Source organism: Vitis vinifera, chromosome 14 (assembly GCF_030704535.1).
Source record: "Vitis vinifera cultivar Pinot Noir 40024 chromosome 14, ASM3070453v1".
NCBI lineage: Eukaryota > Viridiplantae > Streptophyta > Magnoliopsida > Vitales > Vitaceae > Vitis > Vitis vinifera.
Window position 1 is genome coordinate 27,513,540 of NC_081818.1, and position 284,238 is coordinate 27,797,777.

At 34.9% G+C, this 284,238-nt stretch overlaps 27 protein-coding genes across 50 annotated transcripts; 12 read left to right on the top strand and 15 right to left on the bottom strand.

Annotated features, from left to right (window-relative positions):
• Positions 1-474: 474 nt before the first annotated feature.
• On the bottom strand, positions 475-9,659 carry LOC100259507 (glycosyltransferase BC10). Its single transcript, XM_002275634.5, has 11 exons — positions 8,735-9,659; positions 7,301-7,417; positions 5,961-6,061; positions 5,666-5,737; positions 4,396-4,477; positions 4,195-4,275; positions 3,650-3,688; positions 3,332-3,397; positions 1,958-2,107; positions 949-1,077; positions 475-730 (listed from the first exon to the last, which is right to left on the bottom strand). The coding sequence occupies exons 1-11, from the start codon at positions 8,957-8,959 to the stop codon at positions 689-691; spliced, it is 1,104 nt and encodes a 367-aa protein (XP_002275670.1). The 5' UTR covers positions 8,960-9,659; the 3' UTR covers positions 475-688.
• A 5,447-nt stretch (positions 9,660-15,106) lies between these two features.
• On the top strand, positions 15,107-20,090 carry LOC100244073 (sirohydrochlorin ferrochelatase, chloroplastic). The gene is made up of 6 exons (XM_002273507.3): positions 15,107-15,200; positions 15,538-15,755; positions 15,910-15,971; positions 19,150-19,260; positions 19,398-19,490; positions 19,692-20,090. The coding sequence occupies exons 1-6, from the start codon at positions 15,160-15,162 to the stop codon at positions 19,791-19,793; spliced, it is 627 nt and encodes a 208-aa protein (XP_002273543.1). The 5' UTR covers positions 15,107-15,159; the 3' UTR covers positions 19,794-20,090.
• Positions 20,091-20,380: 290 nt separating this feature from the next.
• On the top strand, positions 20,381-25,346 carry LOC100852656 (uncharacterized). Of its 2 annotated transcripts, none has more exons than XM_010662575.3 (6): positions 20,381-20,605; positions 20,957-21,085; positions 22,875-22,964; positions 23,109-23,320; positions 24,321-24,368; positions 24,926-25,346. In XM_010662575.3, the coding sequence occupies exons 1-6, from the start codon at positions 20,479-20,481 to the stop codon at positions 25,073-25,075; spliced, it is 756 nt and encodes a 251-aa protein (XP_010660877.1). In that variant the 5' UTR covers positions 20,381-20,478; the 3' UTR covers positions 25,076-25,346. The 2 variants fall into 2 exon arrangements, with proteins under 2 accessions (XP_010660877.1, XP_003633828.2); XM_003633780.4 differs by having other exon boundaries at positions 20,384-20,605; positions 23,091-23,320.
• Positions 25,347-25,897: 551 nt separating this feature from the next.
• On the bottom strand, positions 25,898-28,693 carry LOC100261203 (high affinity nitrate transporter 2.5). The gene is made up of 2 exons (XM_010662576.3): positions 27,454-28,693; positions 25,898-26,436 (listed from the first exon to the last, which is right to left on the bottom strand). Exons 1-2 carry the CDS (start codon positions 28,575-28,577, stop codon positions 26,193-26,195), a joined length of 1,368 nt encoding a protein of 455 aa, XP_010660878.1. The 5' UTR covers positions 28,578-28,693; the 3' UTR covers positions 25,898-26,192.
• Positions 28,694-33,127: 4,434 nt separating this feature from the next.
• Positions 33,128-35,314, top strand: LOC104881668 (pentatricopeptide repeat-containing protein At2g13600). The gene has a single exon (XM_010662577.2). The coding sequence runs from the start codon at positions 33,128-33,130 to the stop codon at positions 35,312-35,314; it is 2,187 nt and encodes a 728-aa protein (XP_010660879.1).
• A 606-nt stretch (positions 35,315-35,920) lies between these two features.
• On the bottom strand, positions 35,921-53,044 carry LOC104881669 (protein MICRORCHIDIA 6). 5 transcript variants are annotated; one of them, XM_010662579.3, is made up of 20 exons: positions 52,831-53,044; positions 49,479-49,834; positions 48,904-48,978; positions 48,775-48,809; positions 48,555-48,633; positions 48,328-48,417; positions 48,173-48,248; positions 47,398-47,476; positions 45,944-46,078; positions 45,596-45,694; positions 45,410-45,511; positions 45,178-45,324; positions 43,959-44,051; positions 41,619-41,673; positions 41,388-41,499; positions 38,915-39,174; positions 38,652-38,764; positions 36,942-37,009; positions 36,464-36,506; positions 35,921-36,283 (listed from the first exon to the last, which is right to left on the bottom strand). In XM_010662579.3, exons 2-20 carry the CDS (start codon positions 49,621-49,623, stop codon positions 36,185-36,187), a joined length of 1,905 nt encoding a protein of 634 aa, XP_010660881.1. In that variant the 5' UTR covers positions 49,624-49,834; positions 52,831-53,044; the 3' UTR covers positions 35,921-36,184. The 5 variants fall into 5 exon arrangements, with proteins under 5 accessions (XP_010660881.1, XP_010660880.1, XP_010660883.1 ...); XM_010662578.3 differs by having other exon boundaries at positions 41,388-41,508; XM_010662581.3 differs by lacking the exon at positions 48,904-48,978 and having other exon boundaries at positions 41,388-41,508.
• A 922-nt stretch (positions 53,045-53,966) lies between these two features.
• LOC100245824 (DExH-box ATP-dependent RNA helicase DExH17) lies at positions 53,967-63,945 on the top strand. Its single transcript, XM_010662582.3, has 28 exons — positions 53,967-53,981; positions 54,645-54,782; positions 55,216-55,399; positions 55,867-56,028; positions 56,427-56,664; positions 56,761-56,797; positions 56,892-56,938; positions 57,261-57,298; positions 57,481-57,502; positions 57,625-57,837; positions 57,948-58,104; positions 58,187-58,238; positions 59,094-59,165; positions 59,296-59,345; positions 59,438-59,555; positions 59,643-59,706; positions 59,787-59,870; positions 59,952-60,077; positions 60,168-60,364; positions 60,448-60,636; positions 60,745-60,996; positions 61,109-61,158; positions 61,419-61,436; positions 61,888-61,970; positions 62,058-62,259; positions 62,395-62,432; positions 62,523-62,891; positions 62,985-63,945. Exons 2-28 carry the CDS (start codon positions 54,706-54,708, stop codon positions 63,575-63,577), a joined length of 3,732 nt encoding a protein of 1,243 aa, XP_010660884.1. The 5' UTR covers positions 53,967-53,981; positions 54,645-54,705; the 3' UTR covers positions 63,578-63,945.
• Positions 63,946-67,285: 3,340 nt separating this feature from the next.
• On the bottom strand, positions 67,286-71,070 carry LOC100268147 (cysteine-rich receptor-like protein kinase 42). The gene is made up of 6 exons (XM_002273682.5): positions 70,114-71,070; positions 69,553-69,666; positions 69,084-69,434; positions 68,741-68,975; positions 68,224-68,368; positions 67,286-68,109 (listed from the first exon to the last, which is right to left on the bottom strand). The coding sequence occupies exons 1-6, from the start codon at positions 70,874-70,876 to the stop codon at positions 67,738-67,740; spliced, it is 1,980 nt and encodes a 659-aa protein (XP_002273718.1). The 5' UTR covers positions 70,877-71,070; the 3' UTR covers positions 67,286-67,737.
• Positions 71,071-73,429: 2,359 nt separating this feature from the next.
• Positions 73,430-77,455, bottom strand: LOC100262995 (cysteine-rich receptor-like protein kinase 46). The gene is made up of 8 exons (XM_002273714.5): positions 76,990-77,455; positions 75,518-75,836; positions 75,079-75,204; positions 74,806-74,933; positions 74,516-74,726; positions 74,152-74,386; positions 73,903-74,053; positions 73,430-73,819 (listed from the first exon to the last, which is right to left on the bottom strand). The coding sequence occupies exons 1-8, from the start codon at positions 77,407-77,409 to the stop codon at positions 73,502-73,504; spliced, it is 1,908 nt and encodes a 635-aa protein (XP_002273750.2). The 5' UTR covers positions 77,410-77,455; the 3' UTR covers positions 73,430-73,501.
• A 510-nt stretch (positions 77,456-77,965) lies between these two features.
• Positions 77,966-104,307, bottom strand: LOC100257571 (polyribonucleotide nucleotidyltransferase 2, mitochondrial). Its single transcript, XM_010662584.3, has 16 exons — positions 103,867-104,307; positions 94,889-95,044; positions 94,618-94,788; positions 92,516-92,641; positions 92,277-92,438; positions 92,021-92,140; positions 86,705-86,842; positions 86,461-86,623; positions 85,929-86,054; positions 85,386-85,516; positions 84,750-84,969; positions 84,555-84,638; positions 83,700-83,779; positions 81,342-81,485; positions 79,382-80,110; positions 77,966-78,575 (listed from the first exon to the last, which is right to left on the bottom strand). The coding sequence occupies exons 1-16, from the start codon at positions 104,200-104,202 to the stop codon at positions 78,468-78,470; spliced, it is 2,994 nt and encodes a 997-aa protein (XP_010660886.1). The 5' UTR covers positions 104,203-104,307; the 3' UTR covers positions 77,966-78,467.
• LOC132255113 (uncharacterized) lies at positions 98,681-100,032 on the bottom strand. Its single transcript, XM_059742848.1, has one exon. The coding sequence runs from the start codon at positions 100,020-100,022 to the stop codon at positions 98,901-98,903; it is 1,122 nt and encodes a 373-aa protein (XP_059598831.1). The 5' UTR covers positions 100,023-100,032; the 3' UTR covers positions 98,681-98,900.
• Positions 104,308-111,691: 7,384 nt separating the features above from the next.
• LOC100249290 (isocitrate dehydrogenase [NADP]) lies at positions 111,692-118,338 on the top strand. Its single transcript, XM_002276164.5, has 15 exons — positions 111,692-112,031; positions 112,334-112,377; positions 112,484-112,593; positions 113,551-113,588; positions 114,382-114,459; positions 115,296-115,349; positions 115,430-115,531; positions 115,671-115,759; positions 115,842-115,945; positions 116,064-116,132; positions 116,224-116,339; positions 116,481-116,515; positions 116,630-116,772; positions 117,359-117,481; positions 118,016-118,338. Exons 1-15 carry the CDS (start codon positions 111,779-111,781, stop codon positions 118,116-118,118), a joined length of 1,461 nt encoding a protein of 486 aa, XP_002276200.2. The 5' UTR covers positions 111,692-111,778; the 3' UTR covers positions 118,119-118,338.
• A 1,754-nt stretch (positions 118,339-120,092) lies between these two features.
• LOC100244121 (glutaredoxin) lies at positions 120,093-121,602 on the top strand. The gene is made up of 4 exons (XM_002276230.4): positions 120,093-120,444; positions 120,535-120,623; positions 121,054-121,152; positions 121,264-121,602. Exons 1-4 carry the CDS (start codon positions 120,389-120,391, stop codon positions 121,362-121,364), a joined length of 345 nt encoding a protein of 114 aa, XP_002276266.1. The 5' UTR covers positions 120,093-120,388; the 3' UTR covers positions 121,365-121,602.
• Positions 121,603-122,217: 615 nt separating this feature from the next.
• On the bottom strand, positions 122,218-126,014 carry LOC100252445 (anthranilate phosphoribosyltransferase, chloroplastic). Of its 2 annotated transcripts, none has more exons than XM_010662585.3 (10): positions 125,679-126,014; positions 125,313-125,456; positions 125,055-125,216; positions 124,834-124,917; positions 124,368-124,556; positions 123,649-123,739; positions 123,500-123,559; positions 123,062-123,129; positions 122,550-122,684; positions 122,218-122,446 (listed from the first exon to the last, which is right to left on the bottom strand). In XM_010662585.3, exons 1-10 carry the CDS (start codon positions 125,874-125,876, stop codon positions 122,357-122,359), a joined length of 1,221 nt encoding a protein of 406 aa, XP_010660887.1. In that variant the 5' UTR covers positions 125,877-126,014; the 3' UTR covers positions 122,218-122,356. The 2 variants fall into 2 exon arrangements, with proteins under 2 accessions (XP_010660887.1, XP_002273812.1); XM_002273776.4 differs by having other exon boundaries at positions 123,011-123,129; positions 125,679-126,012.
• A 915-nt stretch (positions 126,015-126,929) lies between these two features.
• LOC100247330 (uncharacterized) lies at positions 126,930-135,938 on the bottom strand. 5 transcript variants are annotated; one of them, XM_002273806.5, is made up of 9 exons: positions 135,533-135,938; positions 131,488-131,826; positions 130,834-130,867; positions 130,394-130,600; positions 129,182-129,271; positions 128,594-128,659; positions 128,403-128,494; positions 128,273-128,320; positions 126,930-127,457 (listed from the first exon to the last, which is right to left on the bottom strand). In XM_002273806.5, the coding sequence occupies exons 2-9, from the start codon at positions 131,820-131,822 to the stop codon at positions 127,340-127,342; spliced, it is 990 nt and encodes a 329-aa protein (XP_002273842.1). In that variant the 5' UTR covers positions 131,823-131,826; positions 135,533-135,938; the 3' UTR covers positions 126,930-127,339. The 5 variants fall into 5 exon arrangements, with proteins under 5 accessions (XP_002273842.1, XP_010660888.1, XP_059598851.1 ...); XM_010662586.3 differs by having other exon boundaries at positions 135,605-135,925; XM_059742868.1 differs by having other exon boundaries at positions 135,471-135,925.
• Positions 135,939-136,199: 261 nt separating this feature from the next.
• Positions 136,200-143,069, top strand: LOC100242193 (uncharacterized). The gene is made up of 4 exons (XM_002273841.4): positions 136,200-136,782; positions 140,884-141,380; positions 142,269-142,513; positions 142,670-143,069. The coding sequence occupies exons 2-4, from the start codon at positions 140,932-140,934 to the stop codon at positions 142,948-142,950; spliced, it is 975 nt and encodes a 324-aa protein (XP_002273877.1). The 5' UTR covers positions 136,200-136,782; positions 140,884-140,931; the 3' UTR covers positions 142,951-143,069.
• A 2,009-nt stretch (positions 143,070-145,078) lies between these two features.
• On the top strand, positions 145,079-149,640 carry LOC100266464 (phosphoenolpyruvate/phosphate translocator 2, chloroplastic). Its single transcript, XM_002276460.5, has 9 exons — positions 145,079-145,502; positions 146,085-146,207; positions 146,311-146,463; positions 147,373-147,458; positions 147,635-147,719; positions 147,950-148,069; positions 148,225-148,302; positions 149,069-149,198; positions 149,301-149,640. Exons 1-9 carry the CDS (start codon positions 145,149-145,151, stop codon positions 149,375-149,377), a joined length of 1,206 nt encoding a protein of 401 aa, XP_002276496.1. The 5' UTR covers positions 145,079-145,148; the 3' UTR covers positions 149,378-149,640.
• A 382-nt stretch (positions 149,641-150,022) lies between these two features.
• Positions 150,023-153,866, bottom strand: LOC100852914 (transcription factor MYB118). The gene is made up of 3 exons (XM_003633781.4): positions 153,174-153,866; positions 152,949-153,075; positions 150,023-150,924 (listed from the first exon to the last, which is right to left on the bottom strand). Exons 1-3 carry the CDS (start codon positions 153,743-153,745, stop codon positions 150,313-150,315), a joined length of 1,311 nt encoding a protein of 436 aa, XP_003633829.2. The 5' UTR covers positions 153,746-153,866; the 3' UTR covers positions 150,023-150,312.
• Positions 153,867-157,015: 3,149 nt separating this feature from the next.
• On the bottom strand, positions 157,016-164,938 carry LOC100264477 (ATP-dependent RNA helicase-like protein DB10). 2 transcript variants are annotated; one of them, XM_010662588.3, is made up of 9 exons: positions 164,762-164,938; positions 162,956-163,273; positions 162,523-162,678; positions 161,431-161,499; positions 160,577-160,846; positions 160,130-160,480; positions 159,710-159,987; positions 158,796-159,185; positions 157,016-158,030 (listed from the first exon to the last, which is right to left on the bottom strand). In XM_010662588.3, exons 2-9 carry the CDS (start codon positions 163,256-163,258, stop codon positions 157,259-157,261), a joined length of 2,589 nt encoding a protein of 862 aa, XP_010660890.1. In that variant the 5' UTR covers positions 163,259-163,273; positions 164,762-164,938; the 3' UTR covers positions 157,016-157,258. The 2 variants fall into 2 exon arrangements, with proteins under 2 accessions (XP_010660890.1, XP_002273908.2); XM_002273872.5 differs by having other exon boundaries at positions 162,523-162,681.
• A 2,888-nt stretch (positions 164,939-167,826) lies between these two features.
• Positions 167,827-184,619, top strand: LOC100259303 (gamma-tubulin complex component 2). Of its 5 annotated transcripts, none has more exons than XM_019225048.2 (22): positions 167,827-168,226; positions 168,423-168,522; positions 169,003-169,055; positions 169,265-169,313; positions 170,033-170,167; positions 170,749-170,880; positions 179,006-179,089; positions 179,168-179,266; positions 179,436-179,527; positions 180,366-180,438; positions 180,521-180,673; positions 180,769-180,888; positions 181,039-181,092; positions 181,841-181,924; positions 182,078-182,152; positions 182,247-182,375; positions 182,702-182,827; positions 182,922-183,029; positions 183,304-183,366; positions 183,519-183,593; positions 183,926-184,128; positions 184,210-184,619. In XM_019225048.2, exons 2-22 carry the CDS (start codon positions 168,445-168,447, stop codon positions 184,334-184,336), a joined length of 2,112 nt encoding a protein of 703 aa, XP_019080593.1. In that variant the 5' UTR covers positions 167,827-168,226; positions 168,423-168,444; the 3' UTR covers positions 184,337-184,619. The 5 variants fall into 5 exon arrangements, with proteins under 5 accessions (XP_019080593.1, XP_059598854.1, XP_019080594.1 ...); XM_059742871.1 differs by having other exon boundaries at positions 169,268-169,313; XM_019225049.2 differs by having other exon boundaries at positions 167,827-168,126.
• Positions 184,620-184,863: 244 nt separating this feature from the next.
• LOC100254189 (DNA (cytosine-5)-methyltransferase DRM2) lies at positions 184,864-198,037 on the bottom strand. The gene is made up of 11 exons (XM_010662592.3): positions 197,861-198,037; positions 197,652-197,718; positions 193,705-193,745; positions 193,333-193,470; positions 191,110-191,209; positions 190,980-191,026; positions 189,414-189,551; positions 188,266-188,365; positions 186,818-186,918; positions 185,895-186,641; positions 184,864-185,678 (listed from the first exon to the last, which is right to left on the bottom strand). Exons 3-11 carry the CDS (start codon positions 193,705-193,707, stop codon positions 185,244-185,246), a joined length of 1,809 nt encoding a protein of 602 aa, XP_010660894.1. The 5' UTR covers positions 193,708-193,745; positions 197,652-197,718; positions 197,861-198,037; the 3' UTR covers positions 184,864-185,243.
• Positions 198,038-199,694: 1,657 nt separating this feature from the next.
• Positions 199,695-205,762, bottom strand: LOC100261256 (shaggy-related protein kinase epsilon). Of its 2 annotated transcripts, none has more exons than XM_010662594.3 (13): positions 205,547-205,762; positions 204,086-204,289; positions 203,896-203,988; positions 203,134-203,193; positions 202,731-203,003; positions 202,205-202,279; positions 202,074-202,130; positions 201,199-201,339; positions 201,039-201,089; positions 200,823-200,918; positions 200,648-200,731; positions 200,148-200,250; positions 199,695-200,048 (listed from the first exon to the last, which is right to left on the bottom strand). In XM_010662594.3, exons 2-13 carry the CDS (start codon positions 204,206-204,208, stop codon positions 199,966-199,968), a joined length of 1,239 nt encoding a protein of 412 aa, XP_010660896.1. In that variant the 5' UTR covers positions 204,209-204,289; positions 205,547-205,762; the 3' UTR covers positions 199,695-199,965. The 2 variants fall into 2 exon arrangements, with proteins under 2 accessions (XP_010660896.1, XP_059598855.1); XM_059742872.1 differs by having other exon boundaries at positions 205,294-205,762.
• Positions 205,763-214,225: 8,463 nt separating this feature from the next.
• LOC100233039 (polygalacturonase) lies at positions 214,226-216,837 on the top strand. The gene is given in 7 exon segments (NM_001281051.1): positions 214,226-214,553; positions 214,833-214,964; positions 215,083-215,295; positions 215,391-215,435; positions 215,539-215,746; positions 215,926-216,116; positions 216,287-216,837. Coding segments are annotated over 7 exon segments (1,452 nt in total). The 5' UTR covers positions 214,226-214,283; the 3' UTR covers positions 216,680-216,837.
• Positions 216,838-218,162: 1,325 nt separating this feature from the next.
• Positions 218,163-231,497, bottom strand: LOC100250707 (peptide deformylase 1B, chloroplastic). 5 transcript variants are annotated; one of them, XR_787625.3, is made up of 9 exons: positions 231,275-231,497; positions 229,157-229,423; positions 228,607-228,745; positions 225,291-225,483; positions 223,935-224,045; positions 223,555-223,617; positions 219,096-219,215; positions 218,876-218,974; positions 218,163-218,382 (listed from the first exon to the last, which is right to left on the bottom strand). XR_787625.3 is itself a non-coding variant. In XM_002276928.4 (8 exons), exons 2-7 carry the CDS (start codon positions 229,374-229,376, stop codon positions 219,114-219,116), a joined length of 828 nt encoding a protein of 275 aa, XP_002276964.1. In that variant the 5' UTR covers positions 229,377-229,423; positions 231,275-231,497; the 3' UTR covers positions 218,163-218,974; positions 219,080-219,113. The 5 variants fall into 5 exon arrangements, 1 of the variants encoding a protein (XP_002276964.1); XR_787623.3 differs by having other exon boundaries at positions 219,089-219,215; XR_787624.3 differs by having other exon boundaries at positions 219,080-219,215.
• An 11,652-nt stretch (positions 231,498-243,149) lies between these two features.
• On the top strand, positions 243,150-250,997 carry LOC100245580 (ADP-ribosylation factor-like). 4 transcript variants are annotated; one of them, XM_002277018.5, is made up of 7 exons: positions 243,150-243,664; positions 244,105-244,292; positions 246,726-246,796; positions 247,884-248,003; positions 249,940-250,058; positions 250,427-250,508; positions 250,646-250,997. In XM_002277018.5, the coding sequence occupies exons 2-7, from the start codon at positions 244,145-244,147 to the stop codon at positions 250,649-250,651; spliced, it is 546 nt and encodes a 181-aa protein (XP_002277054.2). In that variant the 5' UTR covers positions 243,150-243,664; positions 244,105-244,144; the 3' UTR covers positions 250,652-250,997. The 4 variants fall into 4 exon arrangements, with proteins under 4 accessions (XP_002277054.2, XP_010660903.1, XP_010660902.1 ...); XM_010662601.3 differs by having other exon boundaries at positions 243,175-243,457; XM_010662600.3 differs by having other exon boundaries at positions 243,175-243,457; positions 250,427-250,997.
• Positions 250,998-263,114: 12,117 nt separating this feature from the next.
• MYB24 (R2R3 Myb24 transcription factor) lies at positions 263,115-266,757 on the top strand. Its single transcript, NM_001281133.1, is given in 3 exon segments — positions 263,115-263,250; positions 263,344-263,473; positions 266,454-266,757. Coding segments are annotated over 3 exon segments (570 nt in total).
• A 5,094-nt stretch (positions 266,758-271,851) lies between these two features.
• On the bottom strand, positions 271,852-278,685 carry LOC100267896 (monodehydroascorbate reductase 4, peroxisomal). Its single transcript, XM_002277164.5, has 7 exons — positions 278,154-278,685; positions 276,868-276,919; positions 275,838-275,918; positions 275,112-275,230; positions 273,946-274,165; positions 273,050-273,168; positions 271,852-272,744 (listed from the first exon to the last, which is right to left on the bottom strand). The coding sequence occupies exons 1-7, from the start codon at positions 278,271-278,273 to the stop codon at positions 272,019-272,021; spliced, it is 1,437 nt and encodes a 478-aa protein (XP_002277200.1). The 5' UTR covers positions 278,274-278,685; the 3' UTR covers positions 271,852-272,018.
• Between the last annotated feature and the right edge of the window lie 5,553 nt (positions 278,686-284,238).

Here is a 284,238-nt window from a genome sequence, read left to right on the forward strand (position 1 = left end):
TGATATTTTATTTCTAAAGATCTTGAATCCGGAGTCTTTCGGAGATAAGGCAGAGTGGTAAGTAATATCCAACCTGATGGGCCTGGTTTAACTGAACTTCTCGTCAATTTTGGACACCTTAATCGGCTACCCGAAAAAGCTTAAAACTTTTGGACAATTAAGTTTTATAACACTTCTTCGCATGCCTCTCGTCTAACCAAAACTTTGCAAGGACGGTCCATGTGAGAGCAGTACGCAAAGCCCGCTCTGAGTGTAATCTCATATAGACCTGAGCTCAGCCCAGCACACACTGCATGCCTCCATAGCCCATCCTAGTAACTAGTAAGGCATATTGCCTGGTGAGGGTTGGTCCTAACAGAAGCTGTAAACTACTGTCATATGACATTAGAAAATCTCCAATTAATATTGCACCCCAAGTACTCAATTGTCAGCTTAGAATAACCCCACACATTTTGAACGAAGGCGCAAAGAAAATGCAATAACCTGTTATTATATATTCCAAGGAAATGAGAAATATACACACCTGCGGTTTACATTACTGATTTCTTATTTTTCTTTTTCATCTCTCTTTACAGCTATCTCCCTCTTTATTTTGATTGACAGCTACATGATTTTTTTTAATATGGGTCAACAATAATGACTCTTTTAGCTCGTATTGAACTTATAATAGATATTTACTTTGCCAAAGTTAGGATATACGTGTTTCTCCATGGAAAGCTCCCAGTGCAGACTGCGACACAAAACAAGAAAGCCACCAAATAAGCAGATAAAATTGTGATTATATGACACAATATAAGGGGAGAAGTAAAAGACTGATAGAAGTTTTAAAGTAAATTATAACTCCATAAAGTCTTCTTATATTTCTTAATATTCAACTCAAATGTAATGCATTTGAGACCTTAATTGCCAGAAAATAAGTGGAACAAAGTCAGGGAAGATGAAACTTACCATATTAAGAAGCCGGAGAGCAGCAGGCCTAGTGAATTTCCTGGCAAAAAGGAAGCAGGGGGCCGGTTTCCCTTTGCTAGTGCACCATTCTCTTCGGTATTCAGTTTCATAATAGATATTATCAATGTCCTGCAAAATTCATGAAACCGCTCATAATCTATTTCTCAATTGGATCAATTAACTGTTCTCATCAGCTTTTTTTAATTACTCTCATGTTTAAACCAATTGCTGAGGAAAGGCAAGTAATACTGATTCCAAGTTTCTGGGTATCTTAGGTTTTTCTAGTTTTGGATGGGAATGCTTCAATATGGGAAAGCAACTTTTCCATGTGATGCCATTTTCAAGAAGCAGGCTGGACATACCAGCATCATTGAACCCATATGTAATCAATTGAACAACCCAGCAATCTTACAATTTCAATGATGCACTGCCTCACCATCAGCAAGAACACATGCCTTTTCCAGTACCACTTGCATTAGTTTCAGAACACAAAGTCAGTGCTTCTGGATTACGGAATGGATGTGTAGTTATGATTGTAATGCTCCTCATTTTAAATGTTTGCATCAATTTCAATGATGCACAGCCTCACCCATCAGCAAGAACACATTCCTTTTCTGGTAACACTGGCATTAGTTTCAGAAAACAAAGTCATTGCTTCTGGATGACAGGATGGATGTGTAATATCATTGTGATGCTCCTCATTTTAAATGTTTGCATGATTGGAAACAGGAAAAGATATCTAACCAGGTATATGGCATCATCAAGACCAAACAAAACAAAGTCAATTCCCCCTATTTTGGAGAACTACCAAATTGTCTATGCTCTAAGTATGGTCTTGCAAGAGGTCAGTAGTAGGGGAAGTTCCAGTAAAGACTCCATTCTAACAGCTTTCAGTATGTACTTAGCCAATACCAAATGCGTCCTTAAAGAATGAACCCAAAGGGAAAGTGAAGAGCCAAAACAGAGAGTGGCTGAAAAGATGGTTTGTGAGCATAGAGCAGAAAAGTACCTTTATAGACTGGATAAGCATGGGAGTAGCATCTGAAAACTTGTAAGTAAGAGGATGCCATCCTTTCCGTTCACGATCTTTGGAGGATGAAAGATCCCATGAAGAATGAGTCAGTGATCTGCGAGTGATTTCCTCCTCAAAGCCTTCTTGCTGGATTTTGAAATGCAGAGGCTTAAGAAAGACCAATGAAACTAATAATATTGCTAGAAACAGACCAAAGAATTGATATAAACAACGTTTCTATCATAAAATGGAACCGTTATTTTTTTTGGATCAATTTTTATTTCCAATTGAATACCTTAAGAATGCCTTTTCTTTCATTACTTCTTTAACAACCAGAAAACCTTGAAGCAACTTGACTTAACTCGAGTGGCTGCATTTTAAGGTACAGATGCAACATATCTGCTTATTCCATGCTTAATAGTTACTCAAGGAGAATTGCCATAGAATTAGCAGCTGGTTCACCTACCACTAGTAATGACAATAAAGAAAATAACCTAGTAGAATTGTATTATGACCACTTTGACAGGCTTGCTATTACTATTACCAGAAGTAATAATTTTATTTTTATGTACACATTTAAAATTCAATACAGTTTAAGAGCTGAAATATTAGCCTACACCAACAGTATATAGGAATCTGACACATTTTCAATGAAGCTGTTACAGTGTATAAGTAAATCTAACACCCTGTTCTGGCTTTAAACGCCATGATACTAAACATGACAGGATTGGTACACCAAGAAAATTCCCCTTTGGGAGCAAAAGTAAAAGTAATATCTGCTAGTATTGTTACTGTCAATATTGTTTGGCTTTAGGAGCATCCAGGTTTGATTCCATGTAACAACCAAAAAAACTATGGGGTTTTGTCCTTAAAAGGCATTTCCATTTTATCATTTTCCAAAAAAATAAAAAATCCATTGCAGAATTGAAAAAAAAATATTTAGCCAGTATAAGAAGGCCCCCCTTGCCTCCAAAGAAACAAAAGTTCTGGGCCTGAGGCATTGATGGTAGCAGTTCAAACTTCAAAGTTTAACACCAAGACACCCAACATGAAAGCATTACCAGAGGAACACTCAGAAAAGATCATGCAACAAGTAGTTGTGGAATATGTGGTAATCTACCCATTAAAACACGAAACCAAATTAACAAGGTTAGAGATAAATTTAATAAATGATTGGACACAATATTCTCCAAATGACAAAGCAATATTCATAGATCACAGAAACATATTCATTTTGATGATAAAAAAGGAATGTTTCTCAATGTCCAATTCTCTTGGGTCTAAAATCCAGATGGTATTTGACCTACTGGAACAATAAAAGGAATCAAAAATGGGGCTCAAAATACTTGAATAAGAAAAAAAAAAACTTACAGCAAGTAATGTCTGAACATAATGTTCATCTGGTATGCAATTATGCTCCTTGGATGCATCGGCAGGCTGCACATGTCCAAAATTTAGTTATACAAATTTAAAAATTTCATCCATGAAACCATTTCCAAATGACTATTTCATTCATGAATTCCATTTGTGATTTACTTCAAAAGTTGGACAATCTATACGTAATACAATCTGAGCAACAAGCTGAGATAGTACAATCTATATGTAACCACATTGTAATAATAGGTATGACTATGTTTTATCAGCAAAGCTGATGCAGTAATGTAGAAGTTGAAGAAAAAGAGTTCTTACGAGGGGATGATCCCGCCAAAATTCAGGTAGTGACTTCCTCTGCAAATTATTGAAAGTTGAAAGGGTAAGATGACAAAACATCACAGGCCAGGAAATTATAAAACATTAAGAGTACAAATATAATGAAAGAAAACCCAACAACTAAGTTGTTCTAAAACAACTGGAGTACTAAGACAAAGCTACCCTGTACTTCAGAGCACATATCTTCCTGTTTCTTGATTTCCGTGCACCTAGTTTTCAAGCTTTTTATTCTTAATCTTAAGAGTCAGATGAAAGTCCTAGAAGGGAAATTTCATGTCTAACAGTATTACAAAGACACACAAACATAAATAAATAAATAGAAATAAAACCTTGGTATCAAGTTTGGAACTGAATTTGCAATTACCATTAATTGCAACACTTATAATAAAACATGGGTATAAAGATAATGCAGATAAACTCAGCCTAAGCAGCTGCCATGTTATTTATACTGCCCTTCCTATCGAAAAAGAAACTGCAATCTCCTTGCAATAGAACATCCGTATAACAGTTTTATGATCACTTACCTTGCAATGCTGCTGAAACATAGGGAAGACAGTATCATCTTCCACTACAATCTGTGCATGCTTTCTGGTCAGAACAACCCACTGTGGGAACAAAGCAAAATACGGAGTTAAGACATACAGAATCTATGATAACATTGTGGGTGTTGTGAGTCTTGTGACAAACGTTAGGGAAGTAATGAAATCAACGTATTGAACAACTACCTGAGATCCTTTCCTCCAGTTGTGAACAGGAATAACAGGATCCATTTTTGGATTGTAGCGGCCCTCTTTTGTATCTGCAAAACTGCTTCCAGAGAAGCAGTAAATTGAAAATTGCTATTACTAAAACACGTTGACCACCATAAAACATGTAAAGTTTCAACAATGCATGACACCTATTTCAAAATATTCTGATGGAAATTGGATAAACTATTTGAAGGTAAAAGTTGACGCCTAGAAAAGCACAGAAAAAAGACTGCAATTTTTTATTTTTTTAAATGATCTGGGACTCAAAAGATGGAAGGCTGTGAATGCAACTCAATCAAATGGGAAGGAAAATTTTATACAAAAAGACGAGAGAAAATTTCCAGAAATTGATCTGGTGATCATTGACATCAAACAAAGTCTATAACATAAGAGGTAGGAGAGCAGCCTTGCAATTCTCCTTAGTTTGTTTTATTCAGCATCGATCCAAAGAAAAGTGATCTTTCTAACAAAATGAATTTGATGTTGAGTTGATTTTGGTCACTTTTGGATTCATAAATAAGAAATTAATGTACCAAAAGATAACTATCTTTCACTTATTAGATACTATTCTAGAATTTATTCAACAAACCTAACCACCAATATGGTGCCCAAGAAGACAAAAGTAACAAGTGGAAATCCCACAGTGACTAATAGAATGCTCTGACATTGATCACCTTTATAGATGCTTTGGAAAATGAAACCTCTATTCCCAAGATGACATGGCAATTGCTCCCTTCTAAAGAATAGATGAAGAGATATGCTTTAGGAGTTGAGAGGGAGCAAAATCAGTTTCAGATTGGAATTTTCAACATGAGACTGGACCAAATTGCATGTAAAACATAGCCAAGACAGGCCAAGGATGCTGTAGGTGAATTGTTTCCTCAGTTTTACTGTGAATAGTCCAAGTTGAAGTTGCTACTGGGGCAAGGGAACATCCAAAAACAACATGGTTGAGATTGTAACTTCTTGAGAAAAGTAGAAGATATGGCTCTGAGGATACATGTAGCCCACCCAAAATACTTGGAATTTCTTCTTCTTCTTTTTATTTTTTTTTATTTTTATTTTTATTATAATTTGCTTGAGTTATATACATGACAATATGTCAAGCCATATAGAGCTTTTAACTTGATTGCATAATTTACAATTTCTTGGCCCTTTAATAATACCAGAGAAGGACCAATCTGATCAACGACCAAGAAAGATATATATTCATTCAAAGGATAAACATGTTGATCAACCCACTCACCTGTCTACAAAGCTAGTTGATGTTGACATGATATAGTCATAGATGTAGCTAAAGTTGTACAGAGGTATACAGCTGAGAAGCGATCAATAGATGAAAAACCGTTAGATAATAGGATTAAGCAATGTAGAAACTCTATTGTGCTGTTAATACCATGAACTGAACGAGCATCCCTTGACGAATGAAATATAATATCATAATCAAACTAGGTTTTTCCTTCATCACAATTCCCTCATTAAAGTACAGAAAAACATGCATGAATAGAAATTAAGCAAAGCTTCATGAGATAAAACCTCACCTGTCAGAGAGGAAAACGAATCTTTCATTTAAAGGATCCAAAAGAGCACTCCTAAGCAGAATACGTTCTGCCTGGATCATGCTTGCTTCTCCCCAATCTACCTGGAATAGAAGCACATGTGCAAAATACTATCAAGCCAACAAAAGTCCACCAAGTAAAAAAAATTAAATGTTGGTCCTAATTTTTTTAAAACAATCAAGTCAACATGCAAACTTGTATTTAATAGATCAAGTTCATAAAAGTCAAAGTTTAAAACAACTTGGATAATAAATTAAAAATCTGATGGAACTATGCAAATCGAGCACTCTGTTAGAACCATAGAAAAACATGCAAGATGCCGGGATGAACTAATGATCAAATGGTCATGCTAAAGAAGACAAATTTGCCAAAATCAAATGATAGAAAACCAGTTTATGAATTTTTATTTCATGTGGGGGCAGATCTGTTGGGTTTTGGTTGACCAGGAGTGTTTCTATACTACATTCAAATTTTTTTATCCAAATCTCAGTTTATTATGTCCCTTGGAGCATGGTTTAAATCATGTCATCTACAACAGTCACCAAGCCATCAAATGGTGTAAAGCCACTCTCACAGTCTCAGTATGATGTTTTAAGCAACCATACTAAGGCAATTCAAGCAAAAGGCAACTAAAATGTCAGTTTTAAAATGCAAGTTTTGATAAGAACTATATACCTTCATTTTATAAGGTAAATCATACAGGATAAAAAATTAGTCAACTTTTGTCTCCTAATGAAGCATATCAACCTCTAAGCTTGAAACTTGCTTGTCAGCTTAAACTGTAAAAGAATTCAGAACCTTTTTCGGCTGATTAAACATGAGAGTTACAGGGAAGGTTATTTTATAATATAAGTGACATAAAAATCACCAATTCCCTAATGTAATATTTCAACCTCTAACCTAGCAGCTTGTTGTTTGACTTGCAGTATAAACTAGAAAAAAATTCAGACCCCTTTTGGACTGTTCAGATCTCAGGTAACACAATGGGTGTGGCTCCATGCATGCACATGGAAAAAAAGGGAGGTCTCAGTTTCAAATTTTCAACTTTTGCATATGAGAAATGTAGAATGCCTCTAGCATTGAGGAGTGAAAGTACTTTCAGGATCTTGTAGTAACCTTTTTTCTACCCAAAAAGAAATGTTTTATGTTAATTACCTAATTGGACACAGCAAAACATTTAAACATCTTCAGCAAAGCAGTTTTACATGCATTTCAAATATAAATAACAAATCAAATATGAACATTGCTTTGACAAAAAACTGCATCTAGATTTCAAAGTAACTGCCTTGTATTTTCAATTCAGATCCCAGAGGAAGAGCAACCTGTATGCTATCATTAAGTTGCCGATTCAAAAAATAGACTGATCTTGTTGTAGCTTTGTTGAGTAGAAACCCAGGCCTAGAGTGAACAAAAATTGAAAATTTATTCTCCTTCTCATCCTGCAAAACAACAGAAATGCTTCTTCAATGCAAATGTAAAAGTTCTACAATGTACAAACAGTTGGACTTGAATATCATGAACCATGAAAATTGTTGTATGTAGTGCTCATACTCAGAATAGCAGGACAGAATCACTTCTTTCTTTGACACTGGACCACATACATTCCCAAAAGCCTAAGCTAATGGGAGATAGAGGTAGCTCCACATATAAGGCCCAATCAAGGTTGGTAATCAGCTGATGTGTGACATTGGACTTTAGTCCATCCCATGTCATTATTATCATCGAGGAATGTGTTAACTACACAGACATGAGGTTGTTCCACCTTTTCCACACAACCAGGAAGGCTAATCTGTCAACCTACCTTTTCAGGGAAGTGGCATAAAAATGTGCTTATGAGATCAAACAGTAGAGGATTTTAAAGCTGAAGCTGTTATCTCCTTAAAGATGAGAGTCTTCATGAAAGATAAAACTCCTAAGCTTGCAGTGAATAGTGCAGGATGCCAACTGAATTAGAGCTCAGTGATATTCTCCCTTTTGTATGAAGTAATAGAATCTCATTGAGTAATTAAAAAAAGAAGAAGAAGAAAGAATTCCTCCTCACCTTTAAATCTCAATAGATAGTATATACACGCACACATAATCAACACTGTTGGATGTGAAACCCATCATCAATGAATGTTAGATTTGATAACCCATCATCGATGAGCAACACCTACTGTTTCCTCCCTCTCAAAAATGAAGAAGCATGAAAATGAAATGAGGTATGGTGAATATATTTGTGAATTGCTTGTGCTTGATACCAATTGGTGATACATTGCATTTGGGCCATCAAATTTGAATAATTGTCACTGATTGGGAATTACTGCATGATTTGGCACAAATCTTATCACAAAATTTAATCGTTTCAAATTTATTTGCTAGTAATACCATGCAGAGTCACTACTTCAACCAAAAAAAGACCCACCCACCGTTGCAAATGGACAAAAAGTGGTTAATAACAAAAGCACAATGTGACAGACGCTAACAAACCAATCTAGCCATTAGGCAGCTAAGCAGTTTACAAACGAAAAATAAAAATAAACACAAATAATATCCGCTATAAAATCTGTAGTTTGTATACAGATTTCTAATAAGGCCAGTATAATGTATTATATTTCTCAGATGCAAAACTAAAATTTAATAACTACAAGATATAATTAAAAGGAAAAGATGTAGAACAAACAATTTCCAACAAACAGTAAGGATTAAAAAATTGTTATAAATTAAAAAAGAAAAAAGAAAAAAAAAAAGAAAAAAAAAAGAAAAGAAAAACGTACCCGAAAAAATGCATCCCAGACCACGTCCAGAGGAAGCCGATTCCGAGCTATAAAGAGAAATGCAATTTTCGGCCTTTGCAGAAACGGAGAAGGCATGGACGCAAACATCCTTATTCGACTGTATTGTGTTTGCAGCAACACTAAGCTTCCAAAACAAAATCCTAGCAGAAGCATAGCAAAGAGGTTTCTCTTCCATTTGTATTGAGATTTCTGCTTCCGCTTCATTTAATACCAACTTCAGTTAAAGTTTGCAACCATTTCCTCCCAACTAACACGAAGACAGATGCAACGGAAACTTAGGGTTCTTGTTCACCCATCTGTGTCCAAAATAATTCCAAAATTGCACCAGTATTGATTATAAAAGCTTCAACTCCACCGGAAGCATAAAAACAAAACAAATCACAGAAAGCTTCAAGCTTCCTGTCTTGATCTTCTCGCCACCGACATTCACTCCATCAAACTCTCCCTAAAACTCTCTGTCTCCCTCTCCAATTCCTTTCTCTATCTCTCCCACACCAAGATGTAGCTGAAGCCGCAATTCATTGATGACGCTGACGCTGCGATTCATCCATGAAGTTGAAATTCAAATTCATCGATTCTCGCTCACAAACGAAGCAGATCCACTGAATGTGGAAACTAGCATCCAAATCATCAATCATAAGCCATTGAAATTTCCGCGGATTCGAATAGAAATCGCATGAAAACCGAGAAAAGACAGCGGCAGAGAAAACCGAGAATCTCGTGATGGAATGAGGAGGAATTCGAGCGAGGCCCGTTCGAGAGTCCCGTGGATTTCAATCGAATCTCTTGAGAGAAGACCGAAGGAAGACAGTGAAAGTCGGTTGGCTTGGGGAGTGAGCCACCGTTGGGTGCCGTAAAGTCGTAGGTGGAGGTGAGTTGCGTGAGCTGCAGGAGATCACGCCCTCTTTTAATGATTGGAGGAATGGAGATGCCTTAATATCACCCCTCCTCAACACCTCAAATTACTAAGTTTGCCATTCCTTTATCTTTTCCAAATTTAATGGACTTCATTCATCAGTTCAGTTGCTTCTAACATGACTCCTAAGTCCTAAAGAAGCTCACAATAACTCTTTTTCGTACCCAAAAAAATCAATCACCCAAGCCCTGGTGGAAAAGCAAATTCCAAAATCTTTGCATTTAGTAGTCTATTTTATTACATTTCTAAATTCAGTTACTTTGAATGAAAGGGCATTATTTATTAATGAGAATTAATATTGGTCCCACCAAACTTCCCTACGTGGCATCCATTCAAACATGTTATATAAATACCTTTTCCCCTAAACCACCTTCTCTTCCACTTTTGCTCTCTTCTTTTTGAAAAAAAAAAATCAAAACTCATACCCCATTGCTTCTACTTATCCATTAATTTTTTCCTACAAAATTAAAATCCTAAAGGAGAAAAAATAGTTTTGGCTCTACTTCATTTTTAATTTTTTTCCTTTTCCTCCCTTCTTAAGTGAGAAAATGATAGACCAAGAAAGAAAAATACACTAAAAATATATTTGACATTGATTTTACGAAACATTTTTAGTATTTTTAATATTTAAAAAATAACAATTTTCAAGTATTAGAAATGTTACAAACGTTGTTCACAATCAGTATCGAATGAATTCTAAGATTCCGTTTGATATTAATTTTAGAAAGTGTTTTTAATTTTTTTAATATTTTAAATTTTTTATCTTTTAAGTATTAGAAAGTCTAAAAAACGTTTTCTAAAATCGCCGTCAAACACACTCTAATTTTGTCATTTTGCTATTTCTTCCTTCTACCAAAAACATGGGAAAATAACATTGCCCTAATCATTACTAAGATAATCCAATTAATAAAAGCTTCTTCCTATAAAAAGAATGTTGAATTCATGGAACTGCCTTATAGAGGGAGGTCATGGTTTTTACAAATCAAGGTTTATTTAGGCATGCAGTGCATTAATGTTGTGAGTTTACACACTAAATTGCTTCATTTGGGGGCTCCAAATTCAACAAAATGAGTAAGGGTAGTAACGCCTAATGCTCTTTATTTTTGTTGGTTTTTCATTTCCATTTGGTTGTTGCGGGATTGTTGTGTTGGAGTGGTGTGGGATTAAAGTAATAATAGTCAATAAATGATGATGGGTGTTGTTGAGAGGTACATAACAACAGCCTGCCTCATTTCCTAGCGTGAAGCCTTGATTAGAAGCATACTCATTTAGGTAGTTGTGGAATTTTCAAGTGGAAGAATGCAGCCACCAACTAGGGTAGTCAGCTAAGGAACCCCAATGGGTCCATCATATACAACAATTCTGTCAACGTCTTGTTGGTGAATGCTTCCCCCACTCCAATTTAACGGACGCATAATATAATGCATGATACTACAATACATTTTAAGCGTTAGTGAATGCTGTCGTGTAGGATCTTGTTATTTTAAGCGTTAGTGAATGCTGTCGTGTAGGATCTTGTTATATAATCGAAGTTTAGAGTGTGTTTGGTAATAATTTTTTAAAATATTTTTAAAAAATTTATTTTTTAAGTGGTATAAATGATAGAAACACATTTTAAAACTACTGTCAAACGTACTCTTAGTATTATTATAATATTTTTAGTCTCTTATATTTTTGTTAGTATAGATTTCTCAAATTTTACGGGCTAATTTAGGTAAAGGTGTTTGGAACTTTTAGCGTGAAATTGATTACCTTTATTCCTTTAACATTCTCTTTTAACATAAGAAATGTGATAAATAAAAACAATGCAAAGAGAATAAAGATTTTTACGTGAAATATCACCCGCATAATCTCTTGTAAACTATGCAGATGAAAAAAACCATAAAATAAGAAATATTTAATCATAAATCCATTAGTCAAAAGAAAATTATAGGATACAAATACCTAATAGATTCAAACTCAAATTTCCCAAACAAAATCAATTAAAATACATAAATAAAAATATTTAAGGATATTGAGGTCCTTGCACGAGCGCTTGAGTGCCCTTATGAGCGGTTGAGCGCTCTCCAACATTTGAGTGCTTTCCTCGACACTTTAAAACATTTTTATCTCAGTTTCAAAGCATTTAAAAAAAAATACTCTGATACCAATTGAAAATTTATAGGTTTAGGGAATACGTGTTTAAAACTTTTTAGTCCAAAATTGATTATTTTTATTCCTTTTAACATTCTCTTTGATGTAGGAAATATAATCAATAAAAACAATACAAATGACACACAATTTTTACATGAAAAATCGCTTGCACAGTCTCTCAAATGCTGTGTGAATATAAAAACCATAAGATCATAGATTTCTAATCAACAAAAGAACAGTACACAAGTTTATCCAACGATTATCCTTAAATCTTACTCCCCAACACCAACACTAAACTTCACATCCGTCACATGTGCATTCAATGAATCTTACCTTAACACTTGAAGGGGTTGAGGGGATGAAGATCTCCTTCTTAACTCGACGAATGCAATGATAAATGTTTTTGAAAGCTTCAAAAATAGGAAGATAAATTATGTATTTCTTTTTTCATTATTTGCACTAGAAGCTCAAATATCGGATTTTCAAAATAAAATCAATTAAAATATAGAAAAAAAATATTCGCAAATATTGAAATCTCTACCCAAGTGCTTGATACCCTTAGGAGTGGAGTTTAAAAACATAAGGTCCATGCTATACCTTAATAATATCCAATTTGCCTTTCTTAGACCTTTTTAAACTTCCACGTGTTATTCTAGTTGATTACAAAACAATTTTAAATCTTCAATTAAGAGTAAGAAAATGTAGAAAAATCCTAACCCATAATGTTTAAAACAAAACTGTCAACATTAAAATAAGTATACCAACATTTTCATTAGAAATATATTTTTTAAAATTACTATTTATTGAATTTTTCTTTTGTTTTCTATTTCGAATATTAGAAAATAGAAGTAATTTCTATTTCTTAAGGGTTTATGTAGGTAATTAATTGTATCAGCTTTGACTTCTATTACTTTCTATTATTAATTAAATTAGTTTTTGAGTTTCAAATTATTTTTAAAAATTAATCAACTTTATTTATGAAGTACCAAATGATTTAAAATCTATTTATCTAATAAAAAAATTAGAAAAGTCAAAGAAAATTTAATAAGCACCTATAATTTTTTTTAAAAAGCCACATTTCCATATTTTTGGTATCAATACTAAATGGGTGAGAGAGAATGACAAAAAAAAAATTATATTCTACCTTATTTTTTTATTGTATCAATACTAAACTTTTCTCTATTTTTCTTTATTTATGAAAACTATTTTCAAAGAACAACCATCAAACACTAATATAAAGTTTTAAAAAGAGTTTTCTTTTTTTTTTTTTTTAACAAGAAAAAACAAAAAAACTATTTTTTATTTATCTTATATGTGTAAAGCAAGAATTTGACTATGTTACAAAAAAAATGCCATTAATAGTACGAAATTGTTCAAGATGTATAAAATACAATTTAATAAGAAAATAATGATCAAAGTGAAAAAAATGATTATCATTTATTAATAACTCACATTATTTATATTAAAACTAAAATATTGTATTTTTATTATATTTGTATATATTTGTATATATATATATATATATATATATTTATTTATTTTTATTTATTATTATTATTATTACCTAGTGAGAAATTTGTATTATTGGCCTGAAAGAGGACCCATTGGAAATTTAATTGGGCCTTTGGTCATTTTAATTGGGTTTGAGAAATCATGCCTCTCGAAACGACGACATATTTCAGTAAATGGTGTATTGGCCTGAAGAATGAATGGCATAAGAAGGCCCCCACTAATTAGTAGTGTTTCATCAGAACATGAAGGGGCCGGCCATCTTGAATACAACCAAGTGGTATATTTGACTTTTAATTCTAGATCATATATTGTCGAGAATTTTTGTGTGATTTGAAAATAGTTTTTTATTTTTAAAATTAGAGAATTATCTTTAAAAAAAAATTTAATACTATTTGATCGTCGTTTTTGAAAATAATTTTTAAAAATGAAGTGAAATTGAAAATAATTTTTAGAGAATAAATAGAAATTATTTTCACTAATTTTTAAAAACAAAAGAAAAAAATGAACTCGTTTGACTATGTTTTTTGAAATTTATTTTAAGCTAAAAAATAAAAAAACAATTTTTAGACACAAGTTTTAGAAAACATAATCAAAAGAACCTTTATTTTTTTAATAAGATTATTTATTATTATTTTTTTTTAAGTTGGTTTAAAAGTGATCTTGTTGAAGAGCTTTGTGTTTGGAAGGGAGGGAGGGATTTTGAGAGGGATGAATCTTTAATTTTTTTTAAATGTATTTAAATTATAAAGATCTTCAAGGCTTTAACTTTTAAGCTTTAAACACAAAATATAAAAAAGAATTCATTTCATATGATTTCAAAACGTTCATGTTCTCGAACAACATCATATAAGTATAGCAAAAACTTTATTTAAATCAAAACTCAGCTCACGGTAACGTTCAAGTCACGTCAAGATTCAAGTTAAACTAATGTTTAAACCAATTCACGACAAAATCCCAATCAATTCAATATTAGTTTTTAAAAAAATTCATTGAGTTAACAAACAAATAAATATCAAAACGACCCTAGTGATTTATGGACCCTTAAAAACTTGAATGTAAGGTTAAACTTGGTGCACTTGGGTTATTAATCACCTATTTTTATCTATAAAGTTTATATAGTTGGACTAAATCATTTATAAATTAGGATGAAAATATTTTTAAATGAAAAATCTAAGCTTAAAGTCTTTATAATCACTAGGTTTTGGGATATTTTTTAAATAATCTAAAATATTTGAAAAAACCAACTTTATTCAAATAAATGCATATTTTTTAATAATTTTATTTATTCTCAAAGTCATAATAATTTAAGTGACTATTTCGATATTATCCTATTATTATTATTTTTAAATAAAAATAATATGAAGATAGAAAAAATTATTTTAATACTTGTATTTTTTTAATACTTAATTTTTTAAAAATAATTCCATTTTTTATTCTTTTTATAATTGGTCTCTACTATTTATACAAAATTATCTATTATTTTTTATTTTTTAAAATAAAAAAATCCAAATACCATGTTAGTTTCTTAAAATATTTTAAATTTGTCTAATTTTAAAAACCTAACTTATTCTAAATTTAAAAATGAAATTTATGAATTACTTCTTCAAAAAAGATATAGACATTTTGAATGAGGTCAAATTTCAAACCCATTAGAAAAATATTGCAATTTTGTTTTTAGAAAAAAGGAAAAAAGAAAAAAAGAAATCAGAAAGGAGTCATCAAAACGACGTCACTTTCCGATAGCACCAAACGGTGTCGTTTTTACCTGGCAGGGGTATAGCCTTGTCAGATTATAGAGTGTCGGGAGGAGAGGCCGAAATTTCAAGCGGCTGAGGGGCGGTTGATGGACTCGTTATCATTTCCTTGTCAATTTACGCTTAAAAGGTACTCTGCTCCCGCCTTTTCAATCGTTCTGTTTGGTTTCTGAGAAAACATAAGAAAAAGAACCGGCAATTTGGAATCTTGCAGTGGGTCGGGGCTGCCTTGGCGGAAGTAGTATTGCAAGTTTTCTCTTCTTTTCTTTTCTTTTCTTTTCCTGCATTTTCTCACCAACCAAGCAGTAAATGCAGACTTAAAAATATCTTAGTTTGGTTTACAGGAAATCACGGTTTAGAACTGCTTGAATAATTTGTTATTTTGTTTCATGCAATGATTCTCTTTTGTACGTGGTCTTACTTGAGCTATGAATAATTGTTATCTGCTTTCTTTTGGGACAATCGAGGTCTTCAATAAGGGAAATTGGAACAAACCCTAAATGGGTACTCCCCAATTTCGTGAAATTACAGAGGAGTTGGAAAAATAGCAGATATTTACCCACGAAAGGATGTTTGGCTGCTGGAAATGGTGGATTGGGTCAGCAAACAAATGGGGTTGGTGACAAAGATGGTGTGATTATTGTTGACCACGGTTCACGGCGGAAGGAGTCCAATCTCATGTTAAGTAAGCTACATATTTGATTTTTGCTGATATAGATCTTAGTGATGATTTTGACACATGACTTTTAAGTTTTTGATTAAAATACTTTTATAGATTATCTAAATTTTGGTCTAGTATTTTATTTGTAGCTCATGAATTTAAGTTTGATGCACTTCAGATGAGTTTGTGACGATGTTTAGAGATAAAACCGGGTACCTGATTGTAGAGCCTGCTCATATGGTAAGAACTTTCCCCTCTTCTCAGTTTGGTCAGCAACAAACATGTGTTGTTAATTTTGCTAATTTCTCTGGTTTTCATAATTTTGTTTTTGTTCGATTGTTAAAACATTGTTGAAGATAATGTGCTCTTCCTATGGCTTTTAATTCTATATGCTTTAAGTGCTGAAACTTCTCATATGGTGAATTTTTGGGCTTTTTAAATTGTTTTGTGTTTGAGTAAATGCTATACCAAGCTTTTCTTGAACTGGCATGGACTGCCTTCACTTGCATCTTAGCATCAGTTAGTTTTGTCAGCTATCCTCTTATGACTCGTGTTTTTAGATAATATCTATATTTTATTTTGGATTATCTCAATATGATGGGAATTGGGAAGAGCTAATCTGCTACAGAAAGTCCAAATAGGTCCAACTTAGAAGAAAAAGGAGAAAACTTGAACATGCCTTAGGACATGCTTTACCTATATTTGGTGACTCTTTAAAGGAGAGATACTCTTAGGTTATGTTTGATTCCTGGAAAATACTAAGGAAAGAAAAAAAATGCAAAGGAAAATAATTTTTTCATGTTTGGTTGTCATATGAAAAATATCAAAGAAAATCAAATATAATTAAAACTAATTAAAAACTTATATATTTTTAAATTATTTAATCTTTATATTAATGAGTTAAAATAAATAAAATAAGTTTGAAGTAACAAAAAAAATAATTTATCAACTTTTAATCTATTTTTTTATTTTCCTTCACTTTTTCTTTCCTTCTATTTTTCCTTTGTATTTTCTTTCCCTTGCATTTTCCTTCAAATTTTCTGGGAACCAAACATAGCCTTAGGATATGTTTGGTTTGGAAAATTTGAGGGAAAATGCAAGGGAAAAAAATAGAGAGGAAAACTAGAAGAAAAGAAAAAGTGAAGGAAAATAAAAAATAGATTTAAAGTCAATTAATCATTTCTATATGTTATTTCAAACTCATTTTACTTATTTTAGCTCCTCGATATAAAGATGAAATAATTTGAAAATGTATAAGTTTATAACTTATTTTAATTATATTTGATTTTATTTCGTATTTTCCATAGTACAACCAAACATGAGAAAATCACTTTCGTTAGTAGTTTCTAGGAACCAAACATAACCTAAAGCTTTGATTGTCGCAATGAATTATAAGATTAAGAAAATGGAATGCTTTTATGTTGGTTGTGTTGTGTTTCTTTTAATAAGGAGATAGATATTGTTGAAAAAGAACCAAAAGGAATTACATAGAAGGATAAAATATCCTTTCCAAAAAGGTGAGAGAGAGAGAGAGAGAGAGATAACTATGAAACATCAAGCCTACTGAAATACCACATTGCCAATACAAAAAGCTTAACTATAATGTCAAATGAGGCTGAAATCCCAAACAAGCTCCTTTAGGAATCTATTTTGGTGCTTTCCTATCAATCGACAACTTGATTAAATTTTGTAAAAGATTTACCATTAACCCCAAAGTAAGGTTTGCAAGAACCAAAAATCTTAAATAGAGCGACTAAAATATTTTCATATTTAAATCAGACTAAAGAGAATACAGTATGATAATTCAAGCCACAATCTTGTGTAAAAAATATTTTTGCTATGGGAAGAGTTTCATTTTTCGGTCTATTTTCTTCTTTGCTGGGCTTTTCCTGTTCCAAATGTTTCTTTTCTCTGCATCCTTTTTCCTGGAATTAGTTCTCCTATAGCTGTGAGCAGGTTTCAGTTGACTTCTAGTAACGCAGTGTGATTGAAAATGGAATATCCTGAACCTCAGATTGATCTTACCAAGTGAGTGCAATCAACCACTAACCTTTGTATCACTCCAATAAGTTGAAAAATTCTAGAATTCTAGTAGGCCCACTTTGAGCATGCAACACCGATAACAAGTCTTACAATGGGTGATGGGTCCCAACCTGCATCTGAAGTTTTCATCATTCAAAACTTATAAGGCCACATTTCTCTACATGCTCATGTTTTTGGTCTTGCCTGCCCCCCAAAATGGCCTTTCAGTCTCACTCAAACTGGAGACATCAACCTGTGGACACTTTCACTATGGGTCAAAAACTATTTGAAAATCCAGCCTGACAGATGAACTGCAGGCAGTGGGGCTGGATTATGCGCATGGACTGCTGCTTGCACATGTAGAATGCACAGTGCTGCCACTTTCCATGAGCTTGGCTCATGTGCTGGACCTCAAGTGCTATTTTGGAAGAATGCAAAAAGAGCAGTCCAACCATGTGATCCTTTTTCTCTTTGTCATACATAATGTGCCTCACTTATTAAAAGAAAATAGGCATAAAGAAAAAAAAAGTGAATAAAGTATGGACTTGTCTCTGTAAAAGCGCCTCAAGAATCACGTTACTTTGTGCCATTTATTATTTGTGAAACATGCAGCTTTTCATAAATAACTTCATCATACAATACTTATCAAAAAAAAAAAAAAATAACTTCATCATACAAATTATGTATTTTGTTCTTAATAATGGTTTTGCTTTTCTTTTGATATATATCTCTGCAATGGTGATTGTTAGTAGCAAGAAACCTGCCAGATTTTTTTGCATCTGCTGCGAGGAGGTTATAACTCCATCTGTGTCCATAATGAAAATGATGGCAATGACAAGACACCAATGAAGATGGAGTGGATGTTCCACCAGGAGCATAACCATAATTAGAAGTTCCTGGAGTTGGTAATGGTGGATTGAGGAGATGAATCAGAAATATATGTTTTTAGTCAGATGCAACTCATATAGGTTCCTAGCTGTAAAATGAAGAAGTGAATGAGAGATGCATGGGATTTAGGTTTATGATGTTTGTGAAATCGATTATGTGATAGGACCACTGCTGCTCATGCTGCGTTTGAACTGATTATGCCACAACACCTCATATACCCATTTGAACTGTGCTGCTCGAGACTCATCAATCAAATATGACACCTGCTTCTTTCCTGGACAATATAATAAAGGAGAAAGATTAAAATATGCATATGTTTAATCATTTGTCAAGTTCTTTTGCATAATACAACACTACCTATTAATCATTTATCAAGTTCTTGTGCATAATATGACACTGCCTGTATTTTGGCTTATAAGGCCAACACCATGCATTCTTGGTCTCATTTTGCTATCATATTTTTGAAAGCTAACTTTGGCTCCTTTCAATATCCTTTTAATATCACTAGGAGTTGGCAGAACCATCAATAACGAATGCATTCAGTTCATGTGTTCAACAAGGGGCAAATCGTGTCATCGTAAGCCCATTTTTTCTCTTCCCTGGCCGACACTGGCATCAGGTAACTAAACGTAATATCCTGATAGCCTGACAATAAATGTAGTATCATGATCTGCAGCTAGCATATTTATTAACATATAGAAGAAAAGATTAAAAGCCTAGCGTTATTTTATTACCTTGTGTTTTTTTTTTTTACAGGATATTCCTTCCTTAACAGCTGAAGCTGCAAAGGAGCACCCGGGAGTGTCATATGTCATAACTGCACCTCTTGGGCTTCATGGGCTATTAGTGGTATGAGTTGTTCCCCTTTTCCTTTTCCTGATTGAAGTCTATGTAGCATTGGTAAAAGTTTGGGATTGTATTCAACCTTCTGACCGAGTCTGGATACTCATGGTCATTGTTACAAATCAAACAAAAACTCCCATGTATATTCTTTGGCTGCATGTTTGAATCTAAACCTAAATCCAGAAGGTCTGTGTTGGCGTTGTGCAGGATGTGGTGAATGACAGAATCAAGCATTGCTTAAAACATGTGGCTGGAGATGAGGCTGAGTGTGCTGTTTGTGCTGGAACAGGCAAATGTCGGGTGTATTAATTAGGTGAGGCATAATGTGAAGCAATTTGTAAGGGTTCTTCGTAGCAAGGATCGGGGAGAAGAAAACGAGTACATGTGCCTCGGGTTGATCCACCATCTGCTTACTATGCTAAATTATAGCAGAGTTTCTACAAGGAAAAAACTATAATTTTAATTTATGTGGGTTGTAGTTGTGGGCCTTGGGGCTCCTTCATCAATATTAAACTGCCTATTTTTTCTCATTACTAACTTGTTGATCTTAATTTGCTGTGAAGTAGCAACCAATTTTAAATGAACAAAATATTTCAATTTGCTTAATTTTTAATGTTAATGTAAAGTTGTTGTAAGACAAACTTCACCAGAGGCACCATCATGTCTACAACCTCCATCAGCGAGGGAGATCCGCCGCTAACCTTCATCTTTCAAGCCAGTGCAATCAGCCACTGACTTTGACATTTGCATCTCTTTAATAAGTTGAAAATTTTTTACTAGGGTTGCCTAAATCCTTGCAAAGCCCAGATCAAGTCTAACCAAGTATTAAAAATATTTGTTCAAACCTACAAATTTTGGGTTGGGTTGGGTTGGGGTGGGGTGGGCTCAAATTGCACTCCTGCCAACTATAGATGGAAACGTTGTCGTTTGGTAAGATACAAAACGATGCGCTTTGGGTCTACAAATTAGTTTGTAGAATCATGTTCGTGGAGCAATGTGTGTTTTGAGTAGCTGTAGAGAAATGGCGTCTTTTACGAGAAGAAGATTTCTACAGCCAATTAAAGCATCTCTTGATGCGATTGCTCCTTGTTATTCTTCTCCTTCTCACTCAGCATTCCCATGTAAGGGTTTTTCCTTTTTTCTTTTTGTTTAAATTATTTTATTTTATTCGTATTTTTTGAAACTATGATCGTCTGTCCGTTTGGTTGGTGAGAAAATGGAGGAAAAATGAAGGAAAACTAAGATTCTTGACTGCTATAACTACTTCAATATTTGATTCCTAAGTGAATGGAGGACTGTGCTCCAGTAACGCAAGCAATTGCATTAGGTTCAGTTGGATGGGGCTTTTGTTTCCGCGGTCCTGAGTAATTCAAATTCTAAAGTTTCTTTTCTTTCTTGTGTTTTCTCGGCAACCAAACGGACCGCCTATGCGTTTGTTTGTTTCATCTTTGTGTGGAAAACTGCTTCTGCAGTTTATGGAAGATTTGGACCTTTAAAGACACTGATGAAGGACCTTGAACCTGTATTATATAAACGTGCCTCAAGATTTCACGATAAATTGAATATACAGAGAACGTATTTGAAGAACTTCTGCTTTCGAGGCAAGATTTTCTATTCTTTTGTAATCTCTAATTGGTGGTATAAATGATTTTATATGTAGTAATGTGAGGTTAATCTTGTTTGCTTTTCTCTCTTTATCTCTGAATCTGGAAGTTATTTTGTATTTGTATTCACATGTGCATGTACTTCGGTGCTATATTTTTTATGTGTTGAATTTATTTGGCTCTTACCTGGATGTTGGGTTTACTTTTAGCCTGTGTTTTGGTGGGTTTGTATTCTAATGAGAAACACAAAGGATTAGATCAGCTATTGTTTCCATTGATCGGACATTGATAAGCTTCATTATCTACTTGTGCCAACCAGCTGTTTAGTTCACAAAAGAGGAAATGAATAGGAAAATTCTAAAAAATACTTAAGAACAGAAGCTGTTAAGCATTTTCCTCCCCTTTCCCTTCTCTCTTGTTTTTCTGCAAACCAAACAAAGCAGCAAGATAATAGTAATTGTTCTGGCTAGTGGCCTCCTCCATCACGCTGGATGAATTATTGAGGGACTTGGATCATATGGCTAGGCATATTTTAGTTGTGCATTGATATGGCTAGGCCATTAACAGGGAGACCTCCAATGCATTTGCCAGATTCTTAAGTCTGTGGTACCTATGGAAGACAGATATCAGGTTTTGCTTCTCCTTTGATGCAGCTCTGTCCATGCATATATGGGAAAACCTTTTTCATTCGTTTGAGATGAGCTTCTGTTTCAGATGCTCGACTTTCTTTATTGTGATAGTTATCATACAGTACCCTTTTTCTTCAACTTTCTATGAAATCTTGTAATAGCACATCTTCTGTCCATAATCCATCAATTATAGTGTTGTTATTAGACTAACATTTCTAAGAAGGAAATACATTAAATTATCAATTATTAGGGCTTAGTAACTCTTTCCTAGTACTGGTTTTGCTATTTCTATTTGAAAGGATGAACTTAGAACCTATGTTTTGGTTCTCTGGAAATAGTCATTTTTGCGCTAATTAGTTAGAATCCTTACAGGTCCCTTGTGCTGGAATCTATGGTATTTCCATATATTATTTAGAGCACATTATCCCCTTTGCCCTTAGGTTGGGGAGAAGTAATCAACCAAAAACTTTGGCTCTTTGAACAGGTTCAAAGGAAGGAAGAAAATTTGGTTTGTTCTGCTTCACTTGTATGCATACAGAATAGTTCTCATTCCATCACTACAACTTTAATACAAGCTGGTGATTTGGATTGTAGAGAGGGAAGTGCCTAGTCAAGTATCAGATTAATAATGTGAGATGGTGGTGGTTGGTGAATAATAAATTAGAACTCACCTCTAGGATTCTTCATCCATTCATAATGATATGAAGGATGCACTCCTAGATGTAGCTCAAAAGTGGCTCTGTGGCAATGAATCAGAGGTCCTGAGTGCCCACCTGCCTGGTATTTAAGTGCTGTAGGGTAGAGTGATGGACTCATATCTCCGAGGATTTGCCTCGCTGGCAGTTAGGATAAATGCCTTGCTGTCGAGGTAGATTCCCTATATCCACACATGCACACACACACACACACACACACACACACACATATGTATATATGATGTGAGGAATGCTACACATTCTATATCTGGTTACACATCTATGATATAAGGGCCAGTATTACTTACTTTATCTACATAAAATTTCTGTTTGAGCCGGTGCTGTAAGATATTCCTTTTGTTCCCACTATGCCTATTTTATCTTTTGCTTGTCATGGAAGGTATCCAGGTCTTTTGTTTAAGATGATTGCAATGTTGACATTTTTTTTTTTTGGTTTTTCAGGAAGCAAATTAAGTATGGGAAGCATTTTTGGTGTGTCAGTTGTATTTGGATCAATTAACCTTTGGCCACATTTTGTGTATGCCATGGATGGTGAGCACAAACCCCTGGCTAAGACCTTTTGTTCCTAACGTTATAGATAGTTGTTAGTTTAAGTTTTTGCATCTTTCAACACAAACTTCTAAATGAGCTTTCAGGATTTTAATTTCAATGGCACAGGACATGATACTTTGGCAGGTGATTATCATGTAGACTCCTTGGGTGTGTCAGACCTGGACCAAGGTCCACACACTTTCTGGATGCTTGCAAAGAAACTTTGGCTGCCATTGTTATTCTTTGTAACTGTGCTGGTGAATTGGGAGCATCCTATTAAACTTGTGATCAAAGCTACCATTTTTCTCCTCGCCACAAAGCCCAGGCCTTTCTCAGTTTATCTTTCTATTGAACAGGTCAGGGAGCATCTTTTCTTATTTTTCTGTGAGTATTGAATTCCTATTACGTAGCAGAAATCTTAAACTGAGTTTTTGTAAAGCTTAAACCTGTATTTCATGTACATGATGGACGGAACTTTTTGCTCTTATCCATGTCCTGGTGGCAAATTTAGGAAGTTGAAGAAATGTGGATTTGTGTACAATGATAGAGTTAATAAAAGGAATGTAATTTGTTTTGAACAAAATGTCAAACTCACGATGTTGAAGACATATGGATTTGTGGACAATCCATAATCTGAAGATCTTAGTTATTTTGAACATAATGGAAACTCTTAGTTATATATACTTCTTACAATCCTTTAGTTTATTACTATAATCATTATCATGAATTTGTTCTACATACTTTCATATACTAGTATGAATAAGTAAAATATAAATGGCTCATATTGATTTCAGTTCTTGGGAGAGTTGTAGAGACCCAAGGGTAGTTTCACTTGATCAATAGCTTCTACTTACTCTCCAATTCTGCCCATGTTTGTTTTTTGGTTTTACATTGATAATACATATCTTGCATATAATAGCATCATGAAACAATACTTTTTATATGTGAAAATAGAAACAACTATATCTTTTGCAATTGTTAAGTGGTGTCTATTTTAGTTGTGGTCATAATAGATGATGGTAGGAGGTAAGGAATTTTAAAAAATGTGTAAGAGATATCTGAAATCAAACCCGTAATCTCAAATTCCAAAGACAAGGTCTCTGTTGAGCTACAACTTTGGGGCGGGGGCCCAGGGGTGTTCCTTGGGTGATTGCTGCATCTTTGATCTTGGTGAAAGCTTATTGCATGGAATAGATATAAGAATTTCATCCATGCCCATATCTTACTTTTAGAATGGGAAACTTATATTTTGTTTTCATGTCTATCAAAAAGGGTAAACATTGTTGAGTAATTGAAGTTCTTATGTTTATGAGTATTTTTTGGCAAGATTCTAATTACAATTTCTAAATATTCCAGTTGCGTCATCAGTCTATGCGCCAACGCCCTTACTTTTATAAATTCAAGGTGAGAGCCTTGCTATTAATATATTTCTCTTAGTACTTGCCACAATACATGCATTAGGTGACATTTGGTAATAGCTCTGTATGAAAATGGATGTCATTATTGCACATTTTTTTACACAAAAGAAATTGAAAAAGAAAAAAAGAGTGCTCTTCTTTGGAGACTGAGGTTGGTGTATTTACTAAGTACCATTACACACGTTTGTGGATGGGGTTTGGATCTAAAGTTCTTACATATCTTCATAGGATATCAGCATATTCCAATCTACTTGTAATTCTTCCACAAGAAGCTTGCAAGGTTACCATATAAAGTTGCATTTTTTCAGTTTGTAAAAAGTAATGTTATGGTCAATGGGGAAAATGGAGTGAAAAGAGGGGATCAATGTATTGTTAAATTTTGTGGACACAGAAGTAGTTGGACCTACCAAAGTTTTCAACTGGGTATGAATCACTGACTGGATTGTTATGGGTCTCATGTATGAGGACCTAGGATTATTCTCTTCTAGATTGATCTTAAGTTAATTATCCTCTTTAAATAATTGCTGATCTCTTATTTTGCAGTCACTATATGCCAAGAAAGTTGAAGTCAAAGACTATAAGCTTTTCTGCATTGCTAAAGTTGAATTAAGAGATAAGGAGTTCGAGTTGGTGGGAATTCTGGGTGGTTGGTGGGTTTTGCCATCATTGCCTGCCATAGCTCAGTTTATTTAGTTGGGAATAAAGCAATAAGAGTGTCATTGAGAAACCAGGTAACCCAATGGTAGTAAAAAAAGGTCTTGTTTCATTCTATAGAAAATCAGTCTCCCCTTATTTTTGTATTTTCTTTTGTTTACTCTTCCAATGAAATTCTCTTTTCTGTTTTCTTCTTCATTTGCTTTTCCCCTTTATACGGATCATCTGTGACTTCTAGTAGAAAGTATGAACCAAATGACTATCAGTGTAAGACTCAAACATATATGTTGATACCTTGACATCTGGATCACTTCTTGCATCAGCAGTGATGCATTGTTTCAAATGAGTCGCTTGATTTCAAATGAGCATACAGTAATAATGCCTTTTTGTTTTTCTTGTTTGTTCTCAGAACTTTGTACCAGAATTTCTTGGTAGTCACTGATTGTTTTTTTCTCGTCCATTCATTTATGTGTTTTTTGTCAAGTGAGAAGGACACTGCCTACATAACCTAGGAATAGTCTTGCTCATTTATTAACATTCTGCCATAAATCAGAAAGGGACTCTTTAAATTAGCATTTGCATTGCTTGGACTATCTTTAGGATTTCTTAAAAGTTAAAAAAAGTATCACTTGATTGCAACAGAGCACATGATTAACCTTTTCACTGCCCTTACCTGAATCTCTAATAGTATTTTGTATGCTCAAACATAACGTATTCTACATGAAAGTCTCAGGACACCTCCCCTCACAAACAATTGTCTCCATTTCACTTTGTCATCTTCCCATTTTTTAGTGGGTTTTGGTCAGCTTAACCAAATTCTTTTGACTCCTGACGAGGAACGGAAGAGTGAACACTTGTTCCTTGGAAAAAAAATAAAAATCATTTATTAGTTGTTCTTTACAAAAACATCCTTCATTTCAGTACAATTGAATCTTCTCTTACAATAAAGAACATGATGAACCAAGAAAGCTGATGAATTAAATGCTAGTTTCCATAGTGTTAAACCCTTTCTTTGATCCTATTTTATCCACCCAAAAAGGAGTTACTTCCCTCTTCGCCCTTGCAGAAGTTATTTTTGGTAAACCATTCTCTAGCTGCTTATTGAATGGAGCTTCAGACTCAGTTTAATGGAAGCACCAACTAGTTAATACGTATCTTATTCAATTAGGCGATACTCTTCATCAACCCAGTCTGAATCATAAGAAGGTCCACAGAACATGCCACCCCATTGAGGGAAGTAGATGAAAGTAACGGGAATGCTACAGACAATCATCATAACGCCCATTAGAGAAATGCTTGTTTCCTTGGAGTACTTTGAGCCTGAAAACAACAGCAGCTGGGTCACCACTGCGCCCACCGTCCCACCACTCCCTGTCATCCCTGATATCACTCCCAATGACCTGCAATCAAACAGTCACCTTACATTATTCTACCTCTATTTTCACTATCACATTTTCCTAGATTCTTTCTGAGAAACTTCCAGGGGAAGCTTCAATGTCTCAAATCTACAAGGATTTTTATTTTTACCACGATAAAACAACGCATTTCATTTCACCATCTCATTCATTGATGGACTACCGTTCATTGTGGTTCTCATGGGCACTGGGCCCATGCCCACAAGAAAAATGGAAAGCAACGGATCCCACGTCCTTTACCAAAGGCAGCTTGACTTTTTTTTTTTCTTCTCTATAGTTGGCGTGGCGAAAACTTCTTTTAAAAGAACGAAGGAAAACGTGGTGTATGGTCTGTTTCCATTTCAAGACAAACGGTTATGGCCGTCCGATCAGTAGGATAGGATGGTTACTCATTTGAATGACTGACATCACTCAGATCATAGGAGGTGGGACCTGGAGAACTGAAAGTGTTTCGACACTGAGAAGTGGGAAATTATTGAGTTTTAGTCTTTCAGAGAGTATAGTTGTTGTTGATGACTTTTTTTTTTTTTTAAATAATAAATATGTTGAAAATAATTTTTTCAATAAAGATGTGAAATAAATGTTTTTTTTTTAATTTTTTATTTTGGTTTTGTAAATATTTTGTAAGTCATCCAATGAAAATATAACAAACTTTTTTTATGAAACCCTTTCGTGGAAAAGAAAATCTTATTGCTAAGGGTGTTTATAAAATAATTTTTTAATGAATTAGTATCATAAATTTTAAATTAATCTAATTTCTTTAAAGAAGCATTTTAGCCCATTTTAAGATTACTCTCCACCAAACTTTTACATTATTAAAGGAGAGCTGGCCTTTTTTTTTTCTTTTTTGGGAAAAATTATATCATTTCATATCTGTGTTCGTCCCATGAGAATCAATGAATGCAAGTGATTTAGAAAAATCAATTTGAATTTGTTGAAAAGCATAGCACTTGGATGCAGTAACCAATTAGAGTGAGCCACGTAGAGTTTGAGGATTCTAACCTTTTGGAAACGAAGGGAACCACACCAAAGGTGAGCCCAGAAGCCGCTTGGACGAACACTGAGAAGGCACATATCACCAATATCGAGGCCCCCAGCGTGTTGACTCGTCCGAGTAGAATACACAGCAACCCAGCCACCGTCTGCACTATCCACAAGCTCCACAGCCTCCCCCTTATCCCAAACCTCCGCCCCATCTCGTCTGAAATCACCCCTCCGGCGGGCCTTGAAAAGAAGTTCACCACTCCAAAGCTGGCGGCGATGGCTCCGGCTGTTTCGATATTCAGATTAAATCTGTCGTAGAAGTACTGTGCTATGATGTTATCGACCGTGAGTTCCACTCCAAAACAGTACCCATATGTTAACCCCAGCACCCACCCTCTGTAGTTCGATAGGCCGTGAAGAAGGACTTTGAATACGCTCTCTCTGGGCTTGGTGCTGGAGCGCTGGCGGCGTTTGTAGTTCCCGTCGGGGAGGTCCTGGCCGTAGAACAACACCATGAGCGCAGTCACCGCTTGGAACAAAGCAGGGACGACGAACGCGATACGCCATGCAGTGAAAGCAGGAACGTTAAAGGAGGTGATGAAAGCGAAGATGAGAGGCATAATGAGCTGGGTTGCGCCCGCCCCCACGTTGGCCCAGCCGGCGGCCACGCCGTTGGCGAGCCCCACCACGCAGCCTGAAAACATAGAACTCATCCAGAACTGGTTGGAGATGAAGTTGGCCAGAGAAAAACCTATGAGGAAGCGGAGAACGATGAAGGATTGAGGAGTGGAAATGAAGCAGGCCGAGAAAACAATAGGCACAGTGAGAAGAGACAGCGTCGCGCATGCTATTCGCGGACCGAAAACATCACACGCCGTACCCATCGCTAAACGAGAAAAGATAGAACCCATAAAGGAAGCTATTCCAGCATTCCCTATGTCAGTATCCGTGAGCTTAAGATCTTCACGAATTATCGGGAGAAGAGGAGGAATGGCGAAGGTGGAGAAAAAGGTGGCGAATAGAGAGAGCCAGGCAAGGTGGAAGGCTCGCATGTGAGGCGCAGCCAGCGAAAATGGGTGGAACACGGTGGCCTTGTGTTCGGAATCCACCGGCAGAGCGAACTGAGATTCCTTGGACTCCATAGATTCCGATTGATGCTAACCCAATTGCTAATGGTATCGGACAGTGGAATGCTGGAACTGTGCCTCAGAGTGAAACAATTTATAAACGACGTCGTATAATTACCTTGTGGAATTTTGTGGTATAAATCCACCGGCATCTTGGATTGGATTTTACGGTTCGCTTACAATTATTTTGAGAACTGACATATTGGCTGCTTCCACGAAAATGTTAAATTTGGACATATCAACTATTCATATTTTAATTAATTTTCTTATTTTCCTTAAAATAAAATAAAATTATTAAACAAACTTTTTATATTTACCTTTAAATAATAATAATAAATTTTAAAATTATTTAAAAAATTAAGACATTTAAAAACCCTTTATGATTTACTTAAAAATTTAATGACCTAAAAACAAAAATTTTAATATTTTTTTATAAGTTGTACTACATTTTATATAAAATTTATTAATATTTTCTATTTTTTTTAAAAAGAAAATAAAAGTTTAATTATGAAATTTTATGATTAAAACTAAGTTGGGATTTGGACAAAAATGTTATCATAACTGCCAGGGTTACATAAATCAACACCAACAGAAAAAATCTCCCATGTTTTTGTAATGGATTGTCATTAGTACTTTGAAATTTCAATAATCTCATTAGAATTCAATGTAAATTTCATGGGGTATGATGTGGATACAAAATAAAACAAATTAAGAAATATAATTACAATCATAAGTAAAATAAAAACAAAAAAAGTATCATAATTCATTGGCTTAAAATGAAAATAATGTGTAACCCATGTTTGGAATTAAATTGTCTCTCCACTTAATTATTTCACTTAATAATAGGAGTATAAAAAATGATTCCCATGTAGACTGGGATATTGACTTATTATTATTATTACTATTATTATTATTATTATTATTATTATTATTACATTAAAGTGACATTTGCGGAACATTGATATTTGCAAAGCAAATAAAAAAAAAAGCAATATAAAGGAGACTTGAAACCGATAAATATTTCCCTTTTATTTTTACCTTTAACTTTTCTCAAATCCTTTCACATTAAAAAGAAAAAGGGTAATTTGGTCATATGATTCGAAATAATTATCAAGTTGTAAAAATGATATTCCCGTTAATTTTATTGAGAAATAACAATTTTTAGACATTTTTACTCTTTATCATTTTGTTTGCGAAAAACATAGAGAGAAGTACGAGATATCAGAAATAGAGAAATGAGAGGGAAATGGAACAAGAAGGAGATGTCTGTCTTTTTAGGAAAAAGGAAGAGTAGTAATGTTAAGAATGAGTTATTTATTTTTTTAAAAGGATAAATGAAGGAGGGTATTCTTTCAATTTCAATAATATTTGAAGTATTCTATTTTTATAAAAATTAATTAGTTAAAAGAGATGAAATAATCCTGCATATTTATGAATTTAACATCTTTTAATTTTTTGCTTGAAGAGTAACTCATTTTTTATATAAATATTTTAACTATTTTATATATTTACATGTATGTTTTAAAAGAAATAATTATTTTTATAAGAAAATTTAACTAAAGTTGAAAATAGTTCTTGAAATTTTTTTTTTAAGAATAATTTTTAACTAAAAATACATATTTAATAAACTTCATTTAAGAAATATTTTTAAAAATAAAATTGAGATATTTTTAAATTATTTTTATACTTTTTTTTAATAATAATTAAAAATATAAAGAATATTTTATATTTTATTTCTCCCTCTTTGTAAAAAATAAACCACATAAAACAAATCAAATTTATCCTCTTACTTAATTTTGTCTTCTTCTTCACCTCTACATGAATATAAACAACACATACATGCAGAAACAAAAATAAAAAAATTTTAAAAAAAATAATAAAAATAAAAATAAAAATAAAAACACAAAACACCATTGAAAGTGAGTTGAATTAGAACCCTCAGATATCGATCGGTCTACACATATCTAAAACGTCAGATGGTACGTAATAAAGGAAGACTTCATGGTTGTTGGTTTATGAAACCGTATCGATCTTGGCTTCTGCTTTATTCACATTTTTGTATGGTTATGAATGACCCAACAGCAAGGCTCATCCACTCCGATATTTTGATCATGTGCGAACAAGAGTCGAACACGAAGGAGAAAAAGAACGGGCCTTCGGCCTTCATGTTGCGTCCAAATTTTGATTTCCTTTTTACAGCAGTCGTCACGGTAGTGAGTTTCGGCGTGGAGTTGATTATGGGGATACAGACATTTTGCATTAAGGCCAGTGAAAATGACTTAAGAGTAAAGGAATTATTGGTCCCTTTAGACACTTTTGTTGCGATGTGGGGTAGTTGCCATTCATGCTGCCGGGGAATCTGAGGCTGGTCCTATTTGGGTTCGAAATTATTTGGTGCCTAGGATGGCTTGAGCAGGGCCTTTTTGATCGCCCTCAACCCTAACAACTTTTATAAAAAAAACCCGAGACCAATCATAACATGTTATGTATACAAATTAATCACGATATTTAGTATCTAGTATTTATATTTTATTCTCATTTATTTGTATTCTTATCTAACAAATTAAATTTTAGTATATACTTTTAATTTTTGATAAAAAGTTAAAAATTTTCAAATTCTTTTATTACTTATTTTAACATTTTATTATTGTTTGTATACAGATCCCATATTTTGAATCTGATGATCTGAATTTCATCATATGTTTTTAATGATTAAAATCACAAATTTGAAGAATACTATGATAAATTCTTTTTTTTTATCTCTTTTATGTTTTATTAGAAATTTAATAGTGATTTAAAAAAAATATTTTTAATATTCTTAATACTTGAAGGATGAAAATTTTAAAGTTTTAAAAAGACTAAAAACGCTTTTTAAAATTACCATCGAACAGACTCTTGGGAAGTGCTTATTTTTTTAATAAATAGAAAAAGGTCAAAATATTTGATATTTTTTATTCAATTAAAATAAAAGTTGATATTAATTAATACAATTAAACCGAATCTATTGATAATAAGTTCACTTTGATTATATTGGTTGACATCAACATATGACTTTTAGTTTAACAGAAAAAGTTAAATATTTTGACTTTATCTATTTAATAAAAAAAAATACCATCTTAATCTCGTATAATTTCCTACTATAACGAGGTTGTGAAGAAAGAAAAAAAGGTCATGTAAAAGGAAATTAATCGTATTCATGGTAGAAACAGTGAATGGCAATACAAAATGTTAAAAAAAGTGTTATAGCATCAATAAAGGTATCTCACAAAGTAGAGGGATTGAGTACAAAAGTAGTTTAGGTGACAAAGTAGGACAAGGAAGTATAATAATTAGGGATCCAATGTATTTAAATCATTGAAAATATTTTTAATTTCTTATTATATAATTATTAAATATGTTTTTATCCTTTTAGAAACATGATTGAAACTATCAAACATATCTATACTTAATACATTACTTGCCTTTTAACTTTTTTTTTTAAAAGAATAATAATTTTCAATTATGTTTTTGAATTTTAGAATCATCGGATATGTTTGTAGATTAAGTTTGTTTCCTAGTTAAATATATATGTATATATATATATGTAAAAATACAATGTTTTATGATTTTTTTTATTAATTTTTAATCATTATTATTATTTATTATAAAACTTTGATGTGGTAAAATTTCTAAATACCTTAATTTGTTAATTTTTTTTAAATTATTAAATTTTTAATCTCTAAGAACTTTTGTTATCTTTTAATCATATTTTTAATTTTACAACACTAAACATATTTAATAATTTTAATTTTGATTTCAGAGTCTATAGTTATATGACAAAAAAAGTAAAAGAGAAAAAATATTAAATAATTTAAAGCAAGTATTTTGTATTAATAAATGAGACATTGGCGTTGAGGGAGTTGTCACTTTCAATTTTTTATTTTTAACGGAAATAAAACTTCGAAATTACCTTCTGAAATGCCCAAAATCTAGATTAGTTATTTCACTAATAATTTTTTTTTACCTCAAATCATGAATAAAAATTGAAAACCACTTTATTTTTACAATACAAACGTCTTCACCTTTTTTTATCCTGTCTATTTTCATAGTACAGATTTCTTAACTTTTTTTTTTCATGGAGAAAAAAATAAATGTAATTTAAAAGAGAAAACTTTTTATAGAAGATTGTTCTTTCACCTTATCTCAAAGAGAAAGAGAAAGAGAAAGAGAAAGAGAAAGTGTGCATGAAATTTATTTATTTTTAATGACCATATAATGACAATTTTTAGTAGTTTTAATCCTCACAAACTGTTTTCATTTTGTTGGATCGGGTTGGGTCAGCCCACTTGGGCACCCAAACCCAACTCCAACAATTTTTTATTTTAGTTTTTGGGAATAAAGAATTTTTTTAATACCTTTTATCTAATTTCAAGTAAGAAGTATCAAATATGATTTTTTTTGTTTTCAATTTTTTAATTTAAAAGAAATGGACCCGCTTCTCATGAAGCGCCAAAACATGGCACACTTCAATTTCTCTTCAGTAACCCTCCACTTTCTCTTCAACTAACTTAACTGTCTCTTACAACATGGCAACTACGTTTAGAACCCTCTTAGCCATCGACCCAAAGAAAAGCTTCAGAGCCTATGCACAGACCTGTGTTTCCCTCTTGAAAAAATTCTCCAATCAAGGCTTGATCACTCAAGGGAACGTCCTTCATGCTCATCTCATCAAAACGGGTTTTTCATCACAAAGATATATAGCCATCAAATTGCTGATACTGTACTTGAATTGCAGAAAATTTGCTGAAATTGATCAGATTGTGAAGGAGTTTGATGGGTCTGATCTTGTTGTGAGTAATTGCATGATCAGTGCTTACGTTCAATGGGGAAATCTCGTTCAAGCTCGTCTGTTGTTTGATGAAATGCCTGAGAGAAATGAGGTATCGTGGTCTGCGCTAATTTCGGGTCTCATGAAGTATGGAAGAGTGGAAGAATCAATGTGGTACTTTGAGAGGAACCCATTTCAGAATGTAGTTTCATGGACTGCTGCAATAAGTGGGTTTGTGCGAAATGGGTTGAATTTTGAAGCTTTGAAACTTTTCTTCAGACTCCTTGAATCTGGAGTCAGGCCAAATGATGTTACCTTTACTTCTGTTGTTCGAGCTTGTGGAGAGTTGGGTGACTTTGGATTGGGAATGAGTATTTTAGGGTTAGTTGTTAAAGCTGGTTTTGAGCACTATTTATCTGTTTCTAATTCTTTGATTACATTAAGCTTGAGGATGGGTGAAATTGATTTGGCTAGGAGAGTTTTTGATCGAATGGAGAAGAGAGATGTTGTTTCTTGGACTGCAATCTTGGATGCGTATGTTGAGACAGGAGACTTGAGAGAAGCACGTAGGATCTTTGATGAGATGCCTGAAAGAAATGAAATTTCTTGGAGTGCAATGATTGCTAGGTATAGTCAGAGTGGTTATGCTGAAGAAGCGTTGAAACTCTTTTCGAAAATGGTTCAGGAAGGGTTTAAACCAAATATCTCTTGTTTTGCTTGTACTCTCAGTGCATTGGCTAGCCTCAGGGCTTTATCAGCAGGTATAAACATCCATGGACATGTTACAAAAATTGGGATTGATAAAGATGTCTTCATCGGCAGCTCACTTATTGACTTGTACTGTAAATGTGGCAAACCTGATGATGGACGCTTAGTGTTTGACTTGATTTTGGAGAAGAATGTGGTTTGTTGGAATTCTATGGTAGGTGGGTATAGTATCAATGGTCGATTAGAAGAAACTGAGGAATTGTTTGAGCTGATACCAGAGAAAAATGATGTTTCTTGGGGCACTATAATTGCTGGTTATTTAGAAAATGAACAATGTGAAAAGGTGTTAGAAGTTTTCAATACTCTACTTGTATCAGGGCAGACCCCAAATAAATCCACCTTCTCAAGTGTTCTTTGTGCTTGTGCAAGTATAGCTTCGTTGGACAAAGGGATGAATGTCCATGGTAAAATCATAAAACTTGGAATTCAATATGACATCTTTGTAGGCACTGCACTTACTGATATGTATGCAAAATGCGGGGATATTGGGAGTTCTAAACAGGTCTTCGAGAGAATGCCTGAGAAGAATGAGATCTCATGGACTGTGATGATTCAAGGACTTGCAGAAAGCGGCTTTGCAGTGGAATCTCTGATTCTGTTTGAAGAAATGGAAAGAACTTCAGAGGTTGCTCCTAATGAGCTCATGCTTCTGTCAGTTCTTTTTGCCTGTTCTCATTGTGGGTTAGTTGATAAAGGACTCTGGTACTTCAATTCGATGGAGAAGGTTTATGGTATAAAGCCTAAGGGTAAGCACTACACTTGTGTGGTGGATTTACTGTCTCGATCAGGACGCCTCTATGAGGCAGAAGAATTTATTAGAACCATACCATTTCAACCTGAGGCTAATGCATGGGCAGCTCTATTGAGCGGTTGTAAGAAGTACAAAGATGAAAAGATAGCAGAAAGAACAGCTAAGAAACTGTGGCAGCTGGCAGAGAATAATTCTGCAGGATATGTTTTGTTGTCAAATATTTATGCTTCAGCTGGGAGATGGATTGATGTCTCAAATATTAGGAAATTAATGAGGGAGAAGGGATTGAAGAAGAGTGGTGGGTGCAGTTGGGTCGAGGTGAGGAACCAAGTACATTCATTTTATTCCGAAGATGGAAGCCATTCCCAATCAAATGAGATTTATGGAACTTTACAGCTACTAAGATCAGAAATGCTGGTTCTTTGAAGGGCAGTGGGTTGATCAGTTTTCCAATGAAGTGGAGCTGATCAACCAAGTTGGCCTCAAAATCTTAGCATAATTCCTGCCTGCATTGCTGGACCAGAAAGTTTGCTTGTGCATGCCTACTCCCCGAACAAGAGACTGGATCAGTTCATATCTGGCTGTTGTTTCATTCAAATTTTTTTTGTTGATAAAGATCAAGTGAAGCCTCCTAGACTCTGCTAAGGGCAATTGAATGCCTGGCCTGCTTTTAAAAAAAAAGTCCATTGCCTGAACACCTGGAGAATTTTGTTAGGTTGGTAATGGCAAGAACCTAATTCATCCAAGTTTCAGCCAAAAATCCAGTTGCTTGATTTTTCGAATTTGATCTCACTACCTTGGGAATAAGAAACAGAGTTTTTTCAGTAATGTACAAGGGTCAAGACATGTGGTGGGAGCTAATGCAGGCAATGCCTCTTGTTTAAGGTACTAGTTGTTAAAATCCTTACACAACAATTATCGTTTAATAAACTAAACAAATATCTGTAATGCCACAAACCCAGAGAGTTTCTCTTCCTCTGTTCCTTGGCATGACTTTTATACATTCCTGTTTAACTATCCTTTAAGCAACCATGATTCACAATGAAGCACATATTTAGCACTTAAGTACTTGTACATGTCAATCAGAGTGGTGAACTTGCACAGAAGAATTAACTGAACTTCTATATTTCCTTTCTATTTACAAGTACAAAAAGCTTGGATCCTTAGGAACAAAAGCTACTTCTTCAGCATACCATGGCCAGGTTTCCAAAAGGCCAAGGAATTTCAAATTTGTGATAAACTACAGAGGTTTAGACAAAATGTCAGGTTATAGACGAGGTATTCTATTTTTAGATATTATCCATTTTCCTCGATTGAATTGAGGGATTCAGACTCGGCCAATAGCTCTGCGTACTCACAACGAACATCTTCCAGCTGTCTTTTAAGTTGTTGCATCTGCACCGAAATTAGAACACTGATCTTAATTGAAAGACAATGATGGAATAGTATTTCTTTTCTGAGATGGTAGAATTTGGGACTGAAGCACAAAATTAATATCAAAAGGATTGTGTTAATGCCACAAGCCAAAGATGCCAGTATGTGTGCTTGGATCTTTCATTTATTTTAGTGAAATACCTTCAGGTTAAGTTCTTGCTCTGTTTTCTCATATTCCAATAACCTGAAAGAGAAAACGCTGAGGAATTCAGAAGATATTCAGATACTTGAAAATTATATGAAATTATGAGGAAGTCTTCATTGAGCCATATCAGGATTATATTACTGGTCTAGAGAGCCTGTTCTGATAATATGGCTAGCCACCCCCATCATCCCGCCCCACACCAACTTAACTATTGCTGGACTTTTATTTCAGGCAATGATTGCAATAACTTAGCCCAATTCTAGCCTGTTATGTTTATCAAAGATCAAAGCGGAGTGCAGGTCTAAAATTTGCCATCTCAACTAAAAAATGTGTTCAAAATAATAGGAAACCAAACCTTTGTCTCAATTATTGAAACATATAAATTCAAGTCACATATACCATAAATTTGAAATTCACATGAGACTTTTGCTGGCTCTAGAAATAATTATGTAACACTATGTGTTCTATACTCACTGTGACTGTAGCTTTTCATTTTCTTGCATAATACTCAATGTCTCTTGATCTTGAGATTCGGACACAGCCTACCACAAAAGACAGCAAGCATAAGTAACAAGGATTCCCTTCTTAGCAAGTAAGCTTACTATTAAAAGAGTCTGGAGAAAGAAAAACTTGAAGCCATGGTTGAGTGATTATTGTTAACCAAGCTGACAAAACCCCAAGATCACAGAAATACATTTATTTGGTGAGCACAGTAGTATCGAATAGTACATAGTGTTACAAAGATGCATTATAGTTCTTCAAGGTGAAAGGAAAAAAGGGGCTTTTTAGTGCACCAAGTGAGTCGCAAAGCAACAAAGAAGCAAATTAAGAAAGTGCCAAGGAAATCTATAGTGAACTAAAAACACATGCCCCTGTTTCTTAGTTGCACCTATTCCGAATATGTCAAGAATTAGTATGTCAGATATATATATATATATATATATCCCATTCCATGTATTCTGACACAAGAAATTTATATATTTTAAAGTGCACAAGTAATTAGAATATTATATCATTTGTTTCGCAACAATCTCTCCTGTCTCCAAGCAAGAAACCTTCTTATCACATCAGCTTAATATAGGAAATGTAAATCTATCTACCTGTGTGAATTACATCCATCTAGACTCTTGTTGCATGCTCTCGTCATCAGAAACTTATTCAGATAGATCCAGCACTCCTCTTTTTGTCCTTATTCATCATATTATTTTATTCAAGTTGATTGACAACCAAACTGGAATTTCAGACAAAATCTGTCAACAAAAGGGAAGTGAATGTTGATGTGGTACTATTGAGAGATCTTGTGAGGCTACTGTCCATTCTCACCAGACCATGATAAAGAAAAAATGAGCTATAGATTAGACCTACACCTCCCAAAAAGACCCATTTCCCTTGGTCTAAACTGAACACAAGAATGCAAAATACCTCGTAACATTAAAACCAATTGACATATTGACTAGCACTAATTTTTTGTTTGATAGGCGTACTAGAATATTTGTTGATAGTGTCTCAAGAAAAACACACACACCAAAGTACACAAGACATACACAAAAGGTTCCAAACCACAAAGATAAGAAAAGGAGAAATAAAAAACATCTCCTTCTGATCAAAAGTGTCCGACCAATCAACAAAATCTAACATAGACAATGAGCCTTCATCTAAAAACTTCTAAGCCCAAAGCCAAAGAAAAACTCAAGAATTTTAGAGCATGATCCACTTGTTCAACATTTTCAAATGCTCTATGACCCCTTTCCTTCAAATGGCCTAGAATAAGCATAACAGGGAGCTCTCCACACTTTCCTACATTTCTTCCCCCAAAATTTCCATGCCAACTTAAAGGAGTATCTCCTAATGTAGAAGGCAATACTAATTCAACGTGAAATAAAGAGCATAACTAGTGTCACAAGATCCTTGTTTTAGCATATTGAAAAAGGATATGATCAGCCAATTCTCCTTCACCCTTTGCAAAGGTGCCATCTGTTCTTGACTAGCCTTGACTTTTCAATTTCAATCAACAGAATTTTAAGAGTGTCATATCATGACTAAAATTGTAGGCAGACCAAAACCATCTCCTTATAATGTCCAACATATCTGTATATGTTTTCTAGTATATATTGGCATTCAGGTTAATTACGATGGGAATTCCTAATGTCAACAAAAATGTGAGATAGGCATCACTCAGCAAACCTTTTCTTCCCTATTGCATAGGATATCAGTTGAATCTGGCCCTGAGCCTTTGTGCCTTTTTGCATGTTCTAGTTCCACAGGGGGTTTGTGCTGCTTCCACTTTGTATGCAATCCTGTTCAGGCATCATAAAATAAATGTGGATTAGTAAGTGCAAATTTTCATCCCATATTCCATTATAATAACTAATTGAGTTGGGCCAAAGGGTTTGATACAATTGCTTCATATGATTCAGTAACAAGCTATTGCTGACTCAGAAGTGTACCTTGCTGGGAACTAATTTGGTAGCTATCAACAGGTTTTCCTGGGTTTCTAGCTGAGACATGAGGTGGAGTAGTTCCGGCAAATTGAAAGGACCCAATTGCAGAAGAAGCATCTTTTGAACTATCAACTACATGGCAACTGTGGTTCATTAACACAGGCTCTGAACAACCATGAGTTCTTGAATAGAGTGATTCCTGAGAAGGCACTGGCGCTCGAGTTTTTTTCACTTGCTGATAACCAATCAGCTCACAATGAGAATCCCTGCCATGATTCAATAAAGATGAAGTTCATTTTTTTAATAGGTAATTTTTATTCTCTTTTTACAAGCAATTGAACCTGGAGCCTCCCCATCCCCACCCCAACACCTTGCTATCTGAACAAGACCTCAGGCCCCAGAGAAATGCAGTAAATATGGCATGGAATTATGTTAAGAAAAGCTCATCAATTTATTGCAATCTTTTAACAAAACCTAGGCAAATACAGAAGATATAGAGACACAATGAGGACAGCATAAAGTGATCAACAGAGGTCTGAAACTAGCTTAATATGGACTGAAATTCCATCAGAATCTTGAATTAACTCTAAAAGACCCAAAAACTTCATGTCAATCCCTAACTCTACCAAGCAATCTTGAAATATCAGAGCCTTCTAATATTTCAAAAGCAGCATAAACTATAGATTTATCTATAGTTTACCAAGCTCTACCGAAATATTATTGCTTTTGAATTTCCTATAGTACATGTCTCAAAAGAATGTCTTTCAAAAACATTAATATTTCTCTAAATCTTAAAACCTTTCAAGGTGTTTTTGACATTCTTTCCCATCTGCTTGTGTATTTCAACAAAATGACATTCAGTTTCCCTCTACAATTTTTCTCAATATAAGTATGTTACATAATAGAAACACCAGTGGGATTATGGGTACTATTTCCTATTATGATCATATCATAACCCAGACTGAGCAGAATTCTGCTTCACTAGTCTTGATTCTAACACATGGCCGTTTAATATTAGTATTGTTAGAGAATTAGTGAAATAATTTCCAGATTGTATAGCCCACATAGATTGGGATTTAGTTTGAATTTGTCTCTTTTTATGTACAGTTCCAATCAACCCAAGATGACAGAAAAATTGAAAACCTCTTCCACTGCTACCCAAACAACCATAAACACTCAAAATCCCAGTCTCCCGAAATTCGATGCTTAGCATGAGGAGGATTCTTAGATATTGTCTTAGTTATGGAACTCAATGCAACTTAGAGATCAACAGAACTCAACCAAATGAGGGAATTATATTTTAGATCTCCTTAGAGAACTAGACTATGGGGGTGTCAGCTAGCAAATACACCAACAAAAGTTGATCATAATTTTGATGAAGGACAAGAGAGTTCTCCAATTGAGAGAGAGAGGTATCAATGCTTGGTAAGTAAGTTAATTTACCTATCACATGCTAAACTTGATATAACATATGTTGTGAGTGTGGTGACCCAATTATGCACAATCCTAATGAGATACACATGGAGGCAATTACTCAGAAACTTGAAGTTGACTCCTGGCAATGGTATTTTATTTCAGAAAACTAGGAGGATGACACTCAAGTTTTATGTGGATGCTGATTGGACAGGATAAATCATTGATAGGAGGTCAACATCTAGCTATTGTACTTTCTTGGGAGAGAATTTGGTAACTTGGAGGAGTAAGAAATAGTCTATGGTTGCTAGGTTGAATGTTGAAGCAGAATTTTGAACCATCACACATTGACTATGTGATTTTCTTTGGATAAAAATTATTCTCAGTGGTCTTAAGAGTAAGTTGGGAAGGTCCTATGAAGCTCCACTTTGATCAAAATCTAATTCAATATGGTTGAATTAAGCATGTTGAAGTTAATCTTGATTTCATCAAGAAGAAATTGGATTGTGGATTGGCATGCACACCCCCCTACATATCATTAGAAAGATAGTTGACCAACATACTGACCATGGAACTTACAACTCAACCACTCTAATCTATCACAAACAAGATGAGAATGAAGAATATTTACTCACCAGCTTAAGAGGAAATGTTGGAGAATTGGTGTAATTATCCTCAGATAATACAACCTGTATGGGTTATAGGATTTAATTTGAACTTGTTTCTTTTTCTGTATAGTTGACATGATTTATTTCCTGTAATTAGTGGAGTGATTTAGTAGCTAATTTCTTTCCTGTAATTAATGGCTCATTTGAGGGAGTAATTCTAAGCCTAAAATAGAGTAATTTCCTTTCCTTTTTCTCATTTTAAACATTATAAATAGGTTGTAAATATATCCAATGAATATACATGTATTATTCACAAACCATTCTTTCTTCTCAAATATATTCTAAGAAATTTGTTTCAACTTCCTATGCATATCAACGAATTTCAACTATTTTTACTTTGCAAAAGATTCCAAGATTTCATTCAACATTAAAAATCAGCCTTAAAACATGTAGCTTACCAGTACTCCATTGTCATTTGCTTTAACCGGTCTTCAAGCCTTTGAAAAAGGGAAGTCTTCTCGAAATCTTGTTTATTGTGAGTAGGCTCAATAAAATTTGCTTCCAAAACACCTACCAGTACTATTTCATAATTCATCAAATATTCACTATAATCCATAACAATTACACCTTCAAAGTAAAAGTTTGACATGTAAGTAGAGAAGAAGAAAAATGCAGCAAGGATGTCTTACCAACAACCCCTCTTGCATTACTGTTGGTTGTATTTTTAACCACACGCCAAAATGGCTGCCCAAAGGGAAAATTTATTAGCATAAGGATTTAATGTCCATTAATTTACATAAGTGATAAACATGATAGATCCATCCGATATGATTTGAGAATACCAATTCTTGTTGTGTCCAAAAAATGAATTTTGGTTAGAATTAAACCCAAAAAAGAAAAAAAAATCAAATGATAATAGGAACTCCCAATTCTTTGTCAAATAGAGCCCTTTTGATCATTTCTTCACATGTAATTACAATAGCATTCAAGTAATGATGACGGGAACTCCCAATTCTTTGTCAAATAGAGCCCTTTTGATAATTTCTTCACATGTAATTACAATAACATTCAAGTAATGATGATGGGAACTCCCAATTCCACGTCAAATAGAGCCTTTCTGATCATTTCAGCCTGAGCTTTATAAAATGCTTTTACACAAAATAAGAAATGGTTTCTCCAATGCATAAACTGTTGGGAGTTCATGTTCTCTTCATCTTTGGTAAAATCAAGCCCACCCCAAAATCATTCATAAACTGTGATTTAATTGATCAAGATCAAGGGTACAAGATAACATAAAATACTGATTCTAAGCTTAAAAATTCCATCTTTATATACCAAAACAACAGGAAATGCTTCAAAAAAGTAGGCATACAATGTACAAAAATTGCACGCCCTTCTTTCTTTCTAAACATAGGGTGTCCTAACCATCCAAGAGCCATCCCATCCCCATTGTGCTTGAATAATCCCCCTTATATATATATATATAGCAAAAACAGGAGGTGCAAAGCAAGCATGCCAAGCACTCATAAATCCTGCATGGAGTACCAAAATTTACAACAACTCTAACAAAGGCAGATTTTTTAGTCCCTTGAGAGCCCCTCGACCACAGAAGAAGAGACTTAAGCAGGAGTTCAAGCCAACCTAGAGTACTCCAATCCATTAAAATTTTTTCAATTCCACTCTTCTCAAAGGCACAATAATAGGCATAAACAGGTCATCCAACAGGCCTTCTTCGTGTCCATGCCAATGAAACTAGCCCACCAACCAACCAGTGTGTCTTTGATGTAACAAAGCAACACTGGAGACGCTCTAAAGAACACAAAGTGAGTGAACCACATGCTACAAGCATACCCACAATCCAGGAGAATATGATTAGTTGATTCTTCTATTTGCTTCTACAGATAGTTTACTAGAATCCAACTCCTTCTCACAAGTTAGTTATTAGTTATTACATGTTTCTCCAACACTGCTTTCTAAATAAAGAACTCAACCCTAGGAGTGCCAGTTCCACGTACCTCCCCAGCTAGAGGAGAAAAGGCACCTGAATGCAGCAACTTAGAGAAAGCCTTCACAGAGAAGTACCCTGACTTAGAAATACACTCATCAACCTATCTTTTCCTTCCACTATAGACCACAATGGAATGAATGAGCCGCACAGATGACTACACCAACTTCAATTCCAAATCATAAAAACACCTCAGAAATCTTGGGGTTTATGACCTCTGCCCCCTTCATCTTGCAACAACTAGGAAACCAAGTAACAGAAAATCCAAACAAGCCTGAAAAGAGGTTGGCCGCTCCCCTGCATGACACATCATGCCAAAATCTGGTCCTAGATCCATTATCAACAGAGACAGGTTCAGGATCTGAAAACAGCCCATACTGATACCTTTCCAGAGGACCAACCCATAGGGCTCCCTTTTTTTCCTAGAGCACCAACCACCTTCCAGTTCCCCGTACTTAGCCAAAATAATTTTCCTTCATAAACCATCCTACTCCACAGCATACCTGCACAACCAAATCTACAACAAAAACTTATTCAGCACTAAAAGGCTTCTAATACCCAAACCTTCCTTGATTTTTCCAGACCAAACAGTAGACTATTAACCAAGTGCTTTTTTTTCTTTTACAAGTAACATTTTTTTTCAACCAGCCTGAAACCTCCCCACATCCCACCCCAACCCTTTGCCTCTTGAAGCAAGCCTCAAGGGCACCAAGTGCATTGTCCTCTCCAAAAGGCCTCTATGACACCCATGATATTCAGATATATCCTCAGAAAGACCATTCCTAACCAAATGAAATGATGTGGCAATTGGCAAATGCCAAGAAGGCAATTTTTCCCTTCATCAGTACTTTAACTGGATCATTTTTATACTCCTTGAAGTCGCACAATGATTCAAATCACTGTTAAGGCATCTGAAAAATCAGAATACAGGGCTTATAAGATATCTAAGACAAGGCAAGAATAGCAAGGGGTTTACAATTTTTATTATAATGACAGTTTGAGTGTTTCGAAAGAGAAAACTTACCAGTATAAGACGATTGCGATGGTAGACATTGAAACCATGGATATTCACATGTGGAGCATCCTTCAAAAACCCTATGGTAGTAAGAACAGGGACCTGAACAATGAATCCATCAGGCATGATACAATGAATAATGACTTTTTTCTTATAGGTCTGATACAGTGAATAATGACAACCAACACATGTGCTCATGTCATCACATAATATGGGGAATGACGAAGTTTCTGGTCAAACAAAAACGCTACAAGTTGTTCAACAAGTAGCACTAAAAGTTATGACATGCAGGCTAGATGTTTACACAACACCAATGTTAGATTCCTGAGAAATACTACGGACCAGAATTACTATTGGACACACATAGCCACTGTATGCATGTGGCAAACTCAAAAACACTTTGAAAAACATTGTACTGCGAAAATATATATTTTTTGATAAGTAAATAAAATTGATATTTAAAAGCGCCAAAAAGGGCGCACCAAAGTACACACGATGTATACAACTGTTGCCAAAGAGCGCCAAAAAGGACAGGGAAAACAAAAACTACTCCCTCAAATTGAACCCAACCAATCAAGAAAATCAACTAAGGACAGAGGTTTCGCTTGTAAACAAATTGGTCCAAGATGACAAGCTGCACAAAAACAATAATTTCGGTTTTTGAACAGAGAGCTCCACGTTCTCAAAAGATCTTCTATTTCTCCCATTCCATATTGTCCAAAAAAGGCATAAAAACGCTACTCTCCAAACTTTTTTTCCACTTTCTTCCAACAAAAGAGCCATGCCAAACCTAAGAAAGCCTCTCTAATTGTGGAGTGAATCACCCAATAAACCCCAAAAAGGGAGAACAAGAGCTCCCACAACACCCCCACCTTTCAACAATGGAAACAAAAAAATATCAAATTATTAGAAACGAAAAAATATCGAAGCCAACCACACCTTAAGTATTCATTTTTAGCTGTTGCTTCTTAATGGAAACAAACAAAAAATATACAGAGAGATTGATGGTTGGCCCTTCATACAGTATTATTCTACTAGCATTTTTCCATGAACTGAAGAACCATATTTCTTCAATTTTCCATTCATTGAAACATGTAGTATTGGCCAATTACAGACCAGCTACCACAACCAAATCAAAAGCAAGCTAATACAAATAAATATCTAATAATTTATATGGCCCAAGTAATACCAACTGGTGTGGACTTGAAATATAGAAACCGATACAAACCTCTACGTTCCCACCAATATGAGGCCTATACAAAATGATTTCCCAAAATTTGAGGTCATTGGCTATATTATGATGTTCCACAACTCGGCCACGCAATATTATCCTGAAGCATTGAGGTATCCGCAGGTACAAAATGGATGAATATATCTGTAGAACACTTGAACAAGAATGTGATTTAGTGAACATAAAATTCTTTTAGTAAATCAACTTAAAATGGAAAATCCTGACTTACACGGAGTGAATAGTGGTATAAGTTAGCCATATGCTGGTCATAAATTGGGTTCACATGTTTGCCTTTCTGAAATAATTTTGGGCCCCTGTTGATGCAAATATCCTGCAATCATCAAATTAAAAGCAGCCAGCCCAACAACTTAGAAGATAGTAAAGAAGTAAATGAAAGTAAAGAGATGAAGAAAACCTCAACATCTGAGTCAAAATCTAGCTCCATGTGCCCTTCATCATTTAACCAAAGATTGTAAATAACAATTTTTGTTCCATGCTGTCCTATATCATCAAACTGCTCACTGGGTTAGTCGAACTTAAAAAATATAAAAAGAAAACTTAAAAAATTAAAAATAAATAAACTGAACTTGAAGAATTGGGAGATAATTGCCTCCATCAAGCCTTACTTGCACCAAAGTGTCTTCTATGAAGTAATAACTTAGTAAATAAGCATGGAAGTTGTAAACTAGAAGCACTTTATCCTTGTTATATTACCATCATCATCATACCAAATGCCCAATGCCAAAAGGTTCAGCAAGCTTACTTGCAAGAGCAGTTCATCTTCTGTTGAATATGGAGACCACTGCAACAGCATTGACAGATTTAATGAAAAATGTTTTTTACCATGAGGAAGTATGGGTCCATATTTCCCGGTCGATGCATTGAACTCATAATCCACCTGCAATAATAATAGATTTAACAGTGACTTTTGAGGTTGGGAATTCTGGCATCACTAAAGGAAAACCTGCAGTTCAATTATCATAGCCATGGAAATGTCTAAATGAGGTGTTAAAGAATAGGAATATCATGGTAATTTAGGAAATGAAATCATACTGGGAGCTAAATGAGATATGGATAATGGAATTTCATGTCAACTAATCCAATGCGATAGAAGAAAAAAAGCAATGCACAGATTGTTTGGAGAACAGCTTATTTGCACCTGTACTGGACCATTTGAAAGGATTGAAATTGTAGAATGTTTGAGAATTTGAGCATCTATTTCAATCTTCAAAGGTCTTTTCTTTCTCCTCTTTTCTGGTGGTATAGCAAGTCTTTCGGCTTGGGTCCTTTGTCTTCGGTGGAATTCATTGATTGTTTAAATATATTAGTGTTTTGAGGTTGCTAGCTTTCTTTTTTCCTTTATGGGCACATGTCATTTACTTCTTGTGTTGGTTATACTCCCACTGCACTCTAATAAAAACGCCATGACACAATGAGGATCAAAAGGGTGATAACCTAAATGTCTAAGACAAATATACATATATATGTATTCCTTCTAAGTATTGTTGCATATCTTTATATGGCAGCCTAAAAAAGCTACTATGCAAAGAGCACTATTGCCAAACTGTTTCAATTTAATATCCAAGGCTACAAAGCAACAAAATGATGTGCAAGTTTGGTCAGAGCCGACCCAATACAAAATGCAGCCTAAGGCAAGAAACCTAAATAAAAAATTCACATAAAAAGATTATCTTGAGGTAAAATTATATTATCAACACCTTCATTTTAAGATAAAATTAATTTATCTATTTTTTCTTTTCTTTTTCATAAACATCTTTTATTTTTCTGATTATAATTTATAACATCTCATTTTCTAATATATTCTCTCCTCTTCATATTTTGTACAATTTCTCATATTTTCAGTTATGTTTTCTAAGCCCCATTTGAGTATTTCTAAAACTAACCATATTTGAGTGCTTATCTTCTTAATTAAATAACTACTCCATCAATCCTAATTCTAATAAAAAAAAAACAGTGAAGTTTCTCTAGGATATTTCAACTAATTAGGGAAAAAAACCCTTTTTTGAATTTTGAGGTCCTTCCTATGCTGGACATTAGGCAACTGCTTAAGTTTGGTAGACAGTATCCACAGAGCAATTATAACTTTTTATATAATTAATGAATTGAGATGGATATCTACAGGTTTCCAATAGTTTATGCTAATGAACAACAGAATTACCCATGCTGATATAACATGGTGGTCAAGGTACAACTCACCACTGGTACTACTATTTTGTTGCAGCCTGTTTGTCTCAAAAATGTATAAGAGAGGAGTCCAATGCTTTGAGTTGGTGACCTGATCATGAATATACCACCAATGTAAACAAAACTTCAAATGCAGAACCAGGCCTATTCTCTTGTCAGCAAGTTGGTGATTGTTTCCTTCACTTTTATAAAGTTTGGAATTCGCATGCTTTCAACAAATATAGAAACATAAAAAGAAAATAAGAATTCAGATAGACAAAATTGGCAATACCCAAAGGATTTATAGCTCTAAGGACCAATTGTACAAGTCAGGACTCAAAACTGAAATTGGCGTTTATGATATCAAATAGAAGGCATTTATGATCAAAAGTGGATTCACAAAGAATTTACAGCTCTAAGGACCAATTGTACAAGTCAGGACTCAAAACAGAAATTGGCGATTATGATATTAGAATAGAAGGCATTTATGATCAAAAGTGGATTTGCAAACCAAAGCCCAAAATTTAGTTCAATGAATCAACATTGAAATATGGTATATTTTTATTACAAAAGATCCTGTGTTCTCCTTTGATATTTAAATTTGGTGGTGGCCTTTTTTTTTTGGTGGGTGGGGAGGGAGATGTTTACTCCATAAACAATCTCCATGAATAAGTGTTTAACAAGATTTTTTTAAAATATACTAGTTTTGTGCTTTTGCCTATCAAAAAAAAAAAAAAAAGTGTTTAACAAGATTTTGAAAATAGAACAAGTTCCATGTTAAGAAAATGGGTAATTATTGGGATAAGACCTCTCTTTCAAGTGGCGGCTGAATACAATCACATCCGCTCCAAGTCTCATTGTGCTTGTCTTGAACCCATTTCCATCTGAAAGGATAGAAGCCAACCACTTAGTACAAGATGATGAGGAAAAATGTAAATGGTAGAAGAGAGGTGGAATCCATACACTGTCCAATGGAAGTTTTTGATTTTTTTGCAGAAAATCCAAAGCTCATACAATGCCTTATAGCTTCTGGGTCCATTCCACCACCATCATCTTCTTGTTATAAACCATCAGATTCCAGATACAGAAAATTTAGGTGAGTATCTTCTCCATTTATGTTAGAAAAAATGCTTAAAGCTTCCGATATCACCTTCTCAACAGTGTTCAATAGAATTGAAATGTACAAGTACCTTGTATCAGCAAAGCTGGATTTCCATCCCGTGGATTTGGGATTTTATCTATAACAACAAAAGTTGCCCCATTTTGTATCTATTTCACACAACCAACATTAACAAACAGTCATTTAGTGAGCATAAATGAAGGCTAGTGTGTCACTGAGTCTTCTTCCAAAATCAAATATTTTTCAAGAGAAAGCAGAGACATGTAACAAACAGTCATTTAAGAGTTTACCTCATCAAATGCATTGTCAAGCAGCTCTGCTATGGCTGCAAATAAAGCAAGATAAAAAGGATGCAAGAGATTGCAATGGATGTACAGCTCAACAAACTGAAAAAAGGAAAACATGTATACTGAACATACCACCAAAGGCCCACTTATGTGAGGTGGCATTTGAATGAAGGAACATAGGATGAACGCACAAATGATTTTTCACATCTGTTAGTGAAAAAGTGCAATGGCGTGATTCAACTAGTAAGAGTTTAGAATGATAGTAACATAGACAATCATACAGTTTCAAGTAGTTGTTTTGTTGCTTTTCCCAGTTGCACATGTGCCAACCTTTTCCCATTATCACTCCAATAGTCCAGTTAAATAGTTAATTACTCTTTTTAGTAAAATTTCATAAAGCAAACTGGGGCAATCTCATCCATCCAGCTCCAACACAAAATAGGAACTTAATATCACCTTCTATGATGTGGCCACTGTGGGCTCTCCCTTGATGTCCAATTGGACAGTTTAAAAGGGCTTGCATGGGGCTAGATCATCAGATTAACGTGACTATATTGAACTTTTAATCAAATCAAAAAGTCTAGTTGACCAATGTAGTACATATTTAAGAAATGGATTTGATTTATAAAAATAGGTCAATGCAAGAAGTGGAAAGTGGAATGAAATAAAGCACAGGCATGTAATTCTTCAGTTAATAGTTCACAGACCAATGCTTTGACTTGTAGCTTTAGAACCGTGTCCTATGTCATAGTTCCCAGCTTTCCAAAATTGTCGGCAAACTGGTGCCGGGCATACAACAGTTGCAGAAAAAAGGCTTGACTCATCCATTGAAGTGCTATCTTGATCTGACATGCTAGAGTATGAGTTACTTTGACCAGTGTGAAAAGCAACTGAACTTTTGCTATCATCAGGCCATCGCCTTGTGTGCTGGCTTTTTGGTTGCGAACTTTGAATCCTTTTAGCTGAAGCTAAAGCTTGCTCCTTTTTATCATTTTCCCCTCTGACTCTCCTATCACATCATAACTGCACAAATCAATGAAGCCTGAAGAGCTCATAGGGGATTCTGCAGAGGGAATATAATGTCAGCAACAGATTAAGGGCACTACCCAGGGAGTGAACAAAAATAATACAAACTAACTGAAGAAAAGCATGAACAATGAAGTAAAGGAAATCAGTTGAACAAGCTAAATAACTATGATGAATGATACTGCCGCCATGGAATTTTCCACAGTAGCTTTGTAGCAATGCATTGTGAATGAAAATCTGAACAGTCTACAAGCAATTACATAAAGGCTACACATGACCAAAATTGGTGAATTTTAGACAGAATGATGCATAAACTGTTTGACAGTCCAAAACCAAGTTGAATCAAGAGAACAACTAAGCTACAATGCTAAAATAAAATAGAAACACCCAATGTGTAATGCAAGCAAAAGCTTTAATGTCGCATATTAGAGCAATAACATAAAGGTAAAAGGCAACATCATTCACACACAAAGGTACATGAGGTTTTAACATGGATTTACTAACTATTCCTACATCCACGATGAAAGAAAATCATTCCACAATAACATTGAGAATATTAGAGAGAATAGGAAATAAATAAATAAATATAACTATTAACCTCTAACATTTTATGTGACCCCCACTCGTTATATCTACATTTTGAATCGGAAGCCTTGCTCCATTGGGTGTCACCCACTCTTCCTTGTATCTCTATGCGGTAGAGTTTTTATAAGTCCATATCTCATAATTTTTTCCAAATATTCATAAAAATATTCCTAACAATTTTCTTTATCTTACAAGGAAACGTATTTCCTTAAGGAATTACCTTCTACCAATATATGAAATATTCTATACAATAATTTTTTACCAAAACGAATATATATTAATTCGAAACAATTTCCAACAATAATTTTATCAAGTCAATCTGCCATCTCTCTATGGTACATGTGGGAAAATACATGTATTCTTGTAAATCTAGAATTTCTATATTTGTAAGAACACACATACTTTCCCACAATACATGATCTCCATTGCATACATAACTTTTCCGCATATGCCTTCATCAATGCACACAACTTTGATACGTCAGAATCAAGGCAGTCGCCTAATGTACTCCACATGAAAACTTATCTAAACCACATCCTTACTCCATACCATGGCTTTTTTTAGCACCACAGTTATCATCCATTTCTTGCATGATGATCCCCTTATGCATCGTGGTCCCCTCCTATGCTACAAACACTTATTGTTTACTTTACGGTAGATTGCTAGGGATTCAAAAACAACTATATGCTCTTTAGAACAAAAAAATAGTAAACCACGTATGACAACTAAAAAACATAAATCGGTTTTCTATACTTAAAAACAGAAACAAGTTGTTTTCATAAAACATCTTTTAGTTATATTCAGTTGTGTTCACTTGTTTTTTGATGATTGTTTTAAAAAATGATTATATAAATATAGAAAATGATTAAAAATAAAGCACTACATGTAAAGATTATTTTTAAAATGTATTTAAAAACATAGAAAATAGGTTAAAGATATTTCAGTTTTCCCAAACATACATTATTCTACAAAATATTAGAGAACATTTTTCAAAAACTATTTTTCATAACTGTTTTAAAAAACAATTACTGAACATTGACTGAGTCATTTCATAGCTTCCACCTTGCAAGATTCAATAAGTATAGAAGAGAAACTACACTTATTTCGAAAAACAAAATAAATCATATATCACATTATGACGAGAGAACAATTGACTCCACCTTCAACCAAAATTTCTTCTACATTCATCTTATGTGTTTCATTTGTCCTTGGCTCTTTCAAAAATCTTTTCCTAGTCTCTTCTAGAAATCTTGACCTTGACTCTAATACCATTTGTTATACTAGCGAAAGCTTCAATGCGACTAATTGGAGTAATAAATATAAAGATGATATTTTAAAGTGATCTAACCAATAATTCCCACATCCACAAATGATAAAGAATCATTCTACCTTATCACAAAAAATATTATAAAGGACCCAAAAAAAAAATTACAATTATTGAACCCTCTCATAGTTTATGTTCCCAAAAAAATATAACTAATGAGCCCTAACATGGTTTATGTTTCCCAAAAATTATAACTACAGAGCCCTCCATCCCATGGCACATCACCAGCCTTGCCTTAGTTCTCTTCTCATACCCTGAACTGTGAGCCCTTACTCTGCTGTGTCTCTCTCACCCTTCCTCATATCTATTCCTGACAACTTTCCCATTCCACAAGAGAACCTATTTCCATAAGGAATTACCCACATATAAAATATTCTATACAATATTATGTTACCAAAATAATATTTCTCAAATAGGGATTTGAGACACTTTCCAACACATTGGATTGGAAAAAAACAAAAAAGGCTTAACAACATTGCAAAATGCAGCATCTAAAAAATGGGTCACTCCATGTTTCAAATAATTTCCGGAAAGAAACTCAAAATACATGCAACCAACAAAACAATAAGCAAATGGTTTATTTCCTTCAAAACTAACAAATGGGGATGCCATTCTAGCAGCCAAAGAGGCTAGACTAAAACATGAAGTCAATAATATCGACTCCAGAAACAATAGCAGCTTGCTGAAAAGTCATAAACAGGGTTCACAAAACCCCAACTAACCAAAACAATCAACAAATGTGAAACCTGACCAACTTATAGCACCTGAAAATAAAACCTAAGGACTCCAAAATATGTGATTTCATCATCAGTATCATCAATCAACGTGCAAACCACTACCTCCACCCAGTTCAAAGAAATTTGCAAACAACACAGTACCCATGGGAGCCAACTAAAATAGGCAAACCCAATAAACATGGAGGAAAGCAAACAAAGTCAAATCTCAAACTGACAAAATCAGGTGGAATTTTATGATCAAAGCCTATTAAATCAACAAAGAAATCCACACCCATTGCTTTAAAAAAACTACTATATCACAATGATTCTAAAAGAATCCTGAACTTAGCAGCATTATAGGTAAAGTAATCAAAAAAGAAAATAAAATAAAATGGGAACAGTGGTTACCCAAAGGCCCCAAAACCTAGTTCAAACTCCAAAGGGCAAAAATAAGCATCCCTTTCTAGTTTATGAAAAGGGAAGGCCTCTGTGGAGTATGGATGTCTCTGTGTGAGGGAAGGGAACTGCCAAGATGCAGAATTATAGGGGGGATTTGGCTAAAAGGTGGTATTTCAGCTAGCCTTGTGTTTTTGCCTTCTTAAAGCTAGAGCCAAATATCACAGGGGGATCCAACATCAAAAATTTTAAATTAGCAGAATTTTTTTAAATAATTTTGAAATAAAACCAATTTTTTGAAAATATTTTTTAATTATTTTCAGGAACAAAACTCTATTATACATCTTAATACTATTAATTATTTACTGTGAAATTAAGGTGTATGCTTATACATAATGCAAAAAAATTTTAAATATTGTATATATTTTTAATTGTTATATAAAATATTATAAAATCACTTAAAATATTTTTAATTTATTTAAGGATAACTTGTTTTCAAAAAAAATTCTAAAGATATGTATTTTTTTAGAAAAAAAAAAAATTATTGAACGTGTTTTTTAAGTTAAAAAACTAATTTTAATTATTTATAATAGTAAATAAATATCATCAACAATTTTCACATTCCTTCCAAGAATCTAGGGGCATGTTTGATAACCCTTTTCGATAACAATTTTGATACGAGGTTTTATATAATAAAATTATGTCCGAAAAATTAAAATATTTTTATTTATTTTTAGTATTTTTTTTAAATATGTTTATTATTTTATTTTTAATAAATTTACATATTTATATAATTATTTTTAAAACAATTATTTGAAAAACAAGTGAAAATAATATAAACACAACTAAAAATTATTATCTAAATATACTTTATTTCATGTTATCGAGTGAAAAAAAGTCAAATATGTTTTTTTGATTTTTTTTCTTCTGAAAAATAGAAACTTGTTTTTGAAAACATCTCCAATATGCTCTAAATGTTCCCAAAAAACCTCCGAAGTAGATTGGATTGGGCTTTCTTTCAGCTTCCAACCCAGCCAGGCCCAATTTTCGGCCCAAGATGATAGTGGTTCTCCCGCCAAAGGACCCATTCTCATGCCCCAGTATAAATATTGCGCATTTCATTTTGAAGATCTGAGTCTCGTTTCCATTTCATCCTCATCAAGGTGACTCTCTCTTGCTCTCTCTATCAGCTCGAATTTCCGATGAACTGAGCTGGAGATCTGAAGTTTCTATTTATTTTCTCGATGAATTTTGATCGTGAACGATTCCGGTCGTTGATCAAGCAATATTCGTTGGTTGCTCTGGAGCACAGACTCATAGAATTTGTACTTTGAAAATCTATAAAATTGTAGAAATTTTATTTAATGTTTGAAATGAAATAATCTCTGCTCTTAATTTATTATTATTTTTTTTGAGATCTGAACCATCTTTGGTAGGAATTGTCTGATCTTCCGTGCTATGAAGAGATTTGATGCTTTTTGCTTGGTTTTTTGAATGGAAAATAGCTTGTGGCCCTGTGCTACTAAGATTTAGGTGTTTTCTTGGTGAATTAAGGTGTGATACTGTTGGATTTTACCATTTGGATAAAAAAAATAAAAGAACCAGTTGTTTGATAAAAATCACATTTCCATGTTTGGACGATGTCTTGAACGCAATGGGATATATGAAAAAGATATGCAATTGCTCAATTTTTTTTCTCTGGATCGGACTGGATTCAATCGGTTCCCTTTTAGACGTTTTAGGTGCTCTTGACATGCAAATGAATTTTGATGTTTCAGGAGTGATCCATGCACTTAATTTAACTATGGTGTTTCTGTCATATATAGGTTGAGAAAGGAGGTCCCAGTTCAAATTCTTTCAGTTGTTTTTCTCTCAAGACACCAAGATATGAGCAATCTGGATTCCTACTCTCTGAAATCTGTCTTAGATTTGCCTGTACCTTTTCAATCTGCTTTTAGCTTCAGGTATTTTAGTTGCTCAGTTAAGTTCTATGATATTCTACTCAAACTTGTAGATAGGCTGTTATATTGGACTCATCCTTGAATATGACCTTTGTCCTCCAATTTTAAGACGCCCATTTGTAGAGGTCATCACTTCTGAACCAACCAAGCCATTGGATGAGATAACAATACATGTTAACTGTTTCATTAGAAATTCTGCGCGCAATCAATTTTTGTTAGGATGACTTTGGTTGCATTGGATGGACTTGGAACAAAATGGAATTGGAGGTCTCAATTCCAATTCCAGTTATCGAGTTACTTTTATACAAATTGATCTCCAATCAAATACAGCTATACACCTGAATCTACAAAATTTAAATTTATTGGAATTGAAATTCTTATTCAACTCATCACAATCAGATAAGGCCTTACTATGTTTCACTCCTTCCGCATGCAGGTATTTTAATTCGCTGCAGAGTGAATGCTTCTCTGCCTGTTTTCTCTCCGATGTAAACATGGTTATTTCAGCACCAACTGGAAGTGGTAAAACAGTGCTCTTTGAGCTCTGCATTCTGAGGCTTCTCTCAAGGTTCATCTCTGAAGAGGGGAGATTCATCCATGTAAAGGGAACCCTCAAAACAGTAAGGTTCCTAACCAATAATGTTGATGGTAAATATGTAGATATTTTAGTACTGCACTAGATGCAGAAGTGTATTATTTTCTCGATTCCAACTTCAGAGGGAGCCACACACACCTATAGTGAAGTTCTTTTGCATGAAAATCCTGGAAGTTTCCCATAGCACTTCACTTTTCATCTGATCGTAATCATAATTAACTTCTTAATTATAATTTATTTTATTTTATTTTTTTTCATTGTTTTTATGATAAATCTCTTTGTTTTCTGCAGTTCCTCCTTTTACAGTATATCATCACTCAGATTTAGACAAGCATTAATTCTGAATTTATAAATTGATAACTGCAAATTTTACTTCTGAAGCCATGCTGATGTGCGTAGTGGTTTATATTAGGCCATAAAAATTGTTTACATATCCACTTGCAAGTAGTGATTTTTTCTTCTGGTTTTCTTTTTCTATTTTGTGGAATGAAGATCTACATAGCTCCATCCAAGGCTCTTGTACAGGAGAAGCTTCGAGATTGGAATCAGAAACTTGGGTCCCTGGGGATAAATTGTCTGGAGCTGACTGGTGACAACGAATTTTACAACATAAGGAATATACAAGAAGCAGACATTATTGTGACCACTCCTGAGGTCAGATGCAGCATCTTATACATACATATGTTTGCATATAAGAGACACTCATCTAAACTCAACATTGCCACCATCCAATTTACATGGAGTTGGCTACATGATTCTTTTTCTGATGCTCTATTTAGGGCCAGATTCTATTAAATCACAAGCTATCATATTTTCTCCCACATTCTTGATCCATGTTCTTTTTGCCTTGGCTATTGTTTTTGTGGCATCTTCAACTTCAACAAAATCACTTCTGGATGTTTGATTTTGTTTAGGTTAGTAATCAAACGGGCACACATTATTCCTAAAGGATTTTCAATCAACAGAGTGCACTCTCATGTTCTTTTTTAGTGGTTTAAGTTTTAATCATACTGTTGGAGCATGGCTAAATACATTCTTTTTCCTTTCTATAGAAGTTTGATGCAGTGACCCGGTATCGCATAAAAGATGGAGGCTTGAGTTTTTTCAGTGACATAGCTCTTGTGCTTATTGATGAAGTTCACCTATTGAATGATCCACGTGGAGCAGCTTTGGAGGCAATAGTTAGTAGGATAAAAATGCTTGCTCGCAACCCAGAAATGAAATTAAGTTCTCTTTCTCATGTCCGCTTCCTAGCTGTTTCTGCCACTATTCCAAATATTGAGGACCTTGGTAAAGTTGTACAGCAATATTTTGATTCCATGAAAGAGTTGGTATGAAAATTTTTATCATTAATCTTCAATGTGTATTGCATATTTATCTCTACAGCGGAATGGCTAATGGTCCCTGCCCAAGGGATTAAAAGGTACTTTCTAATTTCTTTTACTTGATGGGCGTGCTTTGTTTTCTTTGATGCACATACCCCTTTTATTTTAAATAGCTTTCAAATGTTTGTACAGGTTCGGTGAAGAAATGAGGCCTGTAAAGTTGACTACAAAAGTTTTTGGTATACAGATAAGAAATTTTCCATTTCAGAAGTTAGTTGCTCAGAAGTATGTTTCTCTAAAATGATTGTGATAACAACTCACATAGAAAATTTTGGAGAATAATTTATGATATTGAATTTTGATTTGCATGTTTCTCTAGTTGTAATTTTTTTGTGTGTGGCAATTGGAGCATAATTGTAACAAAAGATTTCCGGTGACTTGTACATGAGCATGATATACAATTCAACTATTGATTTTTTTTCTTTTGATAGGCAACTATTGACATCATTCAACTATTGATATCAGTCTTTTTATGTATTCTTGCACCTGCTTTGCTCATAGGCTATACACCAGCAAAAAATGACTTCCTATTTGAAAAGGTAAGAGCTTACACTTGTTCTTTTTGGTCATTATGTCTGATTCTATATAATCTTAAATCTTAGCTTCCCTTTGTTCTGAGGAACTTTCTTGACTGAAAAAGATGAATTTCAAAGTTCGTTTCTGAAAAGTTGAACTTCACCTCATTTGTCTTGTTTTTTAATTCTTCTGTTTCATTATGCAGCGCCTTCAAAATTATATTTTCGGTAAGCAGGGGCCATGGCTCTGATTTTTAAAAAGATTATTCTTTTTGTTTTTGTTTGTCCTGATTTTACACTTTGATACTGTAAACTCAGAAAATGTTGACTCATAGAAAACTGATTTGCAGATATTCTCATGCAATATTCCAGAGGAAAATCTGCCCTAGTTTTTTGTTCAACTAGAAAAGGAGCACAAGAAGCAGCACAACGAATATCTCAGATAGCAATGAACTATGGTCATTCTAATCCATTCATCAGAAGCAAAGAACAAGAGGAAAGGTTAAGGGAAGCTTCACTATCATGCAGTGATAAACAAATGCAATCATACATCCTTTATGGAGGTATAAGCTTATTTTTCTTACCATAATGCTTGTTAATTTGAAAGTTTTTCAATGTCCCTATTGCTCACAAAGTTAGTTTGAAATAGTATAATTTGATAGCTTGTTTTCAGTTGGTTACCACAATGGTGGACTTTGCCCAAAGGATCGCAATCTCATTGAAGGTCTTTTTCTTAAGGGTGACATTCAAATTCTGTGTACCACAAATACTCTTGCCCATGGAATCAACCTACCGGCACATACAGTAGTAATCAAATCAACGCAGCACTTGTATGTTGAACTGTATTTTGTACTTCTCAGAAATTGTAAAGATCCTCTTTGTCTTTAGTCATCAGCTCTAGTGTTTGTTCAGCAACAAGGAAAAAGGCCTGTACATGGAATATGACCGATCCATGATATTACAGGTGTGTCACTTGTCTTCAATATTTATATTCTAACTTCCGAATTCAAAACATAGCCAAGCTTTTCTTCAGAAGATGCTAAATGCAAAACGCTAGAGCTGAGGCATTCCTATATACTTGTGCGGTATTGTTTTTTGTGTTTGTTTTTGTTTTTTCTATACATCAATGTTATTTATGAAAGGATGTGGACAAAACATGGCCTATGCATGAATTTATCCATTGAAACTGTTGCTGCAATGATCCAGGGAAGAGATTCTCCCTTAGTTCATCTTTGTGCAAATATGAAAGGAATTGGAAGTTTTCTTGAGTGAAAAATCCAAGTTAAAGTATGCAATTTTGCATGCAAATGTGTTATTTCATTATGTTAAGGTTGAAGTTTTCAAGTTGACAAAGACTGGTGGGTTTTCACATTGATTTTTGTGGTCAAGTGAGAAATAAAGCACATGGCAGTCAAGGGTGAGCTCTCTGTAAGCTTACTCATTGAACCACTGCTATTCTTTGAGGAAGGGATATTTTCCTTGGAGACTTCTTTATGAATCATAACACTTGAAAAGGGCTCAACCTAATCAATAAGGATACACATGCTTTCTGTGGACATATATTCAACATATACTAACAATGCTGAGGAACCACAAAAAATGCTCTTACCACAAGCATGTCTGCTTTCCTCAATATTTTGCCGACTTTCATTACTGTCAAAAGTTAAAACTTTCAAACATACGCATGCTTTGTATGGACATATATTCAACTTATACTAACTATGCCTAGGGCCCAAAGAAAAAAATTATCCTAGTATAAGCATGTTTGTTTTCCTCAATACTTTGCTTATCATGTCATTAAGTTTGTCTTAAAATGCAGATGTGTGGGAGGGCAGGTCGTCCACCATTTGAGGATACGGGAATGGCTATAATCATGACAAGACGAGAAACGGTGATTTTGGTCTTGCTTTGTAATCATTTTGCAGTTATCACAGTTGTGATAATTATTGAAATAATAACTTTTGATTCCAAAAGTACCTGATCGTTTTGGAACTATATTATAAAGTTTTACATGATGTTAGGTTCATTTGTACGAGAATCTCTTGAATGGGTGTGAATTGGTGGAATCACAGTAAGTGAATAACCTTTAAATTCCCAAATGTAAATAGAAATTTTACTTGTCTTCTACTTACGTAGTTTATATGGTCTTCTTCTTGCTTTTAGATTGCTTTCATGTGTGACTGAGCATCTAACTGCAGAGATAGTTCAACTAACTGTCTCTGACATTGCAAGGGCTATTGAATGGATGAAGTGCTCATACTTGTATGTGAGAATGAAAAAGGCATGTATCATTGGGGCTTTCCTTGGAGATTTTTTTCTGGATATTCTTTTTCATCTAAATTACTTTCTTGAAACTATGCTTAACCAGAACCCTGAGAAATATGCATTTAAGAAAGGTATCCCTGGCAACCTTATAGAGAAGTACACTCAAGGTACTGTTATGATTCATTGTTACAGTTGTAAAGTGCACTAGTGTTCTCTATACTGTTTGATCAATTGTTTGTTATGTCAGATATTTGTGTTCAGAAAGTTAATGAGTTATCACAACATCAAATGATCTGGACTGATGAAGATGGTTTCCTCTTGAAACCGCTAGGTATCATGGCTTACAATGCAGTTGCTGGCTGTACTCCATAGTGACAGAAGCACTAACCTTTCTGTATTTTCCAATCTTCAGAACCTGGAAGGTTGATGACAAAATATTATTTGAAATTCGGTACGATGAAGCACATTATGCAGACTCCTCTAAACTGCAGTTTAGAAGATGCACTTCATATCATCTGCCGATCTGAGGAAATTGCCTGTATGTGTGTATATTGCTTCCAGTAGTAAATGGTACTGATATTTGTAAAGTCAACTGGAGGAATGACATTTTATCTACTGAAAAATGAAGGGATACAGCTCAGGCGCAATGAGAAGAAGTTTCTAAATGACATAAACATGGATAAAGATGGCCAGCTTCGATTTCATATTCTTGGTGATAAAGGAAAAAGGAAAAGGCGTATCCAAACCAGAGAAGAGAAAATATTTGTTTTGGCAAATGACTGCTTGACAGGCAATCCTTCTGTTCATGATTTATCATTGACTCAGGTCTCAACTTCACAATACATTGTCTATTATTCTAATGTGCCTAATAAAGCTTATGAAATTCTGAGCTTCTGGATGTGCTATAGGATGCAAATGCTATATGCTCAAATGGGTGTAGAATTGCTAAGTGCATGAAAGAGTACTTCATTTACAAAAAGAGTTATAAAGGAGCTTTGAACTCAATCCTTCTGTCCAAATGTTTACTTCAAAAGCTCTGGGACGACAGTCCATACTTGCTGAAACAATTACCTGGCATTGGAATGGTGACTGCAAAGGTTTTCTTTATTGGCTTCTCAGTTTCCATTACAAATATGATTTCCATGTCTTGAATTACTTAATTTTCTTCTCCTCACCCCCCGTCTTCCTCCAAGCACATTCCTCAGGCATTACATTCAATGGGAATTGTTTCATTTGAGGCTCTGGCTGAAGCTGATCCAAGAAGGATAGAGATTGTCACTGGTCGAAAATACCCATTTGGGAACCACATCAAGGAGTCCTTGTCATCACTGCCTCCGAAAGTAGAGTTGAAGATTGAGGAAATTGAATGCCAAAGGCAAGGGAAGTCCAAGATAGTATTAATATTGACAAGGCTATCACAATCCTTCCAATCAATTAAACGATATTATGCTGACATGGTATGTTGTCATGAATTTGCTTTAATCCTTATCCATGTTGTTTGGTTGCAATGCCTTTCATGTCATAATGAATCCATTTTACAAACATTCAACCAAGAACTCTTTCTTACAGGTTGTTGGTTTGGAGGAAGATAACCTGATTCTCTTTCATGAGAAAATAAGGTGATGTTGGCTTCTTTGTTTGCTTTCAGCAATTATACATTAGCACAATATCACAAACATAATACTTGGGGGTCACCAAAAAGCATATGTTTTTTCTATAGTCAAATGTTTGAGTTGTTTAACTGGAAAATTTCCTAGATTGAGCAAATTGATTTAGTTTTAATATAGACCCCTTAGTCTTATACTTCATTCTACATAATATTCCATTGTTTCTCCTTTAGTTACAGAAGGGCTAACTCTATTTGAATTGGTTGCAGCAGAGTGGATGAATTTTCTAGGTAAGCAAACTCAAACCTTTGCTTTTCATTTTTGTGATTGATAAGTCCATAATATTATCTAAGCACTCACAGAGAATAATTACTGGTGTATCATGAAAGTTATGGTCCGGAGTTTCAGTCATGGTGGTCTTGGAAGTCAATGCCTTGACAAAAACGGGATTCTTTTTTCTTCTCTCTCCCCCCAAGGAAATTCCTGTTTTTTAAAATATTGATCATCTACAGTTATTACTATGTAAAAGACTAATTAAAATTTTGTTAAAAAATAATGATTACAATGACAATAAGATTGATTACCATGGTAAGTGGGAAGAAAGAGATACCTATTGGACGAAACAGCTCTGGGCACCATCCCTTTACCCTCTTCTTCTAGGGAGGATATGTTCATTCATCTCCCATTATCTCTACTTTGTTATTTGCTATTTGTGCCTAAGGCGGTTGGTTTCTGTTGCAGCCCCTATAGCACAACAATTCTCCTGTCAACGCCTCAGCAAGGAAAGCTGACTGTTAAGGCTGATCTGATTTTTGAAGAATACAGTAAAACTTCTGCTGGGATTGATGAATTTTAACAAAAATTCAAATTCCTGAGTCATGAAGATTCATTTTGTTGTGGTGTTCATGCAGTTGGCATTGATCTGCACCAAAAACTTCTAGTGGTGAAGGAAATTAATTCAAATATGATCCATGCACGTGGAAGTAAGCAGCTTTCCTCTTTTCCTTTGCCTAAAGAAGTGTATGTCATAGAAGATGACAATGAAGATGCATCTCATTCTTCTTCCAAAGGGCTTGACATTTCAAAGAAATCCAAACGAGAAATGGATTCCTTGTGAGTGCCTGTTCTTCTGATTCTTTATGCTTTATATATCTAACCCTTACCCAAAAGATACCATGGGGTCTGAAAATCTGGTTTTATCATATGATGTTTTCCATATGGATGAGCCATCTGGTTTTCCTGTCTTAGGCCCAATTTCAAACTTATAGATGAAGAGTCGGAAGAAGGTAAAGTTAGGAGACTTCCCTTCGCATTATTTAATCTGATTTTCTTTCTCTGTCATTCTTACTCATTACCACTTTAACCTTGAAATTCAGAAGGTTCACCTGCTATTGAAACTGAAGATGATGAATGCAAAATCATAACTGAGCAGACTGTATTTGAACATATACGTAAAAAGTCCAAGAGCTTCAATGTTTTGACCAAATCAAATGCTTCTGTTTCTCCATCATCAGAGGCGTTGATCCTCACAAGAAAGCGCACTCATGAACAGCAGCTTGAACTCCATGTCACAGAAGCTCTGGAAGAAACAGAGAGAAGCAAAATTCCAAGACGGGCCATGGTCAGTCCATTTTTACATTCTAGAGAGGCTGAACTGAATGGACCTGGTATCAGCAAAAATTCAACTACAAAATACCAACCTGCAACTGGTAGTTTGGTTGTCATGAACTTCATGGATGACAGAGGTGCATTTTTATTTTATTTTATCAAATGCTATTATTATTATCATTATTCTGTCTTGTATGGAGTTTTAAACCATTTATTTGTATCTATTCAAGCTGATCTTCCTGAACGAACAGAGAGCACATCCCAAATCGTGACTGAAAATACAATATTTGATCACATACGGAGAAAAGCTAAGAACTTTCTGGTGTTCAATAAATCAGAGACCCCTGAATCTGATTCTACAATTCTGACCAAAGAACACTTCTCTGAGAACCAGCCTGTGCTTCATGAGGATTCTTTTGACACATTGGAAGGAACAAATTCAAGTGAAGCCCTGAAGACTACTGTAGTTATTTCAGATTCAGAACCTAAAAAGATGGAAAAAGAATCTCATCATGTTAGGGAAGGCGCAAAGATGGACCCCAATATAATCTCTGGAAGCACCTGTAGCACTCATGGGAGCTTGGATCCTCTCCCAGAAGTTTCAAGCATCCAGACTGATCCCACACATATTCCATCTTTCTATGTTGCTAGAGTGAAGAACAATGTACAGAATGCAGACCCCGGAATGTGTGTTAAAAATATCAGGAAGAGGAGTCTCTCTCCAAATGGATCAAAAGGGCAGTGCTGCCCAGCAGCAACACCGGGCAAAATCAGGGAAGTAGATTCATTCCTTGGGTTTAAGAGTGTCTTCTCATTTCTCTGATTGCTCTTCTGCCATTATATGGGACAAATGGTGTCTCGATCTTGAATTGTGATGTTTGTGAAACGGTTCAACTTCATTGGCGCATTCTTGTTCAGAATCTGAAATATAACAAGTTCACTCAACAGTGAACATAAGGTACGATACATAGGGTTCAAACAAGGTTCATGTGCATGCTTGAAATGGGGCTGAGAGGCCTGATTCCTCCTGTTTTTGGATATGTATTAGAATTTGCTGATAAAATTCGCAATGAGGATTAACAATACCGTAACTCCAACTAATTTCCAGGTGGCCAAAGGGTTTGTGGATATGATGCATAATGCATTAATTTGCTTGTATTTTGTGGCACATCGAAAGCATCCAGAATTGGACTGTGGACTATTTTTATGGACCAAACAAAGAGGATGCCACAGGCAATACTAATTCAAACCAAATATTTGTTTGAGCAAAATACAACAAATTTGACACCTCAAACCATTAATCTGCTTGTTTTCGTTAATAAAATTTCACCACATATTATTATTGAGTCTCCATGTTCACCTGTAAAAAAAATAAAAAATCTCCTGTTCATATACCTACAATGATACTTTTATTATTAAGCCACCTAATAAATTGAATTGGCAGTTGAACTAGTGATCATTAACCTGGGTTGTTGATTTCTAGTTCACATCTGATAACTATTGTAAAGAGCTGTTCTGTACAATGCCGATGGTTTTCTAATATTTGTTCTCTGTAGGGTTGTTTCTTTCTGCATGTCTTCAATTAATGACAGCTTCATGTCAGGTTCTCTTGACCATAGCATCAGGATTTGGGATCTTCTCAATGGTTGTCAATTCTTACAAACTGATCAATGCAAAATATAAGGTGGGGAATAAAAACACTCTGGGTTTTCTTTCAAAGATGAGTTAATTAAGGATAATTCACGGACAAACTGGCATATGTGGTGCAAGAAATATGAAGCCAAATATCACTTTGCATCTTGTTGACTTGGACTTGATTTGTAAAGCTTAAAAGTTTATTCAACTTCTGTGTAGCAGCAGTCAATCTACTAATCTGGTTTATAAATTTTGAAAGATAAATTTACTATATTGTTTAAGTGAAGTTTTTATTAGAGTAAAGAATTTTCATAGAAAAAAAAAATCTATTATGATTCAATTTTTATTGTATTGAGTTGTAAGTGGATGTTTGTGGTTGATGATATCAAGGCCAGTCAACGTAAAATGTTCAACTAAGACGAAGTGTCTAACTAAATCAAGGCCAAATATCCAACCAAGACTTCAAGTAGGTGTTACACCAAATATGGGATATAGTGTATGCCTCTTTTGATGGGTTTTATGTATGGATTGGTTATCATGAACTTCATGAATGGCAGAGGTGCATTTTTTTTTTGACCAAATGCTATTTCTATTATTATTATTATTATGTTATTGTTGTTGTTGTTATTATTGTCTTGTATGGAGTTTGAAACCATTTATTTGCATCTATTCCAGCAGCTGACCTTCCTGACCCAATCTTGATTGGAGATTTTTCTGCTACATGGTGGCACTTTAGTGGGCTCGACCGTCTCATTCTTTTAGTGGGACAGAAACATGGGCCTTCCAAATAGATTTAATCGGGCTTACCCTTCTCTGGCGGGCCATTAATTGGTTGTGTTACAACATAGTTTAGAACATAATATTTTTATTACAAATATTACGCTGTGTTCGCGAATCTTCTCAACGTTCTACCGATTTTGCATGGCGGACACGTCTCCTTTCAAAGGGTAGAAAGGTAATTTCATTACACCAGACCCCGAAACGGCGGGCAAGGCGGCAGCTCTTCTTTGTTCTGCGAACGCTTCTTGGTTTCTTCTGAACCGCCTTCTTTTCTCTTTTCAACTTGTCTCTCCGTTTGGTGGCTGAGAAAACGAAAACGCTGAAATAGTAGTGAAAATTGGCGAACATCATAACTGGCAAGTTTGCTACCCTTTCTCACTGCACCTTCTCAGCAACCAAACGTAGAATCTGAATTTTGACTCTGCCGGATTTCGCTTCCTGTTTCTTGTAGTGGTTTCCGTCTCTAGCTTTAAAAACGCAATGGCTTCTTTGCGTTTTTTCATCAAATTTTTCTTTTTAAAAAAGTTTGTAATTAGTTAAACATATTGTTGACATTCATGTAAGATGTAACTATGCTGTGAACGGAAGTCATGAATGTTAAGAAATAGTTCATTGATTTTCCATATGAATCGCAGCGAGAAAAAGCTTTTTGAGTAAAGCAAAATTTGCTGTAATAGAAAGTATGCGAGATTAGCTTGTGTTATTCATTGGAGCAATACGAAATCGAAATTAAAAGAACATAAACTTTCTAGTCCAGAAAATGGAATGGATGAGTTAGGATGATTCATATGAAACATCAGAGTCCATAAGGATTACTGATTCATTTTTTCAATTCAGAGATTAGCTCGTGTGGTTGAAGTGTTTTTTTTTATATATTATTATTATTATTATTATTATTATTATTATTATTATTATTATTATCAGTGATTGCATCTAGATTAATATCGAGAAAGTAATCTTTAAAATCCTTCGGATTTTGCAGGGGGAAAATGACTGCTGTTCATAAAATAGGCCAAGCTAGTTATCGGGGTCCAAGTATCTTTAAGGAGATCATGTATGGGCTGACTGCTGGCCTCATTGCAGGAGGCCTTTGGAAAAGGTATCATTGGAACCTCCAGAGGAGAAACAAGGAATTCTACGACATGCTAGAGAGAGGTGAGATCAGCGTGGTGGTGGAAGATGAGTAGGCTATATCCTTCCATGTGTATGAATCAATGTTCAGGTTAGACAATGATCAAAGACCTACCCTAAGATCCTATTGTTTTACCAATGTTTTTGTATATGATACTACTGATGTAGGTCCACTAAAATCTCTTGGAGTTTTGCTTATTTTGGTAGCATCCTGAGAGCTCTGTCCCAAAAGTTTTGAGTTTGAATGTATCACATTCTCTCATTTACCCTGTTCCAATCTTTTAAATCTGTCCCCAGTGTCGACAGCACAGCACGGGTCCTCCTCATAGGTGTGAAATCTTGTGGAAGAATAGGTCGTTATGTATATAGGTTTGATTGATGCGTCTTTTTCTTGTCAATGTTGGATGAGTAAGGATGGTTGATGTGCATGAATGAGGATTGTAGATTGTATTGCCAAATTGGAAACATTGGTGATATCATACGGCTTTTTGTCGGATAAGTTCACAAGTTGGGGATGGGTGGGGTTGATTCGTCTCGCCCTTTTACCATTCACTTTCAATGTTGGTCCCTAGAAAAGTTCAGGCCACACAAAGATCAGTTGAATGGTCCCAGCAACTATAAACAGAAGATTTGTTTTGGTGTAAATTTAAGAACCTCATAGGTCATCAGTTCCCACTTATCATGATGACATGACCCATACAGGGTATAAAAAGCTGCTTAAGCATCTTTATGCTTGCCATGTTGCATCAATCATCTACTTAAAATCTAACACATGTAGTGTAGTTTGATTCATTTATTAAGAAAGAGCTTCAACACAACCAACAGGGCTGACTCATATGTTCTTCAATTTAATAGAGCAAGAACTGCACCATCAGTTTATGAGAAGGGACCTAGTTGAAATGGCCTCTCAACCATAGTATTGAATGATCTACCTAAAGCTAGAAAGCAAGCCCACATATGGGAGTAGACAGAATGGTAGAGCAAGTGGGTCTCAAACAACCACATAGATCATTCAACTTTATAGAAAACATTTTTTAGTACAACATGAGGGTTGAAAACTTTTTGTGTCAAAAAACCAAGTACTTCCCTCTATCCCTTGCCCTGCATCTAAAAATCATAGTTTTAGATGTCCATACTTTGAAGCTACCCTCATCGGGGAATCTCTTGCCTTTTAAATTATGTGAACACCCCGTTTTCCTTCCTAGTAAACTCCTGACTGACTGTAACCTTGTTGAGAATTTCTTTGCTTTTAAACGTGTGAAAGCCTCATTTTTCTTCCTTGCAAAGTCCTAACTGATTGGAACTTCCAAAATGCAGTTTTTTCCCATTGAAATTGTGCAAACTATATTTCCAAAAGACTGCATAGATGAGCCGCTGGATTCACTGATTAGCTTGAACTGATGCATCCTGAAATTGTTGGAAGTTCAAACTGATCTTCTACTGCATCAGTTTCTGTTCTTCTTGATGGTCCATGGAACTGTGCATGCTGGAGGACTCTGTAAAAGGGCCGGACACTTCAATCTTTGTTGCCATATTTGACATTGAAGTGTTTGCACTATTAGACCTGGAGATAGCTGACTCCAGCACATGAGCATTCAGGAAAGGAGGTTGATTTGGTGGAGGAATCTCCCAATCTTTATGAGTTAGCATCCAAACCACTTCAGTCATGGAAGGTCTTAAAGCAACTGAAGCTTGTGTACATAAAAGCCCAATTCGGAGCACATCAGATGCCTCCTTTTCTGGAAAATCATCTTTCAGGCAATCATCAATAGCTTCAACCAATTTATTTGACTTGTATAACTTCCAAACCTGATGCCAAAATTCCCAATCAGCAAAAGTACAAAAGCCTAACTTGAAACTAAGACTTTTCTACGTATATATCAAGGCTTTGCAAGTTCCATGCAGGAAGAATTCAAATCTTACTCTTTGTAGAAGAGAACCAGAGTCCTGTGTGAAGACACTGTTCTTCCTACCACATACAATCTCAAGAACAAGTACACCAAAACTATAAACATCTGCTTTCTCTGTAAGTTGTCCTCGAACAAGATATTCAGGAGCCATATACCCTCTGCACCACCAAATGGCATACATTTTTAAAGGAAGAAGATAGAAATATATTTCAGAAAAAAAAAAATGTTGAGAGCTATAAAGGGTGGGGAATAATCACCTCTACAAAGAATTAGAATGTCATCAACATTGTTAAAAGAATTTTAAACGTCATTCCTTGAAATCCTAGATATGATTGTATTATGGTTAAATGGTCACTCTGAATTTTCTGTTTTCTTTCTAGTTTCTCTTTTAGGTTATTGTTTCTGTATCAGGATCAAGTTGTTCACTACCATCAAATGATCTATTGGATTGTGGTATTGCTCGTGTGCAAGACGAAGAACATAGATGGGAAGAAATCAGATAAAAAGATAAAAAATGGAACTTTTCTTACAGTGTTCCTGCAATGCCTGTGCTAAGATGAGTCTTATCAGCCCCTAAACACCGAGCAAGTCCAAAATCGGCAATCTTTGGAGTTAGATTCTCATCAAGAAGAATGTTGCTGCCTTTTATGTCCCTGTGGATTATTCGCATCTGCAAACCGCCATGAAGGTATGCAAGCCCTTCAGCTGTTCCTACTATTATATCAAACCTCTGCTCCCAATTCAAGGTTTGAATCTTGTTCTTATCTGCATGGAGAGAGAAGTTATTTTCAGTTTGAAATTATAATCAGGGTAGTTTTTTGTCAGAGATCCAAAATTCTGTATGAATGAATCATATAAGGAGGGAAAAATTACCAAACATGAACTGATCAAGGCTCCTGTTGGGTACATATTCATAAACCAGGAGGCTCTCAGGGCCTTCAATGCTACATCCCAAAAGCTTCACAAGGTTTTTGTGTTGAATGCCACTGATCAAGTTTACCTCATTGAAGAACTCATCTACCCATTGCCTGGTGTTGAAAATTAGCCTCTTGACAGCTACAATTTCTCCATTTGGGAGAGTCCCCATGTACACAGAACCAGCTCCCCCTTGGCCTAATTTCCTTGATGGATTAAAGTACTCTGTTGCCCTCTCAAGTGTTTCGTATTTGAAATTCAAACTAGACTTGTTGATAATAGATGCAACCTTTCCGAGATTTTTGCGTTCTAGGCAATGCAAGCAAAGATCATCCTGTTAGATGCTAAAGTCGCTACTATAGCTAAATGTTTTGGTTTAGATTCCAGGTCGTACTACTTATTACATGGTACTTTTTAAGAATTCTACCTTCTTTTATCTTGGATAAACTTGCATATCCTGCATAGGCAGCAAAGAGAGAGACCAGGATTAACGCTGCTGCAGCTAAAACGATGGCTATGGTGAGCCCTGTTCTTGAAGACCCTAAAAAACACAAAACAGATACAGAAAATTTTTAATAGGAGATCAGTTAGGACTCAGTTTGACAATAAAGAATTACATCATATGAAAAATGATGAAAAGGGATTGAAAAACCATTGTAGTAGAAGAAACCTCAAACAGGTTTTAGGAAGGAAAACAGAGCAATAGAATAGTTGACAGCTTTAAGAAAACTATAAGCAGAGATTAATAATGCAAAAGAATAGACAAAGTAATCAATCTTGTAAATTTTACCTCAATTTAGGCAAGAAACATAAAAAATGGAAAAGGGGGGAGATTCAGGGATCAAGAAAAGGGGAATGGAATTTGAAATTCAGCAAAGAAAGGAGACCCATGAACAAAGAATTAGCAAAAGCCACACCAACAACGCTCAACTCAATTCAATTCATAACACAAATTCGTGAGAAAAGAGAACTTCAGACGGAAACTTACCACTACCACCCTCTGATTCCCCTCCATTATCATAGAATTTTTCAGTTGAATACCTCAAGTAGCAGCCAGCATTCAACCCTCTCCCTTCCTTTCCTGGAAGACACCCTCTCACTTCATTGCTTGCCTTCTGCAAGCAAGCTCTGCATCCACTACTGTTAACTGTCTTCCAACACTCTGCCAAAGCATACACTCCCACCGCTCCTCCCTCCACCACTGCCACACCATACCCACCATTCGCTACTGCAGTGGCGGTCACATTATTGATCACTCGATGAACATTCTTGACAAACTCTAACTTTGCAACCTGATCCACAATCGCCCCACTCCCAGAACTGCAGTTCACGGTGTCATGATCTGGGTCCACAGATTCGCTGAAAAAGCTATAGTTGTCGTAGCGCAGGAAGCACCCATCAAGGTAGATACGGGCAGAGGTGGCAGGGAGGCATCGGGGGAGCTTGGTGCGGCCGGCGGCATAGCATAGGAGGCAATCAAGGTGAGAAAGGTCCTGATGGCACTGGGCCAAGCCGTACATGGGTGGTGTCGAGTTCACAAAATGAGAACCCCATAGGTTGAGGGTGACGAGCTGTGATAGAAACTCCATTTCTTTTACAAATACGGGGACAAAGTTTTTGTCCGTTGACTTGGCTGGGCTGCAGTAGAGCCCAGCTTCGGAGGTTCTGGGATCGGAGGAGGACAGAGAGAAGAGGATGAAGAAGGAGATCAGCCATGTGGGTTTAGAGTGAACTTTGATCGAGGAAGGCATGGATTTTATACGTATGAAGTTCACTTTCCCTTCCACTCTTCTCTCTTTTAAGACTGAGCTTCAGTTTCTGTGTTCCCTTTTCATAGGTTGCAGAGAAAACTGAATCAAGACCCTCATTTAGCTGCTTCTTGGATAATACGTGTTTCTAGTTTCTACCTTTTACTCTCCCCTGTTTTCGTGGAGCCCTTTCTGAAACTCGAAGCTTATTGTTACCAAAAAAATTGTCTTTGTAAGAAACACACTCACTAACCAACCTTAGTAAACGCTAATAAATTGAGGGATTGTCATTTTCATTGCTATCAATTAAACTCGTCTCCACCTAAATTTGACGGGTAGTAATGGTAAGACTTAAAAATAAAAAATAACTTTAACTAATAAGTAATTAATTTATCTAAAGTTTATATCTTTATTTTATTTTATTTTTTGTCTTAATCATTTCTATAATCTCTTTTACTACTCTACGACCTTTATTGTTACTTAACCTCATTTTTTCTAATTATAATTTATGATAATAAATATATCAATTTGATGATTAAAAATAAATTTTAAGTTAATTTTATCAAATAAATTTTAATACTTAAAATAATAATTAAGTAATAAGTTTTAAAGCATCAACTTAATTATATTAAAACTTAAAATCAAATTAAATCATTACATAATAAATATTAAGTTTTACCAATCACCCTCTTAATTTATAAAACTTCTTTATTTGATTTTTTAATATTAGAAGTTGTAAGTCTCGAAAAAGTAAATGTTGAAAAAAAAAGTCAATGAATATAAAAAATAGATTTCAAATTGATATTTTTAAATGTTTTTTAAATTTATTATTTTATTTTTTATAAAAATATATAAAATCTTATTTTATTTTATTTCTATTATGAAGAATAAAAAATGACTCTTAGGAGTAGTTTTATCCTTAATTTTGACTAAGACTCTTTGCATTCAATTTCTTATCATATCTTTATTGAAAGGGTTTTCATATTAATTTTGGTGATGACTTTTTGTACGCAATTTCTTATTTATTATCTTTTCATTGAAAGTTATTTTTATTTTTGAAAAAAAATAAAAATAAAGACGAAGACCCCAAGGCGTTGGCATGGATGATTCACCAAACGAAGCACGCCGTCTAGTAGGTATGAGGTCCACCTGGCGCACGTTATTGAAGAGCCTTTCCTTTTCCCATGAGGTACAGCCCTTGTGGTGGGAACCACTCTGTTCCCACCTCCAGTCAATAATTTACATGTCGGTGCAATTACACTGCACTTCTGCCTGTACTCCACCGCGTTGCTCCCTGGATTTTCGATACGTATTGGTTCCAACCGGAAACGGTGTCGTTTTTCGTTGTCTTTGCACTTTTCTACATGATAGCATGGACCATACAAATTATATTTACATAATCATATACTTCTAAATGCTTTTGCCCCCGGAATCAACGGACAAAACTTATCAAAGCCCATGAATCATTTTTTTTTAATTATTATTATTATTATTTTCTAATTTTAACTTACCCCAGCTGTCCATTGGCTTATACCAAATCATCACGTTTGGTAATTCATGGACTTCTCTTCTAGACTTGTAGCGGTTTCGGAGTCCAGGGTGTAGTAAGTTGTATGGAAAATATTAATTTTTACCAAAATTAGAAAATAAAATAAAATAAATAAATAACATAAAAGGCAGAACATGGACCGTCTTGTGGATTCTGCCTAGTGCTTGGGCTCTTGAGTGTTCACATTTTGTTTCCAAAAAAGGCCGAAGGAATAAAGACTAGTGTCGCTGTCTTTGGTCCAATGACCTTGACTGTTCAATAGTGTCCGTAATAAATGCAGAAGTTCTGTGTCTTCTTATACCCATATGAAATAGAACTTCGGTTACTGGAAATTTTGTCTAGTGGGAAACGGAAGACAAAATTTCAAAGCCTTTTGTTTTGGAAAATTCAAAATCAGCGGCTACCAAAAGGGAAGAAGAAAGAAGATTAGGTTCAGCTGTCTCTTCCTACCTTTTTTCTATTCCAAATTCAAATCCACAGTCTCAAAGTTGGAAATGGAGTCTTTTTTTTGTAGCCGTCTCATCTAACAACAACAAATCAATTGACATCTAGTGAAAGTAAGTCAAATCTTTTATAACATTAGATGTCGATTATTGACAAACACTGGGTTAGTGACATTTTTCCAAGACATGTGTTGTGCTCCTCAATTGGATTCAATTTTAAAGTGGGACAAAGGCTAAAAATTCAATCTATAGGCCACTTGAATGCTTCATTTTCCTTTTGTTAGGCTGAAGACACTGAGGGAAAAGACAACCCCTCTTTTTGAAAGATATAATTAATGTTGTAAAGGTGAAAGTGACGGCCCAAGGAATACTTGATGTTATCAGCTCTAGCCTCTAGGTGTCTGAGCACAGTACCCATACTTAAGATGACTACTCTGCATGTGTATGTGGGTGGGGTGGTTGGGTCATGATGTCTCCCACTATCATCAGATGTGTCTTGATGATTCTAAATTTCCAAAACCCTAATCCAACATCAATTCTTGTACCTCAATTCACCATCACAACTGTAAAAGAACCCCAGATCAAACCTTGTGCAGTGACTTCCAAACAGAAGATGATCATGGGAAAAACATATTATTATCTGAGCTCAGTATCAGAATGATCACAAGATATACATAGATCATATGCATCCACAGCTGGTCTCCTAGGACACCCCAATGCAGGAGAAATTGTCAAATTTTCTTCAGTGAATGGAGGCTTGGATGGAATAGGCAATGAGACATCCTTTTGTTTAAGCATTTGAATTATTTCAGTCATGGCAGGGCGTAAAGTGGGTGATTCTTGAGTACACAACAAACCCACCTGAATTACTCTTGTGACTTCTTCCATATCTTCAATCTCCATGCCCTTGTCTATAATCTCAGTCATTGTATTTGACTGAAAGTGCTTCCATGTCTGTAGAAGACAATAAAGATAAGATGAAGGCAATGCATAAACATGAACATATATTTTGGAAATAAGTGTTATAAGGAAATTACAGCAGTGGCTAGAGTGTTGAGGGAGTCATCAAGCTGAAATTTGTTATTCTGCACACCACTGACAATCTCAAGTATGAGAACTCCATAGCTATAAACATCCACCTTGTCGGTTAATCGGCCCTGAGCTAGGTATTCAGGGGCCATGTACCCTCTTTTCAAGCCATGAAACAATGGAAAGATTTGAATGTTGAAGAAGATGGTTATAGCATTGGTGATAAAGAAGGGTGTTATGACATTAAGTATACTTACAGTGTGCCTGCAATGGCAGTGCCGGTGAGGGCTCTGTCAGTGGAATAAAACCTTGCCAGACCAAAATCTGCAATCTTTGGTCTGTATCTGAAGTCTAATAAGACGTTGCTGGCCTTGATGTCTCTATGAATGATTCGAACGTGACAGTCTTTGTGAAGGTACTCTAAGCCTTCTGCTGTTCCCATGATTATTCCAAGCCTGATCTTCCAGGGTAGTTCTTTCTTCTTCTCTGTGTCTTTCTTCCATGTGTAGCAGAAGAATTTTAACATGTTGGTCAGACAGTTGATATGGAGTCATAACTAGAACTATGAAACTATGAAACTATGCCCAAGTGCTTGCTAGTGAAAGTTGATTTTAAGCTTACCAAATAAGACTCGATCGAGGCTTCTGTTGGGCAGGAATTCATAGACAAGGAAGCTATCATGTCTGGTGAAGCAGCAACCAAGGAAACGAACCAAGTTTTTGTGGCAGGCACTGCCTATAATGTCTATTTCGTTATAAACCTCCTGAGCTCCACTCTGTCCCGTTATGAATAAACGCTTTATAGCAATTTCTCTGCCATCTCTTAAGGTTCCCTACTCAAGAGGAAAGAGCCAAATGATAATTATAATAAATAGGAGAAAAGAAAGATAGAAAATCTTGAGGGGAATTTACCTTGAACACTTCACCAAATCCACCTTGCCCAAGTTTGTTGGCTTCATTGAAGTAGTCGGTTGCTTTTTCAAGAGTCGTGTACTTGAACTGCAAGCTTCTCTTTACAACCGAGCTGTCCACTTCAATTTCTTCATTAATCAAGAAGATGATTTGAGGAATGTGTTCAATCATAACAAATTTCCTCATAATAGAGCTAAGCATAATAGAATTCTGCCTTTATAATTCAAAGCAAAGTTTCAAAATGAGAATGTCTCCTCATCAGCTAGAACTTACCATTTGCTTCATTTTGCTGATTTCGTTTTTGGTAAGCAGCTTTACCAATGAAAAACCCGATAATAATCGCCAAAATGCAGACACTGACCACGCCAACGACGTGTGAGATGAATGATAATGTAGCATCTGCAAGAGATCCCCATGAAAAACTATAAAAAGAAAAATCAAAGCCCTGATACTGATCAAACAGTGAAGAAGAAAAAAAGAATTAGTATATTAGAGGGCAAGAAGGCTCGGTTCTATAGAGCACAAAACGCAGGCAGACTTAGTACAAAAAGGAATAATGGAATGAGTTGCATATTTGGAAAAGAAATGAATCAGGGGAAAGAAGCAGAACGGATATTCACATGGATATCAACTTACAGAGAAGGGTTCATAGTTGGAAATGCTAGGAAAAGCTGTGAGCGCTAAGCAATTGAGCTAACTATTCGGAACTAACCTCGAGCTGCTAGCCATTTGGGGTCATTAACAAATTTGTAATCAGAGTAACGTAGAAAACAGCCAGCATTGAGCACACGCCCTTCTGCAGATGGGAAGCAAGCAAAGGCAGAAATGGCTGCACTAGCAAGGCATGATGCACAACGATCACGGTCCAAAGTCTTCCAACAACTAGCCATACCGTAAACTGTTATACCATTGGCACTCTCATCATATGCTGCATACCCGTCCCTACTTGGTGTCATCCTGACCAGTTCATCAATCACACTCTTGGCTACATCATCAAAATTCTGGACACCGCTGATGCTATCGCTGCATCTCTGTTTCCATTCAATCCCCAAAGGGGAAACACAAATACACCATAAATATGAAATACTATTCATTATAAAGTTTGGTGTTGACTATTATTAAATTGAACTGCTAATTAGCCACCACCATTACCAGTACCAGATCACTAGGACCACCTCATCCCTGAACCCCACTTGCAATTAATCCCAAAACAAAATTTTAATTTCAAACGAGCAGGGGTCAACTTTGTGATATCTCAAACAAAAATTTAATTCAAAGGAGCAACAGGTCAATTTTGGGATATTTCAAATTAGTCGGTAGAACTTTTAATTATATAGATGTGTTTTAAAATCGTGAGAATGCATTAAACCCAAAGCATCTACATAAGAGGAAAGGTTTTCTTGTATGATATCAAAGTCGATCATGGTCTAAGTGTTGGACTCTATGTATCTAGCTTGTAAGGGATGCTTATTTGTTTGTCTAGTTAAGGGATGGTTGTTTGTTTGTCTGGTTCCACAATTGTGTAAAACATAACAAGGATATTATGCTTGCATGGATTCTATCAGAGAAAATTCTTTACACTATATATATATGTAATGGTTTCTCCTAATAGCTAAATTTAAAAAAAAATGAGGGAAAAAAAAAAAAAACATCTTGTGGCATGTGATGTTAGGGTACATACCAAATTAATCATGATATCAAAGTTGAACCTAACCTCGGCGTGGGACTCTATATTTCTAACAACGTAATGGATGGATGTTTGTTTGTTATCTGATAACACAACCTCATGAAAAACATTATGTTTGTATAAGGGTGATTATGATATCTCACATCATAAAGAAAAAAAAATAAAAATTATGGTGACGACTCTAACCATGTATACAGCCATGTGGCATATTGGCCTGATAAGTTGAAGGTTGGAGATATGGTTAGTTACGGAATCATCTTCGTTGGTGGAGCTCTAGATGTTTGTTTGGAAACATACATTAGTCAATATGAAAAAAAAAAAAAAAAAAGGAAAATTAGGACATCTCGTGGCATATGATATTAGGGTTCATACCAGACTACTTAATTTTTATCTATCATCGTATCCTTCTCCTCTGTTGAAAGAAATCATAAACAAAGCTAGGGTTCATACTCAGCCAAAAAAATAAAAAAAAATACTAAGAAAACAAAAGCAGTTACCAAATAATCCATGGGCGTGAGAGTATCTTGAAAGAAGCTGTAATTGTCGCCTCTAAGGAAGCAGCCATCAAGATAAACACGACCGCCAGTTGCAGGAAAGCAACCAGGGAAAAGAGAACTGATCTGAGAGAAGCAGGCTTGACAATCCTGGAAGGAGAGATCATCCATGCACTGAGCCAACACATAGATTTTGTCAGGAGGCTCTCCAGCTTCCTTGAATGCGAACTTTGTCTTAGGCAGTTCATCTCGCAACTGGGTTATAATTTTGGAGTAGCTGTCGAGGTAATTGGAGAAGTTGTGGGCGTAGTCATTGCTGCATATTCTAGCGATGATGTCGGCTCTGGGGTTGGCTTTTGTGGAATGGATGAAAGAGAATGTTGTTGCGAGGAAGATGATGGAGAGAAGGAGACCAGTTTCCATGAGAAAGACAGAATGGAATTTTCTTTATTTTTGAAGTTTTTCTTTGGTTTTGATTGTTTCTGGTTATATTTAGTTGATTATACCGGTGGTGGCAATTCTTTGAAGCTTGCGGAGGGAGGGTGAGAGAAAGGTGGCAATACCAATGCCAACCTTTTGCCACGTCATCTTGAAACCCAAACCATGCACTCATGCACGTGCCCATTACTCATCTAAGCTTCTTTTTATTAATTAGGATTAATGCGTTGAATTTCCAACTTCATTGCCCAAAATATAATCAGGATTTATTGACAAATTAAAGTTCTATCATTTAGAGCCCTTTTATAAATGAATTTAGTCATAATGCTTTTAGTTTAGTGTTTCCCAAAATAATTATAAATAAATAAAAAAGAAAAAAATCACCTATCGGACGATTTTTCACTCTAGGATTTTGAAGAATTTTCAAAATATTGTCGAGGAGAGAGGGGGAGAGAGAGAGAGAGAGAGAGAGAGAGAGCAATAAGCAATACAATTACTTCAAAATGGACTTCTAAGGGTTAAAAGGGGGAGAATACAAGACTAATTCAGAAATCAATCAATGTAATAAAACATTCTCACTAACAGTTCTTCAATATAATGCAATTTGTTTTTCCTTCCTTTTGACAACCTTCAGATGCCTAAAAATTACTCAGAATGTAATGGATACCAAAATTTACAACAAAATTAATGTGGACCCGATCAAAGATTCACCCAACCAAAATTTTGGAAAATCAGGAGCCACGCATTTCTAAAATATGACACTAGTTTATTGACCTAGCAAAGAAACTAGTCTCAGTCCCAGAGCCAACCTTTGTGATGACCCTATAGATTTAACCGAGTGGCAGAAGCTTTTGCTCAAATCAAGCTACATTATCCATCTGGTTATGTACTGTAAGGATATCCAAGTTTCATCCGTGTGCATTTTCTGCAAAATTTGTGTTTTAAGTTCTCTTCTGCTGACACATGATTTTCTTTCACTGATATGTCGTCGCCGGTCGCCACCTAGGGGACATCATTCTCAGAAAATGATAGCCAATGTAACACTACTCATCTTCCACCAAAGACATTACTGGAATCCCCTTTGTAGAAAAACTGGAACACATGACATGCAACTCATCACCAACCTTAAAGTCCCTCTTATCATTATCACCCTGCAAAACAAGAACATACAAGCATTTTAAATTCATTACCTTCCCACATAGCAAACAGTAACTATCACAGGACCAGCAAAGGAAAAATGAAAAAATGAAAGAAAAATAAGCATACTCATAGTGTACTTGATAAACATGCTGTTTTAATTCAATAAAGTAAAAGAGCTAGTATTTTAGAGCTTAGAGGACCAAATGTCATTTATGGCAAACAAAGTTACCAAGCCTTAAGGCTTCTATAAAATATGGGGTATGTCACTCACAACAGTGAAATTGGTTTGCCATATTTTTCATGCAGATTAATTCTTTGGGAATTAAAATTAAAACAATAGACCATCATCAAGTTTTCAATTAGGATTAAATATAACAAAAATCTAATCAACTTGACAGCATAAGGCTAGATAACTTTTACTCTGTTATTGCATTGTCAAGAAAAAAGGGAAAGAAAGAGAGCTGGATCAAGGTCATAGGTGCACAGTTTCAGTCCTCAAAAGGATTATTCAAAATTTATTGCAGCCTTGGAACTAAATCATACTTCATCAGCATTAAGAGCACAAACACGAGCAAGAATTATTGAAGCCTTTACATAGTTCTTGTTCTCCCACCCACAACCAAAACACACCCAGCCCCAACCCAAACTATGGCCCCCTCCCACAACAAAATAAATAAATAAAAATAAAATAAAGATTAATAAAGCCCCAACAACATTTATTGCAGCTTAGGATTAAATCATATTTAATTACCAATATAACAAATTAAAACTAGAAACTGATAATGCTGCTGGCAAATCATGAACAAGTTAAACATACCTCAAACCGATACATTCCTCGAATTCCACCACCCAAATCAAGGACTAGCCCATGGGTACGAATTTGATACACCTTGGCATTGAGCTTCATTCCAAGCTTCAGGTTTTTTGCACCAGTGCAAGTCTCAGGTACTTCTTTAGTATCATTTAAATCATTTTGAGAATTTGCATTGAATGCAGAGCCATGTTTATCCCCATCTTCACCCATACTTAAGATAGTGAAAATGGAGTTTATATCTTTCTCCTTTTGTGAGGATATTTTTGACTTTTTAACATTTTTAGCTGAATCAGACATACCATTTTGAGGTGGAGATGTTTTTAACTTGTCATTGGAACCCGAAATGCTTCGGGGTTTAGAGGTATTTCTAGAACTCTGATTGAAGCCAGCAGATTTTTCCTCCTCATCACACTCAGCAGCACTTCGAATTAGAAATGATGGTAATTTAGAAGTAGGCAGGCTTCCTTCACTGGTTTCATCTTTGGCAACTGGCAACTCTTCCAGGTCAGAGTTCTGCTTTTCTTCACTGTCAGGAACATCCCCAATTGATGCCCACACACTAGGTGCTTGTTTGGTAATAGGAATGGATCCTTCAACCACATTATTCGTGTCAGAGCCTGGTCGGGGTAAAGTTGATTTGAGTGATAATTTGATGTTACCACGAACATCCTGCCCTATGCACATTAATGAAATCTGCTGGCCAATAGACACTACATCTGAAACGCGAACGACCTGATGGAAGCACCAAAACAAGATGCATAAAGAGGAAGCAAAATGGTAAATACCAATGAGTACTTCTTTAGGCATCCAAATTGGGGTAAAAAACATGGTGAAGAGTGTAAGCAATTGTCCAATAGGGACAGTCACCAGCAGGGAGCAGTGTACTATAAATCATACCTTAGAGGTAATTTCTGATGCTACTGTTTCCATCATGCATTGTATTCGTTAAGCAAAACAATCTCATTTTGCAAGAAACATTTTCCAGGATTTTTATGAAGGCCAAAATTCTGGAAATAAGAATATCTAGATGATAGAAGAAATTCAAGCCTGATTCTGACTCACCACAACGTATCATGAGACACTTCCTTTATATACTTAATTCAAATATCTACTTTGACTACAAGGGAGGGATTTCATGGAATGGGCCTTGATTAAAACATCAGGTGTCTAACTAATATCCACCGGTGTCAATCATCTCCACTGAAACTCAGTAACATAAACTAACTAATATCCACCTGTTCCATTATTTATTATTTAAAAAAATTAAATAAATAAATCCTCCCTCCCCCCCAAAAAAAAAAAAAAAAAACATTTACATAACATACAGTCTTGATATATTTTTAACAATATGTTCCATAACCTGGAATACTTTATTAGTTTAAGCTATCCTTACACATTGCCCTTTAACAGCAATGTGTTTGACTGTTAAGACCTACTTTTCTTTAATCAGCATTATTGAGACCCATTTCACATCAGTGTCACATCTCAAATTCCAAATCAAAGTTTTCACATGTAGGTAGGTATACAGACCAATGACATGTACAATTAATCTTTTCTGGGACTTATACTGGCATCTGCATAATGTTTTTCACAAATTTGTCTTCCATGACTTTCAATCATTTCTATTGCATCTCAGGGATGGTCAAAATGGCTCACCAAAATGAAATTTAATACCTTGATGACACAGGTCGAATTATGCAGGTTAAACATCATAGCATGTAAAACCAGCATGGAACAGAAGTTTCACATGATACTGACAAAAAAGAAAGGAAATGCATCTCCTTCTCTAGCGTGATGTTGAAAACAATTGGAGTGCCAACGATTAAACAATATAAAACTGGATCCAGTATAAACAAGAAAATATCTAAATTAGTCCAGACAATAACCTTTCACCATTAAATCCTTAAAAGAAAAAGTGAAAATAAAATGGGACTGCTCTTAAAGCCATACTCTTCTTACATACCGGTTCATGAGATAACTCAGAAATGTGAAGGAGGCCTTGCTGGCCACCATTAAACTCCACAAAAGCACCATATTCTTTTACTGAAGTTACCACACCCTTGTAAATACCTCCAATTTCAATCTCACGGCCAACTATAAAATCAACCTGATGAGACAAAATAACAATTCAATGAACTTCGACTCCAAAAAAGGGAAATCAAGATATCGCAGGCACATATGTAACTGAACCATAGACAAGATGAAAATCATTAGGTTAAGAAATGTCTAATGCACATGGTGCAAGTATCACGTGTCTACATTCATAGATTTATCTCAGCCATAAAACAAGGATAATAGTAACTTCAAATGGCAGCCAGTAAGAGCGTTTCAAGCAAGGAAACCAAAGGTTCCTTACCCCTCCATGCCTGCCCTGCCACCCCAAACCCCACCCCCTGGCCCCCAACATTCCCCAAAAAGGAAAAAAAAAAATCACAATTCAAAGAGTAAAATGATACAGTTTGAGTTAATATACATAATGGCTCATAACCATTGATTAGAAGAAAACCAAGTAAACTGAGATGCACTTGAATACCAAAGCCAAAGTGCTCAGGAAAATCCATTCATGCCTGACCCTGACACTATGAAGCCTATCAGCCAGTATATTGCCAAATGAAGTATGATTCATTTCATGAAAAAATTGTTGTTGCAAAGAAAAGGGCTTCTCAACCAGAATCGCATTAAACTAGGTCTTACATCCCAAATGCTTCCTTAAGGAGTAAATCTCAGAGAATGAACCACTCATTTATATCTATTTAAAAAACTGTACCATTCTAGAGTAGATCGATTTTTCCCACTTTGACCACAACTATGTAGTTGTAGTGCTTGGGGGAAGGATTTCTCATCCTTCTTTGTACTTTCTTGATCCATGATAATGAAATGTTTGTTTCTCATCAAAGGAAAAAAAAAACCATTATGACATTCTAAAATATGGTTGGATTGTATGCAACAGAGTTTTTGAAGGGGAGTCATTTCCAGTTACTTTTAACTACTTGTACATCATCACGAGAATAGTCTATCCAAGATGAGTATGGACTTTTCCAAATCATTACTCATAATTATTCATGTTGAAAAAACTATTAGTTGGACAACACATATGAGATAGAAGAACCATGTTTCATAAATGAGGCTTATGAAATAAAAATTTCCAGGACTAGTCTCCATGAGAATTCAACTAAAAATTTATCAGGTGCATTTTTTGTTAAAAGTAAAAGGTCTACACTACTTAAACACGTGGCAAGTAAAAAATAGACCCAACAACTGAATCTCAATTTTATTTCCTCCATGTTACGAGAAAAAATTTAATCTCTTCTAACAGTCTTATCATTTTGAGAATGACAATTGAGTCCCTTCAAATCAGGGGATAAAAGAAACATTGCATTTAAATACATTGGTGAACAAAACTTCTCTAGTTGTTTTTTTCCCAAGTAGAAGCTTCCATAGCTGGTTTAATATTAAGAATTTATCTACAGAGTGAAATCTAATGCAATTTGATATATTCTCATGATTTTTTATTTTTTATTTTTGGATAGATAATGATTTATTTTTATTTTTTTAAGCTTGATATATTCTCATGATTTTGATTAGCAGTTAATATTAATAAAATTATTCACAAGCACTACACACATTGAAAAACTTCTAATTTATAATCTTTGTTTTTGTTGATTTTGTTTTATTTTCTCTACAAGAAGGTATACATAAGCACAGTTTAATTTTCTGCAAAGCATTCACAAGATTGCTCCTCAGATATATTTATCATGGCCCTAGAAAACTTACAAAGCACATTTTTTTTTCTGATTTTATTTCCATTTTTCAAATCTTTTTAGAGAGAGGATACACTTTTTTTTTTTGATAAGTAAAAAAAAAAAAAAAAAAAAGCTATTTTAGAGAGAGGATACACTTATGTATTTCATTTAAGTTCTTTAATCTTTTTTAATCTTTGAAGATTTTGATTTGATGGACCAAGCTATTTTACAGTCCTTTATCCACATGTTTTTGGAGTGGGACAAGGTGCATTTAAGCTATAGCTTGTTGTCTTTATTTGAATTTATTGATTGATTGGGTTGTAAGTGAGGAGAGGGAGTGGTTTTTTGTTTATCTCTCCCTTTTTTTGGCCCTGTATACATCATGTATACTTTTGTGCGCTTCTTTGGCGCCTTTAATACAATTGCTTTTACCTATCAGAAAAAAAAATATATATATATATATATATATATATATATATATATATAGTTGCATTACTTCAAAATTTACTCAAAAGTTATGCCACGGGCAGCCTTGATATAACTCAATGAACACAATAACAGCAAAAAGGAAGGAATACCTTTTCTTGTACTTTATCCATCACACTTTGATTCTTAGCAACGACAGTAAGTGTTCCATCACTGACAGAGATTCGTGCACCTGGATCACAAAAAGTTTATAACACATGTCATAAGAGCAGTACTCATTTATTAATGTCTGATTTTAAGCCAGATTTAAATTTTCTATATCATAAGCAACCACAATTAGCTAAAACCTCCAACAACAATTAAAGAACTGTGCAAATAAAAAATCAAAATACAAGGTTATTCTATTCAAATCTATAACTCACTGAATAAGCACCAGAATATTTGAAACATTCATGCATGTTCTTGTTAAAAATTACACATTTTATATATACACCAATCTTAGGGCAGTGCTTGGATGTCAAAGTGACATGACAGCTCTACCTGTAAACTTGCTTAAGCAAAATCCTAAAGGCAAAATCATCCATCAGAAATAAACATGAAATTACCTTATCAAAACCAATGATAAAAGATTCAGGCAACCAGCAACAAAAACAATGATAGAAAGGAGCCACGTTAGCTCTTAAAAGGAAGTTGCAAAAGTCATCAGGCCTAACCAGGAAAGTATAATTCCTGAAGCCATGCAAATGTACTTTTAAAGGCAAAGCATGATATTACTGAAGGAATTCCAGAACTTGCATATTGACAGAATTCTCATTCAAACAGAGTGAAGATTTGAAGGGGTTCATTTCAAGGAAATTGGAAAAAGATTATCATCTTATACTGCAAGGGCCTACATCATTTGAAGGGGTTAAATCATTATACAACAGCTCAAAGCCTATTTCTTTCATGCGACTGTGACTATAATTTGGAATTAGTAATATTGGTGGCATGTTCAAGTTTAATCAAACCTGTTTCTTCTTCGATTTTTCTCTTTAGAGCACCCATAGGCCCAAGCAAGCGGCGAAGTGAATCATTGCTGAACTTCAATGTGGCTGCAATATAGATCATAATTTTTCAAGTTAGAGCACAATATTATAATCAAAATAGTAAAGAGTTTATTCCAACTAGAAAACAAAAGGTGCAATGGAAGAGAATTGTTCAACCTAATCGAGGTGAATTCCTGTAATGTTGAGTACGTGGTGCATTTATCTCTTGCTCCATGCGATCAAGGATTTGAAGACGACCCCTGAGTGCAGGCTCTAAACATTCACAAATAATATCTAAAGGAATTCCAGCAGGCTTTATATCCAACTGAATAGCAGTTATTCCTTTTCGTGTTCCGGCAATTTTAAAATCCATGTCTCCCAGATGATCTTCCAGGCCCTAGATAAATTAAATTTCAGCACTCTCTTATATCCACCACAGCAGTAGTGAAAAGCTAAAACAGCAAGGTTTCTGGAAGCTAAAAGATTCAAAAATAAAGTTACAAAACCTAAATACTAAATGAATGCCCCCCAAAAATGTAAAATATTTCCTTCTGAACAAAGGTTTAGAAGATTCAAAAACAAATTTAAAAAACCTAAATACTAAATGAACACCCCCCAAAAATATAAAATATTTCTTTCTGAACAAAGCTTAGGCAAATTTAAATCAATATGGACACACACACACATGCCTACCTGCCCGCACTCCCACACACACTATAGGAATAGGAAAATACGGTAAATGAATAAAAAATAAAATTCCCACAACCATAAGGCAGAAGGAAATAATTTTAACAAGTCAAGTAGAAATCTCACCAATATATCAGTTAGTATGCGATAATCCTTAATTGTGTTAGTTGAAGGGTCAACTTCAGTAACAAGACCCACAGAAATGCCTGCTACATGTTCCCTTAGTGGAATGCCAGCATCCATTAAAGCCATGCTACCTAACCAACAACACACCCCAAGACAAGAAGTTAGTATGCAGTATAGAAAACTCCTAATGTGTAATCAGATAGAAACACCATCTCAAGCATGACTAACATTGAAACACAGGCCAAGAGGAAGTTATGTGCATTCATATGCATTACATGAACCCCAATCCATCAAGAAATTTTAACACAAACGACTGGCCACTAGTAAATTCTTTGTGCACATATCTACTGGTAAAAACAATTCCAACCACCAGAAAAATACAAGAGAACAAAAATCCCTTCTCAAAAACATACCAAGAATTAGAAAAATAGGACACAAATGATGGTGGGAGTTCAAACAGGACGAAAGACACACTTGGCATCAAAATTAGGGCACAGCTGAATCCTTATGGGAGCCATTATAGCAGTAGGTTGAAAGGGATACCTCCACAGACAGTTGCCATTGATGTGGAACCATCAGAAGCCATAACCTCAGAATTGATACGGACTGTGTAAGGAAACTCTTCTTCAGGAGGCAACACTGCAAGCAGAGCTTTCTCTGCAAGGGTGCCTGCAAACAGTAAAGCAACCAAGCATGAATTAATGCATTATAAAATTCTTTAATTTAGTTAATAAATGAAGTATTGTATAGACAATTATATATTTATTAAGTTGAATAGAAACAAAAAGGTAAAAAATGATGCATTCTCCACATGATAAAAAATTTATTACATTCGAAGCATTTTCACACAATCATTTTCCAGAAATTGATAGCAAATACAAAGTACAGCTTTTGGAAAATTCAAAATTGCAAATATCTATTTGGATTAATATATTCTCATGATTTCACTTATAAACTCTTCATATAAGTAAGCTGCTGTGGATCCTATAGAATTTAATATCAAATACCGCAATAAGAAAACAAAAGATAAGTTCATTAACATGACATAATGACACTGGAAGAGGGATTAGTTTACCATGCCCAACTTCACGTCTGTTCAAGCCAACTCGTTTACCAACTTCATTAATTGAGAATGGGGGGAAACTATAGTGAAGCATGAAGCGCTTTGTTGGAGGACCGACCAGAGAATCCAGTCGTTGAGCATCACCAGGTGCCCCAAGTGTCACAGTACAAAGGACCTTCACACAATTTTTCAATGTCTCTAGTACAATTAGTTATCTAATTCACCCAGAGCATAAGTAAAAAACCTAGCACGATACCTGTGTATCTCCACGTGAAAAGAGTGATGATCCATGCAATATAGGTAAATTGCCAGATTCACAATACAAAGGCCTAACTTCATTGAGATGCCTTCCATCAACTCTAAGTCCTTCTGCAATAATCCTTCTGCGGACAACCTGATATTCTCACAGAACTTAGATTTTCCAACTTAGATGTGAGACCCAAGATAAACAAAATGTAGAAGACAGAGAGAAATATAATTAAAAGTCAATAATCCCTCAAAGAGCATCCTATTGCCAACTCCAGATGCATTCCTCCAAAATCTACTTCCCAAATGCCAAATTCAAATTATCATATCATCACTAGTTAAGGATGGAACTATTGGTATTGACGAAAATATTGATGTTGACTTCATGGAAATATCAATGGAAATACCAATATTGTTGAACAACCAATTTTCCTAAAAGTGCAAGCTTTTTGGACTTGGGTCCACAATCTCATGCACTCTAACCCTCTCTTCCTCACATGCAGCCTTATACCCCACATGTAAAGAGATAGACAAGCTTCTAGGCAAACAACAACAATTAGCCTCTTTTGGGCTTACACAAATTATGGAAATAAATATGAGGTGAGGCTCGAACACATAGCCTCCCACCAAACAAGACTCTGATACCATTTTTAAACTACCAATTTTCCCAAAAGCTTAAACTTATAGGATTTTGGTCCACAGTATATATCAATATCAATATTGATATTGATATTATATATAATTATAATATATCGGTATGTTGTTTTTTGGCGCTTGTTAAATATATTATATATATTTATCCTTGCTTATCAAGTTAAAAATAAAAGAAATCAAATAAATTGACTGCAAAACATGAAAATTTTGAATACAACTTTGAAAAATGATAAAACAATCAATAATGGACAAATCAAACTTGTTTTTTTAATAAAGTAAGATGCATATGACAAAATTAATGACTTCGAAAGTGAATACATTAAACATTAAATCAATTCGAAACTAAATTATGTAACTACTGACTAATATTCTAAATAAAACTTATAGATGCACATAAATTATGTTTAGAAATTAAACTACATAATTTATAAACTAATTGCTTACATTCAGATTCAACCATATTCAAATTGCATATTAAATAAGCTACCACTTAAAAGAATGCTACATCTTAGAAAAAAAAAATCATGTTAACTAAACTACTATGAAATTAATATTGAATAAGTAAACTGACAAAATAAACATTTTCTTTTGAACTCATAATCAATCCATTGATATTAAAAGTTAGTAACTTAACATAATTAATTAGTGAATCTTTAATTAGTAAAGATTTAAACTTGAGTAGCACAACCCAGATAGGAGTGAGAGAAAGGCAAAGAGGAAAAACAGAGAGGGAAGCCAAATGAGATAAAACTAAGAGATGGGGATTAAATAAGAGAAAAATAATGGAGGCAGCTTATCCATAGGAATTGGAGTCCAACTAGTCGTTGGAGGCCCAAAGTAATTATTAGAAACAATAAACGGGAGGCTCCGACAGTCATGTTGATATTTTTCTGAACTATTGCCAAAATATTGGGAAATATCAGCGATATTTGGACACATGCACCATTAAATTTTCCTCGTATCAGCAATGTTGATAGTTTAAGCAAACTTTGGTGATATATTAGTGACATTTTGAGGGCAATTTGTAGTTTTTACCCCCATCTCCTTGTATCAACACACTCCCAAATTATGGATATTTCAATGGAAATATAGGCAATATCAATTTTTTCATCCTTTTTGATAGGCAAACAAGAATATATAAAAAAACAACAATCATAGAGTAGGGGGCACACCCAAGTACACAGAGGTATACAAAGGATGCCAAAACAAAAGGAGAAACACCTCAAACAAGCAGCAAACACTCTCTCATTTACACTCAACCAATCAATAAAATCAAACAAGGAAACAAGACCATCTTCAATATGTTGGCGAATCCAATGGAAAAAGATACAAAATAAAGGAGTCCTTTAGTGTTTGATTTGAGTGATGAATTCCATCAAAGTATTTGCAATTGCTCTCTTGCCACAGAATCCAAAACAAGTAAAGAGGGGTTGTCTTCCAAATATTTTTTTCTATTTTTTACTAACAACACTCCCATGCCATCCCTTTAGCAAGCCTTTTAAAAAGGGTGAGGATCTAAGAAAAGCCAGAGAGAAAACAATAAATGTCAAAGACCCCTTGCCTTTCCACAATGGATTAGCCTATGATTAGTTGATTCTTCTAAACTCAAACACAAACAGAAATGGTTAGTTAACACCTAAATCAGGATGAAAATATCAATTTCGACGGATATATAGGTAACTTGATTTTATGGATATATCGAGATATATCAATGGATATTTTGACATAAAATATTGGTAAGCCGAAAATTGATCAAAACTCATAAAAATATTAGAAAAAAACTTCTAACAAATGATAAAATATACAATAATACAAGTATTGAATTTTTTATTGAAGAAGTTGATAATGATATTTAGACAAGTTTTTTATTCCAAAAATATTAATAATTTTGTTTATAAATTTATACTTGTTTTATATTTAGTTTGTATATAAAATACATGATAAGATAATTAAAATCGACTTATTTATAATAATTTTATTTTAATTAATTTATAATATAAAATATAAAATTTATTTATATTTGTAAAAGATATTATAATATATATATATATATATATATATATATATATATATATATATATTGATACTCATATTTAGCACAAATGAATATATGGTGTAATGAGACAGGACATTCTTCACAAATGTGAGGTCATTGGTTTGAGCCTTGCTCCTGTGTGCAATTAAGTTTTAATGTAAAGTATAGTTGCCCACATCGACAATCTGAAACACAGCCAAGCTTTATTTAAAGGTTGGTGCCCCTATAACAGCATGGCTGATATTGTGGGCTAGTTGGGCTTACTGGGTTGAGTTTCTCCTGGCCCAATGCACAAACGATTGCAATTTTTGGATGAACCCATTGAAAGGTGATGATGTGGCACCGAAAAAATCGTCGATATCATCGAAAAATCGATATAATTTCAGTATTTTGCGAAAAATGAGAGAAAATTCCAAAAAATCAAATGAGTGATATATCTGTCTTAGTTGTCGTGTCAAAGCCCTCCGATATCCGAAATATCGGTTATATATCTCTAATATATCCCAACATTTCAAACCTTGCACCCAACCTCTTCTCTTAAGTTGATCTAAGGTCAAGAACCTTTCCTAAACAGCCTCCCTAGAAAAAAATTACTCATTTTTAAAGGTGCCCAAGACCCCCACACTACCTTTGAGGGAAAAGAAACTCCTCCATCCAACTCGTAAGGAAAAGTAGAAAGATTTCACCAAGAAGGTCTCTCTCTTACTAACCGTCCAAATCAGCTTATCTTTATCCTCACTGCACTTCTTAAACATTTAGAACTCCTAAGTAACTCCTCAATGTTGTGTAGCCCCCACTATTGAAACTATCTTGTGAAACCCAGGTTTCACACAACCTGCCCACTAACGACCTCGAGTGTTCACCACACAAGCCTCCTTATTAGAAGCTAAAAAGAAAAAAGAAGGAAAAAAGTGCTTTAAAGGAGCATCCTTACACCAAACATCATGCCAAAATTTTGTTTTTCTTCCATTGCCAACCATAAAACCTGTTCTAGCCTTAAAGGCTTCCCAACCTCTTCTTATCACCTTCCACAAGCCAACACCATAACCCTCCCTCCTTACAAGAGAGCACCATCCTCCAAGTTCTTCCCCAAACTTTCCCACTATAATCCGTCTCCAAAGGAACTCCCTTTTCAAAGCAAATCTCCAACACCATTTTCCAAACAAGGATTTATTAAGAGAGGACAAGGCCCTAATACCTAGCTTTCCCAAATTCTAATCTTTGCAAATGGAAGACCACTTGACTAGATGAGGTCTTTCCTTAAGGTCTCCTTTCCCCCACAAGAAGTCCCATTTAACTTTTGCCAATCTTAAAGCCACTGCTTTAGAAATGACAAAAAGAGGCATAAAATAGATAAGCAAGCTGCAAAGAATACTTTTAAGCAAAGTGAGTCATCCATCCTTTGAGAGTTATTGTTTTTCCCAAAGAACTAACCTTTTATGGAACCTCTCTTCAACCACATCCCACGCAGATGGGGACTTGAATGGAGCACCCAAAGGCAAGCCTAAATAAGTAGTTGGAAGCTTCCCCACTTTGCAACCCAACCATAAGGCAAGCTCCTCAACATTAGGAACCTCCCCCACAAGAATCAATTTGCTTTTATCCAAATTAATTTTCAATCTTGAAGGAGCTTCAAACTCAACTCAAGTAAATCAATTGGTATGAGCAAGGCTCACAAAATAGTAGGGTATCATTTGCAAATAGAAAATAAGAAAGCTCCACTCCCTCTCTTCTTCTGCCTCCTAACTTGAAGCCTAAAATGAAGTGTCCTCCCCTAGCTTTCTCAAAAGAATACCAAGGGCCTCCATCATAGCACAAACAGATAAGGTGATAGAGAATCACCTTGCCTCAATCCCCTTGAGCTCTAAAAGAAACCAGAAGGTGAACCACTAACTAAGACCGAAAACCTAATTGTTGAAACATAGAATTGGATCCAATCAACCCACCTCCACCCAAGACCCATTTTATGCAACACTACCAAAAGAAAGTTCTAGTTCACATGGTCATAGGCTTTCTCAATGTACAACTTACAAACCACTCCCCCCTTTTGGCTCCTCAATCTTAAATCTATGGCCTCATTTGCAATTAGGGTAGTGTCTAGGATTTGCCTACCTTGCAAAAAATCATTCTAGGAATCGGACAACACTTTGCTATCACTTCCTTCAACCTATTTTTAAAAACTTTAGCTAGAAGTTTATACAAACTTCCCACTAAACTAATTGGTTTATAGTCTTTTAAGTCTTCAGCCCCCTTTTTTGTGGAATTAAAACTTTAGCTAAAAAATTTTCATCCTTGTTGCTAGTAAGGTTATATCACCCAATAATATCCCAGAAGTTAACAAAATTTATAGGTTACTCAAGAAATAATAAAAAATACCACCCCACAAACATAAATATACTGAGCTATATTTGTAACTTTCATAAGCAAGAAAAAGATAGAGAAACGTGTACTTCAATAACAATTGCAAGAACTAGATGTGCTAATAGAAAAGTTTTCAAGAAAATAAAGTTCATCCTTGTATTTTTAAATTCATATTAATCAACTGTTATTTCTGTTAAAATTACATTTTCAATCAACAAAACTTAAGCAAAAAGAAGCCACAGGATCTTGGTGTAAATCTCTGGTGGCACAGCTTACCTCTTTCCTCACTGTGTCAACCACTTTTGGTAGAACTTTTAAGCTTTCTTCATCGCATTCTTCTTCGAGGGCTCGTTTTACATCTTGAGTGATTAGATCTAAAGCTTCACCACGTTCGAACTGCATGTGATAGGACAACAATAAATCATCTAATAGAGATGTTGGAGAGGAAATGTCACCAAGCACCATAAGGGGAAGATTCCTCAAAATTAATTAAATAACAATTATTTATTGCACAAGTAGGGATGCCAAGCACCTTGCCATATGTATGATCCGTGAAAACAGCTTCAATAGGCGCTTCTGCCAAGTTCCTGACTTTCTCAAATGTTATATCTGACACCATAGACAACGTATATTCCTTTTTACTTTTACCAGCCCTAGCTGCCAATCTGATTTGTGGTTCAAGATATCTAACTGCCTAAACAAATAAAGTCAAGCATCTTAGAAAAATTCATTTATTAGAGACACATGTGGAAAATGCCATTTATTACTCACCTCAGGGTGAGCCAGCCTTAGCGCAGCTTCTAGATCTTTCTCAGAAATCTCACGGGCTTGCACATCTATCATCAAAGTTTTATCCCTTGTGCATGCATACACCAAGTTGAGATCACTTAAACTAAGCTGCAACATGTCCAATATGCATACCAAACAATCAGTATATGCGAAAAATTGCTAGTGGTATGATCCTAGATGTGAGATTTTGTACTAGTATGATGGTGTATGTGCAGTGCATTAGGATATTGAAGCAATAGGAACAACTCCAAGTTAGGTTAAGCTAATTCATGCTGGCATTATCATAATCTTGAATTCCTATAAAGCTAATATTAAAGCAATGCAATGCTAAAATCAGCACATATTCTATAAACACTGCTACAGTGAGCAATCAAAGTAAAGAGAACCTAAACATGCAAAAGAATTCATTGAGAACTCAGAGGTTCAAGTGATCAAAACAATACATTCTGAAGTCCAGGTTCACAAAACAATACATTCTGGAGTCCAGGTTCACAAAACAATACATTCCGAGGATAAATAATTCTCTGTAAAGAAGCAGTCCAATAAGAAGCTTAATAAGCCGAGCAACCTATCAGCTCGGGCAAGCCACTCCGACCTGACCATCTCTGATGTACTGTGTCCAAACTTTAAAATCTAAAAAAAATAACACTGTAAATCCTAAGTTGAACTGGAATCATTATTCCAAACATTTGTAATTTCACAAATCTGATGATACTAAATTTTAGTAATAAAAATACAACCACAAGTGTTTTTGCTACAAAATACAGTGTTCTTGAAAATGCATTGAAAATGCATGATCTTTCAATTCCACTTCTCACAATAGTCACAAACTCAGAGGGACTTGCAACAAATATGACAAAGGTGGAAAAGAAATTAAGCCTCTGTACAATCAATAAAACACCCATTCTCCTGATTTTCATTTTCAGACCCTACAGAAGTTGCTGTCAATTATTTTAGTTTTTCATGCTAAAATGCAAAGCAAATAAGCTTTTCTTAAAACAAACAAAAGAAAAATCAAGACATCAAGATGTTGCTGAAAAATCAAGAACTCTATCAAATGACTAGATCTGAAGGAAGCATATACAAGGGTATTAGTAGCCCCCTGATGGCACCGTTCTGCACAAGGCCAGTGGGTAGCACCTTGAACCCTCACACATGGCTTATGGCATGAGGGTAACATGCCAAGTGAAGAATGAGGTGTTTGAGAGTGATCAATGCAAATCAACTGTGTAGGAGACATAAGGGTTGGCAGTGCAACAAGCTGAATTCATCATGTGGTGTGCAGGACTGCAGCCCACAGACATCCTACATGTACAGCACTTAGCACAGGCCACACACAACACATGGTGACAACATGAGTGGCATGACAACTGCTGAAAATTGAAGGTTCAAATTTTGGGTGTTTGATAAGGCACAATGCCATGACATGGTGTAGCTTGACGCTACCCCAATTCCCACAACTAACTTATTTAAATTCAAATGGGTTGCTTGAATTCAAATGGGCAAATGCATGTTTGAGAGTGTGTACCAACAGTGTATATTTAAGCTACTGCAAGAGGATGTTCTCTATGTAGGCTAAGTGTTGGAACACTTAAAAAAACAATTTTGTGTTCTTGTATACTAAATATTTAGGACTTGCCTTCCTATAATTGCATTGCGTTCTTTTGTATACTCCCCATGTACATTGGTGCACCTTACCCTTTCCCTTTTGTATCACCTTCTTGTACATCAGTGCGCCTTAGCATTTCCCTTCTGCATTACCTTCTTTTCCCTATTTATAAGATTATTTGTGTGCTTATCAAAAAAACAAAAAAAAAAACAACTGTAATGAGTTTTCTTTCTCTATTGTTGCCTACTAATTTGATTGAGGGCCAACTACATAGAGACTTAGTGCCAAACATTCACATGAAAAATAATATGCAGGGGGTTTTTGTGGGTGTGACAACTACCAAGCATTGAAGAAAATATAATTTAATATGAAATAACTGAAATGACCCTAGGAACATGAGATAATTGATGATTATGAACAAGAAAATTAAGAACTGCCATCACTGGGCAAACTAAATTTAATATAACTGCAATACCTCATCCATGCTAGGGTTAACAATAAACTGCCCACAAATCCTCCCTATACGTATAACTCCAATGGGGCCGCCCCAAGGAATATCTGATAACATTAGAGCAGCAGATGTTGCGTTAGCTGCCATTACATCTGGATCTTGTTTCCCATCAGAAGAAAGAACACTTGCCATTACCTATTAATGCACAATATGGATCAATCAATAGTAAGAGCAGAAGAGTCACCAAAAGAAATTCATCAAGAAGTAGGAAACAACCCAAACATTAACAATTTACCTGAACCTCGTGATAAAAGCCAGCAGGAAACAGTGGTCTTATTGGTCGATCAATAAGACGACCACATAAAAGTTCCCTCTCTCTTGGAGCACCTTCCCTCCGCATGAATGTGGTTGGAATCACACCTTGTGCAAAGTGCTTCTCTTGATAGTCAACCTTATAAGAAGCAAAAGCTCTTTAGAACAACAGAGCAACCCATGAGCATATATACTATTCAATAAAAGGCACACTGCCTTTTTAAAACACAATAAAGGCAAACAAGAGAGGAATGTTATCTAATTAGCTAACTTTTCCAAAACCATAAACCTAAGTAAAATGGTAATATCATCAAAGGAAAAGGCTGACTTAGTATGAGCAGCAGATTTTTCTTCTTCTGCACTCTTCTATCAAAAATTATGAGGCATTCACCAAAAGTGGAGATTAAATGGTAAGTTTTTCAGCAAAGACAACTTGGTACTCATTTGATATCCTTTTGTCATTTCTACCTTTTCCTGCTTTGGATTTCCTTTTTGTCAACTTTCTTTCCTTTCTTTTTAGGATAAGAATCTCTTTCTTGATCTATTTGATTTTATTTTGACCACTAACTAGTAAGGATAGGAGATGCCCCTCCTCCCAATTCTTCTAGGATTTCTAGAAAGCCAAGAACTTGAAGATCGCATGACTTCTGACCACTAAATCTCCCAACATCATATGTCCTCCATGATGACATCCACTGAGAGCTGCCAGAGGAGTTAAGTCCAAGCTTTTCTTAAGCTGATATATATAATGTAAATGTTCCCCTCCACCTGTACGCTTCAGTATCATTTCACAAATAAAAACTATAATCTTGACAAATTAACGATATCAAAATACAATCTGATTTCCTAATATCCATGTGCAGGTTATAATCTTGACAACCCCCCTATTTGCAAGTACCATACTGTCAAATGGATGAAAAAGGGACACCAACCTATTTCGTCTTATTTGATAAAAAAGAAATAGTTTTGACAAGAGTTGCAAGTATGTGTTTCAAGGGGCAATTCTCATGAAGTTAAGAAAGAAGTTTAATCTTTAACAAGGATACATGACATTAAGTATTTCCTGACCAGGACAAAAAGTCCGACTGTAGAGACTTCTTGGTCTAGTTTCCAACCTCAATTGCTCTTCCCTTGATATGATTTTCTTTTACAACAGAAGTATAATTTTACAAATCAATCTCTTATCCAGATTACGCATGATATGACTGAATGTCAAGTTTAAAACTTTTCTTAGATTATTAACCTAATCTAAACAATATCAAAACCTTCCCATACTTCACAATCAACAACAACAATGTGTTCATGGTTCTCAGAAAACACTCAGAAATAAATGGGAAATATCAACCTTCTGATGCATGCAAAAGTTGGAAAAGCTCCACAAAATACAAAGACCCATGAATCAGAACATATAATTAAAGTAAATATGTAAAATATTGCTAAAGTAATCATCTATTTTTTTGATAAATAAGCACAGAATATATTGATAAGAGGCCAAAAAGCCACAACGTATACAGGGAGTATACAATCTAGCTAATCCTCACAACCAAAAAGAAAGCAAAAAAAACCCCACCAGCCCTTATCTGGAGGCTATCCACTCCAAGAAGCCTATAAGAGACAGCGACCTCTCTCCACTATACATTCTCGCCCAACACCATAAATTACAGACAAAAGAATTTTTTAATTTCCGAATATCTATCACCCCCCCCCCCCCCCCCCCTAAAAGCAAGCCTATTTCTTTCCTTCCAAAGAGTCCAAAAGATGTACAACGGTATAGACTTCCATATCTTTTTCCTTTTTTTCCCTACAAAAGGGCCCCTCCAGCTTAAGAAGACCTCCTTTACAGTTTCTGGAAAGACCCATTGAACACCAACCAAAGCACATATCATATCCCACAGGACTTTTGCCACTATACAATGTATGAGGATGTGATTTACAGTTTCCTCTTCGTAGCCACACAAGAAACAACGATTAGGGAGTTGCCACCCTCTTTTCTGAAGCCTATCTAGCGTAAGCACCTTGCCCCAAGTAGCTTCCCATGCAAAAAACAAAATTTTTGTTGGAACTTTATCCACCCAAATGCTGTTTTTCAGAAATTTGTTAGCCACGGTATTTACCACCAAGTTGTAGGCTTCTTTTACTTTAAACTGCCCGTTTCTTTCCCCTTTCCAAAAAACTGCATCCTCTTCTAAAGTAGGTTTGTACCCCCTCAAAATATGAAGCAAATTACCTACCATATCCAACTCCCAATCATTGAAACCCCTCACAAACCTTAAATCTCAATCTCCTTGGCCAACATTCTGATCCCACATTTCTTCTACTGTGCTATTCCTATGAGCAGCCATCCCATAAAGGTGAGGAAACCTTTGAGATAGCACTGTACAACCGCACCAAAGATCATTCCAAAATCTGATTTTGGTACCATTCCCCATAGTAAAAGCCATATTTTCCCAACACCAATCTTTTTCCTTCATAATTTCCTTCCAAACCCCTACTCCAAATGTCCCATTAGCCTTTTTGGTCATCCAACCAAATCCCTCTTGCCCATATTTCGCCCAAAGCACTTGCTTCCATAGATTTTCCTTTTCACAAGCAAACCTCCAAATCCATTTTCCCAACAAGGCTTTGTTTAACGGAACTAGCTTCCTTAAGCCAAGCCCCCCATTTTCCTTCTCCGTACAAACAACCTCCCAATTAACAAGGTGCACTTTCCTTTCCAAGTTTCCTCCTCCCCAAAGAAAATCCCTTTGCAATTTTTCTAGCCTTCGCGCAACCGACTTGGGCATACGGAAGAGAGACATTTGATACAATGACATACTAGCCATCGTGCTCTTTATGAGAATAAGTCTCCCACCTTTGGAAATATATTGACGTTTCCAATGCGCAAGTCTTCTCCTCATCTTCTCTTCCACCCCATCCCACACGGCAGTACTCTTGTTAGGAGCCCCCAAGGCAGCCCCAAATACACAGAAGGCATAGAACCCACCTTGCAGCCCAATTCCGCTGCCATCTCCTCCATCTCTTCCACCTCGCTAACTGGAATTATTTCACTTTTATCCAAATTGATCTTTAACCCTAAAGCGGCTTCAAACCAAAACAGAATCCAACTCAAATAAGTTAGATACTCCTTCCTAGCCTCACAAAAAACCATAGTATCATCAGCAAATAACAGATGGGATACATGCACCGGCTGCCTTCCTCCTCCTCGGATCCTACACCCTGACAAAAATCCCCCTTCAACAGCCCTCCTAATAAGATTGCTCAACACTTCCATTCCCATCACAAAGAGGTAAGGGGAAAGGGGATCTCCTTGCCTCAACCCCTTAGAACTTGGGAAGAAACCTACCGGCACTCCATTCACCAACACCGAAAATTTGGCTGTGGAAATGCAACTCCACATCCAACCCAACCACTTTGATCCGAACCCCATCTTTCTCATGACTTTCATCAAAAACTGCCAATTTAAACTGTCGTAGGCTTTCTCTATATCCAGCTTACAGATGAGACCTTTCTCTTCCCTTTTTTGTCATGCATCAATTACTTCATTTGCAATTAAAGAGGCATCAAGGATCTGTCTGCCCATTACAAATGCATTCTGATCAGTGGAGACCACTCTCCCTATCCTTTCTTGAGTCTATTGGCTAATACCTTGGCCAATAGTTTGTACAGCCCCCCCAAAAGACTGATTGGTCTAAATTCCCCAAGATCCTCTACGCCCCCCCCCCCCCCCCCCCTCCCCTTCTTGGGTAACAATACCAGAAATGTATTGTTAATGTTCTTGATGAAGGCACTTTGCTCATAGAACTCTTTAAACAAATCCAAAACCTCCTCTTTAACTAGAACCCAGCATCTTTGCCAAAATGCCATAGTAAAGTCATTCGGTCCTGGGGCTTTGTCCCCATTCATCTCCATCAGGGCACTATGGATTTCCTCCTCAGAGAAAGGGTGCTCCAAGTTCTCTGCCTCTTGCTGATTTAATTGCTCTAACTGCAGCATTTCTATATCCGCCTTCCAATCTGAATTTTCTGTAAGTGTTGAAAAGCATTAACAACCCCTTCTCTCACATCCTTCTCCTCAGTCAGCCACACCCCATTTATCTTAATTCTGTCCATATGATTGATTCTACGATGGGCAGCTGCCATGCGATGGAAGTAGCCTGTATTTTTGTCCCCTTCCCTTAACCATAATTCCCTGGAATGCTGCCTCCAGTGAGTTTCCTCCAAAGAAGCCCACTTAGCATAACTTTCCTTTGCTTCCTTTTTTGAAATTGTTTCCTCTTCTGATAATCTTCTCTCACTTTCCACCATGTCCCAGTGGTCCACTAGTTGAATGGCAGCAGCTTTATTGTCTTCCAATCTCCCAAACACTTCCCTATTCCACACTTTAAGCTTTTGTTTCACTTCTTTCATTTTTGTAGCCAACCTATAGCTAGCACTGCCTCTCACCTCTATTCCCTGCCACCAGCTATGGATTAACTCTTGAAACCCTTCAACTTTAAGCCACATGTTTTCAAATCTAAACGGGGAAGGACCTCTTCTCACAGCACCACCCTCTAGCAACACAGGAAAATGGTCCGAGACAGGCCTAGACAACCTTTTTTGAATCACACTACTGAATTGATCTAGCCAACTAGAAGTAACCAAAAATCTATCCAACCTGGCCCAATACTGATTATTTGGCCCCCCACTCCACGTATATCCTCCTCCTTGCAACGGGAGATCAACCAAGCCTAACTCATCTCTAACCTGAGCAAATCTCCTCATTGCTGCAGAAATTCTCCCTTGCCTATTCCTTTCACTTTGAGAAAGGATAACGTTAAAATCCCCCCCTACACACCAGGGTTCTTCCCATAATCCTCTGATTGCCCCAATCTCATCCCACATACAATCCCTCTCATTTTTGGTGAACGGGCCATACACCCTCGTGAACACCCAAACAGTTCCATCTTCCACCTTCCTAAACCGACATGAAATAGAGAATTGACCCTCCTCCCATTCCAACAACTCCAGCAACCTTTTATCCCAACAGATCAGAATGTCTCCTGCCGATCCAGAGGCATCCAAAGCCCTCCAATCTAAGTATCTTCCCACTCCTATGCTTCTTACCACCCCCTCAGACATCAACTGAATTTTCGTTTCCTGAATACAGAGTAAATCTACTTTCTGACTTCTCACAAAGGCTTTAATTAATTTCCTTTTAGAGCTATCATTTGCTCCCCTCACATTCTAGCACAATATTTTAAGCTTCATTGACTTCTACGAGTTGGCACCCTCTGTCCTGTAGAGGACTTCTCTGCTTGCTTCCTCCCTCATAGTTGATTGAGCATTCAAGCCTTTTTAGTTCCCTTTCAAATTTTGTCTTCTCTAACGCACCTCTATTGTATATCTTTTCTCTTCTTTTTCTGATTTTTGCCAGGAAATTCAATATTTCCTTCTCCAACCCTGCTGTCGAGAAGCCCAAAAACTGACTGAATTTGGTCAGATTGCAATCCTCCCATCCATTCTCCCTTTCCTCTCTAGCTTCTTGAGGCACTGCCAAATTTGAGCCTCTCTCCCACTCCTTATCGTTATTATTAACAATATTAACTTCAACCAAATCCCAGCACCCACCACCATTCTCGACAGATTTAATCATGATCAGCAGGGTGTCCTTTTGGATCTCCTCACATGCAACCCCAGAATGATCGTAATACTCCCCCTCCGGAGTCCGATCAAAAGGAAGAGAAAAAGAAGAAGAGTACCCCGAGGCCCTAACCCCCCTTTGAATCAGAACAGACCCATACCTCGATTCCTCTTCGATTAAAGCCCGATCAGTCACTGAATGAGACGGTGCCATTTGCTGTTTCCATTCGTCTTCCTTCTCCCTTATTTTGAAGAATTCATCTTCACTATTTCTTTCATAACTGTAATCAGCTCGAGCCCAGAGAGAAGCCCTCTCTAAGTTACCTTTTCTGCTCTCAAGCTGGGACGGGCCTAGACATTTCCCCGCCAGTCCATTACTCCCAGAAAATTCTGGGCTCGCACCAACGTCAGCCCACCAAATTGGCTTAGAATAGGACGGCCCAATCCCAGGCCCAGCCTCATCAATCACCGCCCCTTTTAATTTTAACCCTGTTAATGGGCTCGTTATAATTTTATCCCCCCATTGGGCCTTAGAAGATAGCGAATCATCTCCAGGCCCGGCCCCAACGATCGCCACCCCATGTCGGTCTGCAGATGGGCTGAACCCTGGGGATTTACACTTCAAGTCCGGCCTACCTGCAGACGGGCCTGACTGGAAAAGCCCATCCTCTTGATCCAGATCCAGAGAAACCCGGGCCTCAAACCCTGCTTTGGCCCGCTTACCAGTCCCATCTCCACCCGCCCCTCTGACCTGCCCATCAATCCCCGTCAGTAGGCAGCAGCAGCGCCTCGGGCCTCGCGCTTTCCAACTCTCCAACGGGCGGGGTAGCGCGTGCCACAGCGTCACCCCTGACCTCCTCCCTGTATTCTCCCTTCGAACGGCTGCCAGTTGACACCTTCCTCATCTCCGGCCTCACTTCCCACCAGAGAGATAGAGAATAACATACCTCCTCCACCACTATGTCTAGCCTGCTCGGCAACACTCCATTCTTTGTCTTGACTAGGATGTGAGCCCATTCCAGGTCCACCATCTTCTCCGTCTGGGGATCCATGGCTGCAAAACCTCCACACTCGTCCCCCACTTTCCGCAAGATGGAAGGAACCCACAATGAAACTGGAAGCCCTAGAATCTTTACCCATACTTCCTTCCTACTCCCACCTTCTTCCTCACAACCACACCTAGGGCTCCATCGTTCCAGCCCCAGCTGGACACCTCCCACCTGCCTGTTTCCAGAGGAAAGAACACGATTGGCTTCACCCACATACTCAAACTCCAAAAGGATCCTGCCCTTTTCCAACCTTGCCAACCCTAGCTTACCCTGCAACCCCCAGGACCTCGCCATTAACCATCCTAATCTCTCCATATCCACTCCATTTGCTGAGCTAGAGTTCCAGCTACCTACAAGGCAATGCTCCAATTTGCGCAGGTCACCACTGATTTCCTCTCCTCTCACTTCCACTCTTACCACTTCACCCCCCCCTGCCATTCGACCCCTTCACCATTTCCGCGAACGACCTATCCATTCTTGGTTTCACCATGACCCTTTCCTCCTGCTTATTCTCCTTTTTGCCAGTGCTTCCAGCCAACTTTTGTAACATCTCCGCCATGGAGTTCCATCCCCCCCTCTCGCCTCTCCCTTTCGGTATAAAAATACTAAACCTCCTCTTCTCCTGGTCGACCACCCCTAATCTAATAAAATACCCTGCTTTGTTCTCATCCCACACCAAAGAATAGGTTCTCCCATTTTCCCTCCAACCCCTTTCCCATTTTCCCATATCCTCTGCCTTGATACACTGGTTCAAGCTATCCAGGAGAACTTCTACACTCAACGGCCCCATACGGACCCAAGATGAAACCCCTCCCTTGCTCTCCACAATAACGATTTGGGTTTTGCCCTGTTTCTCCTCCACCCCGATCTCGAAAATCTTTGACTCCACCCCAAAGCTCCCCTCTTTCCTTCTTCTCCTTCTTCGCTTTTCCTCTCGAAAATCTCCCTCATCGCCCTCACTCTCTCGCTCCATCCTGAAGTAATCATCTATGACAGCTTCATAACAAATGTTGTGTCTTCTTGTGCAGGAACTGCAACTTATGTGTGAATAAATATATCATGGAAATCAGTTCCAGCTGGAATGATCAAACTGAAATGCATGTTTAAGCATTTTCTTCCCACTTTCTTCATTCCTCCAAAAATCAAACAGAGACTAAAAATTCAATTTAGCTTTATGGGCATTTGGTTGGAAGTTGTCTTGAATTCTTACTAGAGAAGATTTGTCTTCTAGAATTCTTTTAAGAAAACCTTTTCTGGTTGAAACAGAAGTTACTTACATTCTTTTTTTTTTTTTTTTTTATCATAAGTTACTTTAAAAAAATTTCTTGATAGGCTTATAATTTTTTTTAATATGCACGCCAAATATTATAGACAGCCTCTAATAAAGCAGCACACCAAGGTATACCGGATTTTTGATAGGCATATAAATTGGATTTACTAAAGGAGCCTACAAAAGGGCCATGGGTTTAAGAATCTATAAAAAGAGATTCACTGTGTGGTTTTGGTTGCACTCGAAGTACAGGGGTGTTGCCCATCTTATGGAGCGGGTTAAGTTAGATCATGGTGGCTAATGCGACCATTGGTTCACTGCATTTCCCTTTTTGGGTTTTATTTCCAGTGCTTGTTTTTGTAGCCTTGTGATAGACAACTTGTATCTAATGAAGTTACTTTTGGTTTTAAGCTTTGGGGCTCTCCGCTAGTAAGTTTATTTACCTTCTTGCAGCAGACTCAGCACTATTGGATGATGAATTTGGTATGTGGGAATAGGAATGGAAATAGGATGGACATGAAGGTGAATCACAATACCATGTAGAAGAGAGGAATCAAAATCTTAGTGAGAGTGGAATTTGATTCCCGTACTAATGAACTTTTTATTCCTATTCCATTCTAAAAATAAAAAAATCCAAAAGCATTAAGGAATGGAAATGGAATTCATCTCTATTCCGGCATTCCAAACACGACCTTAGTCCATGCGCTCACTTTTTGCCACCAGAAAAACCCAAATCAGCCACTTTGGCAGCGCCAACAAGCGGTATCAGAACTCCCAGAAGTTCCTACAATTTTACAATTAAGCTTGAGAAAATTTGCATTTTATTTCCACCTCAGCTAAATTTCTCTAGGATTTTTTTTTTTCTCTGCAAACAAGCAGAGCACCCAGAAAATGGTAAGGATAGGCATTAAAATCAAAAAATAAATAAACAAAACATCAAACACCACAGCTTAAAAAAAAAAAAAAAATCAGGTTAAGGAATGAACGTGTCTATTAAATTTCCATGAATTGTAATATTACATACGGTGAGTGGCAAGAAATCACGAGCTGCGTCGCCTTTGGATGAAGCAACGGTGGAGAGGACTTTGGTCTCATCCATGGACATAACAACTGCGCCATTAGCGAACCGAGCGATCTTGCCGGTTTCGAAAGTGATCGAGCGCGATCCGATTTCAAACTCCTCTTTGAAAGTTTCTAGAACTTTCATTCCGGGGACGGGGATTTGTTCGGAAATGGACGGCGACGAAGATGCAAAGCCGAGATGGCCACTGCAAATTGTACGGTACCGGAGGGATCTCCACGTGAGGTATAGTGGCAGCGACGTGAGGAGAGGGTTTCTTCTGCTCGCCATGGCTGCCATGGCAATGGAATCAGAATAGAGAAAGACAGAGCTGCCGAGGGTTTAGGGTTTAAGCGGTTTTAGCGCCAGATAGACTGAACTCTGAAGGGGTTTTAGGGGGGGTGCAGAATTACTACCCGTTACCTACCTTACCGTATAAGATCTCCTCTCATCACTTTTTTGGGCCGAATGCAGGCTGGCCCAAGTTAGATTAGACCCAAATTTGACTCTGAGCCTCTCCTGCAGGCGGGTTCAATCTAGGGGCCGAAACGAGGCAGGTATTACCCGCCCGGTCAATCCCTACTAGCGCATGTTTGGGTTAACTTCTCATCCACCTGATCCCCTCGACCAATGATCATGTTTAATGGTGGTGTTAAATCCTTATTGAAATATTATGATTAGTCCTGAAAGACTTAAAGTCTATTTGGTAATTATTTTAAGAAATGCTTTTAATATTTCGAATACTTTAAAATTTTTATCATTCACAAGTGTTAAAATTTCTAGAAACGTTTTCTATGATTATTCTCTAATGCACTCTTAACATTCTATAAAATAATTTTAAAAACCTTTCTTCAATCCCATTGTTTTTAAAAAACAAAATTTTATTTGAAAATTTTAAAACAAAAAATAATTTTCTTAATTTATTTTTTAGGAATATACTATATGCTTGAACTTCTCAAATTGTTCTATATCATTTTTCTTTATAGGTCAAAATGTGATAAAAAAAAATACAATTAAAAACTCCTCAAATTTGTTTTAAAAAACAACTTATTTTAGAAAAAAATTATGAGCAAATTGTTTTTTGTTATAAGTTTGTTAAAGGAGGTTTTTGACCTAAACAAAAACACATTTTCAATAACAATTCATAAAAAACGATTTTTGAAACGGAATTATTTTCAAAAACAATGAGAACTAAATATGAAAATTAGTTTTATCACCTTAGTAGGCATTTATTAAATCAATTCAATGATTTAGTTTAAGTTATTAAATTAATTGAGTATGTTTATCGAAATAATTAGATCACAACTTAATGTAAAAAAAATCACTTTAAGATGATGTTTGTTTTTTTAAATAATCACTAAATCCAATTTGCTTTTTGACTTTTTAAGATTTGTTTATTATTATTATTAAATATTTTTAAAATAATAATAAATAGAAAAGGTAAAATATTTTGATTTTTAGCTGGTTGTTAAAAATAACTTTTTAAAACAATTAAAACTCAATCTCAATATGACATTTACATGTTAATATTTAATACTTAATTAAAATAAAATAATAAAAAACAAGCAACTCACTGTTTAATACTAATAAGTTGAATTTATAATTAAATTAAAATAAATTATATTTAGATTAAGTAAATATATATATATATATATATATATATATATATATATATATATATATATCACCAAATGTTCAATCAAAATAGTTAACTTATTATTAATATCAAATCATTTTTGCTTTATTCATTCATATTTAATGAAAATGTATTTTACAACTATAACTCTATATTTATAACTTGATTTTTATAATAAATATTTTTTTAGTTATAGTATATATTTAGAATATTTTAAATATGAATATTTAAAAAATAAATTCATTACACAATATTAGTGAAAATATACATATCAACAAAGGTAAATATGTGGATACAATCAACAAAGGTAAATATGTGGATACAATGATTAATAATAAAATTTAAAATAATTTTACAAAACAATCTTAATACTTAAAATATACGATAAATAATAAGTTTTAAATCAATAATTTAAAAATAATCCCACTTAAAATCAATTTAATTTATTAAATAACAAATAAAGACAAAAATGCCCAAGAATTCTGATTGTTTTACTGACTAATTTCGCTTTAAGTTACGAGAATCATTATTTTCACAGTAGAAGAGCATTGACACGTAAGGACAAAAATGAAAAAAGCACCGGCACAAGTAACATTTACCACCTCCGGTAACTTACAACAACCGCAGATGACATCATCATAAAAAATATTTCTTAAATATAAATAACTTATCCTATGAATCAAAATGACTTCCGATATAATAAATACGTTTTTTTTTTAAAAAAAAAAAAGATTTTAAATTGTAAAAAATATAATAGTTTCAAAACATCCCAAAATCTATATTTTATTTGATTAAAGACCCAATTTTACCCATTCCATAAGCTGTTGGGTGACTTTAATAAAAATGATATTTTATTTTAAAATACCTATCACATAAATAATAAATAAAATCATTTAGAGTTGATTTGATAATAGTTATAAAAAGTATTTTTAATTTAAAATATGTTTTTTTTTTAAATTAAAAATTTGATAAAATTAAAAGAAAAATACTTTTAAAACAAAAAAAAACAGTAGAAGTAATTAATAGATGATTCTTCTAAAAATGCATTTAAAAAAATATTTTTAATAAAAACATTTTCAATAGAAATATTTTGAAACACTCTTAATATATCGAATAGTTTTTAGGTTGTGTTGAATAAAATTCCTAACCACCACCGATTTTTAAGTTAAACCTAACTTTTAGGAAAATAGATGCTAGTTAGTTTGATTAGAAATTTGAAATATTTTTAATTTATTTTTTAAATAATTTAAAAATAAATTTTATATTTAACTTTTTAAAGTTAAAATAATTAAAAAAATATTCTTTAAAACTACTTTATTTTTTGTTTCTAGTTTTTATTCTAAAGAACATGAAACTACTTTCAAAAGCGGTTTTCAAACTGACCCATCAATTGAAAGTTGATTCTTCAAATAATTTTTAATTAAATTCCTTAAAAGTTATGTTAATTTGGAAATGATTTTCAAAAGTGTCGAATATGAACTGCAGTACTCCAATGGGTCGCTTTTCATATTTCACAAACACAAGATTCTCTGATTCTCTGGACCATTGACAGTAACCAAACACATACCCACGAATTCAAACAAAAAATCAAAAGCCCATTTTGCTGCTGCCATCTCTTGTCTTACTCCACACTTCTTCTCCCTGCTGCCCTCCATCACGGGTTTTCATCATCATCTCAATGATATTTTCCTTTCCTTTTCCTGGGTCTTTGCAATGGGAAATTCCTCAGCTTTGGATCTTCTTGTCTCTTTTGATGACTACTCGACCGTACTGCTCTTGAAATGGTGGATAGAACTGGTCCAAGTTGCCTCACAACTCATTAGATGTGTACGTGTGTGAGACGGTGTGTTGCAGTAGGGTCGTTTTCTGTATATCTTCTTTGTTGACGGTTGCAGATAAGCTATCCATCTATACAAATGGGAAAGAGGAGGAGATGGGTACCCTTCTACAAAATCGCAGAACTGAACGAAAGGGAAGAAAGCTTTTACTGGTTTGACTGAAAATCGCATCCTTCTCTGCAATTTCTCAACTCTATTTGCTTGGCTTCTCGATCATACCCACGAATCACCTCGCCTTTTCCCTTTCTTTTTGGCAGCAGTTTTTGGTACATTCGCCATGCAGAGTTTCAAAGAAGCTGCCAAAACCCTTTCTAGGAACAGCGAATGACCTTGGAAACATCATTAATGGCCCCGTTTGATTTTTGTCCATTGAGGATAATTTATACATGGAAAACCGGTTTGTTAAAGCATAGTGAGAAATTGATGGATTAAAATTCTGTATCACTGAGTTTTGAAACTTGGTCTGAAGAGCTGGAAAGAAATGAAACCAATGGCACCCAATATTTCCAATGGATTGGACTGTGGCTGGATGCAATCTTCCGAATCAGGGGGTTTCTGTGAACTTCCAGACATATTGGATGATCAATAAAGAAGCCGTAAATTGCATAACATGGAACTCTCAAAAGAAGAAGAATGAAATTGAGTACAGAGAAGCAAGCTTTTGTAATATAACAAAGGCAGGCTCTGAAAGATGAGTACAAGCAATACAACAAGAACTGAAGCTCAGCTCCATCACTGAAAAAAAAAGAAAGAAACAGCATCTTCTACAAGGAGATTAGTTGGTTTTGAAGCTGCTCCATAACTCATCGATTGTGAAGTCTATTAGCGCCACCGGGTGTCATCCTCTTCTGTTCTTTGGAGGCATTGTTGCCCTCTAATCTAAAGCCATGGCTGCTGAACCTTCCCCGGCTGAAGCTTCTGCTGCTGCTGCTTTTGTTTCTCCGTATCTTGAATGGAATGCCTTCTGAGCCTGAAGAATCCTGCAACTTGCCCCCATCACCACCATGCACCAAATTCACTTCCAACAGCAGAGAGACCAGAGAGACAACAATTAATATTCTCCTGAATCTCATGTTTTCCTTCTCTGTCTGGACTCTGGACTACTGTTAATTGCCTTGAATTAACAGAGATGAGGAAAAAAAGCTTGCCAACATCTGATCTCTGTGTATGCATGTAGAATATATATATGACCTGAGTCAGTAGATTGGTAGGCCAGTACTCCGTGCGATTGAGGATGGGGTCTAGCACAGGTACTGAACATTGAAGTAGGGGACTTTTTAGTTTTCCCCTTTGGGTTAATTTTTATTTACTTCGTTCAGTAACATCCCCCTTTTTGTGCACATGGATGCTGCTCCTCATATTGCGGGCCTCCATGTGTCCATGTAGCAATACAGTAGCTTGTGACATTCTCTAGTTGATTTTAAGCCTCTAATGTTATAGGCTTATAGCACAATTCACTTAAGAAATTAGTTGGGTGGGAGTGAATATAATATTGGAGAAGTACTAGCACTAGATATATAGAAGCTTCACCTTAGTATGATTGTCCATTTGTTATTATTTTATCCTAAAACTCTCTATCAAAATCTTCTAGAATCAAGAACAAACTTTTAAATTTTTATTTTTATTTTTATTTGTATTTTCAACACCATGCTTCATTTTTACATGCAGTCAAATAAAATATTAAAAATTATATTACTATATTTTAAAATAAACTATTAGGGTTTGTTTGAAAAATATTTTTAAAATATGTATGAAAAAAAAAATTAAAAACAAATTTTGAAAAAAAATTATTTTTAATATTTTGTAAAACAAAAATTTGTTTGAAAATCGAAATATTTTTAACATATTTTTTGTATTTTTACAAATCTTTTAAAATTAACTTTTAAATGCAGTGTTTAATTTTTAATTATTCTTCATATTTATATAGGTTTTTTTTAAATAATTATTAGAAAATAAGTAAAAATAATTTAAAAAATGTTTTGTGTTTTTTTAGAATAACAAAAAACCGTTTTTAAAAATACATACTAAACAAACGCTTAATACCCCTGTTTTTCTTTTTTCATTTTTTTGCTTTTTTCTTATTTCTTCTCTCTCGCTGTGAAAAATAATCAAAACATCTAATACCCTGTTCTTTATGTTCGTTTTTTTTTACTCTACTAAAATGAAATTTAATATTTCATCTTACCATTATTTTAGTTAATGATGGTTTTGATATTGTTGATATTTACCTTATGTATAAATAAATTATTATTTTGATAAGATTTTTTAGTTAGGTCAATTGAAAATTTAATCTTAATTAATTAAGTTCTTTATGAATACGACCCAACCCAATTATAGTTAAGTTTAAATTTAATTTTAATTATTTTTGTTAATTAAAACTCAATCATAATTAAGTTCGGATGAATATTTGAATTGGAACTGAATCTCAATCTTCTTCTAAAATTTCCATTTCTTTTTTTTTTTCGCTCATTCTCTTTAATTTTTCTTTCTTATTTTCTTTCCCTAACTATTTAAATGACGAATTTACTTTTTATATTAAACTTGTATTTTGAAAAGAGAAGTTCACTTTTTATAAATATATTGGTCTTTTTAAATGATGAGTTCCATTTTTATCTTAAAAACTTTTATACTAATCTCATCTTTTCACTTTTATATATATATCACTTTTCACCAAATGTACCTTTCAACTAATTATCTAGTGTTTGAAATTAGATTATTAATCACTTTTAATATTTTTCTCTCATAATTAAAAATGTAAAATATATCACAACCAAAATTTAAAATATTTGAATATATCACCGATACCAATATTTCACCATTTTTTTTTCTCGCATTTCAATAGATATTTCACTCATTTTTTTTTTCAAATATTAAATAAAATTAATTCTAATTATTTTATTTTTTATATTTGATTTAATTTATTACCAAACATATTAATCCATATATTTATCAAATAAAAAAATTTAAATTTTTAAAAATTATACATATATTATTATTTATTTGATATCATTGAATATATTTTAAAATTTGACATGTTATCACAATATTATTGTAAAATAATATATAATGCAACTTAATAATAAATGTATACTTATAAAATTTATATTTTTTTATCAATGTAGTGTTATTATTATCAAATATGATAAATTATATAAATTAATTCTTTAAAAAAATTCTTTAAAATGTCTATTTTTACTTCTTATACAAATTTTTAAAGTTTTTTTTTTTTAATATTTTCATAATTTTTATTAATTTTTGTCACTAATATTTTGTGACAAAATATATTTATGTCGATAAATATATATCCATAAACTCGAAGTACTCATATATTTATAACTACCTATCTTTTAATCCTTATCACAACAACCAATTTCCACTAATAAAAAGATAATATTTTGGTAATTATTTTTCTAAAATAAATAATATATATATATATATATTACCTTGCTCATTTCATTTCTCCCTTCATCACATGCTATTTGTTTCATCCCTTTTTAAAAAAATCCATAATTTAGGGGTATGACGTTGTACGAAGATATGAATATTTTATCACTAGCTTATCATACAAATGTCATGTAAAATTGTAGATATAACACAAAGATAAATTAAAATAAATTTATATTTATGAGAAATTATCAGAATGAATAAAAATACTTATGTCTACTAGTGCACATTTTGTTATTATCTAATATTACAATAATCACTTATATTATTTTCCTTAAAAAACTAATTTAAGATACATATTATTAATTTTTTTAATGAATTTTCATAGTTTTTTTTTATTCTTTCTCTCAATATTTCCTTAAAATCAAAGTATAATAGAAATGATTATTGGATTTTTGATTTTTTTTTTCAAATTAAATTGATATTTTCATCGATACCTATACTTTTAATATAGTTTATCTTCTATTTTCCTATTTTAATCATTCGTGTTTGATTTATTTTTCATATTTATTTCGCCAATTTACCATTATTATTGTTATTAGGGCTATTTGATTAAAAGGATCACTAAAAATTTAATTTAAAAAATCTATTTTTTTTTCACATTTTGATAAAAATATTCTTATTTTTTTTAAATAACTCTTTTAGAAAAAAAACTAAATATAAATACTTAAAATGATTAAGGGTATTTATGTAAAAAAAATTATTTATTAAATAATAATATGAAAGAGATTAAATTCATAAATACAAATATTATTCAATCCTTTTAAGTTTTAACCAATTTATTATTATTATTATTATTATTATTACATGGGAAAGAAATATAAAAAATGTAAAACTTGAAAAAGGAGTGAGGAGAGTGGGTGCGCATTGTACATCCCCAAGTGCCACCGTTTGGTCCGTTTCCCAAGCCGAGATACGTGTACCCTCCAAAGCCATTTGCAAAAGTTCCAGAACTCAAATGTTAAGAGTCTTAAGACCAAAGCTCCGCTTCGGCGCTATGTCTGGCGCTGCGATTTTCCCATCTTCTTCTTCTCTAGCCCTCAAAAACCCTAATCTTTCAATCTCTTCCGATCAGAGGTTCTTCAATGGAATTCTCTTCAAGAACGGCTCCATTCTCCACGATCGCTTCCCCAACGCTTCACTTCGCTGCTTCGCATCCGCGGCTACTTTTGACCGAGTTCGAGTTCAGAACCCTATCGTCGAAATGGATGGTAAGTGTGATCAAACTCTGGTGTTTTGGTAGTCAGTGTAATTCTGCGTTCGGTTGCGGAGAAAGGGAGGAAAAAAGGAAAGGAAATGGAAGTCTGAATCTTATGGCTTCTTTTTGTTGTCCTAGCTTCCAGACAAAATGAGAATGGTTTTGTTGATATCCAAAATTTTGTTTTATAACGGCTAGAATTTTGTGCCCATGCGTTTTCTCAGCAACCAAGCAGAGTATAAGTTGCTCAACTTTTCATTTTTCCATTTTGAAATCTAATTCTATCGCTGTTGTATATTTATTTTCTTCGTCTAGGTGATGAGATGGCGCGAATTATGTGGAGAATGATTAAAGACAAAGTAAGAATCAAGCTTTGCTCTGATTTTCTTATGCTTTTGTGGAGGCATTTTAATTCCGTCCTAATGGAGTTTTTTTTTAAAAAAACTTTTTTCTTCTTGATTGCAGCTTATCTTTCCTTATCTGGATTTAGATATAAGATATTTTGATTTAGGAATACTGAATCGCGATGCAACTGATGATAAAGTCACAGTAGAAAGTGCTGAAGCCACTCTGAAGTAAGTGGGCAGAATGTGATTTCGTTTGGTGACATTTTATTCATAGAGGGATATTCAAATTGAATTTCAGTTAATTCCTCTCATTCGTGCAGCTCTTTTGTAGCTTGGCTTGTTGAGTTCTTTATTTCGCTTTAGGTTATTTATTTCTCGGTGTTGATTGCCACTTGCAGTTGAATTTGGTTATTTTTGGTTTAATTTGATTACTGTTGGCTTATGGGTGTTTATACAGAGACTTAAGATTAGTTCATATCAGATTTCTAGGTTTGCTTGTATGGAATTTCTAGTTACCGTTTTCTTCCAAAAGCTTGTAGGCCACTGGTTTTCACTATAATTGCATCATCTATCAGTCTTGTCTAAAAAAATTGGTGAACTGCTCTCATCCATAAATGTCTATGTTTTATGTCCTTTTTTTTGGTGTGGATAAAAAAAATCTATCCTTTATGTCCCTTTTTAGTGTTTCTATTTTTTATCCAATCATGTTTGTCCATTGATACATTTGAAATTATTTTTTATGCTGTGGATGAATATTTATTGGTTTCAGTTGTAGAAGGCTTTGAATGTTTAGTTGCTGAATTTCTACCAGGCCTCCATAACATATAAACTTTTGAGGTAAATGGTCTTGGATGTCACAAGACTTGTGCTTCATGGATATTCTTCTATTTGCTAGGGTAGAAGCAGGCCTTCTAGTTGGGAAATCATTCTCAAGATGATTTTCATTTCAGATTTGATGGCTCCATGGTTTGTCATTTTTGTATTGTTGTTGCTGTTTTGTTTCTCTTTGGTTTTGCTCTTTTGAAGTTAATCTATTACTTGTTCTAAAGACAAAAAAATGGGATGGTTTAGGATTGTAAGGAAGCCAAGTTCATTTTTATGCTTCCTTTGTTTAGCACAGTCCTTGAACCTTTAAAGTATACGTCATATTCTTCTTCCATTCATTTAACCCTGTATATGCTGCAGGTATAATGTTGCTGTGAAATGTGCCACAATAACTCCTGGTTAGTTAACTTATTCTTCTCTAGAATCTTTTCCTTTCTTGTGGCTGTTAATTCATGCACATGCTAGTCCTGTAGTCTGTAGTAGTTTTTTTGTGATCATTCTCTTAGTTTTTTCTCATTAATTAAATTCATGTAGATACTTCCATAAAAAGGAAAGAAAAGGTATATAAGTTCCATACTTCCACAAAAAGAAAAGAAAAATATGTCCCCTAAGGCTTGGCTTGGGTGACAAGAAGGAAGGGAAAGTTCCAAGTTCAATTCCATGTAAAAGAAGGTTACCTATTAAGAAAAGGAAGACAGGCTGGATGTAGAATTCATTGTAACACTAAGATACAATCTAATGACACTAATATTCATGTGCTTTTTACTAGTAACTATTACAAATGAGTCATTTGCTCTTGTTTAATTTTTATGAAACTGCCACTTTTGCTTCCATGTCAAATCCTATTCAATATTTTTCAGCTGCATGTGTTTTGTGCTAGTGGTCTCCATATTTTGCGATTCGATATAGGATTATTCTTCCCAAAAATTCTTCCGTCTTTAGAAAACTTGATTTGCAAATTTTGTCTGTTACTAGTTTTGATATTGGTTAAATATTCCTAATTTCAAGGTTTTGTTTTGTTTTCTGGTTATTACTTTTTAGAATATTCTTTGCCCAAGTCAAGAGTGATTTCAGGAGAAAATTTTGAAATCATGAAATTTGATAGCAATTCATTAGTTATTTGCCTGCGAGGTCAAATAGTTTTTTTTTAGCATGGTCTAATTTGGTTTGATTTCGCTTTCTGTTTATCAGATGAGGCCAGAGTCAAGGAATTTGGGCTTAAGTCTATGTGGAGGAGCCCTAATGGAACAATTAGAAACATTTTAAATGGTATGAATTTGAATTTTCCTTAATTTCCACATTGTTACAATGGTAGATGCCTGTGCTGTTCTTGTTGCTGTGCAGACGTTTGTTTTTTAATTTTTAGAGAAACGTAATTGCTCTGGTATCTCTCTGAAAGCTTACAGTTGTTTGCTCGGGTGTTACATGTATATATTTTTTATGTGAACAATGAAATAACTGTCTTAAACTCTAAAGTTACAACTATGAACCTATGTGTATCAGGATTAATATTTTTCTTTTCAGTGGGAGAGGGGAAGGATAACAACCCTGGGAAATTGATTTGTGAACCCTGTGTTTTGGAACAATCTCCAGTGGAATCTAATCAGTGGACTTAGCAAGCTTCGCCAAAGTTAAATAAAGTATTTAACATTTGCATAGATCAAGGCTAGAATTTTGAGGTCAATGTATTGACATCTTATTTAACGAATCGATTGTATGTGTGTGTGTGTGTGCGTGTTGGATGCCAAGGAATTATATTTCTTTTGTCAAATAAAACCAGGCTAGAAGTAGTATTGAGATTAGTGACATCCCACAAAGTGATCCCTTATTATCTGGAACTGGCTCCCTGTTGTGAGAAAATTGATTGATTTAAAGAAACCTTCATTTGTGTTTCAAATTTTCTTGAGACCTTGTCATTGTGATATGGAACAACTGGACACCTTCGATATGAATTTTAAGGAACTGCAAATACAGGTTTCTTGAAGACAAGTGATCCCATTCATGTCGTCATGCATTCATCTTTCTTCTATCTAGTGTGTTTATTATGTTAGTTTGCTTCTATTTGCTCTCTCTTCCTCGTTAAGGGGTCCATTGTCTTTATGTAGGCACTGTTTTCCGTGAACCGATCCTATGCCAGAATGTTCCCAGAATTGTTCCTGGTAATATGTTGTCCTATCATAATCTTGTATGCGAATGAAATTTTGCAAAGCAATGTTCAATACTCTTTTTCCCATTACAGGTTGGAAGAAACCCATTTGTATTGGTAGGCATGCCTTTGGGGACCAGTATCGTGCCACTGATACTGTTGTTGAAGGACCAGGAAAGCTTAAACTGGTCTTTGGTAAGCTGATATAAACTGTAATAATTCATTAATTGAACTGATTTTTTTTTGTTTATTTTATTTTATTTTATTTTCCTTGCTTTATGGTTGTTAAATGATCGTAGTAGTTATCAAGTTGTTTGTCTATTTCTTTGACCAGCTCCAGAAAATGGGGACCCTCCAGTGGAGCTCAATGTTTATGATTTTAAAGGCCCTGGAATTGCACTGGCAATGTATAATGTTGATGAGGTTTGTTTTTCACTACTGCTCGAGCGTGTTCCCCATATTATCTTGTCTCACTGTTGATATAGATATTTGCATGATATGCCAGTCTATTCGAGCTTTTGCTGAATCATCTATGTCACTGGCATTTGCAAAGAAGTGGCCTCTCTACTTAAGCACCAAAAATACAATCCTTAAAAAATATGATGGGAGGTAGTGGAATCTTCCAAATTTCTAATTAATTCGGTTTCCTAATTGCTTTTGTAATTTGGTCAGTTAATTGCAAAATGATCACAAATTCATGATAGTCACAGTACTGAGATCATTACAGGTTTAAAGATATATTCCAGGATGTATATGAAGAGAACTGGAAGCAAAAGTTTGAGGAACATTCCATATGGTTTGTTTGTTTTGAACATGATTATGGCTTTATACTTTGGTTCCCTGCATAGCTTTGCACGGTTTATTAGAAATCTTTCTTTGGCATTCAGGTATGAGCATCGGCTAATTGATGACATGGTTGCATATGCACTTAAAAGTGATGGTGGTTATGTTTGGGCTTGCAAAAACTATGATGGAGATGTCCAGAGTGATTTACTTGCTCAAGGTACTGTAAAGTTCTAACTTTGCTTCTTCCTCTTGGATTCTTCCCTTCAGGCTTTCTGCTACATATGAGGAATGAAAGGTCAGATTATCCTGTTATTTTACATTTGGTAAAGTCTTACCCTATTCTGTATGTTTTGTCCAGGATTCGGTTCTTTGGGTCTTATGACTTCAGTATTGGTTTGTATCAAATATATTTATTTTCATGGTTAATGCTCTATGCTACTGCTTCTTCTTTTTCTTCTTTTTGGTCTTTAAATGTTACAAATCCTGACAGCCATCAGTGGTAAGCAGTTATCATCTGATGGCAAGACTTTAGAAGCTGAGGCAGCTCATGGGACTGTCACTCGACATTTTCGGCAATATCAGAAGGGACTTGAAACCAGTACAAACAGTATTGCTTCAATTTTTGCATGGACACGAGGGCTAGAACACAGGTAACATTTCATGCTTTCTTTTGGAGTTGGTCAGGCAGCATCTTTTAGTTTTATCTTCAGCTAGCGCATTCTAATTCAAGGTCCACTTTAATTAGTCAATTTCTCATGTTTGATGCTATTAAAATGGGGATAGAGAGAATGAACCAAGCTGTCTGAAAATCTGGATTAGACTAAAGAAATCTGTGTAGTATACTTGTGCCTTTCTTTACACAGAACTTCAATAGCTTCACTCTATGCAAATGCATCTTATGTTACAGAAACACAATATTGTGAGTATATATTTGGTTGAATAACATGAAGCTTAGATGTTTGTGAGAATTTTGATATTCTCAAACGACATTTGAGCTTCATTTTGTTACGCACTTCAGCACCTTGCTATTTAGTATGCTGCACCAACAGTATGGTTATGAATCACCGTGTATGTGATTCAGCTACAATTTAATTAGGTGTTCAGGGAAGTGTGTATCACTCCTTTGAAGCCAGGTTTATTATGCCTTTAAATATCACCAAATTTCTGTTGATTTTTTTTTCCTGTCAATGGTCATTTGCCTTGATCTTTTTCTACTGCTTCAAAACATTTTTTTAGGGCTAAACTTGATAAGAATGAAAGGCTGCTGGATTTTGTTCACAAGTTGGAGGCTGCATGCATTGAAACAGTGGAGTCAGGGAACATGACCAAGGATCTTGCAATTTTGATCCATGGGCCCAAGTGAGTGTGATTTCGCATTTAGTTTTTTGCAATATTAACGATCTCATGACTTCATGAAGTATTTATGGAATTGTTACACTATTATTATACACATAAACACATACTGTACACGAGGTTTAGACATAATTTGCATTTACTAGAAACTTTATGATGTTAAGAATGAGAAGAAATTAAACCTAGGGAGCATGTAATGCCCAGTAACTGAATGAAGATTCTAGTTTTAAGATGATTCAAAAACTTTGATTCAAAAGAATAAAATGATAGGGAAGGTGTAATAAAACTTTTTTTTTTCTTTTTATGGAAAACTGTATACATACTTATGAATTGTATCTGGATAAATAACTGTCTAATTTGAACCAATTATCTTCCTAATTCTAAGGTTTTGTCCTCCATACACCCTTTTCTTCCATTGACCACACCAAGAAAATATTTTTAAAACCCGACCGTATCGACTCCTAATTTTTAGTGGTGATTTGAGGCTGTGTGGTCTCACTACTGTTTTCATATTAACCGGAAGGTTCTCTGAAAATGCAGGGCGTCGAAGGAGTTCTACTTGAATACTGAAGAATTCATTGATACTGTTGCACATAATCTGGAGGCTAAGCAGTTTTGTAATCAGATCCACAGTTATTCTTAGAAGGTGGACTATCAAGGTCATGTACATCAATTGAACTTATTTGGGGATTGAATGCTTTTGTTTATCTCTGTTTTATTTAAAGTAGATGCAGCTCCTCCATAAAATGTAAAGCAGTCATCTGGGGGTTTTGATCAGATGGACGGTGAACCTGCTTCCCAAACCCTACCACTTTATGGTGAACTTCAATGCCTTTGAATAAACCATGCCATAGTATTCTCCATGGACCTACCAATTTAATTGGTTAGATGTTCTGTTAACAAATTTGAATATTTTTCTTTAGAGCTCTCTCCCAAATTCCAATCAAACATGGAGGAGCGAGGATATTTTTTAAATAGTAAATTTGTAGTTTTATTCCGGAAAAGGAATCAACGTTCTTCTAAATTTGTAGTTTTGTTCCGGAAAAGGAATCAACGTTCGTGTATGCCTAGCTGTCCCTAGATAGCTATCATTTATAAACATTTATTTATATCAATTTTTCAATTAATGCTGGCGTGCCGGCCAAGGCACTCTCATCAGCCATAGCATCTTGACTAGAGTCTAGAGCTTAGAAAATCAGACGCATTCTAAAAAATGTGTAGGCCATAGATTCCAAATCATCCGCATGTAGCCACGAGTCTGTCGGTGATAATGACCCAAATGAGTCATTAGTTTTTTTGATAAGTATTCGAAAAGTTGTCAAAATATTAAAACTCGAATATGTTCGCAAAACTTTTTATTTTAAATTCAAATATATCCAATAATGCATATAAGTAATATAATTAATTATAAATTATGATTTCATTAATTATCATCTTAAAGATATTATAAATAACTTATTCATAATAATAATATCATCTTAAAAATTATTATCTTATCATGATAATCAAAAAAATAAATTTATTATATTTTTATTAAATATATTTTAGAAATTTTGAATTATTTAACTTTACAATATAATTATTAAGAAAATATTATAATAAAAAATTTATTTTTATAATTGTTAAAAAGAAAAACTAACACATGTAGTAGTATAATTTTAATATTTTTAGTATATTTATATTGTAAGTTCAGTATATAAATGTTTTACCAATAATTTATCTTTTTTTTTAATAATAATAATAATAAAATTAAAAATTTTAAATTTTATGAAATCTATGTAATAAATTTATATTTTTAATTGTCAAAATGAAATGATAATTAGTAGAATGATTATATGATATATTATTATTATTATTATTATGAATAAGTTATTTATAATATTTTAAAAGTAATAATTAAAGAAAACATAATTTGTAATTAATTATTATATTATTTACATGTATTAATATTAATATTATTCTTATTTGATAGGTATAAGAATAAATAATTAATATAAATTATAGTTTCTTTAATTATTATTTTAAAAATATTATAAAATAACTTATTCATAATAATAATAATAATAATAATATATTATAATCATTTTATAAATTATCATTTCATTTTGATAATTATAAATATAAAGTTATTATATTTTTTATTATATAGATTTCATAAATTTTAAAATGTTTAACTTTACAATATAAATATTAATAGCAATAATTTTTATAATGAAAAACATGAACTTAAAAAAAAAAAAATCTTTTAAGGTTAATTTATAATAAAAAGAATTTTAAGGAGTATAAGACAAATATTCAAAGTATTTTTTTTAAAAAAATTAAAAATTAAATTAAGTTGTGTTTTAATATATTATATATTTAAAATATTATAAAATTAATGTATTTTTGCCGTATATATAACTTAGATATAATATTAGAAATAATATTAATAATATAAAACTAATATCATAAATAATAATATTAATAGTTAATAATAATAATAATAATGAGTAAATTTTTTTTAATAAAAAGCTAAAGTAAAATGAAAATAAGAATAAAAGTGAAAAAAAGAGAGAGGCTATAATTGGAATTTTGAAATGGTTATCTTTTCAAATCATAGAAATTTGTAAATAATGTCGACTATTTTGGGTGATTATCACCCTTAGCCCACCCTACATGTTAATTCTCCCCTCAAAATTTCATTAGGCTTGTCCTTCGTTTTCTTGATAAGGAATGGGTCACAATGCCGCTCCCTCCAACGGTTCCAAGAAAAAACATTTCCATGGAATTAATGGATGGCCTAGATTCCATGGTATTTGTGGACCCCATATTCGATTCGGTATATAACATGAAAAGAGGGGGAAGACGAGCATCGAGAATTAGGGCTAGAAAGTAGAAGAAGAAGAAGGAGAGAGAGAGTGGTGATTCTGAGAGATGGCGTTGCAAAAGGCCCAGGAGATGGTTTCTTCAAATCCTGTCGTCGTCTTCAGGTTTTTCTCCTTTCTCTCTGTTTCATTTATTTGTATTTGATTTTTTATTTTTTATTATTCGATTAATTTGATTGGGTTTTGGAATAACAGCAAGACGTATTGTCCGTTCTGCGTGAGCGTGAAGAAGTTGTTATCGGAGCTGGGAGCTACTTTCAAGGTCGTCGAATTGGATACTGAAAGTAAGTTCTTCATCTTCCCATTTCTTTATTCTTTTCACCATCCTCTCTCTATCTCTCTCTCCCCTTTGTTGTTCTATTGTTTACGTTCTTTCAATTTTTCAACGGGAAATGAACTCGTTCGCATGACGTGTGGAAAATTATTATGTATCCAAACATGCCCTAACTGAGTTCCATTCTGCTTTATGAAATATGCTCTTCCCAACAGAGATTCAGCTCATGTGTAAGGGCCTCTTGCTACAAGAAATGGAAACGATTTTTCTTTTTGAAGAAATGTTCTGGTTTTTCTAAATTGGAAAGGAAGAATATACTTCTGCTTGGATCTTTTGGATTGTATGCTTCAATTTCTGATATTGACAAATAATATTATGATGTTTCCTAAAAACCTTCAACTATCTGCAACTTATAACGAATAATTTTCATGTTATTGAAGGTGATGGAGCTGATCTTCAATCAGCACTTGCTGGGTGGACCGGACAGCGTACTGTGCCAAACGTGTTTATCGGTGGAAAGCACATTGGTGGCTGTGACAGTATGATTTTAATCCCTTTACCCGTACAAATTTGTTTGAATAAATTCATTTGTAGCTCATTTTGATTACGTATTGTCGTCGTTGATACACTTGTTTTGAATTGTTTTACAGCCGCCACAGCCTTGCACAGTGATGGGAAACTTGTTCCTTTGCTTACTGAAGCTGGAGCTATTACGTCCTCCTCTAACGAAGGGAGTTCTGTTACCTGTTGAACCGGTGTAACGAGTAAACATCAATAAAGGCATTGTGGTAACTGGTAAACATCAATAAAGGCATTGTGGTTGATGCTGTTCCTATATTCTTCGTTGGATCTGTTCTATTACCCAATGATAGACTTGAAATTGTTGGGCTAATCATTTGGTGCACCTTTAGCAACTGAATCATATATCATATCTACCTACATACATGAGATCCTTCAAAATTTAAATTATGTGAAGTTCTTATCTACAACTGATTAAGGGTTTTACAGAATATTGATTAAGTATTTAATTTCTTAAATGAAGTTTCGAGTTGCTGATTTGCAGTGTGGGTTGATTGTAGCAAGGGCTTCGCTTTAGACAGGGTTTGTTGTGGTCAAATTGATATTAGTAGGCATGTGCAGGTTCCAGAATACTTTTCTCTTTGATTCATTAAGAGCTCAATATTGCAGCCTATATTGTCCCCTAGAAGCTTACTGTGTGTTGGTATGTGGGAATAGGATGGGAAATAGGATGGGAATGAAGATGATTCATGTTTGATGTGGTCCTAAACTTGCCCTTGCCCTTGCCCTTGCCCTTGCCCTTGCACCCCTTTGGTGGTGCCTCCATTCCCTCCCCCCTCCCTTTTTCATTAGGTTAGGCTTGTGAAACCCTACTTGAGGCTTCAACCCCACAAACATCAAATCAAAATGCTCAATCACATGCCCCAAACCCATGTGTTCCCACAAAGAGGCGTGATTATAACTGAATACATGAGGCTGTTTTTTGGGTCATTGGGTGTTAAGTTATGTCTTCTAGTAACAGGGATGGGACTCAATGAAAACATGGTCTTGGCAGCACAAAACTGCAATTATAGGCATTCAAGCAGTACAGGAATACTTGATATGATAATAAAATTGCTAATACTTGTTTATTTTCATATGATCTTCACAACTCACAGATTGCACTCCATAACTTACATAGAGCTGTCTAATTTTCTCTTCTCTTTAAAACTACCAACAAACCAGTTACTCTTTGTGGTTATTGGTGCCATCGTTCAAAATTCTACTGTCCATCTTCAAGTCAAAATCAGCCATGACCGTAGATTCCTTAACTTTCTGCAATGATCAAATGCCAAAGGGGAAAGATAAGGAAATAAGAGTTCGATTTGTCTGCAACCACGAAAGAAGAAAACAGAAAATACAGAGGCACAGGTCTTACACTGGAGATTTCAGTCCAACATTGTAGTGTCCTGAGAGCCTTCCCTGATAAATGTGTTGTGCGGGCTACTGCCACCCCGTCTCCTAGAGTGCTAACGTGCCCACTCACCAATAAAGCTGCCGCTGCGTTTAGAACCTGGTTTTTTTTTTTTTTTTTTTTCAGGCAACAAGTACTTGGATTATGAAATGGCTTGTGATGTTGGTCACATAACTAGGCACCGACTATTTATCTTTATCCCAGAAAATGTTACATTATAACTGTTGCCTTCTACATAGGTTATAACAGCGGAAATGAGAGAACAAAATGGATGCACGCATACTTTTAGCCTTTCAAAAGCTGAAGCAAAGCTAAAAAGATACTCAATGGGGACCGCTAGTTTCAGTAAGTTGATGCCATATTCTATATCTAAGAGCATCAACCAAGGCATTTCTTAGAGCATGGGATAGTGAGAAGAAACTTACAAATGCATCTGCAATAGGCCCTCTCTCACCGGATAACACACGCCTTAGTACCTTCGCATTATATTCTGGGTCTCCCCCTCGCAAGTCTTCTAGAGTGCAGCGGGGAATGCCAAAATTTTCTGTAAGGTAATGCACAGCAAGCAGAATTTAGAATCCAGGTACAATTTCATTGGAGAAATAGTTGACATCTATGTGCTACTATCAAGGAGGATTTACAACATAAAACAAGTCTATCATGACAAATTTAGATTCATAAAGCTTTTGCTTTTGTAGTCCATGTGATATTAGCAGGCACAGGCATGTCTACAAACATATGGGCATGTCTGATCTTAGTCCATGTACAAATCCAGGAAATTGTCAAGAAATCTAAGTCTGATACTGGACAATTTTGGATCAGGCAATGTGCTAGAAGAACAAAAAATGGAGGCACCCTAGCACTAATTTTGACCTCAAAGAATGATAAATAGGAGAAAATGAATGACAAATTACCTGGGTCAAAAGAGAATTTTTCAACCTTTCCAGGTGTAACATCAAGGACTACTCCAGGCCCTGTCAAACATAAGTAGGTCATGAGAAAAGAATAAATATACAAGGATCATAGCACAGAAAATTCTCGAGTAGCAAAAGAGGGAACTTACCAAGAGGACTCATTTCATCCAAACCCTCCGAATGAACAACTAGTGCTCTTTTCATGCCGTATCTTTGCAGTGCTTTACCCATTTTTGTGACCTATTCAAGAGTGAAATATATTAATTCCATCGGCATCGGATAAAAAAGTATTGAACATAAAAGGTTAGAAATTCAATAATTTTATAGGGGGTATCTAAGAAAGATGGTATTAAAATTCATATCACACAATGGAGGAGAAAAACATAAATTATCCAGAAGCCATTGTCAATGAAGGTTCCACAAATATGAAAATCATGGGCCCCAGATACGGTAGAGCATGAAACCTTTTCGACCTCAGCATAATACCGAAACAGAAAGGTGCCATGTTAGATGATAGCAATTCCCAGGCCAAGAAATATACTACAGAAAATAAAGATTGCTAGGTTGATTTGTGAACATGGAAAGAGCTTTCTGCATCTCAAGTTAATTTTAAATGCAAGGCCCTTGGAAGCACGAAAATAATTGTATGGAAACCTCAAGATGGTATAAGAAACCACATCAACTGCAAAGAAACCCAAATTCAGGCGGTGGCAAATTATGTAGTTAAACAAGTTAACCGCTTCATTCAAAAAAATGGAGAATACCAATCAAGGTATCCTAGAACAAACCGTATAGAAAATTAGTCTGCATTTGTCAACAAGTGGGGGGCAATTCACTATTTGGTTAACTTCAAAGGTAGAAAACTTACCATACTGTCCTCATACACACCAACAACAGCAAAAGGAACCCGGGCTGGATTCAACATGGGACCCAAGATATTAAACACAGTTTTCACTCCAAGTTTTTTCCTCACAGGAGCAAAAATCTTCATGGCCCCATGGTACTTAGGAGACATCATAAAACCAATACCCACCTCTTCCACACATTTCTTAACACCCTGATTCGGAAAAAAGAAAGAAAAGAGAACCACTGACATGTTAGTAGAGAATTCCAAAGACATCAATATGCCAATTTAGTCAAAATTATTTTGTTTCAAGTCCCAAAGGTCAAATAGTAGTATGCTATTAGTTACAGTAACAGATTCAAGAAACCAAAAGAAAGAAATTATAATCAATAGAATTTGGGGTGTGCTCAAATCCTCAGGATAGGTTTCTATTCAATAGTTTTTGTTCCTTACGATTGACAAACACTATTCAGGGTTTTGCAGCACTAACCTCAGGGTCCAAATCAATGATCACTCCCAAGGCTTCCAATACATCAGCACTTCCACAAGCAGAAGAACTCGATCGGTTTCCTTGCTGCAGTTCAAACACTACACCAATATTATATATTTCCATTTTCCCATATAATCCTAACACATTACAGATCACGTACTTCAACCATGTCGACAGATAGGCCTAACACATTAGGACAAATATAAAACAAAGAATTCGACCTTTGCAACTTTAGCACCACAGGCTGCAGCCAGAATAGCTGCTCCTGTTGAAATATTTACAGTGTTTGCCCCATCACCGCCGGTCCCAACAATGTCGACTGCATCATAAACCCCTTCAACCTTACTGCAACATTTGATCATAGCCCTTGCTAGCCCCACAACCTTCAAACCAAACACCACATTTGAGTGTCTACAGTGAAGATAATCATAGAAAAAACAGCACCATGAACAGTATCAAATCGAAGACTAGGGCATTACCTCTTCAAAAGTTTCCCCCTTGGCTCTTAATAAAACAAGAAAGGCACTTATCAAAGCTTCACTACCATCATTAAGCAAGAAATTAAGCGATTCTTCGGCTTCCTCTTCACTGAAATCCTCACGATTCAACAAACACTCGAGTAACTGCACGAACAATTAGTACAAGCAACACTTCATGAAAATGATTCATTTCCCTCTGTTTGGTTACTGAGAAAACTCGGGAAAATGACAACAAACTCTGAACCGTTTGCATTTCCATACAAAAAAAAAAAAGATAGAAAGATTCTTCTACTTTCCTACATTTTCTAGACAAGCAAACAGAGGTCCAGAGAAAGGAAAAATGAGAAGGAAATGACAATTCGGTACCTGCCGGGAAGACGTAATGGGCAAATCCAGAGGTGCGCGAGAACTGGGCAAAACAGTGTGTATGCTTTTCGAATTTCTGCGATTTGGCAGAGGAGCTAGAGAGGCAAAGAAAGGGATTTGAATTGGGGGAAAGTAGAGAGAATTGTTGAGAAAAGGAGAAGGTCGGGAAATGGAAGCAGTGTAAGCAAACACCGCCATAACTGCATTTGTGAAATTGTGAAATGTGGGTGGATTATCATCTGAAACTAGTTTTCCATTTGGTCATTAGCTTTATGATGAGTTAACTACCCAACCAAAATTTTGAAAAAGGAAAGTACTTTTGAGGACAGATTTCATCGTGTTCATTCATGTCCCAAGGTTCCATTATTGGGTTCGTACAAGTGCATTTTTATTTCTTCCTTTTTTAGGTGTTAGAAAAAAAATTCAAAAGCTTGTCCAAAGTAATAGTGTTGAAGTGTTTCTTAATAATATAATACTACACGTCTAACCAATGTTTGAAATGTCGTATTTGGATTTTATGGATATATTAAAAATATTAAATAAATATCGATCCAATAAAAATGGTTCAAAATTTATGAGAACATTTAAAAAAAATTATTTATAAATATAATTGATATAAGTAATAATATACATATTAAAATCAATTTTATTATCGATTTTTCACCTTCTAATTTTACTGATTTTTTAGTGACTTTTCATCTGACCAATTATCGATGATCGATTTCATTTCGATGGTGATCGATAGCTGATTTTTCGTTGATATTTTGACAATAAATTCCAATTTTTCAAACACTGTGTCTGACCATTTACCCTCTTAGCATGTGACCTTAGAAATTATTTTTAGATATTTTAAAATTATTTTTACAACAAACATTGATCACAAATTATGTAAATAATAAACCTTAAATTATATCTAACAATTATATAATATGAATTAAAAAAAAAAGTTGCATAAAAAATATATTGAAATTAGCTTTAAATCTAATTCAAATACTATTTTGTTGACAAACAAGTTTGGGAAAAGAAGGTAAAAAGATGGGAAGGGAAGAAGCTGTAATGTGTATATAACTAACAAAGATAAATTAGGCATATTAATAATGTTTAGGTGGATGCATGAATAGGATTTATAGCTTAAAGTGGTTATCCATATAAAGATATGAGGTGGATGTCTCTCTACATATTATTTTTGTACCATAAATACCATAATCATCAATCACCAACCACAACCAAACCTGCAAGCTTTCGTGGGGATGAGAAAGGTCACCTGTCTGCCTCATTTTATTTCCTCAGCAACTTGTGGTCCATATTGTCATAGTCAACTACACCCTGTTCTACAAAGAAATTAACTACATTAATGAATAAGACCAATGTTGTTACTACATTTTTTTTATTTATTTACAGTCCTTTTCTACAGTTCTACTTCATTGTACAGCACCAAGTTTCATCAATATGTTTCCCCAGAATGGATGCAAGATGCATCCTACAAAAGAGGCTCAGCTTCTGCTGTCTGTGGAAGCTGATGATCCTTTAAGGGGAACCCTCCTCTGGAGTTGGGGGCATTGCTGAGTTATCTACTTGCCATAGGCAGAACCTGAATGCAGCTTTACCAAAGGGTGAAACACCTTCTGGTTTCTGAGGGATCTGAGCCGGGTATGGTTTCTTTATCTTAAGCATTGATAAGATTGGGGGAACCATTTTGATAGCAGGTTGTGTTTTATTTCCACAACTAGTGCAAAGATGGCATAGCATGGGATGTGCATCAGTGCCACTGCTAAGTACCTGCATACCCATCCAAGTAACAGAAATGGATCAGATATAGTGTGAAACTAAATTATGGGTGTTTTTGGTTGGAATTAACTTCCAAGAAGAATAAAATCTGAGTTGCCCAGGGTGATCACTGATAACCTCCTTTCCCATTGTTTCAAAGTTTGCTAAATATACAGAACTGGTACTAACATTCTAGAAAGAGGCCCTAATCAAATTGAAGAGGAAGTTGAACAGAGATAATTTGGCCTGTTATCGGGTAACTCAAGGGATTCAGTATTTATATCAGCTAAATCAATTTGAAATTTGGTAAATGGAATGTATTATGCAAAACATTACTGGTAATTGAATTCAGCCAAAATGTGGTAATGAAGGTGGAAATACAAAGTGAACTGTTTCCTTGCTACAGCCAAAGCAGTGAAACATAGTACTGTTTCACTTAAAGCCTGTCCTCGAAGTACTATTAACAAAATTTATCCATTCAAAACCAATTATGCATGAGAAGTAAGATGGATAAATTCTCTCATCAAGAAATTACAAAAAAAAAAATTGAAGTTAGATTAAAAGTCTGTTTGGCAGTTTTAGATAACACTTTCAGTATAAAAAGCCTTTTTGGAGAAAAATTAAATGTTTGGAAAAATTTAGAAAGCATTTTTAAAAAGTTGAAAAATCACTATCAATGCTTCCTAGAAAGGCACTTGATAAGCTATTTTCACAAAAAAGTTTCTAGAGAAAACACTTCAACTAAAAGCACTTTAAAAACACTTTCAAACACTCTGTAATCTTTCAAGGCTCAATAACAATGAGATGCTTGAGAAAACATAGCATACCATAATGGAGCAAATGGTGATGAGAGGTCAAGAAATGGGTATGGCCACCTGTAACAAAGGGAATCATCATTATTGGAAAAGAAATCGATAAATTCTCAGATGTGGAAGGACAAACGAATACCAATATTACCAAATCGAGACACAAGCATGAATGATCCACTGAAAAATGACGAATATACCCGTCCATAGAACAAAGTAAGCGATGCGAAACCATGGAAAAGGCTAAAATGGAGCATATGGAAATAATTTGAAGATAGTTATCAAAGGAATTAAAGCAAAATCAATAACAGAAAAGAAACATATAAAAGAACATCAGTTTACCAAGCAATTCAAAGCAGTGTCGCAAAGGAGCAAAACAGCATTGAGTGTATGCATATTCACGGTCATCTGGCATCAAATTGAAAAACACATTGTTCATGTAGGGGAAAGTTGGGGTAGTAGGATGGAAAAGCCAACAATTCATGCTATATAATGGAAGTAGAGGGGAAAAGATATAAGCAAAAGCATCATGATTGAAGTCATACAAATAAAATCACAGCTACAATCATGGGCTGTCCAATTTACCCAACCATAAAACATAAGATATGAAAATAGCTCCAATAGAGTTTAGTCATCTAGACAGCATCTAGGCCTTTGAAGCAGACAGTAATGCCAATAAAACTGTGGCATGCATGAATGCATTGCATCTCCAACATCCCCCATAAGGAAAAGTGGAAATAAGCATACCAATGATCCTCCCAATAATAAGATCGCCACCAAGCAGGTATCATAGAACCAGCTTATGGATCCCATATCATGATTGGTTTTTCAGAATTCCCACATTGAAATATGTTTTCACACATATCTTCAGGCGAGAAAATAAATGAGCAAATTGAGGTAAAAAGCAAAACTCAAGCATGTACTACTTACAAAACTCATATTGTAATCTTTGATGGTGAGAAATGGAAATATTATGAACCAATAAATGCAATCAGTGAGCATCACTGCCCCAGCATTAATCTGTTCACGACAAAACAAATTAAGGAAAAACATGAGTTACTAGTAATATATGAATGCAAACTGCATAGGAAGCTTCAGTATCAGTTTTAACAGTCAGTCTTTCAACACTAACATAGTATCAAATTTCAGAACAATACTCGTATTTAACACCAAAAGCAGTCATAAAAATAATTAGTAATAACTGTATTGAACATTTTTTTTTGATAGGCAATCTAAAATCAGATAACTGTAATGAACATTTTGGGATCCTCATGATATCTTTTGGCCTGTATTTTCATAATACATTGAATTCCTGTCAGAAAGTATCTCAAATTCCTAAATTAGTTCGCCTTTCTAATTCCTAAACTAGAGTCTTTGTAAAGGAGAATTCCTATTTAATGTTTCCTTATGAAAATTGACTTTCTTGTTGAATAATAAAAGGCATTAGAAATATCTCAATGCACATTCCTATATTATGAGGGGAGAAAGTCATTAGATAGATATGGACTTGAAAAATACTAAGTTTGAAGAAATATGAAGAGACATGCTTGACACCCGATGAAGCAGGGAAACATGGGATTATTTAAGGGCTCATGTAAGGATATAAATACTGGAAATGAGGGAACAAAGGATTTTTCAAGACATGGGTTTTCATATATGTTCTCTTTCTTATAGATGTTTTCTACAGCTAACGAATTACTTTTCTCACCTACAGATGTAGGAATGATTGGCCCGAATCACATTAGTTCTCATGTTCTTTGTACAAGATTTAATTTACTTTTTACTGTTAGTGCACAATATGTAGTGGCAAATGTTCCAGTGCCACAACAATTCAATGCCAATGAATTATACTATGGCTTTTAAAACATTTAAGCTTCTTCAACTAAATATGCACTCTTGCAAGTCTAGAACTCAAAAATCAAGATAAAGGAGAAGAATCCAAATATAATAAAAGATTGAAACAAAGTGACAGAAAAACATAGACAGACAAAAACACAAACAAAGACAATTTGCTTGTCTTAGAAACATGGAAAGAAAGCTGGAAGTGTGATTGATCTATCAAGAGATAAGAAATTAAACATCCCAGAGAAAACTCGTCAATGTCAGTGCACTACAACTAGTGATTTTTGGGAGAGAATCTACCTGGAATATAACTTGAAAGAGATGACTCCAAATGGCTTCAGTCTGGAGAAGAGAATTTTCCTCAGGGGAACCCAAGGTCTTTCTCATTCTGGATTTGTTTATACCATCACCATATAAGAGAGGCATGTAGGATCCTTGCTCTGAATCTGTCACCCCACTCATTTTATCATACTGGTAACATCCATAAATGGACAGCAGTGATCCAAACTATAAAAGAAAGTTGAGATTATAATTTACACTGACGTATGGATTATGAGATTCAAGTACAGAAAAAAATGCCAGAAACAGAATTGTAACAAAGAGCAATGTTTCAATGGAACAGACTGAGCGTCCATGATAGCATCTGAACCACACTATAAGATATATGGATGGCAGATATTAATCAAAATCAATAAAGATGTTAGAAAGAAATATTTCAGAAATGGAACTAAAAGACATACCCCAAAATAAATAGTAACCAATGTAAAGGTCCACCTGTACAGTATAAAAAGGAAAAAACATCACAGCTTGATGTTAGAAAATACATAAAGCAAATACTTTAAACTAAAATGAAAGCTAGTTTCAAAAGACATGATAGCCTATCATCCAGAAGAAAATGTAGCAGAGCCCCAAATGAGGAGAAAAAATGCCCAGCAAGCTTAGTTAGTTAAGGAACCTGGATTTGTGATTGATGCACATTCCAGTTTCTAGTAGGAACTGTACATTGTAATCGATTGCTTCTTAGACGAGGATGTATCAAGCTCACCCTAAATGGTTTAAGATTTTTTGAGTTCAGGTAAGTATCATAATTAACAAGTAAGCAACATTCATTTGTGAAATGCCTCATTTCCAAGTAATATATATTTACAACTTCAAGCCATTTGAACCAGGGACAGCAGCTAATTCCTGTGTGTTATGGAGGATTTTTAAAAACTTTCTAAATGGAAAAATTGCAACCCACTTTGATGTCCACATTTTGTCATTTCACATAGTCAAGAATTTGCTTATGAATCCATTAGATGTTATGCATTGTATAGCTAGTTCCAAATTTCCACTAATGAATCTATAATTTGCTAGTGAAATACTAGGTAAGCCTGAGGAAAGAGATAGCTTACTGAGTATAATAGAAAAACATGCCACCTCCATGAATAACAACTTCTCCAATGAGGGTTGCCAGAAGGAAACAAAATGAAATAATTCGGAAAGCTAACAACCAACAGGGGTGGATTTCTTCAAGACATGGTCTCCATGCTTTTTCCACAGAAAAAAACCTATCTATGTCTTGCTCAGTTTCTTCTCTTTCAGATTTTGGATGTTTTGGACCTTCATACTTCCATATTATAAATGCTGCTACAATCATAGGTGTTAACACCCAAATTGTGCACAGCAAGACCCTCCAGTTCATCCAATAACTCAGGGTAGTAGTATCAGCGGTCTCCACTAGCAGCATCCTCCTGTTAAATAAATCATGATGTTACTGCCACTTTTCATTGATTGTCACTTTATTTCTTGTTATAATGGTTGATTTTGTTTTCAAATTCTTAAGTTGGAACCAATAAAATAATCCAAATCTTTACATTGAGAACCAATAAAATAACCCAATAATATTGCAGGGAAAATTTGTTTTAATAAAAACTTAGATAATTTAATGCATGGAAGTTTATACAAAAAAAGCAAGAAGTATCAGATTTCCCTCCAAGGAAGACAAAATCCACTAGCATTCAGTCTTGGGAAGAGTGGATCCAGGAAATAACAGTGGAAAACCCCCTTTACTGATGTGGTTGTGGCACAAGAATCTATATATATACTACACACGTAACAATTCTAAACTATTTTGAAATACTGGAAGTGGCTTCCATCTGTATTTCAGGATTTCCCTTTCCAGAAGTAGGTGCCATATATTAACTTTGACCCACTTAGTGTTTGGGGAAAAGGAGGTTCACAACATGGGAAATGATAATTGCCACTGTTCTCGAGACATAAGAATATAGATGCCTTGAGTATGTTCATAAAAGTTCCAATGTTTCTTCAAAATGATAGAAAACAACATGCTTTCATGACTTAGGGATGTGATTTCTGAAAAAAGGTTGGACCAAACAACTCTATTTAGCTAAGTGTTGCAAATTCTTAGATACTATTGTTTTTATTATTATTATTAGTTTTGATAGGCAAATGAGAAAATATATTAAAAGCGCCTAAGAGGAGGTGCACTCAGATACTACTGTTATTTAATTCTTGTTTTTGCTAGTGTTCGTTTTTGGTGTTGTTGGCAATTCCTGTTCAAACAAAGTGAAGCAACAAAACCTCCTTGGTGCTTACTCGAGCAATTCAACATTGAGACAAGCTCAGTCAAGGTTTGGGTGGCCACCCGGATTACACCTATAGATGATGATGTTCACAATGTACAACCACCTCTTGCATATGCCTAGTAATTTTAACATGCTTATCTTTGTATAATTCATTATTTTAGTTCATGTACTCCTCCTTGATGTAGCTGGATACATCCATTTGTTTTTCATTAATCTATTATTCATGGAAATAATCTGGGTGTTTTGTATGCCATCTTTAGGCATATATATGAGATGGTATGTTGTCTTTCTTGCATGATTTCACTTTGTCAATTCCAGACACAAAAGGGGGAGTAGAAAGCTTGAGGTTTTCATGGCTTTCACATTCTTTATTTGGCTCACATTGCTATAAAGTTAATAGATATTTGTTATTCGCATTGAGTTTGAGTAGCATGGACTTCATCGCTTGGTTTATAATGTTGGTTTAATGCTTATATTCTTCATTTACCGTGCTTTTCATGGGCTTGTTTGTTTCAGGGTGCATGGATGATAGATAGAAACCATGGTCATGCTATGTTGAAAGATAATTCAGTTTGCAGCTCTATTTAAGTTATGTTGGTTTGTGGGATATTTTGGAGGACTTTGTGTTGATTGAGGATACTACTATGTAATTGTGATAGTTTTGAGGTTTATGTTGTATTCCATAGTTTTGTCTTGAAATCAATAAAGGGGAAGATTGTTAGTGTTTAGTGTTGTCAGCAATTCTTGCCAAATGAATGCATTCATTCCTTCTAGGAACTTAAGCAATTCAACATTGAAAAAGGTTTGGTCAAGCTTTGGGTTGCTATTTTCATTCAAATTATGAGGTTAATAGAGATGTCTTAATGTATATGGTGGATAGCATCCAGGTTACATGTCCATGATTGAAATCAGTGCCAAATGAGTAGAAGTGAGCAATCTACTAGAGTGCCGAGCAATGAAAGGATGATTATCATCTCACTAGCAGTGGACCGCAACATTTTAATTGGCAGTCTTGAGGAAATTTTCACTCGCTAATGACGGATAGGTTCTCTTGATGATTGACGACCTGCAATTTTTAAAACTAAAAATAAAAATTGTTTTAAACGATTTTTGATTGGTTAAGAAGTCCAAGAACATGTATATTCAATGTTCAATCATGCTATGACTATTTTTTATATAAAAGGTTTTTCCCAAGTTGTAAAAATCCTATGGGCAGTGCAAAATATATGAGAGAGATTCTGTGTTATCCCTCACACACTAGAGATCATGGAACTAAGTGTTGAGGATAGATGTTTCAGCTTGGAGGATCACATGTTTTGGAAGAGTCAAGTTATATTCCATTGAGTAGCAGCTGAAGATTGTTGCATTGAGGAAGGTGAAGAGTACACAAGTGCATACCAGTGTGGGTCCCATGAAATGTGGGAGCATCATGAGTCCAGTAAAACTTTGTAACTCATAATATCTTAATGCATTACTTTGTGACCTAAGGTCAATGATTTTACCTTGAGGAAAGTTATTTTCTGGATGGGATTCCACTCTAAAAGTTGGCATCTACTTGTGTGGTTGTCATTGTGATTTATGGTATGTTTGGGAGTGATTCTAGTTGAATCGCTTTTATTCTGCGGTGCTTTTGTTTTCAAAAGTTTGTCAAACATCTATTTTCTATAAGAAAACACTTCCAAGTATTATGAAGCGTTTTTGGCCTTCTAAAAACTCTCCCAAACAGACTCTTAATTTATTTGACTTCTATTTTGCATATTGTAAATTGAATCTAGGATTAATTGTATATTAATCTAAATTAGACAGGCAAAGAAAATCTGAACACTCCTAGTCTACCTAATCACCCCTATGTTCATAATTCAAGATGGTGTTTTCAACTAGTGTATCTGTGATGTCCTACATTGGATAGGGGAGAAAGTTCTTAATGCTATATATGTATAGGTCCCTTTTAACTATGTAGACGTGTTTTAAAGTCGTGAGGGTCCCAGAGCGGACAATGTCTACATGATTGGATGTGGGCCATTACAAATTGTATCAGAGCCGATCCTCGATACCGATGTGGGGGTTTGTTTGACCTTGTAATCTCATGAGACACAACAAGGACGTTGTGTGAGTATAGGGGGTGTTTGTGATGTCCTACATCAGATATAGGAGACAGCTCTTGACGCTATATATGAATGAGTCCCTCTTAACCATATAGGCATGTTTTAGATGTGTTTTAAAGTCATGAGGACCATTTTGGGCTCAAAACAAACAATATCTACATGATTAGGTATAGGTCGTCACAAAATCTGTCTCAATTTTACATGCAGCCTTATCCAACAGTATCGACACCCATTTTTTCTAGATTTCATTTTCCATTGCAACATATAAACCCTTCTCTCATTCTTAGCAATCTGAATGTCACAACCTATTAAGAGCACAGAACCAACCTAACCTCTCCCTTTCCTTTTTCTCATTCTTTACACCAATCTAATAAAAATAAAACCCATCTATCAAAATAAATAAATAAAACCCAATCCTCCCCACCAATTCAAACGAAAATATGTAAGAAATTCTGAACATAACATCTAAATGACACCAACAATTGACCTAATTGTGTTCCCAAAAAATCCATTGAGTGCTAAAACAATAAATAACATACACAATAAACTAAAATGCAATGAACCAGGATCATGGGGAATGATAAAAACCAATACGCTAAAATCCAATAACCCAATGATCCATAACACAAGAGACACAACCCCATCAAATTACAACACAAACAACTGCTATGCATATATGTATACCATAAATGCGAGAAATTAATCAAATAGCAGAGGAAAAGCCATTGTAGCCAAATTTTCCGTACCTCTCCCCACAACTTCTCACCTACCAAGAGGAAAGACCAATTACAAAGAGAAACAAAAAGTGGGCTACTCACAGAAAAACGAGAGAAGACCAACACACGGTGAATTGAAGAGAGCAAAAGAAATAAAAAAGAGGGCTATGTTGGCAATGAGCCAAAGAGTATTGTGGGTTGAACAATGAATGAATCTGGAATAGAAAGATGAAATGGAGAGACTGCTCTGGCTGGAGGTTTGGATGATGAGTACAGAAAGGAATTGGGATTGGGGACCCACCTCTCTCAGGATTTGGTGTTGGCGATAGAGAAGTGGAAAGTGGGGGGAAGTAAAGGCATGGGGAGGAAGTTGCGGTCTAGCGCTACAATATTTATCCATGTCCGAAACCGAATCCACCGTTTCCCCCCCCCCCCCATTCATTCTCTCAAATCAACCTTTTCTTTTATAACACGTAATATAATCTAAATGCAACCGTTGATATGTTGCTTTCTCTGTATTTTAGAACTTTTACTCTTTACTATAAATAAAATTTTTATTTTTTTATTGATATTTTAATTAAATAAATAAATAAATAATAAAAGAAACTTGTGTTTTGAGGGGTTATTGGGAAAATATATGATTTTCGGAGCCCAATTTTATAAAATATGAGAATGAGCTTTTTAATATGGAAAGTATTATTGGTTTCGTACACTCTGAGCCGCCGGCTCCGTCCCGAGATTGCCCTTCCGTCTCTCCATGTCAGCAGCATCCAAGCCTCCATATCAGCACCGATCGAAAATCTAAACTTCCCCAAAAGACACCCCACCCGACAGTCGTCTTTCTTCACTCTCTCGCACAGCCGAACCAAAGAACCCTGTATATTTTTCAAAAATTTCTCTCTTTTCAGTTCAGAAGCCCTTAATCCCAAACTCCAATCTACATTTTTCTTTCTTCAGCCCCTTCTCCTCTCAAAGTCCTGACCATCCGAACCCAATGGTACCAATTTTCCCAGAACTTCATGCTTTCATTTTGCCCTAACCCCACCGTGTTTCCAGCCAACCACATCCTCGTCAGGTTCGTCCTTTGGGTCCCATCTATTTTCTTCTTACAGTGCTTTCATTTGCTGTCAGAAATCACACCATTTTTTCTCTAAGATTTGCGGACACATATAGTGAGTGTTTTGGGGTGAGAAAGACACGTTTTTGCTAGACATTGAGAGGAGTGAGTGACAGAGGGACTCGCATTTGTGGGGCTGAAGGCTCAGATTTTCTCTCTCGAGGTAACCCATTCCTTCTTTCTCTTGCCTTCGCATTCGCATTCACATTCACTCAAATCTCCTGTTTGTCTGGCTTTTTTCTCAACTAGCTGTGTCTCAAATTTTGGAGTCTAGGTTTTTACAGCAAGACGAGAATGATTTATGGAGTAAAGTTTTTCGCAATTTGAAGTGTTTATTTAATTGGATTTGTATTTCTGATGAGTATGTTTATCAATTTGAGTTTTTTTTTCCCCTTTCCTATGGTAGAGCAAACTTAGAAATTTGGGTTGTTCAAAATTTGAATTTGTTTTTGTGTATGTAACTGGTTTTGAGGAAGTGGGTTGGTTGATTTGATGACAGAAGTTGAACATAGGAGACTGTTTCAGGATTTCAAGCCAACCAAGTTTTCAGATGTGAATCATCATGGAATTTTGGTTATATTCTTTTTAATTGAGTGGTCGGTCTCTTGTTGTGAAACCTTCTCTATGTTCTAGGGCTTTTCTGGATCTATAATGCCCTAAAACTCCTCATCTCCCCTGAATACCATCCTCCTTTACATGCACAAAATACATCTCTGAATGCAATTCTGGCATAATTTCACCATATGGACACCAGCCGTCTAATGCAAAGTTCAATCCACCTTCTTGTACATGACTTCCAAATTATTGTGTTTACAACCTAAATCCCAACTACACTGACATAAATACAACTTAAAAACGATTTTTAAAAGCAAGTTTTAGAAAATATGGTACAAGCGGTCCATATTATTAAATATTATGTACCGTAGTTGGGATTTAGGTTGTAAACACAATAATTTGGAAGTCATGTACAAGAAGGTGGATTGAACTTTGCATTAAACGGCTGGTGTCCATATGGTGAAATTATGCCAGAATTGCATTCAGAGAGGTATTTTGTGCATGTAAAGGAGGATGGTATTCAGGGCAGATGAGGAATCCTTCAAGGAAACGATTGTGGAAGATTAGGGCACTGGGGATACATTCTGATGACTCCCAAGAGCTCTTATTGATCGAGTCGTTTGGAAAATTCCTGAAGGTTGTGATTTCGTTTATTGCTTAGTATGGGGTTGGAGCCTAGGATGTATTTTCTATGTTCAATTGTTATAGATGGAAAAGGGGGCAAAGAGTGAAATCTGGTATTTTTTATACTTTTCGATCTTGCAATCTTACCCCATTTAGCCTTGAAAGTTTGAATCTTGATTCTTGAAACCACCTAGGAGGGGGGTTGTTTTTAAGGTCAAAAATTCAATTTTTGTAACAATTTAAATATTATTTGATCAATACGAGATATCATATATTAAGGAAAAAATCAATCCCACAATTAACACTTCATGTATGTGGTAAACGTTGCAAACGTGAACACGATGGGTTGATTGACTGTAGAGTAAATTCTCTAATTATGAAAGAATGAGTACAGAGTTTTACCTAAACTAGATGCTACCTTCAATGGCGGGGCTAGAAACATTTTTCATGGGGGCAAAATCCAGAATGATTGTTCCATTGATCTTGGTGGTAAGTTGTGTTATCTTTCCATGGCTTAGGCCCAAGCTCAATTCCCAATTTTGACAGGTTTCTTTTTAATTTTTCATGGTTACCTTTTCCCAAGGGTTTTACATTAGTCGGCACATTTGGTATATGCCCCATCTCAGCCATATGTAGATTTGCCATTGCCTACCTTCTACCAACGGTTTTTCATTGGCCAACACTTATAATTTGTCTTCACAGCTGCCACACAACACCCACATGCTCTTTAGTGAACTCCTCAATGATTTGAGGGGATGCGTTTAACCATCATGAACAATTAGATCAAATTTGGGGCTTTGAGAGTGTTGGGAATATGCAGAGAATAATGACAATATGTCTCTAGGATGTGTATATATCAAAATCAATAATATAAGGTGCATTTATATTCTTGAATACCTAGCAAGTCGGGCTAGTAATATGAAAAAAAATCAGAATAACAAATTAACAGAAAAAGGCAAAATATGTCATGAGTGCTTGAGGGGTCTCAAGAAGAGCTTGAGTGCTCCTTCTCAAATTTTGATTTTATGACCCATTTGAGTTTTTTTTTTCATTAACACCAAACAATGCTACAATATCATGGTAGACAACCAATTTTCCTAAAAGCTTAAGCTTATAGGAAAATTGATTATCCAACAAAAACAAAACATTTGCATTGCACAATTCATTGTAGAAATAAATGTAAAATTCTCTAGAAAGAAATAAACAAGGAGAGATAGAGAAGTTCAGCCAAGGTCAAGCTCAAAATGGCTCGCTTAGGGATAGAGGTCAAGTTGACATTGATTTGAATGCAGTAAGAGCTAGAGGTCAAGTTCATATGGACCCTTTTGCTCCTTTTCCTCATTTTTGTGCTCAAGTTCCTACACCGAATCAAGTTCCAATTGGCCTTATTCCAGACCCAGTTCCTCCTATTTGTCTTGTGCCAAACCAAGGTTTTGCTCAAGGCCAATTTCACTTTAATCCTTAAGTCCAAGTTCTTGTGAACCCGCTTAGCTGCATTCCAATTGGTCCTATTAGAGGCCAAGTTCGTTTTAACCCTCAAGGCTAAGTTCCTCTTAACCCTTGTGGCCATGTTCCCAACATAACTATGAACGTCACATTAATCGACTTCTTTTGGGATCTTACTATTATTATTTTTTTGCAAATTTTTCAATTTTATTGGGAACTCACTGTTTCAATTTTATTATCCATTTTCATATTTTTTTACAATTCCTTTACATTTTGGTCACTCATCTCATCTTTCTCATATTACTTTCCTTTCCTATCCAATCACTTCATACAAACCCATCCATACAACAAATCCCACAACCATTACAGCAAAATTGACCACCAATGCAGCAGAACCCCCAATGGAGTGGTGTCAATATGGGGAGTTCAACAACTTTGACTATTCAAGCAATTAGTTTGCAACCTCATCACTCATCTTCCAATTTGATCCTCTTCTTGGAATCATTACTATCACTAAACTTCACTTTGTTGTAATTTTGGTTTACTTTTAAGATTCCCAATTAAATTAAATCATGCATGGTCATGATTTAAAATATTTGATTAAGTGGCGGTTCCATCTTTTGTCCCCACGTAGTTTTCTCATTAAGTTTGTAAGAGGATTTATCTTCCTCCCTCCATGAAACTATTGATTGTTACTAAGTAGGTAGTTTGAGGTTTGAAAAAAAGAAAAAGAAAAAGAAAAATGTTAGACAACCAATTTTCCTAAAAGCTTAAGCTTATAGCATTTGAGCCTATTATATATATTATGCATTCCAACACCCTCCATGTGCATCCCCATACCCGCACATGGAGAGACATATAGAAGATGAATAAACCACAAACAACCTCCTTTAGGCTCACTTATATGTGAACTTAATTAATTCTTATCAAAAAATAAAAATAAAATATGTGAGCTTAATTAAGCAGGGAAATAAATATGTGGTGAGGTTCAAACATATGACCTCTCACCAAACAAGGCTTTGATACCATGTTAGATAACCAATTTTCCTTAAAACTTAAATTTGTAGGATTTGACCTACAATGTATATTATATAGTCCAACATCCTCCCTCATGTACAACCCCATACCCACACATGCAGAAATACATAGTAGATAAACAAACCATAAACAACTTAATTTAGGTTTATTTACATGTGGGCTTAATAAGTGGGAAAATAAAAGTTTGAATACATGACCTCCCGCCAAACAAGGCTCTGATACCATGTTAGACAATTAATTTTCCTAAAAGTTTAAGCTTGTAGGATTTGTGTCTACAATGAATATCATGCACTCTAATGGTTTCTTAGTTGTCACTTAAAAATATATATTTTATAAATATAAGATTTAAGTTGCTAGAATTTCCTTTTTCTTTTCTTGGATAAGGTTTCATTCATTGTTAGTTGTTAGTCACAGATTAAAATTGAATATGGCACTGTGATGCATGTCTTTTCCATGAATATTCCGTGAAATTCTCCAAATAAAAATTAAAATAAAATGAGATATTGCAGGGCTTTTTAAGGTTCAGATGTGGGCTACTTAGATTGTAATATTTTCTAGAAGCTACCCCACTTACATGTGTTACAAATTTTGCATTTGGCAGAGAATTGCTCATATTGGCCGAGTATTCAACAAATACAAGCTTTTAAGGATGTTGCCTATTGATGCTGAAAAAAGGATCTCTTTCAAGCGTTGCATTAGTGATGGAGATTTGGTTATAGTGTATGAGAGGCATGACAATATGAAGGCTGTTAAAGTGTGTGAGGGTTCTACACTACAGAACCGCTTTGGTGTATTCAAACATTCGGACTGGATTGGGAAGCCCTTTGGGTCCAAGGTGTTGAGCAACAAGGGTGGATTTGTTTACTTGTTAGCTCCAACTCCTGAGTTATGGACTCTTGTTTTAAGCCACAGGACCCAGATTCTCTATATTGCGGACATTAGCCTTGTGATTATGTACTTGGAAATAATTCCTGGTTGTTTGGTTCTTGAGTCGGGCACTGGAAGTGGATCTTTGACTACTTCACTTGCAAGGGCTGTAGCTCCTAATGGGCATGTCTATACATTTGATTTTCATGAACAAAGGGCTGCTTCAGCTAGGTGAGAAATTTAGATCCCTACTTGATAGATTTCTTTGTAATATTATTGGTAATTATGATATTTATATTCACCAGCTTTTCATTGTTTATGGTGTCATTTTCTTGTTTGTGCATTAGTTTTATGTTCACTTTCCAGAAACACTACAGAGTTTCAGGGACTACTTTTTAACAGTTGAATGGAAGTTTAAGAGCCTGTTGAATATTTGATGAACTGACTTAGGTGGTGTTTGTTTTTTTGGCTTTTTGCTGAAAACCATTTAGTTTTAGAATTTAGGTTGTTTGTTTTTTTACTTTTTCATGACTTATTATAAACTTTTTACTAAATAGAAAAAGCCAAAATATGTGGCTTTTTCTAAATAGAAAAAATAACACAATGATTTTTTTTACTTTTTAATACTTAATAGAAATAAAATACTATAAAAACAAACAACCTAATATTTAATACTATTAAGTATTAAGGTTCTATTTAGAATTAAGTAAAAAAACAAACACCACCTTAGTCTGTTTGACCTGATTTTAGATTCAGATTGTCTCTTCATGTTGAGGGAGTGAGTCCCTTCCTAAGAAACCCAAGAAACTCTGATTGTAATTCTCAACTGGTTATTTGAAATATCGTCTATGATAACTTCTGAAAACTTGAAATTTAGATATCAGAAATTTATTTATGTCAAATTACCAATTGGGTTTAATCTATAGCTCATTTAGTATGGCATTGTATACAAGTTATTTGTTTGAGCAGACTTGATCCCCCAAAATGCAAATGTACTATGCTATTGTACCCCTTTCATCAGTTGTAACAACATATACTGAAGCATATTAAAAGAAAGTATTTGTGCTTGAATTCAATATATATCTCAAAAATGCTGGCTTGATCTTTTTTGTTCAACAGGGAGGATTTTGAGAAAATAGGATTGAGTAGCTTCGTCACTGTGGGAGTGAGGGACATTCAGGGTGAGGGATTTCCTGATGAATTTTCTGGGCTGGCGGATTCCGTCTTCCTAGACCTACCACAACCTTGGTTGGCCATTCCTTCCGCTGGAAAAATGTTGAAAGAAGATGGGGTATTGTGCTCTTTTTCACCCTGCATTGAGCAAGTACAACGCTCATCAGAAACTCTTACTTCAAATTTTACAGGTGAGCTTTCTTCTGGGTTTTTAGATCTAGTGGTGAGGTTTTTGGGCTGAGGGACCGATATTTCATTGATTTTTGTTTTATCACAAATTTTCAATTTGTTGATTGCTGATCCACATTGAAGATTCACTGATGAATATTGGCATATTCTCTCTGTAGACATAAGGACATTTGAAGTGCTTCTTCGCACATATGAAGTGCGAGAAGGAAAAATGGATTGCAGCCAGGGTAATGAAGGCGGTTTTCTTGGTCCTCGCCCAGGAAAGAGGAGGCAGCGCTCAGGTGAAGCAAGCAATGAGGGTGAGATCCCCACATCCACCACAGTCATGGCTAGGCCAGCAGCTGAGGCCAGAGGACACACAGGCTTTTTGACATTTGCAAGGCTAAAGTGTCTCTCATTAAGAGGTGGCACCTCTCCTCTCCCCCCCCTCCATTTATGACTGGACTATTGTACCCTTTTTACCCTGTCCAGACCAGGCCTAATCCATTAGGAACCCCCCCTGAACACCCAATGTTCATTTGAAAGGAGGCCTTAATAGAAAATTTTGGTTGATTCTTATTTCTTAGTCCCCATGATTTTTATTTTTTTTGGTGGCATCGTTTCATTTCAGAAAATAGCTTTCAGATAACGGTGGTCACCATCACCCAAAATGCTTATATTTGACATTCTGCTGCTAATTTCAATGATAATGAATCTCTTCTATTTTTCCAAGGGATGTTTCCATAGCTCCAGTTATGGCTGATAGCCTCTTTAGTTCTTTATCCCTTTTTTTGGGGGGCTTACTGCTCTGGACCAAGGCATGAATCTACCATGAAAATCTTAAGTAGAGAATGCCAAACTACAGGTCATAAACAAAAATGGGAAAAATGGGCAAGTGGATCAGGGCGAGTGGTCCTATTCCAAAATATGATGTTTTTATGGGAGTGATTCATATCATTGTCAGTTTGGAGGGCTACATGCCTCATACTTTTCAACCAATTCAGTACACAAGAGGGTTATAATTCACTCTATCCATTCATTTCCGAAAAGACCTCCACACCACCCATTACCATTCCACAAGTTGCTAGTCACATCTGATAATGATCATTGTTGCTCTCATTCTACAATATCACCTTCATTTTCAACCATCACATGGATCAGAAACGGATAGAAAAAATATTTTAATGGATTTGACTATTTATCTCCTACGATGCTACTTCCAGTCCTAGCCATTTTCTGATACTTTTGCCTATTAGATAACGTTTTTAATAACAGTTTTCTCTTATTTTCAAAAATAAATAAATAAATAAATTATGGAACTATTTTGTTAAGGTTTTGAAAACAATCTTGAAAAATAATTTTCTAATTTTTGTAAAACAAAAGTTTATTTGAAAACCTAAAATGTTAAATAATATATTTTAAAAATAATTTTTATATCTAATAATTTATTTTCTTAAAATATTTTAAAAATAAATAAATGAAAATAATAGAAAGCAACAACTAAAACATGAACTCTAAAAACACTTTTTATTTTTAAGAATATAAACAAAAAATCATTTTTGATTGTCAAATATATTTCTTATATTTTTTTTGTTCTGAAAAACAAAAAATTGTCATAAAAAACAATTTTCAAACCAGCTCTATATATTTTTTATAAAGTTATATATATATATATATATATATATATATATATATATTTTAAAGTATCTTTTATACTTTCTTCATATTTATACTATTATTTTTTAATTAATGAAAATAACTTAAAATAATTAAAGTATATTATCATAAAATACTTTATTTTCTATAACAAGTTCTCAAAAAATAGTTTTTTTTTGTCAAAAACTAACAAAGTGTTTTAGAATTTAAAAAATATTTTTCCATTTTTAAAAACAAAAAAAAAACATTTTTAAAAATATTTCCAAAATATGCTCTAAATAAGTTTTCTCATCCTTTTTAAAACAATTATAAAAATTAGTTGTTTTTTTTTTAAAGTTCAAATATAAAAACTAGTTTCATCTTTCAAAATTATTTACAATAAGAATGAATATTTATTAAAACATTTGAATTTTTTCAAAACTAATTTGTTTTAATAATAAATTCTCAATTAAGATTATGAAATGTATTTTTTAATGTCTTAAATAAGAAAAAATGAATAAATTATAAAATTATAAAATAAAATAAAAAACTGAGGTTTAGTGTAAATACATTAAACTATCATAAGTTTTAAATTTCATCAATTAATACCCTTATAAATTTATTTCATTTATTAAATTTGTTTTTTTTAAATAAAAATATTTTAGATACGAGAATTTAATAATTCTCTAATAATTAAAATTTATTATTTGAAAAATAAAATTTATATATGAAATATATTTATAAGGGTGTTAATTAATGAAATTTAAAACCTATGATAGCTCGTTGTATTTACCTTAAACATGAAGGGTCTCAATCAAATTAACCCTAAAAGAATTTGAATGCTTTTATTCGATAATTACTAAAATACGTTACTATTAAGTAATTAAAATTATTTTTTGGAATGGAATTAATTTTTGGACATGTGCTGATTGTCTCAGTGAAGTGGTGGCTTATTGTCTCCATGCAACGTTAAAGCGCTCTCTCTCCGTGTCTGAAATTTTTCTCTCTCTACAGGCTCAAAGAATGCATATCACTGCATTGGCTCTCTCTCCTTCAGCTCCGTTTCTGAAACCAAAAAATCTTCTCAATCGAAACCCTAACCCTAGCCCTGGAGTCGTTCCAGTTCAACTCCACCTCTTAACTTCTACCAATGGTCTCTCATGTCACAGAAGTTCATCTCTCTTCTCTTCTCTCTCCTCTGTTTTGTTCCCATATCCAAACCCCAGATTCAGTGGCTTCAAGTTCAGAGCCTCTTCGGTTCCCGAGAATGCTGAAGAGACCGAGAAATCGAGCAATTTGGGTGGTATTTTGCAGCTCGGGTCTATGTTCGCGATCTGGTATCTGTTGAACATTTACTTCAACATCTTCAACAAGCAGGTTTATCATCTCTGTCTTTGCTGGTTTTGGAAAATTGTACAGGAGTCGTTAATTGTCAGTTTGGTTGCTGAGAAATTGAAAGGAAAGCAAGGAGATTTAAATTTTTGAATTTTTTTTTTTTTTTGGAGGAATTTCTTATTTGGGAACCAAGGAAGTAGAAGCTTCCACTTAACTGAGGTTAATATTACTATTTGATCTAGTTAAGGTGAGCTTTCTTTCCTTCGGAAACTTAGACGGCTAAAAACTTTACAACTTATTTTGTGTATTAGTTAGTTTTCCCCCCGGGTTTTCTTGGAAACCAAACAGAGGGCATCGGTCTTCACCTGCAATAATTTTCAATTTCATAGAATGTCACCATAGGTAGGAAAATAAATTACTCCTGGCCAAACACAGATAGTTGGATTCAGGGCTTTATCGAGGGAAGTTGAATTTTATAGATGACAGTGGTATCTTAACATAAATTAAAATTGTCAAATCTTCGTGGAGAATCCGAGTTAGGCAAATTTATGAAGATGATTTTTCATAGATGTGGCATTTCCTCAGAGAGAAATTAGGGAGCATCAGTGCTGCTTTTTGTTACAGATCCTGAAGGTCTATCCATTCCCAGCAACAGTTACGGCATTTCAGTTTGGATGTGGGACTGTGCTGGTTATTTTGATGTGGGCATTCAACCTATACAAAAGACCAAAAATCAGTAAATCACAGGTAGGTCTATACTTAGAGGAAATGGTCATGTCATATAATTTCTTATACTCATATATAGTTGCGTGATATGACTGTTGCATTGTGGTGATATATCCAATTTCAGTTTTCAGGAATCCTAATCCTGGCTGTGACACACACCATGGGTAACCTTTTGACCAACTTAAGCCTCAGAAAAGTTGCTGTTTCATTCACTCACACAATCAAAGCTATGGAGCCCTTTTTTACAGTTGTTCTTGCTACCCTCTTTCTTGGGGAGGTAAGAATTTTATGCTCTTCCATTATTATTGTTTTTGCATTGTATCATTTGGGGGCTTAATCTAGTGGAATTTTATGGAAATTTATATACATTAGATGTGACTACCATTTAGAATTTTAGATCATACCTGCCATGAATGAATGAGATCGATGGTGAATGATTGCTCTTAATTATGAGTATAATCTTTTCTACTTTTGCTTTGGAAACTCCTACACTTTCTCTTCCCCTTTCTGCAAATCAAAAGAAATACCAAGAATGAAAACTAATTTTAAAACAATATTTTATTCTTGAGATCAATAGAGAGGGAGGGGGCTGGGGCAAAGTAAAGAAGGAAAGAATGAAAGGAAAAATTTAATGTTGTTCTTCAATCTGCATGTATTCTCCATGGGAAGTGCTATGGTCTACCGGGGTCTACCAGCCACCAAAAGATTTTAGTGAATCCGAACAGATTCAGGGTGCAAGGCCCGGCAGAATTGGAATCTTTCAGCTACTGAGTCTCACAACTCGGGAATCCAACTGGCTATTCTTATCCTAGTATTCTTGACCTGGATTATAATAAGAGGAAATATTATGTTGTCTTGTAGAATTGAGCTTAGAAATGATTAAACTATCATCTATTGGCACGTAATAAACTGTTATATTTCTTTTCTACTTAGTTCTTGAAATCCAATTATGTAACTATAAAGAAATTAAAAAATGGTGCAGTAATTCAAATTAAGCTCCTGACAAGGGGACATTCAGTGGGTACCATTTTTCCTATTCTTAATGAGTCATGTGCTCTCCAGGGAGAGCCTTTTGTGAACTAGCATATGTGCTTTGGGAAAATAATCCATCAATTTTTTATACCATTGTTGGCTAATTCATGTACCTGAAGTTGTTTAACTTTCTATTTTACTATATTGTCCACAGAAACCCACTCTCCCGATTGTTTCTTCCCTTGTTCCAATTGTAGGTGGAGTGGCACTGGCCTCATTCACAGAATCCTCTTTTAACTGGTATGAGACCAATCTAAAGTTTTTCAACAAGGAAATTGAGCACATGTGCAATATGTGTTTCTAGTGCTACAATGATACTCTGTACATATTCTTTCATACTGAAATAATTAGTACTAAAATAAGTTGCAGTTAGCCCTGATGCTCATAAGTGACCTTATGACTCCATTTTGAAACAGGACTGGTTTCTGGAGTGCAATGGCTTCCAATTTGACAAATCAATCACGTAATGTGTTCAGCAAAAAATTCATGGTCAACAAAGAGGTGAAGTGAATTCAACTTATTTTTCATGTATTTGAATCACCACAGCTCCATAAAAAATATTGCTGCTCTAATACAAGTGGAAAAATGATGGTTTCTTTTGTTTTCTGTTGCCTAGTAATTTTGTGGATCTATTGTTAAATTATCACAATGGATTTTTATTATTTATTTTTAAATGTTAATAATATCCTCTGGTTAGTCTGGCACATAATGGGCTGTATGTTATTGAACAGGAAGCTTTGGATACCATCAACCTCTTCTCAGTAATAACAGTCATTTCTTTCCTCCTGTGTACCCCTGTGGCTATTTTCATTGAAGGCATCAAGTTTACTCCGTCATACCTGCAATTTGCAGTGAGTAATATGTCTGAAAAAAGTATACATTTAAAAAATATGTACTATTCTGACATATTATTCTTATATTCCATTTTTTTTTCTGTGAAAGATATTATACTCCATTATTTGTTAGATGCCTTGGATGAACAGGTTTTGTGTTCTTTTTGCTTCAGGCAAGTCAAGGTTTGAATGTTAGAGAGCTATGTGTGAGATCTCTTTTGGCTGGGATCTGCTTCCATTCTTATCAGCAGGTAAGGCTTATGTTGTATCCCCATTTGTGCTTCTGTTTCCTAAATTCACCGCTATCATCAATCATGCTTAATTTTCTTCTTTTGCTCTAGTCTCCACTTCCCTGTCAGTTCAGTTCTCTTTTATATTGTTCATAGTCCATGTTGCTACAATTTGATCACAAACAAAATAAAAAATACTATTACTTCATGGGCTCTAATTCATGAATCCAGTTTGATACTGAAGAGGCACTCGGCTCGGTTTTGATGTCTTCCTAATGAAGTTCCACCATTTTTCTTCTGTAATTGCAATGTAAGCTAAACCTTATATTGATTCTTCCACTCCTCATTTTAAAGTTAAAAATATTGAAAATATTTTCAGTGATGAATTCATCACCAACTACAGCCTTCCTGTCTGAACTGATAATTCTTACTATTCTGTAGGAATATACTCCAATAATTAATCTAATGGTACTCCTGAGCACCTCTTAGTTTTGTATGTTCCATATATCCAAACAAAAACAATTGAACTCTTTTATCTAGTCTCAATTAAACCTGCTATATAATAAAACTGCAGACTTGCTAATAATTTAAATTTCTTTCTCGTGTTTTTGCTATCTAGCCAATGATACCAATATGAGCACATCTTTTCACCTGTGTGTTGAAGCACATAAAAAAACAATAAATGAAAACAGTAGTTTCAACTTTGTAAAGCAACTGATGGTAGAATTTTATTATCAGTTCTGTCTTCTTCTACTTGGTGCTAATTCCATTTACTCGAATTTCGCAGGTTTCTTATACGATACTACAGATGGTATCTCCTGTGACACATGCAGTTGGAAATTGTGTGAAGCGAGTAGTGGTGATCATCTCTTCAGTCATCTTCTTCCAAACACCTGCTTCACCCATTAACTCCCTTGGTAAGTACTCCTTACAACAAACTAATTTGTGAAGGAATAATATTTGAATGCAAGTCTCTGGTTAGTCTGCATTTTTATCTGTGTAAATGGCCTCAACTTCAGGAACTGGAGTGGCTCTTGTTGGGGTCTTCTTGTATTCAAGAGCAAAGCGGATGAAGCCAAAGCCGAAGGCTGCATGATTTATTGATGCTGTGGAGAAAATATGTTTGTAAATTTACTCTCCAAAAAAGAAATTTCCAATTAATTTGATTGCAAATGTAAAAATTAGCTTGAGTAGAGCCCAGATCTCTTGAAGGTTTTCATCAGAGAGCCTCCTTTGACAGAAAGAGAGGAAGCCAGGTTCGCCCATAATCACCTTCTTTGCACAGTCAAACCAAATGTCCTGCTTCTTTAAGGCAGTTTAAGGACCTCTACTTCATCTCTATCCATCCTATCTTCTTTATTGTGTTTGATTTCCAATTAATTTCAACCTTAACATCGAAGATCTCTGTCCCCAAACTACTATTCATTACCCATCACGATTCTGAGTGGAAGCTGTGAGACTACTCAACTATCATTGGTTTCTTGTGGGTCTTGTAGTTATGGGTCCCAACAGAAAAGATAAACGACAATTGCTATTATTAGATAATCTTGATTCCTGACATTATAGCCGGTTCTGCCGACAAAGTTATGAACAGTTTTCTTACAACTTGGTTTGTAGCCACACAAGGATAAATCATCCCTATCAGTCATGACAAGCTTATCTAGATCACCTCAAAGCTCGAAGACTTCTACATTGTTTGTTTGCTTTGAAATTAAGAAGATTACCCAAAGAAAGGAAAGAATATCACAGTTGAACTCCCATCTTTTATTGCTAACGGTCCAGACTATCCATACTCATGTTTGGTATACATGTATGTATCGATCTGAAAGTTTGGATACAACCTACAAAGAGAATATTAACAGACTCCCGACTCTCGAAAACAACCGACCAACTCTCAGAACAGACTCGAAACGCATAACACAGACACGCATAAAAGCATAACAACAACTACTATAATCCATGCCAACACCCATCTCCATTTCGCCAAAATGCTTGGAAGCCCCCAACCCATTAGAAATGTTTCAGAAAAGTTTACAGGTTTAAGTTGGCAATGGTTTCCAGCAAGCTGACCTCCTTATTCACCCCAAACTGCATCAGAGTATCCATATCCACAGGCATCTCAAGCCCCATTATAGCGCCCTCAGCAATCATAGAGTTACCAGTAGGCGTCTCTTCAAGCAAAGACCCAATAGTACTATAGCTCTCAGAAGAGTTGCAATTCACCAAACCGCAGTTTTCCCAGAATGTTTTTGCATCAAAAGAGGCATCAATGGCTCCGTTGTAGCAGGTAGGGACGAGCTGCTCCTCTGCCCAGTACTGTGATGAGCTCCCTTGCTGCCGCACTTGCTGATTGTTCATGGCATTAGGCACTGATATGTTGGGTTCCGAGTGAACATTTGGCTCGTAATGATCAGTAGCGCCAGGCAATGAAAAGACTTGCTTCACATAGTTCTGCAAGAGGCTGCTCTTCGGACCATTGCAACTCCGAGCCGACAAATGCCTTCTTTTGGTAGCATTCCAATGGTTCTTGATGGTATTCTCAGTTCTTCCCGGCAGCCTCTTTGAAATCTCGGCCCACCTGTTACCTATTTCTATATGAGCTTGTATGAGAATCCTGTCCTCTTCCTCGGTCCACGGATCCTTCTGCAATAAACCAAAAGAAATGATTGTGTCTGGTATTCACATCTGTAGACTATAGCTAGTAAGGATGCAGACAATGAGATATGAAGAATCAAGCTCAATATTCATAACACTTAAGGTGGTCGATAATCAAATGTATTATCACAGGCAACTGCATGGATGTAAGCAACCAGGCATCATCCAAAAATATACTATTGTACTAGCCCATGCAGAAATGTAGTCCTACGTCTACGTGCATGTATGCAGCTGCAGACTTACAGGTGAGTATTATTAAGCATAATTCTCAGAGGAGCACGTGAGTGTACCCAACTATGGAGAGGCCTAGGCCTGTCCATGGCTTATCATGGGAGTAAAGGTTTTGCCTCCCCCATTTTTTTAATCATTTTACCTGTGAGTGGGTGATGGCATACATTTCTTTTGAATTCCTCCCTCTCTCAATCACCAATTTAGACTCGATATACTAAGTTGGTGTTTGGTTTTTTATTTAATTCTAAAATATAACTTTAATGTTTAATAGTGTTAAATATTAGATTGCTTGTTTTTATAATATTTTATTTTTATTAAATATTAAAAAGTAAAGAAAAATCAATATATTTTTTTTTCTATTTAAAAAAAATGCTTAATATTTTAGTTTTTTCTATTTAGTAAAAAGTTTATAATAAGTTATGAAAAAATAGAAAAATAAATAACCTAAATTCTGAAAACAAATTATTTTCAGCAAAAAACTAGAAAAACAAACACCCTCTAAGATTTTATCCAACTAACTGCTTTCGAGTTTAATCCCTCAATGATGCTAACATCACTTCACCATTGCCTACATTTTAAGATAAGGTATTTTAAGGGTTAAATTCATTCACATTTCGGGTTTGGTTAAATACATATAGTCTCTATTAGTTTAAAATTTTATAGTCGTCCAAAATTAACTCGAGCGTAATTCCCACTGAAGATCAAGCCTAATTTAACTTGATTATAACATATATGACTATCATACGAGGTTTCAAGAGAATAATATTTTTTTTCCCTCTTTTTTTATCAAAATAATAGCTTTACAAATATACCCTTTCATGAATCCTGAGATGAAAGAGCAAGCTTATTCAAACCTGGTTTTTGCCTAATCTTAACCCTAGGACTTCTAAATTTGCGCGAAAGCTTGAATCAACCTCTTGCTCTAGGCCCGTGCTTATCCTAACTCGATTCGCAACAATTCAATTCTGTTGCTTGCTCGAATTTTTTTACCTCCCTTTATAATTAAAATAATAAAATTTACAAATATACCCTTTTATGATTTCCAAGGTGGGAGATCAAGCTTATTGGCCTTTGTTTAATTTTAGCCTAAAACTTCAAGTTTGCCTGAAACCCTAAATCAACCACTTACCATACGACGTGTTTGTTTATCTAAACTTAAGAATAGGCCAATTCTTTTGCTTGATAAAGATAACATATGTGACCGTGGCTTGAGAACTGAGACAATAATCATTTGATGATCAAACCTTTTGCATTTCTATTAGAAGAATGAAATTACAAATATACCCCTTCGTGAATCCCGAGATTGGGCATGAAGCCTCTTGAGAGTTGAGACTGACTTTAAACCTGTGCTTAAACCCTTCTCAAGTCTGCGAGAGAGCCTAAGAAACCCTAATCTTTGCTTCCTGTATATCCTTAAAATCATAGAGAAAAGCATTAAAGGATAAGAAAAAAAATCACTTTCTTTGTAGATTGAACAACTTGAGAAAAAACCCTGGTGACAAAACAATATTATTGTGGTATAAGTATCTCTGCATACCAATAAATAAAGTAAATGGAATTTGCATTTAATTAATTGATTAATGAGGTGAGTTAGTGAGAAAATGTAGCGAAGACAAGCAAAATATTTAGTGATTTCCATATATGTATATACTCCATGACCCATATAAAGAAAGTCATTAGTATATTTATTTAGCTTAGAAGAACAAGGCAATGAAGGCATATATACTGAAATGTACCATTTTATATCTGCATTCATGAAGAGAAGAAGAAGAAGAAGAAACCTTAATATTGGGCCTCAAATGGTTGTGCCATCTCTCCCTGCATTGCTTCCCTACCCTACCATTGAGATGCTTAGCAATTTCAGACCATTTCTTCTCTCCATAGTTCAGCACCATCTGAATCAACAAGCTGCACATAACTTCCATCATAAATCAACTAAAAAACAACCCAAAATTTGGTGGAAATTTGATTTTTTTTTAAAAGGAAATAGAAGAAAAAGAATTCACCAGTCTTCTTGGGGAGTCCATTGCCCTTTCACTACATTCAATTTCTTACGGAGTTTGCTTGCTTTTCTTTTCTGCACCCTCCTCTTCTTCTTCTTCTTCAGATCAACCTTCTTTTCATACCCATTCCCAGGAGTGATGCACCAGAAATCCTCTACTAAACTGGTGTTGCCCGATTCCTCAAAAATCGTGGGCCAGTATGCCTGGTTCATTCCTTGAGAACAATTCAGAAGCCCTTTACTCTGAAGTTCTTTCACCACCCCAGTTGCACCAGTCGCAGCAGGCGGCGCAGCCCCCATGGCGCCATAAGTACTGGTATCTCCGGAGCTGTGGTGGTGCAGAGATTCATACCGATTCAAGAGCGGATTCTGGAGCCCAGAAAAGGGATTCATGGAAGAGCCCTCAATGTTGAAGTGGCTGTTGCCAATTAAATGGTGAGAATTATGTTGAGAAAGGAGTTTAGAAGAAGACCCTCCAATGGAAAACCCGTTTCTCAGGTGGGGTTTGATCGGATTTTCCAGGAAGGTGTTTGGAAGGTTAGAAAATTTGTGTTTGGAGCTGGTATCAAGCGCCATGCAAGAGAGAAAGTAGAGCAGAAGAGAAAAATAAGGAAAATGAGCGAATGATGTGAAATTTCCGGGGTCTGGTGGAAGTGTTTTATGGGAAAAGCGAAGGTGGGGACACAAATCATAGCCGTCTATAACCCCAAATCCAACGGCTGATATTACTTTTTGGGTGTGTCCACTCGACTTCCACTTTCAGCAGCAACTCATTATGTCTCGTTACCTTGATTTGCAAAAAGGAAAGTCTCACACAACTTATCGGCACGTGGCATCCGGTGCTGTCCATCGTTACTTTCTATGGTGTTCCCTCTCCTTTCCTTTTAATCACTACCGTCGGATGGCCTTCAAGATAAGATCACACTTTTCAGAAACCATCACATGGTCCAGGATCTTTCCTGATTGGACAGCTAAGATGAATATCTAAATTTATTTTCATTAATTTTAATTTAATTTACCTTCAATTAAAATTTAATTATAAATGTAATTAACTAAAATGTAATAAAGACGACTATGGATAATACCATGACAATTATTTTGATTTTCCACAATAATAAAATAATTAATTTTGATTTTTCAATAAATTTAATATTATTAATATTTTTTGGTCATTAAATAATTAATTAAAGTTGAGATAATTAACATAATTCAGGTAAATATTTTTGAAAATTATTTTTATTTGAAAATACATGAAAGACAAATCAGTGTATGAAGAAGACAGAAAGAGTAATTAAGGGAAATTGGATTTTGTGGGAGAAGGTGTGAGCTGCTGCCCACAATATTTCTTTTTCTCTCACTTCTTCATTTTGTTCAAAGAATTAATAGCTTTGGAAGTATTATGTGTAAATAATTAATGGCCTTGGAAGTTCTCTATTTTTGGGAGAAAAATTATTTGAAATTTATTAATATAAAAATTATAACTTATCACAAAATATTTTGATACTTTATTTATCATTTTTTTTATCATTATAAAATTTTAAATATCAGGAAAATTCCACTCCCACTATTGTCTTGCTAAGAGTATTAATGGTGAAAGATTGAAAAGTTTTAATTTAGCAAATTTTTTTTTTTTAATATCTTAAATCCATTTCATGCACATAAAATTAAAATTCTATAATATTAGAAGAAATTATATTATATCGAACACTATTTTTCATAATTTCAATTCAATTTATATCTTTTTGTTTTTTCAATAATTTTTATTTCTAATCTCTAGTGGACCTTTTAATAGAATTTGAAATCAGATGAAGTTTGATTAATTTCATTTAGTAATAATTTTTCTCTGAATTTATATATTAGAATTTAAGTTTAATTTTTAATTTCAATGTGATTTAATAATTTATTTAATTTTAAATTAATATGGATTTAGTTGACACAAGGATATTATTTAAATTATTTAAATTTAAGTAAATAAAAAAATAGAAATTTTACCAAATTATTAAATATTATATATTAAATTTCAAATTTTAAATTATATTGTATTTATTCAAATAAATGAAAATGAGTGGGAGTCTGGGACAGAGAAATTAAATTATGTTACCCACTTTCAAACTGTTAAGATGTGGCCATCCTTCAAACCGTTAACGGTAACCCGCATAAACGAGGGACGTTAAAAAAACCTGTAGCTGAGAACGGCTATGGCTTGAAACTGGAAACCGTAAACGGTAAACGACAAACTGCATAACTTTGTACGTTAAAAAAGGTTTTAGGCATGGATTATAATTTTGTTCTTTTTAAGGAATTGGTCTATGAACCTCTAACTTTTTCGGTTTTGAAGATTTAGGTTCATGGTGTGAAAAGAGTGACAAGAATACTTTGGTGGGACTAATGGCAGTACAAGTGGGACATGAAAATTTTGCCTTTTGAGAAAATTGATCAAATGGAGCAAAATGGAGGACGGAATGAAGCAGAGGAATGAGCACTCAAATGCCCCTTAGAATGTTTGATGTTAGAAAAATAAATAAATACGTGGGAAGAAAATTTTGGTGAAAATAATGACAGTACAAGATGGACATGAAAATTTTGTCTTTCGAGAAAAATGATTTGATGGAACAAAATGGAGAACGGAATGAAGCAGAGCAAGGAGCACTCAAATGCCCCTTAGAACATTTGATGTTAGAAAAATAAATAAATACGTGGGAAGAAAATTTTGATGAAAATAATGGCAATACAAGATGGACATGAAAATTTTGTTTTTTGAGAAAAAATGATCAAATGGAGCAAAATGGAGAGAGGAATGAAGCGGAGCAAGGAGCACTCAAATGCCCCTTAGAACATTTGATGTTAGAAAAATAAATAAATATGTGGGAAGAAAACTTTCGTGAGAATAATAACAGCACAAGATAGACATGAAAATCTTGTCTTTTGAGAAAAAAGATCAAATGGAGCAAAATGGATAACGAAATAAAGTGAAACAAAAAGCACTCAAATGCCCCTTACAACGTTTGATGTTAGAAAACTAAATAAATATGTGGAAAGAAAATTTTGATGGGAATAATGGTAGTACAAGATGGACTTGAGAATTTTGTTATTTTAGAAAAAATGGTTACATGGAGCAAAATGGACAACGGAGCGTTAAAGCGCCCTTAGTGGAGCACTCACATGCCCAGTAATATGAATTCAACTTCCCCGATCAATCCAAACATCCCTAGTGCCCCAAAATCTGAAGCATAGGAGAGAACTCCAATCAAAGCAAACTTCAAGAGAGGAGAGCAGTTTACTCAACAGCTCCAAAACCACACCAAACAAAGCATTGCACATTCCTTTTTCCCAAGTTCCACATTCAATTTAATGACTCATAACTTAATTCAAGTAGTCCAATAAATTAAAAATATTTAATATCATAACTTATCATTAAAAACTAACTTCTACTTAAATTTCTTTGATGCTTCTGTAATGAAAATGCATTCCCCAATCAAGACCAGCATCCACCCATTCATATAAATATTATAGATATTTAACAAACAAATTTATTACCTAAAATTAATTAAAATAAATGTAAAAATTAATATATTAATTTTAAATTAATTTTATTAAACAATATACAAATAAAAATTAAATAATAAATTTTAAGTCAATAATTTAATAATTTAATAATAAAGTTCGCAAATAACTTGTGAATTAAGCACAAAATAATTCAAGTAGAATGCAACACAGGCTGCTATCAATATAGATGGTTATATGGCGTATCCAGGGTTTGTATAAATAATGCTCCATGCAACATTTTTCAGCCTCAGGCCTTCAAATTTCTAACCAAAATTACTAAGAAACACGGAAGACGCTTGATACACTTAAAGATGTCCTGGGTTCTGTGTATTCAGCCCTTCAAAATCAATGGATCAGTCACCAAAAGTCAATTTCCATACCTAGGTTTCCCTGTAGCTATCACAATGCCGCTATATCCGGCTACTGTAGCACTAAAACGAAACGGTCAAAAACAAAAAAGACAAAAAGGGGGGTGAAAGAGAACTTGAGCATCAAAAAACAATGCTTAGACCACCAGCCCCACAAGATTTTCATTCTCCTTTCTTAAGGAGATGCCTGATGGGGGTCTGCAGTAGGTGCTTGAAATGTTCCATCGTCATCAGCTGGAATCATGCCTTCCTCTTCTTCTTCACCAAAATAAGAAGCTCGATGGCCATTGGCGTAACCTACAACATCCTGCCCACCACCTGGTGATCTTTGCCAGTCCTGTGGAGTATCATCATATGGTGCCCTGAGCTTATCCTTCCCGCCACCATCACCATCAGAAGCCTTCAACTTTTCCTTCCCTACACCAGCAGCACCAGGTGGGGACTGTGATCTCTCTGGGGAAGAACCACGTGCATTCACAGAATTTGTGAAACCCCTTGTACCATCTTTGTTGTAAGGTGAAACACGCTGCCGCTGTGGTGGTGGTGATGACTGAGGCTTCTGCTCCATGGCTGATTTATGGAAACTGCGCATGGGAGAGCGTTCCCGAACATTGTCATTGTTGTAAGGTGAAACATATCGACCATGCGGTGAACGAGCCTGCTCCATGGCTGATTTATGAAAACTGTGCACTGGGGACCGTTCACGTACAGGTGGAGCCTTGTTGTATCTTTCAAGGCTACGACTCCGGCTGCGAGACTTGCTTCGACTGCGGCTCCTGCTCCGGGCATCACCATAAGCCTGCCCCTTGTTGGGGCTCTGACTTCTACTTCGGCTACGAGCTCTATCCCTTTCTCCAGCCCGGATACTACTTGCATGGTAGCCCCTATCATACCTTGAACGAGTATCAAAATCATGCCCATCATGATAACTGTGGTCGTACCTGTCCCTGCATAACAAACGCATTCAGAGATTCATCATTTTGTCTCCAACCACTAGCTCTAAAACTATATGCTTGCACATTAACATAACGAGGTAATGAAGACAGCCCATTTTGTTCACAATCAAGACAGCAAAATCCACCATACCGATGTAGGCATACACACAGATTTTAAATTCAATATGGACTCCCAAAGAATCTGAAATTCAAAACTATAGCAGAAACACCACTGTTTTTCCCTTCTTCCCCCCTAGTTTGGAAATTTAGCTTCAGTATGAGCAGTGGGGATCCACATTGAAGTCTAACAGATGTATTTCTTTTCTTGGTTTAAAAAATTCTTGTTAGTACGGGTTTGTATAACATAGATTATTATTTATAAGAGTTGATTGAGGAATAAAATAATATTGGGATAGCTAGATGAAAGAAAAAAACATTAATTATTAACAGGGGATTTAAATGTGGCTGAAACTTTTGCAATTAACATTCTCAAGCAAAATTGATTTTGGATTGATAAATGCAAAACCATGCAGAGAATTTGAAAGGGAAGGATTCCAAGTTTTAAAATGGAACCATAACCAAAAAATAAATTGGAGCTATTATTAAAACTCAATATCTTCATAACAACATGAGTAAGTGATGTAGTTTCTATAAATCCTGAAAAGATCAAAAAACTCATATGAAAGGGCTCCTCTCCAAAGAAATGCAGGGGGCAGGGAAAAGGGAGACAAAAACCCCAAAGATAGACAGCTAAAATATGTAAGTAAATATAGGTACCTGTCACGTTGATCTTGGTCAGCTCCCCGGCCCCCACCTCTTTCCAACCTACTGGAAGATGATGGAGCCATTCCCCAGCCACCCCTTCCACCATCCCTACCACCATAACTTGAATCATTTCGTCCACCACGGCCTCCATCACGACCACCAGTACCAGAGCCCCAACGCCTAGACCTGCCCATCCCACCACCACGTGAAGCCATATCACGAATCTCCGGAGGGACTCGCTGGTTTGCCCCTTCTAGAACTTTGACAAGATCTGAAGCATACTTTGCATCCTGCTCTGCAAAGAATGTGTAAGCAACTCCAGTGGCACCTGCCCTACCAGTCCTTCCAATCCTGTGCACATAATCCTCTACTCCAGTTGGGAAATCATAGTTGATAACCACCCTGTGATAAAAGATCAGGTCATTCTAGCATTATAACCTAATTTTTACCTTTGAAATCTAAAGAAAGGATGGAGAAGAGACATATATACACACACTTTGACCAATTAGAATAGAGCATAAAATCTCCTCCTTTTTTTTTTAATAAATTACTAAGAAATTTGATCTCTATCACAAAGTAATTCACAAGGCGGAGATATAAGATCATTCAGAGTGCTTGAAAGTTGAAAACAAGAAGTTGCATGCTGATCTAGATGTCGAAATCATTTTGAACAGCCAAACAGTGACCTAACATGATAGAGAGCATGCTTGTGTGCACACAAACACACATTGCACGGTTTTGGGATAAAAAATTTTAAGCTCAAATTTCACTCATGTTATACGAGGGAAAAGAGGCAAAATATTCAGTAATGAGAGACCAAATAGGTAGAAACTCAGCTTCATCAGAAATAATGTAAAAAAAAATAGAGTAATCAATCAACCTGCTCCACTTGTTCTATAATTTAAACACAGAATAACTCCTCTTACCTGATATCCTTAATGTCAAGTCCTCGAGCTGCAACATCGGTGGCCACAAGTACCGGGGACCTCCCAGTGCGGAACTGATTCAATACATAATCCCTCTCACCTTGAGATTTGTCTCCATGAATGGCAGCAGCTCCAAAGGGGCGGGTTAGGTTCCGAGCCAGTTGATCACACATCTTCTTAGTTGAACAGAAAATGATAATCTTGGATCCTGGTTCTTGAGAGCGCAATATCTGCTCCAACCGCTTGTGTTTCTCCATATATGGCAATACTTCAACATACTGCAAGAAAACAATGAGAGAAGTACTTCAATAGAAAAATATAATAGAAGTGACATAAGAAACTCCATCTCTTGTTGTCAGAGCCAGAATAACATAAACATTCTTAATCTGTTTTGTGGTAAGTCAAGAACAGCTTCCACACCTGAGTGATCGCCTTGTTTGCAACAAGCTCATCAACATTCCCAATGTTAACCTGAACAGGATTAACTAGTAGATCTGCTGCAATCTTCCGAACCTCCTTCGGCCATGTTGCAGTGTACATGAGAGTCTGCCGGCGAGCGGGTACCTCTTTCACAATCTTTCGAATCTGAGGTTCAAAACCCATGTCCAGCATTCGGTCTGCCTCGTCCAGCACCAGATAAGACACTTGACGGAGGCTGACTCTTCTCATTTCCAGAATATCATTCAAGCGGCCAGGAGTAGCAACCACGATATCTGCTCCTCTGTCTAGATCTCTCAACTGGGGACCCTTTGGTGCTCCTCCATACAAACACTTAAAAGACAAAAACAAATGAGAACTAACATCAGCAATTAAAACAATCATTTTTCCTAAACAGCAAAAAGGTATTAAGAGTTGCAAGTAACAAACTGTGCATGAAAGTCTTGATGATCTTCCAAACTTCACAGCTTCATCTTGTATCTGTGTTGCCAACTCCCTAGTTGGTGAGAGTACCAAAACAGTTGGACCCATTTGGGGATTATTGCGGATGCGTTTGAGATGAATAAAGCCAGGAATTAGGTAGCCCAGTGTTTTCCCTGAACCCGTCTTAGCAATGGCCACTATATCACGACTTTGAAGAGCAACTGGCCAAGACTGTGCCTGAATTGGAGTAGGGGCAGAGAACCCAGCACTGTATACCTGGAAAAGCAAAAACCAGCAGCCCCTGTAAGAGAGGTACTGTCTCCAAGATTTCGAGTTGGTTTTCTTTTTGGACTTATGGGAGGCTAATGCAAGAAGAAGCATCATCTCCCACAAATGCGGGCAGCCAATGCTTGCTGATGCAAGCTAGAGCAGGAGGAGGCCTCTTCTTCTGTTCGGACCAAGTGGCAGACTGAATCATCACCAACAGCAGTCCCGGCCATGAACTTGGGTGATTCGGAAAGCCCTTCTCAAAAATGGTCCACCGACAAGGGCGCTCCAACTAGGCCCCCAACAAAGAGGATGGCACAGCGTACGACATTAGCTCCTCCCTGGAGCAAATATCGCACCTGGGACAAAAAGTGCAGATGGAAAAAAACAAATGAACATGAGTGTGAAGCACAACCTCCGTCCTCCAGCAACCACAGAACTTGCAGAAGAAACACTCAGGTCACATAGTTTAGCAAACTTACATGGACTTCTAGCCAGCAGAATATTGCATAAAGACCCAAAAAAAGAAAAAGAAAAAAAAAAAGAAAAAGAAAAAAAAGAAAGTACATTCAATGAAACAAGGAAAGCCATACCTCTCTAATAATCTCTGGAGGAAAGCCCGTAGATTCAAATGATGTGAAAGGTTGGGGAACATCATCTCCCTGATGGAGGTTGGCAAGCAAAAGAACTCATTAAAAATCTTAAGGGAACCCCACACCAAATAAGATGAAAAGAATTACATGGATTAAAGCAATTGATAAGGACCTGCTATAGCAACAAAAGTAGTGCAAGATACACACGCCTGAATAGTTGGTCATCTTATTGAGAGAGAAAAAATATTGATTCTAAAGAAAGTTAATTAACTGCTCTAATTCTGATTGCCAATATATCCCTCTTGCATCCATTGAAGGAAATCAAGTCAGTTTCTTTTGGAAAACAGAAGTTTAATTATAGAGATAGACAGACATACCCATCTGAGCTTTAAACATGACTTCTCAGTGTCGATGAATATAAAAATTTATTACACTTCTTTTATGCTTTTCTAGAGAGCATGTCCAATATGATTAAGCACATTTAGTATAGGAATTCTACAATAATTGCTCACAGTATCCAGATATACTTTCAAATTTGCATTCATCAACCATCCATGACAACTTACTGTCAAGGATTTAAAATGAAAAAACAACCCAAAAGATTAAATTATGACCCACAGAAGCAGAATTAAAACTTAGATATATACCTCAACAAATTTTTTCAAAAAATTTTATAGGCACGTCTCTACATGAATCAAGCCTGACACTTACCCCAACCCCTCGCCACCCAAACTAAGCCTCAGAGGTATCCTTTTTAACAATTCAAAACACACCTGTGATTCTCAACTCATGCAAGAATCTCAGATACATTCTCATGCCTCAATAAGCAAACTACACCACATTGTAAATATTTTATCACCATGCAAGTAACTGGAAAAAAAAACAGAAGAAAAAAATCAAAGATACAAAGTTGAAAATAATTAACAAACTAAAGCATAAATAGATTAAATGCACATTTCAGGAAGCTAATGATCCACCTAAATCATACAAGTAATCATGAATGATGAACATTTAAAAAGAAAATGTTAACACCTAAATATTATGCAATTCTGCTAGTAAAAAACCAAATGCAAGGAATCACCAGATACTCACTGTAACTGTTATTTCATGCCGACGGCGATAGGACTCTGTTGATGCACCACTCCCTGGGCCTGAGGATCCTTGTCCTCTAACAGAAGACCCTCCATGTCCAGCACCAACAATCCCATTAGGTGGATCATGAGAATGAACTGTCCCACCTCTGGCACTCTGCTGCAGAATTAAAAACAGAGGAATAAGCAAAATGAAGATATTTTCAACCTTTAAAATTTTAAAGCAAGGAACATCATCCAAGGTTTAAGGTTTCCTATGATGCAGCTTGTCAGACACTTGTGAACAAGTCCTGACAGCCAAATTTCTCCGGAGAGTGTTAGATGACATTCTAAAGCAATTTAGGATGGAAAAGATTTGGAGCTTAAAAGTGCTTCCAAAGATCAAACAACCATGACAATAGGCTGAAAAATAGAAAATACAAGTACATATTTACCTGAAGATTCCTTGCTCTGTTATACTTATCATCTTCTTCATTCAGACCATGGTCACGACGCTGTCCTTGAGAAGATTGTTGAACTTGAACTGAAGAACTTATGGATGCTGAAGACTTTGGAGGTGGTGCTAAACTTGCATTTGAAGAAGCACCAGGCCTCTCAGGCCTCTCATACTGGGTTACATTGGTCTCTGGATTCCAAAAGTAAAGATACCCTGTTTTCCCATCAACCAGGCCTTTCCACGGTTTGGGAAGAGTAGGGTCTTCTGGTGCATAACGTGGACCAGTTGCGGTTGCAGCCATACCAATTTCACAATCCTGCAGCAGCAGGAAATTGCAAGATATAAGGTGAGATGAGAGAAATAAAAAGGTAAAAAACTGGACCAATTTGATTTGTAAAACAAAAACACATGCAGCAGACAAACAGGTATCAAAACAATAATTGTTAAAACAAAGAAACCATATCACACATTCAACATCTCCATAAACTCTAAAATAACATGCACAGAAAAAAAACAAGCCATTACTGTGCCCCATCCATACAGGAAAATGGTAACATGAGGTCCCAACAACCATATATCAAGAAAGCATTCATATCCAAAGCACCCCTATAAGATATGACAGTGGAATGTCACAGTGTACAGTCATTTCATCCCATAGGTTTTAGTTTTTAGACTTCAAACAGTTCAGGAAAACAGATGGGAAACAACCAAATCCAAATGAAAATAACAATAATAATAATAATAAACCAAAAGAATTAAGTCAGAATGTGTCTCAAATTCCTAAAGGGCAAAAATTGTTGTCCATTTCATTATAGAATTTGAAGCTTTAACTTCAAAAATGAGACATCACGATCCACTCAGGAAAATGGTAACATGCTATCCTAACAACCATATATCAACAAGGCATTCATATCCAAAGCGCCCCTATAAGATATGACAGTGCTATGTCAGTTAAAAATCATTCCAAAGGTGTCAGTTCTAGAGTTCCAGCAGTTCAGGAAAACAAAAGGTAAATGGATTAAGTCATAATGTGTCTCAAACTTCTAAAGGACAAAAGAAGTTGTCCATTTCAATATGGGATTTGAAACTTTAATTCCCTGAAAAAAGAAACGTGTTTAAAAATGAGTTAGGACATTCTTAATACCGCTAATATCCTGTGGTTTAACAACGCTGACGATGGAGATCAGATTAAAACTCAAAAGACCTCAACCATTAACCCTAACTCAGCATGATGTGTGTAAAATTTCCAATTTTTCAAAGATTCAGATTGTCAGACAAAAAAATCTACCAACTTCATAAAGGTGTCAATAAGTTCAACATCTACAGCCAACCTATTAAATCATCCACAATTTTAAACTTATCCCAACAAAAAACTGCAAATTCCCCGCAAAAATCCAATCCCTGGACGTTGGACCATATGGCTTACGAGTTTGAAAACCACCATTGAGGTCAAAATCTAAACCTACGGTTGATTCCTGGGAAAACATTTTAAAAGACATTCGAAAACTAAAATCCAAATCCTATGTTTCGCCCTCTATTTAATTTTCCAATAATTTAGGGCAAAGAAAGAGCATACTTAGTCGGTTTCTCACCAATCTATCATTCGAAGCTTTACTTTTTCACTTTGCCCATATTTTCACGGCATCCAATCGGATCGTTAATAGAATAATCGAAATGGCCACCGCTGACACCCTAGATTTCACTCTCTGATCGACCTTATGCTTTGTTTATAAAACTCTATTCAGATCTAGAACTTGAGAGCAATAAATAATTGAAATTAAGAGGAAAAACAAAGGATTCGTACCAAACGACGCCGCCTTGAAGGTCGAAGGAAGACGCCAAAGGGGTGGGCGAAGAAGCTGCGAGAAATGCTCCCCTCCTCCTCCTCCTCTCTAAAAATATATTTCCCTCTCTACCCCCTTGCCACGAAACGACGCTTCCGAAGGGCAAAGAAACGTAGAAAGGAAATGAGGAGAACGAGTGGAGAAGCGTTGTGGTATATTTATAGCAAATGGAGATGGTGGGTGTGGTTAGATTCAGAACGCGGGTTGAGTCGTGAATTTAACCATGGTTAATCCGGATAACCCTGAGGCTGAGGAAGAAAAATATCGTAAATCGTAGGTGGCCTATGCGACTGAAGAAGGTTTACTTTACCGTGCGACTGCTGAGGGATTTTTTTGGAGAAAAGAGGACAAGCCGCACATGATAGAAAACTAAGAAAATACACTTTTTAATATTTATTTTCTTTTAATATTCCAACTAATCCTTTAAATATTTTTTCTCAAAATGGTTCATAAGATCAAGGGAAGGAAAGGTCTTCCCAGAAACCATAGTTGATGCTTGAAAACCATAAAATAACAAATTTAATTTAAAATAATGATATCATTCCCTTTCTCTGCCAACGATATAATACCGATGCTTGTAATACTGAGAATCTTTAAATATAATCTTCAACTCAATAACTTTAATAATTCATGAACAAATATTTATTTTAAATATTTGGATTAATTTATTCTATATATATTATTTTAATTTTTATTAGACAAATAAACTTCAAATTCAATAAAACTTAATGTGTTGGATTCATTAATGATTCCTATATTTTTTTTAAATGATTTAAAACTCAAATAATTCATCAACTTTATTATTTATCTTTTATCATTTTTTTTTTCTTACAAGCAAATGGACTCAAAATCAAATAAGACTTAATAACTTAAATTCATTAATTTTTAAAAATAATTTAAAGCTCTAATAGTGAACCAATTAATATCATAAATTTATGAATAAAATTTGATTTATAACAATTTTATTGTTTATCTTTTACATAAAATCATTATTTTTTTTATTTTTTTTACTAGGTAAATGAATTTCAAATTAAATAAGATTTAATGTATTTGACTCGAATTTAATAATTTTCAAAATAATTTAAAACTTATATAGTCAATCGATTAATATCATAAAGTTTATAACAACTTTATTGTTTATCTTTTATTGTCGTTAATTCTTTTTTTTTTAGGTAAATGAATTTCAAATAAAACAATACTTAATGTGTTTTATTTTATTAATAAGTTTATTATTTCTATATTGTTCATAATATAATATTTTTCAATGTTGCTAATTTTATGATCAAGTTTTTATCTTGTCGTTTGCCTTTATGTCAAATTTTTTAGTCTGAGCTTGTCATTCTATCTCTTGCGAGCGATATGTTAGCCAAGTATTTCCTTTAATAAGAGTTTGAAGACCGCGAAATAAAAATAAAATCATGATTGATGTTCTTAAGCCTTGATGTTTGTTTATAAATAAATAAATAAATTCATCGAGTTAAAAGGCAAATTAAGAAAGATCAAGTTAATTATAAAGAGTATATTGTTCCTAAATTCCTTATAAAGAGTATATTGTTCCTAAATTCCTTAGTAACCTTTCTTATAATTTTTTACAAGAAATGAGAAATTAAATATCCGTTAGATAATTATTTTTAAAAACAGTTATAAAAAAAATTTTAAAAATAATTTTTGAAAATGGTTATTTGATGTTTTATATAAAAAAGGTTTATTTAGAAAACTAACATGTTTTTAAATATGCTTTAAAAATAATTTTGGGAGAATTATGTTTTGGGGGTAGATGGGCCCCCAAATTAACAAAATGTCCATATAACTCTTCAAATTAAGTCGAAGGATATGAAATAGTAACGAACAAATATACCATTTAATAACACATATAAAATATTTTATAAAATTAAGTTAAATAAAAATTTTTCAATAATTTTTTTTTCAAAAATACTAAATTAAATAAAAGTAGTTTTCAAAAATATTAAATTAAATAAAAGTATTTTTAAAATATATATAAATAAATAAATTTATTTTAAAAAATATTAAATTAAATAAATTTATTTTTATAAAATATTAAATTAAATAAATTTATTTTTAAAAAATATTAAATTACATAAAAGTATTTTTTTTAAATATTAAATTAAAAAAAAATATTTTAAAAAAATATTAAATTAAATAAAAGTATTTTTCAAAAATATTAATTTTTTTCTCAAAATCAACAAAGTGCATTTTTTGAAATACTGAAGGATAATATCCTTCAAATCAATTTCTATACTTTCATTGGGTATTGGGCTCAATTTGAAAAGTTACATGAACCTTTTGTTAATTTGGGGGTTCATCTACCCCCAAAACATAATTCTCCCAATAATTTTTATGTCTAATATTTTATTTTCAATAATTCTACATATTTATTTTTAAAAATAATTTTTAAAAATAAGTGAAAATAATAAAAAATAATTAAAATATATTATCTGAAATTTGCTTTAGAGAACATAATTTTTTTCTAAAAAAAAATTATAAAAATCATTTTTTAAGAATAATTTTTTAAAACGGTTTTATGATGATTTGTATGACAAAAATATGATTGAAAAACTAAAATATTTTTAATATTTTTAAAAATAATTTTGATATTTAGTATTTTATTTTTAATAATTCTACATATTTATATATTTATTTATTTTTAAATAATTATTATAAAATAAATAAAAATATAGAAAATAACTAAAAAAATATTATCTAAAATAATATTTTATTATAAAAAATTATTTTTGAAAATAGTTTTCAAACAAACCTGTACCAAAAACACCGTATTACTATTGATAATGAATTCAAATAATAGTGAATAATCGAGTCACTGATAGAATAATAACAAAATTTAGTACTTGATTCGAGGTCCTATTTTTTGTTTACGGTTTTAAAATTTAGAATCTATAAAAAAAAATATCAACAATTTATTTGTATTTCTTACTTTTGAAATTTAGCGGCAAACTTTTAGAAATAAAAATATCAAGGATTTATGGTAATTCTTAAAATTTTTAAACAGATTTAAAATTCAGGGGAAAAAGGTAGACCCTAACCCTCAACAGAACTGCCTCTCAGATTGCCGGTCACTTTGATGCCTTATTCTTCTCGGATCATCGTCGAGCTCTGCTTGGAAGAGTAGGCTTTATCGCAGTGAAGATATCTCTGCACTCGCTCAACACCACTAGTTGGAGCTCACATTTTCTCTTCGGCCGGCGTATTTTTTCGTTTCGGATCATTCGGATCTCTGAGTGGGGATGATCGCGATAACACGCAGAGAAGTTTGAATGTGGCGGTGGAGAACGAAGGAGGACGTATAGTAAAATCCCGTGCAATTTTGTTTTAAATTCTACTCAAACGAGGGAAATGCGGATCTTCTGATAAGAGACCGTGGATATAGCTTTCAAATTTGAAAGCAGGTTGCGAAATTAAAAGATATTGTAAAAAAAAGAAAAATATATATTTATTAAAAATCAAGAGGAAAATAGCCTTTGAAACGCACCGTTTCACCAGAAGGCCCGGACTGTGGCCTCTGCAATTCAGTTCTTCTCACTGATCTTTCTAGGTTGCTCTGCGTCATTGATGTGATTTTCAAATTCATTGCTGGTTTTTTAGGGTTCTTAATTGGATATTTTCAATGGATGCAACTTCGTCGTGCCCCTCAACTCCTCGGTGGAACGTGGAGAGACCCTTCCTCACTGGCAGATTTCACCAGGTTCCGCACTCCTTTCTTTTTGTCTCTTTGATCCGTTTGGTTCGTGATAAAATGCGGGAACATGAAAATAGACAAGATTCTTAATGTTGTGTTTGTTCATTATTTTCAAAACTAATATAACTTAACCTAAGTCAACTATTTTAGTTTCATTAAATGTTTCCCCCAATATTTTGGGAACAAAAACAACAAATTATTTCATCTTCTTCAGTTTTCCTGGCAACCAAACGTGTTTTTTGGGTCTGTACTGGTTCTCAAGAATGGGGAAAAGAGTTAAAGAAAATTAAAAGTGTGAAAAAATGAACAAAATAGGGAGTCGTGACATTATCTAGTTAAGCTGAAAATTCTGTTTTCTTGGAGTTAAATGGCATAAAGAGGATGACTTAATTAATTCTAATTACATTTTCCCCTTTTTCTTGCTAACCAAACCTGACATAAATTCTCACAAAATTCTAAGTTCTGATTATTTGGTTATTGCTTCAGGAAACAAAGTCACGACACAGCGAAGCAAAAGGCTTTTCCATGGATTCATTGAAGTATGGATTTGATTTTTTGTTGATGTTAATTAATCAAGTTTCGTGCCAACTTTTTTCATGCACACACATGCCCCTTTTTTTTTTCTTGGATGAAAGATTTTAGCTCTCAAACGATTCGCCTTTGTATAGTATCATCATTGTGTATGCGTCTGTGCACATTCCTAAAATATGGATCTCATTTTTTTTTTCTCTTTTGTTTTTTCCTGAAGCAGTACTGGATTGGAAAAGGCCATAGCCTGTTACCATGCTTCAGTTCAGGTATATTTTATAGCCATATCATCAAGGATATAGTGTAAACGTGTGTCTGAGTTGTTTATTTCGTGATTTGTTGTTTTACCAATCAAAAAAATATTGTGGTTTGTTGATTCTGGTAAGCTTTACAAGTCAAACTGTTGCACCATCTATGCATCCATATATCTCCTATTAGTTGGTTCATGATCTTCACGAGTTGTGAATCTTGTGATACTTTGACCATTAAGTGTTCACAAAGAAACAGGCGTGTTGAAACAGAAAAGATATGTTTAATTTAGTATAACAGAGGTGTTTTTAGTGGTTGCCCCGTGTGCTCATGCTGTGTGTTTATGGGCTTGCATTTTTTTTCATACGATGGAACAAGATTGTAAAATCATTTTTTATCCATTTTTTAGTTTGACCCTACAAAAGGTTTTATTTGAATACATGGTGATAAATAGATTCTTGGCATGCTAATAAGCATATCTGTCTCAGTCAATATTTAGTATTTACACATTAAAATGCAATTGAAATTCATTTTTTTCTGTTTTTATGTAGTCTGGTTAATTTTTAAAGCACAGAAAATGCTACTGTACTGCAGATTAAATGTCAAGTTAACATAAACTCTCAACAGTTCTGTTTAAAATGGTGGGCAACCTTAAGGATATGCTGCTGTTGCTTAACTTGGTTGTAGTTTTTGTGCACTTTATAAGTATTGTAGTAATGATTTGTTTGTCATTGTATAGGAACTCATTGTTATCGATGATCTCCTGTCTGCTTTGGTTGGAATTGAAGGACGGTATATTTCAATCAAAAGGTTCCGTGGAAAGGAGTTTGATGTTACATTCCAGATTGATGCGTCTATGGATTTAGCACTTCAGGTAAGAATTTCATTAAGTAGCTATTATACCACATTAGCAATTGTTTTATTGTATCATATTGTTAATAATGTTCTTGTTGGACCATCCCCTTTGACGTGTATCTTATGTCATGCTTTCATTATGAAGCTTATCATGGGCTTCTTAGGCAGGTGTATGCAAATACAATTGAAAAGCCATTTGAGCCAAACAAGTTTAAACTAATATAGTAAACTGCTCTTTCATAGAATACTCTGTTCTGTTGGGGGATGGAACTGCAGAAATTTATGGAAGTTTTATTCTTTAACACTAGTCTGGATCACACAAGGTTCTAAACTTCATTTCAGCTTTTTATGGCTAGTGATTCTGGAAGTAGACCCGATCTTTTGAAAGTTTGAAGGAACTTTTAGAATTTAAAACATTATTATAGAAATGAAAACACTTAGCAAAGTGCTTGATGAATACAATAATTCACCAACTGGAGTATTTTGAGACTCAAAAGTCTGCAAAAATGAAGTATTTAATCAAGAACTACTAGATACTATTCCTGAATTGGGTCTTACTTTAAATGGTTGTTGAGCTTACCGAGTCATATATTATTGCAGGAATTGGCAAAGCGGATATTCCCTCTATGCGAGAGCTTTTTGTTGATTAATCAGTTTGTTGAGTCGAGGTCTCAGTTCAAGACTGGCTTGGTTAATCACGCCTTTGCTGCTGCACTGAGGGCATTCCTTCTAGTAGGTCTTTTGCATTGTAAATCATTTGATTTTCTTATGTTGTGTATGGTTCAAAATGTGTTATTTCCTTTAACACGTAGTTGGAATGATTGCTATTCTCAACAAATATTTGTTTGATTGTTGTTCAAGAAGTGGACCATCTTATCTGTGGAAAGTGAAAATAATTAGGTCTGATTTATTTTTGCTGAATATACCATTATTTATATATATATTTATGATTCATACACCAGCTAAAAGTGAAGGGGAAAGTAAAGGAAACTTTAACGGGTTTTAAAATTTCTAAAAAGAAACAATATCTTTGAGCATGCATTCAGCACTTGTTGACTCACTGAGCATCAATTTTACATGGCAAACTAATCTATCAGTTCCCCATAGCATGAGATTAGTAACTGCAGAATTACTAAACCCACCAAAAAATAAGTTGAAAAGACTTATGAGCACCCAAGGTCCTGCAAAAAAATAAAATAAAATCGGCATAAACACCTCCAAGATTGAAATCATTCTATAATCATATCTTTATTGAGACTAGTTGGTCTGGGAAGCGTATGGCCAGTTATGCTGCATTACTTAGAAATTCATTGCCCTGAAATATTCTTAAATTATTATATTGTACCATTTCCTTAGGTGCTTTTTTCCTATTCACAGGGATGTTTGGTATTGATTTCTTATTAATGTCAAGAACATTGGTTGTTTTGAACTGACTATAATTTTAGTTTTGTAGAAGATATCTTCCTTTGTTTGGAGAATGTTATGTTGTTGGTTGAGTTTCTATTTGTTAAAACAGCAAGTATATTATTGTTTTTACAATGCAAAACAGTTATAGTAGATTTGTGGCTGCCAGCCCACAATTACTCACAAATTATTATGGTACAGAACAACATTGAAGTAGTAGCATTGTTTCATATTTATGTTCATTTGATGCCTTTTAGTCCCCAATGTAAAAAAATTCATTTCATTTTTTGAACATAGAAACCCTGTTAGTTGTATGTTGTTATGTTCATGAGTTCATCCTATAGGGTATGATTTAAGTCTATCCAAGATCCTCATTCACGGTTGTCAAAATGAGTATTGCGTTATTGATGTCTATATTTCTTGTATTGTTTCATATCAATAAGATACACCTAATATTTCAGTAAAGAGAAAAACAAAATGCTTTTCTCCTATTCACAGGGATGTTTGATATTGATTGCTTATTAATGTCAAGAACATTGGTTATTTTGAATTGACTATAATTTTAGTTTTGTAGAAGACATCTTCCTTTGTTTGGAGAATGTTATGTTGTTGGTTGTGTTTCTATTTATTTAAATGGCAATTATATCATTGTTTTTACAATGCAAAACAGTTATAGTAGATTTGTGGCTACCAGCCAACAATTATTCACAAATTATTATGGTGCAGAACAACATTGAAGTAGTAGCATTGTTTCATATTTATGTTCATTTGATGCTTTTTAGTCCCCAAGGTAAAAAAATTCATTTCATTTTTTGAACATAGAAAACCTGTTAGTTGTATGTTGTTATGTTCATGAGTTCATCCCGTAGGGTACAATTTAAGTCTATCCAAGACCCTTATTCACAATTGTCAAAATGAGTAGTGCATTATTTGTGTCTCTATTTCTTGTATTGTTTCATATCAATAAGATACACATGTTTTAGTAAAGAGAAAAACAAAATAAGAAGATACATTGAACATATGTAAATGAGTTTAGAGGATGACACATAGCAACTTGTAACCACTTACAGGAAACATTTAGTGATTGAGATGTTTATATTTAATACTGAAGAATTTCTGAATTCCTTTATTGATAATTTAGGTACACACCATACACATATATATACACAAATGACTGAATAAGAAAATATCAATCTAGCTTGATTCTCTCCTAAAATTAGGAAACTGAATCATCCTAAATGATCTCTCCTTTTTTATTCCTATAAAACTTTCCTAAATTAAAACCCCTAACTTTGAATGCCAAATTTCAACACTCCCCCTCAAGCTGGAGAATATATATCATATAATCCCAGCTTGCAAGTTAAGTCTTCGAAGTTAGGCCTAGGTAAAGCTTTGGTGAGGATGTCTGCGGTTTGGTGCTTGGTAGGAACATAGTTCAATTTAACCGTCTCACTAGTCACCTTCTCTGTGATGAAGTGTCTGTCAATCTCAACATGCTTAGTCCTGTCATGATGCACGGGGTTCTTTGCTATGCTTATAGCTGCCTGATTATCACACATCATCAGAATTGGAGATGAACTCGTTTGTCCCAGTTCACTAAGAACCCTTTTTATCCAAATCCATTCACAGATTCCCTGTGCAAGAGCTCTGTACTCAGCTTCTGCACTACTTCTGGCTACAACTGATTGCTTCTTACTCCTCTAGGTAACAAGATTTCCCCAGACAAAAGAACAATATCCAGAAGTGGACCGCCTGTCAATGATGTTTCCTGCCCAATCCGCATCTGAGTATACTTCAGTGTCACGGTTCTCTGTCTTTCTGAAGAATAGACCTTTCCCTGGTGTCATTTTTAAATATCTAAGAATCCTGTAGACTGCTTCCATGTGTTCCTCAGTGGGGCTGTGCATGAATTGACTTACAGCACTCACTGCAAAGCCAATATCTGGCCGAGTGTGTGAGAGATAAATCAAGCGCCCGACAAGCCGCTGATATCTCCCCTTGTCTACAGGTGTACTTTCTTTCTCGATACCAAGTTTCTTCTGACTATCCATAGGAGTATCAATTGGTTTGCATCCAAGCATACCGGTCTCCTTAAGAAGATCGAGTATGTATTTTCTTTGAGAGACTACAATTCCCTTCCTTGATCTAGCCACTTCCATACCAAGGAAATATTTCAAATTTCCAAGGTCTTTAACTTCAAACTCTTCTGACAAATACTTCTTCAACTTCTGTAATTCCTCCATAGCATTCCCAGATAGAATAATATCATCGACATAGACTATCAATATGGCCATTTTCCCGGCATGAGACTTCTTGACAAATAGAGTATGATCAGCCTGACCTTGTTTGTAGCCCAGCTTCAGGACTGCTTTTGTGAATCTATCAAACCAGGCTTGGGGAGATTGTTTAAGGCCGTACAAGGATTTTTGGAGTTTGCAAACCTGATTCTTTGCCATACTTTCTTCGAAACCAGGTGGTATTTCCATGTAGACTTCCTCTTCTAGGTCACCATTTAGAAACGCATTTTTTATGTCCAGTTGTTGCAAGCACCAATCTTGATTGACAGCCAATGAGAGAAGAATCCTGATAGTGTTCAGTTTTGCAACAGGAGCAAAAATCTCCTGATAGTCTATCCCATAGGATTGTGTAAACCCTCTAGCTACCAAACGAGCCTTGAATCTCTCGACTGATCCATCTGCTTTGTATTTTATGGTGAAAATCCACTTGCACCCCACGGGCCTCTTCCCAACCGGCAAATCTGTGATAGTCCACGTCCCATTCTTCTCAAGTGCATCAATCTCATCTTGTACTGCCTTCTTCCATTTTGAAATTTTGAATGCCTCTTGTATTGTGTTGGGAACCTGAGTATCATCAAGAGAAGTAGCAAATGCTCTGTAAGATGGTGATAGCCCTTCATACGTAACATAATTCCCAATTGGATGATCTGTACATCTCCTAACACCCTTCCTCAATGCAATCGGCAGAGTAGAATCATCAATGCTGGGAATTAACACCTCTTCAGCCCTATCCTCACCTATGTTCTCTTCAGGAAGACTTGAATTGGAGTCAATATATTGGCCACATGTTGACTGTGATCCGTGCTCTAATTCCTGTCTTTTCCTCCTCCTGATGTAAACTTGTAAGTTCTCATTAGCAAGTTGTGGGGCTATAGCTTGAATAGGCATGGGAGACTGGATGGTCATGGGAGAAGGAACATTTGTGTGTTGGGCTGGCTGGACTGATGACGGCATGGGTGTGGACAACTCAGTGGGCGCGAATTGGGAAGGATTTGGTGACTTTGAGTGAAAAGAAGGTACACCCTCAAGAAGAGACTCCCAAACTTGATGTTCATTCATGCTCTCCCCCTGAACATGAGATTTGGGATAGAAGAAGACATGTTCAAAGAAAGAGACGTCCATGGTGGTGTAAAATCTTTTGTTGGTTGGAGAATAGCATTTGTACCCTTTTTGGGTTGGAAAATACCCTAGGAAAATGCACTTATTTGCTCGAGGAGCAAATTTGCTACGATTTTGAGGATACACATGAACGAATGCCGTGCAACCAAATACTTTGAGTGGTAAATCAGAAGAGGCTGCACGGGTGTGAGGAAATTGTTCAAGAAAAGTTGACGTGGGGATTGAAAGGTAAGCACTCTGGATGGCATACGGTCAATCAAATAGGTAGCTGTGAGAATAGCTTCCCCCCAGAAATAGTTTGGAACATTAGAGGAAAATATAAGGCACCGGGCAACCTCCAAGAGATGTCTATTCTTGCGTTCAGCCACCCCATTTTGTTGTGGGGTGTCAACGCAAGAACTTATGTGGATAATGCCGTGATTTTGAAGATAAGTACTGAGACTACTAGTAAAGTATTCCTTTGCATTATCTGACTTGAGGACTTGAATTTTGGAATTGAATTGATTTTGAACCATAAGATTGAAGGTTTGAAAAATGTGCCCGACCTCTGACTTTTCTTTCATAAGGAAAACCCATGTTACCCGTGTATGATCATCAACGAATGTCACAAACCATCGAGTGCCAGACATATTTTTTATCCGAGAGGGACCCCACACATCACTATGTACCAGAGAGAAAACAGTCGAAGGTTTGTATGGGATTTGAGGATATACTGTTCGAGTATGCTTTGCAAGCTGACAAATTTCACAGTGATAAGATGCTGGATTTTTATTGATAAATAATTTGGGAAACAATTTTTCAAGGTAAACAAAGCTAGGATGACCAAGGCGATAGTGTAACATTATAATCTCACTATCTTTATTGACCTTAGAATTTGACACAGAATTGAAAGACTCTAACATACTCTGAGACTGTACGCAACTTGCTTGAGAGACTTGGTTTGAGAATTGGCCACATGAGAGGAGGTAGAGCCCGGAACACAGTTCAGCACTGCCAATCATCTTCCCCGATTTCAAGTCCTGAAAAACACACGAGTTTGGATAGAATTTAGTAACACATTGGAGATCACGGACCAATTTGCTAATGGACAAAAGATTACAATCCAAGTTTGGAACATGGAGGACAGAGTCAAGATATAAGTCTTTAGTAAGTTTTATAGAACCTGTCCCGACAATTTTTGACTTTGAACCATTAGCAATATGGACGGATGAATGACCATTACTTGGCTTGTAATTTTGAAGAATGGCAGCATCTCCTGTCATGTGATCAGAAGCACCTGTGTCCACTATCCACGGGTTCATTCCTCCTCGATTAGCAGTGAGGGTTATCCTGGTAGTACTGCCACTGCCAACTTGGCTTAATAGTTTCTGTAGCATCTCCATCTGCTCTTTGTTGAATGGACTCGGCTCGGGAACAGATGTGCTCTCAGAGTTGGCAGCCACGTGTGCTCTGCCATCTCTGTCAGACTGTGGCTTTGGTTTCCAGTCAGCCGGTTTGCCATGAAGCTTCCAGCAAGCCTCCTTATAATGGCCTGGTTTCTTACAATAATCACACCAAGGCCTATCCCGTTTCTGACGATCTCCACCACTACTATTAAATGACCGAGCAGCAAGGGCAGAGGCATTCAATGTTGGGGCAGGTTGCTCTTTGGATCCCATCATCACTTTCTTTCTACTTTCTTCACGCCTAACCTCTGAAAAAGCCTCCCTGAGACTTGGAAGGGGTTTAATGCCCATGATTCGGCCTCTAACATCATCCAATTCCCTGTTTAGTCCTAGGAAAAACTTGAACAGTCTCTTTTGTTCCACAATTTTCCTGTATGTTGCTGCATCATCCGAACATTTCCATGAGTGAGTCTCGAATAAGTCAAGTTGCTGCCAATACCTTGTGAGTGTGTTGTAATACTGAGTAACTGACTGCTCTCCTTGGCGGAAGTCATGTAAGGCTGATTCAATCTGAAAAAGTTCTGAAGTATTTTCAGAACTTGAGTAAGTTTCTTTGGCTGCATCCCAGATGTCCTTTGCAGTCCTAAACAGCAAAAATTTTTCACCTATGTCATTGTTCATGGAATTGATAAGCCATGACATGATCATGCTGTTTTCAATCTTCCACTTCCTGAAACCCGGTTCTGTAGTTTCTGGCATGGCTGCTTCTCCAGTGAGGTACTCATCCTTTCCTTTACCGCAAATGAACAGCAACACAGATTGTGACCATTGTAAATAGTTATGGCCATTTAATTTGTGTCCTGTGATGAGAATAGGAGAGGAATCACTGCCACTAAGGTTTGGAATTTCAGATCTGCCCCCTGATTCTGGTGACGTGACGCTGGATACTTGTGATGATGCCATTCCGTATTTTGTCATGGACCGGAAAGGTAGAAGAACACTTCCCAAGGCACGTGCAGGGATTGGAGTTGAGAAAAAATAGCCGGAGGACGCCGGAAAAACTGATCGGAGGGCCCGCGGAGGCAAAAGAACCCCAAAAGAGGCACGTGCAGGGCTCGGATGGCAGAAACAGGTAAGAAGGGTGGCCGGTCGGCGTCAGGCGAGCCTGGAGGAGGAAGCGTGTCCCCGGAAAGTGGCTCACGCGCCCTCATGCGCCGGCGCGTGAGATGCAGTCGCAGGCCGGAAAATTGCGCGTGGTCGGCGTGTGGATGGTTTTCTGGCTCCGGTGCTTTGGGAAAAATTGGAGATCTCCTCCAGGCGGTCCTTGCGGTGTAGAAAAAATCGTCGCCGGCGGTGAATATTATCTGACGACGATTCAACCGACCGGAAAACGTTTTCTCCCTTGGCTCTGAGAACAGGGACTGATAACCGGAATGAGAGATGACCAGAGAGAGATGGTCGGATTGAGAGATGGCCAGAGAGATTTGGCCGGAATGAATGATGGCCTGAATAAGAGGTGGCCAGAAGGGATTAGGGTTTCAGAAACCTGGCTCTGATACCATGAAGAATTTCTGAATTCCTTTATTGATAATTTAGGTACACACCATACACATATATATACACAAATGACTGAATAAGAAAATATCAATCTAGCTTGATTCTCTCCTAAAATTAGGAAACTGAATCATCCTAAATGATCTCTCCTTTTTTGTTCCTATAAAACTTTCCTAAATTAAAAACCCTAACTTTGAATGCCAAATTTCAACAAATACCAATAAACAAAGTGAAGGTTAGTCGAGGTTAACATTTTGCTGCATTGATTTGTAACTGTAGACAAACTAGAAATGTCATAAAATAATGATTTGTTCTCAATAAAAAATGAACCATGTCTAAGTAGAATTGCCAATTTTCATAGCTCTACTCTATAATTTTTATAATGCATTAAATGTTGATTAAGTTTCAAGTTCCAACTTTTAAGTTCATTAAATTTCATCATCAATGTCAAAGTCCAGGTAGGTTCAACTTTTTAAAGGAAAATCTTTCCTCGGTTGTCATGTAGAGAGAATTTTGAAATCTTGCATCATTGAAATATGGTGTAAAGAAAAGTTTTTTTTCCCCTTATGTATTTATATTGATAATATGAAAACAAGATGCAAAAGAAGATATCTTGATAATTGTCACCAAAAATCTGAAACAACGTGTAGATTTTTAATTTTGGAAAGAAGTTTTCAATTGCTTTCCCTCAACCCCCCTCTCTAAAACTGTTAAAATAGTCAAAATTATGAACATATTGTTTTAACCTACTTATCATGTACAGCAAACAAAAGAAAAATCTTTGAAAACTTTCTCCAGAGGTGGATCTAAAGCAACATGTAGCTTTCTTTACTGAAAGAAACTTTAGATTGGTTATATCATATTATGTGGAGTGTGTTACTCAAAGAAAAAGATATGTTCATGTGAAGTGTATCATTTTATGCCAATATGTTATAGTATTGCATGATTTGTATCATATTTATTCTGTGTGATATTAGCAACTACTTTTATAAATTTTATTGATTTCTTCATGCAAGTCCTTGTGGGGAGGGCTGTGCGATTGCCAGGCAATGCCTTTTTGCTCTTACATTATTGAAGTGGTTTTCCTCCTTTGATCAGGATTATCAGGCCATGGTTGCACAGCTTGAACACCAATTCCGTCTTGGAAGACTTTCCATCCAAGGGTTGTGGTTTTACTGTCAGGTTTGGACTTGTCTTAAATCAATGCAACTACTTTTAGGATCTTAAACTCATTTGTTTTTTTTTTTCCATTTGTTGCAGCCAATGATGGGGTCAATGCTAGCTTTATCCACTGTGATACACAAGGCTTCAGCCAATAATTTTATGGGTTCTGCAGTTCTTAACCTCTTGCAAAGCCAGGCAAAACCTTCTCTTTTATTTTCTTTGATACAGATTCACATATATATTCTTTTGTTGGGATAAAAATGCTTACACTTGAGTTTTGATTTTAGTTAACTTCCTTATTGGTTTAGCTCTGAAATATTTATTTTAGTTTCCATAGTAACTATGATCATTTCACTATTTTCAGGCCAAAGCTATGGCTGGTGATAATGCAGTGAGGTCATTGCTGGAAAAGATGACACAATGTGCTAGCTCTGCTTATCTTGGCATATTAGAAAGGTGGTCTTAGCATGCATGCCTTGAATGTTTTTGTTGTTGTTAGCATCCACAATGTTACCCTGGATCATGTGTCTGTGAGTTTTATTTGATATAATCCTGGATTTCAAATTTTATATCCAGTTACTTAGTAGAGCAGATATATAATGCTCAACGTTCTGCAATGAGGTATATACATGTTGTCTGTGCCGTGTGGGTTTGACCATTTAGCCAATCATTGGCCTATTTGAGAAGTTTCCTAATAATTGTTCCATTCATGACAGATAGAGAAGACATCTTTTCCTGGTTGGGTAGATGGAAGTTCTAATTTTCAATTTTATTATTGTAGTAAATAATATTCAATTTGTAAGAGTATTTAATATTCAAATTTTTTTTATGAATTTAGAATAAAAATAAAAAATTAAAATATTTTTTCTCAAAATGGAGTTAGCCTCGACAATGGTTGCTTGCCATTTTGATTTGAGTTATAGCAATTGCACTTTTACTTGTTGACTTGCAGTCGGTTTTCACTTACTCGATGTGGATAAAGGTATTTGAGATTTCTTTTGGAACTCATGGCTCAGCACAATTTCTACATTTTTCTTAGGTAGTTAATAACTTGTAACTCATATTACAGAATTAAGAAGTGTAAGCAACTCTTCAAAAAATGATGGTTTAAAATAATCAGTTACATTTTCAATATGAAAGTGTTTAAATTTCAACTTGAGGTTATTGCCACACAGTCGAAGTGGAAAAAAAAAATCTTATATTTGAGCATCTTCTGTTCTCAGCCCTTGCATCATCATTTTATGATCCACTTTGATTGATGTTTTTTTTCTAATGGAATTGCATTGATTTGTAGGTGGGTCTATGAAGGAGTGATTGATGATCCTTATGGTGAATTTTTCATTGCTGAGAACAAATCTCTTCAAAAGGTATATTGACTCTATCCACAAGTTTGTATATAGAGTTTGTGCATCGGAATCTCAGATGTGTATCTGTTCTCAATTTTAATAGGAGAGCCTCACTCAGGATTATGATGCCAAGTATTGGGGACAGCGATACAGCCTTAAAGATGGTATTCCCAGCTTCCTTGCCAATGCTGCTGGGACAATTTTGACCACTGGAAAATATTTAAATGTCATGAGAGAATGTGGGCACAATGTTCAGGTTTTTTCTTTTCCTTTTTTTTTTCCTGGAAGAATAGTCTTCATTGGCAGCATCAGTAATTTAGTACACATCTTTGACAAGAATGTTACTGATAGGTTCCTGCATCTGAAGATTCCAAATTTATAAGCTTTGGCTCAAACCATCACTATCTTGAGTGTATCAAGGCTGCTTATGAATTTTCCAGCACTGAGCTCTTAAATCTAATCAAAGAAAAGGTGTAGTTCAGTTTATATAAGTAAATAATTTCTATGCACATTTCTTAGACGTATTTCCTATTTCTGCTTCTATCATTGTTTTTAATTGCAATTGCTTTACCTAAGTGCCAACTCTTGTAATTGACAAATATGCTATTTTTGCATCTGTAGTATGATCTTCTGGGAAAGCTGCGGTCTATAAAGCACTATCTTCTTCTTGATCAGGTACATTTGTATACTGACCAATTAGTTCAGAAATGAAAATTGCATGTTTTGATTTATTATCTTGTTGAATTTGGGTTGGCTTTTCCACTTTGTCTGCGCAAATGAGCAAAATATACCCAGTTATCTCAAGCCAAGTCGACTTTGTCAGCTTCTGACATGCATTCTGCACCATAGGTTGAATAAGGTTGGGACTCACCATTAAGTGGACCTGCAATAAAGATATCCTAGGCCAAAAGTCTATGCTGATTGGATGGGTGGTTGCAAACTCTAAAGCCAAGGCATTTGCAAAGTTCCTTAAATTTGCAATCATTTTTCTCAAGTTATGTGGGATAGAAAGCTTGCTAGTTGCTTGGTTTCTAAGTCTAGATCTTGGCATCTGTGCAAGTGTTAATGATTTGGCAATGCTGTGACATACAAGTTAGTAATCCTAAAAGACTTGGTCCTCAATGATTTGTCGTTAGACATCCTGAAACGAGGAGACTAATTCAAGGGAGTGAGATTTGCCATGTGCTCTACATATGTTTCATTTAGGCATGTGGATTTAATCCTGCATGTGTATTGACTTGCAATCAATTCTTCAAACAATTGGTCTTTAGTAAGATTTAGTAACAGTTTGTCTCTGGGGGTGGGTTTTTGTGGGAAGGGGTTGTGCTGGGCTTCTTTCAATGTTGCCGTAGTTTTACCCATGATTAAAATTACCTTGTCAGTTGTGAATGTTGTTTGAATAACTGTCATGATGATAGTGCAGGGTGATTTCCTGGTTCATTTTATGGATATAGCTCGAGATGAGCTTGCTAAGAGGCTTGATGACATTTCTGTGGAGAAACTGCAGGTCTGGGTTTGGTTCTATTTTTTGTTCACTAAATGGCTTGTTAAGCATTTGGGCCTTATTTATTTATTTGTTTTTAATTTAAACTGGGTAAAGAACAATCATGATTGAAGAGTGGAGTAACTCAGACATGTACTTGTATTTTTGACTAAATAGTCTCTTCTAGACCTTGCTTTGCGCACAACAGCAGCTGCAGCAGATCCATGCCATGAGGACTTAACATGTTGTGTGGTAAGCAGCTAACTGTTCTTTGTTTGCATTAAGGTGAAAAACCTATAGTTGAATATGCTTTCCCAATTTCATGACTTCATCGTGTTGCTTGCAGGAAAGGTCTTCTTTGCTTAAAAGATTAGGAACACTCAAAGCCCTCGAAATTAGGAGTTTAGCTGATAGTAATGATCTAAAGGAGCCAGTGAGCATTAGTGGGCTTGAAACATTTTCTTTGAGTTACAAGGTTTGTGATCCTCTTTTTAATAAATTTGTGTATGGGTAACATATCTGCAGAAATTAATGCTCATTGGTGAAAGTTCTTGAAATCTGCTCTCAAACAACATCACTGCCTCTAAAATTTACTGTAGACCATTGTAAAAGCTCAAGTCAAAATAATGTAATGGATAAATTTAAGTTTTGCTTCATGGTGTATCTTTGGCCTAACGATTCTCATTGGTAGGCTCTTTTAAATTTGGGCCTTACCTGTTGTCAACATGTGGGTCTTAACATTGTTGTATCATCTTTACCAGGTGTTGGTAATGGCATTTTTATTTGTTATTCATGTTTCAGGTTCAATGGCCTTTGTCCATTGTTATATCAAGAAAAGCCCTAACAAAATACCAGTTGATTTTCCGCTTCCTTTTTCATTGTAAACATGTAAACCGCCAGCTCTGTGGGGCATGGCAATTGCATCAGGTTTGGAGCCGCTATGTCTTTCACTTAAGTCTGGTCAGATTGTCCTTTTTTCTTCTTTTTTTTCTCCTGATTAGATTGAAATTTATTTCTCCAGGGAGTTCGTGCAATTAACATGCGGGGAACTGCCATCCCTAGATCATCTCTGCTCTGCCGTAGCATGCTTAAATTTATTAATAGTCTTCTGCACTATCTAACATTTGAGGTCGGTTTTATCCCATTACCTTCCACATTTTTGGGAAATGCTTGCATCAATAGACATAATCATTTCTATCCTGCCAAAAGCATGTAACATGATGTTTCCAGAGGGAATGGCAGGGTTTGGACATCTCTTTAGTAGTTAATAAAAATGAACCCTAACTAAAGTTGTTAGTTTCAACTTTTTCGTCTTCTTCTCCTTTCTTTTTTTTTATTCATTTTTATGTGAAGTTACGGTTTGTGGTTTTTCATGATATTACTTTGTTCCTTGTTATTTTCAGGTTCTGGAACCAAATTGGCATGTGATGCACAATAGACTTCAGACTGCAAAGAGCATAGATGAGGTGTGGTCTTCATTCTCTCCTTGTTGGACGTTGATGTCATCTAGATGTTTGATTTTGAAACAAAAGCTACTTGTCCACAGTTCTTCTGCTCGACGAGCAGTGTCATCTAATGTTACGTGAATGTGTGTTTGACATGGGTCTTTCTGAAACAGGTGATCCAATTCCATGATTTTTTCCTCGACAAGTGTCTGAGAGAATGCTTGCTTCTTTTGCCTGAACTCCTCAAGGTTAGTCTTCTCATATATCTTGAGTGGGAAAAATTTTACATAGAGAGGAAAATACCTAGATGGTCACAGTTAGAGATTTTTGACATTTCAAAGAATGGGCCAACTTTTACCATTTAATCTTCAAAATTCTCTCTATTTAGACTTGAGATCTCATTTCAATTGGAGCCCAAATTTACTCAAATTAGAAATTGAAATGTTTGGAATTAATCCAAGAGCATTCATATCGCGTTAATATGATCCATAACCTGACTTTGTTTGCACTGAATCTATGCATTGCTTGCCCTTTTCTGATACTCTTTGTAACTTTTTCTCATTGTTTTCGCAAAGTGCAGAAGGTGGAGAGGTTAAAATCATTATGCCTTCAATATGCATCAGCAACCCAGAGACTAATTTCCTCTTCCGTTGACATTCCCAAATCGGAGGTACCTTCCAAGGGATCTCTTGGATTGGAAAAATCCAAGCAAGGGAAATCAAGAATCCCATCTCGGGTTCTAAAGTTAGCGATCACAAACTCAACGGTTACTGATTCTATTCTGTAAGTCAGATGAAAACAGCATTAAGAGTCTCTCTCTCTCTCTCTCTCTCTCTCTCATTCATTCAAATGAATATCATGCAGTAAATTTGAGAAAGAATTCAATGCTGAGCTTCACAGTCTGGGACCAATTTTGAGCAACAGCGCCCAAGCAGAGCCACATTTGACTCATCTTGCACAGTGGATTCTTGGTGTTGGAAATGAGCAGTAACACCTATAATCTTCCTGCCTCTTTGTTGGACTTCAGGTGATTTCTTGAAATCAAAGGTTCATACCACACCTTTCATGGTGCTAGGCCTTTCAATATTTTATTTTTCGAAAGTATTTGTAACGAAAATATAACATTCCCTTCTGCTCTGATTTTTATCATTAGTGTTGTGGTGAGCAAGGCACTTGAGCTCCTGATACTGGGAGACTTGATTTTTGTGGAATGTGCTGTATCTGTTCATATTCAACTCCTCTGTACTTTTTAAAAAAAATCCTTGGTTATTTTATTTTTCAGGGTCAAGAAATCTCTTTATTCATTTCTTCGTTATTTAAGACTGATGGCACATACAATACTTAAAAGCATGAGCATGTGCATGTACATGTATGGATACAATAAAAATTAAAACAAGAATAAAATTAGAAACTTAGAATGCAAGACAAATAAAGTGAAAAAAAAGAAATAAAGTTTGAAAATGCTGAATTAGAGAATATCAACACTGATAATAAGGAAAAACCCAAACTACCAAGAAATGCAAATAATAGCATGCAAAGGGCAAGCAGAACTTTTATCCCAAGCAGCAAAGCCATTCTGAAAATGGCCAAATTATATTTGGACTTGTTACTCAACAATTTTGTCTTAAGGCCTGGCTGCAGAGAACTTTTATTGCATTGGCAATACAAGCTCAGTACTTATTGAGGAATAATATGGTCCACAGGAAGATGGGATGCCAGCTTGTACAAACCTCATCCAGCAGCCTTTCATCTGATGCTTCCTTTTCCAACAGTTCATTTTCCAGTGAAGCAAATAGAAACTTGAATCAACTACAAGTCATTCTTAGAGGTCATGTTACAATGTTTTTTTAAGCAAGAAAAAGAAGAGAAATTTGAATTAGAGGCAAGAACCTGGAAGGTTACTGATTTCTACCCATTATACACTTAACCAGGTCTAGAATTCGAAAATAGTCATAGAAAAGTGCAGATTCTTTACCCTCAAGTCCATCTCGGCTCACCCGGTTGCTGCCTGCAAGATTATTGCAGGGGCTCCCACCAACAATGAGATCAAATCCACCAAATGTGTGAATCAGCTGCTCCAGCCGATCACCGTTCAACTGCTGCACATCTGCAATGTCGACCAGAGTCCCCCTCTGATTTGTTTGCTCCCACCAGCTCCTGAGAATATTTCTGTTTGTCTCTGAAATCTCTACTGCCACAACATTCTTTAGAGGGATACCAAGCCGATGGAGAGCAATTTCTGCACCCCCAATCCCAGAGAAAAGGGATAAGAGAGTGATGCCACCTGGGAACATGTCTTTCAAAACCGAGAAATGGTAGGCCACTGTGTCAACCTGCAATAAATTAATCCTGTAAGACAACAGAATTTGGATTTGGGAATAACATGAAAATAAGGATTTGAGTTGCTTCCTCCCATAAATGTAAAAAAAGAACATATTGAAGCATTCATCTCAACAATTCAGATAAAAAATATTCAAATGAATTATAGAATCAGATATAGGAAAAACTTCATTGAGAAAATAACTGAGAAAAAGAATAAAGATGTCCACCTGGAATGAATTACCAAGTGATTTATATCTATCGGTCCTACTGATTCCACCTCCCCTTGTGTGGTTCCTTGGGAACCCCAACAGCATTTCTACCTCATCAGGTTCGAGAGGCGCCAATTTATTCCTTCCAACCCAGACCAAATTCCATTTCCTGCATTCGTCAAGAACATACTTCTGGACACTCATAGGTGGCACACCGTCCCACTCTTCAAGGGCCTTGCGGATCCTATCTGTCAGCTTTGCACTCCCAACACATGTCTGTATGCAATTTAATTTTGTTCTTGTGTCCCATGATGGCCACCATTTCCTGGTTAAGGGTAAAGCTTCGTATATGGTTAGTGGAGGGAGCGGAAGAAGAGGAAATCTGTTTTGAATTGGAAGATTGTGAATATAGCCTCTTTTCCTTGCAGTAGCACAGAAATACTTTGAATCAACAAATTCCGGTTCAACATCATATAAGAATCTTGAGATAGTACTCCAAACTCCTTTGGGAGCAAGTGCCACATTTTCATAATAAAAGTAAGGAGGCCCAACCGCTGCCTCTGGAAGTGTTCTATGAAATACAGGACATGGTTCAGCAGGGACCCCAAACCCAACCATTGGATTTGGAAGGCGAATTGGTTCATCATCCTCATTCCGGAGTTTCTTTTCATACCCTCTCTGTTTTTTCCTTTCCCACAACCGATAGTCAAGAAATTTCCTCTTCTTTTGCTTATTATAATCCTTGTATAGATGCTTTGGTCTTGGCTGTGAAAATAGAGAAAAGTAAATTATCTGAGATGAAAACTACTGATCAAACAAAAAAAAAATCACAAAAGAAGGGAATCCAACACAGAATCCCATTACTTATTGTATTTGCTTTATAAGAATATGAACACAGCTTTCTACCCTTATTTTAAGAAATGGTAAAGAGAGGATGTCACCTTTTCTTCATCAGATAGCTCTCCTAGATCAGCATCTGCTGCCTTTGATATTTGAGCAGCAGATATAAAATCTGTTAGCTCCACGACTGAGGAGTCAGGACCTGCAATGTTTTAAGCAGACTTAAATATGTATTGGAAATCACAAAAAGAGAAGGTTTTCACAATCAACTAACAAAACCTAAACATCAGTAGGAATGAATCAAGTCCACACATATTAGTCCCTTATGAGGGTTTGGTTTCACAACACAGAAAACTAGGTTATCCGGTTAATTTGGTTGATGAGCCCATTAATCTATGACAGGGCTTGTAGAAAATAATGGTGTTGCCATGGAGCTTTTGCATTCCTAGGAACATAACCAAATAACTTTCATCCCCCCAAAAAATGAGTCACTCATCATGGGACACCAATATCTGAAATTGCTTGCCATCCAGTCCCACTTTTTGGCTAAGTTGAATCATTCATTTTAGACCACGGAAGAGAAAGAAGTCAATAACAGAAAAAGCAGGTGAGAAATTGCCAATTGAACAAGATTCACTCACAAAAAAAGCTTTAAACACCTCTAAAGACAAGCTCATAGATTGACCCAATATAAAAAGTTTATTGAATCATTTTAATCCTTCTCCTATGTCAAGCCCTCTCCTCTATCAAAGCAGACTTTCGCCAGAAAAGATCAGATCTACTGCTGACCCAAACCTAGGCAGATGCAAGTGCGATTACCAATTACAGCATGTAACATCAAGACACAGATAGGTTTTCATTAGCAAACCGGGTGGAGTTAGTGCACTATTATTCTTGCTTTTCATTATACTTCTTTAGGCCTCTTTGCTTCATGCAGATTCACAAGGTTCAGTCCAGGTATCCGAGGGCTGCATCCCCTTTGTGGTCATTAATCTTCTACTTCTCTTTATATTGTAAAACACATTACAGTATATACCATGATGTGATAATACACATAACAATACATACCTCAAATAAAGTAGTATGAAGTTCTATACAATTCTCAGTTGATAATACACCAAACTCCCTAAGAAAAAATTAATATGCTGTCCTTGAGGGCTGGCTCAAGGGGCAAGAGGTTGGGGGGGGGAGGGGATAAGGCGAAGGGGGGATGCGGTTGGTTCCAGGTTCAAGTTGTAGTGTGTGTGTGTGTATCAAAAAACTAAAACAAAAAAATGTAACACTAGACTACAATGCATCAAGACAGAATAATTTTCTTATGGCTATCAGGATAAAATAAATCATCATCAAAATGGACAACAATAAAAATGAAAATATTCACGGGTGGGCATGATGAGGATCTAGGTTTGATTCCATGTACCAAAAAGAAAAAGAGAAAAAGTTACCCAAAAAGGAAAAGAAAAAAACAGGAACAAAATTCACTTTCAAACATGGTTTGCACAAAGACATGCTACACCACTGTCAAATCAACATAACTCTAACCACGCACCACATCTGTCCATGGCAATCGAAGCTTCTTCTACTGTGTACCCCATGTCCGCTAAGAACAACAATTTCTTTTCCTTGTCAGACAAAGAATTTATATTTTCCTGAAAGAGAAATCAATTAGGTATGTGCTCAATCACATAAAACAGGGTAAAGCAAACATTTCAACATAAAACTACAAAAGCATGTAAAAGAATAAATTTTTTTGTAGTAAATAAGTCTTGTTCTTCACAGCTTAATGTTACATTTGGTAGCTAACTAACCAGAGAGAAAAGATAAAAAAGAAAGACTCAAAATTACAGTTTCGGATATTTTGATTTGCAAGAAATTGAAATGAACCACTCAATTAAATCTTCCACAATAATTAGCCAAGTGAAGTTCTTTATTTTCTTGGAATTTAAAAAACTAAAAAGTAAAATTCCTAACTCTTTTTCCATTTCTTTTCATCAGTTTGCTCAGAAAATAGAGGAAAAGAGAACACTCCCATGAGGAATACGGAACCTAGAAAACATCAAACAAGACCTTCAGGTCTATCAGGGGCGGCATAAACACTACAACTCATGTGGTAACCAAAGGAAAATAACACAATTTTATAAATTCATTTTCTTTTCTTCTTCAGAAAGAGGCGGCACTGGATGCATGTTGACGTACATCAATAATTACAAAATCTAAAATTTAATCTAACAAAAGCATTGAATAAGGTACATACTTCAAACCAAAAGCCTGTTTGAGATCGCCTTGGTGGATTAAGAATGCATACACAATGACTAAAAGATCACCAGTGAAATAGTTTCTTTTCCTTCATTTACATCACTTTTACCTCTTGTTGTGCACATGCCAAATGAATAAAACTAAATGAAAGCAAAAGATCCAATCACCATGAAGCAATGCTCCTATAACTAAAATGTGGTGCAAATTTACTCGTCTGAGAAGAAGAGGCCTTGCACTCTCTTCATCCTCATGAGCATTTGTTCTTTCTCCAACAAAACTTGGATCCTTCTTGTTCCATGAACACACACACACAACTGCATGTGCATGCATGTGCACAACTTCCAAAGAGGTTTTCCCTTGATCTAAACATATTCATACAATAGCTCCAAAGAAGTTTGCTAACCAACTGATAAATGGTAAATGAAAAACAATTTTAGCTACCTGATTTTCATGACAACTATCAGTATCTGAGAAATCATCAAGAAAGCTCTCGTCATAATCTGAAGAGCAGTTATCAGAGACAACTTGTGGCTCTGCTTGAGGGGAGTTTTCAAGTTCTTGAGGACAGTTCTCAAGAGCCTGCAAAAAATAATAATAAAACAACATGAGTGCCAAGAATATATTTCTTAAAACAAGAATAGAATCCTAGTCACTTATTCAAGTTATGAAAGGTGAAGTTCCCAAACAAGCTCAATGATTCTGCAGAAAGCCCATTTTTTTGGATAGGCAAAACAATGATTTATTAAAAATGCTGCTCAAATAGGGACAGAACCCAAGAACACAGGAACTATACAAAGGTTGCCAAGGGTGAGACACAGAAAAGATATTACACTAGTATGACCCCACCCAGTCCACAAAATCATACACGAATGAGCATCCCATTCCCACCCAAAATCTGGACCAAGAAAAGCATGTTCAAACAAAAGAATCTTTTAACAATTGAATTGGCTTCTTCATGCTTTAAAAAGTTACTGTTTCTCTCCTGCCAAACTGTCAAGAACAAACACAATGGGGCAAGCCAAGGATAAAAATATCGGGTTTTGATGGATATATTGGTAACTCAATTTTACGGATATATCGAGATATTCAGGTGGATATTTTGATACAAAATATCGGTAAGGTAAAAATTGATCAAAACTCGTGAAAATGTTGGGAAAAACATTAAGAAACGATATAAAAAGTAATAATAAACATTTTAAAGTTGTTTTGTTGAAGAAATTGATATACGTATAACATAATTTGTTATATTTGACAATGCTATAAGTATGTTGACCAGAAATATGATATTTGTAAATATACATTCATTATTAAGCTTCATTAAATAATATTTGAAAATAATATTGCAACATTTGATTATAACATGTTTAATTTTAAAATATATTTAATATTAAAATTATGACCTATTTAATTCAAATGAATTCAATGATATAAAAAAAATACCTATTAAAAAAATTATTATTATTTTTATAGATAGACCTATTAAAAAAAATTAGTATGATAGTTTTTATATTTTGGTGATTAATTAATTAAATTTAAAAATAAAATAATTAGGGGTTACTTTTTTTTATCAGTAAATGAAAATAGTCTTGAAGAGTGCCAACAAGGGACGCACCAAAATACACACGATGTATATACAATAGTCGCCAAAAAACACCAAAAAGAGGAAGAGAACAAAAAACTACTCCCTCCCTCAAATCGAACCCAACTAATCAATGAAATCAATTATGGACATCAAACTTTCACCTATAAACAGTTCGGTCCAGGTTAACAAGTTACATAAAAACAAGAATTTCAGTCCTTGAACAGAAAGCTCCATATTCTCAAAAGAGAGCACTCAGCAGTTGTAATATAATCCAAGTAGCACAATTTCAAAAAGGTAGTATCTAGCCACATCAACTAAAACCATCAGAACTAGGAAGACCAAACATTACAGTATCATCTACATAATAGGAAATCATATCACAATTAAATCAACTACAATGTCTAAAAGAAGGCAGAGTTACTCACCGAGTATGTGAGGAGATACTCCAATATGGAATCTGTGTTTCCTTCCCCTGGACATTTATCAGAAGAGCATTGTAGATTAAGCTCTCAAGGTAAAAACTGTGGTCAAAATGAAGTAGCAGAGTGCTTTTACCATCTTGCTCTATTGCTTTTACAACCATTTTTTCAGAAAATCCCATCCCCATGAAATGGTTTATCAACTTGGAGTTGGAAGGCCCTGTTGATGAGCTTGCCTTGAAGCATAAAAGAGGGGAATAAGAATAAGTTATAGGATTGATATATACGTGAGTGTGTACGGCAAGATAGAAAAAGTTTCATGTGAAACAACGAGAGAAATCAAAAGGAAGAAAAAATAGACATAGAATGAACTGATAGAAAAAAAGCATTTTTTTATCTGAACATTCATTGATATATATTTAAAAATACAAATGAAGAATGAGGAATCCTTCCAAAATTTACAAAATCTAATCAAAAGAAGAGATAGAGAAAAACCTATACATAACCAAAGTACCCTACACAACTATACAAGGAGAGGCAACTCAATACTCCACACGGGGCTAACCATCTCCTACAGAATGACCTAAATCAAAGCTCCTCTCTTTACAAAAAAAAATCAGCAACATTATTATTAGAACAAGGAAACCAAGAGAAATACAGTCTAAGACACATACAACAACTAATATTTGACGAAGCCACCCATCATACCTCCAAGGCCCTCTTTCTAATTTAGTCACCCAAGATAATAATATGGCAGAGTCCCCTTCCACCTATAGGTTAGAAAGGCTAAGAGCCATGGCTTGTAGCAAGCCCTCTCAAGGGCTTAAAATCTCTACCTTGGTGGCTAAACCTTCTCCTGCTGGTTTTGAAAAAGCTCTAACCACAATACCATTGATCTCTGATCAGCCCTCATATTCCTAATTACCCTGGGTATCCCCATAACACACCCATCAAATTTTAATGAACCCACTGAAGGAAGAACCCAACTAAGGAGCAGTTTCCTTTTTAATCCTTTTGATTTCCATACCTTGTTAATCCTTTTGAACCCAACTAGCCATCCAAAAACACATTGAATAATCACTGGTTATCAGCTATTGCTCAAAATAATATCTGGTTTTTCTTATTATTGAAACTGAAGCAGAATTAGGGCCCATTAGAAGGGTTTCTATATGTCAATCGTTCATTGTTTTTGAGAGAGATGAAGGTTACTGTAAAAGCCCAAAAAAAAAGGACCAAGCCCTACATGGAATATAGGGCATTGATGGCATCGTGCGCAAAACTTTATTGGGAAAAAAAAAATGCCAGCATTCATGCATGTTCTGAATATGTGGTAGCAGATGGCTTTGCCTAAAGAGAATCATAATCAAGGTTAGTAACTTCTTTATCAATGGGGTCAACCTCTCTTTGAACATTGGAGCATTTGTCTTGATTGTTATTGGTCTACAATTGAAGAAATTGTAATTTACTATTCAGTTATGATAGGTCTATCTAAAATCATAGCCCAACCTGACCTGCTTTTTCATAGGGATAATGCATTTTAATTGCAGTCCTTCCCTCCCATGTTCTTTAGCCTCTATCATGGTTTTGATTTCAACATTTATACAAGGATGGGCCTGAACCCCTAACCTTATCTTTTTGAAAAATTTAAAATCTAAATAAATGAACATGTGTAAGTTATTCTAGTACAACTCAATGTTTTTAAGTCATGGGACACTTAAATAACCAGCAAACATTCAACCCATCGGGGTAACCCAATTGGTCAGGACAAGTAATGAAAAGTGTGGTCCCAGTAAGTGGCACATGGTTCTAAGTTTGAATCCTGCCACTGATGATACACTGAATTTACCCGGTGCTGGTTGTTGCGGGGCAGTTAGCACCCCGAGATTTGGGTCCCCATGAAGAGTCCTAAGGGATTGGCCATGGAAGGTTCCCCGGTTATCAAAAAAAAAAAAAAACCAGCCAACATTCAGCAATTAGACTACCAAAGAAAAGGAACAGACAACTGCATGAAATTTCTACCAAAAAAAGGCCATGGTAGAATAGCATAAAGCTATAGGAAATGCAGGATCTTCAGACAACAACTTGTAAAATATAGTTCCCCACCATCAAAGGGCATTTTGTGCCAATATATAAACAAGACTCAGTTATGCACCAATATGTTAGTAAAATCTCCAATTTGTGTTCATCAAATGTTTTAAAGATAGCACTAATCTCCAATGAAAAACAATTACAAATTTTACATCTTGGACTGTCTTTACAATAGTTTTCTCACCAATAAATTATCTAATACTGAAACTAAAAAATAATAAAGAAAGAAAGAAAGAAATAATTCCATAATAGATTGTGCTACAACATTTACCTCCCCTGAGGCAATGGAAGCTTCTCCACCAGGAATGATCAAAGTTGAACTAGAAGATGGAGGCAAGTTCTGAGTTTCTAGCTCATCATCGGTGTTCCAATCAATGCTGTCACTCTCTTCTCCAGAGATATTCCCATCCTAGACAAATTGGTAGATATCGCAATAAGAAAGAAAGTGGAATCACATTTTATAGGAATATATCAATTGTGATAAAATGATTTGCTTTCAGTGTATTGGCAGATTCACCAACTTTTCCCAAGCATACCAGTTGATTCAATTTAGAAAATCAGCAATTAATGGTTAACAGAAAAAGGATGCCAAAATGAACGTATGGATGAAAATAAAATTAAAATGAAAAGAGAAAAGAAATACCATTTCTCAGCTATCAGTTTGGCCAAAGTTAAGGTTCCAATCTGTCCAAGAGAAACATGAAGAACTACACAAAGTTAAACCATAAAAGTAAGGAAGAACATCAAGGGCATTTGTTAAACTTTAAACACCCCATATGCTTCCTAGAAAAAGAGGGATCCAACAACTAATGGCTTTTAGCAAGAAACTGAAGAGGTATGACACTAGGATATTCTAATTAGAAAAAAAGAAAAAAAAAAAAAAGAGAAAAAGATACCAGGATATTCAGATTATTCCAGAACACAGGACATTAGTTAGTTTCCATAGACAGCAGAATCTTTTCCCAAAAACATGGAAGCAAAGTTGAACTAGAATACTTCCTATCTTGGAAACCCAGGTCAGGTTGGAGTAGGTGGCATGTTTTAAGAACATGATAGAAATATTTTTATTTCTTGCTCTAAGCCTGTGGGCTATGTTGATGCCAATGCTAATAAAATAGAAATTTCAACCTTGTTATACGGTGTTAAGGAGGCTGCTATCCTTAAATTCAGGCAAGTGCAGGGTGGAGGAGACTAGAAAGACCACCCAGGATCCCTGATGCAGTGTAGTGAAAAGTTTTTGTGGCATTAGAAATCCTAGGCTAATTTGGACTAAGTTGCCTACTGCTAGATATTTTCCTTTTTCATTTTTACTCTTCCTAATATATAGGATTGCTATGTTTTTGGTGTTTTTTTTTTATGATAGGCAATAAAGAGTATATATTTAAAGACATCTAAAAGGAGGTGTACCAAGGTACATACAATGTATACAATAGCCGCTTAGGCTAATCAAGGAAAAAAAATGCAAAAAGGAATCTCTCTTCTTCCTTGAAGCTCAACCGCACTACAAAATCAATCATAGCCAAAGAATGGTTCTGCTAATATGTACATCTTAACTCAACATAAAATCAGATTTGGTTGCTTGGGCTGACTTCTCGGCATCATTAAATGTCCTTCTGTTTCTTTCTTTCCATAGAGTCCAAAATAAACACAAGGGGGTGGTGCCCAAAGCTTTTTCCCATTTCTTTCCAACAAATGAAAAAAAGAATCTCTCTCAATACTTGAATGTCAACCGTTATACAAAATCAATCATAGCTAAAGAATGGTCTTGCTACTCTATGTACATCTTAATCCAACACAAAAATACAGACATAAAATCATATTTGATTTTTTGGTTCGACTGCACATCATTTTTTTTATAGATAATCCAACTGCGTGTCATCATTAAATGTCCTCCTGTTTCTTTCTTTCCATAGAGTCCAATATAAACACCAGCACTCAAAGTTGTTTTCCACTTTTTGCCAACAAATGAACCATGTCAACTCAACAAATTCCATTTAACTGACGAGTGCATGACCCAAACCACTCCTAAAGTAGAGAGGATCAACCATTATAGCATTCTTGCTTTGGGACAATGAAGAAGCAATTAATCCTCCGACTCTTCCTTGCTTTTGCATAAGAAACATCTATTCAGCAAAAACTAGCCTCTCCTTTTGAGTTGATCAACTGTCAAAATTCTGCCTCATGCCATTTCCCAAGAAAAGAAGCCTGCCTTCATAGGAACCCATGAGCACCATACTATGCTTGCTGGGAAAGGCTCTCTACCTCTCTGGTTTAAGGAGTCATGGAGGGAACTAACGGAGAAATTATCACACTTGGTGTTTAACTTTATGTTTTTATTTATTTAGATTTTTTATCCTTTTACATTTCCTCTTTATTCTCATATTTGTCTTCATGTTTTGATTAAGATTATAACTGTTTCCCCATTCATTCTAGGACTATAAATTTTATAGATATCTATGACTAAATTCTAGAGATTATTGCTTAGTTGCAATATATATAGGCAAACACAAACTACGATAGAAAAGCACCTTCCAAAAAGGGTACACTCTATGTAAATAGGGGATATACAAGAGGGACACAATATATGTAAATAGGGGATATACAAGAGGTACACAATAAAGGAGCACCAAACTGCCCACCTAAAAAAAGGCCAGCAGAGCTAAATTAGCTATCTTCAGTTTAGATTATCAATGAACCCCAATAATGTACAACAATCCATATCCAGTTAAACTCTAGACCATTTCCAAAGGAATTTAATGAATATCTATTTTAGCTTTTGATCTAAATGTTTTTCACTGTAAAAAATTCAATCATTTCACTCTCTTCAAATGCACCAAAACAAGTATATAGGAGTCAACATCCAAACCTTCTTTCACTGCTTATCAGACCTCCCAACAAAAGATCTTTAACTGAGAAAGGAAAAACCATTGCACTGAACAATGCAAGCAACATATCCCATAATTGTTTGGATCTATTGCAATGCATTAAGATATGATAGGCCAATTCTTCACCAGTTTTACAAAGATTACACCTGTTAACCTGCATGTATCCTCTTGTCATGAGCATATCAATATGAAGATTTTCCCCAATACTGCCTCCCAGGCAAAAAAAAAAAACATGTTCTCAATGGGGCACCAAAACCCCACACTCATTGAACAGGAAACAGAATCCTCTCCTCATTACATAAGGAAGAATAAAAGGATTTCACATGGAATAACCCTTTACTTTCCTCTTTCCTATGTAAAGAATGCTCCACTGCTCCTTGAACTATCACAATATTTGTAAGCTCAAAAACTAGCCCATTTCCTCCATTTCCCAGTGTAGAAGTGGCTAGAAAAATGAAAGGGCCAACGGCCACCATTTGCCTCTAACTTTCAGAAACCTGCTACTCCAATACCTCTGGAAACTGCCAGGCTAAACAACATGGTTAAGATCTTTTTCAAGGGTCTCTTCTCCACCTTTTATCTGACTAGAATAACAAAAATCGAAGCTCTCAGGCCGAACAATTTTCACCCAATCCTAATTTCTTTCCAAATTGCCACAACAATGGTTTCTCTCACCTCTTGAGTGCACTAACCTCCATCAACCTTTACATGATCTTCTTTTCTAGGGTTGATTTTAATTTATTTGGCAAAACATTTAGTAGAAAATTCAAACATCTAGTGTTGTTTTTACTGTCCAAACATGAATTCAGAAAAAAAAAAAAAAAAAAAAAATCTGAACCAAATTCAAGCAAACAAAAAAAGTACACAGTTTTCTCATCTAGAGATTATTACAGCCAATGAGACTGGCATTTCACCATTTTACACAAGTTCTCATGACCATCCACTTCAAACTTAATTTGGTCCATAGTGGAGATCTGCCCTGATGATTGATAAAGCTTACTCACACATTTCATCTCCTTCATTGATTATGAACCTTCTTTGAAGACCATTTAGGCCAGCACAAAAAAGAAATTGTTGGTGTTTTAATTCAAAATTGAAACCAGGTAGGAGCCACATTGTGATCCAAAAGTTTTCTTGATCAGAAAACTAACCTCCCTTTTTCTTTCTTGGCTCCAAGCACCAAAAATTTCAACCTAATTAGATACTGTCCGATCAATGGTTATATTTCAACACAGTCCTTCAGCCTTATTATTCTGAGAAAATTCAGCCCCTCTGAAGACCATTAGACTCTAACTTCAACATATCAAATCCAGAAAAACCTTAAAATATTAAATAAATAAATAAAAACCCTAAACCCTGTTTAAATGATGAGAAACATAAATGAAACAACCACAAAACATCACCAACAGAACTACTATGACACAACAAAGAGACTCCAAACCCCAGTTTGGTCAAGGACGAAATGCACGAACAGAAAAGAAATCAAAATTCCGAAATCTCGGACTTCCCATTATCCGTAAAACCAGAACCACAAAGAAGAGGAAAAATTTGTCAAAAATTCATTTTCCTTTCCTTCTGTTAGCTTTCTCAGAAACCAAACAACAAGAAACAGCTTCAGTTAAAAAGAAGAACAACGATACAGACAAGAACCAATATTTCAAATAATGAACAAACAGAATCAGCTCAATAACAAAAGCAAGCTCACCTCACTGTAAAACCAAACCGTCTGATCCCAAACCTACATTCAATAATCACGATAATGTGCTTCGTTTCTGCAAAAAAACAAACATCTCAAATAGTGAAAAAGAAAAGAAAAGAACAGACAATCAAGACTGTTCGGACAAAAATGAAGAGCTTGGCCAAAAAAAAATGCTAGAAGTGAAGGTCAAAATTAAAGAAAAAGCAGAGAAAGACCATGCATGGAGAGGATGGAAAATCCAGAGCGAGAGTCTAGAGAGAGATTGGGTTGCCGGTGGGAGTCGAGGAATCCATGAAATAAAACCGAGAAGCGCTGAGAGAGAGAGAGAGAGGAGGAATCGCACTTTAGAGCGCGAGGAGACGGAGCCCTTTTTCTTCAGAAACGGTCCATTAAACACACCAAACACTACGCGCCACGGTCGAAATTTCATTCTACTCGCTGTGTTGTCGCTAAAAATCATAAATACTTTTAATTTTATAAAATTATTATTATAAAAAAAATTATAACCAATTTCAGTTTAAATAATTGAGTCATGTGGACCGTTCAAAAAATAATTCTCTCTTAAAATCGATGCTGACTTGAGTTAAGTTTTTCAAATTTATTTACTCAATCATGGAGAGTATATGAAATTTTCATACTCGAGAGTGTATAACATTGCTCATTATTTTATGCAAATCTGACAAAGAACTCTGTCCTTGTAAAATTGGGAATTTTTTATTTTTATTTTTAGGAATTTTAAAATCCTGTAGGCATTTAAGGTGTGATTGGATGTGAAAAAATTATTAAAATAAGGGGGTTATTCTACCATATATAACGCATCATATATTTTGATCTCATTCTATAGTCTCTTCCAATAAGGATGGGACACGTGTAGAGGTTATTCTGTAATAAAATGTTTTACCTTTTGATCGTTCAAGACGAAGTTTAGGAATGGTAGTGGATAATCACAAATTTTAATTTTCAACATTCATATAAGTGAATTGCATCATGGTGAACAAAGACATGAGACGAGGAATCGCCTTCTAACAAAAATGCTCGCCCTTGACCGCTTCCTAATTTTAGGGCACATGCGTTCAGTGGCAAAGGAAAAGGCTAGATGAAAAATGGACATCCTGTTTTGGAAAATGGCTCCTGATATCAACGTCTTTTGCCCGAAGTATTGCTAGTTTTTAAAAAACAAAGCCCCCCGCTCGGTAACACTCTACACATTTTTCTTGAATTGAATTTGGATTAAATATGATCTTATTCAAATTAAATTCAAATCCTAATAAATAAATTATTTTTATAGAACAAGAAATTGACCTAATTATGTTTATTACTCTAATAAATAAGTTCATACATAATTTATTTAAAATATGATTCTAAATAAATAAACTAATTAACTTATAAACATCTTTGATTGAAAAAATTGTTAATCAAAATTATGCACACGAGTAAAAAAATTAAGAAAAACATAAAATTTTAATGTGATTTGATGATTAATGTGATCCTTATATCTATGAAATGTACTAAAGAGTGCATTTAATAATGATTTTAGAAAATGTTTCTAATTTTTTTAACGCTTAAATTTTTTTATTTTTCAAGTATTAAAGATGCTAAAAACGCTTTCTACAATCTTTGCAAACACTCTTTAACACTCAATAATTTACTAATAAAAAAAATTATAATAATAAAACTCTCGAATAAAACCCTCTCAATTACGATCACATTATCTATGAAACAAAATCATAAAACATAAAATGATTAAATATATAATTGAACTCAATCCCCAACATCAGGGAAAAAAAAAAAACAACACTAATCTAGGCTTTACAATTCAACAAAATTAATCATGTTTAATTTTGATAATTGAAAAACCTTCTGCCAAACCTTGTGACTCTCCATGACCATCCAAACATCAAGGTGATGACCATCCAATAACAACCAACACAGAATGAATTCAAGGTTTAATACTTAAATCATATTTAGATTTATATTTTTAATCCAATTATCATTCAAATCGTGTTTGAATCCACCTATTTAATCCAATGTATGCTTTAACACAAAACAAACTCGAATTGCCACCCCTGCTGCATTTGATCCTGGAAAGATGCTAAGCAAGCTAGCTGTGTACACTCGACTGAAAATAATATGAAGATTACAAAAGATCCACTTAGCGCTGTTACGATACGTACACAGCGAGCGATGATTCATCAGTTGGAAGTGTTTGTCGAAAAATAAAAAATAAAAAACAAACAGGGGGTGTTTCTAATTTTCAGAGAACATGCAAGACAAACATGGAACACAGTTACAGTTACACCATAACGTTGAAGATAGATGTTTAGAAGCCTAGGAAGGGGCACTGCTTTCGAGCATGTTCTGGTATCAGTTTGGCCAGGAGTTCCAGAGACGCTCCTTTCAGTTCTGTTAATGCAGCATGCATGATCATTCAATGTGTTATCATCATATCAAATTTCACGGTTGGATAGACAGGTACGAAAGGGAAATGAAGAGAGAATGAACCTTGAGGCTTAAAGTTGAAGAGAGGAGGCAATGGGCGGCCATTGGGGAGACGGGAATTTTGGTCGCGCAGTTCATCGAAGAACGGGTGAATACAGGCCTCCAACTGCAAAACAGTCATAAGAAATGTAATTCCGATTTATAACAGATCTACACTGTAACCAAAAGTCAGGATAAGCTGCAAAGAATTCGTTTGATCTTTTTTTTTTTCAAAAACAAAAGTGATAATAATAAGTAGGTTCATTTGGATTATAACATTTGAAGTGAATCTGTTTTCATGCATGGTACCACATTCTCAAGTACATCAAAATGACAATAGTTATCAGTAGTGTTTCCGTTTTCTGTAATGGTGGTGGCCTGCGTTCTAGAGGACAGAAAACAAAACAGACTAGATGTTTAGACACCAGTGGTCCATATCAAAGACAAAATTTCACTAGGCAAGCTAACTTCATTTTATATTCTGCAGCAAGGAGATTGCAGGGCGGAAGGTCAGAAATACTCACAGCAGTACACCTTAGATTTGGAGAGTATTGAAGAAGTCTAGAGACAAGATCTACTGCTTCTGGGGGCATGCGCTTGTGAAAAATCTGCAAACAAGAGAACATTTTCAGATAAATTCGATACAAAATCCAAAAGCATCAATTATTGAAATGGTCGGTATAGAAATCAAGAGCTCACCTTGTGCCAGGGGTGAGCCTTGATTTGTGGGAATTTAAACTCAGTATAGTTTGGATTCATACACTTGATTTCCTCACGAGTTGGCGTCCCAAGTACCTAGTAGATAACAACATCAATTCAGCAGGTTCCACAAAGAAAGTGATTGAAGGATGATTTCAGAGCTCAGACAAAACGTTAATATTGTTTCTCTTGCATACAAGACTCAGAAAGTTTTACTTTGATTATCTCAACAAGCTGATCAACTCCGCTTTCACCTGGAAAGAGAGGCTGCCAAGATTCAATTGGCCAAAAGGAAAAGAACAGAAAACATCAGTGCAGTCTTGTTCATTCATCGCTATACATCAAGTAAAAGACCAAATTCTAGCTCATAGAATACCTGTCCAAGAAGCAGTTCCGCAAGGACACAACCCACAGACCACATGTCAATTGCAGTTGTGTACTCCGTTGCACCAAATATGAGTTCTGGTGCTCGATAATAACGAGAACAAATATATGATATATTTGGCTCACCTTTAACCTGTTATAAAAGATGGATCAGAAGCAATTCATGCATTACATATGATAAGGTACAGGAAATTATATTTATTGATAGGTAAATAAGGTGCTTAGCCAAAAAGGCTGCATTCCAAATACACAAAAGGTTTAGGTAATTATATTACAAGTAATATCATGGCAATGGCCCAACAGAACAAGGAGAAGGGGATAAAAGGAGCAAAACCAGTAAGGCTATCAAAGCATACATCCAAAATCAGATACACCAATTCTAGATGTGTTGAGGGTCAAGAACTACAAATGGATCTAAACACATGCCTTCATCGATGCACCTTAAAGACAAAACAGACACAAGAATGCACAGAGGTCCAAAACATGTGCAAAGGGAATGTGTGATCTAGCATGCACTCATTCATAGAATGCTCTAAGCTAAACACACCAATCCTACTTAAAGAAATTTTTGTCATTTTAATGCATGGTTTTCGAAATCTACAAAATTCTGAAGACAGAAGGGGAAAATAGACATGGTATGAGAAAATATAATCCCAATCAACTGGATGATCCCTTCACAATATTGTCTCAGGTGATTAATGCCATCAATTTGTTGGTATTTATCAGGTAACAGTCATATTACTCTTACAGTTCAAGAAATGGCAGCTTGAACATTAAATTCAACTTTCTTATCACAACTTCACAAATAAACCTGTCCAAATGTTTGGCATTAGGAAATCAATACACCCTAGCAAGTTGACAACCCACCAGAACTTTTGCACTCCCAAAATCACATAGCTTGAGCTGATGAATATGGGGATTAACCTGTAACAACAAATTTTATTGGTCAAAAAAATTCAGGCAGAACACGTGAAGAACCGTGAATTTCAAATACAAACCAATAGATTCTGTGGCTTAATATCTCTGTGGCACACTCCTACAACCCCATGAATGTATGCCAAAGCTCTACAAATCTGCAAATTTCAAGAGTTATAAAACACAAGAATGAGCATATTGTGTTAAAATATGCTAATAAGATATCCTCTCTGCACCATCTTGAGGTTTGAGCTTACCAGATGCCATTTTGTATTTCACATTTAATTCTGAAAGAGGGTTTCATTAGAGCAATTAACATCATGTGCAAAAAGATAAACAATACCAGAAAATAGAAAATTCCTAGACTTCTGACGATTTATCCCAAATGAAGGCACAGCCCATTAGAAGTGAGACTCTAATGCACTTCCTATTTTAAAATGACTATCATATAATCATGTTTTACCTCTTTTACATTCTGTTAAACAGCTAGCGAAATTGATGCTCAAACTCTACATATGTATAAAATTGATACTCACACTCTAAACATGTACCAAAATACAGAGCAGAGTCTTGGGGAAAACAATTGATTATCTGATCTTAGCATCACACCTGGTATGTGTAGAGTTTGACATATATCAGAGGCATCCGTTGATTTGCCCTGCTATAGTGTTTAGCCACACGATAAACCGTCTCAGGTACATATTCAAGCACCAAATTGAGATAGAGTTCATCCTTGTCCGTGGTTGAAAAGAAGCAGTGTTTGAGAGAGACAATATTTGGATGGTCAAGAAGACGCATTGTTTGCAACTCACGGTTCTTATATCTCTTATCCTGTAAAACCTTCTTGATTGCAACGGTTTCTCCAGTTTCTAGGCACTTAGCCTGTAAAGAAATATAATTGAAGCCAAAAAGTAATAATATTTCAGAATAAAGAAATGCCAGAATTATTAGAAATGCTACCAAAACATCAGCTTCTAAATAGATGGTTTGTAATTTGAATTTAAACTATCACCTGAAATACAATTCCAAATGAACCCTGTCCAACAACACGCTCTGCCATGTAACTTATGGTCTGAAATACAAATCAGAAAGAATTTAAAGCTAAACAACTTTAGTTTGTCTAATAATAAAAAAATTAAAAAAAAAAAAAAAAAAAAAAAATCTTATCAAAAAAAAAACTTTAGTTTGTCTAATATTGAGTCATAAGATGCACCGATGCTACCAACTTGTATTGGTTTCTGCACAACTTGACTTAGCTAGGAAAGAGAAGTCATGCGATAGAGAAGTAATGAAGAGTGCCATAAAAGTCCAAATAACAAATAGAATACTGATTTTCATTATTTCTCCTAAATCTATCGTTCAGCTTCTATGTTACATGTTCATCCCATTCAGCCACTTCTTATCTAAAATTGAAACCAAGCAACCTCAACTCTGTAAAACTTATTGGTAGATGTCCATTATTTTATATTTATTTATAACATAGAAAGAAAATCTCTATCTCATCTTATGACATTGTACCAAAATTTGTTCGTTTGATATTTTACTTTCCAGAAAAACCAGTTTGATTTTATTCCTTTTAACTCATTATTTCAAAATAAAGATCTCGAGGTTTGTGGTCAATCTCACTCCAATGGAGTTTTTTCCAATTATTATCAGAATATTTTGTTTCAAAATGAATATTTCATACATACATATATATATATATTCTCTCTATTCCACAACCCAACCATAATCAATCCAATGATTCCAATTACAATGATTTCACAAAATCTACCTGTTTGGGTTGACCATTTCTACCACCTATAGTTGTTACAATAATATGCCCTGTCTCAGTTCCATTTCCATCGACCACTGTTGCTTCCATTTCCTACCACAAAAAAATTGTCAACAGAAAATGGACAGAACAAAAGAATTAAGTATAGAAAACCTTCAAGTTTTGCTCTCAAAATTTGTGAGAAGACAACCTTTTCAACCTTGTCATCCCTGATCTTCATTTCATTGATTTCTTCCGGCAGCTTATCAACAAACATTGTGTTGCCACTAGGTTTTCCAACCGCCGAAGCAGGTGGAATGCCAGCAGAAGCCATATAGGTGAAGAGCAACAGAAGCAAGATGTTTGCTCTTTCTTAAAAGAGGCAATCAATATCAAAGAGAATCAATTTAACAACCTAAACAAAAAATGGGAAAACTATAGATTAGACATCATGAAATATAACAATATCAACAATTCAATGCAATATGAAGAAAAAAATCACAGTTAAATACACATATAACATCATGGAAATCCTTCAACTCAGCAAACTTGTCACCACTAGTTGATGCATGTCATAGTTATGAAGCTTCCAAACCAAAGATCAACACATCTAAAATTCCCATATCAGCAGAATCCTAACTGACTCCAATACAAACAATAGGCGAAGTGAGGTTTTAACTCCTTGTTACGATAAAACACAGAATTCTTGTCTTTTTTTCTTCTAAAATTAGACCAACTAAAGATAAGCCCATGCGCATCTGTCAGGCCCTCAAATGTCAGCAAATAACTTAAGCCAAAATAGCTTAATATCCATTTAAGGACAAGTATAAGAGTTCAACATAGTTGAACCTGTTAAAGAATAGAGAAATATTGGAAGATAATCATTACAAAAATGGAGCATTTCCATTCTTCACTTGATCTTTGGTAAAACAAATTAGCTGATATTCCGGTAGGAAAAATAATTGCAGTCATTCAAAACTTCGTTGCTGAATTTAAGCTGGGGCAAAAGTTTATATTATTAAAATTTCAATCAGATACCAGGAAGTGCACCAGTAGCAACTTCATAGCGATCACCAAAATTTCAGAAAAGAGTTTGGAAACTAAAAATACCATGCGTAAAGAAAGACAAAGAAGTTTACTAATCTTTCTCCATTTCTTATCATATTGGCAGTGCTCTTGTTCCCTTTTTCTTTGTGTGAATCTAAGTGTAAAGAGCTTACGACATTTCCGGTAAGGTAACGACGCAACCATCACTCACATTCTGTCATATAAAACGCTATCATCAATTCATCATTTCTCTTCCCTCCAATGATAAATCATTAGGCATTATAATAGACGCATTTCTCTGATTTAGGAGACTAGTCACTACATTACTGAAGCAAACTCACGAAGACAACACGGTGGGCACAAAGCTCTCACCAGAACAAAACCAATAACCGCAACCGTCTGTTTGGTTACCGGAAAAACCGAGTAAAAGAAAAAGAGGACATTGAAGTAAACCAAATGGCAGCATTAGCTTCAGTTAAGTAGAGGCTCTGCCATTCTCCTAATAAATCATAATCCAAAACTCCAATCTGCATTTTTCTTTCTTCTCCGCTTTCTCAGCAACCAAATGGAGCACTTAACCCTAAAAACGTCGACACCAGTTAAAAGACGACTTGAAGAGGCGTACCTGTAGCTATAACTCCCTCACATTTTGCAAAATCAATCGCTAGTTTCGAAGCATTCCTTCCAAACAGTGTGAAAAGAAAAAGAGAGAAAACCCTAAGAATGTCTTTCAGCGAGAAAGCGAGAGAAAACGAGTCTTGGAGTTTCAGAGATCTTTCCTACGGTTTTTGACTAAACGAGACCCCCTTCTCTCTGTTTCTGATTCTGATTCTGATACACCAGAGCGGACCCCAAACAGTTTTGTTAAATTCACTTAAGAGGCAGTTCTGAGGTCCGTCCTTGCAAGCGGTTCTGAGTTGAAACGTGGCAGTCAGTGGTTGGATGTCTCAGAGACCGGCTGTTGACTGGAGACCCGCTTAGAGAGATGTTTAGCTTGAGGGTGCCATGATTAATTCTATTTTAAAAATACAAATTAAGAATATGTAACATTTTTTTTTCTGAAAAAAATAAAAAAATATTTTAATATAAGAAATAATAATTAATATTTTTAGAATTTAATGGACCGACATATTTTAATATAAGAAAAAAAATAACATTTCATATAAAAAGTTTCTACCTCATGGAAATTGATACCGAAAAAATAAAACAAAAATTAAAGATAACGATTTGTATGCTCTGTGCCATGTTGGAATTCGTGTCTATGTGGCAACCCCGGTACTTTTATGTTATTTTATCTTATTTTTTCTAGTATAAAAATGCATTATGAAGATAAAATACTAGGAAGAGATATGTAGAATATCATAAAAAATGTAATTTTATTAGTGAAAATATGGTTACAAATAATAACCAATTCAATTGAACTCTCAAAATTATTTATAAGTAAAAATACGATTGGTATATTTAAATACATGTTTTCTTTATATCTTAAGATTTTTACGGGATTTAGCAAATAAGGACTACAACAAAATGGTTGATCCAAATAAAATTTGAGGCATGGTAAAGAAAAATAACGATTTTTGAAAGAAATGTCACATAAGATACTCATTGTAATATGTCAAGTGGATAAATTTATGTTAGGAAAAGCTTAGGTTATGTTTGACTATGGGAAAGTATTGAGGAAATAAAAAAGTGTTAAAGAATATGATTTTTTTACGTTTGGTTTCATAATAGAAAATATAAAAAAAAATCAAATATAATTAAAATTTATCCAAACTTTATATATTTTTAAATTATTTAATCTTTATATGATAAAGAAAAAATAAGCTTGAAGAAGCATATAAAAATAATTTATTAAGTTTAAATCTATTTTATTTATTTATTTTTCTTATACTTTTCCTTTTTATTTTATTTCCTTCACGTTTTCCTTAAGATATTTTATAAACAAAACATAACCTTAGAGATGTAAATGGTAGAAGAGGTGTGGGATATTTTATAAAAATTACACAAAAGTGATTTCCATATCAATAGAATAAAAATGTATATAGAATTTGAGTCTCTTAATTGAAGGGTTTCATTGTATACATGTGAACGACAATGAATCAAAAAACTAACTTTATTAATTTGGAGCAAACTTTGCAATGTAGAACACCGACAAAAAAGTCGTCGTGATCAATAAGGTGAAAAAGGTTATGGTTGTGGTTGAGATAGAGGAATGACAAAGATGGAGATGGTGACAAAAATTATTTTAAGTGAAAGGGTAAAACTCTTGTATATGAAGACAAATTACACACATAATGTTTTAAGTATAAAAAATATAAATATTATAAGTTCAAATATCGAAATGAAATGAAACCAGGGAATGAACAAGTAAAGCAAGCAAACACTAATAAGGCAAATTAGGATTTTGTATTTGCATATAATGTAACAACATCTAACATAAAATGCAAAGATGTTTAGTACCTCGATAAAAGATACAATAACCATATTCATGATATGAAAGAATTATTTTCATGATGGATGAATTAGTATTAAAAAAAAAGTTAATTTTGAAAATAAATTTGAAGTTTTGATTGAAGGCAAAGGAAATATTAAAATACGTTTTAGAAAATTGTACTAGTGTTACTATAGCATACGCATTTTTTTTCCAAATCATTTTTTGAATTTATCGAGCAAGGGATAATTAATGCAAAAAAAAAGACATTATTAGTATCTAATGGAGTTTGTACATTTAGTGACAAAAATAAGGTGATTATAAAAGTGTAAATGATAACAAATATGAAGTTTAGCTAACTTTTGTTTATTTATGAATTATGATATGATTTTATACACAGTACAAAAAAATTGATTAAAGTAATAAATGAAAAAAATCAATCGATTGAAAATAACAATACAAGACAGTCAACCATTAAAGAAGTTATAAAAAAGCTTAAAATGTTAAATGAGGTTACAAGATGAAGTATAAACTTAATGATAAAATTGACCGATTTAAAATACTAAATACAATAATTGATGTGCTAAGCAATAAACGTTATTATTGTATTTGTTATTACAATTCAAACAATATTATATCGTTTCCATCGTATATAATACTTAAGTATCTCATATCTCATTAAAAATAATATATAGTGATCCTATCTTATTTTGTCTAGCTAGCCTAGGACAAGATTATATTTGGTTCACAATTTATAATATGAGATATGATAAGAAAAATAACAATATATCATATCTCATGTTTAATTGATGGTGAGATAAGATTAATTATCTCATCACTTATTTTATTTCATATTTAATTAAAAAATAAAATAAAATAATTAATCAGCTTTTTTTGATAAGTAAACAAGAGTACGTGTTAGAAATGCCTAGAAATTATGGAAATAGCACACACAAAGTATACACACAAAATATACACAAAAAAGCGTATCCCTTACCTAAGGAACAACCAATCTATAAAACCAACCAAAGACAAAATGTGATCCTTTATCACAAAATAATACAAAAAAATAATAATTTGATGGCTTGGTTAGCCCATTCAACATTGTTGAATGCTCTCTCATTTCTTTCCTTCCATAAGGCCCACATTAGGCATAAAGGGGCAACCCTTCTTTTACATACATGATGAGATAAGACAACCTCCAAATGATATGAGATATACATATATACATATTGCAAGAACCATAAATTTATTTATTTGATACATTTTTCATATTTTTTTATTTATTAATATTACTTGTTTTGCAAAAAAAAAAAAAATCAAAATTTTAGTTTGCAAAAATATACATAACAACCTAAAACAATATTAATGTAATATAATATTCTATATAAAGAGGGAGATATCAAATATGTAGGTATGTATGTATGAATGCATGCATATATGTATGTATTCCTGTAATCTCCCGTTCAACCCAACCAACAAAAGACCAAAATAGTTCAACAACCCCACAACCCACCCAGAGCAAAAGTCATGGCCCAAAATCCACATTTACAGTGCAAACCCAAACGCCATAGACAAATAGTACTGGCCCACTATATGTGGAATGTAGGCCCAAATAAAAAGGGGCCTGAATAACAAACGAAGACCAACAACTATTTTTAGTGAAGGGAGTGGAAGGGGAAGAGAGTGATAGAAGGGAGTAGAAAAGACAAGAAAATAGAAGAATTTATTCACATTTTTACGGTATAATCGTTTTTATTTATTTATTATTATATAAGTAAGAGAAATGATAATTTATTTAATTACATAAAGGTTATGTTTGGTTCCAGGAAATTATTAGGGAAAGAAAAAAATATTAAAGAAAATTATTTTCTCATGTTTCATTTTATTATGAAAAATGAAAAATAAAGTTAAATATAATTAAAATTATTAAAAAATTATTGTATATTTTAAAATTATTTAATCCATACATAGAAGAGTTAAATTTATGAAAAATGTTTAAAATAATATATAAAAATAATTTATTGACTTTAAATTTATTTTTTATTTAGCTTTAATTTTTATTTCCTTACACTTTTTCTTTTTATTTTCTTTCTCTCATATTTTCCTTCAAACTTTTAGGCTATGTTTGGTTCCGGAAAATTTGAGGGAAAGAAAATACAAAGGAAAAGTAGAAGGAAAGAAAAAGTGAAGGAAAATAAAAAAATAGATTAAAAGTTGATAAATTATTTTTTTTGTTACTTCAAACTCATTTTATTTATTTTAACTCATCAATATAAATATTAAATAATTTATAAATACATAAGTTTTTAATTAGTTTTAATTATATTTGATTTTCTTTGATATTTTTCATAGGACAACCAAACATGAGAAAATCATTTTCCTTATCATTTTTTTTCTTTCCTTTGTACTTTCCGGGAACCAAACATAGCAAACTAAACATAGCCAAAAACTTCAAATACTTTTTTATTATTATTATTTTTTTTCAAAAACATTCTTTAACGAACATACCCTCCCAAGTATGATTTATCAGTTAATTCAGCACATTCCAATATCATATATTAATTTATTAAATATTACACTTGCAACGTCCATCGTAAATATAATTGTTAAATTATCATTTGAATGTACTTATTGAACACGGACTTGATTACTTTTTTGGAGTCATTTATGTAAAAGAACACAAGTGAGTTGTATTGAATTATATCATCTTTAATATAATATTATTTTCACATAAAATTATTGTACTTTACTTGGTCAAAGATAATTTACATGATTGTCGGATTGTTGGATTGCAAATTTCAATCATATGCATTCACAACTTCTTTGAATAATTTTAAAAAAGTGATAATTATGGTTTGAAAACAAGCCTCGTGAGGGTTCAAAATATGACTTGCATTTGTATATTTGAACAAAATAAATTAAAATAAGTTGCTATGCGTAGACTCTTTTAACCAAAACTCGAATACATACATTTAGTTTCTCATATACTAAAGAATCTTTACATGTCCGTGATATTATTCTCACACTTTTACAAGCTTTAACACAACTATCACAAAGGTTCTCACAATTTTACAATTGAAAATTTATCAAATAGAACTTTCATTTAGAGTAGGTCGAGAAATGAAATGAAGAGAGTTTAGACTTGAATGTAATGAAAGAGTATGCAAATTAGGGTTTGCAGGACAATAAATGCTTAACAAAGGTTTAAAACTTTAAACTCGATGTAATAATGATTTACAAGTTAAATGAATATCGATGATCCTATTTATAACATATTATAGAAAACTAGTCATTAATCATATTTTCGGCTCAACAAGTTAATTATCCTATTAAGCACTTATTAGTCATTATACTTTTGTAGGTGGACTTTGAGACCAAATCAATCAATCGATTGTTGAATCAATAGACACTACCAAGGTGAATCAATCGACCACTTTGGTTAATTGGTTAGCTATGAGGTCATCCATTAGTTAACAACACAGAAACTTAGTAAAACAACTCAAGTTAGTTTAATTTGAAAACTTCATATTAAAAATGTTTTTCAACAATGAAAATACTTTCAAAATATAAGTTTTCATTGTTAAAAGAATCAATATCAACTTTTTATAAAAATAATCAATAATTTATAAATAAGTTTGTTTTCAAAAAAAAAAAAAAAAAACCATTGTAAAGAATTAATTATTTTTTGCTAAAAAAATTGCATAGTTTTTAAATGTCAATGTTAAAATATATTTATCCTCATTGGATTGCATTAGTCCTAACTTAAGATGCCTATGACCATCAAAATCCAATCTAAGTCTTTAATAAGTCTTCATTTGCCGATGTTATTTCTTATCAAACTTGAACTCATGCATTAAATGCAAGTTTTGTTTTGTTAACATCAAAACTTAAGATTTAACTAAACCTTGAGCCAACACTAATAAATTGATATAAGATGTAATATCTAACCCTATACAATTTGTAAAATATATAAGTTGACTTATCGCATTAAGATATAATACCTTAAAATGAAAAATATCGACATTTTCTTGTTTAAGATTCGAGTTTTTATTTACCGTAAGATTATAAACAATCATTGATAAGACTTGAAAACAAAACAAAACAAAATGATTTAAGTTGTGCACGTAATATCATCTAATTGATAATACTAAAAAATGTATAATTTTGTATTGTATGGAACCTTTGATTTGAACATGACGGGATTTTGAAAACCTTATAATATCTTCAAAGACAAAAAATCAAACAAAATTTAGCGGATCATATTCATGCATGACATGCTATGGCAACATTGTCCTTTCAAATGTGATAAGGCCGGCATAGCTTTTCACGGGTTTTAACTTACAAACATCTTGGATTTTTTCACGGGTTTTAACTTACAAACATTTTGGATTTTATTAACTTGATTGGGTTCACAACCTCCACATGTTTAAAAATACACCAAGAAGTTAAAATTTTGATGATTCCAAAATCAGTGTTGGGGGCCAATCCGGGCCAGAAATTTACAAAAATCAAAATCATATTAAACCCTCCTAACAATATAATAATTATTTTAAAAATAAAATAAAATTCTCAATTCAAATGTGACCACGAGCTCAGAAACTCTGAATATGGGCACTAAGTGTTCAAATCACACGTGGAAGGTTAACCAATTGAAATTCAGAGTCACATGCCCAATAGAGGAAGCAACTTAGTATCATAAAATTTGGAAATAATAATAAAATAATTTCAAGGTGTGTGTGGCTTCCTTTCGACGCCGGCCTCAATTTCATCGAATTGCGGCGCATTAATCTCGAATTGATGGGTGGAAAATTAAAAAAGGAGAGATGGAATGGCGACGTAGCGTGACGGAAGACGACGTGACTTTGAGACTTTGGTTTTTTTACTTCAAATATTTTTACGGGTTTCAACTGCAATGATTCATTTGTAGAAATTTGATGAAAATTTTTCAAAGCGTTTCCATTAAGTTTCTTGATCATCGGCGCACTTTCTCCAAGGAGGGAAAGAATGAATTTTATTTTTAATAAGTTAAAATGAATTAATAAATTATATTAAATTATTAAGTAAACGAAGTATATTTAATAACTTAATTTAAATTATTTAATAAATTAAGTATGTTTGATAAAATAATTTAATGGTATGATTTTAAGTAAAAATCAATTTTAAGTTATTTATAAAAATAATTAATTTATTTTGAAACCCAGTCTTTATTTTATAATTTTATTTTCATTCTTATTACTTCACGACTTCCATTGTTACTTTACCTCATTTACCTTAATTATAATTTACGATGATAAATATATCAATTTGATGATTTAAAATAAAAATTAAATAATACATTTTAAGTTAACAATTTAAATATAAGTTAACAATTTAACTTAAAATTAATTTAAATCAATAAATAATAAATATTAAGAAACTTGATTTTAAATTTAATAAAAAATTTATTAAACAAAAACCTAATATGAAAACCAATAAAATAAGTTTAACTTTCTTAAGTCCACGTCTTTATTTTACATTTTTACTTTCATTTATTTTAATTACCTCCACAATTTCTCTTGCCACTCCACGACCTCCATTATTACTCCACCTCATTTGCCTTAATTATAATTTACCATGATAAATATATCAATTTGATGATTTAAAATAAATTTTAAGTTAATTTTATAAAAAAATCTTAATATTTAAGATAAGAATTAAGTAATAAATTTTAAGTTAACACCTTAAATATAATTTAATTTAAAGTTAAGTCATTAAATAATAAATATTAAAAAACTTGATTTTAAGTTTAATAAAAAACTTATTAAACCAAAACCTAATATGAAAACCAATAAAACCAGTTTTATATATATAAACTCTATTTTCATTTGTACTGTATTCGGCCGATCTCATAAATTAGTAGGAGTTAAAATCGTGGAATACTTGCTAAGTAAAATCTAATACTAATCATCAAACAATGATACCTTTGAAACAAGAGATGCATAATTTTAGATGTCATGATGTAAACGATAACTTTCTTTCAAGAAAGAGTTAATTAAATGGCTCATTTTTTTAATAACACATCATAAACTGAATACATGAATTGAGCAAATCTTCTAGAAATACATGACAGGAGAAAACCTCACGAGCCTTTCACCCAAAGTGAGCCAATGCACAGAGACGAATCCCGAAAGGCGTGGCATCAAATCAGGGGGCTCATAAACTAATTTTAACGGTTTTCTTAATCCTAGTGAAAACGACTGTCACGTGCTGGTTATTAGTCCTAGCAAAATCCATAAATCTTGCTTTAGACGGCGGCCCACTTAGAAAAAATATGCTCTACATGTCTCCCTCTCTCTTTCCAGAGGCCTAGTCTAAGAAATTTTGTCTGAGTCCTTGACGTGGATTTTCATGTATTATTGTGGGAACCGTGGATTATAGTATTACGATTTGCTTCTACACTACGCCAACATAGAAATTTGGGGGTGGGACTTGGGAGGAGGTGGGTTGCATGATTTTTGGACTGCTTCTGTGGTTACGTCACACTGACTCATTTCGGGCTTTTCATATTAGCCGGATGATAAGTTAAGATACTTATGTATTATGCCTATATACTTGCATATTTTGACATTCAAATGAAGGGACTTTTTTTTTTCATTAAAAAAAAAAGTTTTAAAAAATTTATTTATTTATTTGTTTATTTTATTTATTTTTAAAAAAATAATGGTTTTTTTTTTTAATTTCTTTATAGGACTAATAATAAAAAAAATAGAAAAAAAGGGTAGAAAATACCAGAGAATGAAGGTTAGTTGCTTTCTACGCTTGTAGCATCACGAGCTTAGTCCTCTACCACATTCCTACTTTATAAATACCCAACCATCTCCTTTATTTGTCACTCAACGAAAACCTCTCCAAAGCTTTCCACTTTTCTCTTCTAATTTTCCACGAGAAAATGAGTGGTTTCAGTCTCAAAAGGCTAGCACTCACCATTCTCATCGCCTTGCTTGCCTGCTCTTCGAGCTTTCAAGCATGCAGTGCTAGAAAAGCTATGTACACCCGGCAGCTCAAGACCATAGGAAAAGGTTATGATGGTTATAATTATCAGGACCCCAAATTGATGGATGAAGGAAACGGAGTGACTCCATTGAAGAATACTGGTTCTTCCACCTTTAATGTCTTACACTTTGGTGCCAAAGGTGATGGGAAGGCTGATGACACCAAGGTGATTTTCAAATGCCTTTTGTTTGTAGCTTCTTAATTGTTTCTTCATCGACTTAAAAATAAATATAAATTTACGTATAAATAATTCAAATGCTTTTTCAAGTGGGTGAATAGTCCTACATGCCACCACGTTTCGTTCTGACCAACTATTTACTTTCCTTTCTGAGAGGGTTGTTAGTTGTATCGATCAGGTGGAACTGTCTGTATGTAAAACAATAGTCTCTGTTTATATTCATTCAGTAAAAACCTGAAGTTAACCAGCTGCTATGATGCAAGGCAGGCATTTGAAGCAGCATGGGCGGCAGCTTGCCAGGTTCGGGGATCGACGATGATGGTTCCATCTGGGTCTGTGTTCCTCGTTAAACCGATAACTTTCTCGGGCCCTAACTGCGAACCAAACATTGTATTTCAGGTGAGTTACACATATTCACTATCTGATTCCTGTTCCAACATCATGAGAAATCTATTCACGGAGAGTTTGATAGAGTTGTTGTTGATGGACTGAGCCTTTGAGAATGTTTCTTTTGCAGTTGGATGGGAAGATCATTGCTCCTAGAAGCTCCAGTGCTTGGGGATCAGGGTTCTATCAGTGGCTCGATTTCTCTAAGCTTCAAGGGATTACGATACGTGGTAAAGGAACTATCGATGGACAAGGCTCAATCTGGTGGAATGACTCGACAGATGAATCAGAATCAGAAACTCCGACTGCCGGAGATTCACTTTATAGCAGCAAACAGGATTCGGTAAGTTGCTAAGCCCAGACAAATCCACTTCTGAGACACTTCTAAGACTCCCTGAAACTAACCACCAGTCCTTTTTCTGGCAATCGCTTCTGCAGATAAGTGGTGAACTCAGTGCAAAAATGCCAAGCACCAAGCCAACAGTAAGTGCCTTTTCATAAACTTTTCCCATCCACACAATTCCACAACCTTGGAACGAAATCTCAACATCAAAAAATTTATTTGTGGTGTTGTTCTGATGTGCAGGCTCTCAGGTTCTATGGGAGTTCTGTTGTGACAGTCACTGGCATCACAATTCAAAACAGTCCTCAGACCCACCTCAAGTTTGATGATTGCACCGGCGTCCAGGTTTCTGGCGTGACTGTTTCATCCCCCGGGGACAGCCCCAATACGGACGGAATCCACCTACAGAACTCCCAAAATGTGGTGATCTATAGCACAAATCTAGCTTGTGGTAAATCCAAAAACCTTAAAAGTCTTGCGACTTGTCCTTTTGAGAACACAAGCACCACGGCTGGTCATTTTTGCTAGTAGAAGCGTAACTTGCGCAAAATTATGGCAGAGTCCTCACAAAATTGGTCATCATTGACATCTAAGTTCATCAGTAACGTTAACTCATAATGCATTCTACAGGAGACGACTGTGTATCAATACAGACAGGATGCTCAAATATATTCGTACACAATGTGAATTGTGGACCTGGTCATGGAATCAGCATTGGAGGTCTAGGGAGGGATAACACCAAAGCCTGCGTAAAAAATGTCACGGTTCGAGACATCACAATGCAGGATACAATGACTGGTGTCAGAATCAAGACATGGCAGGTAAAAGCATCCTACCACTCCTCCAAGTCCCTTCTCTAATCATCCTGAAGGGAAAAGGGGGGAAACGGAAGGAAAGCAGCTCTGAAAAACACAATAATGCTACAATTTATTCAGACGCCTCTGATATATGATCTCCAACCATCTCATAGTTTTATCATTTGGCACTGCAGGGCGGTTCTGGCTCAGTGAGTGGGGTCATGTTCTCAAACATTCAAGTTTCTAGGGTCAAAACTCCCATCATGATCGATCAATTCTACTGTGACAAGAGCAGATGCCAGAATGAAACAAAAGCTGTAGCTGTATCAGACATAAACTACGTAAACATAAGGGGTACCTACACGGTAAACCCCGTGCACTTTGCATGTAGCGACAGCTTGCCATGCTCAGGTGTGACTCTGACCACCATACAGCTAAAACCAGCACAAGAAGTCTCCCAATCGAATGGACCTTTCTGTTGGGAGACATATGGACAGTTGAAAACCAACACCATCCCTCCAATAGACTGTTTGCAGAGAGGCAAACCATCTAAAAACCAACTACATTCCAATGGTGATTCATGCTGAACTTAGCCAGTGTTATGATAGATATGAACATGGACCTGCCATGATTTCAAAACAACTATTCATGCTATAGTAGTGTAATGAAGGTGATACCTGTCTATAAAATCACTGTTTCATGTAGAACTCTTGTTTCTGAGGAAAACAGCGGTTTCCACTTTCCATAGAAAAAAACAAGGAGGTATAAAATGTGGCTACTTTCTAGATCACTTTCAGGAGCCCTATGGTTGGCAAACGTGCTAATTGTACTTGTCCATCAACAGAATCACACAGGTGCATTTAACCAGAAACATGAAAACATAATCCCCACTTGTCTAATAATACATAAGGTGAAACAAAGATGATAACAACACAAAAATGAAGGATCTCAACACATTATCCTAGATTAAGTAATTCAAAGAGCCAACCCCAATTCTTATGATAAATTTTAAAATATTGGCGTGAAATGGTTAGTGATGATCGAATGCTTACGCAGCTAAGTCATAGCCTTATAGGAAGCATGAAAATATGTTGCATATATATAAATTCACAGCTCAACCATTGGAAATGTAAGCCATGTATTGTGACCTTAATGTGCATCAGGGGAACAGATAACAAAGGAAGTGATAACCAGGAAACAGAATCCCACAATTGATTGTCTCAAGATATTTTCAATAAATCAAGAATAAACAGCAAATCTCATCTCATTGGTACACAAAACAGCAAGGTTAAGCATATCAGACTATGATAGCAGAAGGAAAATCTTGTTATGTATGCATATGCAAAACAACATTAAACATATCTTCATATTCTGATAATGTAATGAAATATCTTAATATATATATTGCACTTTTGATTGATAACAATACAAGAATGAATCTAGTCAATCGGAAAATGAAACTTTTTATGATGATGCCTATTTTTCTGAGGTATGGTTTTTCACGGTGATCATAACTATGTCCTGCATCCTATATGGCTTCCATCATTAGACATGTTCCAATATTTCAATTTGTCCTACTTGATTATTGGTTGCTTCCTGCATGATTAAAAATCACCAAGAAAATATTTTAACTATTTGCAAAGTAAATGACTGTCAAACAGCACAAGCATATCCTAAATCACTCTATAGTTCACCGGTAACAGAACTTCCCAATGACACAGGGACCTTTGGATAGAACCCAATGGTGGAAAGTGCTAACAATCATCAAAAGCTAGCATAGAAAAAAAGGACCATACCTGATGTCATGTGCATAAAGACAAAATGGAAATAATATCACAAAGAATGCACACACAATCAAGCAAGCATGTATCCAGATGTTTAAGCAATTACAATAGCAGCTGAAAGTTAATAGCAACTCATTTAAAGCCTGAGAAACAATAGATCTGAGTTCTGGCTTCGTGCTCTAGCCAAGAATTAAGAAACCACCAGTAACAAATTCTTTGACCAATACAAATTTGAATCCTCAACATAATCTCAGAAAGACAGAATAACAAGAAAAATACATTGGTATAATGGAAAATGTTGGGAAGAAAATTTTATTTAATTGGTTCAAAAATAAAATCAAAACAGTACCCTCAAATTCTCATCGATAGGCAGCTATCAATTAAGTATTACCAAGGAAAAGCATAGGTAATTAAGAATGTGTCAATAAAAATGTGAAATGTATTTTATATGCCAATTCTTCATTGTTGAATACTTGAATCATTAAGACAAATCTTCAATCCCATACCTGTAATAAAGAAAAGAAAAAGGATCACTAATACTAAAAGAATAAACCAGAAAAAGTTGGACATATCTATTGCTTTTCTTCTCCCAAGTTCACCAACATTGGAGTACACCAGAGAAAGCAGGAGCACATCAAATGCTTCTTCTCTATCTTCTTTGTCTGTTTTTTTCCCTTCCTTTTTATTTATTTCTTAGGTCAAGGAAGCAAAGAAGATAAGAAGAATCTAAGAAATTACCAAAACAAAAAGGATACCATTCACATTTCCAGATGTTTTTGAAAGATTCAAAAGTCAATTATGGGCTTCGAATGGGCATTATAGTAACCAACAATGCTTGTGGTCAAAAGAGCCAGGGCAAATGAGTTCCAGAAGTCACTGCTTCAAGCTCAAAGCAGGTTGATTCACTATTGTGGGTGTGAAACTTTTTGAGGTATTAACTGAAGAGATTCAGTCTTGCTAACAAACATTGCATCGCATTAAACAAGAAAAAACTATTACCCGGGTATCCAATACCAATAATACATAATACTATTCATCTATTGTATCCACAACATTCCAATGTTCTTGTCCCAGTTTGTGCTTCTGCTCAGCATACTCCTGTATGTGGTACAATCAGCATCAGGCCAAATATCCTTGTCTATATTAATAGAATAAATATAAAGGACACAATCAAACAAGACATGCATTAACAGTGTACTTTACATATAAAACCTGATACATTTAGAAGCTTGTGTATTCATGATTTCCCAAAACCAGCTGCCACCTTCCTTCTTTTGCGGGTTTCTATCCTTTCAGGGCTTGGAAATCCAGTCCTATCTTCATACTTCCGTTCTAAGTCCTGTCAACAGAACAATCGGCACTAAGCAACATAACAAACTTTTCATTTTTCCATTGCAAAATTGGGCTATTATCCCATTCATAAATATGAAACAGCAACAAACCTCTGAAAGCATTATGGATCCTATAAAGTTAGCAATCAAATTATTTAACAATATTTTATATCAGCAACTCTTCCCTTATGATTGGCAGATACAGTTTCTCAGATACGGTTTCTTGCTTTTAGTGCTACACTGCAACACTAAGTAATGCCTGACCTATGTGTTCAACATGGATAAAAAAACCAAAAAGACAGTTCTTTGACATATAGTGCATATTTGTATTCCACCTTTTGTAGCAAATTATCTAACACAGGAGAATCCAAGAAGATTACCAAGACTAAGCAGTCCACTAGCTATTAGCTTTGGTGACTAGTTAAGAATTGAGTTACAAATTTTAATTCATATTTTGTTTTCTTAGTTTCCTTATGTTCATGTTAGTTTTTAGAGATGGTCATGTGGCTTCTATACTTTTTAATCATGTAACAGGCATATGACATTTGTAACAATGTGAAACAGTGAAACTGTGAAAGGCTGGAACTACAAGGTTAAAAAAGTAACCAAGGGCAGAGTGTAATCATCATTAACATGAACTTTTAAATAACATCATGGCCTTGGATCCAAGTCACCTTGTTTGAAAAGGAAAGAACATTCTTTTCAAGCCATCTCTCTGCTTTTGCTTATAGGTAATTTGTTTGGTTCCAAGGAATGTTTGCAAGGTCCCTGTCCCCACCTTGACAAATTGCCAATGCCATGTCTCAGGATCATTTTTTATCCATCTTTCTTATACTAGAAAAAAAAGGGCCAGCCTGTAATGCCATGTGAACCCCCTTCAATAGAATGGACTGATGGCTTTGAGCAGATAATGAATGGAACCGATCTTTGGCTGAGTGTCCATTCTCAAGGCTAAGCTTAAGCCTTTACCAGGCTCAACATGGTTCAGATGTGCCCTACCTTCCAGGATTTGTGTGTTTGTGCATGCATGCATGCTTGTATGGGTTTATTATACTGTTGGTAACTAATTGTTTCACAAGTATTATGTGTCCTATTGTCACAAGCATGAAATTTACCCCCAAAATTTTCATATTGTAAGGCGCTTAAAAGTCTTTTTAGGCCAGCCCTTCTTAAGCCTCAGGAGATGCACAAGTAACAACACAAGACAAGCAACTTTTTACAGGGAAAAAACCCTAACTTATATTAACTCAAGCATTTACAAGAAAACGGCCACGGCCTTCTCTGAACAAGATTGCTGCAACTTTCATCGGTGAGTTCATGCAAAGAAGGCTTAGAGAGGAATGCTTTATATGGGCACCAACTCTACCCATATTTTAGGAATCATCCCACTAACACCACTCACATCTAGGTAGTGGTTCATCTCATGGCTTCAGCCATTGTCATCCATCCCAACAGTTGCATTGCTTGCTCCTGCTTATATTAGCTGTACCATGCTCAACAGCCCACTCTCTTGGTCATGCCACCTTTCTAAGTCTCAATGTGCCAATTACATGCCACCTACCCCATCATTGCAAAGATTTGCCTGGCTTGTGACACATGTCTAGCAAGCATCTCAGCCCACTAAGTGTCCTATGTTAGACGACTTGCAACTTTTTAACATGCTAGCAAGTACCAACCCCTTGGTCAATACTAAGGTGTCACATCCTTATGCCTCTAGATGTAATGTTCTTAGAGTCCAACAACCCTTGCTTGGTATTCCACCAATATTAAGTGTTGCACCATGTTAAGCCCTAGCATTCACTCAGTTCATTGATGTATGCATAAGCGGCCTCATGTGCTTGTGACAATGCCAAAATGTCACATTCTTACACATCTAGATGTCATGTTCTTAAGAGTCCAACAGTGCTTGCTTGGTCTTTCACCAATGCCAAACGTTGTAGCATGTTGAGCCCACCTGTGTCACACAGCCCATTGATGTATGCATAGTGGCCTTATGTGTGCTAAACCCCTCACCTATCAAAAAATGTGTGCTAAGCCCCCTCTTGGCCCACATCCTTGCTGCAATGTTGCATTTGTGTGCCAAACTCTCTTCTCATCCCATAGCCTACATTAGTTGCATTGCTGGCCCATGCATGTCAATCTTGTTGATTCCTTCCTTTCGAGGCATGCATAGCTCATGCTATGAGCCAGAGCTAGGGGCGTAAGCTATATCATGAAAACCGATCACACCAATCCACAGACTGACTTAATTGGTTCATCTTTCACTTGCAAAATGTTGGTTCAGTTTTGGAAAGGGTAGAACTAATTAATTTGATTCAGTTATCAGTTTGAAAACCTTAGGCCGAAGAGACCAAACCAAACCCACCTTTCATACATGCTTAAGACTTTTATCATCACCAGCCCACCCTATCCTGAATTGCAAACAACATTGTATATTCTAAATAAACAACACTTCAAAAAAGATGATACAAATTTTAAAAATAAAAAAACACAGGCCAAGCAACCTGACCCTAAATCCCATTGCCGGCTCTTAAACCTCAACCCTAAATCATCTCCACTAATCTGTGGTTCACTGATGACGAAGAAAGGATCACCTACAAGAGCTTGTGATGGAAACTCTGAAATGCTTCAATGGATCTAGGAGATATAAGGTGAAGAAAGGGGTGGGAACACCATCATCTAAGTCCAGTAAGAAAAAGATCTCTCTTTCTATATATAGTTGTTTGGTTGATCGGAAATTGGAATCAGAGAATTGGAATTTCATATGCAAGTGTATCCTCTCATGTAATTCCCAAAATCATTCCTTCTTTTAATATGACCCATTTTTGTATGAGACACAAAGTGGAAAGGAGAAATAGATCAAATAGATTTCCATGAATAGAAGCACTTGCACCTAGACTAAACCAAATGATCTAACATACTTAAAGCATTTTTTTGCAACTAGGTAGGAAGAAAACCTACTCATAATCACCATGGTACTTAATTTATCAGAAGACTTTTGTTTTAAACATGGTTTGAAATATTGGTAAATATAGATATATCAGTACTTGGATTTTATGGATATATCAGAAATATCAGAGAAATATCGGTGGATATTTTGACAAAAATATCAGTAAAGCGAAAATTATTCAAAATTCATGGAAATATTTAAAATAACCCCAAATAATGATAAAATAAATAAAAATACATATGTTAAAGTTACTTTCTAAGTATAATTGACATAGATATGATCAAAGAGAAAAATATCAATAAGTAAGGATAAATCAATCTTAATAATTTATTATTTATCGAATTGAATTAATTTTAATTTATGAAATATTAGAAATTCATTATTATTATTTTTTTATTTTAGTATTTTTTGAAAATTTTATATTTTTAATATTTTAAAATAAAAACATTCAAAATTAAATAAAATTAAAAGGATAAATATAAAAAATTTAAAAGTGAAGTGACAATAATTTTTTAAAATAGGATTAATAAGATAAATGATAATACATTTAATATTAAAACTATAACTTATTCAATTCAAATGCATTCAATAATGTACAATAAATGATGATGCATAAATGATTTTTTAATATTTATATTTGTATATTTAATTATCATATAAATGATATTAAAAAATGTTTGTTAAAAAAATATAATGATGGTTTTTAATTATTAATTAATTAAATAAATAAAATTTAAAGTAAAATAATTATAATTATTTTTTTAATAATGAAGTTTAACAAATTTACTACACATTAAAAAGCATGAGCTTAGCCTAGTGGTAATTGGGCTTGAACCCAAGACTTTTGGCTGGGTTTGAATCCCTGCATCAACGTAAACAAGGTGGGCAAAATTTGAAAGGGGGACAGCAGGCTGGCAGCGGGCAGCAGCAGTTGGGCAACAGCAGCGACGGGCAGCAACGTGAATGGGCAGCAGCAGCGACGTAATTGAAGGGTTGACCGGGTTGGCCACCGAAAATATCGGGAAATATCCCGAAAAATGAGTAAAAATACTTTCGGCGAAATTTAAAAAAAAAAAATTAGTGAAAAATTGACTGACCGATTATCAGTGTGGAATATTGTGTCGATCTACTCTGACAACCGAAATATCGGCGATATTTTGCCAAAAAATCCGACATTTCAAACCATGGTTTTAAACTACCAAATGGGTCAGTGCCAAGGCATAAAATGAATATTTATTTCTCATGTGACTCACAGCATTTAAATAACTGAACAAAATTTCTGACAAAAAGAAAGCATATCGAATGCTCTACTTATCATCATAGTTTAGATTCCCTTCAAGAACTAGGTAAAAGAACTCATCCACTACCAAGAGATAGAAAAACATATGTCAACTTACCTGCAGATTGGCATGGATGCTGTCAAGAACTTCTTCGGTCATTCTGTCAAAGAAAAGAGTACCCTGCAAATTCAAGACCTATGTTAGAAAAAGAAATTTATGGATTATTACTAAAACTGGACCACACAAAAACACCAAGTATATGATATCTAGAGCAATTTCTTTGTTTCTCAACATTCAGGCCACAAGCACAGATGGTATCTCATCATCTGTTTCACAAATGTTCTTGGTAAATAAAATCTGGGAGGGATCCACCAACACCATAGAAATCTGGTTTTTAAAACTTTCAGCTACATATTCCCTGAATAAAAATTCTAACAATTGGATTTCTTGTAGTTGAACCAGCAATGATTGAAAGAATGTAAATTAAAGAAGAGAACCTGTAAATGGTCAAACTCATGCTGGAACACCCGTGCAGGAAGTCCTGACAAGTTAATCATAAATCTTGCACCAGTGATGTCCCGTGCATCAATCTTTACAGATTCTGGTCTCTGCAATATTATGGTGTACAAACCAAAGAGCAGGGTAGACCACAAAAAAAAAAAAAAAAAAAAAAAAAAAAAGGTTAGGTAACAAGAGACTTATGCACCTTCTGAACAAGGGATACTTGCATGCAAAGTCAAGTTTTGTCAAAGCATGGTGTATTCATCTTTGATAAAAAAAAAATAACTTTCAGGCATATTCTCCAATGATTAGAACTCAGAAGAAGAGCATTGAAGTAAAAAAATGAAGCAGAAGCAGAGGCAGCAACGGAACCACAGCTTCCATACAATCGAAAAGGAACATAATAAACTTTGTGTTTGGTTATTAATAAACTAACAATTATTCTATTAAATTGCCACTACACAGGTTAAGGTGATAATGTAACACCTCACAATTTATGATTTAACAAAGCAGTGTACTAGGACTTATTTAACCAGGCCTAAAGAGCTCAGGCTAAGGCATGGTGGAGTTTGTGCTGGAACAACATTTGAAAATGAGCCAAAACATTATGCATTTGAACACATGCAGGTGCATGATATAATTTGACTATTTGAAGTTTATGAATCCTTTTCATAGGAACATGTATACACATGCCAAGCTCATTTAGACTATAAGCACCCTGTGTCTTCACTCTCCCTTTTCTGGCTTAGAGAAAAAAGACAAAATTTAGAGAATCAGAAGGTTAGATTTCATTTAGGTGGAGGCTTGAAGCACGGATTGAGCATTGAAATAAGTATAATACACACACACACACACACACACATATCACTTATATTAGTTAGTACTCGAAGTACAATTGTTTAGGGTTAGAATAATTCTGGGCTCAAAGCTACCAATAAAACACTACTTTTTCTATTTCACAAGCAGCAAGAGACAAGGAAAGAAGCATGCAATGTTTGAATTTTTCCTGCATGCTTTAGTTACTTAGAAATTAAATCAGCATCATCTTAAGATTTATTTATATATTCATTTATTTTTTATAGGAATGTGGAATAAATATATTAAATGCGCTAACTGAAGGCACACCAAAGTATCATCTTAAGATTTATGGGAACTCCTCACTCAGGAAGATGATAATTGATATTCAGTGGATAGGGTAAAATCATAAATATGCACCAAAGAAAATTAATTATTCAAAGTAACCATTTCCTGTATACTACTCTGAATGGATGTTAAGCTAAAAGGCACCAGACAAAATAAATCAATAAATAAAATAAAATAAAAAAGAGAGAGGAATCAGCATTTATGGATACCTCTACATCAGCATAGATCCCCGGAAAGGACAAGCAACCTTCATTAAAGAGAACAATTTTTTTTGAATATTTGTTTACTCGAGGGTTTACAAGAACAATTTCCTCTCCTTCACCACGTTCACCAACCGGATTAAAAACCATGAGTTGAACATTGATTCCTACTTGGGGTGCTGAGAGCCCAATACCATCAGTTCTGTGGAAAAGGAAGCCAACAAGTATTGTTCACACTCCTGTAAATGGCAAGCATTCTTATAAGCACCTAATAATTTTAAAGAATAGATCTAATCCTAAAACATTCAATTTCAGAGTAGTGTAGTGCTATCAGTAAAAACTTCTTATCTTTCTTTCTAGGTCAGGTAAAAGCAAACTAACCAACGCTGCAATGCATGGTAGTCCAAAATGACACAGCAGTATTTTCTAGTACAAAGAAAGGGCCGTTAAGATCCTGCAACTTATTGGACAAGAAGATGATTTGCTATTTCTTCATCCCACTTGCACATCCAACACTACTTAACAACTATTGCACCTTTCCTCACCATCTGGTTAATACATATCATCCCCCAAACAGCAGTGCAGCTAATCAAGTTCAGCTCATTAAGAACCCCTACCACATTCACTTATCAACAAGCCCAACTTGACCTTGAGCAACACCAAGCTGAGTTCAAGTAGGCTCATGAATACTTCAGACCATGCAGTTTGAGTAACAAATTGTAGACCTCCAATTTTGTCCTGAGCAAAATGATACACATCCACTCACACATGTGTTTTGAGGGGCTTGAATGTTTTGGCATATTATTTTCTTTCATTTGACTCGTTGCCATTATTTTTAGTTTAAATTTATTTTGCTTCTTAATTTTAGTTTTAACATTAATTTTTATATTTTATTTTTATTTTTATCATCAATTTACACTTTAATTAATTTGATTTCTTTCTTTTGCCATTGATTCAGCACACTTTTAATATTTACACTTTCATTTTAATATCATTATTCAAATATTGTTGTAATCATTTTGTTTTCAATTTCAATAATCTTACATTTTATATGATATATAAAAAATGATCATTTTTATTTCTATTTTATTTCATTGAATTTATTTCACAAAAGTATAGAAAGTTCTTATTCAAATGATAAAATAACGACAAATAAAAATAAAATAGAAGCACATAATATCATGTCGTCCTTCAATTTTCTTTTAAAAATTGTTTAATTAGTAAAATGTCAAATTGAAAAGAAAACACATTTTGAAACCTCCAAACATCCAAACAAAGCCATCTTCATAATGTTTGAAGCAACATGAGACGGAGAACACTCCTACTTCCATATCCAACAACAAATCCACCACCCTATTGTCCTAGAAAACCAAAATATCTCCGATTAAACCTCTAGCTTCCACTACTTCCCATTCCAAAAATATTCCCACACCCAAGCTCCTAATCATCTTAATAGACATCTCTTGCACCTTAGTTTCTTTAAGGGAAACAAGGTCCACTTTATGAGACATGATTATAGACTTAATTAACTTCCTTTTCTCCCTATCATTGGCCCTTCTCACATTCCAAGAAAGGATCTTTAACTTCATTAGTCAGCAACAACTATTTCCCAATTATTCTTCTCACCTCTTCTAACTTTTCCAAAAGAGTAAATATAGTTGATTGAGCATTCCGGCTTTTAGAGCTCCTTCTCAAAAGGAGAAATTGAAATTTGCTTCCTTTTCTACTCTCTTGTGTTTGTTTTGAACTCTATGGAAAGAAAAAAATAGGAGGGCATTTAATGATGCTGAGCAGTCAGGCCAAACAGTTAAATCTAATTCTATGTCCATATTTTTGGGTTGGGTTAGGATGCACATAGAGGACCAGGACCATTCTTTGGCTATGACTAATTTTGTAGAGAGGTTGAGCTTGAAGTAAAGAGAATCATTTTTTGCTTTCTTTTTCTTTGTTTAGCCTATGAGACTATTTTCCTAACAACTTCTAGTGTTTAATTGGAAATTTCATTTTAGTTTAAAAAATATGCATAAATAAAAATGAAATGAAATAAAAAGTAATAATTTGGCTTGGATAAAAACATTTTGAATTGATATGTATAATAAAACTCTCTTTCTTAATAAATTATTTTAAATTCAATTGGAATACAAAACCGAACAAATGATAATAATTTTTCATAAATAAAATTTGTCAATAGTTATATTTCCAAATCAATTATTTTGTATGACGTAAATTTTTTTTTTGTAATTGCTTGGTGGAAATTAATGATGAAATTTATCTTAGTTAAACAAATTTTTGAATTCATCTTTGTAAAATATTAAAATAAGAAATAATTAAAGTCCCATTACTCAAGTTTTTTCTTTTTGATAGGTAAATTTTTGTCTACATTGGGACTTGAACTAGGAACCTCCCACAAACCTTCTCCATCCCTTTACCACTTGAGCTAGGCTTCAAGGGCCCCATTACTCAAGGTTGACATCCATGTATTCAAACTCAATCTTTTATTGTATTATATTTTTGTAATCCATCAAGTCTTATGTTATTAAAAATAGAATGCATACTTTTGTTAGGAAAGTCTCCACTTATTTACTAGAAACCAATGTATTTCAAACCTATGCTTACTAGTGTAGCCCGGGAGTCAATTAGGTTTTGTTTCTTGTTATGTTTTTCCAACAACTTTAAAACAAAAGTAAAAAATCAATTCTCCATAAAAAATAAATAAACAAATAAAATTAATAAAAATCATAAAAAAAAACAAATAAATATTTTTTTCAAACAAATAAAATTAATAAAAACCAAACCACAACGCCATTGTGTGACAAGGTTCACACAAAATATTACAAAAAATCAACCAGAAAAAACTTTTTAGTAGATAAATAGAGAAGTGACATAAAGTTGGTAAAGTTTCACAAAGAAACAAAAAGCATTTGTAGTGTTGATTTTCATTGGTAGTGAAAGGAGTCTTAAACTTTGCACAAGGTGAATACTAGAGAAAACTAGGTTAAGTACAAAAAAAAAAAAAAAAAAAAGTTCTGAATTTCGGCAAACATACATGCACTAAGCTTGAACAGGTTATTTGAAATCAAGAAACCCAAGCTCAAAAAATTGGCTTGAATGCCCCAATTCTTATCTCGACTGATCAAGTGTCTCAAACAACCCCTTTAAGTGTCACAATGATTTCAAACTTCAAATTACTTCATCAATGTAAAAAATAAAAATAAATAAAAAATCCAATTATATCTGATGAAAAAAAAATTGAATTATATTATCTTCTAATCAACAAAGGGATTGAAGAACAAATTGAAACAATAAATAAGTCAAAAAGGCTTACTTGTACATTACATCAAACATTTCATCAACCAACTTCTTCAAATTGTCATCAAATGTACTGATAAGCTTGTTTTTGGCTCTCAATATAGGGTCTGGATATTCCACAATTTTGAGTGGTGCTTCAAAGGAAAGATCAGCAGCTAAGACATTGCAACATTACCACAAAATCAGAGCTTAGCAAGAGAAAAGAAATGAAAAGGGAGCAGTATTTAATCATCGCATATTATGTATTGAACAAGAGATTAAAGATTTGCTGATCCGATGTTTAGTTGCTAAGAAATGTAGGAAAATACAAGAATTTTAAACATATCAGCCCAAGATTTTTCATTGGTTGAAGTTGGAACTTAGTAAATTGAAAACCTCACTGAACTGGGCAGAATACAAATGTTTTGCTTTGTTGAGGTGAGCTAACATTTGAAAAGACAACAACCTTAAGAAATTAGATTCAACTTTTGATTTCCTTTCTTTTCCTCATTTCCTTAGCAACTAATGAAGACTAAAAGATAGAAGACAAAAGGGAACGATTTGAGAGATATAAGGAGATTACTTACGAGAAGCGATTACTTCTTCTTTGAAAGAGAACCCTCTCTTGGCCTGCACTTGAACCTGCATTAATGGCAGTCTGAACCGGTTTGCAGAAGAGAAGAACCGGCTGGGTGAGCAGAACCGATGGAGGTGGCTAGTGGAGGTGGAAAGAGCTGAGCGGTGACGGAGGATTGGAAGGAAGGTATTCGACAAGTAAGATGAATGGAGACAAGATGCAAAAGCCATAGCCACTGTCTCGAGTTGAGCTCTGAAACCTCTGTTTGCTAAATATTCTATGTTCCAAAATTATTTGATTTGTTCATCAATAACTATATATATATATATATATATATACATATTAGAATCAACATATGTATTAATTAAAAGTGAATAAAACATAAGAAGGATGAGAAATCCTCCGCATGATATATAAACCTAATCAAAAGACCTGAAGAAACCTCTACTATACAAGGAGCACTATATAAAAGGAACAAAAAAGCCTATACAGGTATAGCATCTCCTAAAACTCATCTAGGAACTTGACTCTGTAGGCCCAACCCTAGGGTGTACATATTAAAAGCCAACTAAGCTGAATTACACTCAAAGGATAGGTTTTAAAAAGTATGAATAGTTTTTACATATATCCATACTATATATAAAAGTATGAATAGTTTGTAGACTTTTTTCTTTCATAAGTATCCTTATTATATCACCTATTTCCTCACATATTTCACATCCTCATTATTTAACTATATCAATATTAATAAATTCATCTTAAAGATTTACTTATTTTGCAATTTAAAGTTCTTCATTTTCTTTTGAAATAATTGGTTAAAAGGGATGAAATACTCCTCATATTTGTGAATTTATCCCTTCCCATGTTTTTGTTTGCAGCGTAACCCATTTTTAACATAAATGCCTTTGATTATTTCAAGTATTTACAATATGTTTTAAAATAAATGGTTATTTTGACAAGAAAACGATAAGGACATTTTTGTCAAAATGAGGCCAAAAAATGACGAAGAGTTAGATTTCCAAAATTGGGTTTCCAACGACCCTTTTAATCAAATACCCCTTTTGTTTTTTTAAGACAAGAATTGATACTCTTTTCTTTTTTCTTTTTTTTTTGCTGCTCTTCCTTTGCTTCCAAAGGCTTGTATTTTGGCAACACTGTATGTACTATTTGCCAAATCCTCTTTACATATAATTGTACAAGTTAATGTTTCGCGAAATTTAATTTTGCAAAAAGTCTATCTTGAGTTGTAGTCCATAATGAAAACCTATTACTAGTAGGCGCTATTTGTATACGTCCTATATTCCTATATACTTTGGTGCGTCCTAGTGGCGCTTTTTATTTTTTAATGCAATTAGTTTTATCTATCAAAAAAAAAAAAAAAAAATGAAATCCTATATTTTAAAATTTTCAACATTGACAGTCTAAAAACATTCAAAGAGAAACCCTAGGCCTTTGATTTCCAAGAAAATAGAACACCATTTTCATTCATATGTTATTTCTCATCTTTTGCTTCCCAGAAAGAAAAGAGGAAAAGGAAAACGCCCTCAACAATGTGAATTTTAAGCAAAGCGACATTTTTCTATATTCCAAATCATGATTGGTGAAAATTTTACAATTAAAATTTTAGTTACTTTTTACATATTCTCGCGTATGTAAACTAAATCTACTTTTATACAATAAAACATTTCCAAGTAGCAAAGATAGTTAATCTAACAAAATTTCAGTCTCAGCTGGCAATAGTTCCATGGATGTTCAAAGCGAAACCCTAGAATTCAAAACTTGCAGCAATAGAATTCCCAACTTATAAAGCACTCGGAGTGAAATCCGAACGTCTGCTTGGTTACCAAGAAAACATAGAAAAATAAAAGAAAACCACATTTTGATTACTAATGTTATCTCTCTCGGTTTCCTTGCAACCAAAAATCCAAAACAAACAAAAGAATTGAAACTTCTTGAGTCTTATGAGTTTTGGGTAAAGTGCAATTTTACGTATTCTCGAACCCTAGATGGTGAAAGATTTACGATTCGTGACTTTCTTTCATTTTCGCTTTATTTTCTCAGCATCCAAATGATTGTATCTAACCAAGAAATCGATCGGTTGAAATTGGAATAGAGATCGGAACAGTACCTTCAACCCGGAGATCGACGGAAATGCAGCGTTTGGGGTAGAGATGATTGAATGCTCTTGCTTAAATAGAGATTGGGGTCACGTGTGTTCTGTCAGGTACTAATGGGCCTGAGCCTGGCTCGTCCCAATTTTTGAACCACTGGCTTGTAAGCGTGCTGACCTCTAATCTCACAATTTTTTTGATCGAATTTTTTAATGAAAAATAAAACTCAAGTTCTATCCGATCTTATTTTCAATGCCCGTCACTTTATGTTTATACATTCTTTGTTTTCTATTTTAAAAATATAAAATAATAATAATTTCTATATAAAGTATAATAAAAAAATCATTTTTATCAAGAATAATAATTTAAAAAAAATTAAAATATTTAAAAACTTTTATTATTTCAAAATTTTAAAATAAAAATTAGAAAATATATTTAAATAATCATTTAATATTTAAATTTATGTGTAATCTATTTATTAATATAATAATTGTATAATTAATTATACTTTAGAATGCTTGAAATTAATATTTTATTAATTTTATATTATTTTATTCAGCTGATCAATACTTTAAGTTTAGCATCGAAAAAATTTTGAAGTAGGGTCTCCAATGGCGTTTTCTTCAATCTTTTTATCAATCCCTTTTGAAGGTGCAACCTAATATGAATAGATTTTGAAGTCTTTGTCAAGTGGCTATTTATGTGCCTAATCGTCAAATTTGGAATGATGCATTTTTCAAGCCCAATCGATTAAGAGGTTGATTTTTAGCCATCATTTTAGGGGCTTAAGATGCAAATACTACAAATACAAAAATATGAAATTCCCTTCATTTATAATTAGACGCTAATGCAACATGATAGACTTTGGATTAAGTGTAACAATTCTTCCCTAATATATTCGACAACTATGAACTTAGAAATTATTAATGATAATGGGGTAAGTTTTTTGGGTGTTCACCATATTTTGTCCCTAATGGGACGGTTTGAGATTTAAATAAATAGATTTAGGATAAATTTGATTTTTTTTTTTTAACTCGGGACGGGTTTAAGTATTGTCCAATCTTACACTGCTTAAATTATATATAAATTTTAATTTAATATATTTTTTTTTTCTATTTTTAATATATAAATAAAAATTTAAATAAAATAAGTTATAAAAATTATAATAATTTATTTTTTAAACAAAAAAATGTTAAACGGGGTGGGTGGGAAGTGTTGAGGCCTCACGTCCCTGGTGATCTACTTAGCTGCCAAAATGGATGGACGCTCGATCTCAACCAATATAGATTCTTGATTCAGTCGTTTTACCTACAAAAGGCGTCCGGACAGGGTGTCCGGACGCACCCTCCGATGGTTTTGTCAGTCATGGTTAGAGAGAGAGATAAATCAGTTGGCCTTTTACTAGGTACAACAAGCTTACCTTCCTCTTTGTGTGAAGGTTTGTATATATAGTATCAGAAGCTTTGTTCCCCTTTTTAATGGTGAGGAGATATTTTGTGTTGTTATGATGACACTAGGTGGTGGCAGGGGCATCATCACCCTACGGACAACTGACAGAGATCGTGGTAGGTGATGCGGTTGTCAGAGATTGTGGTAGGTGATCGTGGAAAGTGACTTGTTGTCACTTCATCTTGTCCTTTCACTCTGCAGGTGGCGGAACGTAGGCCATGACAGGCTGTTGTGATAACGTGCAAGACTTGCTTTACTTCAGTCAATGATCTGGACAAATGTATTCGGATGGCCTATGTTGGTCATCCGGATGCATTTGTGGAAGTCGTCCGGATGTTTGTTTATGAGTGTCGTGTACCTCTCCTTGAGGTAGTCCGGATAGGAGAAGCGCGCCACGTGTACTCTTGGGGAAATCCGGATGAGGTTAACTCGGATGATAATGTGTGCCACGTGTGGAGAGGGGTCCCTACAATGCCCCCCTTTTTAACTTGCCTATTTTGCCCGAGCAAAATGGGCGGGTTAAAAATAATTGGGCTTTTGAAACTGAGGTTTACTTTTTGCGCTCATTGGGCCACGTGGCAAGCGGGGGCGAAGAGAGAGAGGAGAACATTTATGATGAGCCGCCGTCTCTGTGTATTCCCAGGCAGCGTATCGTTTCAATGATAGCGTAGCTGATCGTTTGGTATACCGAGGGGCTGTTCCCCTATAAATAGCATACTGTGCTTTCTGTTGTATTTTTCCTACTGCGTTTTTTCTGAGAGTATTCCTTCTTCTACCTTCTGCGTACCTTTCACTTTCTGAGTGGAGCCCTAGAATTTTCTGACGGTGATTTTTGCGTCGCGACGGTGACTGTATTGTAGTTGTTGACCTTTTCTTCTAGTTTTTGCTTGGTACGTGCATTGTTCTTGGTTGGTTGGTTCTGTTTTGCCCTAGGCAAGTTGTTTTTTGCGACTGGGTGTTTTGACAATGTTTTTAGGGTTTTGGCTGCCTCGCTGTGTTTTTTGTGGGTTTGGAGATTTTTCTAGGATAGAGTCAAGGGTTTGGGGTGGGTATGCTGCGTTTTGACTGTTGGTTTTTCTTCTATGCAGATTCCAGTTCAGTCTCAAGCTATAAAATGTCTGCAAACAAGGAAGCTACCTCATCTGGTCCGGCTGGTGATGCTCCTGAGAAATCTGTAGATAAGTTGAGTGTAAAGGAGTTCCGGGAACATTTCTGTATCCCAAATGGCGTGCTTGTGGAATTTATGGATGAGGAGGAGGTCGTGTCTACTGAGAAAGATGAAGGTCGTGTCATCACCTTCTCAAAAGAGCAATTCAATGCTGGGCTCCGGTTCCCTCTCCCGGTGCTATTCAAGGAATTCCTTCACTTTACCCAGATCCCACCAGCCTTCATCCACCCCAATATAGTCCGGGTGCTGATGGGATGCAGCATTCTAAACATGCTGTTCAACCTTGACCTCTCGCTGCTGGAGGTTCTTTTTGTTTACTCCCTAAAGAAGGGAAAAAAATGATATCTTTAGTATGGCTGCCCATCTGCCATCTCTTCAATTGGTGACTGAGCTGTCGGATTCGACAAAAGGAGGGACGAAGGGATATGTGGTGGTCCGGGGTGCCTGAGCGGGGCTATTGGAGCATCCGGAGAGGGCTTTTTCTCCAAACTACTCATTAGTGCTTCCGGGTAAGTTAGCTTACGGGTTTTGTCCGACATTTATCTTGTTGTCCTTCTTGCTGGTTTTATCAGATGGCATAATTATCTTTGGTTGCTGATAATGCAAGTTCGGACATGAGGGGCCACGTAGTTGAGTGGGTAGAAAAAGTGTCGTTTGTTCGATTGAACAAGTTGTTCGAGATTACTGCTGCCGAGAGGTAGTATGTGATGCTGCTCACTGCGCGGAACCTGATGGCCGTTGTCCGGGAGTCCCGCGAGTATATCATCAATATTCTTCCCAGGAAGCTGCCAAAGAAGGTAGTGCCTGGAGAGCATTACATTCTAAAAGACCTCCCTTTCTACAAGGAGGTGCAACAGGCAGACGCTCAGAAACGCCGAGCACGCCTTGACGATCGGGAGGGGAGAAGGAAGGAGGGAACCTTGCGGAAGGCTCCTGGCAAAAAACGGTCTGCGTCCTCTCCTCCTGCTGGCGCTCCAGCAAAGAAGAAAAAGAAAACTTTAAATAAGGGGAAGGAAGTGAAACTCCCCACTCTTCCGAAGGAGTTTGTACGCCCTCCTATTACTTATGAGAAGGAGGTAACAATAAAGGAGCCGGAAAATCCTGTCCCACCCTCTATTTCAAGTGGCCCCGGACATGTCGCGGGTTTGAACCACTCGGGGCCCTCCTTGTCAGCGGCCGCCCGCTTGGCTCTTTTGGCCGAAGAAGCTGCGTCAATAAATCAACCCGGCTCTCCCCATCCGGATGCGGACGTAGTCGAGGCCGTTTGTGCGGAAGTATCGCCTCTCATGGCGACCCCAATGGAGGAAATGGGGGCAGAAAGCCATAGTCTTCCTTCAGGCGGGCCAACCCTTCCTACCCTTGTACCGGTGAAGGGGCCAACTTCAAGGAGGTCGAGTTCGGCGCGCAACCTAAAGTCCGGCCTCATCGGCCGGCTTCAAGATCGATTCCGAGAAACCATTGAAGTTAGTTGCTCGTTCGTCCAGGATGACCATCCGGAGGGGAGCGAGACGGAGATGGCAACTGAGACCCCAGCCATCCCGGTGGTGGTCCCGGATGAGGGTACGCCTGGAGAAACCCAGCCGGCTGAAAATGAGGGGGCCCCGAACTTGGAAGAGGAGTCACCCTCCAACGCCTCATCAGGGGGGAGTCCTGTTGATGATGCGACTTGCATCTCTACTGGCTCTTTTAGCTATGCAGAGTTGGAAGAGAAGTTGAAACATATTCCATTTGGCTCGACCGTTGCCATGCCTTCAGCAAGGATGTTCGAAGTGGTGGAAATGGTATAATGTACTTCTTGATTTTCTTTGCCATGCTGATGTGTTTGTGGTGTGGTTTGTAATTTCGCTTTTCTTGCTTGTGTGTTTGTCTGCAGCTGGTGAGTGGTCTTCGCGGCATGGCCCAACAACACGATCTATTCACTAACCTGCTGCGAACCGCTGATTATATGAAGGCCTTCGCCTCTCAGCGAAAAAACAGTGAAAATCAGCTGCGCTTGAGACTGGAGGAGGCCGAAGCCAGTTTATCCACTGCTCGGGGGGACAACGAGGCTCTCCGGGCGGATTTAGCTGAGGCAAGGAGCCGGGAGGAGTCGATGGATGCCCGCTTGCATGAGGCGGAGGATGAGGTGGCTCTTTTGAGGGGGGAGGTGAAGCAACTCCGGACGGAGGTATCCATTGAGAAGAAGCAGAAGGAAGATTTGCAGCTGCGCTTATCAGCGCAAAAAGAAGAGCTGGATGGTGAGTTTGCTGCAGAGAGGGAGGAGCTTGAAGCGGACTACCAGAAGCAAGTAGATGATATGTTCTTCTTCGGCTATCGCTGCTGTATGAAGAAACATGGCATTAAACGGGATGTTCCTTCAATTCCTCCGGGTGAAGAGAAAAAGCTACTTGACAAGCCCGCTCCTTGATAGCTTTTCTTTTTGTAATTTTTTGCTGCTATCTTCTTTCTCTATTTTTGTAGTCCGGAGGACCCTTTGTACATAACTTCACAAATATCAATAAAATATACATTTTTGACATTTTGTACTTGTCTTTTTATTGATAATACTGTTTTAAATTCGACACATTCCATGGTCTGAGTAATGGTGTTCCATCTAGCTTTTGCAAATGATAAGCGCCACTTTCACTTGACTTAGATACTATATAGGGTCCTTCCCAATTGGCTCGAAATTTCCCTACTCCTGTTTTGGTAGTATTTTCAAAAATTTTCCTAAGGACCAACGTACCATTTTTGAAGCTTCTGGGCCTTACTTTGCGATTGTAATGAGCGGATGCCCTTTGCTGATAGTCTGCCATCCGGATGGCTGCGCTTTTCCTTACTTCATTTGCCAAATCCAAGTTTTTTCCTAACTCCGCATTTGCATCATCCTGCTTTGCTGCCTCAGTCCGGATAGTGGGTAACCATATTTCGGTAGGAATGACTGCGTCCATACCGTATGCGAGGGCGAAGGGAGTGTTTCTTGTTGGCCGCCCGGGTATGGTTCGATAGGCCCACAGGACGTCGGGTAACTCTCCCACCCATTTTTCTTTGGCTTGCTCGAGCCTTTTCTTTAAGGTAGTGATTAACGTTTTGTTTGTGGCTTCTGTTTGCCCGTTACTTTGAGGATAACGCGGTGTGGAGTATGAATTCCGGATGTTCAGTTCCGAACAGAAATTCCGGAATGTGATGCTATCAAATTGTGGATCGTTGTCGGCTATAATGGTTTGAGGGATTCCAAAGCGGTAGATGATGTTTTTCCATACGAATTTGGTGACATCTTTGTCCTTAATGCTTGCATATGCTTCAGCTTCCACCCATTTACTGAAGTAATCCGTGGCGACAAGTAGGAATTTCTTCTAGGCAAGTGCGGCCGGGAGGGGTCCCACTATGTCCATGCCCCATTGTGCGAAGGGCCATGAGCCTGAGATCGGCTTCAATGTCTCTGACGGCATATGTGGAATGGGAGCATGCCTTTGACATTTATCACATTTTTTGACATAGGCTGCTGCATCCTCCTTCATTGTGGGCCAATAATACCCTTGCGAATGGGCCCTATGTGCCAGAGAGCGTCCTTCTGAATGATTTCCACATACCCCCTCGTGTAACTCTGCTAACAGATATTGGGCCTCTAAATGACCTAGACACTGAAGGTAGGGCCCTGTGAAGGATCGCTTATACAAGTGCCCCCCTATTAGGGTGAAACGGACAGCTTGTACCCGGACCTTGTGTGCCTGTTTGGAATCTCCAGGCAGAGTGCCTGTCCGGAGGTATTCTGTGATGTTGTTCATCCAATCTTGATCGTTTGCTTGGCTTGCCTCGATGGTGTTGCAAGTGGAGGTTTCTGCGACAGAAGGGTTGGTTTGCACATGTATAGGCAACAATATGGCTTATTTGATGGGGATGGAGGTAGTGATGCCTGCCAGGGTGTCGACACGTCCATTTTCGGTTCTTCTGATTTTTTCGATCGTCCACTTGGTGAATCGTTGTAAGGTGTCCCTTACTTTTGTCAGATATCGTGTCATGCACGTATCTTTGGCTTCGTATTCCTTCTGGACGTGTCTTACTACAAGTTGTGAATCGCTATAGACCCGGAACTTGGAGACGGATAGGGCCAGAGCGAGGTCCAATCCGGATAAGATGGCCTCATATTCTGCTTCATTGTTGGAGGTAGGGAATCCCAGCCGGATGGCTTGCTCCAGGTGTTCCCCTGTTAGGGACTGTAGCAGAAGCCCAACTCCGGGACCTGGATGATCGTGAGGCCCCATCAACTCGCAAAGTCCACCACTCTTTTTCACTTGATTCCTGGCGTTGGCTAGGCTTTCGGGAATATTCCAGCACGAAGTCAGCCATTACTTGGCCTTTCATGGACAATCTGGGTTGGAATTCGATTCCAAACTCGCTCAATTCGATAACCTATTGCAGCATTCTTCCGGTTAAGTCTGGTTTATACAGAATGTTACGAAGGGGTTGGTCGGTCAGCACGACCACCGGGTGGGCTTGGAAATAGGGGCGGAACTTCTGGGCAGCGCTTCGAAGAGCTAAGACTGTTAGCTCTATTTTTGAATACCTGGTTTCTACGTCCGCCAATGCTCTGTTGACGTAGTAGATAGGTTTTTGCTCCTTGGGTGAGAGACAGCGGAATAGAACAGCGCTGATTGCCTACTCCGATACAGCCAGATACATGTATAATTTTTCTTTTGGGATGGGGCTGCTCAGGATGGGCGGCTGCATAAGACAGTGCTTAATCTTTTCAAAAGCGTTTTGACAGTTGTCCGTCCATCCGTTTGTTCCAGTTTTTTGTATTGCCAAGAAGAAGGGTCGCAATTCATCAGTGAAGCGGGCTATAAAACGCCCTAGCGCAACGAGCTTGCCTGTGAGGTGTTGTAACTCCTTCTTGTTCCTGGGTGGTGGTGTTTCTATGACTGCCTTGACTTGATCCGGACTGACTTCTATGCCCCTTTGGCTGACCATAAACCCCAAGAATTTGTCAGCGCTTATGCCGAAGGCGCATTTAGAAGGGTTTAGCTTCATGCCATATTTCCTCAAGAGGTGAAAAACTTCTTGTAAGTGAAGAACATGCTCGTCTCGGGTTTTGCTTTTAACCACGATATCATCAATATATACCTCTACCGTGTGGCCTATCAGAGGTTTGAAGATTTTTGTCATCAGTCTTTGATAAGTGGCGCTAGCGTTTTTGAGCCCGAATGGCATGACTTTGTAGCAATAAAGGCCGTGTGGCGTTATGAATGCTGTTTTTTCCTCGTCAGCCGGGGACATGAGGATCTGATGATATCCAGAGAAGACATCCAAGAAAGAGAGCATCCCTTACCCAGCAGTAAAATCCACAATTTGATCTATTCGTGGCAAAGGGAAACTGTCTTTTGGACACGTATTATTGAGATTGGTGTAATCGACGCACACCCGCCATTTTCCTTCTTTTTTGGGTACCACCACTACGTTTGCCAACCAGTCCGGATAATCTACTTCTCTGATGAATCCGACTTCTAGCAATTTGTCAATCTTAATCTGGATGATTTTTTTTCTGTCCGGGTGGAAACGTCTAACCTTCTACCGGATTGGTCTGGCTGTTGGCGAGACGTTAAGTTTATGGGAGGTAATTGAGGGATCAATTCCCTTCATATCAGAATGTGTCCATGCGAAGATGTCATAGTTTTGTCTGAGGGCGCTCTGCATTTTTTGGGTTTTTTCTGGTGCGAGGAGGGAACTGATATTCGTAAGGTGAGTATCTTCTTCCGAAATTTGGATTGTTTGCAAGAGATCTGCTGTCGGGGAATCTTTGTCCACCGGACCCAATAATTGTTATTAGTCATGCGGATTGCTGGACTCAGGGAGGGATGCATCCTCCTGACTGGTCCCTGTTTCTCGTGCTATTTGGTAGCATTGGCGAGCGGCTAACTGGCTACCATATAGATTAACTTGCCCATCCTTGGTAAGGAAACTTACCATTTGATGATATGTGGAGGAGATGGCTTTCATGTAGTGTAGCCATGTGCGCCCCAAGATGACATTGAAAGGCGATAAATCTTGTACCACCGAAAATTGTACGTTGAGAGTGACTAGGCCAGCTTGGACCGTTAGTATAATGTCTCCCAAGGACGTTGTTGATGACCCGTTGAATCCGGACAGGATTCGTCCAGGGTTTTTGAGGCTTGTGAGACTGTGTCCCATGCGACCAACGACCGATGCTTGCACAAGATCGACCGAGCTGCCTGGGTCAACCAGGATGCGTCTCACATCGCAGTCTCCTATCTCTAGGGACAGGATGAGTGTGTCGCGATGTGGTTGCAGTGTCCGGGTGGGATCTACTGGTGGGAAAATGATTGTCCCATCTATGGGGCGAGAGCCCCCTCCAGTTAGTCCAGGCCGGATGGAATTGATGCGTTCGCGTATTGATGCGGCTCGCAACAATTTCTGTCTTTTTCGCTTGGAGTCATACTCCTCGTCAGATGGGCCGCCATTAATATAGTTTATAATGGCCTTGGGGGCGGCTAAGGCCCTGGGGGCTCCAGAGTTGTGATGTTGGGAAGCGCCCCTATCCTCAGCATCTGTGCAGAGGTACTGCTTTAAATGTCCTGCTTTGATGAGCCTCTCGACCAGATACTGGAGACACCAGCATGTCTCTGTTGTGTGACCATGTTCTTTGTGGAAGACACATCTCTTGCTATGATCTCTTATAGATGGGTCCGTTCCGATGGGTCTAGGCCACTTAAAGTCGGACAAACCCTAGATCATCGGGAGAAGTTTCTCATATGATATGGAAAGAGGTGTGAGAGGCGGCATTTCCGGGCGACTTGGCCCTTCCTGCCTTCGGTCAGACGGCCTTGGCCTGTCCGGAAGTTTAGCATTTCTTTCCGCGCCACCTCTAGATGCCTGTCCAGCGACCAAGACTTGCTGGGTGGCTGCCCATACGTCATCTTCGAGCATTGAGTATTTGTTTGCACGTTTGAACAAGTCGTCCATCGTTGTAGGAGGCTTTTTAGCCAGTGATTCGAAAAATGGTGTGCTTGGACAGATGCTTCGCTTGAAGATTTGTAGGACAACATCCATACTGCAAGCCTCTACTTGAAGCACGACTTAACCGAACCGCTTCACGAACTCCCTTAAGGATTCGTTATCTCGCATTTTTATGTTTTGCAGAGTGCTGATGTTCTGCTTGTGTCGAGCGGAGCACAAGTATTGTCTCACGAAAACTTCGGACATGTCCTTGAAATTGTCAACAGAATTGGGAGGTAGGCGGTGAAACCATGAAAGAGCTTGCCCTTGTAGACTGGCGGGGAATACTTTGCACAGCAGCGCATCGTTGCCAATATCGAGCGTCATGAGCTGTCGATAATGCATAATATGATCGAAGGGATCACTAGACCCATCGTATGTGGAAAATTTTGGTACGAGGAATCCCCTTGGGGGCTCGTAATGAATGATATGGGAGCAGAAGGGCGTGAAGAGCATGTCGTCCAGCCTTTTGCTGATGGAGCCAATGGGTGGCTCGTTTGGGAGGTTTCTCCCAGCCTGTTGTACCGCTAGGTGCGAGTGAACGTTCCGCACCATGGGGGTGACCATAGGGTCACGGTGCGGGAGCATGTTCTGCACCATGGGGGTGACCATAGGGTCAGGGCGTGCTGCCCAGGTTGTGGCTGCTAGTGGCCTTGGTCTCCCAGGCTCTTGTGGGCCTAGTCTAGCGCGCATTGAATTTGACAACTAGGATTTTCTATCGCGTTGTCTTTTTGTTGAAAAATGAGTAGAGTCCGAGCTTTCTTCATAGGGAGCTCAAGGCATGGGCGTGTGTGGCTCATATGGCCTCACATTGTATGTTTCTGGGATAGCTCCCGCTGTCCTAGGATATATTGACTATGGTTCTGGCCTCGAGTTTGCTACCTGGCCTCTCGAATGCTGACGATGAGGAGGCCCCGATGTTGAAGCCTGGATGCGTAGTATCGCGTTTTCTTCTCTTAATCTTTCTGTCTCCTGGAGGAGAGCTTTCAGTTGTCATTCGCTTGCCAACTGTCTTCTTTCGATGGCTTGACGCCATTCAGAATTATCTTATTTTTCTTTACCAGATGAACGACTTTGGGAAGGTGTGACCATCTTTGTTGGTGCCTGAATCAGTGATAGGTTCCCACAGACGGCGCCAATGTTGAGGCCTCACATCCCTGGTGATCCATGTAGTTGCCAAAATGGATGGACGCCCGATCTCAACCAATATAGATTCTTGATTCAGTCATTCTACCTACAAAAGGCGTCCGGACAGGGTGTCCGGACGCACCCTTCGATGGTTTTGTCAGCCATGGTTAGAGAGAGAGATAAATTAGTTGGCCTTTTACTAGGTATAACAAGCTTACCTTCCTCTTTGTGTGAAGGTTTGTATATATAGTATCAGAAGCTTTGTTCCCCTATTTAATGGTGGGGAGATATTTTGTGTTGTCATGATGACACTAGGTGGTGGCAAGGGCATCATCACCCTACGGGCAACTGACAGAGATCGTGGTAGGTGATGCGGTTGTCAGAGATTGTGGTAGGTGATCGTGGGAAGTGACTTGTTGTCACTTCATTTTGTCCTTTCACTCTGCAGGTGGCGGAACGTGGGCCATGGCAGACTGTTGTGATAACGTGCAAGACTTGCTTTACTTCAGTCAATGATCTGGACAAACGTATCCGGATGACCTATGTTGGTCGTCCGGATGCATTTGTGGAAGTCGTCCGGATGTTATGTTTATGAGTGTCGTGTGCCTCTCCTTGAGGTAGTCCGGATAGGAGAAGCGTGCCACGTGTACTCTTGGGGAAATCCGAATGAGGTTAACTCGGATGATAATGTGTGCCATGCGTCTTTAGGAGATGTGTGCCACGTGTGGGGAGGGGTCCCTACAGGAAGGATATGAAAATTTTTCATACTTGCTTTGTCTCGTTCCGTCCCATTTAATTTTTTTAATAGGATGTGGATAAAAATTATTTCAAATAAACGGGGAAAGAGGTTAGGATAGGACAACCCACTCTGCCAACCCTACTAGAAATGAAGTATAATATCTTAATTGGTTTAAAATTTAATCATACAATTTTTTTATTTTAAATGAAAAGGGACATGAATAAAAATAATAAGGGGGATATTTGATAAAATTTTAAATTTATGGAGGTTAGATGTATTTAATCAAAATTTTAGAGGAAATAATGAAATTAACCCTAAAAAAGAAAAGAAAAAGATATTTTGGAAGGCGTTTGAAGAAATATCGCAAAATAAGAACCTAAATTATAAAATCCAAACTTCTTACGTTTATAACGCTCCCACTTGTTGTAATAGTTTAGGAGAAGCCATTTGAATGGATGTCTATGAAAGAAAAAGAATCTTTTTGCTCCTGAGTTGTCCTATACGAACCAAAGTTGAGCCGCCTCCAAATGTGGACCCGCAACATTTTTGGCTGGTGTAAGGGCTGTAAGCGTGTTTAAGTTGAACAGCGATCGTTTTACAGGGGTATTTCAGACCTTTCATTTCGAGAAGCCGTGGCTCATTTCTCCGGTCAATCAAATAAATAACGAGAAATTAACGTATTGTTGCTCCGTCCATTAGATCCTTCTCTGAAGCTTTTGAGAGGCGAGTTGTTCTTTCTCCTCTTCTATTCCGTTGATTCAGTTGACTTCAATTCAGATCTCTCTCGATCTCAAGTGCTATATCCGCTGATCTCCCCATGCTGATCGGTTGAATTCGAATAGATTCGTTGTTTTGGTCTTTATTTCTTTAGAATTCTTAGGAGATTCGCTGTTTTTGAGCCTTTTCTGGTTCGACTTTGACCTTTAATTGGTACGTTTCAGACAGCGTTTTCAAATTGTTGCTACGATTTTTGTTTTTTTATTTTATTTTTTAAATTTAGTTTAGACAATCATTTATCGAAACAAATCGTTTTGTTGAATTCAATGTCCCGTGTCTTGATTTTTTCATTTGAAATTGTTTTAACCTAATTTGAATTCGTATTTATGTTAATTAGACATGTTTGAATGATGGTAAGATGATTTTTGGGTTTCTGTTTTTCTCGCATGGGTTTTATCAGATTTTATACGTATTTATTTAAAATATTAAATTCTTATTAGGTTTCACTCTTATCTGATTTTAAATTGGCACAAGTGAATGCAAATCCCCGTGTTTATTATCATACTTCGTGTTACTGTTGACTATGTATATGGTTTTGGATGTTTTTTTACTCCCTGATGATGTTTTTTTCTTTTTTTCTTTTTTTGTTGCAGTGCATCGAGTAATCCATAGTGAGGTAAGAGAAAAACAGAGATGGGGCTGACATTTACAAAGCTTTTCAGCAGGCTTTTTGCCAAGAAAGAGATGCGAATCTTGATGGTAGGTCTTGATGCTGCTGGTAAAACCACTATCTTATATAAGCTCAAGCTTGGAGAAATAGTCACGACCATTCCTACTATCGGTGAGTCCCAATTCCTGATATCAATTAATTTCTAGCTTGTTATAACTTGTATTGGTAAATATTGCTGCTATTGAGTTAATTTCCCTTCAGTTCATCTGTGGTGATCTATAGTTACCTCAGTATAGATGATGTTCTTTCAAAAACCTGTAGTATCTTTTTCCCTATTCATTTATTGTTGATAAAGGTAAAATTTTGCATTTGAAAAAGATGCCAAAGGCTGGTACCTGGGATGTCTACGAGGGCCACACAAGGTCTAAAAAGCTGAAAGCATAAAGAGCACAAACTTAGAATTTCCGATCAAGGAATCATACTATGGAAAATGAATAATAGGTCCTCCAGAATAGGATTCTGAGAACAACATCTTTAAGTTTAGAGATACCTCCCCAGAGCAATGGGCTCCAAATTTCTCATTCACTGATGATACGTTGGTTTTTTATGAGGCTTCCCAAGAGCAAATGACTTTTTTAAGTTGGTTTTTAATGTGGTTTGAAGCCATTTCAGGGCTGAGTATCAATTTGAATAAGAGTGAAATTTTGTTGGTGGGAAAAGTAGAGAATGTAGAGTTGTTGGCCTTTGAGCTTGGCTGCAAAGTGGGAGCTCTTCCTTTCACTTATTTGGGGCTCCCTTTGGGTGCTCCGCACAAGTCGGTGGTGGTTTGGGATGGTGTGGAAGAGACTAACCTTGTGGAAGAGGCAATTCATTTCTAAGGGAGGGAGAATTACTTTCATTCGGAGCACTCTGGTTAGCATGCCAATCTATCTCATGTCCTTGATGCGTATGCCAAGAGTTGTTAAATTGAGACTAGAGAAAATTCAAAGGGACTTTCTTTGGGGTGGGGGAGCTTTGGAGAAGAGGCCCCATCTTGTAAAGTGGGCAATTATTTGTTAAGATAAAAAGAAGGGTGGATTGGGGATTAGAAATCTTTCTATCCTCAATAGGGCCCTTTTGTGCAAATGGAGTTGGCGCTATGCAGTTGAAAGGGAGTCCTTATGGAAGCTTGTAATTAGTGGGAAGTTTGGGGAAGAAGGTGGAGGGTGGAGCTCCCGTGAAGTTAGGGAGGGCTATGGGGTGGGGTTTTGGAAGGAAATTAGAAAGGAAGGTTCCTTATTGCTTAAAAATATTACTTTCTTAGTGGGGAATGGCAGAAGGGTGAGATTTTTGAAGGACATTTGGTGCGGGAATAATTCCCTTTGTGAGGCTTTTCCCCCTTTGTTTGCCTTAACGGATTCTAAAGATGTGTGGGTAGCGGATTGTTAGGATTCTTTGGGGGAAGAGGGGGGATGGAATCCTCGATTCTCTAGATCTTTCAATGATTGGGAGGTGGAGGTGGTGGAGAGGCTCCTTTCGACCCTTCAAGGAAAGAGTCTAGCTGCTAGTTTGGGGGACAGGGTGGTGTGGAAAGAGATGAAGAATGGGATTTTTTCTATTAAATCCCTCTATAATACTCTTGATCCTAGCTGTGCAGTCCCGTTTCAGTGGAGCATCAGTTGGAGCCCTTGTGTTCCTACTAAGGTGGGTTTTTTTGCTTGGGAAGCCTCATGGGGGAAGGTCCTAACCCTAGATCAACTCAAGAGGAGGGGGTGGAACTTAGCTAACATATGCTTCCTGTGTTGTGCTTGAAGAGGAGACGATAAATCACATTCTTGTTCATTGCTCCAAGGCGAGGGTTTTGTGGGATCTCGTGTTTACTTTGTTTGGTGTTAATTGGGTCATTCCGCTTACGGCTAGAGATACTCTTTTAGGTTGGCTTGCTTCCTTTGTGGACAAGAAGCGTAGAAAGGCTTGGCTGACAACTCCTCTCTGTTTATTTTGGACGATTTGGAAGGAAAGAAACAAGATAATTTTTAATAATGAGGATTTGTCGATTCAAAGAATGAAAAATTCGCTTGTTTGTAATCTTTGGTCTTGGGCTAAGTCTTGTTTAGATGTAGGACCCTTTTCTTTAATTAACTTTGTTGATTGGTTGGGTTCTTGTTGAGGGTTGGTGAGTGTTTGCCTTTTGGTGACTCGTGTATACTCCTTGTATGCTTCGGGTTGCCTCTTAAGCACCCTTTTTCTAATACATTTTTTGTGGGTTTATCTATAAAAAAAAAAGTTTAGAGATACCTCCTCCTAATTCTCAAATATTCTATGGTTCATCTCTTCCCATAAGTACCAAAGCCCTCGGCAAGGAACCACCCATCAAATTGTTTTCCAATAAGCAACATGTACTTTGATTCACCCACACCAAAAAGGAGCCTCTCCGATTGTGGCATTATATGACAGCAGATGTGTCATTTTCACCTCATGACTCAGGCTACCTATTACTAAATCGAAAAGAACATGCAAGTGGGCACTTTATAAAATATTGGGAATATGCAAATTTCTGTTTTAATTTATTTAAATAGTTACTGTAGATTATTTGAATTATTAAATGAGCTGTTGTTTTTTCAGGATTTAATGTTGAGACAGTGGAATATAAGAACATTAGCTTCACTGTTTGGGATGTTGGTGGTCAGGACAAGGTATTTATTTCCTTTCTTTTGTTTCTTTTTGTCCTTCTTTAAATTGTCATATGCCTATTGGCTGCTTCTTGAGGACCACATATTTGATATTCCAACATCATTTTGTTTCCATGATTCATGGATTCTAGCTGTAGTGAAAAATTGGATTTGACAAGTACTTATTGAGGTAATTTTAAAATCTTATGAAAATAGGGCAATAATATGGAGAAACTTTAAGTTTGAATTTTGCACTTGTTGCACATTATAAGAAGAATTCTTGCTGTTATAGAATTTTTTAGAACAATTTAGGAATTATCAGTTCATGTGGGACAATCTTGGCTTTTTTGTTTGCTCGGTGATGCAATTATTTAGAATTTGAAGATTACCAGAATTTTATTATGATTTAGTTGGAACTGAATTGTCAATGTGTTTTTGTTTATTAATATGCATTTTGGAACATACATTATTTTTTGTGTATATCCTCATATGGAAGAGACAAAGATCTGTCTTGGTAGTTAATCAAAATATACAATCCATAGTATGATTACTAAAGCATGTCTTCTAGCAGCCTGCAAGTGCATAAAAAACCAAAGAACAATGGAGCAAGCTATAACTTCGAATGGGAGATAAACAAATGCATAATACTATCCTGTTTTAGAAGTAAACACTGTTTGAAATGTTAATATGTCAGTGGTGTTTTTGTTTTGGCATCCTTCATATGCCTCCCGTGTACTTGGGGTGCACCCCCAACTCTTTGATTGGTATCTTTTATATATTCTTGTTTGCTTATCAAAAAATAAAAAAACTGTTGTTGGATAAGTGGTAAGAATGTTTTTATACCCAAAGTAGTGTTGGATGTATAACATATAGGCAAGCGTTTAACAGATTGTTAATCAAAGTGAGAAAGTTTACTACTTTCTCTAGTGCCTCATATTTTTTGTTCCCAGGGAACAACCCACTGAATATATGAAGTTGTTTTCTTAGTCTAATGTGTTATATCATTCTGGGAATCTTTTTCTGAAGCTTTGTGTTTTTATAAGAGAGATTAGCATGTTTCTCTCTTTCTTTGTTTTATCTTTTTTGATAAGAATGTGGTTTCTCTTTGTAGATTCGTCCCTTGTGGCGGCACTACTTCCAGAACACCCAGGGTCTTATTTTTGTTGTGGATAGCAATGATAGGGATCGAGTTGTTGAGGCAAGGGATGAGTTGCATAGGATGTTGAATGAGGTAAATTTCCATTATACATGCTTCATATTTTTCACCTCAACGTTTATGCTAAATCTCCTGACATGACATCATATGGCACCTAATTGAGATGATTGATGCTGTCTGCCTCTTGGTTGTTTGGTAACAGGGGATATTTTGTTTTTGCATGACACAGATCTTATATTTCTTTGCCTCTAGAATATATGGATATATTTACTTCCTTCTACACATTAAAGTTTATCATGAATAATGAGTCAAGAGGGGCTTTATTTGATCTATATAGATATCTCTAGTTTTAGTTTCAGAAAATCCCTTCTATTTTCACTTTGTTGGGTTTTCATTTTTTGTTTTTTTTCCTTTCTAGTCTAGGGAACTGATATCGGAGAACCTTTCTGTCACTTCTCTTGTACTTCTAATAGAACTCTGGTAGAAATTCAAGCAAATGAATCATAAATCTTCCTAAAAATGAAGTGGAGTTTTTGTTGGGTATTTTGGTAATTGTGGGCTACATATTAACATTGTACATTAAGTTATCTTATTTTAACCTAATTAAATGTGATCAATTAAGTTATTTCTTGGGCTTTTAAAACATCTCTTATATACATTGCATGGACTTTATAATGTATAGAGACCAATTTTATTTTATTTATTAATGATGAACCAATAAATAAAATAAAAATAATAAGGGGTATAAAATGGGTTATGGTCCACAGTCTAAACAAGGAGAAAAATTTGCATATTGTTCACATCCCATTAGTGAGTGATGTGAGGATTCCCTGCAACACTCGTTGCAATACTTCTTTTAGACGTGGAAGACAATACCCAAGTACAACATCTCAATGGATTCAAGTATGTCTTTCGATATTGTTATCCTATCAATTTAGCATAAGATTCTAGCATATATATCATCTAGATACTGCTATCCACAACAATTTAGAAAAACAGGGGTGGATAAATGAATGGAAATCAAAATTTAAAAACTCCACCCACCATGAAACACCTTTAATTAAAAAATAAAATAAAAATCTAATCCCAATAGATTTAACAAAGTGGCTCTAATACCACTTGTTGGAGAACCATGAATCATATAGAATGATGATAAAAACTGTCATCTAGATAAATAACAAAACTTTATTCCATGGATAGATAATAAAATCTGATGGTCCTGATCTCATCCAAAAAACAATCTAGATGATAAATATGTCAGAATCTCATGCTAAATCAATAATAATATCGGAAGACGTACTTGGATCCATTGAGATGTTGTACTTGGGTTTTGTCTTCCATGTCTGAAACGAGTATTGCAGGGAATTCTCAAATCATTCACTGATGGAATGTAAATAATATGCAAATTTTTCTCCTCATTTAGACTAGGGATCATAACCCATTTTATACCTCCTATTATTTTTATTTTATTTATTGACCCATCATTAATAAATAAAATAAAATAAAATTAGTCTCTACACATTGTAAAACCCATACAATGTATATAAGAGATGTTTTTAAAAGCCCAAGAATTAACTTAATTGATCACATTTAATTAGACTAAAATAAGATAGCTTAATGTACAATGTTAATATGTAGGCCCACAATTACCAAAGTACCCAACAGTTTATCCACTAATTAGAACATTTGACCAATTTATTTTATCACAACTCAAACTGAAACTATTTGGCCTTCAGTTCAGGAATTGGAGATACTGGTTACTGCTGTTTACTGGGGCTTCAGATTCTCTTTGTTATGTTACATGGCTTTTAGGAGATACTATTTTATTTATTTATTTATTTATTATTATTATTATTTATTTTTATTTTCTGATAAGTGGCTTTTAGGAGATACTATTTTGTCCAGCCATATCATATAATCGTATTTCTTGTTGGTTAAGTAGGATCAAGGGGATCGGTTACTTGAGATATTGCTACTAGGATTGAAATGTTGTGCTTGAATCTGGTTTCAGGATGAACTGAGGGATTCTGTTTTACTGGTATTTGCTAACAAACAAGATCTTCCTAATGCAATGAATGCTGCAGAAATAACTGACAAGCTCGGTCTCCATTCTCTTCGCCAACGCCACTGGTAAAATTCCATTTTTGGTTTTTTTGCACTGCAATAAGCTATCTTTCCATAATCACCCTGCTGTTCTATAAAACCATTACTTCAAGAAATATCAGGGGACATGCTGAACTGGTTGTCTGAAATTTGGCCCAATTCTTACTGAAATCACTTTTCCTCCTTGGGGGCACGTTTCCCCCTTGATTTGTCTTAGGCAAAAAAATTCAGGATCTTTGTTCTCCTTTATACTAGTTGGACAACCTTGGACTCAATAACTGAATATTTGAAATGAATTGTTTCTTGAAATTCGATCAGATCTAGAAAAAGGTGCCATTTTGCACAAAGAATAGTGGTTTGAACTCTACTGATTTCATTTTGTTGTCCACTCCCAGGTACATCCAGAGCACATGTGCAACCTCGGGAGAGGGTCTCTATGAGGGTTTGGAGTGGCTTTCCAACAACATTGCTACCAAGGCAAGTAGTTGAATAATATATATGATGCTGGGTTTTGCAAACTTGAAATACCCTGCTAGTTTAAATATGTGGACAGATCAAGTATGATGAAAATAAATTGATCCTGTTTAATCTTGTCTGTCCCTCTTTGTTTACAGGCATGAGGCAGCCAAAGAGTCTCATTCAGGATAGGATTTTCTCTGATGCATGTGTAGACAATTATAGGCTTATAATGAGATCCTAGAAACCGAGAGGACATTTCCTCCGAATTTTCCAATGACAATATTGTAATAGTACAGTCATGGGGTTAGTTATACTTTTTGTGAGTGTTTGGGCTTTATAAGCTATCGTTTGGGTCTGTATTACTGTTTCTACTTTAGCTCATACTTGTATGGTGGTGTCATCTTTTTCTGAATGGATTGTGCTGTGCTACTTATTCTGTTCCCAGGAATTCTCCATGTACTATAAATACTTTGGTCATGATTCTTATGAATGCTCTCTTGATTGAAATTGACGCAGTACAGATGAAAATCATTGTATCTTTAAATGGAATGAGTAAAGCACTTGATCGGCTGATAGGTTCAGTATGGTTTCCACCCACTCTATATACATTGCAACGAGCTGTATTATTATGTTTAACCCCGACTTTCGATCATTAGTAGAACACTGCTATCTTCAAATAAAGATCCTATCAAGTGTCTAAGGTGGTGTTTTTTTTTGCCTGAATAGAAAAATGTCAAAATATTTAGTTTTTTCTATTAAGCTAAAAGTAACTTATGGATATCAATTAATATAATTAAATTAATCTTATTGATAATAAATTCATTTTAGTTTATATTGATTAATATTAATAAGGTATTTTTAGCTGAATAAAAAAAGTTAAATATTTTAACTTTCTATTCAGTAAAAAAACAAGCACTATCTTCTTCCAATACGAGCTCTTTGTAGTTTTTACTGGAGATGCTGTTATTTATCTTCATAAATCATGCAAACGATTCTTTAAAATATTATAAAGGTAATATTATGAAATTTAAATGAGGAAATAGATAAACTATGCAGTTCTAGAAACCAAAAGGGAGAGAAAATAAAAAGGGGAAAAAATAGATACTGCCTGTAACTGCCATACCACCGTTGTGGGTAGTACTTTTCGAGGAGAATTAAAAGGTCCTTTCTACAATCTTGCTTTCACTCAACAACACGGATATATCCATGTGCTTTCACTCAAATCCAGTCCGTATTTAATCAATTTCGTCCCAAATGTAAACTTGTCCATGTCCATTCCAGCCTTGGGCCACTAGGCCTCTAAATTATTGGGTTCATGTTGGCGGGTTGGCCGCAGTCTGAACCAAGCCCAGTGCAGAGAGGCTTGTGCTTAAATACTACGAGTATTGACAACGTTACGAGAATGGTCCACGCGAATATCACAGTGGACGAAAAATATTGTGGTATGGTTGCTCTTGAAACTCAAGAGGCAGACAACTAAGACGATGTTGTTGATAAGTCAAAAGGTCTTTATTTATTTATTTTATCAGTTTTATTAAAAGATTTTCTAGATAAAAGAAACTTAAAAACAAAAGTGGATAAATGGATCCTAAATTTTAAGCTTCTTTTATCTAGAAACTCTTTTAATAAAATTAATAAATTTTTTTTTTTTAATAAGGTTCTTTTGTCTTTAGTTACACTTTAAGATTCTTTTCTACTACTTGATATGACTTACTTAGCTCTTGTTGAATGATATGAACTGATTAAGGGTTACTAACTCTAATATATTGAAGCATGTTTTCTTTTTAGTTCAAGTTTTATGTGTGGTTTTACCACTTTCCTTGCTAGGGATTAACAATACGCTGGTTGGGGGCTATGATTAGTGCAAAATTGTTCATTATTATCATAATTAAATTATGCAAACTCATGGCGTTGCATACACAATAATACTTAATATATCATGTTTCTCAATATAAGGTGTCTTGATCCTTTTGTAGGAGTTCTTTGAGGAAATATGGTAAAAGACAACTTAAACGGAGCACTTTGGAAGGGTTAGTAACCTTAGAAGGAAGATGACTCAATGCCCTTCTAATTAGCCTAGCAAGCTTAATGGCTCATGAGGTTGCCCACTAGGCTAGCTTAGCAAACACTAGGCTTGTTGGGTTAAGACTCTAGCAGTCAGGATGACCCTTCTTTGCAATTTGAAGTTTTTCCATACTTTTTCAAGCCTAAGTAACCCTACGACCTTCCCAAATCTCTCTTTCTTCATTTCTTACTCTCCATCTCTTCTTAGTGGAGACTTGAAATTCAAATTATCAAATCTCACTTACTTTTTCTCATTTTCACATTTTATCTCTCATTTCTCTTCAAGCAAAATTTGCTAAGACAGTGCCAATGCTATGGGAAATGATTCAAAGTTGTCATCAAAGCCCCAATTGCCATAGCATGTATGACACCTAATAATCTTTGGAGGTCACCTATATTACAAGTAGTTCAAGGAAGAGACATTTCATTTGCCTCTAAGTTAAATTACTATACTTTCTATAAATAGCCAACTATGAAAGAAGTAGAGAAGGGAGAAACATGAAGTAGTAGAAAAATATAGGTGGGAAAATGTGAGAAATAAAGGGGAAGAAATCTAAGTGAAGTTGTAATTTTACATATTTATTTATGTTTTCAATTTCAATGTTTAATTTTCAGTTTTATTATTTTGTCTCGGTATCATGAGTGTGTGATATCTTTGGTTTATGGTAAGGGTGAGCTTAGGCTCCCATTCAATTTATGAAATCTTAGTTAAGGCAAGTCAAGGCAAGGATCAACATCTTCATTGTTACTTGAACTGCCTTAAATGAATGGTAGTTGGTGGAGTGATGTTTACAATGTAGAGTCCTCACAAGACTTGATCAATCTTGTGTCGTAGGATTGGCCGAGGGGGTGAAAACTCTTTTGGTGGCACCAATCATAGACAAGACATGGATCATAAACTTTGTAAACACCAAGGTTAGTTTAAATTAGGTTTTAGTGTTTTGAAAGGGCCGGGAAATGGGTAGAGAGAGCAAGAGTTCCATGGTGTGGTGCCTATCTAAGATAGGGTCACAATAGTAAATGCTTAAAGTAAACTTGAACCTTAGTCATTTTTTGTTTATTTAGTTTCTTGATTTTTTAGCTCTTAAACTTTCCAAATTCAATATAAAAAATATAACTTACTTTCCATCTCTTTATTGAACAAATTTCTTAGTCACTCCTTTTGGGTTCGATTATCAAGATACTTTTTAGGTGTTATAAATTAAAGTCTTTGTGCTTGGAAGTTAGTTGACAATAAGAACACAATTTTGAGACAAACACTAATGCAAAAAAAAAAAAAAAAAAAGAAAGAAAAAAGAAAGATTGGTTATTAGGATATTCTTTCTTCTCTTAAATTTTTCTTTATAACTTGAGTGCCTACTGCACTGTTAGACAGGGTTCATTGAATCAACTAAGTCTAGTACCCTACTTTGTTTGAAGGAGGTTTGTATTTTAGTGGCAAAAAAAACAACAATAGTCGTCAATGACATTGTAAGAAGAAGGTTCTAGAGGAAAAGCTTTGTTGAAAGATTGTCGCTCTAAAAATTCAAGCTATTTGTGGCAATTAACTAGCAGAAAAGCCATTTCCTTATGAAGATGATTCCTAGCGGAGGAGATACCCCTTGGTTATGGTAGAGTCCTCACCCTTAATAAACAAGTGAGAGTCATTACGACTCAGTTAGAGACGAAATAGACATGATGTTGCTGCTAGCTAGTACGAGTCCTTATGCTAGATTATTGATCAATTGTAGTAAGAAAACAAACTTCTCCAATTACTGCTAGAGTATCGACCAACAAAGTTATGTTACTCCTTTCACACTTGAGAACAACCATCATTAACGATGACCAAAATCAACATCGAGTCTCTAGTGATATTGATTTCCACCACTCCATGCTTAGTCAAATTATCTCCCTTAACAAGCTTCATCGTTTGTTCATTCCTTTTGAGCCTTACGTGAATAGGTGTACAATTCACCTTAGAGTGGAAGTTAGTTCATTGTTTGAGATAAAGATTGGCTCAAAAAAGACTATTCAACAATTTGTGAAGCATTTTAGCCAAGCTCTAATGTAATTTAAAGAGGACAATAATGTTGTTGCTATCAAGGCTTTTAGACAAGCCTTACCCAATATTCAAAATTGAGAAAGTCATTAGCCTGCTTGAAACCTGTAGGGACCCCTCCCCACACGTGGCACACATCTCCTAATGACACGTGGCACACATTCTCATCCAGATCAAACTCATCCGGATTTCCCCAAAGAGTACACGTGGTGCGCTTCTCCTATCCAGACTCCCTCAAGGAGAGGCACACAACACTCACAAACATAACATCCGGACGACTGCCACAGCGGATCCGGACGACTGACATACACTATCCGGGTATGTTTGTCCGGATCATTGACTGAAGTAGGCAAGTCTTATACGTTATCACAACAGCCTGCCATGACCCACGTTCCGCCACCTGCAGTGTGAAAGGACAAGAATGAAGTGACGACAAGTCACTTCCTACGATCACTTCCCATGATTTCTGACAGTCGCAACAACTACCACGATCTCTGTCAGCCGCCCGTAAGGTGATGATGGCCCTGCCACCACCTAGTGTCATCATGACAACACAAAATATCTCCCTATCATTAAAGAGGGAAACAAAGTTTCTAATACTATATATATGAACCTTCACACAAAAAGGAAGGTAAGCTTGCTATACTTGGTAAAAGGCCAACTGATTTATCTTTATCTCTCCAACCATGGCTGACAAAACCATCGGAGGGTACGTTTGGACACCCTGTCCGGACGCCTTTTGCAGGTAGGAGGATTGAATCAAGAATTTATATTGGTTGAGATCGTGCGTCCATCCATTTGGTAATTACGTGGATCACCAGGGACGTGAGGCCTCAACAAAACCCACTACCTTTTTAGAGGCCTTGTTTCATAAGGCTATTGAGTATACATTGTTGGAGGAAGACCGGATCTTATGCTCCCAGAAAATATTCAAAATAAGACGCTTATGTCTTATTTTTCAGAGTCAAGCCCCTTAAGCTAGTATGTGAACTACACATATTTCTGGGATAATGTCATACTTAGCCTAACCTAGGTGCATCAAATGAATTTCTTTCTATCAAACTACCACTAGAAGTTAAACTTTCCTCAACTAGATTATTTCTAGAGAATACTATCATGCCATCATGATAACCAAAATCCCAAAATCAATAGAAATAGACTAATAGAACATGGTTGTGATGGTTGAAATATGTAGGAAATTGGTTGATGCAATGACAATGACCAAAATTGATAGGAAACTAATTGATATGATATGGTGGTGATGATTGAAATCAATAAAAAATTGATTGATAGGATGTGGTTGTAATGCCTAAAATCAAGAGAAACTAATTAATAGGACACAATCATCATGATCAAAATCGATAGGAAATTAAGGTTATGTTTGGTTACCGGAAAATATTAAAGAAAAAAAAAATTGTAAAGGAAAATGATTTTTTTTTATGTTTGGTTGTCCTATGAAAAATATCAAAGAAAATCAAATATAATTAAAACTAATTAAAAACTTATGTATTTTGAAATTATTTAATCTTTATATTGATGAGTTAAATAAATAAAATGAGTTTGAAGTAACAAAAAAAAAAAAAATTTATCAACTTTTAATATTTTATTTTCTATTTTCCTTCATTTTTTTCTTTGTATTTTTTTTCCCTTGCATTTTCCTTCAAATTTTCTGAACCAAACATAGCTTAACAAAAATGAAATCCATAAAACAACAACCTAAAAATGGATGGAAGAAAATAAAAAAAACTAATATGAATTACTCCAACCATATGCGTTCATCATCAAGAGAATTATATGCCCTTCCTCGATTGAAAATACTAACTTGACCATACATCACAATGCTAAGAAAATAATAGACTTTTGATGTTTTATATAGTTAATATTTATTGTAGATGACTTGATATTGATATTATTTTTATTATTTTTTGTTTAAATGTAAGATGCTTAAGGTTTTACTATGTCACAATTTTGTAATTCATGTGTTTTATTTTTAATTATTTATTTTGTGATTTGAAATATAATTTGTTTAATTTATTTTTGTTGAATAATTAAACATGATGATCATATGATTTTAAACCTCAACCTTAGATATTGATGATTTTCACACAATATACACTTATGAAGTTAAAAAAGACTCATTTTGATAGTATGTTTGGAAAAAAAAAAAATTTGTGTTCATTCAAGAAAACATAAAGAACAAAAAATGTATGCACAAAATGAAAAAGATTAAAATTTATTTGGCAATTTAGATACTAATAAAAATACTTTTGCAGATAGAAATTTGGAGTTCTTATAATAAAATTTTTAAGTAGGTAGTTTATTTTTCAAAAAAATTTTAGACTAGGAATTACAAAAATATAATTGTATATCCATAACTATTTCCTATTTTAAATTTTAATTTCATAAACATTTTAGTTCATTAATAGTTAGTATAGAATATTTTGTTCAAGTAGAATATACTTTAGTAGAAAATGAATTACAAGTACTTTTTATAGAATTTCTTTTAGGTTATGCTTGATTTTCAGAAAATTTAAGGAAAAATGAAAGGAAAAGAAAATATAAAGAAAAAGTAGAAGAAAAAAAAAAGTGAGGGAAAATAAAAAATAGATTAAAGGTTGATAAATTATTTTTATTTACTATTTCAAATTCATTTAACTTATTTTAACCAATCGATATAAAAATTAAATAATTTAAAAATATATATGTTTTTAACTAGTTTTAATTATATTTTATTTTCTTTGATATTTTTTATAGACAATCAAACATGATAAAATTATTTTCCTTTGCATATTTGTTCTTTTTTTATTATTTTTCGGGAATCAAACATAACTTTAGTAATAAGAAAAATAGTATAATTTCATACTTTTAAAAAGATTTTAATTAAAAACTCAAAAGAGGTTAAAAAAAGAGTGAATCATAATGCATTACTAGAAAAAACGATTGCAGTTAATACTAATTTAATCAAATTATAAGTTATAATTAATTATATTAGCATAATACTAAGTATAATAATCATAATTCTCAATAATAAAATACACAAAAAAATGGCTATTATATAAATATATTACAAATACTTTATCAAGTTTTTATTAAAATATAAATAAGTGAAATATATTGCAATCAAATCACAAAATATGGATGTTTTAAATGTTTTCTCAATCAGACAAAAAGGCTTTGTTGGCATTGAAAAGTATTTTTTATAAAATATAATTCCATACATCACCTCATGAGTGCAATAAAGATCATGACTGGCAAGTACTTCTACTTTGAATGAAAGTACAAAAAAGAAGCCTTGCCAATGAAGCCCAAGTCACTAATTAGCTTTTTCTCACGGCATTTTGAGCTGTTGCTTAATTAATTAAATAGGTATGTTTGGTAATTATTTTCATGAGGGTATTTTGTGGTTGGTTAAATATATTTTTTTTATCATCAATAACTTAGGATTTATTTGACAATTATTTTTCAAAATAGTTTTTTATCCTACAAAACAAAAAAAAAAAGAAAACATATTCAAAACCAAAAAATTGCTTTTTGATTTATGTTATTAAAAACAGAACATAAAAATGTTTTTAGATAACATTTTTAGTTGCTTAAACATTTTTTTTTAACCATCAAATTACTCAGGTTTAATTTGTTATGCAATTATTTTCAGGGCATTTTGTGGTTACTTAAACATATTTTTTTGACCATCAAATTACGGAGGATCTATTTGACAATTGTTTTTAAAAATAGTTTTTCATTTAAAAAAAAAACACATTTAACAATTAGAGAACTATTTTTTGTTTTTTGTTTTTGAAAACAGAATATAAGATGTTTTTAGATAACATCTTTTAGTTATTTTAAGTTGTTTTTTAAGAGTTGTTCTTAAAAATAATTAAAAAAAAATGTAAAATGATTAAAAATAAAATATTAAATATAAAAATTATTTTAAAAATATATTTAAAAATATTAAAAACAAGTTAAAAACATTTCAAGTTCCCAAATAGATTTTTTTACACAAAATATTAAAGAACAATTTGCAAATATTGTTCTTAAAAACTATTTTTCAAAATATATATATAGTTTACTTATTTTGCTCATAAGTACTTAAAGCTCTATTTGGTAACTGTTTTTGAAAACTATTCTGAAAAATAATTTTTATGTTTTGTAAAACAAAAATTTGTTTGGGAATTTAAAATATTTTTAATCTATTTTTAATATTTTTAAATATGTTTTAAAAATAATTTTTATATTTCATGTTTTATTTTTAATTATTTTACATATTTATATAATTATTTTTTAAAACAACTCTTAGAAAACAAGTGAAAATAAGTAAAAGATATTATTTAAAAATACAATGTTTTTTGTTGTTAAGAACAAAAAATAGGAAATAGTTTCTCTAATTGTCATATGTTTTTTTTTTTTTTTTTTGAGAACAAAAAATTGTACTCGAAAACGATTGTCAAACAGATTTTTTGATAAGTGAAGACAACAGTTAAATTTGGGTTTGAAAGAGATTTTTAGCTCAAGCCTATTTACATATCTATTTCATGCATAAAAAAGAATTAGCATGTAAGATAAAGTGTTAACTCCATAGTTTTATATGGTTTAAATTTTTAGCAAAAGGTGATGATATGTACAACAATTGAAAGGGACTTCAGTGTGACAGTTACATGAATCTTCAATAAGCATTCTTCATTTTTTTTTTCAAAAAATTTTCTTATTGTATGCAAATTCATTTAACCTGGTGGGGCTTTGATAACAATGAGAAATCTTATCAGTCTTTATTTTCTTCAGATCACATCTTGTTTTTGTATTAATTCCTCTTGAGACATTACATCATTCAAATGATTTGAGCCATTATGTGGCAAAATAGCTATAGTCAGTTGTATGTGGTAGTTAGGCAGCTCCATCACTAGATGTTGACTCTATGGAATCCCACTAATTGAATGACATTTTGAGGAAACTCTTCATAATGCAAAAGCTGTTCATTAATTCCTAATATGGGCCGGGGTTGTTCTTTGACCTTTCATGGTTGAGGACAGCTTTAACCCATTGATTTATTAACTACAAAACATACATGTGATTAACCTTATCTACCAAAAGCTTGCAACCCAGTTAAGTGGCATCAAAGTTGAGGGTTTTGTCCTTCCCACATGCAGATGCTTAAACCCTAAATCATGGAACTTTGCAAGCCACTTGCCAGCCACTAAACCCCATTTATCATCACTTTGAGCTCTGGTTCTTTTCCCACTTTCTTTTATTCAGAAAGAAAGAAGATTTTTTTCCTCACATAGAAAAGAACCCATGCATGAACTTTGAAATTGAATGACTTGAGACTAATGGTATATAGCCTATACTAATGACAAATCAAAGAGTTCACCAAAAACACCATTTTCCATTCATAATGTATATATATCTCCTCCTAGATAAAAAAAACCCATATGAAATTTATCTTCCATGATTCTCGTCCCTCTAAAAAATGAAATTATATTCCAAAAAATCCATGAAAAAAACATGAATTTAATGAAAGGAGGCTGATTTGATATTATTATTAAACTACTAATTTTCTTAAAAATTTAAGCTAACGGTATGTATTTTAACACCCTCACGTGAGACCCCATACCCGTACGTGGAGAGCAAACAAAAATAAAAAACAGCAAATCGTGAAGAGCAAATATAAAAAAAGAACTGCAAATTGGAGAGGTGATTGGAACCATAACCTCTTACTAAACCAAGCTTTAATAGTGTTAAACTATCAATTTTCCTATAATTTAGTAGGATTTGGGTTCAATTCTTATATCTAGCATGACCTTTTTTTTCTTTTTAATTACATAAGATTATGTCATTACTTGTATTTTGTACCATTGAACGTGAAGAGTACTAGTCCCCACCGGAGTCCATGTGCGGCAATGGGGTAGGGTTCCTTGAAGGCCCCATTGATTTCCATCCACATATTGGTTACCAAGAGTAGTAGTGTTTGCATGTAGCTTTTGGGTAAAGAGTCAAAATGTTCAGAGTCATGGATTGGGAAATTAAGGAAGACAACTTTCTGCTTTACTCAGATTATGAGGCGGTTTACACATGTTTGAGAGGCTTTGTTAGGAACAAGTCATTTAGATGAGATTTAGCAATGTTTTAGTCTAAACCATGGATCATGACTGAGCTTATCATCAGTCCTTTGTTATCCTTCTTTAGCTTTTGTGTGGATCGCCACTCTCTAAACCTAATTCAATGCCTTATCCATTCAGTTGACTGCCAATGGATACAACTAAAATATCTCAATATTTGTGAACCATATTGCTTCAAATCAAAACTAGAGGTTAATCTTTTCTCTTGGGTTCTTTTTCTTAACAACTTAGACCCCATCCTGTAAATGGAAAGATATTGGTAGGGTTCGACCAAGTCACATCTTGAAATGCAGCTGGTCACGTGGTGGGCGTATATCTGATTCTGTACATCGTTGGTAGAGGAGATTGAAGGTTATATAAGGCCATTTTGAAGGCTCTCTTGTCACCTTCATGTTCCCGATACCGATATATAGCAATCTCGTAATGCCTTAAACATGGACTGTACCATCAATGTTACTCTGAAGTACTGCATTCAAGTCATTACAAATATTGGGACCAAATTTTTATTATGAATATATCCATATTTATCTAAGCTTAAATTGTGATATAGTTAATTACTATATGCTATGTCTCGTGATTATCATGCGTGCATGCATGCTGAGATAGCATGGCTTGATTCCATATTGCCAACTTGTTATCACTATTTGGGTGGACTGATCATATAATTTTCACAAAAACTTCAAGTTTTAACAAGGAAAACAACCCGAATTTCGTCATATTTGTAGTATTATGATTAACAAGGAAAGCTTCAAGTGATTAACCTAGCTGAAATTTAAGAACCAGTTTGATATTTTAAATGAGATTTATTAGATGGTGGATCTTAAATAATAAAAGTGGGAGGAAACCGAGCAAATTAAGGATAAGATCGAGGGACTACTCGAGGTGACGGTGGACGGTTCGCCATGTTAGAAAGTGTGATATATTTATGTATTTGTGCTAGCATATATATATGCTGGCACAAATACACAAATCACTCATAAGCTTTCACATGCGATGACCTAACCTGTCCAAATGTGGCAAGACCTTTGGTTTATTGCGTTAGGTGGGTGATGGGCTTCGATGTCGAATATAGATTTGGAATGGAGAAGATAATCTTTCCTGCAAATGCATATAACTTAAATGAAATAAGACTATTTTTCAAATTAATAGGAGGATAAGATGGGATTGAAGGGCATGTGAGTATGCATAGATTCCTATAATAGGCTGGCTAGCTTATTAAAGAGAAAAGAAAAGAAAAATTAAACAGTTTTTCTTCCCTTTAGACATGTTGTATCCATCAGTGAAAATGGAGAACTGTAGTCTGAACCGTAAGTTTGTATGCAGGCATTGTGCATATATGGGCTACCTCATAAATTATTATGTACCTTAAAGCCTGCTATATATCAACTTCAAAAGAGAATGACTTCCAAAGGGATTCAACTATATTCTCTTATACGCTTTCTCCCAACATATATGTAAGTGTTACACGAGAAGCTGCTTGTCTGTTCAACCATTTGTCATTCTTTACTGATCAAGAAAAAGAGGTGACACTTGCTGACCTTATTGCAGCAAGTGTATAAATACATATATATATATATATATATATATAATATATCATGATGTTATCGAATAATAAAATGCCTTCCAAATCAGCCAAAGCAAGAACCGATCAGATCAAAATTTGCGTATGGAATCGAAAAATGCAGAAGAAAATTTACAATCAGTAATGAATTCCAAGTTCCTCAGAAGTCATGATTCTTATCAATCGGATGCACACTACTTAGTACTTAGCAAGAACATTTAATGTCCTCTATGTGAATACTCTTGATTTGATATATATGGAGGCATACTCTATCCTCATGATCAAAATTGTAATAGTGATTATAATAGTACCTAGGAGAATTCACCACTGTTAATAGCTTCAAGAGTCAATTATATCAAAGGCCACACAAAGAATGATGCATATATATATATATATACCACAAGAAGAAGATATTGTAGTATCAGATCATGTTTTAATTAGAACATAGTTCGAAAATAATAAAATGGTACGGTATATGATATTTTGTATCTTAATTTTTTTTTTTTTTTGCGAAAGAAAATTAAGGGGTACGGGCCTCAACGTGCCACTGAATTTTATGTTACATCATTAATAAGCTAATTTAATATTTAAAAGTAGAGTGCAATAAAAATATGTATATGATCAGGCATGCATGGTTATACATGCATCATACATGTATAAGGATTAATTATTAGCTTATCAGTATATAGAACTATACGTCTAAGATAAGGGCAAGACTAAAAAATCTTGAGTATTTTATTCAGTAAACTCAATTACCAGGAAAATTCAACTTGGACATGCTCTATAAAAGCCATAGGAACCTCTATTGGTTTATTGCCTTTCTTCTCTGTCCCTCTCTCTCTTTTCCCAAAATGGATAAAAAACCCTGCAATTCTCAGGATGCTGAAGTGAGAAAAGGGCCATGGACCTTAGAAGAAGACTTGATTCTTATCAACTATATTGCTAATCATGGTGAAGGAGTTTGGAACTCTCTAGCAAAATCTGCTGGTACTAGCTTCATTAACAAAATCTTGGTCTTTTTTTTTTTTCTTTCTATACTGACCCTATGAACAAACTATCTTACGCTAATAATTTTGATAGGACTGAAACGTACTGGAAAAAGTTGCCGCCTCCGATGGCTGAACTACCTGAGGCCTGATGTCCGCAGAGGTAATATCACAGATGAAGAACAACAGTTGATCATGGAACTGCATGCTAAGTGGGGGAACAGGTGATTTTTTCCTACACCAAAGAAGTATTATAAATATGAAACTCATTCTTCTTCATCACCCTTTTCTTCATTTTCTTGAGAACAAACAAGAGCCACTCTTCCTTATTTCTCATGCTATTTTGACTAAGAAATGAGCACTTCTTGGAGTCCCTCTTTAATTGCACAACCTTGCAGCCCATCAGAGAGAGAAAGACAAGGGTAGAGAGAGAGAGAGAGAGAGAGAGAGAGAGTGAATGAGGGAGTCAGAGAGAGAGAGTTGCAACATGGGGTTAATAAATTAATAATATTTGTGGCCAACAAAAATCCTCATGCAAGATGGATTTCTATTTCTTTATTATTATTCAGTTCAAATATGTGGTTTGTAATATCTATGGCAACCAAAAATCCTTGTGCAATAGGGTTTTCTCTCTTTGGAGTTGTAATATGGGGTTTACGGTATTTATGGCCAAAAATTCTTCTGCTCAAATGGGTTTTTTTTGTTTATAACAAACTCTCCTGCAAGATGGAATTTAACTAGGGTTTCAACATATGGTTTATGATATTATGATTGCCAAAATATATTCCTTCACCAAGATGGAATTTTTTTCTCTAATTCTTAGAGTTGCAAGATGGGCTCATAATATTTTTGGGTGCCAAAAATCCTTCTCCAAGGTTTTTTTTTTCTTTTTTGTATTTTTAATCTTTTAAGTTACAATATGGGGTTCATCATACTTATGGCTTTCAAAGATTCTTTCTAAGATGGGCCTTTTTTATTCTTCTTTCCCAATATTTATGGTTACGAAAATTCCTGGTTCATAGGTTTTTTTAATTTTAATTTTTTTTTGAATCTGCATATTTGTCATCTACTCTTGTGACTTTATCTATATATGGAATGAATAGTGACACTTTTTTCCTTAGAGAGTGCATGGTTTTTGCTTTTAGCCTCTTGTCACAGGTGTTATATGATGGAGATGAGGCATGTCATTTCCAGTGAACCTATCCTCCTTGTAGTACATATGGCAGATCATCTATGAATGCATCAGACTACCTATCAAGTGGCTCCTGAAAATTTTTCTCTCACATTCTCTTTTCTCTCCGAGGAATCACATTTTATCCATTTGATCATAAAATTTTAACCTTGTTTTCCCGATCTAACGCTTGGAGAGCTAAAAATGGTTTTGGAAAGGAGCGGGACTAGTTATGAAGATTGATAAGGCTTAGCAAAGGATGCCCACCTATAGAGTCATGCTTATCATGGCAGATATGTACTACCAGGGGGTAAGGTGCATAGAGGATGATGATTCTCCACTCTATGGTATACATTGATTTATTTTTCTTCTATATAAATACATTTTCTAACTCCCTTTATGTACATATAAACAGTACTTAATATGTACAGTTATTATATAGATTGGGAAGCTCATAGATTTGTATAGAAAATCCCATCAAATATGATGGGTTTTTTTTACCAAAGTTGGTAAGAAAGTGAAAAAGTTTCAGAGGGATACTCAGACGTATCAAACCCTTATATTACAGCTGTTGATATAGAACATGTTGTGAACGCTAGCCACACATATTGAGCTAAAAAACTTTCCATTTTTAGCCGAACCCATTTCAATAAGTCACACTTTAATTGCCTTTGTACATAAGAAAGAGAAGTCCTTGTTGCTTTGGTTGAGGTAGACATCAACCTTACTGTTTTGGCTCTTTCGGGACATGGGGCCCTTCTAATTTAGGGGATTTTCCTAAAACCCTCAAGTTACATAAATTTTGGATCACCGTTGGATGTTCATGGACTTAGATAAGAGAATAAAGCTCCTCAAAATTTAATTCTTCACCTAAGTTTTTGGGAATCAACATCAAGTATGATATGATACTAACATATTTCCTTTCAATTTCCTTAGAATGAGTTATCCCCATTAGAAGGGTCCATTGGTAAGTTCTATAGTCTTTTGTAATTTCATAAACATTTCTTTCCATGTATTTTTCATGTAAGTGATCCTGAAGATCTAACATTTTCTTTCAAAAATTCCACTAATGAATAGCATGTATATCTATCTATACATATAAAATGCTATTCTTCTTGGTTTGTTTCCTAGGTTAAGATGATGGGGAGCAATTCATCATCGGGAATAATTTCCATGGTGCCTACCTAACTGCTCTAGCAAAAGTATTGAACTATTTTTATGGGGGAAAAAAAATTGTCGAAAACTAAAGCTTGTTGAGACACTGTAGGCCTTCTAGTTTCAGTGAGCAGTACTGATTTTACCATAGCCTGATCACTAAAACCACAAACCATATGGATGACCAAAGAGAACAGTATTGTTCTTTTACCTTGAGGCAAAAAACACACACACATGAGATCCGTGGGCAGATTGCTGACTGAATGTGGCCGAGGATTCTTCACTCACTGTATTTATTCCAAAGACACAGGGTTCGGGTTGCATCCGAATTGCGCATACCCTCTGAGTGAGGGGAGAGGCAGCAAACACAGCCACAAATTCTTGTTCAGTATGTTCCATTTCAACCAATACCTACCATGGGGTTTCCTTTAAATAAATGAGTCCAAGATGGACAACTTTGATTTCCCACCATGGAACATGGCTTGAGATATCTCAGTATAACTCACAGTGTTAATTGAAGTTACATCATATTCATATGCATATATATAATCTTGTTGCATGAAAAAGCTAATACATATGCATTCATATTTCTTCATTTTTCTTTCTGGTCGGTTGATTGGGTGAATATATTTAGTCTTCTTACAAGCATTAAATCATTAGTCTCCATAGGTTATCATCTTTATGTTATCTTACACCAAATATAAATACTTCGTCAGTCAAATGAACTTTTCCTTTCCTTTCTTTCTTTTGCTTACCGAAGGAGACCATATAAGTAAACTTAACTTCCATGATAAGATCTTATCAATCTTATAGTGTGTGTGTCTTTGTTTAAATTTTGTTGACTAATTGTCCTTTACGAGTTGTGTTAACTAATGCAGGTGGTCCAAAATCGCAAAGCATCTGCCAGGAAGAACCGATAACGAGATTAAGAATTTCTGGAGGACCAGAATCCAAAAGCACATAAAGAATGCAGAAACATTCACTGCGCAGAGTTCTGATCAGACACATGATCAAGCAACTACAAGCCAAGTCATGGGTGCTGCACATGTTGCTGATTCTTATTCTCCACCATCCTACCCTGCCAATCTCGAGGCTTTTCCGGGTCCTTCATCGGCTGAATCCAATGATAATTTCTGGACCATGGAAGACATCTGGTCTATGCAGCTACTTAATGGAGATTAAGTACAAAACCATATATATATATATACTCTAGTTTGCCCTAAATATTAGGTTTGTCTATAGTTGAAGCCTTAGTATTTTCTATATGATAAGGTCGAACCATATATTCACTGCTGTAATATAATGTTTCTACCTCTATATCTATATACATACATACATAAGTATCTATACCTATATCTATATATATGGTATATGTTTTGTTTCTATGCTAAATGATACACACAATATATATACATACATATAAGCTTGTGGACCACAATTTTTGTTCATATAGTGGAAAATATGTACGTGCTGAAAAAAGATTGGAGGCCCCAAGTTGACAACGGATTCGATGACCTTTTCCCGATTTGAGCCATGTTCTTTTCATAAGATTGGTTCATCACTCAACTGCGACATCGCACATTAAAGAAATGATTATGTTTGTCTTGGGCTACCTTCTATTGATGCCAAGGCTCTAACAATACTTTTTAGCCGTTCCACCTAAATCATATCTATAAAGTTATTTGCTTATTCATGGAGTTTGAAGTTTCTTTAGGCCCACAATTGAACTCATGACAGGAAAATTTTCAAGGATGGAGACATCACAATGAGACTAGGCCATCAAAGTACGGTTGAATTTAGTTTAGTGAAGGAGGGTTAGGGTTTTGTCATTGCTTAATTTCTTAGGGTTCATTTCAAGCAATTGATATTTCCTGGTTAGGGTTAGGGTTTAGGTGGGGCTTGAGAATGTGGGTTTGTGTGGAAATCTCATGCATGCGACATGCAAGTAGATATTATGATAAACTAGGGCATGCATGATGATGAGGAGTTACATCATAGGCCATACATGCCCATACATGTGCCTAACTCAAACAATGGTGAAGGGACATGTAGAAAGGCAATACAACCATTCTTGGCAAACTCCATCCATGCTTTTCATCTTAGCCATTTTTGTGGGTGACCATGCAAATTTGGAGTTGGACGTTAGCCTAATTCTCCAATGGGCACAAGGGAAATCTTCACATGTGGAGATGGAGTGAGTGGAGATGAAAATAAGATGATATTTCCAAGGATTCGTCACATCTTGTATGGGAAAAGGATAAACTGGAGGTTTGTTGTGGGCGTTTATTGATACCTAAGTGATACGAAAGGAGCTGAATTTTGGGCCACTTGTTTATGTCACATGTTTTAAATGCCCAAATCACATGAAAGCACGAGTGATAACTGCATGTGAAAGATAAGGAAAAAGCACATGGTGGGTCGGCAATGAGTGATTAGGTACAAAGTGCGAATATTCAAAGAATCACACACCATTCACGTCTTTTGTTTCTTATTAGACCTATTACACTCCATTTCTCCTTAATGGGTAATTAATTTCCATTTTAGAATTAATTGGTTAAAATGAGTGAAATAATTGTCATATTTACAAATCTAACCAGTTTTATATTTTTGTTTAAAGAATAACCCATATCGAAACTATATTCGACATAATGAAAAAAAAATAAAAAAAAGAAATTATTTATATATATATATATATATTTAAACTTATTTAACTTATTTTTATTTTCTAATAAAAAGATTAAACAATTTGAAAATATATCAATTTTCAAATAATTTTAATTATATTTGATATTTTTTCATAGAGAATCAAAGAAGACAAAATAATTTTTCTTATAAATATTATATTTTCTTAGTATTTTTTACAAGCCAAACACATCTTGAATTTTTTTTTTAAACTTAAAGATAAATTGTAATATTTATTTTACTTGAAAGGAAAATAAAGAAATTCAAATTTGAATGGATAGATAAATTTTATAGGAGATCTAGACATCTTAAAAGCTTTTTTAAAATATTGTCAACTTTAAAAATCATCTTTGGCCAAACAAGAAACACAACCTAGCTATCAAGTTTGAAATATATACTAGGGTGAGGTAGTGTCATCTACTTTTAAGGATAGCTATACCTTGTGATTTCACATCTTTAATTTTCTCACTTCTCTCTAATGTGAAAGGACAGATGGGTTATCTTCCCTTGATTTCCCTTTTGTCTACATCTTACCCAATTGGATTATAAGATTGTACTTGGTTTATTAATTATGGATGAGAACTTGGTCTCATTCTTTGAATTGATACTTAAAAAATAATCAACAAATTGTTAAGGTAAGAGCACCCTATAGAAATACAAAGAAACTTTCCTCTATTTCTTGTAACCAAAATAGGTTTGTCAAGGGATTTCTAAAAAAAGATTAATATATTTGATTTGTCAATGAGGTAAACATAATAATAAAATACATGATAACTATAGTTGATTTTAATTCCCGTTGTATCAAGAGTAATGAATTTGTAAAGTTGTCTCTAAAAATAAACTAAAAATTCATAACCATAAATTTCATCGAGAATACATTATTTTTTGCATCAATAATGATAATCATCTATAAAGATAGATTTTTAACAAATGATTAAAAAAAGCTTGTCTTTGATCAAGTGGGGATATTTTAAAGGAGCATCTTAAAGTAATTAGATTGATAACTAGGCCACTAGAATTGAAGAGCACATAGTAAGGATTCACTACATAAAAGTAGAGTGAAAATGAACAACATTTACCTGTTAATCCTTTAATATTTGTTTCTCAAAAAACAACCCTTCTCCCTTTGTAATTCCTCTATGTGTAGAGCAAATGCCTCTCTTCTTCCACATATTTTGAATCTCAAGTGGCTTCTCAAGCAAACCACAAATGCACCTCCCTCACCCAATTTTTTCAATTCTTAGGTTTTAGTGCCTATCAGTACGGTTCCTAACTTACAAACTAGAGTGGACCCAACAATTCTCCCCATGTAATAGGCTCTTCCAAGTCTAACTTTTGTGTATAGATTTCTAGCTTCTCCTTAGGCAAGGGCTTTGTCAACATATTTGATCCATTTTCCATAATGTGTATTTTATCCATAGGTGTAGCAATTTTCTTTCAAGCACATCACGAATTCATTGATATCTTATATCGATATGCTTTGACTAATTGAGTGAAATATTGAATGTTTGGAAAGGTGAACGACACTTTAATCGTTACTATATATGATATGCTTTTCTTATGACAGACCTAATTCTTCTACAAGCTTCCTCATCCACAAAGCTTCCTTCTATATTTCAATAATTACGATGTACTTAGCAATTGTGGATAAAAACATATATTTTTGTAGTTTGGGTTGCCAAAGAAACTATTCCTCCTACAAAAGTCATCCATAAAAGTCACAAAATAAAGTACACCTCTAGGAGTTTTAACTTGCATGGAACAAATACAAGTGCCAATCAAGTAAAAACATTTGATATTCTAGATTGAGGGTATGAATGTGAAAGACTACTCTATGTGTTTATCCAGCTAAACAACTAACATAAGTTTTAAAAGACACCTTGCAAACTAGGTAGGTATTATTTTCTAGCTAGTAGTTGAAGCCGTTTCTCACTAATGTGACTAGCTAAGCCTTTTGTGTTAAAAGATCAATCCTTCCATCATTTTGAATCACATTTATCTCTCTTTTGTGAAATTTAGCTTTTATAACATAAAGTGTGTTCTTTTCTTTTCTCTCATCCCTATTAAAAAACCTTTTATGATCTATTTTGTTTTACTAAAATGATTAGTAAAACAATACGTCATTATTAAGTTTATTTATAGATATCAAATTAAGACAAATATCCAGGACATGCCTAACATCTTTGAGCATTAATTTGCTTTATCACTAATCTCCAACTAATTATCTCCAATACCTACTATTAAAGGCACTATTGTTTCCCATCCTAACATTACCAAAATTACTAATAGAATAAGACGCGAAAAAGTCACCATAAGGAGTTACATGGAATGAAACACCAAAATTAATCATCCAATCACTATCTTAGCACACAAAGTTAAGACAAATATCATCACTAACAATGATAACGAATGGCAACTTTATTAGTCTCTTTTTCATCTTTATTTCCTTTATTTTGTTCTCCTTTCCACGTTTTGCATTCCTTCTTCATGTGGCTTGGCTTATTACAGTGGATATTTTTCCTAGATATGGATTTTCCTTCTATTTGTCATTTTTGCCCTCACCTTGATGATTTCTATTTTTTCTTTTTCCACATTTTTCATGTGCTTCACTAACAAGTACCTCAAAAGTAGATTCACTCTTTTCCTTTCTTTTGACTTTTTCAATTGATACTATCTTTAACCATATGCATGATTACCTTCCTTATTTAATAACAGCATTATTGTATCCCAACTATGAGAAAGGAGTTGTTCTATTTACAAAGAAACTAGAAGCTTATAATAATATAATCCCATTAAGAATACGGAGGTTAATTTCATTCACACCTCTGATATCCAAAGGTTTAATATAAATACACTAAGCTACTATTGATTTTAAATTTTGTCAATTAGTACCATTATAAATATTGTATTTTATATATAAAATTATTTTTTAAAAAATAAAATTTATTTTTTAAAGAATTGTTAAACATATTCACCTAAAATCTCTTTAAGAATGAAATATTTAATGAAATTGACTAGTAATGCAAGCAAATCCATGAAATTAATAGAAAATTGGAAGAAAATAAAAACAATTTGATGCGACTAAATGATCAAACATTCAATTGAAAAATATCGAAACACGAATTCAATTGCATTGTAAAAACAAGTAACTAGAAAGAAAAATCTATATTTTAAAATTTTAAAAAATAATAATAATAAAATAAACCTGACAGAGAAAAGGGTTATTTTGAACAAATATTTTAAAATAAACCCCAAATGTATATTTTTATGACCAAAAAAAATTTTGAACCCAAATCCCTCTTCTTAGGCTGCAAAATTACCAATAAGACAATCTTCAAATAGCTTACAATGTTTTGGGCTCACTTCCATTCAATTCAGGTTTAGTTCTTGACGACCCTTCAAGTCCATTTAGTCATGGGCAGTGGCCTGTTTCTATGGCCCTGGCCCCCCTTGCATGCTAATCCCTGTGACAAGAAAACTCAAAGGGAACTGCTATTTACTCTTTCCTTCCTCAAGATCATACTTACTATTTGCTATCCAATGATGACGAAGTTTCATACTGAAATGAAATGTAATGAAGGGAAAATGTTAATGTAGTAATGAATAATATTTTGGGCCATTCTTTCACTTGAATAGAAATGATCATATAATAGCAAGTGTGTCGAAGACTCGAAATTCTCTATCCCTGTAAATGCTACAACATGAGTATTACATCACTGAATCAGCAACAGCAGTAACTGGAAATAAGATGACTAGTTTCTTTACCATCTTCGGCGTTTCCTTCCGTACCAATATGCAAATACAGCTACGGAGGCAGCCACAATCACCCCTGCTGTTGCATGCCAAGCATACATTGGTTTTTGAAGATTGAGGCCAGAGCTGCTCACCTCAGGAGGCTGTGATGGTGGTGGTTTCCGACTGACTGCCAATGCAAAACCCAGACCTTGTCTTTCCAGCTCAGCTAAGTCTTCAACATCTGGCTTCAGCTTGGTAGCCTTGGCTATGGCCTCATACTCCTCTTTCGTTCCACCTTCAAGGAAAGACCCAACAAGTTGGCCTTTACTCACCCAGTAAGCACCAAAAGTGCTTCCAGAGAAATCCCCATAATGAACCACTTCCCCTACAGAGTCCCCATAGAACTGCCAAGACAGCGTGAAGACCCTGGAGTAGAAGAATGGTAGGTAGTCGAATTCACTTGTCTTGGCTGGTTCCATTATTGCAGTAACAGCATGTCTTGCTGACTTTCGGGCTGAGTCAACATGCTCAAGTCTGCGGGTTTCTCCAAAGAGTTTGACAGGAAATGCTGCAACATCTCCAACAGCATAGACTGAGCTATTACTTGACTGCATCCATCCATTCACTTTGATCCCACCCTTTTCCAAAGTTAGTTGGCCCTCAAACAGGCCTGTATTTGGGCGGATTCCGATTCCCACCACAACCATGTCTGCAGGGAGCCGATTCCCATCCCTGAGAGTAACTGCTGTGACCTGTAGAATGAATAGTTTGCCATAAACTTATAGATAAAGCTGAACCAGAAAAAAGATGCCTTATGTACAAGAATGATCCTTGCTAGCCTATTTCCTGGAAAGGTGACTTCCTATGTATAATGAAGGTTCATTTTCCTTTGTTTTGGAGATTAAAGAATTTCTTTAGAATAAATAATTGATGTTCTTGCACTCCAAAGATATCAGATAGCAAATATCAGCAACCATTGTCTGGTCCATGTTTCCATAGTACAACAAGGCCAACGAGCAATTGGTCTCCACATTCTAAACTAGCATTAAGTTTTTACCTTTCCAGAGTCGTCGATATCAAATGATGACAAGGCCGTTCCTTTAATGAACTTTACTCCTTTAGACTTGTAATAATCTTCATAATAACTCGCAATCTTTGGTGTGAACAAACGGGCCACTGCAAAAACAAGAAAGGAATGAATTTTCATTTTAATTATAGTACTCGCTGTCCATGTAAAGAATTTTAAACATGAAGTCTACAAATTGTTGAACCTTTTTTTTCTTTTTTAATTTTCCTAATAAACATAAAGTGTTGCTACAGGGAAAATAACCCTTGAAGAATGTAGATAATTCTTACGCATAAGAATGAAAACAAATTAAAGTTTTGACCACGCAAGTGTCCAAGAGTTGACAACTTGTATTCCCATTCTGTCTTACATGGCATTTCAAAAGAATCCATTCTGTCTTCCAAGGCAATTGAAAAGAAGTTCATCTCATGTAGTTTTATCATGGAGTTTGGGAAAAGTAGACACTCAAACTGGAAAAGGTATTGGAAATGCTTTCAGCACAACAGGCTCTCCATTAACAAAATCTTCAGAAACCTTTAAAATGAGGAAAATTAGGATGGAATTATATTCTAGGATGCCACTTTCCAGGAAATAGGTTGTGCATGCCCACATTGGTCATCTCAAATCATGCAAGTTCTTCAATTATATAACTTACTAATAAATCATAATGATAAACAAGCTCATCCAATAGAGTTAGACACTTCTTTTCATGATTTAACTTCTCATCTAAGCAAACTGAGCCCTAGTATCTAGGATCCTGTTTAAGATTTCAAAAATTCTGAAATTAATTATCAATTTTCATTTCTGAAGCACTCCAAATTCCTTGGATTCCAATTTTGTCTTTCAAATGCTAGGAAAAGAAGGTAATAATTTAGAACAGTGCTTACTGCAATGTGCTTCTGGGAAGACCATTGTAACATTTATTTTATTTATCACCAAAGATGCAGCACACTCCATGCCTATGTACCCACCGCCAATCACAACAGCATTCCCACCAGTACAAGATTTCATGACATCAACAAGCCTGGTGGCATCAGCCAAGTCACGTAAATAACACACATTTTCAGCATCTGATCCAGCCACTCCAAATTCTTCAAGCTGCAATGCCTATACATAAGATGCAATTGATTAGTCAGTCAACAAATTATTAATTAAATCACTATCTTTAATAGGTGAGAATTAGCCTCAATAATTGGTCCTTATAAATTAGTGCAACTCCCAATTTCAATCCTTAAATTGAAAGATTGAGGGCTGAGCATGGATCACAAGAAGGCCTTATGTATCATTAAACTGAAAATCTTCACCTGATTCTGTTTCACTCCTTTCTCTGCTAATTATGTTGTTGAGATATATGCAAACGTATTTACACAAACAAGGTATGTAGATATAAAATGGTATACCCTTTTAAATACAAATAAAGTTGCTCTGAAACATTTGGCTTATAAAAAAATGTCACCTTTCCACCTTTAATCTGGGCTCTGATTACTTGGGGATTGCCCTTACATTCAATGTAGAAAGCAACAAGATTAGCTTCTTAATGACAGGTTCAAAAAGGCTTGATACATCATAGCACAATCTTCAAAAATTTAAATTCTAACAAACTTTTAATGTTAACTAAGAATTTTGAGCCATTTGAAAATTTTGACATTCAATATGTTGATAGAAACTACAAAATTTCTAGTATTTGGGGAATGCTGTTAGGAATTGTTGTAAATTCAGGATTCTGTTTTTTTATTCTTTAAATCAAGATGAGAACCAAAATAAAAAAATACAAAACAAAGAATTAAAATAAATAAATAAAACCTGATGCTCAGCCCCTACACCACAAAGACACATGCAACCACAAAGCACAAGAAACAACTTATTATGTTTTTAAAGTACAAGAAAGAACAGTTACATAAGCAAAGGAAAACAATGTGGTTATACAATTTTTTTAAGTATTTCCAAAGAAAAAAAATCCATATCTCTTATAGGGATTAACCATAAGCGAAAAGATCTTGCCTATCTGATGCACTACAAGGTAATTGACTGTTGAAAGATCAGTTTTCAATACCCGAGCACCTGTTGCAATGATGAGAATCTTGTAACTTATTGTTTCTCCAGTTGCTGTTAGTAGCGTCTTCCGCCTCACATCAGCAGATTTGACTCGAGTACCAAGGACCAGTTCAATTCCTATGCAGAGTCCAAAAGTCAGGTACCATGTTGAAAACAGACTATATATATATATATCTTCCATGTTCTTTTATTTGATTGAATGATATGCTAGTACTTTTAATCAGAGAGAAAGCATAGATAGAAAAATATTTAAAGCATAAACAACAGTAAGAAACTTGAGATCAAATTGATTCTATTTAAAGCATAAATAAAAGGAAGGAATTTGAAATCAAATTGAAGCAATAAGCATTAATACAAAAATATTACATGAGGAGATGCAGTCAACTATTTTCATGAAAAATCAGCAATCATAAACAGGTTGATAGGTTGTGAAAAGCATACCCAACATGGTCCTGTAATTTTGTTCTGCCTGGGCACTTAAGATTAATTAATATGATGATTATTAATTATATAAATGAGCTGATGGACTCAAACTTTGAGAATAACCCCTCACTAGGTTCAAAAGAATGATTGCATAGATGGGAAAAAGGAAAAAAAACTGAAAAAAGAATGTTGATTGCAAGAAGACAACAAAGAAATATCCCATTAAAACACATCATATTCTGAAAATAATTCTCACAAAAGAGTAGCACTAGAGTCGAGGCATCGAATGAAGACTAATTACCATGTTCCTTATACCATTTTGGAGTTAATCTCTCCTCATTAGCACCAACACAAGTGTGAAATGATGGTAGGCGTGAAGGAGCTGCATATTGCCAAAAACAAAACACTACTTTAATCACTGCATGTTTATAGAAGAAGACTAAATATTATAGTAACATTTCACATTGAAAAAAATGTTTAATGGTAAATATCACATCAACAATAGAGGACCCCCTAGGGATAGAAGATAATCTAGAGATAATGTGATAATGATTTATGAAAGAACATGACCATCCCAAGTCAACTTTCTTATCCAGATTTTATGTGCCCCCTACATGTTTTCTCATAAAAACATCAGAAAACAGCCTTATCTTTGTCTTTGTAGAAGCTTCAAAGACATAGTCATTTACCTAGCATGAGAACTGCAATTCCAAAAGCTATTTTGAGTGGGTCATCTCATAAATGTAAGTCTGAAATCCAAATATAAGTCATCTATCTCCAATATTTGAGACATTTGTATGCCCGAATATAACTGAATGAATTGATGTTTTTACATTCATAGACAACTTCCACAATTTCAAGTCACAAGTAATGACATTATTTACATTTTCATCATTGCAATTCTAGGTGGCACTCAAAACCTTTTTTTTTCCTTCTTTTTGAAAATTGAAGCACGTCTCTTTATCATCAAGTTCTGCACAGAACAGAATAAAATACTCCATTTTCACAAGACTATCTGAATCATCTACACCAAAGGGTTAAGAGTCATAAGTTATTAGTAATATGGAGCTTCAAAACCCTCGAGAACCTGAAAATAACCTACTTGATATGGCACCTGAGAGCATTTTAAACAAAAAAAATTATTGAACCTCCACTCCAAAAAGACGTGAAAGTAGGGTGCTTGCGTAATGTTTGAAGTAGGAGAGAATTTTCAAGATTCAATAATCAAATCTCCAAGAAATTTATTTTGTTTAATAAAAAGCGTAAGATATTTATGATGGAAGAAACTGAACCATATAATCAAGCCATGAAATTTGAGGTTAAGAAGATACCTTCTGGAAGCAAAAAACCTTTGCTTAATGCAGGTCTCTCATATGGCACAACCTACAAGAAGAGTCATGGAGCTTTAGAATTGTCTGAAAATCAAAATTGACAAGCCCTTTATTTTCACAAACTATCACATTATTTACAAAATCAAAAGATAGATACCAGACCATTCATCAATGTGAAAAACACAGAATATATACAAGCTTATGAACTTGTTTGCGAGTGATTTTGAGAGGGGCTAAAAGTGTTTCCTAATACTTGAAAGCACTGCTTCCTAATACTTGAAAGCACTTTTTTTTTCTTTTTTTATGAACATTAAGCGTTTAGCAAACTTTTGAAAATTTTGAGATTCAATTAAAATGATCTTTTGACAATTGCTTGATGGGTAATTCTTCCAAAATCATTTTTTTTTGTGATATAATACATTATCCAAAACACAATCAAAGTACTTTTATTAGTTTATATCTAGACACTATGCGATTCTTTTTTAAAAGCATTTCTAATAGAAGTGCTACTAACAAAAGTGTTATAAATAAGAACGCTTTAACTAGAATCACTCCCAAATGGACTCTATGTCTCGGCTCTAAAAATCCATAACATTTTGATTTTTCTATTAAATTATCCCAACTTCTGAACTATGAGGGTTAAAGTCATAAAAATCTCTGACTAACCCACTGCACGTAAACTTTCAAGGTATAAGTTAAAGGGATTTAGGGCATTAGAATGCAATTTTAATTTATAAAAAGAACGTCAGAAGCATGAGATCCAAGCCTTACATTTCTACAATTTAATTGAATGTTGGTAAAAAGCCCTAAACCCTTTTCATAGATCAAATTGTCGATCATATAGGAAACCCAATGTTCTCTACTGAAGACCAATTTGGACAAGTGTTCACTCATAAGGTGGTTGATATCATTGATTATTTATCCTAGCATTCCCACCAAACTTGAAAAAGCACAAAGTGTTTGAATAAATTCCTCTGTTGTGTTACCGAGCAAACAGAAGAAAAGTAAAAGAGATTCGAATATCTCACAGTCCCAATTCAGCATATGACAAACAGTAAACAAACTTCTGCATTATAAAGCTCCTACTGAATTAAAGCTCTTCACCAAATGAAGTATTTCACAAACCCAATTTGTAAAAACACCAACTGACAAAACCCAAAAGAGAATTTCTGGGCACTATCCGAATTGAAGAAAAAGCAGTAAACAACGGGAACCAAACAGTAATAACAGCAGATACCCAGAAAAGATATGAGCCCAATAAAGCCAAAAGAAGGAGAGAATCTTACTGGTTCTTCAGAGATTATGCAGAGTTCACCATGAGAAATGCCTCTCTTCGTGAATTCAAGAGCTGCATACCCAGCTGCTACGCCTCCACCAAGAATCACATACGTAATTGCTCTTCCCATCCCCTTTTCCCCCTAGAAATTCCTCGAAGTTCTGATTTCCTTTTTTTTTTTTCCCCTCTTTCTGGGAGTGGTTGTTGCCTGCTTTGAATACACTTCCCCTCCCTCTAAGAAAAACGGAGATCATTAATATTCAATCCATCCCATGAAAAATGTGCGGCGGACGGAAGAGGTTATCTGAATTTACAGTTATGCCCTTCAATATTTTTTTTATAAAAACTAAAATATGATAATATGGTTTAAATACCAATTCATAACTTATATGGTTTCTATACTACATAATCTTTTCAATGAATTTTCAATTGATTTGACCATAATCAATCAATTAAATTAATTAATTAATTAATTATTTATTTATTTTTTTAAATGTAAAAGGAGCCACCAAAAAGGATGCGATGCATGGGGAAGGATAATATTCTTGGAGGCAGAGCTGAATGGGGGAGGATATCGAGTGGGACCAGCGATGGATGGATCTAGCGAGTGAGATTTTGCCACGTGGGCGTAGAAAGTGACTGGGGTGATGATGCTGCAGGGGATACTGTTGGAAACTGTGACGAAGATGATGAGGATTGGGAGGAACATGCCGTTGATTATGTCAGGGCCGGTTTTCATAACTCCACTCACCACCGCGTCCAACTGAATTCTGGATGAGGCCTCTCCTCCAAATCCACACCACACGCATCGGTTTTTTTCCTTGGAATTATCCGTTTTCTCTATGCATTTTTTGCTTTGTGTTAGGACTTGGGACGTACAAAATCCAAATTTGCCTCCGAGTGAACCAAATTTGAAACGAAACCTGTTCACAGAACGTACAAACTTGAAGTCCAACTTTTGGATTACTTTGAACTTCCAACGAAACTATGCCTACATGAGCCAATTCAAAACAATCCATCTTTCAAGAATCTTAACTTTAGTATTTATCTTATACAAGTCATAGAAAAATTATTCTCCAAACATACACTTTAATAGTAATATTGAGTCAATTTTTGATATCTATAAGATTTTATGTAATTTTTGGATCATATTAAGTCAATTTGTGAATTTTTATAACTCCTTAATTCAAATTTCTAATAATACTTGAGCGATCGCAAAAAGAGCTTATAGGAATAACTAAGGTGGTATTTGTTTTTTTACTTAATTTTAAATAGAATATTAATGCTTAATAATATTAAATATTAATGCTTAATAATATTAAATATTAGGTTGTTTGTTTTTATAGTATTTTATTTCTATTAAGTATTAAAAAATAAAGAAAAATCAATATGTTATTTTTTATATTTAAAAAAAACTATATATTTTAGGTTTTTTTATTTAGTAAAAAGTTTATAATAAATTATGAAAAATTAAAAAAAAAAACATCCTAAATTCTGAAAATAAATTACTTTCAGTAAAAAGTAAAAAAAAAAAAAAAAACACCACCTATTCTTCTTTTTAATGACAATAATAAATATTTCGGATCTTCCATTATTTGAGGTAGAATTAAAAATACTTTTTCTCAAGTTATCCATAAATCCCAAAAAGCTACCCTCATGAAAAACATGTTTTCCATCAAGAGTCGGGAGAATAGTTTTAATCAAGACTTAGTTTGCTAACTCTTCACTTTAAGTAATGAATTGTTTTAAGCTTACACATAAATAAATAATGAGGATTTAGACGGAACCAATAGAAATTTCTTATGACTATCGAAAATGAGACTCAATGAATTTAAGGGGATTCCTTTGATAGTTGGGAAGAAATTTGTAGACCCAAATATGGAGTCCTAGGTATTATAATGGATAAAGATATTAATAAAGTTTCGACTACCATGTTAAGGTATAGAATTCATATAGATGTTGATAGTATCTAGGCCAAAATCAGGAGGGAAAGATATATTAAAGATGTATATATATTTTTCAGGATATCTAAGAAAGAAATGGATTTTACTATATGAAAGAAAACCATTGAAAGTATTGGAGATGAACTAAAACAATGCATTGGAGATAGTGGAAAAGCTAACTTCCAAATGGACCTTTGGGTTTAGATGTCACTTCTAGCTTCATTTGTACACCATAATAATTTATATTATCAGGATGCCAAAGTTTATAATTTTATAAACCAAGATTCCAATCAACATTGATAATGGGAAACCATCTGTATACTTGCCAAAATCCTCAATTGAATTTGGAAATTAAATCTCATGTCAAAAAAAAAAAATTATCTTGCAGTTAATTATTAGAAAAGTCCTCCCTACTTACATGTACTTGTGAGAAGAATCGAGATATTATAATTTGTCATTAATAAGGAAATTGAAAATATTGTCTATATATTTAGAAGATGCCCTTTTGTCCAAGGAATTTAAGACCATGTCAAGTTTAATTATTTAACCCTATATCACATGAAAACAAATTTTAATATTGGCTTAAAATGATGTACAAAAATTACAAAATTAATTGTAAAATTTTGAACCATCTTATGGAAAGAGTTGTCATTATCATGTGGAATGTATAGATTTATAAAAATTAGATAGTGCAAGAAGAATCATTCCTTTCTCATTATTAAAAAAACTACTCTCAATTTCTAAAATTTGGAAGGTTATTTTGACTCATTCTTTATTCATAATGAGTGATGTGATTGTTTTATTCGTTAACCGAATCTCTCTCTAAGAATTTTATCCTCTTTTATAGTTTGTATAATTGTGACACGTTTCTTCTTTCCTTTTTAATTTCATGCTTTCAATATGAGATGTAACACTCCAACACCCCCCCTCAAGATGAACATGGATGTAAATAATGTTCATCTTGCGAAGAGTATGATGAAAAGGTAGAGAACTGAGAGGCTTTGTAAAGATATCTGTGAGCTGTAATCGCGATGGAATATGGAAGAGCTTAATAACATGTTGCTGCAATTTTTCGCGAATAAGATGGCAATCAATTTGGATATGCTTTGTTCTCTCATGCTGAACTGGATTTGTGGCAATGGACATTGTTGATTTATTGTCAGTGTATAGCAAAGCTGACTGTGAATGTTTGATATCTAGGTCTTGTAAGGCATACAAAAGCCATTGAATTTCACAGGTGGTAGTTGCAAGGGCTTGGTACTCTGCCTCTGCAGAGAATAGACTAATTGTAACTTGTTTCTTTGATTTCCATGAAATCATTGAGTTGCCAAGAAAAATTGCAAAACCAGTGAAACTCCTTCTAGTATCGACACCGCCTGCCCAATCACTATCGGAAAAACCCTTTAATTGAAAATCTGAGAAAGAAGGAAAAAAAAGACCTTGCCCTGGTGTGGCCTTTAGATACCTTAGTATTCGAATGATTGCTTGATGGTGACTGACAGCAAGTTTTGCTAAAAATTGGCTGAGTACTTGTGCAGAATAGGCTAAGTCAGGCCTAGTGAGAGTTAAGTAAAGTAATCTGCCAATGAGTCTTCGGTAACCTGATGGATCTTCATAGAAATTGGTATCATTTGCTGATAACTTGAGGGTAGATTCCATAAGAAAGGCAATAGGTTTGGATCCAGTTAAACCAGTGTCTTCAAGTATGTCAAGTATATACTTTCGTTGGCATAAGGAGATACCAGTCTTGGACCTTGCAACTGTAGATCCTCAATTTTGTCCCTTTAGCACATGTCTTTAAAATTCATTTTCAATGCTCCACAATAGTTCCTTGGTGGCCCATGGCTACTCATACCACTTACCTTTTTCTGAGTCACCTCGGAGATTTTGGTTGAGGGATTATTTGATCCCTTATTGTGACCCTTGGTAGCCCTAACTTAGACTTAGGCTTTTCTTGTTTTTTTAGGATAGCTTTTAGATACACTTGGCCCATTAGGCACTACCCTAGGCCCACTTAGTCTCACCTTAGGCCCGTTTAGGCACACTAGGCCTACGAAGACTTTTATTTTATTTTATTTTATTTTTATTTATTTATTTATTTATTTTGTTTTTAATTTTAATTTTATGATTATCATTCACTTTTTATTGGTTATCTTCCTCTTTATATTATTTTCCTTAACTTATTTATTTATTTATTATTTTTACCATTTTTTTAATTTATTTACTTATTTATCTATACATGCAATTATTTAACTTCAAAAATTTCATGTTTTTGCAAGGAAACTTACCATTGGAGTTTAAGGAAGATGGGACTCTCCTTGGAAGGTTTTGGAGGGGAATTTGAAATTGGGAAGATTGCTTTTGATTGGAGGATTTAAAAAAAGAAGAGAAGAAGAAAGGAAGGAGGAGAATTTTCCTTTTTGGAAACAAATTTAGGTCTTGAGGGGTGATATATATAGGTGAGAAAAGGAAAAGAATAGGAGAGATTTTTCTTGGGGGGCAGAGCACACGGAATTTTGGAAAAAAACAAGGGACTTCGGACGGAGATCGGGCTATCATTTAATCATCAAGAGAGGATTTTCTCTTTCACTTCAAAGGTTAGTTTTCTATATAGTACTTTTATTTAGCCTAGATTTTTTTTTGGAAATTTTAGTTTTTGATTAATTCTTTGTGTTAAAGTTTATATTATTTTCTTTTTAAATCCCCAATTAGTTTAATTCTAATCTATCTTTTAGTTTAAGTTTGTTAATGATTTTAATTCTTAAGTTTAAATAATCATATTGAATAAAGTTTATGTTTTTAATCTCAATTAGTTTGATTTCAATTCGTTTTTAGTTTAAATACATTTTATTGATCTTAATTCTTAAGTTTAAATAATCATATCGAATAAAGTTTGTATTTTTAATCCCAATTAGTTTGATTTTAACTTGTTTTTTAGTTTAAATGTATTTTGTTGATTTTAATTCTTAAGTTTAAATAATTGTATTGAATAAAGTTTGTATTTTTAATTCCAATTAGTTTGATTTCAATTCATTTTTAATCTAAATGCATTAGTTGATTTTAATTCTTAAGTTTAAATAATTGTATTGAATAAAGTTTATATTTTTAATCCCAATTAGTTTGATTTCAATTCATTTTTAATTTAAATGCATTAGTTGATCTTAATTCTTTGTTTTAAATAATCACGTTAAATAAAGTTTGTATTTTTAATCCCAATTAATTTGATTTCAATTCGTTTTTTAGCTTAAATGTATTTTGTTGATCTTAATTCTTGACTTTAAATAATCACGTTAAATAAAGTTTGTGTTTTTAATCTCAATTAGTTTGATTTCAATTCGTTTTTAGTTTAAATACATTTTTCTGATCTTAATTCTTTAGTTTAAATAATCATATCGAATAAAGTTTGTATTTTTAATCCCAATTAGTTTGATTTTCATTTGTTTTTTAGTTTAAATGTATTTTGTTGATCTTAATTCTTTACTTTAAATAATCACGTTAAATAAAGTTTATGTTTTTAATCTCAATTAGTTTGATTCCAATTCGTTTTTAGTTTAAATACATTTTATTGATCTTAATTCTTAAGTTTAAATAATCATATCGAATAAAGTTTGTATTTTTAATCCCAATTAGTTTGATTTTAACTTGTTTTTTAGTTTAAATGTATTTTGTTGATTTTAATTCTTAAGTTTAAATAATTGTATTGAATAAAGTTTGTATTTTTAATCCCAATTAGTTTGATTTCAATTCATTTTTAATTTAAATGCATTAGTTGATCTTAATTCTTTGTTTTAAATAATCACGTTAAATAAAGCTTGTATTTTTAATCCCAATTAATTTGATTTCAATTCGTTTTTTAGTTTAAATATATTTTGTTGATCTTAATTCTTGACTTTTAATAATCACGTTAAATAAAGTTTGTGTTTTTAATCTCAATTAGTTTGATTTCAATTCGTTTTTAGTTTAAATACATTTTGTTGATCTTAATTCTTAAGTTTAAATAATCATATCGAATAAATTTTGTATTTTTAATCCCAATTAATTTGATTTTAATTTGTTTTTAGTTTAAATGTATTTTGTTGATTTTAATTCTTTACTTTAAATAATCACGTTAAATAAAGTTTGTGTTTTTAATCTCAATTAGTTTGATTTCAA

Excerpts from the sequence above, each read along its gene's own strand:
- LOC104881668 (XM_010662577.2), top strand. The coding sequence starts at position 33,128 with ATGGCAACTACGTTTAGAACCCTCTTAGCCATCGACCCAAAGAAAAGC.
- LOC100259303 (XM_019225048.2), top strand. The coding sequence starts at position 168,445 with ATGGATGCAACTTCGTCGTGCCCCTCAACTCCTCGGTGGAACGTGGAG. Across the intron at positions 182,828-182,921 it reads GGGCATGGCAATTGCATCAG|GGAGTTCGTGCAATTAACAT; the intron begins GTTTGGAGCCGC and ends TTATTTCTCCAG. Across the intron at positions 183,030-183,303 it reads TGCACTATCTAACATTTGAG|GTTCTGGAACCAAATTGGCA; the intron begins GTCGGTTTTATC and ends TGTTATTTTCAG.
- LOC100266464 (XM_002276460.5), top strand. The coding sequence starts at position 145,149 with ATGCATATCACTGCATTGGCTCTCTCTCCTTCAGCTCCGTTTCTGAAA. Across the intron at positions 146,208-146,310 it reads CAAAAATCAGTAAATCACAG|TTTTCAGGAATCCTAATCCT; the intron begins GTAGGTCTATAC and ends ATCCAATTTCAG. Across the intron at positions 148,070-148,224 it reads CGTCATACCTGCAATTTGCA|GCAAGTCAAGGTTTGAATGT; the intron begins GTGAGTAATATG and ends TTTTTGCTTCAG.
- LOC100261256 (XM_010662594.3), bottom strand. The coding sequence starts at position 204,208 with ATGGCTTCTGCTGGCATTCCACCTGCTTCGGCGGTTGGAAAACCTAGT. Across the intron at positions 203,194-203,895 it reads GAAATGGTCAACCCAAACAG|ACCATAAGTTACATGGCAGA; the intron begins GTAGATTTTGTG and ends TTTGTATTTCAG. Across the intron at positions 200,919-201,038 it reads AGCTTGTTGAGATAATCAAA|GTACTTGGGACGCCAACTCG; the intron begins GTAAAACTTTCT and ends GTTATCTACTAG.
- LOC100259507 (XM_002275634.5), bottom strand. The coding sequence starts at position 8,959 with ATGAAGCGGAAGCAGAAATCTCAATACAAATGGAAGAGAAACCTCTTT. Across the intron at positions 7,418-8,734 it reads TCTGGGATGCATTTTTTCGG|GATGAGAAGGAGAATAAATT; the intron begins GTACGTTTTTCT and ends GTTGTTTTGCAG. Across the intron at positions 5,738-5,960 it reads TTCGTTTTCCTCTCTGACAG|CTGTATACCTCTGTACAACT; the intron begins GTGAGGTTTTAT and ends ATCGCTTCTCAG.
- LOC100244121 (XM_002276230.4), top strand. The coding sequence starts at position 120,389 with ATGGCGTTGCAAAAGGCCCAGGAGATGGTTTCTTCAAATCCTGTCGTC. Across the intron at positions 120,445-120,534 it reads AATCCTGTCGTCGTCTTCAG|CAAGACGTATTGTCCGTTCT; the intron begins GTTTTTCTCCTT and ends TTGGAATAACAG. Across the intron at positions 120,624-121,053 it reads CGTCGAATTGGATACTGAAA|GTGATGGAGCTGATCTTCAA; the intron begins GTAAGTTCTTCA and ends ATGTTATTGAAG.
- LOC100250707 (XM_002276928.4), bottom strand. The coding sequence starts at position 229,376 with ATGGCTTTTGCATCTTGTCTCCATTCATCTTACTTGTCGAATACCTTC. Across the intron at positions 224,046-225,290 it reads GGATCTATGCTGATGTAGAG|AGACCAGAATCTGTAAAGAT; the intron begins GTATCCATAAAT and ends ATAATATTGCAG. Across the intron at positions 219,216-223,554 it reads GCATCCATGCCAATCTGCAG|GACTTAGAACGGAAGTATGA; the intron begins GTAAGTTGACAT and ends TTCTGTTGACAG.
- LOC100254189 (XM_010662592.3), bottom strand. Across the intron at positions 188,366-189,413 it reads ATAGTTGTCATGAAAATCAG|GAAAATATAAATTCTTTGTC; the intron begins GTAGCTAAAATT and ends TTTCTCTTTCAG. Across the intron at positions 186,642-186,817 it reads AGCTATCTGATGAAGAAAAG|CCAAGACCAAAGCATCTATA; the intron begins GTGACATCCTCT and ends CTATTTTCACAG.
- LOC100245824 (XM_010662582.3), top strand. The coding sequence starts at position 54,706 with ATGAGCAATCTGGATTCCTACTCTCTGAAATCTGTCTTAGATTTGCCT. Across the intron at positions 54,783-55,215 it reads CAATCTGCTTTTAGCTTCAG|GTATTTTAATTCGCTGCAGA; the intron begins GTATTTTAGTTG and ends TTCCGCATGCAG. Across the intron at positions 61,971-62,057 it reads TCTGATTTTTGAAGAATACA|TTGGCATTGATCTGCACCAA; the intron begins GTAAAACTTCTG and ends GTGTTCATGCAG.
- LOC100267896 (XM_002277164.5), bottom strand. The coding sequence starts at position 278,273 with ATGGGAAGAGCAATTACGTATGTGATTCTTGGTGGAGGCGTAGCAGCT. Across the intron at positions 276,920-278,153 it reads GCATAATCTCTGAAGAACCA|GTTGTGCCATATGAGAGACC; the intron begins GTAAGATTCTCT and ends CTCTTCTTGTAG. Across the intron at positions 274,166-275,111 it reads TCATTGCAACAGGTGCTCGG|GCATTGCAGCTTGAAGAATT; the intron begins GTATTGAAAACT and ends TCTTATGTATAG.
- LOC100247330 (XM_002273806.5), bottom strand. The coding sequence starts at position 131,822 with ATGCTGCTAGTGGAGACCGCTGATACTACTACCCTGAGTTATTGGATG. Across the intron at positions 130,868-131,487 it reads ATGTTTTTCTATTATACTCA|GTGGACCTTTACATTGGTTA; the intron begins GTAAGCTATCTC and ends TATACTGTACAG. Across the intron at positions 127,458-128,272 it reads TCACCATTTGCTCCATTATG|GTACTTAGCAGTGGCACTGA; the intron begins GTATGCTATGTT and ends ATGGGTATGCAG.
- LOC100268147 (XM_002273682.5), bottom strand. The coding sequence starts at position 70,876 with ATGCCTTCCTCGATCAAAGTTCACTCTAAACCCACATGGCTGATCTCC. Across the intron at positions 68,976-69,083 it reads CCTTGATCAGTTCATGTTTG|ATAAGAACAAGATTCAAACC; the intron begins GTAATTTTTCCC and ends CTCTCCATGCAG. Across the intron at positions 68,369-68,740 it reads ACAGGCATTGCAGGAACACT|AGGGTATATGGCTCCTGAAT; the intron begins GTAAGAAAAGTT and ends TTGGTGGTGCAG.
- LOC100249290 (XM_002276164.5), top strand. The coding sequence starts at position 111,779 with ATGTTAAGAGTCTTAAGACCAAAGCTCCGCTTCGGCGCTATGTCTGGC. Across the intron at positions 113,589-114,381 it reads ATGTGCCACAATAACTCCTG|ATGAGGCCAGAGTCAAGGAA; the intron begins GTTAGTTAACTT and ends TCTGTTTATCAG. Across the intron at positions 116,133-116,223 it reads TTTGAGGAACATTCCATATG|GTATGAGCATCGGCTAATTG; the intron begins GTTTGTTTGTTT and ends TTTGGCATTCAG.
- LOC100245580 (XM_010662600.3), top strand. The coding sequence starts at position 244,145 with ATGGGGCTGACATTTACAAAGCTTTTCAGCAGGCTTTTTGCCAAGAAA. Across the intron at positions 244,293-246,725 it reads CACGACCATTCCTACTATCG|GATTTAATGTTGAGACAGTG; the intron begins GTGAGTCCCAAT and ends TTGTTTTTTCAG. Across the intron at positions 250,059-250,426 it reads TCTCTTCGCCAACGCCACTG|GTACATCCAGAGCACATGTG; the intron begins GTAAAATTCCAT and ends GTCCACTCCCAG.
- LOC132255113 (XM_059742848.1), bottom strand. The coding sequence starts at position 100,022 with ATGTCTGAGGGGGTGGTAAGAAGCATAGGAGTGGGAAGATACTTAGAT.
- LOC100244073 (XM_002273507.3), top strand. The coding sequence starts at position 15,160 with ATGGACTCGTTATCATTTCCTTGTCAATTTACGCTTAAAAG. Across the intron at positions 15,756-15,909 it reads GGAGTCCAATCTCATGTTAA|ATGAGTTTGTGACGATGTTT; the intron begins GTAAGCTACATA and ends GATGCACTTCAG. Across the intron at positions 15,972-19,149 it reads TTGTAGAGCCTGCTCATATG|GAGTTGGCAGAACCATCAAT; the intron begins GTAAGAACTTTC and ends TAATATCACTAG.
- LOC100852656 (XM_003633780.4), top strand. The coding sequence starts at position 20,479 with ATGTGTGTTTTGAGTAGCTGTAGAGAAATGGCGTCTTTTACGAGAAGA. Across the intron at positions 21,086-22,874 it reads GAAGAACTTCTGCTTTCGAG|GAAGCAAATTAAGTATGGGA; the intron begins GCAAGATTTTCT and ends TTGGTTTTTCAG. Across the intron at positions 24,369-24,925 it reads CTTACTTTTATAAATTCAAG|TCACTATATGCCAAGAAAGT; the intron begins GTGAGAGCCTTG and ends CTTATTTTGCAG.
- LOC100252445 (XM_002273776.4), bottom strand. The coding sequence starts at position 125,876 with ATGGCGGTGTTTGCTTACACTGCTTCCATTTCCCGACCTTCTCCTTTT. Across the intron at positions 124,557-124,833 it reads TCATTGATTTGGACCCTGAG|GGTGTTAAGAAATGTGTGGA; the intron begins GTTAGTGCTGCA and ends TTTCCGAATCAG. Across the intron at positions 122,447-122,549 it reads GTTGGACTGAAATCTCCAGT|AAAGTTAAGGAATCTACGGT; the intron begins GTAAGACCTGTG and ends TGATCATTGCAG.
- LOC100852914 (XM_003633781.4), bottom strand. The coding sequence starts at position 153,745 with ATGGCGCTTGATACCAGCTCCAAACACAAATTTTCTAACCTTCCAAAC. Across the intron at positions 153,076-153,173 it reads TGGACTCCCCAAGAAGACTG|CTTGTTGATTCAGATGGTGC; the intron begins GTGAATTCTTTT and ends AGTTATGTGCAG. Across the intron at positions 150,925-152,948 it reads ATTTGAGGCCCAATATTAAG|AAGGATCCGTGGACCGAGGA; the intron begins GTTTCTTCTTCT and ends GGTTTATTGCAG.
- LOC100242193 (XM_002273841.4), top strand. The coding sequence starts at position 140,932 with ATGTTGCCTATTGATGCTGAAAAAAGGATCTCTTTCAAGCGTTGCATT. Across the intron at positions 141,381-142,268 it reads CAAAGGGCTGCTTCAGCTAG|GGAGGATTTTGAGAAAATAG; the intron begins GTGAGAAATTTA and ends TTTGTTCAACAG. Across the intron at positions 142,514-142,669 it reads TCTTACTTCAAATTTTACAG|ACATAAGGACATTTGAAGTG; the intron begins GTGAGCTTTCTT and ends TTCTCTCTGTAG.
- LOC100257571 (XM_010662584.3), bottom strand. The coding sequence starts at position 104,202 with ATGGCAGCCATGGCGAGCAGAAGAAACCCTCTCCTCACGTCGCTGCCA. Across the intron at positions 92,439-92,515 it reads TAAGGCTGGCTCACCCTGAG|GCAGTTAGATATCTTGAACC; the intron begins GTGAGTAATAAA and ends TTATTTGTTTAG. Across the intron at positions 86,624-86,704 it reads TTTCACGTGGAGATACACAG|GTCCTTTGTACTGTGACACT; the intron begins GTATCGTGCTAG and ends AATTGTGTGAAG.
- LOC100261203 (XM_010662576.3), bottom strand. The coding sequence starts at position 28,577 with ATGGAGTCCAAGGAATCTCAGTTCGCTCTGCCGGTGGATTCCGAACAC. Across the intron at positions 26,437-27,453 it reads GTTCCCTTCGTTTCCAAAAG|GTCATTGGGAGTGATATCAG; the intron begins GTTAGAATCCTC and ends GTTTGATTGCAG.
- LOC100262995 (XM_002273714.5), bottom strand. The coding sequence starts at position 77,409 with ATGGAAACTGGTCTCCTTCTCTCCATCATCTTCCTCGCAACAACATTC. Across the intron at positions 75,205-75,517 it reads CAAATGGCTAGCAGCTCGAG|ATGCTACATTATCATTCATC; the intron begins GTTAGTTCCGAA and ends GATCTCTTGCAG. Across the intron at positions 74,387-74,515 it reads CCTCGATCGAGTCTTATTTG|ACACAGAGAAGAAGAAAGAA; the intron begins GTAAGCTTAAAA and ends CATGGAAGAAAG.
- LOC100264477 (XM_002273872.5), bottom strand. The coding sequence starts at position 163,258 with ATGGCTGCAACCGCAACTGGTCCACGTTATGCACCAGAAGACCCTACT. Across the intron at positions 161,500-162,522 it reads GGCATGAAATAACAGTTACA|GGAGATGATGTTCCCCAACC; the intron begins GTGAGTATCTGG and ends AACCTCCATCAG. Across the intron at positions 159,988-160,129 it reads CAAACAAGGCGATCACTCAG|TATGTTGAAGTATTGCCATA; the intron begins GTGTGGAAGCTG and ends GTTTTCTTGCAG.
- LOC104881669 (XM_010662578.3), bottom strand. The coding sequence starts at position 49,623 with ATGTCAGATCAAGATAGCACTTCAATGGATGAGTCAAGCCTTTTTTCT. Across the intron at positions 48,634-48,774 it reads TTGACAATGCATTTGATGAG|ATACAAAATGGGGCAACTTT; the intron begins GTAAACTCTTAA and ends TGTGTGAAATAG. Across the intron at positions 45,512-45,595 it reads ATTTTGACTCAGATGTTGAG|GATATTTGCATCAACAGGGG; the intron begins GTTTTCTTCATC and ends TGATGATTGCAG.